The 288,358-nt window shown below is 39.9% G+C and overlaps 1 protein-coding gene across 2 annotated transcripts; it reads right to left on the bottom strand.

Annotated features, from left to right (window-relative positions):
• Positions 1-49,972: 49,972 nt before the first annotated feature.
• AIG1 (androgen induced 1) lies at positions 49,973-258,824 on the bottom strand. Of its 2 annotated transcripts, XM_080664495.1 has the most exons (6): positions 258,486-258,824; positions 214,755-214,910; positions 184,737-184,838; positions 85,518-85,633; positions 58,880-59,043; positions 49,973-51,762 (listed from the first exon to the last, which is right to left on the bottom strand). In XM_080664495.1, the coding sequence occupies exons 1-6, from the start codon at positions 258,624-258,626 to the stop codon at positions 51,725-51,727; spliced, it is 717 nt and encodes a 238-aa protein (XP_080520621.1). In that variant the 5' UTR covers positions 258,627-258,824; the 3' UTR covers positions 49,973-51,724. The 2 variants fall into 2 exon arrangements, with proteins under 2 accessions (XP_080520621.1, XP_080520622.1); XM_080664496.1 differs by lacking the exon at positions 184,737-184,838 and having other exon boundaries at positions 51,051-51,762.
• Positions 258,825-288,358: the final 29,534 nt, after the last annotated feature.

Raw genomic sequence — 288,358 nt, 5'->3', positions numbered from 1 at the left:
TGCTGCTCCCTCCCAGGCCTTCGTCATAGAATGCTTTGTTTTCTTGAGACACATCACTCTAAGCTGATCTCTATCTACCCACTTGCTATTTGCCCATCTCCTGCTCAGCACAGACTCCGCTGCTGTCAGGCCAAATGTCCGAGGCCCAAGGCCAGCTCCTGGAGGAGGACCTGGACTCCATGACTGCGCATGCATTGGCTGCAAAGTGAGGCCTATATTTTCAGAGTCAGAACTATAACAAAAAGTATTTTAAAAGGTCTACTGAACAAATGTCCCTACCATGTCATAATCTGTGTTTCCCAGTGGATTCCCTTCAGGGAGATGAAAAAGTAAAATTTTGTGATTCCACATTCACTTGCTTGTCTCCTTCCCTGTTCCTAACTCGCCGTCTCTGCTGGCCACGCTCCACTTTGTCTCTGAAACCTGATTCAGGGCTCACCACCCTGCAGAAGCCTTTCTCATCACCTCTGTCTCCTGCCTCCCTGAACACTCGTCAACATGCCCCGGGCACTTGCACACTCCGATGGCACCAGATGTGTGACTTTGCGTGTGCTGATGCCCTGATCTGGAAGAGGACTTTATCCTTCAGTGTATCAGGTGGCAGGGAGGGAATAGGCCAGGGTTCTCCCTAATCCTATTTTCAGGTCTTTGAAAAGAAAACTCAGTGATTCTTTTCTTTTGCAAAAATGTTCTTATTCTATGAACTGACATAAGAAGCCACTCGAGTCTTCTATTCAATGGGCCTATTGTCATATTCAGAAAGGTACTTCCTTGTATGAGGGAAACAAAGAAGTCATGTTGCCTCTGCCTAAAATTTAAAACACCAACTTGAGTGTGTGCTTTCAGAATGGACTCATCCTTCCCAGTAATGACACCGTGCAATCCATGGTCCTCGACAGCAGAACATCAGGGAGGGCTTATCCCTGTGAGTCACCTGTTGAAGGATGCTGGAGGGCTTCTCTGCTAACCGCCCACCCTCGGACAGACCCAGTGAAGCCATTCATTGCTGCAGCAGAATCACAGAACAACCGGGTTAAGGCACCTAGTCCTTCCTCCTGCCCCCAGGCACGAACAAAGCCAACTCACCCTAGTCAAATAGAGGGCTTTTGCGAGATCCCCACACCCTGTCTCTGCCTTTCAGGAGGCAAATGCTTCGTGTGGTGATGTGAAGCGACACACAGGAAGTCAGTTGTGAGGCCAGGCCAGCAGGAACGCTCAGCTCCCTTTCCCAGGCTTGAGGCCAGCCTGCATCCCTCGGTCCCGGGGAGCAGAAACGTTTGTGGGTTCAGTGATTTCCAGGAGAATGTGGTCACGAGGTGACGGCTCTTCTTTCCCTGTGCCAGGCGTGAACCCAGTGACTTCTTATGGTAGTGTTTCCCCCATGTCCTCTACCCAATTTTCTAAATCTTAAGGTTTCATAACTCAACCTGACTCAAAGTGAGGTGTCACTTAATAGCATGATAAAACAAGGATACATATTTTGCCATGTTCACACCTGTGGGATTTTGAATTATAAGACTAGGAAAGGAGAAAGAGCAGAGGCCAGTGAAACCTTATAAATCATTTAATTTCTCACCAGACCTGTTTCTGATACCCAGGCCTTTCTTCTACCATTTTTATCCTCACTGAGTCCTCACTGCTCAAGTAGAAAACAGGCAAGGAAAAGCACCACCAAGCACAATCCAGGGTGTGAGACTTGCTCGGATCTCCTGTGTTTGTCCCACCAGGTCCTCACTGCTTCCATCCAGTGGAAATTCACTGAGCACAGGCCAGCAGCCCCTATCCGGGCTAAGCGAGCCCTCACCCAGGATTGATGGATCTATGCAATGTGTGCATGAGCATGTGTGTGTGCATATGTGTGAGCATGTGTGAACATGTGTGTCTGTGTGCAGGGAGGAGGCCCATGATAGGGAGGATAGGAAAAAGGTTCAAAATACAACCTTCAGAGTCGCTGCCATCTGGAACCGGAAAGTGGAGCTTATCGGAAGCCTGAGAATCCACAACTGCGGCACCCACGGAACAGCTGCGAACCCCAGAACAACGCTCCCCAATTGGCGCAAACACACGGGTTCAGAGGAGCTCTACACTCCACCACGGAAAGGTCAGATTTCGCCTAGGATAAGAAGAGAGAGAACTACATAACCAGACACCCAGAGAAGAGAGACCATGGGGAGACAAAGACACAGCCTGCATATGAAAGAAAAGCAGGCATCACCAGAAAAGGAAGTAAACGAAATGGAAGCAAGCAACCTTCCAGAAAAAGAATTCAGAGAAATGGTCATAAGGTGGCTGAAAAGAATGGAAGACAAATTCGACAATATGAGCAAGAACCAAGAGGAAATGAAGAAGAACCAAGAAGAAATGAAAAATGACATCGCTGCTGTAAAGAACTCAATAGAAAGCATCAAGAGTAGACTAGAAGAAGCAGAGGACCGCATCACTGAGCTAGAAGACAAGATGGGAAAAAATACCCAAGTAGAGCAACTTCTAGAAAAAAAAAATTAAAAGGCAGGAGGAGAGCCTAAGGGAACTTTGGGACAACACGAAACAAAACAACATCCGCATAATAGGGGTTCCAGAAGGAAAGGAAGCTGAGCAAGGAATAGAAAACCTCTTTGAAGAAATAATGACAGAAAATTTCCCTGATATAGAGAAGAAAAAACCCACACAAATCCAAGAAGCTCACAGAGTCCCAAGCAAAATGAACCCCAAAAGACCGACGCCAAGGCACATTATAATTAAATTGGCAAACACCAACGACAAAGTAAGAATCTTAAAAGCGGCAAGAGAGAGACAGAAAGTTACATACAAAGGAACCCCCATCAGACTAGCAACTGATTTCTCAACAGAAACTCATCAGGCCAGAAGGGAATGGAATGAAATATACAAAGTCATGCAAAGGAAGGGTCTGAATCCAAGAATACTGTACCCAGCAAGGCTGTCAATCAAAATTGAAGGTGAAATCAGGAGCTTCACAGACAAAAAAAAAAGGACTAAGGGAATTTATTACCACCAAACCAGCAATGCAAGAAATGCTAAAGGGTCTGCTGTAAAAAAAAAAAAAGAAATAGGAAGCGAAGAAGGAACACAGGTGTAAAGAATAGGAATGGCGACAAATAAGTACCTATCAATAATAACTTTAAATGTAAACGGATTAAATGCCCCAATCAAAAGACATAGGGTAATGGATTGGATAAGAAAACATGACCCATATATCTGCTGTCTACAAGAAACCCACCTCAGAAAAAAAGACGCACACAGACTGAGGGTGAAGGGATGGAAAAAGGTTTTCCAGGCAAATGGAACTGAAAAAAAAGCTGGGGTAGCAATACTTATATCTGACAAATTAGATCTCAAACTGAAGGACATAACAAGAGATAAGGAAGGCCACTTCATAATACTAAAGGGAGCAATCCAACAAGAAGAAATAACTCTGGTAAACATATATGCACCCAATACAGGAGCACCCAAATACATAAAAAAACTCCTGGAGGATATCAAGGGAGAGATTGACAGCAATACAATCATAGTAGGAGACTTTAATACCCCACTATCACCATTGGACAAATCCTCTAAACAAAACATCAGCAAAGAAACATCAATCCTAAATGACTCACTAGACCAGATGGAATTAATTGACATCTTCAGAACATTTCACCCCAAAGCCACAGAATATACATTCTTCTCAAGTGCACATGGGTCATTTTCAAAGATAGACCATATGTTGGGACATAGGCAAAGTCTCTTCAAATTCAAGAAGATAGAAATCATATCAAGCATCTTCTCAGACCACAGTGGCATAAAACTGGAAATCAACTACAATAAAAACAATCCAAAGAAATCAAACACATGGAGACTAAACAGCATGCTATTAAACCATGACTGGGTTACCAGAGAGATCAAAGAAGAAATAAAAAACATCATGACAACAAATGACAATGAAAACACTACAATCCAAAATCTATGGGACACAGCGAAAGCAGTCTTGAGAGGGAAGTTCATAGCTCTACAAGCCTACTTCAAAAAACAAGAAACAGGGGTAATAAATTACCTAACCCAACAACTCAAAGAGTTAGAAAAAGAGCAACAAGAAAAGCCCAGTGTAAGCAGAAGGAAGGAAATAATAAAGATCAGAGCACAGATAAACGACATAGAGACCAAAGAAACAATACAAAAGATCAACAAAACCAAGAGCTGGTTCTTTGAAAGGATAAACAATATTGATGAACCTCTAGCCAGGCTCACCAAGAAGCAAAGAGAGAGGACCCAAATAAACAAAATCAGAAATGAAAGAGGTGAAATAACAACAGATCCCGCCGAAATACAAAGGATTGTTAAAAAATACTACGAACAACTCTATTCCAACAAACTGGACAACCTGGAGGAAATGGACATATTCCTAGAAAAATATAACCTTCCAAAACTCAATCAGGAAGAATCTAAACAGCTCAATATGCCAGTAACTATGGAAGAAATTGAAGCAGTCATCAAAGAGCTTCTGGCAAACAAAAGCCCGGGGCCAGACGGCTTCACAGGAGAGTTTTACCAAACATTCAAGGAAGAAGTAAAACCTATCCTCCTCAGACTATTCCAAAAAATTCAAGAGGAAGGAACACTTCCAAGCTCCTTCTATGAAGCCAGCATCACCCTAATTCCAAAACGAGATAAAGACAACACAATGAAAGAGAATTACAGGCCAATATCCCTCATGAATGTAGATGCCAAAATCCTCAACAAAATTCTAGCAAATCGGATCCAGCACTACATCAGAAAGATCATACACCATGACTAAGTAGGGTTTATCCCAGGAATGCAAGGATGGTTCAATATCCGAAAATCAATAAATGTGATACAACACACAAACAAATTGAAAGATAAAAATCACATAGTCATATCAATTGATGCAGAAAAAGCATTTGACAAAATCCAGCACCCTTTCTTGATAAAAACTCTCAACAAGGTGGGAATAGAAGGATCATACCTCAACATAATAAAAGCTATATATGATAAACCCACAGCTAACATCATACTCAATGGGCAAAAACTAAAACCATTTCCCCTAAGAACAGGAACAAGACAAGGACGCCCACTCTCACCACTCCTGTTTGACATAGTACTGGAAGTATTAGCCATTGCAATTAGACAAGAAGAAGAAATAAAAGGCATCCAAATTGGAAAAGAAGAAGTAAAGCTGTCCTTATTTGCAGATGACATGATATTGTACATAAAATACCCGAAAGACTCCATCAAAAAACTAACAGACTTAATAAATGAATTCGGCAAGGTAGCAGGATACAAAATTAACGCCAAGAAATCTATGGCATTTCTATACACCAACAGTGAACTTACAGAAAGAGAGACTAAAAAAGCAATCCCATTTACCATCGCACCAAAAAAATTAAGATACTTAGGAATAAACCTAACCAAGGAGGTAAAAGACCTATATGCGGAAAACTACAGGACACTGAAAAAAGAGATAGAGGAAGATGTAAACAGATGGAAGAACATACCATGTTCATGGATTGGTAGAATCAACATCATCAAAATGTCCATACTACCCAAAGCAATCTATAGATTCAATGCACTCCCCATTAAAATACCAACAGCATATTTCACAGACCTAGAAAGAACTCTCCAAAAATTCATCTGGAATAAAAAAAGACCCCGAATAGCCACAGCAATCCTGAGAAAGAAGAATAAAGTAGGAGGGATCTCAATACCAGATTTCAAGCTGTATTACAAAGCCACTGTCCTCAAAACAGCCTGGTACTGGCACAAGAACAGACATATAGATCAATGGAATAGAATAGAGAATCCAGATATCGACCCAAACCAATATGCGCAATTAATATTTGACAAAGGAGGCATGAGCATACAATGGAGTCAAGACAGTCTCTTCAATAAATGGTGTTGGGAAAATTGGACAGATACATGCAAAAAAATGAAACTAGATCACCAACTTACACCATACACAAAAATAAACTCAAAATGGATACAGGACTTAAATATAAGACGGGAAACCATAAAAATACTAGAGGAATCCTCAGGCAGCAAAATCTCAGACATATGCCAAAAGAACTTTTTCAGTGATACTGCCCCTAGGGCAATGGAAGCCAAAGAGAAAATAAACAAATGGGACTACATCAAAATAAAAAGCTTTTGCACAGCAAAAGAAACCATCAACAAAACAACAAGAAACCCCACTGTATGGGAGAACATATTTGCAAATGGTATCACTGATAAAGGTTTAATTTCCAACATCTACAGGCAGCTTATACAACTTAATAAAAGGAAGATAAATGATCCAATAAAAAAATGGGCAACGGACCTAAATAGAATCTTTTCGAAAGAAGACAGAAGGAAGGCCAAGAGACACATGAAAACATGCTCAAAGTCACTAATTATCCGAGAGATGCAAATCAAAACGACAATGCGATACCATCTCACACCTGTCAGAATGGCTATCATCAACAAATCAACAAACGACAAGTGTTGGCGAGGATGAGGAGAAAAAGGAACCCTCATGCACTGCTGGTGGGAATGCAGACTGGTGCAGCCACTGTGGAGAACAGTATGGAGTTTCCTCAAAAAACTGAAAATGGAACTCCCATTTGACCCAGTAATCCCACTCCTGGGAATATATCCTAAGAAACTAGAAACACCAGTCAGAAAGGATATATGCACTCCTATGTTCATAGCAGCACAATTTACAATAGCTAAGATTTGGAAACAGCCTAGGTGCCCGTCAGCAGATGACTGGATCAGAAAACTATGGTACATCTACACAATGGAATACTATGCTGCCATAAAAAAGAAGGAATTACTACCATTTGTAGGCACCTGGATGGAATTAGAGAACATTATGCTAAGTGAAATAAGCCAGTCAATGAAAGAAAAATACCACATGATCTCACTCATTTAGGGATAATGAAAAACATTATAAACTGATGAACCAAAAGATAGTTACAGAGGCAGTAAAGCATCAAACAGAGTGTCTAATTACAGCGGTAAGGTTAGGGAGAGGTGGGGGAAATAAGAGATCAACTGAAGGACTTGTATGCATGCATATAAGAGTAACCAACGGATGCAAAACATTGGGGGGTGAGGGCAGGTATGGGAGTGGGGTGTGGGGGGGCAATGGTAAGATATGTACACATATAATACCTTAATAAAAAATTTGAAAAAAACAAACAAAAAACAAAAAACAAAAAAACAAAATACAACCTTCAAAGAGGATGTGCTAATCCAAGAGTGTCCCCACCAAAGAATCCTAATACAAAACTAGAGACAAATGCATCCAAAAGGTGTTGCCAAGAAACATGTTCAATACTTGTGCTTTTCATTCAAACGTAGAGTTAAATCACAGCTAACGGGACCATCAAGACTGTTAAATAAGCCCTATCCAGTTTGGCTCAGTGGATAGAGCATTGGCCTGTGGACTGAAAGGCCCAGGTTTGATTCTGGTCAAGGGCACCTGCCCGGGTTGTGGGCTCGATCCCCAGTGTGGAGCATGCAGGAAGCAGCCGATCAATGATTCTTTGTCCTCATTGATGTTTCTATCTCACTCTCCTTCTCCCTTTGTCTCTGAAATAAATACAAATATATTTAAAAATAAAAAAATAAAAATTCCTGCCAGAACAGAATTACCTAGAGCTCCACAGGAAAACTGGCTGTAAGATGCCTGGTTCTGTTGATGTCATTGGGTCCTGGATGTCTCTTTGAACTTGTTATAGCCCATGTTTACACCATCTCTTTATTCTCCATCTGAAAACAGTCATTTTATTGGGTTAATCTCTCATGCCTATTTCTTCCAAACACAAAAGGAAAAGCATCACCAATGTCCATTGATGCACTGTCACAGAATCATGGCTGTGACATCTAAATCGCAGCACTCCACAGGAAAGCCAACGTTCTCTCTGCTTTGCTAAATGACAGGTCAGAGGGGACAAAAATGACGTTCTCTCAGCTTCCAGCTATTCTGTACTTTAATGCATTTTCAGCCAGATTACTCAGAATGATCAACATTGTATAGCACATTGGAAAAGCGATGGCCAGGTCATTTTCTAAGGCCTGTGTCTTCCTGCATTGTATCCCCAGCTGTGCTGTTGACTTGGCTGCACGGAACCCTCTCAGTTTTACTATTTATAAAGAGGGATACATGAGATGGGCCTTCAATGTGCTTTCAGAAAGACATGATTTTTACTGTCATTTTGAATAATTTAGAAATGAGTACAATTGCTTTTTCTGCCCTTAAGCTGGCTAATAGAGAATTGGGGTTCTCAAGCTAAGATGAAAACTTCTAGAAGGATCATGAGCTCTATGGCTCTTATTTTAACAGGTAACCTAGGTCTGGGGTGGGGTGGGATGGGTGGCTAAGCCCCAGCTTAAAGCAGATGTGGGATGGTGGGTGGGGTGATAACTCCAGACATGGTTAGGAGTATAGCCTCTGAATCAGGACACTTGGAGTGCCAATCCCAGCTCCACCACTCATGTGTGACCTTGGTCAAGTAACTTAACACCACTCTGGATCACAATGATAAGTAGCATAGTTATGTTATCAGTAGGATAGCAAGAGTGGCTCCTCAGAGGATTATTGTAACAGATAAAAGAGCCGATCCATTGTGGTTATTAATTTGGTGCATCTTGATTGTAGAGAGAAGAGACTTAGTAATCACTGAGAAATTGGGAAGATGAAAAACTTAGAGAAATTCAAAAGGTATTGTAAGAGGGCAATAATTACATGTAATTAGAGTCATAGTTTATTTTTATTTTACAAAAGCTGTTTGGGTTTTTTGCATAGGTAAGGGTGGCTCACCTTCCTTGCCACTTTATGCCAGACCAAGGCAGCTTCCCCAAGGACTGTATATTGTCACTTTAAATTTGGTTAGATGTGGGTAACATTCACCACATTTAAAATGATTTTGCCCCATTTTTGAGGTTTTGAATGATGCTTAACTATTTTCAAAAGCTTGCAGGAAGTTCTCACCAAAAATGCCTTGGTGCATTCTGGAATTACAGAAATTGCTTCTCAAATCATATGCAAAGAACCAGCTAAACAAACTGTCAGTTATAAGATGAATAAGGTCTAAGAATCTAATGTAGAACATGGTTACTATAGTTGATAACACTGTATTATCTCATTGAAATTTGCTGAGAGAATAGAACTGAAGGCAAATATGTGAGGTGATGGATGTGTAATTCACTTGATGAGGGATGATCCTTTCGCAATGTATGCATGCATCAAATCATCACCTTGTGCATTTTAAATATCTTACCATTTCATTTGTCAACCATACCTCACTAAAACTGAAATCCTATATAATAAAAGGCTAATATGCAAATTGACCCAACCATGGAATGACTGGTCGCTATGATGTGCATTGACCACCAGGTCGCTATGATGTCCATTGACCACGCTCAATGCAAGAGCTGCCTCCTGGTGGTCAGTGCGCTCCCACAGGGGGAGCACCGCTCAGCCAGAAGCCGGGCTCACAACTGGGGAGTGCAGCAGCAGTGGCGGGAGCCTCTCCCACCTCTGTGGCAGCACTAAGGATGTCCGACTGCCGGGGGAGCGGCCTAAGCCATCAGTGGGACATCCACTGAGGGCTCCTGGACAGTGAGAGGGCGCAGGCTGGGCTGAGAGACCCTCCCACCCTGAGTGTACCATTTTGTACACCGGGCCTCTAGTAAATAAATAAATACTTAGAACAAATGGTTCCATCTCATCTCAAATGGAGAAAGATTTTTTTTGTTTTGTTTTGATTTCCTTTTGCCAAAAGGAGGAATTTCTCTTCCTCACTTCTCTCCCCAACTCTCAGTTGATTCCCAAATAAAAATTGTTTAAATTCTCAAATTTTCTTATCTGTCTCCAGTGGGACAATGAGCCATGTTGACACGTTTATACACAGTCAACCCATTTTGTTCACCCATGATTGAGCTTCTTTCCGCTTCATTCCTTCCAAAAAATGGAAATTGAGTGGGGAGCAAAGTACCTGCCTGTGAGTTCTCCCTATGTCCAAGGTTGGTTGAGGGGTGGAAATTTAGATGATACGTCTGTCTCATGGGGCAAAGGTGTGCATGTCTCATGGTCATCAGTCATCAGCCTATAGCACGTGTGTATCCAGCCCAGAGGAGATAAAACAGGTGCTGGCAACTTTTGCCTGGCCCTGGGATGAGGGGTATGGCCTTTGGGACCATTTCTTCATGTTTACATCACCATACAGGCTCCAGGAGGTGGGTCTGGGCCTCTGCTGTCAGGGCCCTTCCTCCAAGTCCTCCTCCTCTTTCTTTCCCCCCATCACCTGGCTGCCTTGATTTTTCCCAGCTTGCTCCTCTGCCCACGGGGGCCTTCCTTTCCACCCTGACTATCTCGGCAAGAGGAGTAACACCAGGCTGGTGGTGAGGGTGAACTCGGGACAGGCTGTTCACCATCATTCTGAATTTCCTAGGTTTTGTCAGTGTAAGCCAGACTCTTAATGCTATTTTAATGCAGTTGTTTTGTGTGTGAATAATATGCTCTTTTTGCCAAACCTCAAGCCCTGGAACTAAGATCTCATAAAAATGCCTAGTGTCCAAAGCTAATAGCTGTTATTCAGCTGTTATGGGTGAGGCCTGAAAAGTTTCAGATTGATATTATTCTCACCAGGGCAGCGGGTGACGTGAAACTCTTGAGGGGTGGCTGGGACTCCAGATGCCTGAGGTGTAGGAGGAGATGCGCCCCATCAGCCTGTTCCAGCTGTCCCATGGCATGGAGGTCCCTGGAGTAGATTTTTAAAGCTCATTCTCTCTGCAGCACCTGGTCACAGATTCCCTTTTGTGATCCTCCACTCAGTGAGTAGCCTCACTTTCCACCCATGCTGAGAGTTCTGGAAGTTATCTTTGACACCTGCCCCCAATCTTCCTCCCTCCACCATTTTCACCACACATATCTGATCACCACCAACGTTCATGCAACAAGAATTTATTGAGGGCATATACATGCCAGGCATTCTGCTGGGTGTGATGACAAGGTGGCGGTCTGAGAGAGAGAGAGAGAGAGAGAGAGAGAGAGAGAGAGAGAGCGCGCAGGGTCCTTGTTAAGAGTGTGGACTCTGAAGCCAGAGGTCACATGCTGGCTCTGCCACTTATTAGCTCTGTGACCTTGGGCAAGGCCTTCCTGTTTCCCTAGGAGGTAATACTAACACCTGCTTCACAGTTGCTTTCTGATACTAAATGAATTAAAATTTCTATTGCACTCCTGCCTGGACCATGGTAAATACCATGTATTTGAAAAATAAAATAATGGTGGGAAGAAGATTTTGTATCAAGCTTTCACATAGACAGGTGAAGTGACTGCTGGGAGAGAGCAGTGCCTGGATCTGAGGATCCTGGGCTGGGATGTGAAGGACAGGTGGGCATCATAGTTCTGTGGGCTCCACTGTCCCAAATCAAGCCATGGTCACCTCTCATCTGGACCACAGAAATACCCTTCTTAGTGATCTTCCTTCCTGTTCCCCTACTGTCCAGATGGCTTCAGATGGTTTTTCTAAATCTTAAATCTAAGCATGTCACTCTTCAGTGGCTCCCAAGTACCCTTAAGTTTATTTCCAAACTCCTCAGTGGGCTCACAAAGCCCTCATCATTTTCCTTCCAGCATTGTCTCTGTCCCCAAGTCCTTGTCTCCTTACACCTAGGATACACGTTCACACCTCACATATCCTATGCCAAACCTATGGATGTTCTTTTTTTCACCTCCACCTGGGCTATCTCTTTGGCTGTTTTGTCATTGCAGCAAGCAGCCCATTTTAGTTTTTGAATGACCTCCTTCCTGATGGGTATTTCAAACACTACCCAAATGGGCAGGGGTGGAGGCCTCTCAGCAAGACCCCACAGCAGAGGGATGTGAATTGATGGGCAGGCAGGTGCTTGCTTCTCTTTTCCCTGGCAACCTCCTGTCATCCTTCAGACCTCAACCTCAAACTGGCTTCCTCAGGGCAGCCTCCCCTGGGCTCCATGCCTAGGATGGGTGCTCCACGTGTGTGCTCCCTCGGCCCCTCTTAGGACTTGATCACTTTCTTGATGATACCATTTTTCTTTTATTCTCTCTGTCCTCCTCCCCGACACACATGTCCTTCGAAGGTAGAAATTGTCTTTCTTTTTCAAGAGTGTACCCCAGAATCAGCACAGTGCCTGGCATGTGGTAGATTCACAATACATTTATGGGTTAAATTTTGTCTCCTCAAATTCATATGTTGAAGTCCTAACCTTCAATACCTCGGAATGTGACCTTATTTGGAGATAGAATTGTTGCAGATGTAATTAGTTAAGAGGAGGTTGTATTGGAGTGAGGTGGGTGGGCCCCTAATTCAATGTCACTGGTGTCCTCATTAAAAAGAATGCCTTGTGAAGAGAAAGACATACATAGAGGGACGATAGTGTGAAGATAATCAGGGAGAGGACGGTCCACAAGCTAAGGAGAGGGGCCTGGAACAAATCCCACCTCTCAGCCCTCAGACGGAACCAATCTTGCTGACACCTTGATTCAGACTTCTAACCTCCAAACCGGGAGACAATAAATTTCTGTTGCTTAAGCCACCCAGTGTGTGGTATTTTGTTATGGCAGCCCTAGAAAACAAATGCAATGTATTTCTTCACAGACTGGGTTTCCAACTCTTTTAAACATGCTCCTCTAAGGAAAGACTTTGCATGTGTACAAATACATCCCAAACAGCTCCATAGTCCACAAATAGATGGATCCACGGGAATGGCAGGCCCAGGTGGCTGTTAGTCATCGCAGCAAGCAGCCAATTTTAGCTTTTGAACGACCCCTTCCTGATGGGTACTCCAAGAACTTCACCCAAATGGGCAGGGGTGGCGGCCTCTCAGCAAGCCCCACAGCAGGGGGATGTGAGTTGATGGACACGCAGGTGCTTGCTTCTCTCTCCCAGCCAGGAGAAGCAGCTGAGAAGGAATGGAGGGGGGGCAGGAGGGGGCAGAGCAAAGGGAAGAAGAGAATGAGAGCAGGAATCTGGAGCCAGAGCTGGGTTCGTGCTGAACTCAAAGCTGTGCTGACACCGCAGGATGTCAATGCAGGCTGTGCAGAGCCAAGATGTCAGGGAGGAATTTCCCCCCTTCTTAAGAAAAGTTCTCCCTCTCCATTTGATTGTAGCCTCAAATAAGCAATTCTTCCAAATTTCTTCTGACTTAAGAAGTCCAGAGAGTGTTGAGCTAAAGAAACACCAGGATCATAATTACGGTTATTATAGAGAGCTGTTGTGTGCCCATCACCACAGCATCTGGCTGTAATCACATGCTTAATGGAATGCAAGATGATCCCTGCTCATAATGGGCACTTTCCAAGCCAGGCAGCCACCAAGTGCCCACCTCCCACTCAGGGGTCCAGTAGAACAGATGTTTGTGGAAAGAGAAGATGCTTGTGTCTGTCTGGAGAGCGTGTGACCTCAGGGCAGTGTTCAGGGAGTTAGTTCCATCACCTGGTCCTGGAGCTGGTATGGTTCCAACTAGCAGCCAGGTCAGGAAGCAGGCTCTCCCCAGCTCTGGGTGGCAAGGAAGGGGTGTATGTGGGCGGGTCCCACTGCTTACCTCTGATCACATTGATTTCACAGGTGGTGAAGTGGAGAGGTATGACTATAGGATATGGGCCCATATTTGCTCTTGGTAACCCCAAGCAACTAGGATATCCCAATTCACTGCAAAGGCAGAATGAAAGTCCTTCTCATCAAACAATTCCTCTGAAGCATAACTGTCTTAGCTTGGGTTGTTTTATGTATGTACTAGAGGCCCAGTGCACGAGATTCGTGCACTGGGGCGAAGGGAGGGAGGGGTCCTTCAGCCCTGCCTGCACCCTCTCGCAGTCTGGGACCTCTTGAGGGATGTCTACCTGCTGGCTTAGGCCCTGGGGGGATGGGGCCTAAGCCAGCAGGCAAACATCCCTCTCGCAGTCTGGGGCTCTCGCAGTCTGGGACCTCTCACTCCTTACTGCCCACCTGCAGCAGAGGCGGGAGAGGCTCCCGCCATCACCACTGCACTCGCCAGCCGTGAGCCTGCTGGTGAGCCCAGCTTCTGGCTGAGTAGTGCTCCCCCTGTGGGAGCACACTGACCATCAGGGGGCAGCTCTTGCATTGAGCGTCTGGCCCCTGGTGGTCAGTGAGCATCATAGTGACCGGTCATTCTGCCATTTGTTCGATTTGCATATTACTCTTTTATTACATAGGATGTATGTATGTATGTATGTATGTATGTATGTATGTATGTATTTATGTCAATCCTCAACCGAGGATATTTTTCCACTGATTTTTAGAGAGAGTGAAAGAGAGGGAGAAAGACAGAGAGAATTATCAATGTGAGAGAAACACATTGATTGGTTGCCTCCTGCAGTAGCCCAAACAGGGCCCGGGCTGGGGAGGAGCCTGCAACCGAGGTGTGTGCCCTTGACCGGAATCAAACCCTGGACCCTTCAGTCTGTAGGCTGACGCTCTATCTACTGAGTCAAACTGGCTAGGGCAGCTTGGGCTGTCTTAATGAAACACCATAGACTGGGTGGCTTAAACAACAACACTTATTTCTCACAGTTTGTGAGGCTGGAAAGTGCAAGAACAATGTGTCAGCAGATTCATTTCTTGGTGAGGAGTCTCTTCCTGGTTTGCAAATGGCCATCTTTACCTTCTCATTGTATCTTCACAAGGTGGAGGCAGGAGGCTCTGGGGTCTCTTCCTCTCCTTGTAAAGTACTAATCCCATCAGGAGGGCTTTACCCTCGTGACCACATCTAAACTTAACCATCTTCCAAGGGGGGCTTTGGCTTCAACACATACATTTTGAGGAGACACAACCATTTTGTTTCTAATAATAATTAAACTTACTTTATTTTTTTATATCACTCATTTCTTTCTTTATACTCAGTTTTGAGAACTGAGAAACCCAGAGCTATAGGTGCCTGAGCAGGCCCTATTCCCTACAGATGGGACCTTGGACTCCTCAGGCCTCACCCTGCCCCAGCCTCCAGACACAGGGCTTACCTGGCACCCTGTGCTGACTAGAGCACATTTTGGGTTTTGACTATAGTGGGGTCTCAGCTTATGCCTTTGGTGAGTTCCTTTAGATTGATACTATTATTAGCAACGTCAAGACCACTTGATTCTACTGTGCCCCACATTCTGGGTGTCATTGTTAACTTCCCTAAAGGTAAAACCCTATAGCCATCTTACCTCTCTTATGTCATCATGCTCACTTTCTACGCTGCTTCTCTTTTCTAATTTTCTGCTGCTCTGTTTATTCCCTCTGCAGTTCCTATGCAAATAAACTTTCCTATTTCCTTAACTCGTTCCATATCCAAGGATCTCCTGTGTGCCCTCAAAAGCATCTCAAATTCAATATGGCCAACAATGATCTTTTAATATACCTGCCATCCTTTGCCCTATAAACCTACATGTGTGCCATCATTCAACATTCTACCAATCAAGTCCTGCAGGGTTTACTCTCAAAATACTGCAGATACCAGGAAAGAAGGAAATGAGCATTTAAAATGGATTTTTTTCAATTAGATCATTTCCCTAAAACTCAACCATGTTTTGAAAGGGGCTAATTTAATTGCTACATAGTCAAATATCTATCTATACTTAAATGATGAGTTTAGCTTCACATGCATACTGAAAATAACAAAATATAAGGTACTAACTTAGAAATGAATATCCTCACATATTTCATGAAACAGTTTTAATCAAACTTCTCATGTACAATTTTGACATCAGGGTCTTTGCCATCACTGGAGCCAACTATAGACTTAAGGTGGTTTTCTAGAGCAAATCACGGTCAATTCAGCCATGTTTGAGACACAGCATTTTTGGAATCCTGATGTGATTCTGTCTCTGGAAATGTTTCTGAAAGTCACAAGAATTGATGAAACAGCTGGTTTTTTCAACTGTGTATTATAATCCTTACCATATAATCACTTAATACATACATTTTAAAGTAATCTTTCAAACACTTTTTTATAACACTCTCTAGCATTTGTGACTGTGAAGTCATAATCCCAGGAAAACTTACTGCAGCTCTATTAGTTGACTTTGCCTTATTTTTCTTTGTTAACAGAATCAGTCAATAGACCCCCTCTAACACCCCAAACCAGCATTGATTCAAGCCATTTCAGGCAAATGTACCTTTTCTTAACATAGGGTGACAGTCCTTGTTTACCATGTTGTCCCCGTGTAATTATTAATAGAACCATTTCCAAAGTGTTTCAGTTCAGTTCAATTGTATCATCAAATACCAGTTTGCTGTTCCAATGAGAGTAATTGAGAGAACTCCATTAATAAGGATTTTAAAGGTTCCAATATAAGGTCACACTATCTTTTCTAAGGAATTATGTGGGGATGGGAAGCAGTTTGTCTTACATTTAGGCATAAACAGTAATTCTCATTAACTCTCACAGTATCCCCCCAAGTGATTTCTCTGCTTCTAGGGTGTCCCCCTCAGGTCAGCTTCATCTGTCCTGTCTGTCCCTGGCTTATAACTGTTCAGGGGTTCCCCACTGACTGCAGGGTTATATCCAGACTCCTAATGTCGCTTACAATGCTCTGTTTTTCTTAATCCTTTGTGCTTCCTAAAACCCATTTCCTACCATTCATTATATGAAAGACTGAATTGCAGCCTCCCAAATATGCTCTCATCCTTATCCCTAGGACCTGTGAGTATTACCATAGAAAGGGGACCTTGCAGATGTGATTAAGTTAAAGATCTTGAGATGGAGAGATTATCCTAAAATTCTCAGGGTGGGCCTGATGCAATATGAGGGTCCTAATGAAAGGGAGGCAAGAAGGTCAACGAGGAAGTAGGAAATGGGAGGGATGTCAGCCAGAAGAAAATGACAGATGCACATTTGCTTTGAAGACGAAGGAAGGGACCACAAGCCAAGCAATGCAGACCCACAGCAGAAGATGAAAAAAGACCAGGAGCCTCCAGAGGCACCTGCTCTGCTGACATCTTGACTTGAGCCCGTTGAATCTCAGTACAGACTTCTGACCTCCAGAACTGTAAAGAGCATAAATCCATGTTTTAATCCACTGTGTTTGTGGCAATGTGCTCAGCACCATAGGAAATAGTATATCCTACTCAGTGCTTTATGGCCCAGAAACACCAGTCTGTCTGACGCTTACCACCCACATCACGCTCTTTTCTGCCTCTGCTGTTTTGATGCCATGTCCACTGCCTGGAATACCCTTTCCTTCCTACCCACCTTCCTTTCTCACTCCAGCCCCCATTTGCTTGGTCAAATCCTCTTTACCTATGTGACTCAGCTTGGGCGTCCCCACCACGGGAAAGAGTTCACAGACCTGCACAGCTACATCCACCTAGGCAGGATCAGTGCCCTTCCTCAGACTCCCATGTTCCCATTCACATTTCTCTAGCATTTCTTTCATCTGAGTTTACTAAAATTGTCTATGCAATCGTCATTCCCAATAGTCCAAATATGCACCATGTGAGGGGACTGTGGCTTTTTTTATTTTTCTATCTCCATATTTAATAGATGCTCAATAATTGTGGAAACTTGAAAAACATGAATTCAAATAGCTTAACAAATATTTCGTAACTAAGAAATATTGAGTATTCCTTGCCACTTTCCAAGTGCATACAAGAAGAACCACCTATGCTCAATATTCTGTTGTGTATTATGCCAGAAGAAACTGTGATTTGTTGCCAATTAGAGAACTCCTAGGAATCAAAATGGAAAAATTCTGGGTCTCTTTCATCCCCCACAGAGAGGGCTTTCTGAAATTCTGGTCCTACAATAGATATCTGGTGTGTCAGAGGAAGCTTTCCCCTCTGGTGAACTTGCTCATTAGGGACCAGGACCCCAGGCTCTATGCTCCTTTGGGTAATGGGGGCTTAAGTTCAAATTGTTATGTGTCAGAAATGTCTCATCCTACACCTTAGCCCAACTGGACTGCGCTTGTCCTTAGACACACCTGCCTGTCTTGATACCTCTGCTCACCCCTTTTCTTGCTAGAATGCTGTTCTCTCTCACTCTCCATGTTTTCATATTTCAATATTCGTATCCACTGAAGTTACACCTTCTAAAACTATCCCAAATCCTGGTAGGCCAATTCATAGTTTGGGTGAATGGATATGAAGAATTAAGCCCAATCAATCACTGCCCTAAAAGTAGCTGAAATTCAAGTTCCTCCAAGATGGAGCCAATATTTCTTCACAAAGGAGAACACATTTTCCAGGGAAAGCAAGCATAGCTTTATAATGGTGGTGAAATCTGCCATATAGGCCTCTGAGCATTCTCTTGTGTATATTCTGTGGCCCATTATGGTAATTTCTTTTCCTCTTTACCTTCTTTGTAACTGGGTGATTATACTGCAGATCCCTGGGCACTATAATTTGCATTGCAATATGAGGCTTTATTTGATGCTGGCAAATTATGGGCCCAGGGCTGAAGCTCTGATGTGGGAGTTGCTTCCCCATAAGTCAAAAGAAGTTACATATATATGAGTGCAGCTCTGGGAGGAAAGAACCTCTTGTCATAATCACAATGTAATATTTAAAAATAAACTCTCAGTTACAGAAAAATCACAGGGGCAGGCCCACCGTCAGAGGAAGAGGAAAGCTGAAATGAAGTGCTTTCATAAAAGACAGCCCACACATATTATGCACTTGGGAGGAATGCCATAAAATCTCTATTCAGGAAGAGGCAATGTTCCCTCGATCTCCTTCCTGTTCAACAAGGATTTGTTCTGAATTGTGAAGTCCCCACAGGTGAGTGTTCACTTGCGTCATGCATTTCAGAGGAAAGAAGTTGCAGTCACTGGGCTGCGAAGATGGGAAAGAGAAATGAGCTCCATCCAGGGAAATCACAGGTTATTGGTTTCAGAGGACAGGATTTTCAGACAGATGTGCTCTTTGTAATTCAGGCTTTATAAGAATACATCGTTTCTGCTGCTCTTGAATTCAGGAGAGAGCTTGGTGTGTTGAGGATGGGCAGTTTCCCTGGAGGGAAGAAGACCCAAGTTCTGGTCTCCTTTCACCTCCCAATTACCTATTAATTCTCTAATAAGACCTTGGTTTCCTCATCTATTTATCCTGGAGGTTGAATGAGGGTATCTTCAAAGTCCATTCCACGTTTAATGTTCTAGTTCTATTATCAAAGGCTCACTGGTGTGTGAGGACTATTTTTGTCAGGGTCACTGTTTATAGTAACCGAGGCCAAATCTGTGCCTGGAGAATATTATTCTCCAGCATTGATCCACATAAAGGAGTTAGTAAGACACCAAATCCCGAGTCTGGTAGTTAACCCATCTCTGTTTTGTTGGCCTAAGACAGTGGTCGGCAAACTGCGGCTCGCGAGCCACATGCGGCTCGCGACCGCGGTTTGCCGCTCTGTTGACTAATGAGTTTGCCGACCACTGGCCTAAGCAAAAAGCATTGTATTCTGCCATCAAAATCTTCCATAGAATTGATTTTTCTGTAGAAGGTGTGTGTGTGTGTGTGTGTGTGTGTGTGTGTGTGTGTGTGTGTGTCTAGAGAGAGTTCGAGAGAGTTTGAGAGAGAGAGAGAGTTCAAGCTTTGAGTCAGGCAGTCTTAGGCTCAAATCCTGGCATTGCTACTTCTGTGTGATCTTAGGTAAATTTTGTGATCTGTCTAATTTTAGGTTCCTCACCTGTCAAATGGAGATAGTATCTTAGGGGATATTTGTAAAAATTAGAGATAATGCATTTAGGTACACAGTGAAGCACATTTGATAGGTTGTTATTAACACATAAGCTAAAATTTTCCAGCCCAGGATAAACAGTGGGCCTCATGTGAAAAAAAATAGAGCATATGAGCCCTACAGTGTTTTAACAGGAAAATATTTGTTTATAGAGTGCCTACTATGTGCCAGAGGAAGTATTAAATATTATTGATGCAAAGAGTCTTCATTATGTTCTACGGGCCTAAGAAGTGCAGAGTCGAGTAGAACAGACAGGCTGACTTATGTTGCGGTTATAGGAATACTCATTCTGGTGAATGTTGACATATTTCAGACTTCTAATGGAACCAAGGGGATGTAAGCACCTCCTGGCCAGCTCTCGTTTGTGGTTTGGCTGAGGGAGATACATCAGACATTAAAAATCAAGAGAGGGCATTTTCCTTTCCTTTTCTCCCTCAACCTCCCTTCATCCCTCTGTCCCTCCATATTTCCCTCCCTTCCTTTCTTCCTCCTGACAATCTTTTCTTACCATCTTCCCTCCAGTGTCTGCTCTTCATTTTCTTTCACTACCTAGTGGTCTAAATGAGGAATAACTCTTTGGATCTCTTGTTCCAAAATGAAAAAAAAAAAATTATACCCAGTTTCTCAGTTTCTTTAAAGTATTTGGTCTCAAAAGCAAATTTACAATAGCTCTTCCAAGAGCCGTCCAGCCATCTGCTCTGAAGTCCAGACTCCCTCCTTGCTACTGGCGGGGAAGAGGCTGTATATCACACACTGGGAGTTGGGTCCGGTATATTTGCTGAATTCATTGCTAGCCTGCTTGAGGGTGATGTTGGTTCATTAAACTGTTTCTTAATGTTCAAGAAACCTGATAAGACCATCTGGACTATACTAGGGGCAACACTAGCTATTTATAATTCCAAATTACCTACACTTTCAAATAAAGTAGCCAGTTTCACTCTCACTAATTAAGTCATAGCTCCACCAGGAAACAAAGGCAAAACAATTTTTTATTAGTTTCCTGATCTCTTCTTGCATTGTTTGACTGAATATGGTAGTTTCAGATTTTTATATCATATATTTATGCAAAGTAGTCTAAAATTAAAATGGATATTTATGTTAATATCAATTGTATAAAATTATCATTTTATACACATAATTCCTTCAAACTACAGCCATACAAGTTAGGTAGTATTATTGCTATTTTTCAAATAAAAAAAGATGATAATCAGAAAAGTTAGGTATCTACCAAAACTACACAACTAGTAAATAGCAAAGCCAAGATTTAAGCATAGATGTGTATATTAACATTCTCATATCTATAATAATAAAAGTATAGTATGCTAATTAGAATGGATGGCCTTCTGGACATCCTTCTGAACGACCTTCCGGATGAAGCCTGGGCTATGAGGGAAGCTGGGTCCTGGGTGCCTGCCGGTGGCCAGAGGGAAGCCCGGGTCCCAGGTGCCAAAGGAAAGCTGGTGCCAGCAGCCGGGAGAAGGAAGGCCTATTCTTGCATGAATTTTGTGCATCGTGCCTCTAGTATATATATATATTTACATATGTCATGTAAATTATATGATAAAATCATCCTCATGTTTATTTTATTTTCAAGAATGGTTATTATAAAAAATAGCCCACAAGTCAGTCAAAGACAAGTATCACATGATCTCACTTATATGTAGAATCTAATGAACAAAATAAACCAACGAACAAAATAGGCCCAGAGGCATGGAAGCATTCAATAGACTGATGGATCTCAGAGAAAAGGAGAGGGGACAGACAGAGACTAACCAAATAACTTATATGCATATGTGCATAATCCATGGACACAGACAATAGTGTGGTGAAGGCCTGGGTGGGGTGGGATTCAGGTGGAATGGGGCATTGGGGGAGAAATGGGAGACATCTTTAATTCCCTCAACAGTAAAGGTAAATAATCTTTTAAAAAAGATGACTTTTGGGAGAGGAGATGACAATTGATAATAGTTTCAACAAATTTTTAGAACTAAGAAAGAAGGTTTTATTTGTCATAAGATATAAACACTAGATATTTATTTAACAACAACGTAATAAAATTACATTAGGATGATAGAGAGGGAAAATGTCTCAGGGGTGAGGAGTCATAAGTAATAGAGGCCTAATTCCTCTTTGCCCATGGTAGAAAGCCAATAGAAAAGAAAAGAAAAGAAAATATTTTTAAAAGTTTAAACCTTGGTTAGAAACATAAAGATAAATATCAAAAGATAGAGTGAAAAAATTGAAAGTAGTCACTTAGTGTGGCAGGACTTGAGTATGGGAAGACTAGCTAGAGCCTTATAGTACACTTGACTTTTAAAATTAAATTTGAGTATTACCCTGATGCAAAACAAAACAAATGCATGTGCATTGTAGATAACAGAAAATACAGATTCGAATTAGAATAACAACGATTATCTCTGAATAATTTTGCCACCCAAATTTGCTATAATTGACATTTAGTGTTTTCCCACAATGAATATTTTTTGTTATAAACTAAGTATATTTATAGGTTTACATACATATTAAAAAGGATTCTGTTTGTTTAAAATACTTAATGTCACAGGCATTCTCTATGTGATTAAAACCTTGTCCTAATGTTTTGCACAATATTCAGTTGCATGGATATTACATAATTAGTCATTTTTGTACATTTTGGCTTTAACTTTTAAAATGTATTGTTTCATTTAATCATTACAATAGAATTATGAGTTAATCTCAGTATAAAGCTCTTTTAAAAAAGCCAGTCTTGAAAAGGTTACAGAATGTGCTATTATGGGCTGAGTTACATCCCTCCAAACTCATATGTTGAAGTCCTAGTACCTCAGAATGTGACTGAATTCAGAGATAGGGCCTTTAATGAGGTAATTAAGTTAATATGAGGTAATGAGGTAATGTGATATGTCTTTAAAAATATATATATATATTCTTATTGGTTTTAGAGAGGAAGGGAGAGGGAGAGAGAGATAGAAATATCAATGATGAGATAGAATCATTGATTGGCTGCTTCCTGCATGCCCCACACTGGGGATCGAGTCTGCAACCTGGGCATGTGCCCTTGACCAGAATCGAACTTGGGGGGGGGGGGGAGGGGGTGGCGCTGAACCCTTAGGTCTGCAGGTCGACACTCTATCCACTGATCCAAACTGGCTAGGGCCAATGTGATGTGTCTTTATAAGGAAAGGAAATGAAGACACGGTTCCAGAGGGAAGACCATGTAAAGCACAGGGAGAAGAATGTTCGTCTACAAGGCTTCAAGAGAAACCAACCCTGCTGACACCTTGATCTCAAACTTCTGGCCTCCAGAACTGGGAGAAATAAATTTCTGTTGGTTAAGCTGCCCAGTCTGTAGTAGTTTATTTGGCAGCCCTAGCTAACTAATGCTTGTGTCTATGGTCATGTCACCAGTGGAGGCTACATCTGGATACAAAATACATGTCTCTTTAATACATGTCTCTTGAATTCATATTTCAGATCCCAAGCTCTTTCCCTAACACTCTGTTGCATTAATATACAAACACATGAGTGCATACACATATATTCAGCTTCCATGAATGTCACGATCTTACTGTAAATGAGTTGATACTCTTATCTTCTCCCTTTGCTTTTCTTTTTATTCTTCTCTTTACCTCTTTTTATAATGTTTCCAAATTATCCTACCTTATCCCTTCTGCTATTCTTTCCATAGTCATGCCTGGGCAATTTTTCTTACCATAAACATCTGCTTTGGAATATCTACAAATCCACTTTTTATATCCTGACTTGTAAGTCTGTAGCCATCTAATGTTCTGTATCCTCAGTTTTTTTTCAAGGAACATCAGGTTAAGAACATGATGCCACCCAGGGCTCTTGGTTGATAATTGGGATTAATAGAGGCATAGACTTCGCAGTGTAATGTAATTTCTAACATGAATTGAGTTTTGATATGATCAAAGAAAAACAATGAATATAGTCAGGGGCCTGGGATGTTCTTGATCTGTAATTATTGTAGTTTTAGCTTAGTTTCTCCTTGTCATACTCTCAGGGAGTTGTACCCCCTCCCCACAGACCCCATCTTCTTCTCCAAGATCCTATGATCAACAGAAAATAAGTAACACTCTGTTTGGAGTAGTTCTTCCTTTATTTAAGCAGGTGCTAAGTAAGTATAGACATACTTAGCATTTAAAGGGTGTATTTTAAGTCCTTTAAAACATATGTTCACATTCATGTTTCCAATGTAAAAACAAATTCCAAAGAGAAGAATAAAATCTCAAAATGTGACAAGTTCTGGTAAATAGAAATTGAACAGGTGGTTTCACCCTCCTGAAATCAATATTTCATTCTGAAGGGAGTGGAAGTTATTCTAGCTTAGAACTTCTTTAGAAATGATGAGGGCTTTGAACTCTTCTTTATTAAAATACAGATGTGAGTTACATATACTTTCTAGGGAGTCACAATTGGTGAATGTGTTGACATCCAGGGATTAGTTGTGTCATGCATCTAATTTTCAGGCTCAAGATATTTAAAATATCTTGAGAATGACAATGAGAGTTGACAAGAGGGTTGCTAGACACTGAAGAATTTTTTGAGTTATTATTGTTCTTATGTCCCAGAATCTATTTTTTTGAAATTATACAAAAATTTGATAGCATCTTATATTTCTCCAGTGGTTCTGCCTGAAGGCAGATAAATAGATTTAAATGGCTTTTTAAGACCCCCCCCCCTTGAGTCCTAATGAGTCTGAGCTTGACACCTCTTCTGCAGGCCACCAGACAGTGGTCATCATTAACCACATAAAGTTCTATAGCCCCATGACAATAGTAATTCATAAGAGGCATATCCAAAGTCCTTATGAGATCTATTCACCTTCTCCTTAGATGTCTTAAATGTGTCAGAATTAAGTTGAGGGATGTCTATAATACCCAGAGGATGAATTTTCAAAAGGATTAATTAAAGATGATGTCATTTTTATCTTTTTAAGTTGTACAATTTCTAATGAAGCCTATGAAGATTCATTGATGTGTTCTAAAGAGCTGTGATTGCAGGAACTTAAACTTCTTTAATCTGGAATTTGAGTTAAAACCACCACCAAATTAGAAGAGTGCCAATTCTCCTTTTTTAAATTTTTTAACCATGTAGATGAAATGTAATCCCAGTAGGGTTTTTCTTAGAACACATCTGGAAGCCCGGGAAAAGAAATATGAGGAATCCAAAATGTGCTTGGGTGCAAAAATAATGAGCATGTTTTGATGTGTTTCAGCTCAGTTCCAAATTCTTACTCCATGGTTGTAAAAGTAAGTTTTAACTTGGAAAATATTTCTAGATTGCAAAAGCACTGCTTTTTTTCTGATAAAGCTATATCTTTTTAAAAATTGTAATTGTATAAAGATACAGAGAATTGAAACTTGCATTGCAGTGAAATCTTGGCAATTGTACAATTAAACAATTTCTTTTTTCCTCAAGAGGCATGTGAATAACAACAATAGTCTCAGAATCACTTAATGTAATCTTTGTTCATTCAGACATTTACTCAACATTTCTTTCTCATGGTTGAGTTTCTTACTAATGGATTATTTGTTATCCCAATTTTACTTTCACATTTAGATCCTAAGTATTATAAGAACAATTAAATGCTTATGAAAATACTATTTGTGAAATTCAAAGCAAACCTCTCTCTTCTCTAATATCTTTTTAGAAAGCACAAAGTGTTACTATTTTTATATTTACTCTCCTTGTTTTTCTGTTTGCTGTCATTTTAATTCACATGACCTCAAGTCTATACTGTGTGTGTAAAAGGTAATTCAGCATCCTTGGACATTCTCTTTGTACTCAACTTCATGTTAGTGTACCTGGGGAGACACAGATCTGTTTAAAGCCCTTTTATTCTGTATGTTTCCAGTTTAAATATATTGAGTTTTCAGTGGGCAAAAATGTGTTGGTACCACTCCATGTTCTATATTTTTCTTTCTAGACTGGTCCAATATAGGAAATAGAATCCTCTCAAGTCGTAAGTGAAGGGGAAGAGCCTTCAGTTGCTTCTATGTTACTGAAATATTGAAGTAAAATACCACATATTTGAGTCCTTTATTATGCTCTTTTACACCCTTGTTTTTCATGTGGTAAGTCTTGTCCTCTTATAACACTTGAGCTTTTGAGGTCAGACCCATGCCCCATTTTTTATTTTATTTTTGTATTCTTCTATCTGGGTTTCTAATAGTTGCTTAATAAATACTTTGTTAAGTGAAACAAACTGTTTATGTTTGGTGGCAGTTATTGCCAAACAGTTGGGTATCAAAGTTAGTGTCTTTTGGTCATTGTGACAGTCTGTTTTGGCCCAAAGCAATCCCTAAGCCACAGTGAGTGACTCTACTTGGTAATGTGATTCATTTACTTCTTTCAAGCAATTCACTTTTAGTTTTCTAGATTCAAGTAGAACTCTATATTGGTCTTATTTTTTTCATGTTTACAATCCTTCTCAAACTTCTGTATCCCAAACTTTATCTTCTCAAACATCTGAACCTTTGCCTTCAGAGGAATTTTTCATCATATCCCCCAAACGGTAGTTGAGTACTGTGTGCTCATTGTCTGGAGCACCAGTCCACAATGAAACCACTTGTATTTGTTTTTGGTGCATGGCTGCCCAGACCTACATGATTATTATATTTATTTCCGTCTGAACACACATTGGGGGATTGGTGAGAATTTGGGGGCAATATCAGTCCTCCTGTGTATTCAGTTAAGTCAGAGAAATCACTCCTCAATGTAGTCTAATCAAAATGGGAAAATTATTGGAGAAACATGGGGTGACTCTCATAGGGGAAGACTGTGTAAATCAGGGATGTCAGGCCTGGAACCAGTGGCCCAATGACCATCAGGTTCCTCCTGTCTTCTTCTTTCATCTCTTTTCTGCACTTCCTCCTCTGGGTCCGTTTAATTCTCTCCTATTCCTTCATAAATGTGGCAAAAATTTGGCTGGTCCAGATTTATATATTTCCAGTTCTATAAGTTAAAAGGCAAAGTCTCGATTAAAAGAAAAGTTAAAACCTGGGGAGAACTCTAATGGCTAACCTTGACTTATTTGTTCATGAGTAGACCTGTCACTAGAATCAGAGGAATGAATTACTATGACAGGCCTACTTTGGTCACATGTCCACCCCTATGGACAGGAGGTAGCGCAGCACTGTAATAGGCAGACCCCCACCAAAACCAAAAGGTGGGAATGAAGAGCAGCTCTTCCCCCAAACAAGGATGAATGTTGACTGTCTCTTACGGACTGAATTTTATCTACCTCCAGATGTATATGTTGAAGCCCCAACCCTCAATGTAACTATATTTGGATATAAGCTATTAGGGAGGTAATTAAGGTAAAATGAGCATAAAGTGGGGCCCTGGTCCAATATGACTAGTGTCCTTAGAAGAAGGAGAGAGAAACGCCAGGGATGTGTGAACACAGAGAAAAGGCCATGTGAGGACATACCTGGAAGGTGGACATGTGCAAGTCAAGCAGAGAACCCTTAGAATAAATCAAACCTGCTAAACTTGATCTTGGATTTCCAGCATGCAGAAGTGTGAAAGACTAAATTTCTATTTGATTTATCTTATCAGTCGGTGATATTTTCTTAAGGCATCCTTAGCAAACTAGTGCATTGTCCTAGGTATCCAGGTGGTACCTGCCATACCCAGCTCCATCTTGCTGTCTTACAAATTCTGAAACTGTGCTTACAAAAGGAAGTTCTGGGCTCAGGAAATTAGCTAGCTAGCTTTATAAAGAGATGCTCACAGATTGAGCAGGGATAGTCACCTGAGGGCAGCCTATTCATATTTTAAGCTGGCAAGGAATCGTGTGTGTGTGTGTGTGTGTGTGTGTGTGTGTGTGTGTGTGTGTGTGTGTTATGGCAAGGGGTGGTGGTGAAAAGGTTATTCCATTGGCTCCTCTAGGGTATGGATAAGGGAAGAATTGTTCATTGCTAGCAGAAAGACAGCACAGAAGACTCTTCTGAAGAGGCAGACTCTCCATGAGACACAGAAATGGAGACTAACAAATTCCTCACGTGACCTCACCTTTCCATGGGGTGACCAACAATGATCACAACACTCAACAATCAGCTGGGACAGAGCTGCTGTTGTTTCCCAATGTCTACTCTCCCTCTTTCCAGAGTAATACAATTCCATATTCTTAGCTGGACTAAAGGTCACTCAGAATAAAGGCTATTTGCCCAATCTCTCTGTGGCTAAGTTAGCCCAAGGAATGCAAAAGGGTGTGTCATGTGGCAGATTTTGAAAGCCTTTGAACTATTGCTAGGATCTTTCCTTTGTCCTTATTTTCTTTGTTCCTTCCTCTACTCTGCTGTCTGGAATGTGAATGTGATGACAGGCGCTTGAGCTGCCACCTTGGACCACAAGACTGAGACCACCACCTTAGGGACACTGACTTATATGCAGGAAGGAGTCTCTGAGGGCTTCAAGGAGCAGAGCTGTTCTAAGCCTGCATTGCTGACTTCTGGACTTACACACAAGGGATAATAAGCTTCAATTTCATCTAGCCTTTGCTATATTTTGTCTTTGTTACTCACAGCCAAACCTAATGCTAGCTGATATATCAGCCAAACCAAAATCCAAGAGTAATGCTAGATAATTTCCTATCTTCCAAGACCCACAATTAATCAATCAATCAATCATCATGCTCTAAGTCTTACCACTCTGGCATCTTTCTCTTTTCTTTTAAGTCTTTAGTTTTTTAATCTTAATCTTTAGTTTCATTCCTTTCCAATATCTGCTCCACACTGCCACCAGAATGATCTTTCTAAAATGAATTACATCACTGTTTAACCTTCTATAATTATTCCCTACTTTGTACAGTTCTTAGTATGGAAAACTCTTCATGATTAAGGTCTCTTCCTTTAACTCCTGCAACTCTGCCATATTCATGACTCTCCAAGCTCTTTATAGTTCTGGTACATGCCACCTTATATCATATCTCTGTGCCTTTGCATGTGCTGGTCTTACAATTTGGTATGTCCAGTTCTTTTTCTTCTTCAACATTCATCTAGAAGCTTTATGCAAAGAAAGGAGGAGACTGATGAAGTGTCTCTTTGTGACAGGAATGAACCTTACATTTCATCTGTGTTATAGCCTTTATTCTGTCCTAGAATTACTTGCTATATGCCTCCCTCTTTTAGATTGTGTGCCTTTTTCAGTAGAATTTGTTGTTGTTGTTCACTGTTGTATCTCCAGTTCATAGAAAAGTGCCTGGCACATAAAAACTTTCAATAAATATTTAGTGAGTGAAATAAATGGATGCATGCATGCATGATGCACTATTGCTCTATCCAGGGCTGGAGGGAGTTAATAGGTGAAGAAAAATAGAAGGCCAATGTTAAGCAGAGTGCCTGGATTTAGCACAGATCCATTTTTTAATAAAATAAATTCTCTCATCTTTACCATTAAAGGAAGAGGCCCATATCAGCCTCTAAGGAGATTTCATAAGTCAGCGTGACTAATTTTTCAAAGACTTATAAAAATTTGCTTTCCAAATATTTCAAGAGAGTGGAGCTTGCCCAAGAGCAAGCAGGTCCCGTGGAAGCTGCCACGTAGACGGGAGCCCTGGGCGCTCTGGGAGCCTCCGTCAAGACAAAAAGAGGAGCACGTCCTAAGACAGACATAGTTTAAAATTAAAAAAGAAATCCTCATTTAAAAAAGTAAAAATGCTCCCCTATTGGATTTCTTTCACATTGTTCTCCTTCTTTTCCTAGGAAATGTTGAAAATAGCTAACTCCCCCATAATAGCACGTATACGTTCCTTCAGAAATCCTCTGCTCTGCAAGTGTTTAAATGGTAAAACCTATCAAATGAAACACCACACACACACACACACACACACACACACACACACACACACATACACACACACACGCACGCACACACACATATATTCAGAAAATCTTAACTCTATGAGGGCAATAGAATTCTCCAAGTGTAGGCCTAATGGTAATTTATTGAAAGCAGCCCAAATTTCATGCAAAAAGCATTCTAGAAATGGTGACAGCCCCTCCTGGAAGCTCAGCAAAGAACCCTAGTGCAGAAACCACCTCACGCTTTCCTGTGCCCCAGACCATTTTTTGTGTCTGAATCTATTTCTTACTTCCATCCCATTCCAGAACTTTTGCCTTGGCTGTAAAGTTATATAATATGAAGATGAGAAAATAAAACACACCAAAGAAACCAAACCAAGAAAAGTGTAAAGTCCCCCCCCCGCAGCCCCCCTCCCCAGCATTTTTATCCTTAAAGCAGACAAAGAAGCAGCTGGTGAAATTTAGTGTCCTTTAAGGTTTATCCCGTGCCGCTTTTGCAGGTGCATTAATTTTATATAAAACTTTCGGAGTGATGCATACTCTCACCCTCTTGATGGTGATTGTGGTTTCATGGCATATGTATATGTTAAAACATCAGAATGTGCACTTTAATCACGTGCAATTTGTTTTTTGCCAGTTATACTTCAAACACTATATTTTTAAATTTTTAAAATGCACACACACCCATGTACACACACACACATACACACACTCAGTTCTACCTTGTAAAGCTCCACTGTCTGATAAATTCTGGAAGCTACTTGTTAATTAAAATGAAAAAAATAGAAATGCAATTGTTTTAGTTGCACTAGACACATTTCAAGTGCTCAATAGCCACCATGGCCAGTGGCTCCCACACTGGACAGTGCAGACGTAGACCACGGTCACCACTGCAGAGAGTTCTGTTGGACAGCATTGTTGCAAATCATTCTCCCATTCGCCCCTCATTCTTCCCATTCCCTACCTTACCCTGTGCCCTTATCAAAGCAGAGGTCTCCTGTTTGGGCCTCCACCTAGACCAAACTTTGTAAAATGCAAATCTGCTCACCCTAGTCGGTTTGGATCAGTGGATAGAGCCTTGGCCTGTGGACCGAAGGATCCCGGTTTCCATTCCAGTCAAGGGCACATACCTTGGTTGCAGGCTCCTCCTCAGCCTGGTCCCTGGTTGGGGGCAGAGGGGTGAATAAAGCAATGGTGCTGGAGAACAGGCATGTGGAGAGTGAGGACAGGGCATGTACCAATTGATGTGTTTCTCTCATATCGATATTTCTCTCTGTCTTTCCCTCTCTCTAAAAAAATCAATGGAAATATATCCTCAGGTGAGGATTAAAAATAATAATAATAATAAATAAAATGCAAATATGCTCAAACTCCCCCACAAGATGCAATGCAAATGCCTGCGAATAGAAGCTATGGAAAAGACCAGTTCATCCCATCTCCTGCCCGGTCCCGGCCCTTCACTCTCCACGCACCTGTTCTCTAACACCATCACTTTACTCACCCCTCTGCCCAGAAAGCTCTCCACTTGCATGTCTACTTGGTATATTTATGGTTACAGTTTTAAACTTAAAAATGATCTGATCTGTGAATTTTTCCAACCTATTTTTTTAGGCATTTACTGAGATTTTCTTTGTGGGTTAACATATAGCTATTTTTATCAACATTTTATGTGGAACTGATAAAGAAGGTCTGGTCTCTGTTATAGAGTAGAAAGTATGATTTGTATATTTTACATCAGCCTCATTGATGGCATTTTGCAATATGAACTGTATTTGCTAATATCTAGTTTTTAGAATATAAGTTTATTGAAAATAATCATATTTTAAATAAATGCTCTTTAAAAGGCTTTAAACACAAATTTCTGACAATTATAATAAATTGTATATTTGAATCCTCTCAATTGGAGACAAATAGTTCAATACAGATTTAGTGTCTCATTTTCACCTAGATATTTCACTATTTTTTAATCTCAGGCATCAGGTCAGAAAATTATGTGATTTATTTTCTCTCTGTCTCTGTATGTGTATGTGTGTAAAGTATCTATCATCTATCTATCTATCTATCTATCTATCTATCTATCTATCTATCATCATCATCTTTGGGGTGGAGTCCTTATGAGTGGAATTATTGCTCTTATAAGAAGGGACATGAGAGCTTCCTCTCTCTGCTCTTCACAATGTGAGGCTACAATGACAAGACAGGATGCTATAAAATAGGAACATTCAGGAACCACAGACAGAACATTTTGAAATTAAAAACATGTTAGCAGTTGAAAAGCTCAATTGAAGGATTGGAAGATAAAATAAGAAAATTCCCAAGAAGATAAAGCACAAAGGCAAAGAGACAAAACATAAGAGGAATGACTGTAGAATTAGAGGACCAGTCTAGGCTGTCTAACATCTGAAAAAGAGAATTTCCAGAACAAAGAGCAGAGCAAAATGAAGGGAAGAAATTACCGATAAATAATTCAGGATATTTTCTAGGCCTGAAAGACATTAGTTTTCTAATTAAAAGGGATTTGAGCGGGAATGCTGCCCAGCACCATAAATGGAAACAGTGCATTCTGAGGCACATTGAAATGGAATTTAGGGATGTTGGGGATGAACAGAAGATTGCACAAACCAAGAGAGATACTCTGATATGCGTCAGACACACACCAAGTATTAGGAGTCTTGAGACCCTCCTCCAATTTTCCCTTTTGAGAGGATTCCCTTAGCCATCAGGGCAAGAGGTTGACTGGCCAATTTTAATATGTGTAGTTACAGATTTTGTCCTCCAAAATCACATGTAATTTTCCACGGTCTCTGAACTTCAAGGATGATGAAGACAGTACAGGAATTACTATACTTTAAAAATTTCTGATTTCTTAAAGTTAAACCAAAGTTCTATGCTCTTTATAGCATCTTGACCCTGCTCCTCAGTGTGCACAAATTTCTCTTGTCTTAGAACTCCTACAGAGGCTACTGTCTATAAACTGACCTCTCCCCGAATTATATTGTTATTTATATGTCATGTTTTTATTAGATTGTGAGCTCCTAACCAGCAGCAAATACCTTCCACTACTAATTTGTCCTTTAGTTCCTACCACAGTGCTTTGAAAAGTAGAAGTGGCTTTCATCTCTTGAGTCCTTATTCTAGGCTAGGTCAAACACCCTCTAGCTATCTCGTTGCATGTCTACAACAGCTCAGTGAGGAAGGGGGCATTATTATCTCCACTTTACAGATGAGAACATCGAGGCTTAGGGGGCTTAATAAATAGGTCCCTTGACTAGTGAATGGCAGAGCTGGGAATCCGAGCTTCGCCTGGCTGAGCCTGCAGCGTGAGATCCCAAGCATATGCTATGGAGCGCACCATTCGTTTCCTATTTGTCTCAGACAGAATAGTTTTCTTTCAGCTTTAGGAAGGTAAACTGGGGAATTTGTCACAAAAGGCAGTGAATGCTGTTATTCTGTCCATTTCTGCCTTTTCTTCTCTCTCTGCTCCCTATTATGATACTCCCTTTTCACTAACTGAAGGGGCCATGGCTGGGATAGTGACAGAAATGAGGGAATGCTGAAGGATCTTGGGGAGATCCAGAGTTTGGGGGTCTGTGGCAACAATCAATATGCTAATCACCTAACAATCCTCAAACCATTTAATGGAAATACTTCAGTGTCCTGAGACCAATACATTCCATTTCTATTCCCCTATGGTGGAGGACACAAAAGAACACTGTTCTGGTTAGCAGGGGGCCTGGCAGCATCCCAGCTCCACGCTGTCCCCACGCCCACACCCTTGTCTCAGGCCCCTCGCCTGTCATTTCTCTTGATAAAAGGGATCAAGTCTCACAGTGGTGGGGAATTCTCACCACTCCCAGTTTAGGTTATGAAACCTGCTGTCTCAAAGGAGGAGAAAGAATGAAAATTGCTGGGGAAGGGGGCGATGTGGACAGGAATAAAGAGAAGGGGCTGAAGGCTGGTAAATGGGCAAAAATAATGAGTTGAGAAACTGCCTTGCTAAAAAATGGCCAGAAATCTGTGAGAGGGAGGAGAGGGGTCCCTGTAGAGAGGAGAGGTCACACCAAAAAGGAGAGAAAAAATTGTACACAGCCACTTTTAATACAGTGTCCATGTCAGAGTCACCCCCAATTATTTTTCCTATATTGTCCTTTTTAATGTAATATTTGATGTGTACAAAAGAATATGGACATACCCCAGGTGCTTTTGAAGCCATTAGAATTTTATGTCTAAGTAAAGAGTGAGACAACATACAGGAGGTGAAACAGTTTGTTCTATGCCTGGTTGAGAATGCAAGAGATGTGTTTTTACCTGGAGTACCGCATTGAAAGTTTCCCCTTTACTGCTTGATGAGTAAATTGCAGGTAAAAAACCAATTACTTTTAAGAAAGTGGAAGCTTTGCCCTGTTTTGAGGCTCTGCATCCACATCCCCCACACAGTGAAATTGGAGAGGGCTTTATGCTCAGGCCTCCTGCAGGGAAACGGTCTTTTCTCTTGGTTGTAGTCTTAATTGATGCTCAAATAATAGAGCACTCTGTGCCCCAAATAACTCTTTTTAAAAATTAGATTGTGTAGCATGAGGTTAACTTATGGGAATGCTACTGGCACAAATTAAATAACTCCAGAACTTTAAAAGGAATCTGTCAAGAATGAGCTGCCTGTAAGGAGCCTGTCTAGGATTCAGTCAAATTCTTGTCCTCTATGTGCAAAAATCCTCAGCCCAAACATGAGACAGGTGAGGTTTGGAAGAAGATGCAGTTGGGAATCCCTGGTCCTTGTCACAAGCAGACAAAAAGCCTCTAAGCTGGAGAAAGGGAGAGAGCTGGAGAAAGTTAGAGAGTTAGATTCCAGAATGGGGGCGGGTGGGGGGGGGCTTGCAGCCTACTCCCCAGGTTGAGCCAAGTCCTTGGTGGGATAGAGGAGGATGAGTGCTCAGGTAGAGGCATCTCATGCCTTGCTTTTGGTCTGGAATCCTCTTGTGCAAGGATGTAATGTGTAATGCAGTGTAGGAAAATATAAACACATCATTTGTTTTCCTTTTTCATGGGAATTGTAGAAATATAATTTATAAGGATATCTGTGTTCAGAGGGCACAAACGATACAGACAGATAGTACATCTGTGTGTAAAGTTGCATGTTTTATTAATCCTGACTATCTACACTAATAAAAGAGAAACATGCAAATTGACCATACCTCTGCTATGCCCACAAGCCATGCCCATAAGCCAATCAGGAGCAAGTATGCAAATTAACCCAACCAAGATTGCTGCAGCCACAGAGCGAGCAGGAGGCTTGGGTTTCCCTGGTGATGGAGGAAGCCAAGCTTCCTGGCCCGGCCTGGCCCCCGCTCAAGGTTACAAAGTTTCAATTATAAAAGATAAATAAATCCCAGATACCAGGACCTCTGCTTGGGTCACCAGGAGACATGGCTGGCCTGCAAACCACCACTGGCCCCTCACCCAGGTCGCCCCATGACCCAAGGGAACCCCCACCCTGATCCGGGACACCTTTCAGGGCAAACCAGCCCACCCCCACCCATGCACAGGCCTCTATCCTATCTAATAAAAGAGTAATATGCAAATTGACCATCACTCCAACACACAAGATGGCTGCCCCCATGTGGACACAAGATGGCCACCACAAGATGGCCAGCAGGGGAGGGCAGTTGGAGGCGACCAGGCCTGTAGGGAAGGGCATTTAGGGGTGACCAGGCCTGCAGGGGAGGGCAGTTAGGGGCAAACAGGCTGGCAGGAGAGCAGTTAGGCATCAGTCAGGCTGGCAGGGCAGTGGTTAGGGGGTGATTAGGCTGGCAGGCAGAAGTGGTTAGGGACAATCAGGAAGGCAGGCAGGCGAGCAGTTGGGAGCCAGCAGTCCTGGATTGTGAGAGGGATGTCCGACTGCCTGTTTAGGCCTGATCCTACTGGGATCAGGTCTAAACAAGCAGTTGGACATCCTTCAAGAGGTCCCAGATTGGAGAGGGTGCAGGCTGGGCTGAGGGACACACACCCCCGTGCACAAATTTTGTGCACCGGGCCTCTAGTGAATAATAATAGTCTCATTTGACTGTGCTAGAGAAAAAAAGTATCTGTCTAGTCTCTTCATTGAAAACATATCATGAAAACAAACAGTACGAGCCCAAAAAAAGACAAGGAAAAAGTAACATAGAGGTATTGTAGGCAAGTAATGAGCAAGAATATTTGTTACTTTTCTGGATTTTCTGTTTTTGATATTTGCCAGCTTTGTAAAATTAGTGATTTGTTGTAAATAAGTGTTCATGTTTGTACCTAATTTTGAGTGTGTAATTTTGTAGTGCATTCTATTTCCTAAAGAAAGCTTCCCAAATCGTTTAATCTGCTGTCCTACAAAACTGTACTTGCTGCTAATTTACTTGGGATGAAATTCATGTTTCAAAAACACACAATCACCTCAATATACAAAAAGAATGTGAGGTTGATGTTAGTAGAAATAGTTTAAATTTTCTCTTATCTTTTCCTAACAGTATCAAATGATGGTTCCTTCCATGAAATGAACTGTTCTTTGTAGGAGACACTGGTATGGAGAAAGAGATGTGGTCTAGACACAGACAGGAAAATATGTGCATCTTAGTTTTGCCACTGACCAAGAGTGGGAATGCTGCTGATGTTCCCTAGATCTCAGTTCTCTCATCAGTTCTGGGACGATGCATAGTAATTACGCCAGTGTGAACCAGCCTCCCCAGGACCAGACCTCTACTTCAGGAGGCCGTGTGGCCAGGGCCCCTTTTCCAGACACAAAACGCTTTCATGAATGGAGTTTTAATTTTGTCGAATATTTTTCCTGAATCTATTGAGATTACCATACAATTTTCTCTTCTATTCAGCTAATAGGGTGAATTGACTGATTTTTATAATGTTAAACAACCTTGTATTACTGGGATAAACTCCACTTATTTATGGTTTATTATCATTCCTATATATTGCTGGATCAACTTGCTAATGTTTTGTTCAGATTTTTTTTTTGTGTGTGTTTATAACCTTGAGGGATCCTGGTTTGTAGAGTTTTTATCTGTGTGATGTGTTTGGTTTTGATATCGCCAGGAGTGCCCCTAGGGGGTGTGGGGTTCCAGGCAGATATTTTTTGCCAGGCCTTTGTTCATATAAAAATTTTTGATTAAGAATGTCTGACAAAATCTATGGGCCTATGTGAAATATAGTGAAGATTTAGAAAAACAGGCAGAAAAGAGGGAATTATATATTTGTTTATTGTCTGATCAATGACATTTCTTTGTAGTATCTATTTCTTCCTTCATATTTAGGTCCAGAAACAATTTTTTTTCCAGTTCTTTATCATTAATTGCTTGCTTCTAACTTATTTCCTATCTCCCATTTAGAGAAAATGTAGCAGTGTTGTTCTTACAAAGGTGGGACCTGTTTGCATTGAAACAACATAAATCTTCCCTCTGCAATTCTTTACTTCTATTTATTCAATTATGGATAGATCATTACTCATGATGCCGCATCACCCATCTGCCACCCATGAACACTGGCCTCTGATGAGACACAGTAAAAGTTGTCATTTTCTCTTTCATTAATTTCTGTTCTTATCCTCATTTTCTTCTATCTTTACTTCAGGTTTGATTTCTTTTTTAACTTTTTAAGGTAGAAGATTACATCATTCATTTCAGACCTTTTCTAAATAAGTATGTATAACTATATTTCCAGCTAAGCACTATTTTAGTTGCAGCACACAAATTTTGATATGTTGAATTTTCAATGTTACTTAGTTCATTTTGGTTTCATTATAGCTGGAGAATATACTTAGTATGGTTTCAATTTTTTTAAATATTTGAGACTTGTTGTATGACCCAGTAGGTAGTTTACCTTTATATATGTCCACATGCACTTGAATGTGTATTCTGCAGTTGGGTGGAGTACTCTGTATGTCAATTAGGTTAAGTTGGTTGGTAGTGTTGAGTTTTCTATATCCTTGCTATCTTGTATAATTGTGCTATCAATTACTGAGAAGAGTGTTGAAATATCCAATTACAATTATAGATTTGTCTATTTCTCTTTCAGAACTATTAGTTTTTTTCTCATGTATTTTAAAACTCTATTGTTAGTTTCACACACATTTAATATGATGTCTTTTTGATGAATTATAATATTCTCTTTTTAATTCCTAGCAATATTCTTTGTTACACACTTTATTTTGTTTGTTATTAATATAGCTAGTCCAGATTCTTATGACTATTGGTGTATGGTATATATTGTCAGTTCTTTTAATTTAAAAATATGTTTTTATTGATTTTATTTTTGTTGTTGTTGACTGTCTCCTATTTTTATTGATAGTCTATGTACAGAACCCATGATGTAGGCATGTTATAAAACCATGTTTTGTTGATTACTCCTCTCTGAATGGATCCATACCTACTTGAGCATATAGTTTGTTCAAATATAATGAGGTGAGGAGATGGGAGCATGCATTTGAATTTTTTTTTTAATATATTTTATTGATTTTTTACAGAGAGGAAGAGAGGAAGGGAGAGGGATAGAGAGTTAGAAACATCGATGAGAGAGAAACATCGATCAGCTGCCTCCTGCACGCCCCCTACTGGGGATGTGCACGCAACCAAGGTACATGCCCTTGACCGGAATCGAACCTGGGACCCTTGAGTCCGCAGGCCAACGCTCTATCCACTGAGCCAAACCGGTTTTGGCAACATGCATTTGGTATAACCTGAAGTTTCAGTTCAGGTTTGTTGACTTATAAATGCAATATGCCCTCTGCTCTTGGGGAGGCAGCTCCCCTCCGAGTTCAGGATTCTCTGCTTAGGGGTAACAAGATAATGCCAGAAAGCAAGAAAGCACAATTAAAGACTGATAAAGTTGTATCAGAAACACTCAAGAGCCAACTTGAAGAGGTGCTTGCTGGCCAAAGATGGAACAATTTGAGTACCAATAAGGATAGTAACTATAATAGATTGGAACAGAGTGTTTAAATAAATGAGATTTTAAAATACTTAATAGAGATCAGAAGAGGACAGTGGTCCCACCCGGTCCCAGCTTTTTCCTTCTATCTCTGTGTCTTGTCTCTTTCTTTTATTTCTCAATCCCAGCCACCCCTACTCAGGAACTGGACCCGCTCTCTAGCCGTGCTGGATGCGGAAAGAGAGAAATACCTACATTTGGCACCCCGGAACAGGGACTGAGTACAGGGGTACTCACAAAAGTAAAAGTCAGGCGAGGGGATCACTCCAAGAACTGTGCGTGCCACAGATTTAAAGAAGTAAGGTAAGGAGCGGATTGTTGCAAGTTGTATTAACTGGGTGTAAAATATGGGTAATTCAGGGTCTCAGGAAAGAGATTTCTACTCTCAAATGCTTAAAACTATGCTCTCTGTTAAGTATAGTCAGATTCTTGATTTCTTTTTTTTAATTGTTTGAAGTATTACAAATAGTAGTACATATGTCTCCTTTTTTTTTTTCATTGACCTCCCCCTGGCCTCCCCTTCCCCCAGTACATGCCTTTACCTGCCCCCCACCCCCAGTGTCTTGTATCCATTGGTTATGCTTATATGCATGCGTACAAGTCCTTCAGTTGATCTCTTACAGCCCGCCCCCCTCCCCCCAACCTCCCCTGCCTTCCTGCTGTAGTTTGACAGTCTGTTCAATGCTTCTTTGCCTCTGTATCTATTTTTCCCCCCATTTCTTTCCTTTAAAAAATTTTGCCTCTGCAGACTAGAAATAAACATATAACAAAAAATGTTTGAGTCCCGATTTCAATGTCCAACAGTTCTGAGTCCCCGTTTCAATGTCAAACAGTTCCTTATGTGTACATGTCAGCAATGATATCTGGATGGTGGGCACATGGTGGCAATGCAGGTCCGACCCTCTCTGGTTTGTTCCTAGGCAACCTGCTGCGACGCACAGCTGCTGACTGCTAGCGTGGCAAGGCGTCAGCGTCTTCCATCTCTGGACTGCTTCTCCTCTTGTCTTCATGGCTGGAGCAATCCTGTCAATTCCTCTCTGTTGCAGGAATCCACATGGTCTTGGAGTTGTTTTCTGAAAATATACAAACATATTCTCGACCAAAAGTTAATAAAGGAATCTTTTCTATATAATTGATTTGGGATCCTTTGTATTCTTGCCCAAACGATTTTCCTTTGTCTTATTTAGACACCATGTGTGTTTTTCATGGGTATCTTGCTGTTAGCATTACAAATGAAAATTAATTTTGTAAAGTAAAAATTTTCTAGATGTAATTTACTTATAGGATATTTTCCTTACATGATATTACCCTACTATCCCCTCTTTTTTGATCAATGGAGGCTTTTGTAAATTTTATAATGCAGTCTTGATAACTTTAAATTTTAATTTTTTTGCACAAAAATATGACTGCTTTAGTTTCATTGCATGTTCAGGAATTTTACCATGAGATGAACTACCAATAGAAATTTTAGTTACCACTTTAGGAACAGCTTTTTGTCCAGTACAATTAAATTTTCTTGAATATTCACTTATTTCAATTTGCCTATTTAAATTAATCTGAAAACTTGATTATTATTTTACTGTCAAATTTAATACTCTACCAACAATCTTAATTTACCCTGTAAATATTAGTGGAAAGGATTATTTGCATTCTTGAGTAGGCCCTGAGCATTCTTGGTGCTAGGCTGGATTTAGATACAGGGCAGCTGCTGTCAGCCAAGTCTCTGTCTGTTACCTGTGTCCCGATCTGAGCTGGGCGTGGGAAGCAAAGCAGCCATGGGGGCAGGAGACCTCCCTCAGATGGGGTGAGGGTTCAGGCCCCTGCAAGGTTGGGGGGGTGAGGGTCTGTGCCCCACCTCTGTTGATTCCCAAGTTCTCTCCTGATGGCCCCTCTGCGACTGTGCCTGTCTTAGGTTGTTCCTTCTCTGAGGAATCTTACCCGTCTCTGGCTAACCAGTCATCCTCCGGGGCCAAGCAGGGTGATGTGAGGTTCAGTTCTGTCTCCTTGGTAGCCTATGCCCCCGTGGCCTCCACGCCCAGCACCTGCCTTGGGATCTCCTGGCCTGCTGGCGGGGCCCCAACACTGATCACATATCTCGGGGAACTCAGGTTTCTTCTCCAGGGAGGGCCCAGCTCACACAATTGGGCGAGAGACAGATCCATGGTACTAGCCACCACGAGGCTTCAAGCTCAGCATGAACAGAAAGCTCAGGCAACAGCTGAGGGCAGTTGGATTGTGAGAAGAGGGTTCCTCTTGGCACAAATGGCAAGAGGGGCCAATATAGAATGCTCAAATGCCTTCCCAGTGCCTTAATTCCTTCTGAAAGGGATTAAATCCTTTCATGTCCTTTTTTTTTTTTTTTTTTAAATTGCTGCCAAACATTCAAAGAATTAGTTTGTAAGTTTGTGTTTGTTTGGGATAATTGTACAATATGCTGTTGTAAAATATCTAAAATTATAATGACATTGTAGAATAATATCATGTAAGGATATACTTTGCTCTAGGCCATGGCAATTCAATTTCAAACTGGCTGTCAATTTCTTTTTGTAACTTTATATAAACTTTTTCAGGGAGGCAAAAATACAAATTACTTACTTTAGTTCAAGAGGCCAAATATATTGACTTTCAATTACAATCCTGACGACTTTTGAAGGAAACTTCTCTTTGTTTCCTTCCAAAATAATTTTCGGGCTACAGAGAGTTTCATTTAAAAATCTTTGTCACATGAAACAATTTCTCTTACGGTTATGGTGACCACTAGTATGAATTAGATTTAATATTTTATTTTAATTTAATTTTTTAATAATTTTTTAATTTTTTAAAAATTGTTATTTTTTACATATGTGTCCTTATTCCCCCTTAACCCCCCACCCCCCACTTATGCCCCACCCCCTTGTTGTCTGTGTCCATTGATTAGGCTCATATGCATGCACGCAAGTCCCTTGGTTGATCTCTCCCTCTTACCCCCACCCTCCCCTACCTTCTCTGAGGTATGACGTGCTATTTGACGTTTCTCAGTTTCTGGATCTGTTCTTGTTCATCAGTCTATGCCGTTCATTATATTCCACAAATGAGTGAGATCATGTGATATTTATCTTTCTCTGCCTGGCTTATTTCACTTAGCATAATGCTCTCCAGTTCCATCCATGCTGTTGCAAATGGTAAAAGTTCCTTCTTTTTTATAGTGGCATAGTATTCCATTGTGTAGATGTACCACAGTTTTTTAATCCACTCATCTGCTCATGGGCATTTAGGCTGTTTCCAAATCTTAGCTATGGTGAATTGTGCTGCTTGTTTTTATTGATTTTAGAGAGAGGAAGGGAGAGGGAGAGAGAGATAGAAACATCAATGATGAGAGAGAATCATCAATCGGCTATCTTTTGCACCAGGGATCGAGCTGGCAACCTGGGCATGTGACCTGACCGGGAATCAAGCCATGACCTCCTGGTTTGTAGGTAGACACTCAATCATTGGACCACAGTGGCTGGGTAATTCTTTTACTTTTAACTTGTGTTTTTATTTTCAAAATAAATTTCTTGTGGGCAGAATATAGTTTGGTCTTGCTTTTTTATTTAATCAGACTATTCCTGCATCCATTGAAGTATTTAGATTATTTACATCTAATGTAATTAATGAATGGTTATATTTAAATCTAAAATCTTATGAGTTTTATGTTTCTTTTTTTTCTTGCTTTCCATTTTATTATTTTATTAACTTAATTGAGAAATAATTCATATACAATGAACTGCATTCTCTCAAAGTACACAACTTGATGAATTTTGACAGTTGTATACATATATGGAATCACCACCACAACCAAGATACAGAACACTTTAATAACTGAGTTCTTTTAGTATTCTATTTATCTTCACTATCCGTTTATTAACTATATCTCCCTTTTTATTAGTTGCCTTGGGTTTAAATATTGCTTCTTTAATTTCTGACAGTTTACCTTCAAAAATATTATTATGAATTATGGAAGACACTTACAAAATTTTCTCCTCCACTTCTTTGTACTATAAAGTTTTTCTATTTTTTACTCTTACATGTATTTTAACCATGTCTTATTTAGAAATTGTTTTATTTTTGCTTTAAGCATTCATTATCTTTTAAAGAAATTATACTATGAGAAAAACTTTTATATTTACCTATAAATTTGCAATTTTTAATGTCCTTCATTCTCTGTGGAAATCCAAGCTCCCATCTGGTATCAATAGCCTTCCGCCTGCAGTGTAGGTATGCTGATGAGATTTTATCAACTTTCATTAGTCTGAAAAAGAATATTTTGCTTTAATTGTTGAAATATATTTCTCTAGGTATATAACTCTAGGTTGACAGTTATGTCCTTTCAGCACTATAAAGATGCCATTCCATAGTCTTTGGGCTTGCATAATTTCTGAGAAAAAATCTATGCTTCAATTGTCTTTGTTCCTCTGTATATAAATTGCGACTTTTACTATGCATACTTTTAAGATTGTCTCTTTATCACTTGTTTTCAGTAACATTATTACTATTTCTCTTGGTGTGATTTCCATTGGTTTTATCTTGCATGAGATTTGTTAAGCTGAGTTTTGTGAATTTATAGGTTTCAACAAATTTGGAACATTTTCTGTCATTATTTGTTCAAATATTATTTCTTTTTTTCCTCCCCTCTCTCTACTTTTTATAGACTTCAATTACATATGTATTCCTTCACAGGTCAGGAGGTTGTGTTTATTTCTTCAGTCTTTCTATTTTCTGTGCTTCAGTTTGGATAGTTTTTATTGCAATGTCTTCACATTCACTGATCCTTTAGTCCCCTGAAGTCTCTAATCTCTGTTAATTCCATTCCAAACTTTTATTTGCATTTTTTATATCTTCCATTTGTCTCCCAAATCATATTAAATTTTCTGTCTGTCTTCTTGACATATGGAGTACATATACAATAGTTGCTTTTATGCCCTTGTCTGCTAATTTAAACTCTTTATCAATCTGGGTCCATTTCTTTTGACTGACTTTTACCCTGGTTTTGGGTCAAGCTGTCTTGACTTTTGGCATGTCTTGAAATTTTGATTGCATGCCAGGCATGACAAAATTTGTCTTGAGTACTGAATTTCTATTTTTTGAAGGATTTTCCTTAAAGAGTGTTGTGCTTTATTCAGGCAGGCAGTTAAGTTACTGAGGATCAGTTAAATAATTTTGAGTCTTCTTCCAAAGCTTTTTAGGAGTGTGACTAGAGTAAACTTTATCTAAGAACTCTGACAAATACCCGACCTTTCTCAATATTCAGCATATTCAGTGAGGCCTCTTCACTCTGGCTAGTGGGAACATGAATGGCTACTGGTTGTCTTTTTCTTTGTTTTTTAATATATTTTCATTGATTTCAGAGAGGAAAGGAGAGGGAGAGAGAAATAGAAACATCAGTGATGAGAGAATCATTGATTAGCTGCCTGCTTCATGCCCCACACTAGGGATTGAGGCTGCAACCCAGGCATGTGCCCTGACCGAGAATCAAAATGTGACCTCCTGTTCACAGGTCGACCCTCAACCACTGAGCCACACTGGCCAGGCTGACTTCTGGTCTTAAGTGAGCTCTTGAACTCCTTCAGTTTATAGATCCTTTGTAGGTGCACTTTCCCCAAAATTGTAGAGTTTCACCCTATTTATGTGCACAGTGATATTCAGCCAAGACTGGAGGGGATTCCGTGCACATTTCTGGAGCTCCTTTTCATAGCACTCTCATATCTAGCACTCTACTTACAATCCTAGTCACCTTAGTCTTCTGAACTATGGTTTCCTACACTCCTTGAGAGCAACGGCTTAGTTTGGGGTTTCCCACTCCATGCTGGGATGTGGAAATGTCTCGAGGCACAAAGCCAGAGTGATCAGAGGGCACATGTAGTTTATTTCCCTTTCCTCAGGGATCATAGTCCTAAGAAGCGCTGTTGGCCAATGTCTGAAATGTAGTGTTTTATTATATTTTACGAATCTTTTCTAGTTGTGTACAGTTGGACAAGGGTGTACTCCCAGACCTCTTAATTTCTTTGTGGCAGGAAGAGAAAATTCCCCAGACACAGTGTACCTTCTTTCAACTTTGCCTCAATATTCAACTGGAGTGCAGAATAAATGCTGCTGATGGCAACGCTGTCTCACAAATGCAAACTCTATTTATTCTTGGACTTCCTCCCTTCATCACTCCTACCCTTTGTTCTCAGAAACCTTTATCCCAGACTTACCACTGAAGTCTTGAAATCAATATAGTGACCTCCTAAATTACAATTTAGTTAGTGCAAAGATTATACTCCCAAATCAAGCCAACTTAGAAAACACTTCAAAACTGCCTCCAAGACAATTTATAACAATGTTTTGGGAAAATCATCTTCTAATATAAAAATTCTAAAATTAATGATGACCATAATACAAAACTAATATTTACACAGTGGTAAAGTGGTGATGAGGGACTTTTGTGCTTCCCTGGAATTGCCAACTAGAGTTCATGGTTCAGGATAAAACGTCAAGTGTCCCACCTTTTCAGTGAAATGCCTTCTTCTTCTTTCTTTCTTTTTTTTAAGGTTTCTTTTAAAAAATATGTTTTTATTGATTTTTAGAGAAAGAGGAAGGGAGAGGGATAGAGAGATAGAAGCATCAATGAGAGAAACATCATCGATTGGCTGCCTCCTGCATGTCCCCCACCAGGGAATCTAGCCTGCAATCTGGGTATGTGACCTGACCTGGAATCCAACCAGCGACTTCTTGGTTCCTGGGTCAAAGCTCAAAGGCTGAGCCACACCAGCCCGCAGTGGAATGCCTTCTTGATGCCAGTCCCATACTATGATATTTACTAACAAAAGGCATCCAGCAGAACCAGTGTCTTAAACCCCAATCCTTTATAGAATAAAGGACACAGTGGGGGGAGGAAGGGGGCAAGGATATTAGATCTTTGAAGGAAAGTTCATGAAGTGTTAACAATGCCTTTTCCCTCTCTGTCCCTTGATGGAGAGCCTGGGAGGCAGGCAGCAGGGAAGTTTCTATCTGTTCCAAACTCTTCTGTTGAAATCTGTGTTTCCCAAGTTCCCTCCACTCCCCAGGATGAATTGTGGGGGTGGGGTTGTGTGCCACTGAGCTGAGAGAGCATTTGGTGTTGCTGTTGATGGAGCTGTAAGAGAGAGTGCCCCAAGGCAGCCTGTGTTTCCACTCTTGGCTTGGAAAGGCTTCATGGGGCATGCCATGGAAGGTAGCCGGGGCTGGCCGGAAGCAGAGACTTTTGGATTTATTGCTTATTGCCTTGGTAATAGGGGAGAAGATGACAGGGGAACTGTGGCTGGGACCTTGAGGAGCTCCCTAAAGAACTAACAATTTAATCCCCACTCAAAACCCAGGGCCAACGCCTGATCCCAGCCCCTCTGTATTGGACTAAGAGGCAGACAAAGGACTCGCCAGCTCTGATGCCATTTGCTATGTGAGCATAGGTCATTCTCCTTTCCCCCTGGCACAAGGAGGAGAGGGAATGGAGAAGGAGTTTTGACAGTTTGGATTTTAAAAAGCACAGGAATAAATATTAAGCCTGAATGGGATGAAGAAATAATATGCCTGGACTGCACAGGAGGTAGGGTGTAGAGCCCAGGACATTTATTGCTCCTTAAAAGTGAATGGATTTCATTCTTGCACACATCTATGTTGAGACTATTCAATTGAACTTATGAATATGCTTGTGTATATATGCAAAACTAGACATAGCATTTTAAAAAGCTTTTATGTTGTGTTTGAATTTATATGTTTGCAAAATTCCCTTGAGAGACTTTTAATGCATGGATTGTTTTGACTGAGGTATTAAAAACATATTTTCCATAAAGCTTGGGCATCTCTCTTCCTGGCAAGTCTCTCTATAACAAGCAAAGGCGTTTGTCATTACTCCAAAATCCCTTGAATTGTGCTGGAAATTAGGGTCATCTGCCTCAAACATTTTGTTGCTTAGTTGATGAGTAGGCATGAAAGCACCCAAATGTTTTGAATGTTTCCATGGGACTTCATTAATGATCCTCAGCACTTCCATTTCAATAAATCAGATGAGACAAGATGAGTTTGATTAACTTGGATCAGCCTGTCAGCACTGAATAATTGGTTCGGCTTAATGAGGGACAACAGTGTTGGCCACTCAATTATTAGAAAGTCACAAATATGAGTTTTAGATATTATCATGTGGCTATTACTCTATTTTTTTAGCATAATAAAAGAATAGCTCACATAAATATGTAAAAATGCTTAATGATAACATATGTGTCAGTTTTCTGTATTACCACAAACTTAGTGGCTTAAAACTCATATTTATTACCTAATAGCTCTGGAGGTTAAAAGTCTTAAAATGAAGGTGTCAGTAAGGTGGAATTACTTTTGAGGGTGCAGGTGAGCATCCATTTCTGTGTCTTTTTTGAGTTTCTAGTATTTACACAAATTCTTTGGCTGTGGCCCCTTCTTTATACCATTTCAATCTCTGCTACCATTGTCATATTTTTTTCTCTCATTGTGATCTTCCTGCCTCCCTCTTAGAAGGACATGTGTAATTACAATGGATGAACTGGATGATCTACTATAAACCCCACATCTCAAAATCCTTAATTTCATCACACCTAGTCTCTCTTGCTATGAAAGGTAATATTCAAAGGCTTTGGTGATTAGGACATGGGCATCTTTGAGGAGAGGGAACTACTACCACACCATATTAACTAAAAAAAAAAAAAAGGTGAGAAATAGTATGATCTCCTGCATCCCTGAAATGCTGAACTCGAACAGTTCATTTCTGAGCATGATTTCCTGTCTATTGCCCTCATTTCCTTGATCATCTATTTTTTTCAATCTTACTGAGATTGTCAATTTCTGGATCATTTTGTTGTGCTCCAATGTTGATCCTCTTTCTTTCCTCCTCAGTTCCAGACCCCATGATTCATCTTTCTCACCACACTTGACACTCACTGGCTTGTTCTTTTATGGCACTTACTCTTCTAAACCAAACTTTCAACTTCTTTACTCTTCCTGGTCTGTTGAGACCTCTGGGAGGAAATCTCTGAATGTTCTTGTTATCACCAAGGTAAATTCATGATCTTCAACATCTCTGGCTACCAGTGCCACCGAGAAAACCTTCTGTTTTCAGACTATGCTGCCCTCAGGCTGTATTACAAATTCCAACCCATTATCTGTTCTCTCTCTTCAGTCAATTCTTTGAGGCAAAAATTTTAGTCATCAAAAAGCAGTCCCTGAATTTTGTTCTTTGTCCTGCAAACCACTTCCAAGGACACTTGTTTCTTTCTCCTTCCTTCCTATAACTGGTTAGGGGTGGGCAGTGTTCCCAACCAAGGCTAAGCCAGAATTTTCACCAACCAGGAATTTTCACATTTGATTCATACTATGCTCATAGCTTTTGTTCTCTAGGTATAAGTTCTATTTTTGAAATATTCTGTAATTGCTATCTCTTCTTTAGCATCCACTAATCTCAGTAACTCCTCAATGATCTGGAATATAGATTCTGTTCCAACAATTACATTGAAATAACCCTTGACATACACACAGATAAATCCAAAGTCCAGTTTATCATGAACCCCCATCCCAGCCTAGTTCTCCAGGTTTCTTATATAAGGTAATTGTGCTGTCATTGTCTTGAACACATCTTAGATGTTTTGTCTCAATTATTGCACACTATGTCAGTTAACAGACCTGTAGATTCAAGTTCCTCACACACACACACATGCATATTATTCAAATATCTCATATATATTCTAAATAGTATTCAATTTCCTAATATAAAAAGTACACATAAATATTACATACTTTTTCCCATATCTTTATTATAGGATCAGATATTTATGTATATTCTTTTATACCTTTTTGGAACATTTCATTATTTAATCTATCTGAACGTTTATATATGGTGTGTGTGTGTGTGTGTGTGTGTGTGTGTGTGTGTGTGTGTGTGTGGTTTAAGGGAGCAATCTTAGTTTTTTATTTTTTACCAAGTAATTATTAATTTGTTACAGCACCACTCATCTAATTATTTATTATGTCCTTACTGATCTATATAATAAATGCCACCTTTATTATCCTCCTATATAATAAAGAGCTAATATGCTAATGGTCATCACATGATCACGCTTTAACAAAATGATCAGGATGGGCGGGGCTGCGTGCTCAGAGAGGTGCGCGTGGGTGGATGGGGACTTGACAGTGGCAGTAGCAGAGGCGTGATGGGGGCATCGCCTTCCCCTGATCGGCTATGGGGAGTGGGCCTAAGCCATCAGTAGGATATCCTCTGAGGGCTCCTGGACTGTGAGAGGGGACAGGCTGGGCTACAGGACCCCCCCACCCCCAGTGCACTGGGCCTCTAGTTGGCCAGCAGGGGCGAGGGGCCACAGGAGGTTGGCTGGCCATGGGAGGTTGGCTGTGGGAGATACAGGGTGGGACAAAAGTAGGTTTACAATTGTGAGTATATGAAACACATAGTTTATTTTGTATTACTTTTGCCCCTCCTACACACACACACACACACACACACACACACACATACACACACACACGCACATACTAGGCCTGTTTCTGGGTTTGCTTTCTATTTTTGTTGATTTTTCTCTCTATTCTTGAGCCATACCATACTATTTTAATTATTTCATTTTTATAATGTTTTAATAGCATAGTATGCTTTAATTACTCGTCCTCTTCAAGATTTTTCTGTTATTTTTACTTGCCTATTTTTCTGCTACATTAAAAACAAAATAAAAAAGACCCACCATGAGAAAACCAAACCAAACCCTAAATATGATCACATAATTGTATTTCAAACAGTAGTAAGGCATAAATTCAAATTGCTATACTGTAAATTGAATCAGCTTTATATCTAAAGCACACAGGTGTCAACTTCTTTAGGTGTCAGTTTGGTAGGCAAAGTGAGAAAGTGTTATTTGCTGGAGGAGATGGGGAGTCACAGGGTCCCAGAGGAATTGTCCCAGAGACTCCTTACAAATATTACACTCCTTGAGGTTTCCACTTCTGAGAGTCATCTGGAAAAATGGCTTCCTTTTAAATGGTGGTTTTGCCCCTTTCCTGTTATTTTTTTAAACACATTTTTCTTTTTCATTAATAACATCCATTCTATAGTTACATAAAACTTTTTTTTAAACCTAAAACTTTTCCTGTCCAGGTCAAAATATAACTTATCTGGTGCTAGACCTAACATTCCCAAACACATCAGAACAATGACAAGAATCGTGTAGTGGATATCTTACTTCTGACCTTGAAAGGAAATGCCTTTGGTGTTTGAGATGACTATTCCTTCTCATGATATGGGAAGTTTTCATATTACTGATGGTATTTTCAGATATAAATGTTAAAAGTTTTCAAATGCCAACAATGGAATCATATATTTTTTTTCTTTTGTGTGCTGAGACAAGGTTTTTAATAAAAATCCTTGAATTTTTATTTATTTTTTATTTTTTAATTCTTTTGTTAATGCTTACCCAAGGGTATTTTCCCATTAATTTTTAGGGAGAGTGAAAGAGAGAGGGAAAGACAGAGAGAAACATTGATTGGTTCCTACCTTCACGTGCCCTGACCACGGCCTGATTCAGGGAGGAGCCTGCAACCCAGGTAGGTGCCCTTGACTGGAATCAAACCCAGGACCCTTTGGTCCACAGGCTGACGCTCTATCCACTGAGCCAAACTGGCTAGGACCATCCATGAATTTTTAGAATAAACCTTTTATAGTTTTGAAAAATTATTTATGTACTGTTGGATTGATGTTGCCAGCATTTTAGTGAAAGCAAGTGAAATTTTTTTCTTTGCTATGTTGGCTTTGTTTTGAGGGTTATATTAACTTTGAAAAATAATTGGGGAAGTGTTTCATCATTCTGTAATTTTGGAACATTTTGAATAACATGATAATTGTTACTAGAAAGTTTTCAAGAACTTGCTCATGAAACTCTCTGGATCCAACTCCTCTTTTGGAGATAGCTAATTGAACATTAAAAAATATCTTCCATAAATATAAGTCTGTTTCAGCTTTCTAATTCTTATTGAATTCTTTTTCCTTGAAAATTGTACATTTCTCCAGGTCCCAAGAATTTATTGCCATAGAGCTATAAAATATATTTTCATAGTTTAAAATTTGCTTCACATCTGTGCTTATATTTGTCTTTTATTCTTTGTCTTTCTTTTCAGTTAACATATCAGTAGTTTGCATATTTTAATTATATTTATATAGATGAGATATTATAATAATCAATTTATCAATTCCACTCTTGTTTTTCTACTGCTTTACATAGTTTCTGCTTTTGTTTTTATTAGTTCCTTCATTATATTTCTCTAAGATTTATTTTTATATTTTCTACTCCATATTCTGCATTAATATTACTTAAAATAATTATGGTCAAACATTTTGTAAATAAACTTTTTTCCCCCCAAAAATTATTCTTTTTTGGGTTTATCAGAAAGATACACATTTTTACAGTCAGCAAATTATAAGAACCAGGTTCAGTAAGCCCACTTTCAATAGGTAATAGAAACAAAGAAAGGAGACACGATATTGTTAGGGTTTGAGATGTACCATGCAGACATCAGACTAGGGATTGCTTGGTCTTTATTAAAATTATAGTTTGCATTTAGGAAACAGTTCACAAGATTAAACCGTGAGATACAAAAACATTCATGGATTTGACTAAATTGATGTACTTTTCGCTCACATTTCCTGTTTGAGGCAACTGTGACATTATTGCAATAAGGGTCACCACCGCATTTCCTCCAGGTTTATGCTGGGGCCCGGGTTCCTTTCTCCAGCCACCTGTAGGACAAATATGCGAATGCCTTGCTCTACATCTGCTCCTCTGATTTTCACAAATTTCTCAACAAGAAACACAACAGAATTTTATTCTTAATGGTATTACAATTGCACAAATTAAAATCCAATGAGCAATTTTAGTTTTAGAAACTAGAAGAGGGGGAAAATGTTATCATCAATCATGAATTTGGAAAGAGTTCTTTAACAAACCAGGAGGAGTTATTTTGGAAACAACTGTATTCTATTCTTATGTAGTCTATTTCTCTATAAAAGGTGTCCTCCCTTGGGCTGGGAGGTGGGGGTACATTCCACCAAGTTCTAAGAGTTCCGAGAGGCTTCCTCTCCTGTACTGCCAATGCCCCAGGGGAAATGGGGGTAATGAGTCTTCATGGCCACTCAGTCCAGCTCTTCCTTGTACGCTTTGATCTCATTCCAATTTAGGCTTCTCTTTCTCTTCTTCCATACCTAAAACATAGGCAAAATACTTTATTTGAACATCAGATTAAACTATGAGCAGCTTTGCCAAGCTGCTTTAAAAAAAAAACCACACCTCTCCTCTCTCCACTTCTCATCCACCCTCCTGCACTCACCCCTTTTCTCCAGTTGAGAAGGAAACTCATTTACTGCTTTCTCCAGAAACTTTCTCAGTGACCTCTCTCCCCACCCCTTTCCCTCAAATCAAGATAAAACATCTCCGGGACACACCCAGTCCTTGTGGCTTCTGGGAGTGAGGAACTCAAATTAGTTCTTGACTCATGGAGTTTGCTCAGAAACCCCAACCAGACTGCTTTGTAAGGAGCTTGTAGCGATAGGAGGTGCTGCTGATAGTTTCAAACAGACATTCTTCATTTTGATTTTATTCCTGTTCCTTCCCAAGACAAGGGCTCTAGGTGGTTAAAAGTCAAGCAATATATACAGTGCTAAGCTCATTGGGATCTTATCAGCCACAAGAACTGTTTATTTTCATACTCATCTGTACTTAAACTCAATTCTCCCTCTCTTCAACCCAAGCTTCATAGACTGTTTTTTTTTTCTCTTTTAAATTTTTATTAATTTTTATTAAAAAAATCTTTATTGTTTGAAGTATTACATATGTTCCCTCCCCCCTCCTCCCCCACATTGAACTCTTCTAGCCCATCCCCGCCCTAGGCCTTCACCACCCTATTGTCTGTGTCCCAGGGTTGTGCATATTGGCATATAAATTCTTTGATCTCTTCCCACTCATCCACCCTCCCCCACCTTCCCTCTGAGATTCCACAGTCTGATCCATGCTTCCATGTCTCTGGATTTATTTATTATATTCATCAGTTTATTTTGTTCATTAGATTTTACATATGATTGAGATCATGTGATACTTGTCTTTCTTTGACTGGCTTAATTCGCTTAGCATAATACTGTCCAGGTCCCTCCATGCTGTCTCAAAGGGTAAGAGATCCTTCTTTTTTATTGCTGCTAGACTATGTTTTTCTTCCTGAGAGACTCATATGGACCAGACCAGTAAGATCTCTGTCTATTGTATATAGTGAATAGCTAATGGTGTTTCATTTTCTTAGAGATGAAAATGTTCAAGTCATTCTTATGAATCAAAGTTAACCCTGGCAAATGCTTCCCACTTATTTTCTAGATAAAGATTTTTCTTCTGATACTAAATTCTTAGAGAATTTTTGCTGGAACAAAATAACCCCACATATTGCCTTGGAGGGTTTGTTGGTGTTCTTTCATAAACTGCAAGCTCTCTGAGAGCAGAGCCTTTACCTGCTTTATTCCAGATTATATTCCTAGAACATAACACAGGGTCTGCCTCCTAGTAGGGGCACAGTTCATCTTTACTGAACCAATTAATAAACAGTAAACAGAGAGGAGGTCTCAGCAGGCTGGACTAGAGGGAAAGCAGAACAAATATGGAACTTCCAATAAAAAAAATCATAAGCCTAACTGCAGAGGGTCACCATGATAGGGCTTCATTAGGAAGGAGCCCCCGACCCCGGCTCCTAGTAGCAGTAGAATGTGGATAACATGCTCTGAACAGGTGTCCTTAGATATTCTTTTAGGTTTGGTTTTCATGACTAAGGAACTGGCAGGGATCGGTACCACTTTTTCCAAAGTAATTTTCAGAATCATATTAAGGAAAACTTCAAATCCAGGAGTCAGGACATCTGAAGGGAGGAGGAGTAGGGTTGGGGGTGAGCAGGCAATGGCTTAGTTGTTGAGTAACCAAGGCAAAGGCAGAAAAACACTACACAGATTCCATTCAAACAACGCACATGACTTGGGTTCCCACTTCATCCCTGTGGAGAAACTATCAGGAGCTAACTGCTTGCTTTTCTTTTTCAAGTCTGTTTCCTCCTAAGTGTTTTCCTGCAGATGGGTTGACTTGGCAGCAAGAGTGGAATCTTCAAAAGCAGGGGTGGAGAACAGGGGGTTTTCACTGACCCAGACAGGGAAAACGGCTCCCCGCCTACTTTCGTTTGGCAGCTTGGAGGTAGAGGGAAAAATTAGACAGCTGTAAATAATATTTGGAAGAACCAGAGGTATAATTTCCACACAAACAGTTGAAAGAAACCTGTCACAGAGCTGAGGCAGGAGGTGCTTTTGGGAACACAGAGGAAGAGCTGATTGACACTGAGAGACTCAGTCACCTGTGATTCCCCCAAACTGGGAGAGGGGATCAACTAGAGGGCAGCACTGGGACACTGCAGGCCTGGGTGGGCCAGGGTGGGACATGAGCTGGATGGGCAGCTAGGGGAGAAGAAAGGTGGATGTTTCTGTCACATAGGCCTGGCTCTGGCCTCCTTTGTCCTTTGGTCTGCTTTCTCTGTCCTCACCCCAACCTTTCACCATTTGACACTTTCATTTCTGGTTGTATGACGTTTAACTTTAACAACACTTACCCATTGGAATTGAAATATTCTTTTTTAAAAAAATATTTTTTTATTGATTTCAGAGAGGAAGGGAGAGGGAGAAAAAGAGATAGAAACATCATTGATGAGAGAGAATCATTGATCAGCTGCCCCCTACTGGGGATCGAGCCTGCAACCAGGGCATGTACCCCTGACCAGAATCGAACTAGTAGGCCAATGCTCTAGCCACTGAGCAAAACCAGCTAGGGCGGAATTGAAATATTCTTAAAGTACAGGAATATTTCAGCTGTTGTAGGTTGAATTGTGTCCCCCACCAAATTCATCGGATGAAGTCCTTCCTAATGCCCAGGACCTTGGAGTGTGAGAGCAGGCCAAGGAGTGACTGGACAACTGTTTGCTAAAGAGATTAGGCAGATGACCTGTGGATCCAATTAATCATCTCCGCAGAGCCTGAAAAGACCTGTGGGGGACCCTCTGTCTGATGATTTGGACCCCCATGGATTACGTGGGAGGCCAAAGGGGTTTTGAAAAATTTGTACCAGCAGAAACACTGCCAGCATAGATGAACAGGCAAGATGAAATGGCAGGAGAAACGACTCCAAAGGCATTTCATGGGCTGGATCCTTCTTGGCTCCAGAGGGTAGGGCTGCTGCCCAGGGCCAAGGATGCAGGGCCACAGCCCCCTCCTGGTGAGTCCCAAGGACAGAACATTCAGCCAAAGAGGATTATTCTCAAGCCTTAAAATTGAATGGAATTTGCCCTGCTAGCTTTTCGACTTGCTTAGGAACCATGGCCCTTTTTTACCCTGTGATTTCTTTCTTTTGGAAAGGAAGTGTATATTCTATGCTTGTCCAGCCATTGCATTTTGGAAGCAGATAACTTTCTGTCTGGTTTCACAGGTTTATAACTGGAGATCAATTTTGCAATTTTGCTTCAGGATGAATCATTCCCCCAGTTTTACTCTTGTGTGATTTAGATAATATTTAAGGTAAGATTTAGGACTTAAGAGTTGAGTCTGGAAAGACTTGGGGTGCTATTGGGAATGCATTTTGCGTGAATAAAGGACATGAATTTGGAGGGAGGCTGAAGGCAGAATGTTATGGGCTAAATTGTATTTCTCCAAACTAATTCCCAGTACTTTAGAATGTGACTGTATTTGGTTCTTTACCAAGTTATAATGAAGTCACCGGTGTGGGCCCTAATCAAATATGACCGATGTTTTTATAAAAATAAATTTGGAGACAGCCTCACACATAAGTGAGAACTCCACGTGAACACGAAATGGCCATCTACAAGCCAAGTAGAGAGGCCTGGGACATTACTTCCCGCAGAGTCCCCAGAAGGAACCAACCCTCCAATACCATAATTTTGGACTTCTGGCACCCATGACATCTCTATTGTTAAAGTCTTCCAGTTTGTGGTACTTCATTGTAGCAGCCCTAGCAAACTAATACAATATCCACAAAGCCACATGGAGTTACTTTCTTTTCAAAAGAGTAAATGATTACCTATTAATTTAGCCTACTTTAAGGGCTCTTTTCTTAGTTCCTATCAGGTTGGTCTATATTGTTATTTTATAAGCTAGGTCCATGGTTCTGAGAGAACTTTCTGAACTCTCATGTGTCTGATTTTCCAATGGTGACATTCTTTTGGTTCACTAGAAATAACACTGGATTGAACATCCATCAGAAGGAGGTGGCTCTGCACCCACCTTTTTTGGTGGGTTACTTAAGATTTCTGGGCCTCAGTTGACTTTTTATAAAAGGTAAGGGGTGTCTTAGATGATTTTCTAATCTTCTTTTTAGTTTTAAGATTCTATAATAATGTGATTTTATCTCATAGTTGAGGACAACATAGTGTAACTAAGTGAGCCATTAAAATTCATTATGGATAAAAGGAAGGGAGCTGAAATGTGGAATTCCTACTTCTTGGGGCAATTTTGTTTGGGGTGTAAGTAAATGTACTCAGGATAGTAATACTGTACTGGATTGAATTCAGTTCATCCTAACAATATGCACACAAACACACATAGGACACACTTCTTTTAACTGGCAGTTTCAGATTCATCTACCTACCAAAGCAGACAGCTAATGGGACAGCAAAGTGGCCAGGTGAGGATTAGGGAAAATTAGACAGCCATCTAAAGGAGGCAACTGATACTCAAGTCCAAACCATTGTTGCCAGAAGACAACAGTGGGCTCAGTGTTGCCTGATCTTAATATATTTGAGAAGATAAAAAATTTGGCCTTTATGTGAAATCTTCCAATTTTGAAATGTTGGTTCCAAACAAAAGTCCCACTATGTAGGCCTAAAAAAGCTTTTTGGCAGGTAAGTTTTGGAGGAGGCCATCAGTTTGTGATCCCTCTCGGATATGAAAAAGATGGCCACTTGGCATAAAACATCTGTCCCCATGGAATTATCTAGATGGTCCCATGCAGATAAAATTAATCCCTATGCTTGACATGAGTTACAAAATGTTAGTCATCTTTAACTCAAGTTGCTGAAGAGAATGGCACAAATTAAATTGAACAGGTGATTCAACAGACCCCTAGTTTCACTATTCATTTTTAACTTCTCACTCAAAGCTGCTAAAATGTAGTATTATATTAATCTAGATTGGATTTTTTTCTCTCTTGCTTTTCAGGCCATATTCTCTTAGAAGTGGTAAACAATGGCAAATGACCAATAGAATCAAGCCCATCATATACCATATATTGGACATACAGTATTAGCTTAAATTGAATTATGGCCTTTCTCACAAAAACTTAAGAATGTTTACATTTTATTATTTTATTTTTATTTATTTATTTTTTATTGTTTGAAGTATTACAAATAGTAGTACATATGTCCCCCTTTTTTTCCCCATTGACCTCCCCCCGGCCTCCCCTACCCCCCAGTACATGCCTTTACCTGCCCCTACCCCCCCCACCCCCAGTGTCTTGTATCCATTGGTTATGCTTATATGCATGCGTACAAGTCCTTCAGTTGATCTCTTACAGCCCCCCCCCCCAAAACCTCCCCTGCCTTCCCGCTGTAGTTTGACAGTCTGTTCAATGCTTCTTTGCCTCTGTATCTATTTTTCCCCCCATTTCTTTCCTTTAAAAAATCTTGCCTCTGCAGACTAGAAATAAACATATAATAACAAAAAATGTTTGAGTCCCAATTTCAATGTCCAACAGTTCTGAGTCCCCGTTTCAATGTCAAACAGTTCCTTATGTGTACATGTCAGCAATGATATCTAGATGGTGAGCACATGGTGGCAATGCTATTTTATTTTTTAAAAAATATATTTTTATTGATTTCAGAGAAGGGAGATGGAGAGAGAGAGATAGGAACGAACATCAATGATGAGAAAGAATCTTTGATCGGTTGCCTCCTGCACGACCCTTACAGGGGATCGAGCCCACAACCTGGGCATGTGCCCTGACCGGGAATCGAACCATGACCTCCTGGTTCATAAATTGACACTCAATCACAGAGCCACACCGGCCAGGCTACATTTTATTTTTAATACATTTTGAAAGTTAGCTAAATACTTTTATAAATTAATTAGTAGAGAAAGATTACTATTCCCATTGAACAGAAAGGAAAATTATGAAAAGATTAATTTCTGGTCCCTCAAGCTGTGGCCTGAACTGAATAAAATATTTTGATACTTTTTCTAATAGACCACTTATTAAAATCAAGCCAGCTGCTGAGAAAAGAAACCCTCAAGTTCCTCTGTGCCATTTAACATTGGCTAACACTTTGACACATACCATCTTAGAAGATCCACACACAAAAGCAGTCCAATTCAGCAACTATGCAATGAGTGTTTTATTTGTCTAATTAGGTCACGTTCCTGGCATAGTGTCTGGCACAAAGTAGGGTACTTAATGTCTGCGGAACATAGATCAATTTCTGGTGAGGCCTAGAATGTTGTGATTAGTTCAGAGGAGATGCCCAGAGCTCTCTAAAATCCCCAAGTCTTCTTGTCTTTGGATGGATTACCATGAGGGCTCAAGTCACTACATATCTGTGCTCCTGCTTTTTTCACTTTCCCATTCTTATGTTATCTCACATACACTTTGGACAGGTTTTGCACGGCTTGGGTAAGATTATGTGCCTTGCCAAGATGGAGGCTCTGCTATAAACAGAAACAAAAGACAAATCAAAGCGTAGGTTAAAAAACTTGTTGCAGCAATGAAGTATTACCCTTTAGTGCCCAGACTACTTTGCCCTCGAACATGACAGTCACTGGTGAATCACGTGGCCTGGGCCTTCCGTGCTGCCTCGATGTCTAGCAGAATGGTGGTGAGATGTCTCTGAGGCTACTGCACCCGTGGAAAGGATGATGTAAAAAGTGCAGATCTGGGTGGCTTCCATCGAGACTGGTTACATTTAATGATTTGTCTATTTTGTTGGGGGTCCTTTAGCTAAGGCAGTACTTATTAATCAGAGTGAACTCCCTAAATTTTTTCCTGTTAACACTACATTTCTCACTATAAAATTTATGGACGTGGTTATTTTCTCTTAGATTTAGATATTTTACTAGCTAATAAGATTAAGTGAGTAATGAACCTTTCAGGTAACTGCCAGGAGCTCTTAAATTAACATTGTTATTACAAAAAAGTAACTCTTCCTAAGTGATCCCGTGCTACAGAAAAACTTTCCTTCGGTCTCTGCACACACTTTTTAAGACCGAAATTCTCTTGTTTTATGCTCCCCTAAACAATACTTACTTCTCTGTGTATCCCAGATATAGCTGTTCAGGGCTTCTCCCAGCAGGTACAGAAAGTTTAAAAAGATGGTTGTAGACCCGAAGAAGATGATTCTGGCTCCCGGGCCAATGTGTTCCAGGAAGGGGTACGCCCACATCCCGGTTACATGATGCACCCAACACACCCTGCAATGGAATTGCAATGGAGACAAAGACAGGACTTATTCTCATGTCAGATTTCAAAGTTGCTGATTTTACCAACAGGACCCCTCCCCCTATTCCAAAGCAATGCGTCACAGCTTTGCTTCTGAGACCTGGGAACTACTGGAAACATTGTTGTAATTCGTTTTCTTTTATTTTTTTCACTCTGAACTAATTTTAAACTCACTGAAGAGTAGCAAATATGGTATAGAGAGCTCTAGTATGCCCTTTGCTCAACTTCCCTGCCTGTAACATCTTGTATAACCATGGTAAAACAGAAGCAGTGAATCTTGGTACACAATACTACTGACAGATTTTATTTGGAATTTCTGTTTTCCCATTAATGTCCTTTATCTGCTGCATTTGGTGGTCACGACTCCTTACTCTCCTCCAATCTGGCAGTTCCTCAGTTCTTCCTTGTCTTTTCTGACTCTTGAAGGGTTCTACTCAGGGATTTGAAACTGTTGTTTGTCTAAATACTGTTATACAATCTTCTTAATCTCTTCTTTACATAATTATATCCGTCTATTTTTTTTTTAAAAAATATTTTTTTTATTGATTTCAGAGAGAAAGGGAGAGGGAGAGAGAGAAACATCAATGATGAGAGAGAATCATTGACCGGCTGCCTCCTGCACTCCCCCTACTGGGGATCGAGCCCACAACCCAGGTAGATGCCCTTGACTGGAATCAAACCTGGGACCCTTCAGTCCGCAGGCCGACACTCTATCCACTGAGCCAAACCGGCTAGGAATGATGAAGGTTTTCTTTTTAAAAAGTTTTCTTGACTTAATAGGTCATCAAGCCATCTCAGATGCAGAAGTCCTGTTATGTGGGGTTTCACCTGGATTGGTGTGAATGATGCATCTGCGTGTCCCAACAGGATGTGCTTTCACCATTTGTTTCCTTGATATAATCAAGGCTCAATTTTTCTGCACAAAAATGACTCATGGACTTGCTTATCTATTTCTGGAGACTTCTTGGTTCTTGGTTGACTTTCAATTTCTATCTCAATCTAAGGCCCTTTTGTCTTGATGCCCAAATAGCTTATGCTTAATATAATGATACCAATTTTAATTTTAGCCCCCCAAAATGATAACCATTGTGCGTGTTTGTGTGTGTGCATGTGCACATACATACATATGCACATGTTATAGTAACACAAGACTTCTAGGATGGTCTATTTTACTAAATGTAGCTCCAGTGTCATTCACTTTAATGAGCAATTAAAATTGACATTTGCCCTGAATGGTTTGGCTCAGTGGATAGAGCGTGGGCCTGGGGACTGAAGGGTCCCAGGTTCGATTCCAGTCAAGGGCATGTACCTTGGTTGCAGGCATATCCCCAGTAGGAGGTGTGCAGGAGGCAGCTGATCGATGTTTCTCACTCATCGATGTTTCTAACTCCTCTATCTCTCTCCCTTCCTCTCTGTAAAAAATCAATAAAATATATTTTAAAAAATTGACATTTATTAATGCCTCCTATCTGAGTGCTGTGATACACACTAGGGATACAGAAGTAAATGAGACAAAGGTGATTTTTGTCCTCATGCAGTACCGTCTAATGAGGAACACAGATATTAAAAAGGAAATAACTAGTGTAGTCAGAATTAAGAAAAGTTTAAGTGTCATGGATGTCATGGATGCTCAGAGATAATTTCCTGCTTTGGGGGGGAACTTACACTTACCATCAGTGTTTCTTTCTCTTATGTATTCAACTTCCTTTCAAATTAATTTTCTTTCATAACTGATAAATATGCTCAAATGCCTTTCAGTAAAGCACATCAAATTTTTTTCCATCAACTTCACAAATACTGCTCTCTATCTCTCTTTCTCTTAAAAAACAAGCTTCCCCAGTGAGTCCACACTCATTGACTCCATATCTACACCTTGCACTAATTCTCCACTCACAACAGTTCTTGGTACTCCACTAAAACACACTGGCACCCTAGCCCGGTTGGCTCAGTGGATGGATAGAGTGTCAGCCTGCGGACCAAAGTGTCTCAGGTTCAATTCCAGTCAAGGGCATGTACCTTGGTTGCAGGCTCCTCCCCAGCCCGGGCCCTGGTTGGGGCCAGTGCAGGAGGCAACCAATTAATGTGTTTCTCTCACATCGATTTTTTTTTGTCTTTCCCTCTTTCTTCTACTGTTCCTAAAAACCATTGGAAAAATATCCTTGGGTGAGGATTAACAACAATAAAAAACAAACAAACAAACAAAAAAACACACACACTGGCTCTCTGTCATCAGGTTCTCCCAGTTTTCTTCCTACCTTTGGCATTGTTCTCCTTGGATCTTTTTGTAAGTTCACCCTTTACTACCAAACCATTAAATGCTGAATTTCCTTAAGCTTTGGTTTTAAAACCTTCTTATAGTATGTATTCTCAGTTAATGAGCTTTTTCATGGCACTGCTTCATGTCTACTACCTGTTCACAGATATTTCAAAAATTTATGTCCCCATCCAGATCCCTACTCTGTTCCAGAACAGTTTATCCAACAGTCATCATTACATCTCATTTTGCACATCATAAAGATACCCCTGTCTTGATATATCTGCAGCCAATGTCATGCTTGTTTCCCTCAAACCTGGTCCTCCTCTGTTGTTCCTTATTCTTTATCCCTCTGAATGGTATTACCTCCATTCAGTTTTGCATCTCAAACCCAGGAGTCATCTTTGTTATTTCCCTCTCTTTCATCACACATTTTCAATCCATAACTTTGTCTTGTCAAGGTTATCTCACACATCTCTCCAGTAAGTTTATTGCTTACCATCTCCATCACCAGTATCGTACCTTGTATTACAATCATCCATCTCTGTCTAGAGTACTGTCATAGTTTCTGTCTTCATATCTACTTTTGTCTCCTTCCCATTTATCCCCACATCTGCCAGAGTTTTAAAGCCAGAAATCTGAACACATCAAGTCCCTGCCTCAAACATGTCAATGGCCTCCCATTGCTTTTTTGTTAAAGACCCACATTTTTAACAAGTCTAGAGTGCCATTCATAGAATGGCTTCTGCCTGATTCATCCCCCCATATCATTCCTTGCTTTTGTTACACTGGCTTTCATTTGCTTCCTTGATTTTGCCATGTTCCTTCCTGCCATGTGGCTTTTCATTTGCTCCATTTTTTTCTGTCTATGCTGTTAGTTACCTTACTCTTAGACTCATTAAATTATAGTTCTCCTTTATATCTTAGTTCAACTATTATAATGAAACAGTCATCAGTTAGAAAATTTTCTCTGACCTATTATATTAGATCAGATTTTATAAACTTTTTCAGAACCATAAAAAATCTCTTTTATATTAAAGCTATTCTTTTTATTAGTACTTAAATTTGAATGACATATTTACTTGAATAATATTTATCCCCCTTTATAGTATCTAAATATCTTACTATATTTTCAATACTTATCACAATGCCTGTCACATAGTAGGAGAAAGAATAAATGAATCAAGTTGCGTTTAAGCTGTGATAGGAGGAGTAAGAGTTAATTGAACAAAGATGGGAGACAAGAACTTTCTAGCCAAAGGGAATTGCATGTCAAAAGACCTGAAAAGAAGGGAGAGCTCCCAGATATTCAAGAAAACATTTTGTTGAGGTCAAGGGAGAAAGGGCATGAGGAGCAGGCAGACATTACACTGTGGGTGACTTTTTAAAACATGGTAAGAAATGTAGACTCTATCCTGATATGGACATCAGGAAGTCTTTGAGGAGTACTGAATAAATGTGAGACAGATCACATGGTCAGGAGAGTGGGTTACTGGATCTTTAGGAAGGATGGTTGCAAGCTGGTTGGTTGGCAGCTTAAATTCAACCACAGTGGGAGTTCTTACACCAAGGGCTGTCAAATGCTGTGCTTGGGTTCTCCTTCCCTCACTTCCAGAAAAGCTGGTTGTTAAACATTGGCCAGTAACCCACAGGTTACTAGCACTTAAAAAAAAGTAAGAATATAAGAAAAGTAAGAATAGTAAGAAAAATAAGAATAGAAGAAAGTAATAGAAAATATCAGAAGGACTTGAATATAATGACGATAAAAATGGTTTTGTGAGATTTCTGTTTCACTTGTGTGTATGTATGTGTACACACACATGCACATGCATGCTGGCTGGGCCATGTTGCAAAAGAAGTTATATATTTTTTATTCACAGTAAAATAAATTTGAAAGGCAGTGGTTTTGGAAATAGAATTAGAACTTAGTGACTGATTGGACTTAGGCAGTTAGGGAACTGAGATGAGTTAAGGATTAATCATAGATTCCTAGCTTGATTAAGTGGGTGGGGGAATGCTGCCATTTCCTGAGACAGGGAATGCTGTAAGGCAGCTGGTTTGAGGGGATGACGAGTTCAGTTTGGACATGTAGAGTTTGAGGTATCTGTAAGATATCCAAGTGGAGATATACTGAAGGCAGTTACCTGGGTTTGAACTGTAGAGAAAGGACTAATGTGGCAATATATATTGGGTGTGTTGGCAAAAAGATGGTGGTTGAAGCCACCAAAACAGATTGAAATCATCCAGGTAGAATATAAGGTATGAACAAAGTGAGTCCATGAGGGAGCCCTAAAAAATATCAAGATTTAAGGGATAGTTTGAGGAAGGTGAGCCTTAAAAGGAAACAAAAAAATGTGGGCTAGTGACATGGAAGGAAGACAGAAAAATGTGGTGTCTTGATGCCAATGAACAAGTGGTTCAAGGGTAGAGTAGACCACATTTATTAACACTGTAACATGGAGAACTGAGAATAATTAGAAAACAAACTTTGCATCTACAAAGATATTTTTCTGATTTCAAGTGTTATATGTATCATACAAATCTACTTTGGATGCTGAATGGATATAAATGATAAATAGTTAAGTAAAGACAAATTAACATGGTCAAACTTGGTAGCTCTTTATACCATATGGCCAAATGTCATCCCATCACACAGTTCACAAGTTATGGAGGTTACTGGAGCCCTCAACGAGCTGTAGTGAAGGAGACATAGCATCCCTCCCTTTCCTGGCTCTGTCACCCTTATATATTCTGGATAGACACACATACCTATTTTACTACTGAAGACCTGTCAGTTCTCAAGATTATTTAATCATTTAATTAATTAATTAATTAATTTTATTTTTTAAAAAATTTAATAAATATTTATTGTTCAGATTATTACAATTGTTCCTCTTTTTCCCCCCATGGCTCCCCTTCATCCGGTTCCCACCCCACCCTCTGCCCTGACCCACCCCTCCACTGTCCTCATCCATAGGTGTATGATTTTTGTCCAGTCTCTTCCCACACCCCTTTCCCCCCAAGAATTGTCAGTCCACTCCCTTTCTATGCCCCTGATTCTATTATATTCACCAGTTTATTCTGTTCATCAGATTTTTCATTCACTTGATTTTTAGATTCACTTGTTGATAGCTATGTATTTGTTGTTCATAATTTTTATCTTTACCTTTTTCTTCTTCCTCTTCTGAAAGAATACCTTTCAGCATTTCATATAATACTGGTGTGGTGGTGATGAACTCCTTTAGCTTTTTCTTATCTGTGAAGCTCTTTATCTGACCTTCAATTCTGAATGATAGCTTTTCTGGGTAGAGTAATTTTGGTTGTAGGTTCTTGCTATTCATCACTTTGGAAATTTCTGGCCACTCCCATCTGGCCTGCATAGTTTCTGTTGAGAAATCAGCTGACAGTCGTATGGGTGCTCCCTTGTAGGTAACTAACTGTTTTTCTCTTGCTGCTTTTAAGATTCTCTCTTTGTCTTTTGCTTTTGGCATTTTAATTATGATGTGTCTTGGTGTAGTCCTCTTTGGATTTCTTTTGTTTGGGGTTCTGTGTGCTTCCTGGACTTGTAAGTCTATTTCTTTCACCAGGTGGGGGAAGTTTTTGGTCATTATTTCTTCAAATAAGTTTTCAGTATCTTGCTCTCTTCTTTTCTTCTGGCCATAATTCGGATGTTGGTATGCTTGAAGTTGTCCCAGAGACTCCTTACACTATCTTCATATTTTTGGATTCTTTTTTCTTTTTGCTTTTCTGGTTGAGTGTTTTTTGCTTCTTTGTATTTCAACTCTTTGACTTGATTCTTGCGATCCTCTAGTCTGCTGTTAGATCTCTGTATAATATTTTTTATTTCAGTCAGTGTATGCTTAATTTCTAGTTGGTCCTTTTTCATATCCTCCAGGGTCTCACTAAATTTATCGGCCTTTTCTAGAAAATTCTTGAAAGACCTTATAACCGTGGTTTTGAACGCTATATCCAGTCATTTGCTTTCCTCCATTTCTTTCATTTGTGACCTGTTTCTTTGACTCCGCATTTTGGCTGCTTCCTTGGGTTGATAGAGTGGCTTTTCGAGCTAGGTGTCCTCTAGGGCCCAGTGGCTCAGCCTCCCCAGTTACCTGAGGTGGACACTCTTGGTGCACCCCTTTGTGGGCTGTGTTCACAGTCTTGTTGCAGTTAAGCCTTGATTATTGTTGGTATCACTGGGAGGAATTGACCTCCAGGCCAATTGGCTGTGAGGATCAGCTGTGTCTATGCTGGGAGAGCTTCTGTGCTGGAGACACCCTAATGAGACAAGATTTGCAAAAGCCTCTGTGCTCAGCTTGGATGGGCAGAGTCTCAGGGCTGAGCAGATAGCATTGGTTTCCCCTCAGCCCTGCTCTAATAGGCCCCTGTGTCTCAGTGTCCCATGGTAATCATTGCAAGCACCTCTGAGAGAAAGCCTCCCTCGAGTTCCACACGCTGCCAGACAGTCCAGTTTCTCCCCAAACAAGTCTGGGTCCCCAGAGTCTCGCCCAGAACTGGAGTTCAGTGCAGTCAGGAGCTTTTGTCTCCCTCCCACTTGAGAAAGCCAGCCGCGTACTCAGTTGCCCGCCCTCTCCGCGCGCCTCAGTACCTCTGCCTCCTGCAGCTCCTCTGAGTCTCAATGTGCTTTTCTCTTTCCTTCTAGTTGTAGGATTTCCACTCAGCCAGCCTTCCTGTGGTTCTGGATGATGTCCATTTTCTCTTTTAGTTATAGTTTTGAAATTGTTGTGCAAAGCAGCAGTTTAGGTGTTTACCTATGGTGCCATCTTGGTTTCTCCAAGATTATTTTATTTTTAAAAAATATATATATTTATTGATTTCAGAGAGGAAAGGAGAGGGAGAGGGAGATAGAAATATAAATGATGAGAGAGAATCATTGATTGGCTGCCTCCTGCACGCCCACCGGGGATGAAGCCCACAACCCAGGCATGTGCCCTGATCGGGATTTGAACCGTGACCTCTTGGTTCATAGGTCAAGGCTCAACCACTGAGCCACGCTGACCAGACAGATTCATTTATTTTAAAGAAGATTTTAAAATTGATTTTATTATCACATTTTGGTAAGGAGCAAGGCTATTTGGCAGCTAGGCTTAATAGAAGACACAAAGAACAGATTCAATGCGATAACAGCTAACAGTTAGTGATACTGAATTCTTAGTGACAGGCACTGTTGCAAATATTTTATGAGCTACGCTTTGGGGAAGGTATTAGAGTAGAGCCATCTTATAGATGAGGACACTGAAGCCCAAGGAAGTTCAGTAGGTGGAGAAGCAGGGATATGTACTCCAGCAGCACAACTCTTAGCTTGCATGCCAGGCTCCTCTAATGCTCTGAAGACTAGGATATGATGGATAGGAACAGGGCTCCGGATGGCTTTTAATGTGCTCAGAACCAAAAATAACCTAAGTATAAAATCTCTACGTAAATTTCTCTTTTTCCCCCCACTGACTCTAAAAGTAATTCATGCTCATTACGGAAAATGTGTGAAATACAGAAATGTTGCAAGATGCAAGATAAGTCAGTTTTGGTGAAGTTTTAATACAAGACTGAGCCTCCTGTAAAATTCAGGGATCAGATTTTAAAATTTCCTCAGAGGAGAGGAAAACCACTGCAGGGCTGCTGGGGTAAAGTAATAAACACTTCCTTCAGAGAAGGCACTGACTTACCTCTTATGAAATAATCACATCATTTATGCATTTAGCCTACTGGAATTTACTACGTTCCTTGGCAGGCAATGAGCGTGTGCCTAGGGTAGAGTGAGATAAAGAATGTGCATCAGCTTCTCATCCAGTGGGTCTCCGTGTGCCTTCCATGGCACCTCCAACCGGATGCTTCTGAAGGACTTTTCAAGAGCATTTGACTTTTGGCTCAAATGCTAATTTTAGAGCTGGCCCTCTCTTTAGATCTAATCCTCTCATTTTAGGGCCATTCTATAGGCCCCTTGGACCATTTTCTGAGTACTAATTGCATGACGACTGGTTTCTGTTACACTTTCGAAAACCTAGCATTCTGTTGGAGCTTTCTGGAACTCATGTACTCATTCATTTATTCAACAGACATTTCTTGAGCCCCTACTTTGTGCCAGATGGGGCAAGCAACAGTGGGGATGCAGAGGCGTGCCCTTGAGGAGATTATGGTGCAGAGTGGCTGCCAAGGTTTCCACTGAAAAGACTGTAGGTCCCGGGAAATATGATAAAGGATGTCTGCCGAGGTGGAAACAGGGCTCTGGAAACAGCACTCAGAAAACTCCTCTTGGTGATGTGTGTGATAGTGCTAGAGAATTAACGCATCAACTCACAGGCAAATACAAATGGAGGGGTCCCATAGGAAGCAGTGTGGAAATATCCTCTAGCTCAATTACAGATTGAATTAGAAGTTTTACAGATAGAATTATATGATCCTTCACTTACTGTATTCCTCAAGGCAACCTTTTAAGGCATAATCATAATTTAAGATTGATCAAAGTCTTTCTAATTTTCTCATTGAAGCTGATCCAAATTTACAGAGCCTGGGATATATCTATACATCAGGGGGGGCTTTATGGGTGTGCATTCCAGGCAGTCACTTGTGGCCCAGTGCTCAGAATGGCCCCACACTTAGTTTAATGCTCTGCTGTCACCGTCTTGCAATTCTTAATAATTTTTTAACAAGAAGCTCCACATTTTTATTTTGCACTGGGCCCCACAAATTATGTCTATGTAGCTGTGTCATCTATACTTTGGATCAACTTCCAGTTCGTCCACTTAGTAGTGGGTCACCTTGGACATTATTTAACTTCTTGAACCTCAGTTTCCCCTTTCATAAAGGAGTATGAACTGCCTATCTTAAAGATGTATTCATCCATTAATGTAAAGTTCTTAGCACCGTCAATTTAGGTTAGATAAAAACAAAAACACAACGCAAACAAAACAAAACACCTTTCCACCGCTGTTCCTAGTGCGGAAATATATAATAGTTTTCTGTACTTCTCACATGAAGATGTTTTCAAGGTTACAAGTCTCTCCACCCATCCCCGGGGAAAGAGGGAAATTGTGCGTGCCTCCCAGACTGAATTCCTGTAGTGAGGTAATGAGGGAATGTGTTTTCTTCCTGATTCTCAATCATAAATATCAGAGTAATTTATCCACACAGGCAGGCCAATAATTTGCTTCAGAATATTTTCCTCCAACACATGTCCTGGCACATGCCTAAACTGATTTTAAATGATTTGTTTCCTTTGAGTCCCACTTTCTACAGCCTACCTGGTCTTATGGTGATGTTTCCCTGGAGAAGATTCAGTTCGAATTTTTCTTAATAAAATTCATACTGGTCTTGCTTAACTTTAATCATTTGGACCTTCTCAAAGCATATAGGTGCCAAACATCAAGTTGACACATTGAACATTGTAGGGAACATGTGTTCTTTCTGGAGGGGAGTGGGGAGTGTAGTCAGCGAGGGACTAATGGCCCAAGCAATTATCAGGGCTGGCTTTGGTGGTGAGAAACCCATGCGTTCATTCTTCTAGTTTTGGAAGGAGGGTGTGGGGGGAGGAACATCCTAAATCCTGCAACAGAAATCATAATTTCCATATTTTTCAGAAATGATCTGTAGTGTTTCTTTAGCACATTTTGTGCTTTTCTTTCTTCTAGCAGACTCTTATTTTTAGGATTACAAACAATGTTCCGGTTATCCCTGCCATGATGACATCTTCCTTGATCCTGTGACCTCCTTGGACTACTGATCTTTCTCTCTCTAATTGCCAACCGTCTTTAATAAATAGCAAACTTCCCAGACATTTCTTTAGCTCCTGCTTTGTGGCAGTGCTCAGCGTCTCTGTATTATTTGTCACTACTGTCTTCTGTGTGCTGCTTCCACAACTGATAAATGTTTCTTTTATTTTTTAATTCAACAAAAGTATATCAGTGCCTAGAATATGGCAAACCCATGAATGTAGCAGTATATGAAGTAGATGTGGTCTCTACCTTTGTGACAGGGTTCCCAGTCTAACAGTGATACAGACATTAGCTGACACACTACTAATATGCCTTGACTGGTTGAGGAATCGTCGAGTCAATTACTTTTTTTTCCATGTTTGTTTTTAAATGTCATTTTAATTTTTATCAGAATCAAACCATCTAAAAGTTCTAGAAATCTCATAAAAAACCCCCAGAAATTTATGTCCCATCCAACTGCAGCTCTTGCTCTCTTTCCCATGCCTTGTCCTGCTCTCTAGGGGAAGCCACCTTCAACAATTTCAGCTGTTTCTTCTCGCTTTTACACCCATATTTCTTAAAAGTAGCCATATATCCCTCCCTCCCTCCCTCCCTCCCTTCTTCCTTCCTTCCTTCCTTCCTTCCTTCCTTCCTTCCTTCCTTCCTTCCTTCCTTCCTTCCTTCCTTCCTTCCTCACCGGAGACAATTTTTCCCATTGCTTTTTAGACAGAGTGGAAGAGAGAGGGAAAGAGAGAGAAACATAGATGTGAAAGAAACACATTGATTGGTTGCCTCCTGCATGTGCCCAACCAGGGCCCGGGCCAAGGAGGAGCCTGCAGCTGAGGTATGTACACTTGACTGGAATTGAACCCAGGTCCTTTGGGTCCACAGGCTGATGCTCTATCCACTGAGCCAAATGGGCTAGCACCATATATTGCTATTTCTTGATTCATCATTTTTAGATATTATCTTAAGATTTTCTAATATGAAAGATGTTATAATCTCTCCCCTCTTTTTTCCCTATATTTTATCTACCAAATGCATTTAGATGATATTTTGGGGCCCAAGTTAGTTTTCAGTATTTTTGTACTTATGCTTTTTGTGTTTTATCTAAAATCTCCGCCAAACCCAAATTTCATGTGTTTTCTTCTGGAAGTTTGTAGTACTGAGTTTTACATTTAAGTTTATGATGTATTTTGAGTTACTTTTTGTGAAAGGTGTAAATTTTGTGTCTAGATTCAGTTTTTTTTTTCATATAGATTTCTAATTGTTCTAGCATAATTTGTTGAAAAGAGACCCTTTCTTCATTTTATTAGCTTTCCTCCTTAGTTAAATATCAGTTGATTACATTTATGTGAATCTATTTCTGGGCTCTCTGTTCTGTTCCATTGATGGTTGTATTTATTCTTTTGCCAAGACTACAGTGTCTTGATTACTGGCACTTTATAGTAAGTCTTGAAGTCAGGTAGTGTCAGTTCTCCAATTTTCTCTTCTTCTTCAATATTGAGTTGGCTATTCTGGGTCTTTTGCTTTTCAGCATGTTTTAGAATCAGTTTGCCAATATCCACAAAATAATTTGCTGAGATTTTGATTAGTCTTGTATGAAATTCATAGATCAAGCTGGTAAGAAGTGACATCTTAACAATATTGGGTCTTTCTGTCCATGAACATAGATTGTCTGTTCACTTACTTACATATTATTTCTTTCATTAGTTTTATAGTTTTTGCATGTAGACCTTGTACATATTTTGTTAGATTTATATCTAAGTATTTCATTTTTTGATACTATTAAAAATGGTATTTTTTCTAATTACAAATACAATTTGTTTATTGCTAATATATAGAAAAGCAATTGGTTTTTGCATATTAACCTTGTATACAGTGACTAATTCTAGGAGTGCTTTTGTAAATTCTCTGGGGTTGTCTACATTTCAGCTGTGAACAAATACAGTTTTATTCTTTCCTCTTAATTTACATATACCTTTTACTATCTTTGCTTGCCTGATTGCACTAACTCGGAGTTCCTATACAATATTAAATAGGAGTGGTGAGAGGGGACTTCTTTGCCTTGTTCCCAATCTTAAAGAGAAACTATCCAATTTGCCATGATTTTATTTGTTCTGAAATGCGCATTGTTTGAAATAAATCTAGCTATACCAGCTTTATTTTTATTAGTGTTAGCATGTTATATCTTTCTCCATCCCTTTACTCTTAGCCTATCTATGTCTTAATATTTAAAGTGATATTCTTGAAGGCAACACGTATTTGGGTATTGTTTTTTAAATGTACCATGATAATCTTTGCCTTTTAATTATTATATTTAGATAATTCACATTTAAAGTGATTATTGACAAAGTAGATTGATTACTACCCTGTTTGTATTTTTTATTTATTGCACTTGTTTTTTTCTTTCCCCTCTTTTTTATTTTCTCTGGTTTTAATTATTTTCATGCTTCTCATTTTCTCTTCTCTTTTAAAAATATCAATTATACTTCTTTTTAAAAACTTTTATAGTGTTTCCCTAGAGTTGCAATACAAATTTACAATAAATCTCAATCCACTTTCAAATATCTTCTATAAGTAAATAGTGTTCCCCTGCCATCACCTCCACCCCCCCATGCCCCCCTGCTCCCGGCTTCTTTCAAGATATTGTCTTCAGTATTCTACAGCTTGAATATGACATTTGTACATTTTTTGGCACTTATCCTGCTTGATATTCTCTGAACTTCTGACTCTGGAGCTGTGGTTTGGTGTCATCAATTTTGGAAAATTCTTGGCCATTATTACTTCAAGTATTTCTTCTGTTCTGTTTTCTCTTCTCCTCTAGTGTTCCAATTTTGTGTATGTCACACCTTTTAATCTTGCTCCACAGTTCTTGGATATTCTGTTCCATCTTTTTCATTTTTTTCCCCTCTTGCTGTTCAGTCTGAGAAGTTTCTATTAAACATTGTTAAGCTCACTGATTCGGTCCTTGGCTGTGTCCAGTCTACTGGTGACCCCATCAAAGGCATTCTTTATTTCTGTTAGTGTTTTGATTTGTAGCCTTTCTTTTTTATTTGTTTTTAGAGTGTCTAACTTTCTGATTATAATATTCCTGTTTTTACATGTTGTCTACTTTTACCACAAGAGCCTTTAACATATTAATTCTAGTTATTTTAAATTTCTTATCTAATAATTTCAAAATCTGTGCTATATCTGGTTCTGATACTTGTCTCTTTATACTCTTTATAGACATAAAAAGTATAAAGAGACAATTATCATGCTTTGTAATTTTGTTGTTGTTATTGAAAGTCAGGCCTGATATCTCTGGAATTAGAAACTGAGAGAAACAGAACTTTAGTGTGTTACTCTGCCTTACACGTGGCTGTGTTTAATGTTTGCTATAGCCACAGGTGCTAGAAGCTTCTAGTTCCTTTAGTTTCCTTGTTTTTCTCTCCCCTTTGTCTTTGGGTTTCCCTAAGAACCCCTTGTTAAATAGAGTTTGCATCTTGTAACTCTTTCCGTTGTAATCCACTTTTATGTTGGAGCCCTGTTGATGTGGTGGTAAGTGGGATGGGGATGTGCCCTATAATAATTTGGTTAAATCTGAGTCTTTTAGTGGGCCTGTGTTCCTGGTTTGTGAGAAAGGAAAGCTAGAGGGGGCTAGGGTTGGGTCATTGCCCTTCCTTTGGGTCTATAAGGCTCTGGTAAAGTGTTTTCCCCTTTAAAGAAGCCCTCTATTGTTGAGAATGCTCTGGGTGTATTTCAAAATGGTTACTTTGATACTCTCCATGCCAGAAACACAAAGGTTTTTCTTGGCTTTTCATCATTGCTCTCATTCATCTTTGAGTCTCTATCAGCTAGCACAGCCAATACGGAGTAATTACTGTATATATTTGCAGTACAAATAAATCAGTGAATAAAGGTAAGTCCAGAAAGAAGATGGTTTAGAACAAAAAGTAGAGAGTATTTCTACCTCAATCCTGGTGACTACATTCAAAATGCAGGGTAATATTTTAAATTTTATATCCATTAAACAGAAGCAAAAATGTTGGTTTTTGCTAATTTTAAAAATGGGAAAGCAGTGGTGCTTTGCACACTCCAGAAACAACTGAAGGCCTTCCTTCTTCCAGAAGAGTGTCTGGCTCACTATTCCGTTTCTGGAAGCGGAGCAGGATTCTATCAGGCTGGATCCTGGAGCTCTGCCTCACTCCTTCCCACTCACAGTTCTCCACTGTGTCCCCTATACTCGAGGAGCAAGTCCCCCGCCTTGACTTTCTAGTCCTGCTAACCTTGAGTTTCTATCCTTGCCCTGATCCCATTCTTGTCTGTCCATTGGGAAAGCTCACATTCCCCTTATCTTCCAACAGCTTCAAACTTTAAATGTCTTCCATCTTAATCCTGGTTCCTGTTCATTTCTGCCTCACTGTCCCAATTCATATCCAATTCTTTATTAATTTATGTTCTCAACCTCATATAAGTTTTCTTCTTAAAGTATTTAAAAATATGTGTAATATTTGGTGGGAATTTGACATACCTCCATGCATGCAGATATGTAATGAAGACTACAAAGGCAAGTCATACAATGCCCTGGGAAAATTTATAAATTGAAGCAGCTAAACCTGAAGCACTAAAATCCTACCAGTTCATAAATATTTTCAGATCTCCTAGCCTGGGGGAAAGAGAAAAGTAAATTAAATTAAGAGTTACAGTTTTTACTCTCTTCTAAGTGACAGAAACAATGCTTTTGGCAGGACTGAACAGAAGAACAGATGCTAAGCCTTGGTAAATAAATTGTTCTCTTTATTTGAATGACTAAGCACCGTTGACTTCTCTGGTGATCTCTGTTAGAACAGGGCAGGCCACATAATAAAGCTCAAATAATCAACTCACAACCAAGGGGAAGTGACACTTACCAGAATGTATTTATTTTGGACAAGAAAGACAATGAGCAAATCCAGGTGTTGAATCACTAGGAAAAATGAACACATACACGAACACAACAAAAATCCAAAGCTATTTTCATTCCTCAATGTTATCCTCATGTCTTGAAAAGTAGATTTTTTTTCCTTCCATAGTTTTATACTATACTCTTACTAGTACATGATCACAAGCCTGTCTTTTGTAAGATTCAGCACTGCTGAAATCATTCTATTCATCATTTAGTTCCATTTGTCCCTGGAGCAATTATATGAGACTACTGAAGGTCATTAATTGGACATAATGTGATAAGATCAAAGGGACACTGGTCTCACTAGGTAGAAAGCTGCTTGAAAGAAAACCTGAGTAGACAGCATGCCCTCCCTTAGTGTCGTACCCAAAGACTAGCTTCCTGACTATACTGGCATTACCAATATTCAATTTCTTTTCATTAAGCAATGACACAGTGAGTATTTGGATACTGTCTATGTTACAAATAGGAATAACAAAGGAAGAACTGCTACCATGGAAACTACCTGATGGCCTTTGTGTTGAGCTTCTTGCTACTTGAATGCAAGCAAACCCCATACAACAAAGGGCTGATCAACATTAGGCATACAGCTTCTGTGCAAGAGCACTCATTATTAACTTAATGAATGCCTTGAACATTGCAATCCAAGGCAGCATTATTCTTGTCCAACCTCATTGTTAGATAAGCACAGGGGAACTTGCATTAAGTTATATTTTGGATTGCAAAGCAAGAGTCAATTTAAGGCCATCTCCCATTATTTGTCTTTTACAAAAACAAGCCACATAGTTTAAAGATGCATACACTTGGAAAGAAACTATTAAAAGCAAACTAAAAATCTGGATCATTGCCTGCTACATTTCAATAGATCAAACTCACTTAATTTGTATGTGTCAGATTTTTCTTCCTCTACACAGTGCTTTCCTCAAAGAAAATTCATCCAAAGATTTAGAGCATGCAATGTTTTAAATGTAGCTGTATTTTATATAGCTAGATATTCTAAAGAAGAATTTATTTGGTCAAGTTCAGGTGATATCCCTACTAACTCAATATGTTATTAAAATCCTGATTTTCCATGATTTAATAATTTTGGGGAGTGTGCATAGCCAAAATTTTAATAGAGTTAACAAAAAGAAATAAAAATTTAGTTAATAAAATTAATAGTAATGGGGGTGCATATCACTAGTGGTTTTCTTTCTTTTGAAAAAGCACTTTCACTCTCTCCAATGTCATTAAGAAACTATGTCTAATGCTAGGTTACTTTTGAAATCCTGGCTAGTATTCTATTTTTCTCTACCTGTTTCCACCCAAGTGAATAGCCTCTTGCCATTTTCCAGTTTTGTTCTAGAAGCCTTCATTCAAGAATGAAGCACCAAATGTGAACAAAGAAAGAAAATGGGAGAATTAATAAGCTAATATGTCTGAAAGATTTTTAACTTTGATGGAGAGTTTATTCAGGAATACAAACAAATAGGTTTTGACAAAAATTAATCACTCCAGTTCTCACTTATTTTTAAAGTTGTAAAAATAATCTCTGAGAAATCACAACCATAATTATGCTGGGATGAAATTCAAATTACTAGTTCTTAGCAGCTTTGACCCCATGGATTCATGGTTGCCCTAGTTCTTAGCAACTTTGACCTCATGGATTCATAGTTTCCTTCCTTCCATCCTTTCTGCCTTCCTTCCAAGTTTACTGAGCACCAGTAATACACCAGGCACTGGGAATAATATGGAGAACGTCATAGTAGTTCATGCCCACATGCTTATAGCCCAGTGGAGGTGCAGGGTGAGATTTCTGAGCAGTGGTGTAAGTGCTGTGATGAGGTGACTGGGGGAGGCATGGGAGTACTTGATGGGGCACCTAACACCAACCCAGAGTGTCAGGAATGGTTTCCTGGAGGAATTAATAGCTGATCTGAGACTCAAGATAAGACTTCGAGTGGTATGAGGCCTGGAAGAAAATGGTCCACACAGAAAGAACAGTGTAAGAAAGATAAAGGTAGGTTCATGGAACTATAAGAAGTTTGTGTGAAGTTCTGGGGAAGAAGCATGGGTTTTGTGTGCCATGAAATTACGACCATGTAGCACAGACCTACACTAGACTGGGAAATCAGGGAAGCTCCTCGAAACCACTTGTTACAGGTCCTGATTGACACCTTCAGTGGCCCAGTTACACATACTGCTATTCTGGCCACACTGTCCCTGTGTGCCTCTGGTCATGTACAGCTGGGTAAAGAGGCTTGGGTTATGGTATCACCTACACATCTATGAGGGTTACACCTGCTGAATGTTATCTTATTTGTGGAATCAGCTAGCTAGGACTTGGAAAATATTGCTAAAGGTTGTGAGAAAATAGATGTCAAAGCTTCACTATCATAGCCGAGAAGGAAATTGTACATGATGTTAAGGAGAAATGCTGCCACTCTATCACAAATGTCAATCAGGAGCTATGCTCCCTGGAGAACTGAAGTCCTAATGTCTGGTGAGGCTCTCTGAAAGGATCTTAGATCGAGAAGCTCTTTCTAGCCATCTTTCTTAGGCATGGAATTGTGGCATTCTTGAGGATGCTTCCAGTTCAACCATAAGATGTGATGCTTATATTGGAAAGGACCTATAGGCACCATCTGGTCTCATGGTATTATCAAGTATCCTGGTTTTACTGACTTTAGAACAAGATGTTACAGTCTTGGAAACAACCATGGTAAAAATTAAGATGATCACTGCTTTGAATACAAATATGGTGTCTAGCTACTCTCTTGACAGCCAATGTGGATTAGTAAGAGGATAGTGTCTGTTGACTGCTGCCAATACTTACAAATGGACCGCTGGCAGATACACTGCACTTTCTGTACAAATTAGTTCACATGTACAAGTTTACCCTGGCAGCAGTAGACATCTTATGTTAGAATCATCCACTTGGAATACACCTTTTAAAAAAGACATCTTGTCTGATAGGCAGGCAAATAGCACTATTTCACATTGTAATGAAGCTAACTATTTTTTATAACACATTTTATAAAATTCTGTACATACTTTTGACTTAAAGTTTAATATATTTAGTTGGGCATTTTGTGTGACAAAGGGAGACTAAAGGTATTGTTCTTACGGAAGGGACTTGGTCTAATGCAGTGGTCGGCAAACTGCGGCTCGAGAGCCACATGCGGCTCGTGAGCCGCGGTTTGCTGCTCTGTTGACTAATGAGTTTGCCGACCACTGACCTAGACTCTCAATTTCAATAATTACAGGTTGATGTTGTTCGTTGTGATTAAGCCCCTATCCCAGTGGTTGGCTAACTCATTAGTCAAGAGTGGCAAACTGTGGCGACCACTGGTCTAATGTGATGGCTCCTTGGTTGAATGACAATTTCTTGTGAGCTGTTCACTCTTCCAGGGCCTGATCAGATCTGAATAGAGTACTAATGACAATTCCTGAATTTCTCCAGAGGCTGGCATGAATTTATGAATGAACTGTCACTCCTTTCTTATAGTTTCTTGCAGAGCTAGAAAACAGCATTAGCCTTCAGACTGCATTGTCTTTCTTATCCAATGTTTTCCAGCAAGATATCATGGGACTAAGTTACTCACTATAGTCACAAAATGATTTTATTTGTACCTGTAAATTTATGCATTGTTTTAATTTATGTAAGATTTTTAGACGTAATTCTCAGCTTTTAAGGATGACTTACACATCTTGTTTTTCTACTGTCATGTGAGAATATCACAGTCTAAAGATACGTCATTGTATAAGGAAAAATAAAAGTCTACCAAAAAAGAAAAAACAAACCTCAAATTGGAAAAAATGACCATGCTATTGAAGAGTTTTAAGTAGGAGGATTAACATGACCAGATTTGCATTTTAAAACAAACTATCTGGCCAAGAAGTGGAAAGTGGGTGGGAGACAGTGTAAGAAAGTTTGCTATGAAGATTTACATATTAGGAAATGAGTAGATGAATAGCACCTGTCAAGGAGGCTGAGAAGGAGCAACTGGGGAGAGCTAGGTATCATAGAAAATGGGCAAATTGACCAACCAACCAACCAACCAAACCAACCAATCAACCACACAAACAAACAGAAAATTGGTTAAAAGTATGAAGTTGTGGAGAGGTAAAATACAAGCAACTATGATGGGGAGAGCAGCAGAATTTAAATTGTAGTGATTGGAGGAGGGCAAAATACCAATGGCTCTAGGTGCACGAAACTTCTTGGACTGCCTGTGATTTTCTCTCTTGCCTCGAGGCCATCTTTTTTCTCTGCCTGCAACATTCTGATACAGCCTCTATATAGCTAATCTTATTCACACTTCAAGGGCCAGCTTCCATGCCACTTCCTCTGGGAAGCCTTTCATGGCCCTCTAAGTCTGAGTTAGGGAATGCTCGTTTGGGCTCTCAGAATCCTGTTATTTCTCCTGTTATTAATAACCCTGATCAACTCTGTGATTATTGCTTTTTTATTTCTCTTATCCTTCAATAGACTTAGGGCAGAGCTGAAGCTTTATACATCTTTTACCTCTTGCACCTAGCACAATGCCTGACACATGGTAGGGACTCAAATAACACTTACTTGAAAGAGTTAATGAACTTTATCCTGAGTCAACATGAACCCAGATCTTTCAGATTATGGGAGAATCAAAATGCTATTATTAATAATAACCAAGCTAGCTCCTTCTCTTACTTTGAAGCTTATTAGGGAAATGGGTCTGCTTAAATGTATAAAGTCAAAGTTTAATACGTGTAGTATTTTAGACCACATTTCTCTTCCCATTTCCAAGTTATCTCAAACAAAAGATCTTTTTGGCTGTAAATTTCTTTTGACTCTTGGGGAATCAAATCTGGTGCAGATATTTCCTCATTTAAATTATTTATTTTCAATCAGCTTTTATTTTGTGCCTTTTAGGATCCCAGTACTGCTGGCCGCTGGGAAAGGAACTCTTTCCACCCAGTTAGTGTAGGCTGTGGAAATCACCTGCTGAAGGTGAGACTGGGCAGGACTCGGGTCACCTTAAAGATGTTCTCACAATCCCTCCCATGTCTACCAGAGAATATGCTCTGAGCCTTTAAGTGCTTGCATACTCTCAGAGACAACTTGAAGGCTCACTCAGGAAAATGAGGAGGCTATAATTTGGCTAGTAAATGGATTTTCCTCTACTTGAAATGTTTTTATTGCCTGAATTGGATCATCTCCCATATAGGATGTCACTTTGACAAGGAACGAATCTGTGAGATTCCTCTAACAAATCTATCAGGTTCAGTGGGCAACTTAAATGAATCAGGCAGGTGGGAGAAAAGACAAAAAAGTTGAAATTCAATATTAGAGAAATTGATGCTAGAAGTATTGTAAACACTTTATATGGCTAACCATTGAGCTAAATGGAACATAGTGGTATATATATAATTGAAAAAATGTTCCCCCTACTTTATCTGCTTGCATTTTAAACTCACATACTGTCACAATTAAGCATTCTATTTTAAGAATATTTTCTCTGACATTTTGATTGAGGTGATGTCTAAAGAAAATGTACTTATATTAACCCTTATAAAACTGTAGACAAGGAAGCTCTCTTTATTTTCTTTAAGATTATTTCAATTGCTTACCATTATCTTGCTCTAGATAGTGAGGGGAGGGAATTTGGGTATCAGACTTTGAAAAAATCAACCAAATAACCACATAAAAACAACTGTCTTTATTTTTTAACTCCCTACATGGAAATGAATGGGGATTATAGTAGTGTACCACAGAGAGACTGAGCCAAGTCTCAAGAATCAGGGAAAGGAAAGTCTCCTTGCAAAAGAGATACATAAACTGAGACCTGAAGGATGAGTAAGATTTGGATTACTAATTGTGGGAGACATGACTTGGGGAGAGGGAGAGGTGAGTGGTGGAGAAGACGAAAGCTTTGAATTGGAAGGAATGTATCGCTCTTGACAATCAGAGAGAAGGTCACTGTGGCTGGAGCTAGAGAGGCTGGAAGGCTCAGGTAATGCAGGGTCTCGTAATCCAGGTAAAGGAATATTGGACTTTATCCCTAGAAGCAATGGAAAGTCATCCATACTCTCTGAGCAAGGGGATGGCATGATCACATGTGTTTTTAAAAAAGTCACCCAAGGTCCTGTGAATAGGGGTGGTTGTGGGGGAATGCCAGTTCTAGTCAGTGTTTCAGAAGAGAGATAACTGGAGCTCAAACCATGGTGTTGGCAATAGAGAGGGAGCAAAGTATAAGAATTCTAAAGTACTTTGAAGGTATAAAAGCCAGAAATGAGGAAAGACTGTAGGTGTAAGAGAGATGGGAAGAGGATGTCTCATCGATTTCTGGCATGAACAGTTAGGTGGTTGGCAATGCTAAGGGATACAATTTCAGGGTGTGATTGGGAAAGCAGGTGCTGCATAAATTTGTTTTGCAGTTGCTAAGTGTGTGAGTCTTGTGAGTAGATATTGTGAGAGAGCTCTGAGCTCTATAGATCTGGGATGGTGGTGGTTGCAAATGCAGAGTGAATGGGTTAACCTAGGGACAGTAGGTAGTAAAAGAAGAGGACCTAGGTTAAGAGGATAGATCTCAAGTTAAGTATTCTTACCATAATAAAATTAAAAAATTTTTTTAAAAAAGGAAGACGACCTAGAGCTGAGCTCCATAAAGTTCCAACACTGAGGTTTGGGTAGAGTGGGAGGAACCATTAAGTGATGCGGAGAGGGATCAATTTTGAAAACTGGGAGGAAAACACGGAGATTGTTACATCACCTAACTCGGAAGAGAGAGATTCAGGAAGGGGAATGTTTCAGTATGGAAACTATTGAAATGTCCATTGAGAAGAGGTCTACAAAGCATTTAAGGAATTCAGCAAAACAGAAGTCACTCATGACGGCAGCAAAAGTTTTGCTAAAATAATGAAGCTTAAACCACATTAGAGCAGGTTGATGATAACATTAACATGGTACCCACTCTGTGCTAAGTACTGTTCTTTATGTATACTAAATATTGCTTTAGTCATCGCCACTGAGGGTGTGAGCTCAATGGGCTCCAGTGTGCGAGAGAGAACAGATTCAGAGAGGGAGGAAGACTTGTGAGATGGAGAGAAAGCTAGAATCAGAGCAAAGCAGAGAGCCAGCCTGGCCAACAGCCTGCAAGGTATAGGTTCAACTCACACATACTGGAATTGGAAGGGAGATCTATTTATTTTATATCTAGCATGTGATAAGAGGAATGCTTTCTTCCATTTTGGCACGAGGTTCTGGAATGTCCAGTCACAACCCTGGTATGCTATTAAGAGATATCATATCCTGAACTTTCTGCTGGCTCATCAGCTCTGAGATAGTCTGAAAGGGAGCAAAAACCAGCATCTTTTTTATAACAATTAAAATCTTTGGATTTATATAATGTGACATGATATGTGGGACATTGTTTAGGTCTTGGCATAGCCATGAATGCCTAGGGCAGAACACCAAAGAAAAAAGTCTGTTTTGAAAGCTTTCTCAGAATATATCTGAGAGAATTCGCTAGCTAATGCAAATACATGTCCAAACAAGTACTGGTTTGCTTAGGGAGTACACAGCACTGGCAAGCCTCACTTGGCGTGAAGAGCGTGAGTAATGCTTCATTTTAATGAGGGATCTTGGGGGTCTATAATGAAGATGATGTGGTATTTCCCACGTGTCTCTTTGAAACTCGGACTGATTTTACCTCCAGTGGAAGAAAAACCATTGGAAAATATGTAGTTCCTGCAACCTCTGGGGCTTTACAGGATTCAGATAATTTAACGGCATATAAGTGAATTTGTGGAAATATATCCAGAGTTCCCAGAATAAAAAAATTCCCTTCCCATAGGTAAGCAAATGTGAGTGCAAAATAATAAGAATGTATTTTTGGGAGGGAAGAGCGAAGGGCATTTGAGGCTTAAATGCTATAGGCACTCCCAGGTATGTTGTGAACACTGCAGCATCCTTGAATAATTGTGTAGCTTCCCCACATGGCTCTTCTGAAAGATAAAAGTCATTTGAGGAGAAACCAAGATGGCGGCATAGGTAAACACCTAAACTGCTGCCTCGCACAATAATATCAAAACTACAACTAAAAGACAAAACGGACACCATCCAGAACCACAGGAAAGCTGGCTGAGTGGAAATTCTACAACTAGAAGAAAAGAGGAAAGCACATTGAGACTCAGAGGAGCTGCAAAAGGCTGAGGTATGGAGACTCGCACGCAGAGAGGATGGGCGGCTGTGTGCACGGCGGCTGAGTGTGCAGCTGGCTTTCTAAAGTGGGAGGGAGAAGGAAGCTCCCAACTGCACTGAACTCCAGTCCTGGGCGAGACTCTGGGAAACCAGACTCATTCGGGGGGCGGGGGGTGGGGGAATCAGGACTGTCAGGAAAAGAGAAAGCACACTGAGACTCGGGAGCTGCAGAACGCAGAGGTCAGGAGGCACACGAGCGCAGAGAGGTCTGACTGCTGAATGCACAGGTAGCTAAGTGCGCGGCTGGCTTTCTAAAGCAGGAGGGAGAAGGAAGCTCCCAATTGCATTGAACTCCAGTCCCGGGCAATTTTCTGGGAACCCCGACTCATTCAGGGAGAAACTGGACTGTCTGGCAGTGGGCAAAACTCGAGGGCGGCTTTCTCTCAGGGGTGCTTGCAGTGATTACCGAGGGACACTGAGACCCAGGGGCCTCATAGGGCAGGGCTGATGGGAAACCAAGGGTGTCAGCTCAGCCCCGAAACTCCGCCCCATCCAAGCTGAGCACAGAGGCTTTTGCAATTTTGCAAGTCTTGTCTCATAAAAGTGTCTCCAGCACAGAAATTTTCCCAGCGTAGACACAGCTGATCCTCACAGCCAATTGGCCTGGAGGTCAATTCCTCACAGTGATACCAACAACAATCAAGACTAAACTACAACAAGGCAGTACACACAGTCCACAAAGGGGTGCACCAAGAGTGTCCACCTCAGATAACTGGGGAGGCTGAGCCACTGGGCCCTAGAGGACACCTAGCACACAAAGCTACTCTACCAACTCAGGGAAGCAGTGAAAATGCAGAGACAAAGAAACAGATCACAAATGAAAGAAATGGAGGAAAGCAAACGACTGGATATAGAGTTCAAAACCACAGTTATAAGGTTTTTCAAGAATTTACTAGAAAAGGCTGATAAATTTAGCAAGATTCTCGAGGATATGAAAAAGGAACAACTAGAAATTAAACATACTCTGACTGAAATAAAAAATATTATACAGAGACCTAACAGCAGACTAGAGGACTGCAAGAATCAAGTCAAAGATTTGAAATACAAAGAAGCAAAAAACATTCAACCGGAAAAGCAAAAAGAAAAAAGAATCCAAAAATTTGAAGATAGTGTAAGGAGCCTCTGGGACAATCTCAAGCATACCAACATCTGAATTATGGGGTGCCAGAAGAAAGAGAGAGCAAGATACTGAAAACCTGTTTGAAGAAATAATGTCCGAAAACTTCCCCCACCTGGTGAAAGAAATAGACTTACAAGTCCAGGAAGCGCACAGAACCCCAAACAAAAGGAATCCAAAGAGGACCACACCAAGACACATCATAATCAAAATGCCAAGAGCAAAAGACAAAGAGAGAATCTTAAAAGCAGCAAGATAAAAACAGTTAATTACCTACAAGGGAGCACCCATACGACTGTCAGCTGATTTCTCAACAGAAACTATGCAGGCCAGATGGGAGCGGCAAGAAATATTCAAAGTGATGAATAGCAAGAATCTACAACCAAAATTACTCTACCCAGAAAAGCTATCATTCAGAATTGAAGGGCAGATAAAGAACTTCACAGATAAGAAAAAGCTAAAGGAGTTCATCACCACCAAACCAGTATTATATGAAATGCTGAAAGGTATTCTTTAAGAAGAGGAAGAAGAAGAAAAAGGTAAAGATAAAAATTATGAACAACAAATACATGTCTATCAACAAGTGAATCTAAAAATCAAGTGAATAAAAAATCCGATGATCAGAATAAACTGGTGAATATAATAGAATCAGGGGCATAGAAAGGGAGTGGACTGACAATTCTCAGGGGGAGAGGGGTGTGGGAGGTGTGGGAAGAGACTGGACAAAAATCATACACCTATGGATGAGGACAGTGGTGGGGAGGTAAGGGCAGAGGGTAGGGTGGGAACCGGGTGGAGGGGAGCTATGGGGGGAAAAAGAGGAACAATTGTAATAATCTGAACAATAAAGATTTATTAAATTAAAAAAATAAATTAAAAAAAGAGTCATTTGACTATTAAGTTCATATGTATAAAGTACATGCATGAATTTTTAAGATGCAATTTCACAGTCATACTTGACCCTTGAGCCCTGATCATTTGGAGCTTTCCTGTCAGAGAAAATGAATACATAAGGTTTTAGGTGGAAAAAGAAAATCTGGACAGTGACTAGGAAAACAAATGGTCCTCAGTCCTCACAAATGGTCTTTGACTAGTCCATGAAGTGGCAGATGGAATGAACATTACTGCACGTTTGTTCTGAGGTCTGCAGTCTGGATGTCCCCTTAGAGCTGGTCATAGAGTGTGACTTCCTAGAAGCAAATTCCCTTTCTGTTCAGATCTGGGACATTATGTGAGCATTCATGCAAAGTATGTGAAGAACTGGGCCGACCTTCATTCTATATTTCTGGGCTGGCTGGAGCCAAGTGCTCCATGGACACTGGGCCTTCCAAAGCGCTCCAGGAGCTTGATGGGATTAAGTACAGTTGCGGAGGAGGTGTTGGAAGAAGCTTCTTTGTCCTTCAGGCTTAAAGGAGGGGACAGTGACACAGAATTCAGGGCAAGAGAGTCCTGAGAGATAGAAATGCTGGTGGGAGAGACCTCTGTTGTGTAAGCTAATATATCAAAGAGAACTTGGAATTATAAAGAGAAATAAGAAATTTTCTATCTTAAGATAAACAATTTTGAAACATAAAAACATGGTAACTGCAATTAATGTGTAATAAACTCATCAGGCAAAAACTCTTATCAGATAAATTTGGAATCTCCCACTTGGGACGTATTCATGCCCAATAGACAAATTAGAGATTTACCCCAATTTAAAAAAAACAAAACCACTAAATGTATGCTATATGTAATAACTAATCTGGAATAAGTTTTAAACTGACTCATGTATATTTTCACTTGTTTCCTATGAAGTTTAAAGTCATTTCTGTAAGAGGTCAATTCTCCCATCCTTATTTGCATTTGCTGCAACTCCCCCATTCCCCAACAAAAGCAACAACAAAAAAAATCCCAAGCAAAAAAAAAAAAAAGCCCTTAAGCAATAAAACTGATGTCCAAGAACAACATTTAGTTTGAAAAAGAGTTGAAAAATGTAGCCTTGGAAGAACCACTGCTTACATGGGATTGTTCAACAAATTCCTGTTGTGTGAGGTTTGGCATATACTTTCTAAAAATATAAGCATCTGGGGAAATGAGACAAAGCCCAGGTCTTGGACCAAATGAGGCACGCAGTATGAATCTGTTAGTGATTATATCCACAATGAAATATGTGCCCAAATTTAGCAGTGCAAAATCTAATACAATACGAAAGCCCAGCAAGCACTGTCCTTACCATAATATATAGCCAAGAGAGAAGGTACATATGGTAGTGAGTCCGCTGCTCCTGCTGGGATACCCATGGTGTGATGTCCTCATCTCGATCAATATAAAGGGCAAAACTGTCGTGTGCTGAAAAAGAACAGAGACCAGGTGACACAGATTCTCATCATCGCCCATCCGTAGTGGGTTTGCCTTGTCTCCAGTCAGAGAATGGATAGGGTAAATCCCTAGCGAAAGCAACACATCAGAGAATAGCGTGTGGACACAAAAACACAGAAAGCATCAATTGCTCCATTGGTGTTTTGCTTTTGTATCTTAATTTTTGAAATTTTACTTATGCATTTTATAAAATATTTCTATAACACAGAAAGACATATAGGATAAAAATTGGAAGGTAAGAAAGGAATAAAAATAACCAGTGTTAAGATTTGGGTATATGTCTCTCCCCTCCTTCTTATACATAGTTAAGATCATACTGTGCATTAATTTTATTTTAAATTGTAGCACGAGAATTCCTGATATGCTATTCTAAAAATCCTTCTGAGAATATCAACCCTGACCATAGCTGCATAAAATTTCACCTTATAGATGTACCAACATTTATTTAACCAATTCCTGTTTTTGGACAGTAAGTAGTAAAAGATTTTCAATTTTTCACTTGTGAAAATATAGTAAATATCTTTGTAGAAGTCTTTGTATGGATGTCTGAATGTTAAATTATTTTCTTGTAGTCAAAGGCTATAAAGATTTTAAGGATGTTGATACATAATGCCAAATTATGTGTGTGCCAGTAATAAGTTATGAATACTGCCAAATTAGCTTCCAAAAATAAGGTACTCATTTGCACCAGCAGTTCGTGGATTTAGATATGATGTTTGAAGGCAGACACTAAAGAAGCTGGGTGGAACATTACCACTTGTTTTTTGGGCCCAGTGGCTACTCTATATGCTCAGTTCAGGGAGCCAGGTTGAGGATGAAATTTATCTCCTCCACATGGTAGGAAGAAAGGAAAGTCAAGTGCTTGTTGGTATTGAAATTTGGTGGACAGATATAAGGGACAAAGAACTTCTGAGGTAAAACTAGGTTCAGGATATAGATTTACCTTCTAACATTGTAGAGAGTTTCCCAAGAGTAAGAAGATGACAGAACTAAGAACTGAACCATCAGCAAGTCTGAATTCTATTTAGAACCCCCTTAACAGCTATGAAAGATTCTTTGTTCTAGAAGCTCTTGCTTTATTGTTTGCATATTCAAGGAAAGGGCATCTTTTGAAACCCTAAGTATTATAGCAAAATGGAACCAGGTTGTAGGTAGGCCTTGTCAGGAAAAGACATGGTGGGAATATCAAGGTGAACCTTTTTGGAGCTACTTTTTATATTTATAGAAAAAAATAGAACTACAAGATTTTGTAAGAAATATTAAGACTGGTGCTTGGCTGGTGTGGCTCAGTGGTTGAGTGTTGACCTATGAACCAGGAGGCCACGGTTCTATTTCCAGTCAGGTCAGGGTACATGGCCAGGTTACAGGCTTGATCCCCAGTAGGGGGCATGCAGGAGGCAGCCGATCAATGATTCTCATCATTGATGTTTCTATCTCTCTCTTCCTCTGCCTTCCTCTCTCAAGTCAATAAACAAAAGAAATACAAAGACTGGAAATTCTTTGTCTTAAGCATTCTTCTCTAGATAACTGTTCTGACTGCCAATAGATTAGTAATTAGAGTATGACATTCCCAGGATGTCAGGTGGGTGATTCCACAGTTGGGTAACTTTACCTTTCTTTATCCCTTGTTTCTCTATTATTGTCTTAAAACAGTATAATTAGCTCTAAAAGGAACCACATAAAATGTACATGTGGCCCTAACCAGTTTGGCTCAGTGGATAGAACGTTGGCCTGCGGACTCAAGGGTCCCAGGTTTGATTCAGCTCAAGGGCATGTACCTTCGTTGCGGGCACATCTCCAGTGAGGGGTGTGCAGGAGGCAGCTGATTGATGTTTCTCTCTCATTGATGTTTCTAACTATCTATCCCTCTCCCTTCCTCTCTGTAAAAAATCAATAAAATATATATTTTTTAAAAAATGTACATGTGTGTTAATTCAGAGACAGTATGCATTTTAAAGATATTTTTTATTTTTGTTGTTTTTTTCCACCTATTCACCTCAGATGACACTGGCCTGGAATTTTCAACTGCTAACAATCTATAATAATAAAGGGGTAATATGCTAATTAGATTGGACATCTTTCCGGACATCATTCCGGATGTCCTTCTGGACGAAGCTGCGGCCGGAGCAAAGCCCGGGTCCCGGGTGCCAGAGAGAAGCTGGTGCCAGCAGCCGGAGGAAGGAAGGCCTACTTTTGCACAAATTTTCGCGCATCGGGCCTCTAGTACTTTTATAATGGTTCATTCATGTAAAATTAAAATATATGGCTAGCAATAAGGCCAACTGTTATCAAATTTTACACAAAAGAAAAATCTATGCAAATAAAATGAAGATAGTGCTGATTCTGACGGCTTGTGTGGGTTATATGATGACAATATTATTTTTGACTCATTATTAAACAACTAGAGGCCCAGTGCACGAAATTTGTGCACTCGGGGCAGGGGGTCCCTCAGCCTAGCCTGCACCCTCTTGCAGTCTGGGAGCCCTCAGGGGATGTCTGATTGCCGCAGAAGCGAGAGAGGCTCCTGCTACCACTGCTGCGCTCGCCAGCTGTGAGCCCGGCTTCTGGCTGAGCGCAGAAGGGGGCAGCTCCTACATTGAGCATCTGCCCCCTGGTGGTCAGTGTGTGTCATAGCAACCAGTCATTCCTCTGTTTGGTTGATTTGCATATTAGCCTTTTATTATATAGGATGTCTAAACTCTACCTCTTCATCCATTGTCCCAAGCTGAGAAGAAAGTCTTTCATTTTTCTATAAAGTTATATAAGTTCAAATAATGAATCTGAATATTTTTAGTCATCCAGTTATCATTACGTTACCTGGCTTAGTTGCTGATTATCAGATGCCATACCTGAAAGTGTTAGAATGTACTTTGATGGTGCTAGGTAGAAAAGCCCTTTGAAAAATTAAGATCTTTCTGGGTTACTTCATCATTGGCATCATTACTATTTAAAAGGGACTACTTGTTCCATCAGTGACATAACCAATGACAAAAGATCTTTTTATGGCTAACTGTGCCTGGGCCAGTTTGGCTAGTGGCAAATATCAGGAGAAGATTTTTCTATATCAGGGTAACTTAGCAGCTTATCATTCAAAATTTCCAGGCATTAGAAGATGTATATCTACCTCTACAAAAATTTATCATGCACATTATTTTTACCAATACACCATATATATTAACAAAAGTAAAAATAGTGCAAAATATTTATAGCAAATATAAATGTTGCCCTGCAGGTAAAATTTTATGAATTAGAACAATTGTAAAACTCTATAAATGGTCCTGCTGAATCTCTGAGTAACCTTTAGCAGCTCAGTTATAACTCAAAATCTGTAGCAGCAAGAGGAATACTTGCTTGAGAAGTATAAGGTACAAGAAATCTAGTTCTTATCTACTGTGCTTCAATGACACAAGAACCAAGAAGGAAATATTCAAGACCATCAGCTGTCCAAGAATGGTAATCTTACGTTTTGCTCATTGTGCTATTTGTAGCACTTAGACAAGAACCTGGCGCATAGGAGGTGATCAATAAATATTTGTGGAGATAATGTATTTAATCTTCAAAACAACATCTTAAGTGGGAATTATTAACTACATTCTGCAGATGGTAATAAAGACTTGGAAAAGGGAATTATCTTGCTCAACATCATAGATGTAGTAAGTCTGGAGGTAAGGTTCAAGACCAATTCTGTCTGTCTCCAAATCCCATACTCTGTTTCCTACATTAGAACTATATCTTTAAAAGATGTAAGTTAAATAATCTTTGATTCAATAAACCTGTGGGAGTACATGATTATAGATCACTTATGTTGCCTCTCAATAGACCAGAACTATTTTTTGGTTGAGCCTCAACATAAACAAAATGGTCTTCACTGTAAAAAACGTATTTTGCTAAATGTGCTTTTTCCTGTGGCATATAAGCATTCTGAAGGAGCTCTTAAGCACTGTATTGGGCTGTTTTCTGTAGTACATTGTCAACAGAACAATTGCCCAGCAGCTGAGTTACTGAGGTTTGACTGTTTTTTGTGCCAAGTGAGATGGGGGGTTGACAGCCCAAGGAGTAAATCCTTGATCTTCCTTAGAAACTTTGTACCAGAAAGGACTGGTCTAGGATGTATCCTACCCTAAGCTCAATGTTCCATTGCTGCTCATTTTAATGAGACTGTATTTGAAAGAATGTGTAAAAGGAAAGCCTAAATCTATCTTGGGCTTTTGCATCCTTTATGTTTTACTTAATTGGATTTGCGTAGGTTCCCTCTATGCAGCATCAATTATCACCATAAACTGACTAGCATTCATGGCAAAGGTCTCCCTATAGAGGATCTGCCAGGTGGTGTCACCTCTACACAGAGATGCTCAGACCTGAGCAGAGGCCTGGATCCAAGAAAGGACCAATGACTTAATTATGATGGGAAGGAGATGGGATAAGAAAAAAGCTTTTGAAGAAGAGGCTCCAAAGAAGAAAGCAGTGTAGTTAAGTAGAAAGATCAGGAAACTGGTGTCTGGGATCCAGTTCTGATTGTGCCCCACCTCATTATAAGACTTTAGGCAAGTTCTTGCACACCTGTGAAGCTCAGCATTGTTCACTGTAAAATGAGGTTTTGGATTAAACTTGTGCATTGCTAATTACTATTTTGAGTTTTGCTATATCACATACCAGGGCCCACCTATTCATTAGGAATGGTAGATACAATGCCCTGGACACATGAAAATGTTCTAATTTCTTTTACTATCAGAAGAAAAGAAATTAACTTTTAGAAGATTGTATTTATGTTTTTATCACCAGTTATAAATGTTATATATATATATATATATATATATATATATATATATATATATATATATAATATACACACATATAGTATATTAATATATTCTATATATATAAAAGCCTAGCGACTGTTATGGCAGAATGACCGGAACAACCAGAATGACTGGTCACTATGATGCACACTGACCACCAGGGGGCAGATGTTCATCACAGGAACTGCCCCCTGGTAGTCAGTGCGCTCCCACAGCGGGAGCACGGCTCAGCCAGAAGCCAGGCTCACGGCTGGTGAGTGCAGCGGCAGTGGCAGGAGCCTCTCCCACCTCTGTGGCAGCGCTAAGGAGAGGTGAGCCAAGCGGTAAGGAGTGAGCAGGCAGGTGGTTAGGAGCAAGGGGTCCTGGATTGTGAGAGGGATATTGCGAGAGTCCCAGATTGCGAGAGTATGCAGGCCAGGCTGAGGGCTGCCCTTCCTCCCCCATGCATGAATTTCATGCATCAGGCCTCCAGTTTATAAATAATATGCTAAATGGAGAAAGAAACCCACAACTACAAAGTGCCTAGAGCCTACAAAAGTAAAATGTCATAATTCAGCCTATTACGTGCTATCTGCTTAAAAAAATATATTCTTAATTTATTGTTTTTCTTAAATAAATGTATTTAAAGGGAAATTTATGGAACTTATAAACTCTCATAGATGGATATTTTTTGTCATAAATAGAAAACAACCACAAATACAATGACAATTAATTGGTCTTAATAAATATTCACTAGATATGTTTGCTGTTAAAGGCTCTGATCCTGAGGCCTGCTCTGTAGATGTTAAGTAGGGATGTTAGTAAGTATTAGAGGGCATCAAAGACACACTAGCATGCAATAGAGACTCTCCTAAATGGAATCGGGAGGATTGAAAGATGATTGAGAAGGAATTACCTTTTCACTCTGTGACTCAATATTATTTAATGCCAGGTCTCTGTGCCACATACATTATCTTGCATGCCATCAGGGGTACACAGCCCATGCACTAGAACAGATTGTCATAAATTTTAGCTGTACTTTCTAATTTCTAAATTATTTGATTTATGAACAGATGTTCTTTTACCAAAAAAATGGAGAGATGGATGAGAACATTTAGGTATTGATGGAGGATTTAATGGGATGTAACAGGATTAAAGAAATGCATTTATACTACACAAGAAGGATCTGGACTTGCTACTGGGAAAAACATTTTGATTATCTGTGATGGCTCTCAGTAGCCTATAAACTAAAGGCAAGTTTGAGAATAAATTATGCTGTGGAAAAAAATAGAAGAACAAAAACTACGCTGTGTGATGATATGAATTCAGGGAAGTAGAGTGGATGGATGAATCAGGGGACCAGTCAAGACTATTTTAGAGCTCTAGACTCTAGAGTTGTAATCAGAGTATATATTATAAAAATAATAAACAAGATATGAAGACTATATCTAATTGCTATTTCTCTGGTCTTTCTCCTCTCTCTAAAATATTTTCAAATAGGAGAGTACCGCTCCCATACCACAGGAACACCAGATACAAATAATTTTCTTCCTTGGAAGCAAAACCAGCTTTTGACTGTGAGTTACGCCAGCCCAGCCCCCGCCTAGCTGAATAGTAAGAGAGCGGGCAACCCCGTGTCTGCTTATTTGCATCCGTGGCACACAGGCGGAGCTCTGGGAGTGCTCTCAAAGTAACACTTGCATCAGATCACCAGGTGAGCTTGTTAAAAGTGAGACTGCTGGGTCTGGCTCCGGGGTGCCTGGTTCACTCTCCGTGGAGTATTGCTCCTGGTAGTCCCCACGTAGGTAGACCACAATTCATGCCTTCATGTTTGTGAGGACATCTAGGTTTTCTCTATCCCTATGATGACTTTTGATCATAAATGAAGATTTGAAGGATAGCCGTGTGCATGTCCGTGTGTGCACAGGTGGCACTGAGCACCTGCATTTTTGTGGGCACGCAGGATGCGGGCAGGGCTAGAGATGTGACTAGACTTGCCTGGGAGGATGGGGTGAGGGAGAGTCCCTGTGATGTCCTGACAAGTTTACAGGAATATCACAAATAAAAATAATCTGAAAAACTGCTCTAGGATACAGAAATTGGTACACTCCAGATTGTAACTTGAATATTTTGTTTACATTTTTTACCTCTTAATCCCCTCCAGAATAAAAGGGATTAAAAAAGAGAAACTTTTCATTCTGTAATAAAGCAAGAACAAATTTCCAAGTGAGAAGATAATGCCCCTTGTATTAAGCATAACATGACCTAAAACGACAGAAAGGATGATGTCAGAAAAACTGGCCAAGATTATGAAATGCTGACTGATCCTAACTTTTGCAAAGCTTCTGGGCTCTCCACATAAGTCAAATGTTTGGTGAAAACGGAAAGCAGTGTTGGAGGGAGTATGAGCAGAACTGGGCTGGGTCTTGCCCTGGGTTAATTGTAAATTCAGTCAATGGATGTGGCAGGTGTCAATGATCTCCCTGGCAGCTTGGAGACAAAACAAAGGTGATGCAGGTTCTAACAAACCCATTTCTTAACTCTGAAAACCTGACCAAATGTTTTATTGTGCCACCAGAAACAACCATTATTAATCTTACTAATTGCTCAGCCAGCTCAAAATTTGTAATCCTTCCTCATTTTCTTCATGGTAGAGAGATTTTAGTGCTTTGAATGATAAGGACGTGCATGTCTTAACCACTGTAGTTTCCAGGAACTTTTTCTTGTCACGGGCCTCCCTCTCCTAAGGGCTGAGGTGCTGGTTTTAGTGGGACAATCAATGCCTGTGCAATATGACAGGTTCTCCCCAGAAACTGCCAGAGCCTTTTTGGCTGGGCCTTTTTGGTGTGGTGTTGGATGCCTGTTCCTGCTGGCTGTCACGTCAGCCGGAGACACTCTGAAACAGGCATCTCAGAACCATGTTAGAAACGTGACTCAGCATCAGAAACAGATCCAGATGGAACCAATATTTACCCAGTGCCAGTATGTTCCAGGCACTTCCAAGACTCTGCATGGGCATAATACTAAATCTGGGACCCATCCAGTTCTAACATTAGTCCCAACAAGTCTTGGGAGATGGTTTTAATAATTAGGCCCAATAAACAAAATAATGACGTGCATTAAACCAAGACATGGCATATCTTTGCAATTAAGAGCAAAGGAAGCATCAGTTACACTAGGTGAGTGGCACCCTGTTACTGGACTGTTATTTTTTCATTTAAAAGGCATTTTGATGGCAGTTCATATCTCTTGCTGAATCTTCCTAATGAAGGTGCCCACAAGGTGTGAAGGGTCTGTGGCATTATGAGGGGTTCCGGTGTGGCGCCTCTTTTCAGTCCAGCAGCTGTGGCCACCAAAGGGCATGCTTGTGCATGTGCTCCCAGAGATGGCTCACATGGGACCTTACAATGTGACAGCAACTTTAAAGTAATTTAAAGGTATTCTCGTCTTACATGAGCATTTTACAATTCATATTTGTAGTTCTCACAGAATAGCACCTCTCATGACTGCCCTCAGACAATCAAAGGATTGCCATATGATGGATAGATGCAGACGTGGGGACTTACGATGGTGCAGTGGCCGGAGTGATCTGGTCTGTTTGGGTGACTCCAGGAAAACTGTGTGCAGCAGCAAACATTGGAACTGGGATTATCAATGTGACTAGGGCCTCTCCAGCAGAAGGAAGGGTAAAGGAAGAGTTTCATTCACAAGGCTTTCCATAAAAGTGTGTAAAGGCGCAGCATGGACCCCTGAGGGGACTGTCACTGTTGTAGGACATGAAAGAGCAGGAAGAATTGAGTTTGCTCATGTGAGGCAGGCATAAGCCAAATCATGGAGGGTTTTCATGTGGACTTTGTCCTGTAGGAAGCAGAGAAACTTGAATAAGCTTAAACCCCTTCCATGGAATGTAAGGTATACAGGGGTAATATTTGGATATTAATAGCAGAAAGAGCAAGTCTCAATAAACCTTTGTTCAAGGACCATGACAGTATGACTTTCCCTTACATAAACTCTATTTAATGGGCAATTTATTTTTAAAAAAGTTCCTGGCTGCAAAATATAAGTAAATAAAAATACATTTATCTTGAAAGCACAAGAATATAATTTGTTATAGAAAAGGGGAATACTTTGTCCCTAACCATATTTATATGGAACCAAGTCACCAAACTAAAGCTGTTTATTCACAAAAATATATAGAGGCATTAATTTTTTGAAGGGAGAAAATAGTAACTCATTTGCATTGACTTGTAGAATTTCATCACACTCCTCTGTCATTTGTACAAGCTGAATCTTCAAACACAATGACTTCAAATGGTTTTAATTTACTCTTGTTTATGATAAAATAAATGTTATTCTGATTGATTGGCAAATGTCTACTAGCAGCAATAAGGGCAATTATGTTTGACATGAAGACATTATAAAATCTATAACCCAAACCTTTAAAGCCTGATTTGAAATGTCAAATTTGACTTATGAGAACCAGTTATAATCCTGCTTCATGCAAAAAGCATTAGGTTAATGCCGGAGCAAAGTACTGTTGCCAAGCGTGCACTGGCATAATTAATCAGGGATATTTCAGAAACGAGTCGTCTCCAAGAGGTTATTGATTTACTGTCACGACACTTTTTTTATGGCTGCACTAGTGCTCTTGCGCTGGGATGCACTGGCATGCATTTTTCAGTGACTAAGCCTTGATCTGTCCTCCTGGATCCCTGCACTGACATCTGCAAGCACTCACATTTGACAGCCTCATGCCTGAGTGTGGTGGCTTCCAAGTTGATTAGGATTATTTCAGAGGGGTTTGGACTAGTCTGAGTATAATCGAAAGCAGAGAGCCATGAGTCTCCAGAGAGTGACATGCACCCTGAAAATGGCATAATATTAACAGAAGGTGTACATGGGTATACACACATACATGCAGACACAGACATGTATACATCCATGCATACACCCATACAACACATACTTGCAAGCACACACCCATGCAAACACATGAAGGATATACTCTTACAAACATACATGTGGACACATACATGTGGACACACTCATGCACACATCCATGCACAGACATCCATTCAAACATATATATGCATATTCACACATCCTAACATATTTAAGGAATAGGGAACATTTTAATTTTAATCTTGAAGGTCATTTCTATTATCTATTAAACTAAATCCAAGCCCTTACAGAAGCACTATTTTAAATAATATAAAGCAGCTATAACTTAGCTCTTGTTTACAATGACTCCATGACATAGGTAATACTGTCAGAAGGAGCCCTTACAGCACGGAGCAGTCAAATGTTCTCTCACAGAGTAGAGGGGAAAGGCTCAAACCTTTTTCTCTGCAGTCTCTTAAACAGAAAAGGACATCCTTTTGACACAAGGCAATATTGATAGTTAGAAAAGGGTGGATGGGAAGATAGGTGAGGAGAGAGGCCTCTAAGAAATGGATGACATCTCTTGTTACCTTGGACACAGTGTATCAAGTTCAATGTCCCTTCTAGGTCCTTGTTCAAGCTGTATTTCCCTGCACGTCTTGCTTGGGCTGCATTAATGATTATGTGGCCACCATTGAGTGCAGATAAATCGGGACTCTAGTGATTGCATAGGCTCTTTGTGCTGTGGGAAGTGGAGAGAAGACTGTGCTAGGGAGCTGTTCGCCATTAGCTGGCTCCATACCTTCCAGCCAACTGGAGCCCTTCTGGATCCCAGAATTATCTGTAAGCGCCTGCAGCAGCGGACAGCAGAAATCCTGCTCAAATTTTGGGAATTTGTGTCCGTATACTAGAAGACACATTTCTATATCAAGCCCTTCCTTCCTCCCTCTGTCGCTGTGTAAACTCAGTTTAAGTATAACATATATACAGAAAGTGCACAAATAATAAGAGTCCAGGAGATGAATGTTCAAAGTGAACTCACTCCTGTAGCCAGCACCAAACCAAGTGACACAAGTCCCCCACAAGATCCTTTCTACTTCTTCTTGTTACAGCCTATCTCCTTAGAGGTGACCATTGCTCTGACTTCGAACACCAGAGAATAGTTTGGTCTGATTTTGAAATGTACGAAAATGAAGTTATGCCCTATGTATTTTTTGTTGCTATTCCTGGCTGTGCTTGCTCAATATTACATTTGTGAGCTTTATTCATGTTGAGGGGTGGAGCTGCAGGTTTCCATTCTCATTGCTGTATGGCACTCCATGTGTGAATACAACAGTGATTCGTCTGCCTTACTGCTGGGGACATTGCGGTTCTCTCCAGTTTGGTCCTTTAGGAAGTGTGCTGCGATGAACATTCTTGTGCATTTTTCTTTTGGTGAACACATTTGCATATTTCTAGGGTACTTCACCCAGGACAGGAATTGTAGATATGACTAGCTATTTAGCTTTAGTAGATAATGTCCAAAAATTTTCCAAAGCGATGGTACCAATTTACACTCCCCTCAGCAGTGTATGAGAGTTTCACTTGCTCCACATGCTTATCAACCCTTGAGACTGTCTGTCTTTTTCATTTGTTACTCTCATACTTTTGCATTTCAGTCACTTGCATCCTTTAAATTATAATGTAATATTCTTAACATCTTCTTTGGATGCAAGCTAACCCAGATTGATTTAGTGTTGCCGGTCAGGTTCCCCATGAAGCAGACTTTGGGATGGGAATCAGCATGCAGAAAACTAGTTAGGGAGCTTCTGAGGATCAGCACCTGTCAGGGGAAGAGAAGGAAGTGTGAGGCCGCAGAGGGAGAAGAGTCCTGTGATGCAGTCTCAATGAGGGCCTTGGCTGACCCCCAAGAGCTCTGAAGAGTCTCTTGCCAAATTGGGGTAAGAAGGCCGGGTCTCTCCACTCTTGCGTGGACCAGTTATGGGATATGGACTCCCCAGGGAAAGGGGCCTGAGCTGTGGGAAAACAGGTCCCTTCAGATGAGATGGTTCCTGGAGATAACGTACAGTGCAGAGCTGGAGAGGACAACACTTCCAGCTGCTGGGAAGTGAGTCCTTCAGTCCTGATGGGGACCTGTGTCGCACACTGCAGCATTCACCGATCACGGATGGTCTTTGTTCAAGTCGAATTTCCCTGCACATTCCATGTTTTGACCATACAAAGTGCAGTAGGATTGAACCTCTGTGTGTGCAATTCACCGAGGGAACACCTACAGCAACAGAGACTGACAATTCATAATTGCGTTGCAAGGTTATGGACACACTGACATCGGCATTTATAGGGACTAGTCAGCATATGGTACTGCCTAATTTGGGGCTATAAAGTCAGCTACTGTAATTTAATATATATAGTCATGCATGACTAATAAGTCTGACATCACTTTTAAAAATTCATTATCAGTTTGTTGCTATTCAACACCTTCTTCAGCTGAATAAGGCGCATAGTAGGCCATCTAGTTTTGGTCACTATGGATCTGAGGCTCTAGGAACAATGCCAGTCCTATGGACAGCAGAAAGCTTACCCCCGCCCGCCCCCCTCCCCCGCCCCTCCCGAGACAGTGCACTTGGGAAGGGTGGCTGGAGGAGAACAAAGCTCCAGGCTCCACATCTAGATCACACAAATGACCTTTGGTTTTACTTTTCCTTAAGGCCTTATGCTTTGTTATGTTTGCCCATGGACAAAATTTTAAATGGCTTTATTTCTCAAATCATATATCAAGTCATAACCTTCCCCATTTGGACATAATCAATCAAAGACATATATAGAGGGGCAAACGAAGGTTTATAGTTGTGAGTACACAAAACACAGAGTTTATTCTTATATTGTTATTTATTAATGATTGTATTGTTTTCCATACAAACAACCCACTTTGGCCCCACCCTGTGTTTTGGCCCATTTCGGGTCAGCATGAAATCAACAGTATTACTGCACTCTACTCATAAAGTTCAGCCAATTTGAAGAAGCCTGACATTTTCATTAGCCCCTGCAGCCTAATCATGGAGAGACAGGCATTTCTGGAAGCTTAAACACAGCTTGTGGACTCCTCCCCACACCTCTTATGTTGGCTCCTAGGCGTCAGGTCCCTGCTCCGCGCATGTCTTAGGTGAACAGGAAAACCCCCAGTGTATATGGTGAGGAGTGGAATTTACATTTCTTTACCAGTAGACTTCCTTTGGTGGAGACCGGACCTTCAAGGGCTGGCCATCGGCTCTTGTTTTCGGGTCCATCCTTGGCTGTCGCCAGCGTATCTGTCCCACTCTGACAGTCATAAATCCTGTCAGAGCCATAAGTCCTCTGGGAGCCATTACAGAGGGAAGCAGGATGGGGTCAAAGCTCACTTGGAGCCTTGAGAATCTTTTCAGTTGGAAGAATCGGAGAAGAGGAAGGGAGAAAGGACAGGAGAAGAGCTGTTCAAAGGCCTAAGATGAGGAATTGCATGGGTTGCGTGAACTGGATGTAACAGCCAGTTCTTGGAATTACAGGGGCCAGGAATAAAGTGAGCTGGGGTCACAATAATAGCTGCATGCTGTGCTAGACGAGGACTGGCAGTCTATGGGTTATACAAGTGGGACAGACTCACAGTATAAATCGATCCAAGTATTGATTCAATAAATTGATTCAAATAATGTCTTGATAAATTTGTGCATAAAATTTACCGGGAAAAGCTAGGGTGCATTAAGACGATCAGGTGTCCTTATTGTTAAGAGAGACAAATAAGCCCTTCTCCCACTTGGCTGAACTGGTCTGGCATCTGACCCTCTGTGGTGACTTTCAGTCCAGGGGAAGCAACAGAGCTTCTGGCATTTGAGCAAAGATGTGAGACTCCTTCAGATCCTTGAGCAGATGTTTTGCAAAGGAAGATGAGGCATGGGGAAGGGAAGGGACGGGAGAGAGGCAGGTCGCTGGCAAGGGGTAGGGTCACTTTTCTAAGTCATGTATATTCCTTGAGGTCGAGTCCCTTGGCTCTGCTTACTTCGGTCCTTGATCATATTATTGGAACGATTCTTGATAGATCATCTCGGTTCATTTCCAGTTAATACCTGCAGTGAATGGGCCATGATCTTCTCCTGGTTTCCTTTCATCCATAATGTCTGGCACATTACAGATAAGCAGGATTCTAAATCAGAGTAATGAGGAGAAACATCACTGAACGATCTTCGGACGCCCCTGGTGTGGTAAGGGCTGGAGAGTGAGCAAAGGAAATGCAGGCCTTAAGAACCATTGACTTCACAGCCTTGCAGGGACAGCCGGGCAGGGACACACACACAGGGTTTTCAGATAGTAGGTGCTTTGCACATTTTTGGGAAATGAGGAAATGCGTGAGGATTCTGCAGAAACACTGTGGATGCCCAAGGCATGAACTGAGTTGTCTTCTGTCATTTTAAGTTCACAGGGGGGGATGAGGGAGTCTTCCTACAAGGGTCTCTCTCACAAAGCTTTCTCTCAGAGTGAGGTATATTGGGCTCAGCTCTTGCCAAATTTAAATTGCATCCATGTTAAAGAGGAAAAAAGGCTTTAGCACATTCCGTTGGGGAATGGAAACAATTTATTTTGTTTGTTTCTAATGGAGAGGGTTTGCTCCAAAATCTCACTGTGAGGTCTGAGAATCTGGGTTGAGGACCGCCAGGCAGCCAGAGGGAGAGGGAGAAAGGGCTGGAGGGAGAAGGGAGGAGGCATGGAGACCTCAGCAGGTGACAGAAACAGCAGGGGCAGCCAGTCGTAAAGACAAGGCATGAAAGGCAGCGCCTGGGTTCGGGTCAGGAAGGAATATTTAGCTAAATATTACATGATTTGATGTGCTTTCACGGTTCTTCATTTTTTTCTTCCAAATGCTTGTTTTGTGTTAAAATGAAAACCTCCCTGTGCTGTTCAGCATAGCCAACTGCCATATCTTTTCTTATTTTTTCTTCCTTTTTTCTTTTTTTTTTTTTTCTTTTTTTTTTTGCAGGGGTTGGTGAAGAGGATGATTTTTGTTTGTCTTGCTTTTCCTCCTTGATAGTCAGAAAATGAAACTACCAGGCTGCCAGTTCACCTTGGGAGGAGGAGGGGAGCGGAAGGCACAAATGCAAATGACCTGGACCAGAACAAGAAGTGAGCTTTCGGAAAGACTCTCCGGTTTCCCAACAGGAACCGGATGATGAGAAACATAAGCACAATTTCTAATCTGCTGGTGTCCCCCGAAAGCTTTTATTTTAGAATATAATTTCTTTCCAAAGAATGGACTTAGTCTCCTAACAAGAGCGGAGCGTTGTCACTGAGAAAAGCCTCGGGACTACCATGGGCGCATAAATAACAAGGAAAACACATTCTTCCCAGAGTCCCCAGCCCTTCACGAGCCTGCTGGCGTGGTCAGTGATAGACGGTCTCTTTATTTTCAGCAGAGAGCAGAATGCTTTGGGTCTTTGAGTTATTGTTTGATTGCTTGATAGGAACCAATCAATAACACCCAGGTAAAGTTTGCCGCGAGGCACATACTTCCTAGCACGGGGAGACCAGCTGTTGTGAGGTTCTGGATGGGTGCCAGTTTCCAACCGGGGAGTCTCAAGGAAGTGGTCCTGAATCTGTGGCTTTGTTTGGATTTCAATGGAACATAATCGGGCGACATCTGGTCCCCCACCTTGTGCTGGCTTGGCCACACTTCCTCCGCCATGGCTCTGGGCACCTCCTGCAGGGCTCCCTGTGAGTGCCAAGTGCCCGTGCCCTGCCTGTCACCAGCTGCCAATCAGTTTTTCACAGTGGGGGGCCAAAAAAGAACTTGGGGCCTTGAAGACACCTGCTGAGAACCGCTCATAAAAATGATCTTAAAATGCAATTTGGGTCCCACTGCCCCACAAGTTACTGGACACAAGACAAAAGAGAATTACAAAAATAACTTTGTAGGGTGGAAAAGCTAGCAGAGGGAATGAGAAGATGCGTAGGAAATTAACAGTGTGGGGCACAAGGCAATGGAAAGGTAGAGAAGGGGTGAAAGAATTAATGAATAAAGATGAACAATAAAGAAATTCATGGAAATACATGCACTCTTACTAATAAGCAGTTACATTAAAATGAAAAAACATTTTTGCATGTGAAATTAGCAAAGCTTTCTTTTAAAATAAGAATACTTAATGTTGCAAGAAAGGGGAATAGCGCATACGCGTGAATGCTGGACAAGGAATACATTACCACCACTGGTTTGAAAGCAGATTGACCCTATTATCAAGGGTCCTAACCCATTTCCCAAGGACTGTAATTGGACTTCTGGGATCTATGCTAAACAAGTAAAAATCAGCCCAAATAAAACAAATAAACACAAGGTAAAAACACACCTTTCGTCAGCTTAGTAAACAAAGATATTTTCCCTGAAACCATTTATAATAGCAAAATAATGAAAGATTATCTTAATGATCTACAATGAGGAAATGGTTTTTAAATTAAGATATATGCACTCAATGGATATTACATAACTATGAAAAAATATTAAGAAAAAATATTTATCATATTTAGGCATCAAAGAACATCAAATAATACTTACATTATCATATTTAGGTTTAAAAACTTATTTGTAAAACAATCTAAAAGGAACAGATTACAGTACTAGCTGATTTGGCTCAGTGGGAGAATATCAGCCTGCGGACTGAAGGGTGCCGTGTTCTATTCTGGTCAAGGACATGTACCCAGGTTGCAGGTTCGATCCCCAGTAGGGGCGTGAAGGAGGTAGCTGTTCAACGAGTCTCTCTCATCATTGATCTCTGTAGCTCTCTCCCTCTCCCCTCCTCTCTGAAATCAATAAAACCATATTTTTTTAAAAAAATTGAAGGAACAGCCCTACCCGGTTTGGCTCAGTGGATAGAGCGTCGGCCTGCGGACTGAAGGGTCCCAGGTTCGATTCTGGTCAAGGGCATGTACCTTGGTTGCCGGCACATCCCCAGTAGGGGGTGTGCAGGAGGCAGCTGATCGATGTTTCTCTCTCATCGATGTTTCTAACTCTCTATCCCTCTCCCTTCCTCTCTGTAAAAAATCAATAAAATATATTTTTTTAAAAATTGAAGGAACAGATTACAATGTTAACAGTAATTTCCTTTGTCTAAAAGGTCATGAGTGATCATCTTTCTTGTGTCTACATTGAGATATTTTTCAAATGTTCTGTACCTGTATGTATTACTTTATTGTTAAAGATAAAGTCATATAAATTTTAAAAGAATACATTAGAGAAGATGTGGCACAGGAAAATATTAGCATATAGTGTTTTTTGAGGAAACACAGAAATATGAAGAGACAGGACACAACTTCTAATACACTGAGAAGATGAACAGGAAAAGGGCAGTGAGCAAGCTCCCAGTAGAATCAGACATAAAATCGGAGTGAGGAGGAGGGAGGAGTGTAGGTAAGTAATAAGAAAGGAAGAAAACCCAGAGAATGCCAGGACATAGAAAAGGAAAAGGAAAAGCTATCCAGTCAAGTTGAATGTTGATCACTTTTGCTTTGCTAGAGGACCACTGAAAAATGCTTGGTCACCATATGTAATGCTGGGGTAAGGCCATGTGACTTCACATGCAGAAAAGTCAAAGATAATTGGGTTGAGTAAGGATGATGCACTAACCTGATTTCCTTTATACACAGTCATGGCCAAAAGAGTCATGGTACTTTAGGTTTGAAGTTTTCAAATAAGTCCACTGGAACATAAGTGCCCTAAGGAATATTCCTTGTGGCTGTCCCCCTGCCAACTAGATTTGTATCCTCCTGCTTATCCTCTGGCGGCGTTAATTTTATGTGTAGTATTTGAGGCTAGCTAAGCAGATTTATTCGAGGGAGCATTTAAAGGGGGAGAAAATGAAAAAGGTTTGCAATAACAATGCATTGAAACTTGACTTTGAAAAACTGACCACAATGTTTAGCCAGAAAATGTATATTGCCAACTCCCATCTGTGATCCCCCTAATAATTTTCTACACCTGGATTGATCCTCTGGGAAACTCTTAGTGCAGACCATAACTGTTATATGTCTTTCTAAGATCTTCCCCTTGCTAGATTTGAAACCTTTTATTAAAATATATTTTTATTGATCTCAGAGAGGAAAGGAGAGGGAGAGAGAGACAGAAACATCAATGATGAGAGTCAATCAGCAATAACCTGCCTCCTGCCAACCCCACTCCAGGGACTGAGCCCATAACCCAGGCATGCGCCCCGACTGGGAATCGAACTGGGACCTCCTGGTTCAAAGGTCGATGCTCAACTACCAAGCCACACCAACCAATCTAGATTTTAAACCTTAAAAAAAATCTTTAATTTTTAGTTTTGTTTGATGTATATTGGTTTCCTCCGTCTTTTTCTAATCCTGCATAACATCGCTTCCTTCATTCTTAGAAATCCTTAAAAATCATTTCTTAAAATCTATATGTGATCAAATAGTAGGTTCATGTGATTCTTGGCAGTAGTTTCCTTCATGTGAAGGCCAAAAGCTTCCCCAAATGTCCTTAATTTTCCTACCTCTGCTCCCCTTTTTGCTTTGCAACTTGAAAAAAACCCGATGAGATAAAATAGGGCAGTTCTCATTTTCCAGCAACATCGTAAATGTAAGGGAGGGCTGTGAGTTTGCTCGAGTTTCTCCCACAGGAAATAAATCTTCCTACCTCTCACTTGTGGATAGAGCCTTCAATTTCCTGGAGAAAAAAGTACCGTGGCAATGATGTCACCCTGTTTTAACAGCATGAACTATTTAATATTTCCTATGCTACTTGGATTATATAACCCCATTTACCTTCCCCTGGTACAGTTTAAATTTGCAAGTAGATTTAATATAGAGATGTTTTTGCTAAGCTATATTATGAAAACACTTCCTCTTGCGAATTCTTAGACTGCCTTCTATTATTCATTTCGCTGAAACATCCATGGCTGAGCCGCAGCAATTGCTGAAAGGCTCTTAGCAGCAGCTCCTTGAACGTGTCATCCAATTCTCTTTTTCAACAGCGGGATAGGTTAGTACTCTCTCATAACTCACACGCTTTCTGAAAGATAATCATTGAGAGAAATTGACCGTAAACTAACCCTTTGCTTTTCCCAGAGTCCAAGGATTATCAGTCAACTTAAATTTATGGCACTGATATCAAGGAAGGAAAAGAACTTCAAGAGGTTTCTTAAATCATTGCGAAGTTAGAGTTGTTTGCTTAGCTCATTGCTCTCATGGAAGGGAAGGTGTCCTTAACTAGATTTGCTCTCGTGAGGCAAAGAAAACTCAGAGTTAATGAGGTTTCCTCTAACTTTCCATTTTTGTAAACTCAACCTGTTGTGGAATTAGTTTGGTGATGATTTTATTTCTCCCAGGTGTGTTCAAAAACGTTACACTCAAGTAGAAGGTCTCACTGTCTCAATCTAACCCCTTCTCCAATACAACTATGGCCTACATACGCTGCAGAAATTGTTCAGTTGGCCTCTGGGTCACTATATGTGAATCTTATTGTACTGAATAGGCAGCTTCAATGGTGTAAATCCCAAAATAAATTAATCACTAGCCATTTTTCTTTTTGTATTTTGCTATTGCTTTTCTTGTGTTCTCTATCCACTATCAAAACAACTGCTTAAACAAGACATTGACAATTTTTCCTGACTTCCCTTTGGATTTCTGGCTGGCAAAACTGGATAAGGAACACTGAGAGTGGACCAGGTTTTGGCAGAGGTGGTGGTGGGGGGGTCCATTCCCAACTTTAACTATGAGCAGGGCATGTTAGACATGAGGAAACCAGTCCCCCTCTGGTTTCTATCTCCATTCTACTTACTATGTCCCTCATTGATTCTCTCTGCCAATCAAGACCATGAAATAGCTCATTGGCTAGTAGAGGCTACAGGGTAAGAAGCATTTGAGAAAATAACAATCTTCAAAGATTTTATGAGTTTTACAAATATGTGGGTAAAAATGGAAGATATGACTCTCTTTAATGTTATCAATGGTTAAGAAGAAATCTTTGCACTGGGATGACATGTAATTCAGCATTGCTGAGTCAGGGCAAACATTAATTCTATTGATGATTTGAGTCATAACTTGCTGATGGTTTCACAATTCATGAAGAGGCTGAATGAACATAAACTCTCTTTAATTTGTTCAGATATGTTCAAGACTCTCCCATTTAATAACAGATTAAACAAGGTGGCAGACTCTTGAGTTTATTATACTGATAAGGAAATCGAAGGCTTATCTTCTTTATCATTTGAACAGAAATGTTTCAATCTAATGGGAAACATCTGGCCTTAGTCTTTAGAGAAACATAGATTCAAATACTGCTGATGTCATGGATTAAACTGGAGGACTTGGGCATCTCCTTGCTTTTTGTGATTCTCAGTTTCCTCATCTGTTAAGTGGGGATAATAATAACATTCTCAGGGGATTGTCATGAGGTTTAAATTATCTAAACCCACAGCTGGGCTAAACAGGCATTCAGTAGTTATTCATTTCCATTCCCTTCCAACCTTCTTTTTTTTTTTGTTAATTTTAATAAATCTTTATTGTTCAGATTATTACAATTGTTTCTCCTTTTTCCCCCCATAGCTCCCCTCCACCCGGTTCCCACTCCACCCTCTGCCCTTACCTCCCCCCCACTGTCCTCATCCATAGGTGTATGATTTTTGTCCAGTCTCTTCATGCCCCCCCACACCCCTTTCCCCTGATATTGTCAGTCCACTCCCTTTCTATGCCCCTGATTCTATTATATTCACCAGTTTATTCTGTTCATCAGATTTTTTTATTCACTTGATTTTTAGATTCACTTGTTGATAGATATGTATTTGTTGTTCATAATTTTTATCTTTACCTTTTTCTTCTTCTTCCTCTTCTTAAAGAATACCTTTCAGCATTTCATATAATACTGGTTTGGTGGTGATGAACTCCTTTAGCTTTTTCTTATCTGTGAAGCTCTTTATCTGACCTTCAATTCTGAATGATAGCTTTGCTGGGTAGAGTAATCTTGGTTGTAGGTTCTTGCTATTCATCACTTTGGAAATTTCTGGCCACTCCTGTCTGGCCTGCATAGTTTCTGTTGAGAAATCAGCTGACAATCTGATGGGTTCTTCCTTGTAGGTAATTAACTGTTTTTCTCTTGCTGCTTTTAATATTCTCTCTTTGTCTTTTGCTCTTGGCATTTTAATTATGATGTGTCTTGGTGTGGTCCTCTGGATTCCTTTTGTTTGGGGTTCTGTGCACTTCCTGGACTTGTAAGTCTATTTCTTTCACCAGGTAAGGGAAGTTTTTGGTCATTATTTCTTCAAATAGGTTTTCAGTATCTTGCTCTCTCTCTTCTTCTGGCACTCCCATAATTCTGATGTTGGTACGCTTGAGGTTGTCCCAGAGGCTCCTTACACTGTCTTCAAATTTTTGGATTCTTTTTTCTTTTAGCTTTTCTGGTTGACTGTATTTTGCTTCTTTATATTTCAAATCTTTGACTTGATTCTTGCGGTCCACTAGTCTGCTGTTAGGTCTCGGTATAATATTTTTTATTTCAGTCAGTGTGTGTTTAATTTCTAATTGGTCCTTTTTCATATCCTCAAGGGTCTCGATAAATTTATCAGCCTTTTCTAGGAAGTTCTTGAAAAACCTTATAACCGTGGTTTTGAACGCTATATCCAGTTGTCTGTTTTCCTCCATTTCTTTCATTTGTGATCTGTTTCTTTGTCTCCGCATTTTGGCTGCTTCCCTGAGTTGGTAGAGCAGCTTTGTGTGCTAGGTGTCTTCTAGGGCCCAGTGGCTCAGCCTCCCCAGTTACCTGAGGTGGACACTCTTGGTGCACCCCTTTGTGGACTGTGTGTACTGCCTTGTTGTAGTTAAGTCTTGATTGTTGCTGGTATCACTGGGAGGAACTGACCTCCAGGCCAATTGACTGTGAGAGTCAGCTGTGTCTACGCTGGGAGAACTTCTGTGCTGGAGACACCCTTATGAGACAAGACGTACAAAATTGCAAAAGCCTCTGTGCTCAGCTTGGATGGGGCAGAGTCTCAGGGCGGAGCAGACAGCCTTGGCTTCCCATCAGCCCTGCCCTATGAGGCCTCTAGGTCTCAGTGTCCCTCGGTAATCACTGCAAAGCACCTCTGAGAGAAAGCCACCCTCGAGTTTCGCCCACTGCCAGACAGTCCAGTTTCTCTCCGAATGAGTCTGAGTTCTCAGAGTCTTGCCCGGAATTGGAGTTCAGTGCAGTCAGGAGCTTTTGTCTCCCTCCCACTTGAGAAAGCCAGCCGCGCACTCAGCAGTCAGTCCTCTTTGTGTGTGCCTCTGGACCTCTGCCTTCTGCAGCTCCCCTGAGTCTCAGTGTGCTTTTCTCTTTTCCTGACAGTCCAGATTCCCCCCAAGTCTGGTTTCCCAGCGTCTTGCCTGGAACTGGAGTTCAGCGCAGTCGGGAGCTTCCATCTCCCTCCTGCTTGAGAAAGCCAGCCATGCACTGAGCCGCCAGTCCTCTTCGAGCTCGCATCTCCCTACCTCTGCCTTCTGCAGCTCCCCTGAGTCTCAGTGTGTTTTTCTCTTTTTTTCTAGTTGTAGAATTTCCACTCAGCCAGCCTTCCTGTGGTTCTGGATGATGTCCGTTTTGTCTTTTAGTTGTAGTTTTGAAATTGTTGTGTGAGGAAGCAGTTTAGGTGTTTACCTATGCCACCATCTTGGTTTCTCCCCCTTCCAAACTTCTTTAACTTCCTTAATCCCAATACAAAAAGCACCACAAGCTGCACATGGTCATGCTTAACTCTGAGAACTGGCAGGAAATGATGAACAGCAAGGGGAACTCCGCCTGTCACCCAAGTGCATGCTTCTGGAAATAAGTCTCTGTGTTCCTCAGACATTACTGGGCAGAAGTAAGAATTACAATGCATGAAGTGGTTATCCTGGTCCATCAGATGGACTGAGCTGGTGGGGTCAAGGCAAGTGCACACGTGTGAAGAGAGGCCCATGACTTTGATTTCCACATCCCTGTGGCCCCTGTAGTATCTAGAACCTATCAGATAACTTAAGAAACAAGGGACAGTGTGTTGGCTAGTTAAAGCAGCACATTAAAAACCCTTGGCTAAAAAATAATCTCCACTTGGCTTTGACACAAACTGCATGACCTGGAGCAAATTACGTAAAACTTCACAACTTTATTTCTTTGCTGAGCAATTTAGAGCCAAAATGTTGTGAGAACCAAAACAACACAAAAAAACACAAAACCAAACTAAATCAAACCAAATCAAACCCATCCAAACAAACCAAACCAAACCAAACAAACCCAAACCAAAACAAACCCAAACCAAAACAAACAAAAATCCAAAAAAGCAGGAGTCCAACTTCTGTAACAATATAAACGCTTAACTATAGCAGTTTACTACATAGACACATACAGAAACTCAGTAGTGTATTTTTCCACTGAAATCCCCAAGATTCACAAGTGTTCCACTTGTACTAATTTCAGAGGTTTAACTTGTTATTTAAAGGTTTCTTCAATTCTTTGCAGACTCAGTGAATGTAGTTTTTTTTTTTTTTTTAACAGTTATGCTATCTGGAAATATTCAAAGTGTCTCTAAATAGTAAGCAACACATTTCAAACTTCTTTTTATTTTAGTGTTTCAGGTACTATGAACTGCAGGCACAGAACGGATGGGACCCCAGGAACTTGGAGCGCTCCCTGAAAACCATCAGGCCTGGACCAACGCAGTGGGAGCTGCCAGCTGTCTTTGATCCTGACACAGTGACTGTAGCAAAAATGACAGAGGGCTTTGAAATAGCTCTTCCAAAAAAGCCATTCACCAGAAAGTCATAGGATGTCTTAAATATTTAGTTTTCTGACTCTAGCTGCATGCTTTGGGGGCAAATGAGACCAAAGGTCAAAAGTGTTTCCAAAGCCAATGATATGATTTAAGATTTCCAGTCTCCTCCTGCCATCATTGTCCTAAAATGAGGAAAAGGAAGTGAGCGTTGTCTTAATTTTCCCATCCACTCCTGACACTTTTACAAGAGGTCACAGTCAGAAAAAATAAATATGTCCCGGCTAATTTTACTCTTTAAAAAAACAAACAAACTGGGAGCATAATTTCATTTTTTTGCTTTTGATATTCCATCACATAGGGAGTGCTACATAAAGAAAGTAATAATCGACTATGAACTGCTAATGGATTGGGAAATTCCACATAGAGTATACTACTTAGGATTGGGGAAATGCCACATTTCCTTTCCCACATTAGATAAGCTATAAGTTAAATTTTTATCTACTAGACATTATGGAAGATTGTTTGAACAGTTCCATAACTAGAGAAACATTTGAATATCACTGGGCAAGAAAAGTGTCTAAACCTATCAAAATGAAATTTCTTTTTTAAAAAATATATTCTTATTTATTTTAGAGAGAAAGGGAGAGGGAAAGAGAGATAGAAACATCAATGATGAGATAGAGTCATTGACTGGCTGCATGCCCCCTACTGGGGATTAAGCCAGCAACCTAAGCATATGCCCTTGACTGGAATTGAACCCTGGGACCCTTCAGTCCACAGGCTGATGCTCTATCCAGTGAGCCAAACAAGCTAGGGCCAAAATTAAATTTCTTGATGGTGAATAAAGTTCCAGTTTAAAGAGTTAGTAGCACAAATATACAGTGAAAATAGTAGCCTCAGAGCTCAGCATCTGATAGGACGCAGACAAAGGTGTAGATCTATAAGAAAGGGAGAGAAAACAATGGACAAGGATAACTTTTAAAGTGTCATTTACCCTCTAATTTCCATTACAAATTTTAAAAATTTCTTTAGGTTCTTATCATAGAGCCCATTTTTTCCTAGCACATTTTTTCATTGCTTTCCTCCACATATTATGTAGGCATAAGAAAGACTGCCTATAATCATTTATTAATTAATGAATTAATTTTTGTAATATGATTACTATATTCTAAACTCATAATTGCTTTTTAATTGTGATTCCCTTTACCTATCTCATATATTTATTTGATTTACAAAACTATATATCTTCTGAAGCACTGAAGCCACCATTTTCAAAGGAAGACAACAAAACTGTACAATAATGAAAAATACAACATCATTATTTTAGCCATCTCAGAGGCATAGAAAAACATGTTCTCCAACTCTTCCCTAATCTTTGGAAAGATTAATGATTAGTAGATGAACAGAATCTAGATCTCAAAATCGAGAGAGGATGGAGCAACAGGGTTTATAAAATCATAGAATTTTTGTGAATGTTTCACATATATCATCATACCTGGAAAAATAATTAGGGAGGTTGATATAAAGCAGTGTGTCCCATCTATTAGAATTATTTGAAATTCCCATAAAAGCTACAAACTCTCTTTCCAGGAAAATCCACATATGCACATGCTCACACACGTTTTATTAACTATGACCTCCAATCCACATATGAGCATTGTGGGTAACCCCATGTTATGAAGTGAATCATGTTCCCCCCAAATTCATATGTTCAAGCCCTAACCCCTAATGGGGCCTTTAAAAAGAAAAAATTAAATGAGATCATATGAGTGAGGCCCTCATCCAATAGGAATTGTATCCTTATAAGAAGAGGTTTCTACCTCTACACCAGGGATGCAAGCACAGAGATAAAGCTATGTTGAGGACACAGAAGACAGCCATGGGCAAGCCAAGCAGAGGCCTCAGGAGAAATCGAATCTGTGGACACCTTGATCAGGGACTTCCAGCCCCCAGAAATGTGAGCAATAAATTTCTGTTTAAGTTACTCAGCTGGTGGTATTTTGTTATAGCAGCCCTAGCAAACTAATATAACCCATGGCTGAAATAACTATTATCATACATGGAGGAAAGTGTGGTTCAATTGGTGTTGCTAATTGCAGACCTGGCTGCTCATACATGAACTAGTCTGTATCATGCAAAAATTTAAGGGGTTATTCTACATCACACTGGACAATACTCTTCCCTGACAGTTTACCTGATAGTTCACAGAATCAGAGACTTCTGGAGTGGGGAAGATCTACTTCTAATTGCCTCACAAAGCACCACAACAACTCTAGTAATATCTTTGTTAGAAAAGAAAATAAAAAATACTTCATGGGAGCTAAAATTTTACATATCTAAGTTGGAGAACTAAACTGGAAAAAAAATAAAAGTAAAAGCACAACAGAATCAACCCATAACTAGCCCACGAGTCAAAATCTAGAAACAAGAAGGAAGTAAAGAAAAATTCCCAAGCATTGCAGCTTCAGGTTGTGTTAACAGATGAAACAAAGCAGACGTGTATCACCAAGGAAGTCTAGGACTTTGCTTCAGGGCAGGTCTAACTGCTCTGGTGCCTGGGGAAGATTCCCACGGAAGTAACTCAAGTTGTTTTAAATTTAGACTCTCTCATGTAGAATGGTTCTGGGATGTTCACAGGAGCTAAAATTTCCACCTAAGGATGAGCCACTTTAGAAGCCTCTCCCTGCTTCATGCAAGGTACGGATGCTGCAGCCCCACGAAGAAAAATGCTGTTCTATCTCTTCTCTAAGTGATGCTGCTCAGTGGCTTTCCTTTGATTTCCACGTTTTCTCTATCTCTCTCTGTAATAACCATGACCTGCTACGGCCGCTGATGATTATTTTTGTTTATTGCTGCTTACTCGGACAGATCCACGTAAGGCAGGAACCTGCCATTTTCAAAAGGCACTTTCTCCCAGCAAGGAAGGGGAGAAGCCTTTGAAGAGGAAGCAGGGTCAGTGGGAGCTGAGTTCAAAGCACTCCCCAATGGCTAGGAAGTAAGAGGAGACTTCAAAAAGGGAAAGACCCAGTCTGATGAATCTAAAAATTCAAAAGACTTTCTTCTGCTAGCAGAGGAAATGGAAATTTTCCACATTGGGCTGCAGGGAGAGGAGGTGGCATCGATATTAACCCATGAGATTTAGTGTAAACAAACCAGGACCAGGAACTTCAGCTTAGAGGATTTGGTATTACTGTTGTGAAAGTTTTGTTTTGTCTTTAAGAGTTTAAAATGATTTGAAATAGTTCCTCGAATGAACACATTCTGAAAGACTTTGAAAATGATTTATTGTCCCTGTTGAAACATTTAGCTTTTCAGTGAAAATATTGAGGACTCCATAGAGTGACTACACAATAAATGCATCATTGATAAAAATCAGTTTGTGGATAAATATTTTGCTTGAGAATAATCTACTATATACATAGTATAAAATAGTTAACGAGTTCCTGATGGCAGAGGTATAGAATTTCTAACTTCCCTACATGATATGTTGAAGATCTAAGAATTCTTTTCAGTATCCCAACTTTAAATCTGGAAAGCATACTCTCATAAGATAATGGTAGAATAAATAAGTGCTAGTTATAATAGTTTGGGTAGCATTATCCTTGGTATATTGTGGGTAAAATGCCCTTACCTGAGCAGTAAGCTCAGAAATCTATCTCCATTGTTTCTATAAAAAATCATACTAAATTCTTAATTCCAACTGAGGAAGAAATAATATTTTAGAATGTGACCCATTCAAAATACTTAACACCTATAGTACTTACCACATGTGGCTGACAAATTCTAAGATGTGTTTTCAATGTACTCAGCTTCCTGGTATTCATGGCCTTGTTTGAGGGTAGGTGGGCCCAGGGATTTGCTTCTAACCTCCAATACATGGTAAAGTTGATGGAATGTCACTTCTACAATTAAGCTAGATAACACTGTGACTTCCATTTTGCTAGCAGGCTACTTCTCTTGCTGGCTTTGGTGACACACGTAGCTACATGGAAAGGAGACCCCCATGGCAAGAACTGAGGGCTCAACAGCTAGATAGAAACAGGCCCTCAGTCCAACAGCCCTGAAAGAACTGAATCCTGCCAATAGCCAGGGAAGCTTCGGAGATCCTTCCCCACTCAGTCCTTCAAATAAGACTCCAACCTGGATGACACTTTGATTACACCTTGTAAGAGGCCCTGATACAAAAGACCCAGCTAAACCATGTTTGAACTCCTGACCTACAGAAGTTGTGAGACGATAGATATGCATTGTTTTAAGATGCTCTTTGTGGTAATCTGTTATGGAGCAAAAGGGAAAACCAAGAAACCAAGTGTAGAGTCATCTAATCATTCTGATCTTATCTTTGTGAGTTTGGACCAGCCCACCATTATTTCAATTGGGCCCTTATTGTTGTTTCAAAATAATTTTATTTTCCCAGCACATTGAGGATTTCATCACAATATTTTTCTACTCATGTTGAATCTTCTCAATTCTCTTCATTTTCCATCTATTCAATTATCCAATATTGGGTTCCTATACCATTAGCTCTTCCTGTATGATGCATTAAGAGAAAGATGAATCAAATGATAAGATGGTTCAAAAGTCTGGTAGAAGGGAAGACATTCACATAAATATCTGGTTTCCCAAAGAGAAGTAAGTGATATAGAAAAAGGTAAGGTGGAACAAAAGTTCCAAAGAGGAGAGATGAAGTTTTATTAGAGATGGAGAAATGAAGAGAAGAAAAGGAAAGAAGATGTAATGGGGTTTATTCAAAAACAACAGTTTGTTTAGTTTAAAGGGAACAGAAAGGAGGGCACGTTGCCTTTCTTATCCAGAGTATGTATGGAGATGGTGGAAGGAAGAACAGTAGAAGAAATTTTCAAAGGCCAGGAACCAGGATGGAACCCAACAAAAGGCCAGAAAAGTTGCAGCTTGAAAGCACAGTGACTTCTGGAGCCAGAGGAGTCATTTGGATGCACAGAAGCAGAAAAAAAAAGAAAAAAAAAGAAAAAAAAAAAAACCCAATCAGGAGGAAACCAGAGAATTTATTCATCCATTGAACATCTACTAAGCATCTGTGATGTGCAGACAGTCCTAGAATCATGGCACTTATAGACCAGCTACCTCAGCAAACCAAGTCACAGTGTTACCTGAGTCTACCTCAGGCCAAAATCCACTCTAGTTTGCAAACAAATAACATTATACAGACAGATTTTCAAGATAAAAACTCTGAAGACCTCTGTGAAACACTTAAAAGAGTATTATATATTAGTTTCCTAAGGCTCCCATAAAAATTACTATATATTGAGTGGTTTAAAACAACAAAAAATTATTCTCTCAGTGTTGGAGGCTAGAAATCTGAAATTAATGTGTCAGCAGGGATGTACTCCCTCCAGTCTCTAGGGGAGAATCCTACCCTGCCTCTTCCAGCATCTAGAGACTGCCAGCATTCCTTGGCTTGTGGACACATCACCCCAATCTCTGACTCTGTGGTCAATGCCTCCCCCTCTTCTGTGTCTGTCTAATTTTCCTCTACCTTTCTCATAGAAGAACTTTTATGATCAAGGATAAGCTCCTCCTTTCTACATCCTTAGTTATTCACATATTTTTGCCAAAGGAGTTAATAATCACTCTTTTGCTATAATAGGTATTAGTCACAGATTGTGGAGATAAAATATGGACATATATATATTTTTTTACATATTTTACATTTCAATATAAATTACTCATGGAAATTTATTTTTGAGATTTCTACATTTACCAGTATTTGGCATTCTAGTTAGCCCATGCTCAAACCACAATAATTAGCAGGAAAACATTTAAAACAGAAAAGCCATGCCATTCTTTCAGGGACAGTGGGAAGGGGTGGAAGAATATAAAGATCTGCTTCCTATTCTACAACCATCTTTAATAGGGAGAGAAGACATCAGTGATCGCATTGATGGAGAAAAATGATTCAACCTTGTAGCCTGCATACAAGGCACACAGGGAGCTGAGCCAGAAAAGGGACTAAGCCTGGGCTCAACCAGCATGGGTGCTGATGTGGCTTGGCCTTGTTCTGGAGAGGCCACAGTGCATTCTGAGAGACCTCATAGTGCCTGCCATGCTCTCAGTTTTCTTTTTCTAAGGGATTTCTTAGGCATGGCTTGCCATGATGTATATCAGACGAATCTACAAAGCCAGTTGAATAAGAAACCATTGGTTCATCAAAGATAGCTTTCTTTAGGCCGGTAGTGGCCCTTATGGTGGCATGCTATACACCCAATAGGGTGCATATATGCGATCATGACTACTGGCTAGTTTTTCTTTCAGAGGCTTTAAATGTGAGACATAGAAAGAGCGTCATCAATGGTAGGATGGATGGGCTTGAAGCAAAAGGCACAAAAGGAAGGCAGGAAGCACAAGCCATGAGCTAGGACAGTGGTCAGCAAACTGCGGCTCGCGAGCCACATGCGACTCTTTGGCCCCTTGAGTTTTTAGCAAAGGCCAGCTTAGGAGTACCCTAATTAAGTTAATAACAATGTACCTACCTATATAGTTTAAGTTTAAAAAATGGCTCTCAAAAGGAATTTCAATCGTTGTACTGTTGATATTTGGCTCTGTTGACTAATGAGTTTGCCGACCACTGAGCTAGGAGAAGCTTTGTGTAAACAGAAACTATGCAAAGGAGAAGTAGTAGTCTGTAGGAAGCTCAACCTGGTAGAGAGAAAAGCAGAGATGGAAGAGCGGATATTGAACTTGGGGGTCTATCAGAGCAGTTGTTGGGTTTCCAGAACTACTATCAGATGAAAGGTGCTACTGTGTAGTCCTAGCCGTAACAATGACCAATGTTTACCTCTCTGTGAGGCCTGTCCGTGAGGCTGCCAGCTGGTTTATGTCTTCCCTTAACCTCCCCATATGTCCTTCTAGTGCATCCACACAACTTCAGTAACCCACGCTGCTTTCTCCTTCACAACCTGAAAGAACTTGGAGCCCAGCCATCATATCCTATGGTGTTGACAAATACTTTAATAATTGATTATCTGTCAGTGTGATACTGACAGTGATACTGAGGAAATAGGTTCAAATTAACCCTTTGCCCCAGAGAAGATACACCGATCGAAGGACATCTCCATACCTGAAAGTGGCTTTAGAATTTTCTTCAGTTGTAATCATTTACATCCAGTGTGAAAACACTTCAAAAACTGAAAATATTTATAAATAACAATTAAATTACTTTGTGGTAAACTTTCCTTAATTTAAAAATATTCATAGTATCTAATTATATGCTTAACTTTTAATTATGTGCTTAATGTTAACAGCCACTCTTCCAAACCAAAATTAAAAATAAGTGGGGTTGGTCATTTCATTTCCCTTTAAAGAATAAACCTGCTCTAGATGCTGAAAGTGAGTTTTAGAGGGCAGTCTGTCCTGCTTCACATATTTTGCAAATTTAAGTTTTAAAATGATGCCATAACTTCAGTTCTATTACAGGCTTGACATTTGCTGTTCCTTGGAATCTCTGTAGAACTTTGAAAAATGTCTATAGTTGCTTATGCCTTACCCTGGATTAATGAGACTTCAACTAACTGATGGGAGTTGTAGGAAGTAGGGGAGGAAATACATTGATTTTTTTTGCCTTTATTCAAGTTCAGTCAACTGAACTCACATAGCTTGACTCCTACCTTTGTGATGAGCTGGCCTTGTATGTCAGTGTGGCTGATCTGTGGGTGGGAAATGCCTGCCCCTTTGTTTTCATCAATGATACCTCTCCTGTTTGCGTAGAAGAGCTCCCCTCTCTGAGGGTGGTGGTGTGGGTGTGGCTCTCCTCCCACTACTCCCTTCAAAACCATCATGCCTGACAAGCAATTGAGATAGAGTTTTTAAAGGAACCAGCTGTAGCTTGGTACCTATAATTACATCCTAAATTTCAGGGTGCTGGAGACAGTCTCCCAAGACATAAAACTGCCTTCAAAAATGTGTGAAGAAGCTTCTCTTCTGTACCATTGTGATGTACTGTAACAAACAAGGGAACCCTGACACTGCTCTCCTAAAGACACTTAAGGCACAGGACTATCAATTCCTTCCCTTGGCTTTAACCAGTACTAACATGCATATACTAACCAGTGCTGGTAGCACTTTTTTCCCTGTAGAGATAATACAAAATCATTAGCCTCATAAATAATATTATTTTCAAGGCTCATAAAAACTCGATTGACTATGAACAGCCATATGACACTTCCAGGAGACCCAAGAGGAACACTTTACTATTGAGACAGCCACTGATGTTCAGCCGGGCTGTGTGCCAGAGGGAGGACCCAGTAAGGATTATTAGCAGCTTCGCCTATAAAGAGGCATGAGCCTTTCAGACAAGCGGTCTGTAAGGCTCTCAGATTTTTGCAAGGAAAAGCCAGAGGAATGTGGAAAGATGGAAAACTCTTGAATCAGATTCACCCAGCTTCAAATCTAGGCCCCACCATCAGTGTGATCTCGGGAGAGTCAATGAACATATCTTCAGGCAGCAAAGAGTAATGTTTAAAGATCTCAGAGAAACACCGCCTGGATTTGAATCATGGCCCTCTCCTTACCAACTAGGAGTGCTTAGGCAAGTTTCTTAACCTGGGTTTCATTTTTTTCACCCACAAAATGAGAATATTAGCAGTGAATATTCTGATAATTTGAGAATATTACCCAAAGAGAGGTAAGGCTTTGCCCTCAGCTCCTAGGAGGTGCTCCCAAACCTCCTGGAAAGTCCTGGCTGACAGTAGTGTCTGTTTGCCTGGGAGCTTTGGCCACCAGACAGTCTAATAATGTGATTTTATGATGGGGGCTCTGGGCTACTTGGTATCAGTTCTGCCTTTAAGAAAGGCCTGGAGACTAAAGGTCAGCCATGCAGGAAGTATATGATTGAGCCCCAATAAAAATTCTGGACATTGAAGGCTCAGGTGAGTTTCTCTGGTTGGCAATATTTTGTGTACATTGTCGCTGAAAAGAATTAATGCCAACCATAGCTACATGGGGAGAGGACAACCGGAACTCACTTTTGGACACCTCCCTAGACCCTTTCTATGTCCTTATTCTCTTGGTTGATTTTTAATCTATATCCTTTTCCTATAATAAACCATAATCACGAATATAACAGTATTAAAGGAGTTCTGTGACTCCTTCTAGCAAATTTTTGGACCTGTAGATTATTTTGAGAATCCCTGAACTTGTAATTGATGTCAGAAGAGAAGATGGCCTTAGTCGGCTAACCCACACAATTAGCTGATGCTTTTGGATTCCCTCATATGGTTGGTGAGAGGATTTCAAAAGTTCTTACATGCAAAACATATAGAACAGTGCATGGCATATATGTTGCTCAGTAGATACTAGCTATTATTTTATAAGTTTCACACATAGACACTAATCATTTTTAAAGTGAACACTTCCTACTTGCCCATTTCTGTGCTGTATGGCTCAAATGGATCATATCATTTACTTCCCAACTAACTCTACCAGGAAACTGAATGAAACTTACAGGGGTTTGATAACTTATTTAGGTTGAGTCAGTTAGTAAGCAGAAACAAGGACTTAAACCCTGACCTTTATGACTTGAATACAAACCTATATTTCTTGAAAGCCTATGCTGCTAGCTAATAAGCTACACTGCTCCATAACACACCTCTGTTGAGGGTATTCATTGACTGCCTTGCTGTAAGGATTACAGATGATGTTTTCAAGCCCCCAGCAAAGTGTTCAATGAATGGGAAGAGCAGCCATCGAGTTTCCAGTGTTTGTTCTTGCAGGATAGAAACACCAAAATCATTCTGTAGGAAAACTTGGATGAAGAGCTCCACTTTTGAGACTGCTTCATTGGTTGAAAGCAAGGAATAACACCCTCATCCCAAACTTGTTTATTTCTTTTCAAAGCAATTAGCATTCGGTATGATTTGTAGTTTTGGGAGGGGCAATACTTATTCTTGATTGGATTTTGCACTGACATATGAAATGAATAAACATTTTAGTTTCTGAGTTAGAGTATATCAAATTCCATTATACTATCAATAAAAATGAGAGAAGCAATAAACTTAGTGCAGAGCCCTTGGGGGAAAATCAAATCACCATGAAACTCTCAAATCTTCAGAAGCTGTGTTCTTTCTATTTTTTCTTTTTCTTCTTTTTCTCCTCCTCCCCCTCCTCCTCCTCCTCCTCCTCCTCCTCCTCCTCCTTTATTACTTTGTATAAATAGATGCCATGTCAGTAGACTTTGCTGCTGCACATATCAAAATGTTGTCTAGGCAAAAACTGAAAGCAAATCCTAACATTTCCTCCTTTGGTGGATTGTACTAATTACACAACCACTACTTGACCTCTCCTCGGCGACCAGCACCTCTTTCCTTTCTCCTTCCCAGTCCTGTTCGCCTCAACCTCCCTCCCCTTTCTTCAGTTCCTTCCAAACTTGACTTCATTTTTTATGCTTTCAGGGTTACATTCTGCACTTACGAAAATGTGCTAATAATAGCAATGTTTCAAATTGGGATTATTCCACAAATTGCATGCTGCCTGGTTGCCATGGGACCCAATTTGTTACTAGGTTCACTTGGTTCATCTTTGGGGTGCTTACTCACCTTGAAAAATATTAAAAGGCTCTCACGAACCCTATGTAACTCCTCTATGACTTAACTGGCACAGGATGGGAAAGGACCAATACATTTAATTATCCCAATTTCCCATTGCTGATAATTTCTAATCCCCTGTTTCATTCTGTTAACATAGGTATTTGTTAAAAAAAATCCAGACACGGGATAATGGCAACACTTACCACTAAAATAGGTTACATAACACCTTTCTATCTCTCTTGAATGGTTATTGGAAGCATTGAATGATATAACATGTGAGAGAAAGTGCTTTGCCAACTGTCTCCTATGCAAATATAAGAAATTATAATAATATTAACTTGGGTGATGAGGACTGGCTAATGTTCAATGTTTTGATGAATAAACCCAGAAGCCTTGATTATTAACTGGAATTTGGGAGGTGTGACTCTCCCACAAAAATGATAATGATTGCTGATCTTTAATGATGCTAATTTAGTGATAATGTTACAGATTGTTTCTTCTCCCAAAGTTGAACTATTAGTCAGATTTATTGGCCAAGCATATTTCCTTCATAGAGTATTTATTGAAATATAATGACTTCTCAGAGAATGAACCTAAGTACTGCGGGTTGTCAGGAAAAGGCTTGTATGGTAACACATACTATGAGCTTGTGAACCCAAACTGAATTCATATACTAGAAGAATAAAAAGAAGAATTAACTAGACTATGTAAGAGATCATAAAAGCACCTAGAGTAGACACTCAGAACCCAGGACTCTTCTAAACATTCCCCCTCCCCATCTCCATTTTCCCAGCTCGCACAGGAAGCACATTCCCACAGATCTATCAATTCTTCAGTCAGTACCTTTATGCCCATGGTGTTAGGTTTGTGGCACTTCAGATTAAATTGATGAGGGTGAAAGCCATCTTTTCCCTGCATCCTCTACTGCTCGAAGCACACAGTGTGTTGTTAGCAACGGCATTATAAAAGTACACACCTTTGTGATACATTCATCATGTCTCAGAGGCTACTTAGTGGGCTATTAATTTATGGAGCTCTTATAAAAATTTCATGCCCTACAGGGTCCCATTCAGACTGGGAATTTTTCTATAGGAAAAATCCTTAACATCCTCCCTGGCAATAAGGAGAGAGAGCTCTTGACCTGAGGTCTGGCTCCCATCCCCACCCCTTACCATTTCCCTCTCACACACCAGGCTGAGAAAAGCACCTTCATGGGCCATGCTTATTAGAGCACCCAGGCCTCTCCCACCTTAACTGAGAAGTGAACTCTCTCCTTTGAATCTCATTCATGTTCATTTCTTCCAGGAAACATCTTTTTGGAAATAGTGACATTTTCTTTTGTGTTCCCACACCATTGAATGCATAATTCTATAATTTCATCTCGAAATATAAGTTGCTCTTGCTAGGTCTGTTTCCCTCAAGTCTGAGAGCTGATTAAGTCAGGACCTATGTTTCACTCGTCTTTGCAGTATCAGTGAGATCAAGAGAAGGTGAAACATGTTTCAACTCATCTGCCAACTGTCATGGCTTGAGAAGATCTGCCTGGAGCACTGGATTTAGTTGCCAAATCCTGGCCTAGCAGGGAAGAGTGCTATGATTGATTAGCTATGTCTGTGTTGAGAGCAGGAGGGGAGTTGAGATATGAGTGCCACACTTGCATCCTTTCCATTGAGGATGGATGTGTGGATGGAGAATGCTTTCTGGTTCAAACTAAATGGATATCTAGTCACAGATGAGCCTGGCAAGCACAGATTACAAATGTTTGTTGCTCCCCACCCCCAATCCTCAATATCAACTCTCTCCAGAAAATCTCCATCTATTGTCTTCCTCCCCTCCCATAACACAGGAGATGGATTTCTTCTCCTCTTCCACCATCAGTGATGGTAAGGCAGTAGCCCAGAGCAACACTTCTGAACCATAGCCAGGTGGCAATATAGAATTATTTCTCTCCTTAAGCAAGTTACAGAAGCCTCCTTCCTTTTCCATTCTTTATCAATACTTTAACAATGCCTATGTTACTACTGTCTGTTACCAGATAAATGGACGGGTTGATCTGGGGTGACTTAACATCAGATATCTTGAAAGATGAGATATCACCTGGTCAAAACATTCCTGGCATTTTGGAATCTAGGATACTTGACCTGGCTATTTTTAACTAGGAGGTCATTCAAGAGAGATAAGACTAGTCCAAGTACATATAGCATTATGGGGAAGTACCTTGACAATTCCAAAAATGCATAACCTTCCCCCACTTTTTTTGAAACTCCTATCAGTGCTGTTTCACAATTTCACTTGGCATTCTGAGAGTATCACTCCTCATGACCCATTCCACAATTATTTGGCTTTTATTATCTTTTTCTTGAATGGCTTTAAATAAACTGAATATCCTAGACAGAATTCCAATTCCACACCCAATATGGCTTTAGCATCTACATAAGCAATTGCAAATGTTCCCACACAATCGAGTGATTATTTATGAAGGACTGAAGAGTAGATAGACTGAAGAATATTGTAAAAGGAAGGCAATGGATTTTATACAACACCATGAAGCAATGAAAACACATTCTGGTCTGGTTGCAGGAACCAGTTCTATCTGCCAACAAACTTTATGTAGATCTAGGATGGAAATAATGTTGGAAGAACCCAATAACTCTAGTGGGTCATCCATCCAGGGCATCAGATAGGCGCCAGGCTCCGTAACATTTCACCTTCCACAGAACACATGCAACCTGGTATAACAGAGACAGATAGATACCTCAGGAGTTTCAGTGGGGACATATTCTCAGCTCTCATGTCTATATTCCTCTTGTAATAACATAACATTGCCTCATATGTGAAATACAAGTGTCCTATGTCTAGTTAATGGGCAGCTAGCTTTATCTTTCTTGGGTTTTTCCATTGGAAAACAAACAGATAATTCATTGAATTTTATTTATAGGTACATAGTTCTGACACTTCTGGGACACAGAGTGAGCCTCCACAAACAGATTTGGGATTAGGGGCTTAATCACAAGGAACACCAACAGCCTGTAATTATTGGAATTGAGAGTCTTCAGTGGTCAGCAAACTCATTAGTCAACAGAGCGGCAAACCACGGCTCGAGAGCTGCATGTGGCTTGCGAGCCTCAGTTTACCGACCGCTGTCCTAACCCAACCCCCCATGGCATGGGGTCACCAACTCTGATGGTGAGGCTGAGTAAAAATGGCCTGTGATTGGAGTTAAGATAGAACTGGATAGAAATTCCAGTTTTGCCAATCAGTATCTGTGAGACTATGACCAAGTTATTACACCTCTATGTACCTTTATTAATGTTTCCATTTGAAAATGGGGATAATACTGTTTTTTTTTCCCCCACAGGGTTGTGTGGATTAAACCAAGTTACATATGTAAGGTATCCCACAGTAGAGATTCAAAAGAGCATAGCTATTTTATTATTGTTGTTATTATTACAGATGTCCTATCATATCCTTTGATGTGAGTTTGATTATGACAGATACTGTGATTTTGGTCTGTTTCCTCACATTACATACAAACCCTGCCATTCAGTCTTAAGTTTGTTTTCTCTGACGATGACTAGATTTCCTTTTTGTTAGTCAGAGATTTGGCTGCTTTTTTTTTTTTTTTTTTTTAATCTAAACGTCTTATCTCTCCTGAACTAAGAATCAATTTTCCTCACACTGCTATTACTCCCACTAATTCTAAGCCTTTCCTTCCACTTTTCCTTTTCACCCTGGAGGAGGAGGAGATATGTTGACCCACATGAAAACATAGTTGTGTGACCTTGGGATGATCCTCAAATGCTCTGTGCTTCAGTTTCCTTATCCATAAAATAGAGAGAGTAATAGAACCTACCTTATAGGGCTGTTATGGGGATTAAGTGAGCTGATATTTACAGGTTCCTTAGAACAATGCCTGACACATAATAAGCACAGTGAAAGTATTTGTTAAATAAAAATAAGAGGAAATAAAATAGAAAGTGGAGTATTTGATAGGTGGCATAACAGCAGGTCTTCATAGGAATAAACTCTCTTTGTCTGGCTTCTTTCTTTCTGTTTTTTCTTTTTCTTTTAACACCTTATCCTAAAAGTGGGAAGATGGTGACAGCCAATTTGAGTTTGGACCTGAGGGAAAAGTTGTCAAATAGTCATGGATGTAGGCTGAGGGGAAAGGGAGAGGGCTCCACATAACTTCTCTAAAATGTCTCAGTCTATTCACAGGGCCTAGGGGTTTCACTTAGGGGTTTTGGACTGTTTCTGTGATAAAATAGTGCTTCTGAAGTTGCTCAGGGCCTGTCTCGTTTGGGAGCTCTCTTGAGCCTTTGTTAAAAGTGACTTAATCTTTACTTTGTGCACAGAATCAACTATAGAGACTATGATTTTGTTTTTGTTTTTTTAGATCATTTTTCTAATGCCCTGTGATGATGGATAGAGGTTCTTCAGGAGGCCTCGCAAACAGGTTAATATTTGTACAGGAAAATCCATAGAAATATGAGGAACTTCCTGATAAGCAAATAAGAGTGTGTATCATTTCTGCCTGATAGCTCTTCACAGAAGTTCTTTTAATCAGAAGTTCTTTTAATCAGAAGTGCTTTTAATGCAGACCAGTGATTGGCCATTGGTACAGATCCACAAAAAGATAAATACAGAAATCAAGAATGAGCATCTAGAAATTTCTACAGCAATTTGCCCATTGAATCTAATCATATAAAAACTTGGGTTAGAATGTTGTTTGTTTTTTCATTTCCTTTCTCTAGTAATTAATTTTCAAATCTATATTTTATGAAAATTTTGGCTTATAGCAGATTGGAAATTTAAAAAAACAAAACAAAATGTTTCTTTACCACAGAGAGTTTTCAGTGTTAGGAAAATTCTGTCAGCCATTGGTCCAGAGATTGGCTGATGTGCTCAAGTTTGGGATTCCATAATTTCCCAATCCCAGGCAGAAAGGGGTCTGTGGCTTATGTTATTCATATAGAAATACCAGGTTTATTAATGGATACATATTTATGGGCGTCTCAGTTACTATCTGGCCATGTTAAGGTCGACAGATCACCACTAATAACATAATCTGTAGTCATTCAATTTCTTACAACAGAGCTTATAGGCTCAGATTTAAATTTCAGTCCTGTTTCTGTCACTTACCACCTACTTGCTCTAGCAGATCCAGGACCTCATGTAATATCACTAAGCCTAACTTTCATCATCTGTAAAGTGGGAAAGTAATACTTATTTCCTAGGATGTTTTGAAGCTCAAGTCATTAACACTTGTAGAGTATTCACTATTTGCCAAGCATGTAATAATGTAGAACAGCACACATGTATTAATTTAATTCTCACAACAACTCTCTGAGGTAGTTACTGTTTTCATCCTTATTTTGCAGATGAGAAAACTGAGGCCGAAAGGGTTTAAGTGATTTTCCCAAAGTCATAGACTAGGAAGTGATGAAACTGGGATTTAAACAGGTGGAGGAAGAGTCTAACATTTAAACCCCTATATCATATTCCCTTCCATGCGTAGTTTGAATAAATGTTGCTCCCTGCTCATTTAACCTCTTTGCCCACTTTAGGTAGGCTTTGGTAGTGGCTCCCTTTGACCCAGACCCTCATATGTTACACATACATAATTATTGGGAGATCTTCTGCCTCTACTTCCCACCTATTGGCACATTTCAAAAACTCTAATCAGGTAAAACATCCTGAGCCAGATATACTTAATATAATGTTGCAAGGAGAACACTTCATAAGGTCCAATAGGTCACCCATGGAAAGCTTCTCACTTCATTCACTCAATCATCCATTTGTTCAACATCCATGTTTTGAACATCGGCAGTATGTCAGTTCTTGTGCTAGGGCACGGAAAAGTCAAAGCTGTAAACACACCTCACTGTTTAGGAGGTGAAGCTTACTTGGCAAGATGAACTCATAAATATGGACATGGAAGTGGAAAGATGAGAGGGAAACAAGATCACGTGGTAACAGGTAAGGAATTAACATATGGTCCTTCCTACATTCACTAGGTGCTCCTTGCCCACTGTTCTACTGAAGGGCATCAGCTCATCAGAAAACAACCATATATAGGCACCCACCACCTCCTCATTTTGAAGCTGCAGCAACAGTCTTTGGAAAATTATAGGTTTTCCGATGAGCAGGTGTAAGTGTTGATTCTTTTGATCTTAAATGTCTTAACATTAAGTATCTGCTGAAGAAGATTCAGAGAAGTTTGATTTCTGTTATAAGATTCCCTTGGCTAGATTGTCCTTCCTTATGTGGCTAGATTGTTCTTCCCTATGTTTCAACTCCGAATACCTCTTCCTCCTTCCGGGTCCAGCTCAAATGTCTGTACCTCCTCACCACATCCGCACCTGCCCCATTCCAAGTAGAATTGACCAGTCCCTCCTCAGTGGTCCAACTGTAGTTTGAGCATAAACATTCATGTGTGGTAAAGAATTCATTATATTGCAATTACAGTTGGAAATGCATAGGAATCTAAAATTTCTGCCTGTGAGTGGACTGTATTTTATTCATCTTTGTATCAAGCACTCAGTTCAATAAAGACTTTTGGATGATTGAGGTTATTTAAGGCAGCTCTAGTGAGCATCAATCTTCCTTGTTCATTGCTTCTATAATATATGAATTTAAAATGAAAGAGAAGGTGTAATTGGTTCTCCATTTCAAATACAAGCCAATCACAGGGAGTTCATATGAGTCTCATAGTGGCAATCTTCTTCCTTAGCTTTCCCTTCTATGGATAAGTTACTCTGAACACAAAATCTTTCTGGACAGCAAAGGTTTTTCTCCAGGATCTATGTTTCCTGGAATTAACCTCTTGAATATTCCTGCTTATTACAATGTCTTCAAGTATTCTAGGTTTTTCTAGGACTAAATGACCACTGCTAGAGTGTCTGCTTCCACTTAACTCTCTATCACACTCTTAATTGCCTACTCACTTTCTTCCTTGCAAATCAAACCCAGATATAGCGCAGATGGAGATTCCATGACTTCAGAGAAAGCAGAAGCCCCGCCTCAGATCCAAAGGATTAATTATGATTGGTTTAGGATTGACATGTAACTAAGTTCTAGCCAATAAGAGAAAAGGAAATGTCAGCAGGAGGAGGGCTTCTATTCCAGAGTGAAAACAACAAAAAGTGCCCCACTAGGAAGTTAGGCATTTTCTCATATGGCTTCCTTTCTGCTTTGGACACCAGTATGAGAAAATAATTCTGGAAACAACAGAAACCATCTTGTAACCACGAGACAATAACTTTGAGGACAAAAGGCCAACACACTAAGGGTGGCAGATCAGAAAACTAGAAAGAAACTAGGTCCTCAGTGGCATTGTTGAGCAACTGAAACAATACCAGAAACACTTCCCCCTGGACTTCTTTTTATGTGAAAAAATAAATTCAAATTTTTAAAAGTCATTGGTCATGTTTTCTGTTACTTGAAGCCAAAACCTTCTGATTAATATGCTTCTTGAAGTTTTTTCCTGCTTCTCTCACAAACCTAGACTTAGCTCTTTTCTCTTTCTCTTAGGGTTCTAAACCTAAGCCTCTTTTGTAAGGCCAGTTAAAGTAGCAATTATTTTTATAGAGCTGGTATCTATTTAATATGTGAAGAAACTGAGAGAGAGAAGTTCAGTGATTTGACCAGGACACACATCATAAATACTGGTGCTGGAATCCAGCTTTTCTGATTCCTAATCCTAGAATTGTAATTCCTGAGAGTCCTGATAAACTGGAAAGCTTAACTGTGAGTGTAACACAGTTAAGGGATGGTATTGTTTTTGACTTTATAGTCCCAGTCCCTAGCACAATGAGAGCATATTGTTGCTTGTAAAGGTTTGTTAATAAATAAATGTGGCACAAACTATATTAAAAGCTCCATGAGACAAGGCTTCTTCATAATTGGCTCCGCAGGACCCAGCATGGTGCATGGAACACAGTAGATACTCAATAAATATTTGCTTTGGACAAATGAATAAATGGGAATTGCTAGTAGATGTGTGATGCTCTATTTAAGAAATAAGGGATTTTTTTTTTTTAGTCAGAGGCATTGAAATTCAAGGAATTGAATGCTTAATATCAAGAGAGGGGCAGTCTACAAAAATTTTAGTTCTTGCACTCAGGGGCCAGGCAGTGGGGTTTATATTTAGATTTCATCACTTACTAATGGCATGGTCACAGGTACGTTAATTAAAATATCTGAGTTCCAATTTCCTATACACAAAAACATGGATAGGAATGGTATTTCATTGGGTTTTTGTAGATAAAATAGAAGCACGAGAACATAAAACATGTATTACAGTGGCTGGTATGTAGAAAAGAATTATTATATACTCATTATTCTTAATGTCTATGTTTTTGGTGGAAATCAAATTTCGTAGGGAGGTATGAGAAAAAATGTGGTTTAGAACAGACAAAGCAGTGTCATTTAAGTTGACTTGATGCAAACGCGTTTTACTTGGGGGAGGTGCGTTTTTGCTGTAGTTAGCTCACTCACTTTGCTTACAGTTTGAAGAGGGGAAAAGCTAAGCAGATGGCATGGTGACACAAAGGACTGCAGCCTACTGTTGCTAGAGCTTGTAAAAATGGAACCCCACGGCTGCTAGCTTGGCTGAACTTCAAACAAGTCCATGAAGAGTGAAACTCGCTCAGGAGGGGGCAGGAACTTGGTGTGAAGCTCTCTACAGTGCAAAGAACAGTGTCATTACAGTCATGGCAGCTTGACTCAGAGCTGGGGCCTGACCCCAGGAAGCTGGTGTCAGAGAGCCATGGCCAGACAGTGCACCTCGTGGAGGGACTCCAGAAATTGAAGCCTTTGAAAACCCCTAACTTCAGAATAAGGACAAATTACCCACAGATGGCTTGAGTCACGGAAGCCGAGTCCGGGTGAAGCATCTGCAAACTCAGAGCTGAGACCCTGTCCTGCTGGGCTGAGCGGGCAGACGCAGGTCCGGGCCCAGATGGCTGCGAAGGTCACCAGGAGGGACACCAGCCAGACGCGCTCTACTCCTGAGAACTGGCATAACCCAAAGCCCACAGAGGCTTCCCAGGATCCAACAAACCAAAATATCCTGGTCAGGAAAACGTCACACTTCCTTTTGGCTTACTGGCTACAGGAAAATAAAAATGTATCAGGGGAGAAGGGAGTGAGATGGGGAGCCTAGGGGAGGCATTAGCAGAAAAAGGCCACTGTTCTCCATTTCAGGAGCTTAAGCTGATATAATTCCTTTCTGATACACAGGTTCAGCTTCAAATCACAGAAATCCTGCAGATCTGATCATTTCCCACATAGCTCCCCTGCCATTATTTTATAAAATATAGCCACATGCAAAACCAAACACAGCAGTATCCAAAGTGCAGATATTTTTCTTCTTCCAACAATATAGAAACATGCAACACATGCCCTGATGGAAACCTTCAATGATAAAAGAAAATACCAAATTCTATTTAAAAGAAGTCTTGCATGGAATAAAGTCCTCTCATCATTCCATTGGAAGAAAAGGCCCATCTTCTGGGGTTCCCTGGTGCCACACACATATCTTGCCCCTTACCTTATATATAACTATTCACTTCTGCCACTAGAATTGCAGCCTCTCTAAAGTCAGCATCATATTTCATTCATTGTTAAACCCTTGACACCACCTACCTAACATTTAGTAGGCTCTTAATTAATGACTGAATAATGAATGAATGAATGCATGTGTACAGGGCTAGGGATTGATAATTAGTTTAGTGTCTGTTTACCAGGGGAGGGTATTTGAGGTTAGTGTGGAATAACCCCTTTGCCATGTTCTCAGCCAATCTGATTGAAGTTCATTTCATCTTCCTCTCCCAATTGCTTCTCACTCCTGTTATGTATTATAGAATATTAGCCACCAGTTGTGAAAGACAACTTTCTAAATGAAAGGTGCAAGTATTTCTGTTCCATTTGATTATCAATGGCATTGATTTAGGTTCTCGAGTCTAATTTGGATCCATTCTTCCTGATTAAAAAAAAAAATCTAAATCAGGATCAGTCTGACTTCACTTTCCCATTCAAAAAGGACGCTTGAAAAATCTAGGTTAAGAGAAAGGGGACCCTACCTGGAGATAGTGGCTGACTGGATTATTTTTTCCCTTCCTGCTTTGTTTCTCCAGCAATATATATACTTTTCCATGCAGAGACAAAACCTCCTAGTCTGCTCAATCAATATTTTCTTCTCATTTGAGACAAGCTCCTCAAAGGCAACCAGGAGGGGGATTCTTGAGAATGTTCTCTTTTCTTTGGGAAACACTCTTGGAGAGACTAATGTTATTATTACCACTTAATCACTCAAATCTACCTTTGAACGATGACAATTGGCAAAAGCAACAGAAATTGACCTCCCGCCGTTTTCCAGCTCAGAATTACTTTTTCTTCTTTTATTAGTATGAGTAAGCATGTGTGAAGAGCTCATAAAAAGAAATCTTTTACCTTTGATAAAGCTAATGACCTAGTGTTTTATTTTAATGATGGAAAAAATTGCCCATGTCCAGGTCTTCCTCTCCCAGTGACACTGTTCACACTACCGGCTGGCCGCCCCCACCCCACAGGCTAGGCAGAGCATGTGTTAGGGGTCTTTGTAGTTTTCAGAACATCGTCGCTGCAGCCCAAGCACCATGGACAGATGCCAGGCAGGCACTGGAGCTGGTTTCACAGAAGCATTTAACTCAATGCAGATACTTTTTTTAAAAGAAAGAAAAAAAAGCCCTTTTACATGATCTACTAACTCGATAAACTGTGGACACGATGGAGAAAGACCAGCACTTATTGACATCTGGCCCAGCAAAGTTGAGACGGTTCCCCAACAACATAAACAGGGTTTATTTTTCCCTTCTTCCTTATTATCTCATCAAATCACCAATCATTCCCGAACTAAAAATTTGTTCTAGTTTGAGCAAAATAAACGAATCCATTAATGTTACGGAATCTGAGGACTTGGTTTCAAAATTTAAGAAATTGTAGATTTTGAAACAGAAAACAAGAAGTGGCTGCAGTGCCAGGCACAGCCACCCCTGTGGTCCATGCCCTGAGGTGATTGACAGTCATCAGAATCACCTCATGCTTAGCCACTTCTGGGCTTTGGGGACAGGAGGGTTGGATAGTGCCCGGAGTAGAGGCAGATGAGAGAAGCACAGACACCTCCTCCACCAGTGAGAGTCACACCTTCTTTAGCTTGTGGCCTCCAATCTTGCTTATACTGTATTTTAGCTATTATTATTGGGCTCAAGAGGACTAGAATAGTCAGGGAGCTCTGAGCATAAAAAAGGTGGCACGGCCAGCATATTACTTTGAAAAAATCCATTTGCTCTACTTTCACATATAAAAATGTATCACTATGCTGTCTTTTGGATTAGAAACCAATGAGCTGAAATGGGGCCAAGGAGCAAAATGGCAGGAGGGCAGGTGGAAAGAAGAAGAAAGGACCCCATTAATTAAATAGGCAATCCTGAGAAAAGGAATCCAGGAAGCTTGCCTTCTGCCATGCACGCATACATTTAGTAATGGCATAATGCCTGTACAAAGTGGTTTGGGGGAGGCCAGGGTCTCTTTGACTAAGAACTGCACAAAATGAACTGCTTAGTTCAAGCCTAAGGGTGTCCACACCAGCATTTTCTCTTTCACACCTGATATTCTTAATTCCTATTCCACCTTACCCTTCAAATTCTCAAAAGGTCCAGAAAATGATATAAAAAAACCTCATGAAACAATGAACATTGAGAACAGCTGTGTATTAATTGCTAGAGTTTATATGAAAGTTTCATTAAACACAGAGAAACACAACGGATTGAGAAAGGACCACCAATGTTCTTTGTGCTATGCCTCCCCAGTCAAGCCTCCACACAATTGCTAGCAAAATCTTCCCAAACCTCAAATTCAATCTACATAAAATCTCTCAAAGGCATTAAAGGCTCCTGAATGCCTTCGTGATTAAACTAAGTCTCCCCTAACTTGGCATGTAAGGCCTTCGTGGTCTGGTGTCTACCTATATCTCTCTTTCATCTCCCACCCGTCATCCATATGCAGCCTGTGTATAGGTAGCTCAAAGAACTCCCTGTGTATTTAATATTCCCAGGTCTTCCTCCATCATCAAAACCTGTGCTGTCAAATGCAGTAGCCATTAGCCACATGTGGCTACTGAACATCTGGAATAGGGTTAGTTCAAATTGATCTGTGCTACAAGTGTACACCATGCACACCAGATTTTTAAAATTTGCTATGAAATAAAGAATATAAAGTATTTCATTAATAATTTTAAAATATCGGTTACTTGTTAAATGACAATATTTAGATGTGTTGAATTAAATAAAATACACCATTCAACTGATTTCACTTGCTTCTTTGTATGTTTGTTTAATCTGGTTTCTATAGGTACCTTGCATTATGTTTCCATTTTACAGCATTGGTCCACAGATATGGCATGCTCCTTTAGAGAGAGGAACTTTTTCACTTTGTTCATGGAGCTAGCTCTTCCTCGTCAGCCAAGACCCAGTTTCACAATCACCTCTTCGGGTAATAAATGTGAAAATGTGCAGTACATAATAAAATACCATTTCTCCTCCACGTGCCCCCCCCCCAATTCCCAACTAGCTATACATACCTATTTGTTTGTGATAGAACCCCAAAGAAGGTGGAAGATAATTGTTATGAGTCTCTTTAGACTAATTCAGTTTTGGAGGCAAAGGTCTTCAGATATGAGTAGTAAGTACAAATACTTTGTTCATATTGCAAGAAACAGAGCTGCTTTCTCCAGAGAATTTTACCGCTAACTAAGTCCAAGGGCATTGCTAGAGGCAGGCCTTCCTCTGCTGGAGGCACAAGACCCACCTAGGGCCACGTTCTGGTTCCTCTGGCTGGTAGAACCACAGTGCCTACTTTTGGCCCCTCACTGGGTTTCTACCACGATGCTGGTATAGTCCAACACTGCCCAAAAGATCTTGGCCAGCCACCCTCAAAGCAATGCCTCACGTGGCTACAAAAGTAATGTTTGCCTTTTCCCAGGAATAAGAATTTAAGTCTTAAATTGAGAATGAGTTGGCGTTTTACACTTGACATCTCGAAAATGGAAAGAACACATTTTAAAAAGCTAGCTCCACACCTACACAAAGAGGCAGATGAAGGTTACCTTTGTTTTTCCTGTTCCTCAGACCACACCCATCACTTTGGTGACAATCATTTCTTTATTGGTTTTCAGCTTCCCACAGTTTCCTGAGTCCAAAGCCCCCAAGTCACTCATTCGTGTAAATAAAGGACATTCGGATCCCCATATGACTGCTCAGATTCTCTTTCCTGCTCCTCATCTGTTTTCTCCTGTGTTGGCCCATGGTTGCTTGATGCTTCTGCTATACTCTGCCAATGTGAGTCCTGGGACACTTGCTCCAACCCCACCACACAATAGACATGGCAGTCATGGCGCCTGCCACACACACAATCCCTGCTGAGCCACCACGTTATCCTGGCCCTGTTGAAGGGACAGCACTATGTAGCCACATTTTACATGAATAACTCCACCCCCACCTTGGCCACAACTGATTGGATCAAGGGTGGACACTTCATTCAAGAACAGTCCAGTCAAATGCAAAAAAACAAAAAAACAAAACAAAATGAGGTCCATTAGATTTTCTCTTCAGGGTATAAAGTGATTATGTTAGGTCATGGGAAAAAGTAAACTGAGAAAATCAAAGCCAAGGACACAGCAGAAGTTTCTGAAGCATGTTTCAAGGAACCATTGGGGTTCTGTAGAGGCGACCCAGGGCCTGATGCCAGAATGAGGAGACACCTGGGTGGGAGGAGCCAAACCCATGCCCACTTTATCCAGAGAAGTTCCACTTCGATCAGCTTTAAATATAAGATGTTGCTTGAAGAAAAATCATAGAAAAGTGAAAAAGTAGAACCAAAGAAGGTTAAAGAAGATAGATAATAGATAGCCAGCAGATAAAGGAGACTGTAGTAGGCCCTGGGAGAACATCTGAATCACATTAGTGCAGACTCCCAACTGAACACCCTGGAACTTCTGTTCTTCTGTAGCCCCAGCTCTTCCTGGCTCATCCTGAGGCCCAGGACCCTAGGTCCTAATAGTAAACTGCCACGCCCCCTCCTTCCTCCTAACCCAGGGGTGGGCAAACTTTTTGACTCGAGGGCCACAATGGGTTCTTAAACTGGACAGGAGGGCCGGAACAAAAGCATGAATGGAGTGTTTGTGTGAACTAATATAAATTCAAAGTAAACATCATTACATAAAAGGGTACGGTCTTTTTTTTTTATTATTTCAATAGTTTTATTCATTTCAAACATTTTAACAAGAAGAATGTAAACACTAATTATTATAATTTGAAACTTCAAAAAATGGAGGAATCATAGCATAATAACATACCTTATATTGAAGATGGCAAAGGCAAAATAAAATTGCCTAAGAAAGGAAAGGTACAAAAGCCTTTCAAATTAAACTTAAATATAATAAAATAATTTAAAACTAAAACAAATAGAAAAGAACAAAATGTGTAAACAGTAAATTAAACATTTTCTTTAGTGCAGTTTCCAAATTATGCCCGGGACGTAGATGTAGATGGCAATGTAATGGGTTGAAAGGTTTTTGGTCTTTAAAACATCAACTTCAGTGGGAACAGTGTTGTCGGTCTCCTTTTTAGCTAATGCTCTGATCCTGTGCTCTCCAGGGGCGTGTCTCCCTCCATCACCACGATAACGTGTCTCCGCATTCCCAGGGTGATGTCGGGGGACGCGTCCGCAGGCATTACAAGGAGCCTCTGGAAGATTGAGAGGTTGTTCCTTCTATTGAATGGGCGGATATAAATCCGCCCACTCAGAAGGAGGAGCTGCTGCCGTGTTTCCTGATGTTGCCATGTTAACACTGCTGCTGGTGAAGGAGCTGAGGGGAGAGCAAGAGAACCCTCCGCTCTTTCAGCTCCGCGGGCCGGATAGAACAGCCAAACGGGCCGGATCCTGCCCGCGCGCTGTAGTTTGCCCATGGCTGTCCTAACCAAACCACTGAAGCTGCTGTGTGAGACTTTGGTCCTTCTTTCGAAAGTACCCTGGTGAAAGAACCCTAAAACATCCACACAGATATTTCTCTATGTTGAAAAGATTTTACTTCAAAGAGATCGTAGCTCTTTTGACCTAAAATTGGAAGACTAGACCTCTGCATAGTTATGGAGATATTTTAAGCCTTAAAAATCAAGTTTTTTTTTTCTCTTGTTTTTATTTCAATTTTACAATCTCTTAGATCAAAGAGCTTAGAATATTCCAGGTCCCAGACTGGAGGACCCTTAAAGGTTACCTCTCCCTGTGTTTTCTAAAGCCTTCCTCCTTGTGATAATTAAGTCAGATGGAGATGAAGGAAGGGCATGGGGCAGAAGCCCTGGCACATCTGTATTGGCTCCTCTTTTTAGACAGCATGCTCCACGTGGCAGGGCCATGCCTGGTTGCTTTGCAGTGGACCCCAGTGTCTAGTATACAGTAGGCACTAAGTAAGGAGTTATGTCAGGCTGACTGACTACCGGTAAGATTCTAGCTTTCTGGGTCAACTCTCCTACATCTGAGAGTTGCTTCTCAAATTGCGACAGAAGCAAGAAAAAAATCAACACAAAAATGTCCCACACATTTTGGAGTTTGAAAAAGGCATTCAAGGAGACTGATTTTTAAATATTTTCTAATGCCCAAGTTGTAAGCAGATGACTGACTTTCACAATATGCATGTGTAAAATTTGTTTCTTTGACCAACAATTAAAAAAAAATTGGCCAAATTGGGTTAATGTGAAGATTAACCCAATTTAAAGTGAAGATTAAAGGGAAAGATATAGGTACTTTTAGAATCTTTACTGTCACTGATTTAATTATTTTATTCTCCTAGTTCTTAAAAGGAGCAAAATAAATGAGAATCTTTGCCATATATTTTCAGAAACTTTTGGCTAATTGAGGAGGCAATGGCAATATTTAATTATTGGCAGGACAAAACTGACTTTCATTCAGCCATTTATTCATTCAACAAGCATGTACTGAGTTCCTCTTATGTGTGGATTATCTAAGGGAAAGAGACATGGGCCAGGTGCATTCTCTGCCTCTTCTCATCACCTGCTTACTTGTAGGGTGTCTAAACCTAAAACATATATTTTTAACTACAATATAAAACAAAGAACATCCAGTGTTCTAGATTATTAATATGGCATCTTTAAGAGAATTTAAGGGGTAAAGGAAGAACTTCTCACTGGGAAGATTGGGGAAGGCTTTTTGGAAGAGGTCACACTCCAGCATGATAGACAAAGTGGATTCTAACAGTGGAGACAGGATGGAAGAATATGACATTCAGAGGGCAGAGCATAAACAAGGCATAAGAGAAGGCAAGATAGTTAGGAAAATGGTTGAGTATGACAAGAACTTGATGTAAGGAAAGGACAATGCTTGGAGTTAAGTCTGAAATAATACATTGGATCCCAAACAGGAAGACTTCTAAATGCCATCTTGGAGAGTTTACACTTTAGTAAGTGGGCAACAGGAAGCCATTAAAGGGACTTGAGGCAGAGAATGGTTTAAGAGTTGTGGTTTCAGAAGGGTAATTTGGCAACAGTACATAGAATGTAGTAGAGGGGAGACATGGAAGGGGAGGAGCTCAATCCAGAGGACATTATTATCCTTCAAGTGACAGGGACTGAGGACAGCTTTGGGGGCAGGAAGAATGAAAGTGAAGGATAACAGATTCAGAAAACAATGAAGGGAACTGGAATGGCAAGCAGGAAGGAAAAGGGGACTAGTATTAATGAGGACACATCTATGTTTTACTCATAACACTAAATGTATAGGATGAACTCATGTCCTGCTTTTCTTGACACAGTCTGAGTTTATGCCTTATTTCCTTTTGATTATGGGATAATTATTAACAACTAGAGGCCTGGTGCATGAAATTCGTGCACGGAGGGGGGATGTCCCTCAACCCGGCCTGCACCCTCTCCAATCGGGGACCCCTCAGGGGATGTCCAACTGCTGGTTTAGGCCCTGTGGGATCGGGCCTAACCTGGCAGTCGGACATCCCTATCACAATCCGGGACCACTGGCTCCTAACCACTCACCTGCCTGCCTGCCTGATTGCCCCTAACCACTTCTGCCTGCCAGCCTGATCGCCCCCTAAACCACTCCCCTGCTGGCCTGATGGCCCCCAACTGCCCTCCCCTGCCAGCCTGATCAACCACAACTGACCTCCCCTGCTGTGACCTGCCTCCTCTGCTGGGATCTGCCTCCTCCACGCCACCCAGAACCACGGGACCCCCAGGCCTCACTGTGTGAAGTGGCCACCAGGCCCTGCCTCCGCTGTGCGTGTGGCCATCTTGTGGCAGCCTTCTTGTGATGTAAGGGCATTGCGTGAGAGCGTGACACCACCTAGGCTTTTTTTTTTATATAGGATGACCTGTCTCATTCTCAATGTTTCTACTTTGGACAATACCTTTCACAATCATGTTCTTATATACTTTTCCTCTTTGATTCCTCCAAACTACCCTCCAGTTTACACATGAAGAAGCTGAAGATCTGAGGTGTCTCATGGCACATGTAGCCAATAGGTGGTAGAGCCTGGATTTGAATCCAGACCTATACAGTTAAAAAAACCCATGAATGTTCTACAATACCCGGTTTCCTGCCCTCAGCCTATGGCAGGTTGTGGAGGGCACACAGAGGGGGAGGTTCATTAAAAGAAACAGGGATGTCAGAGAGAGTGGGTTAGGGTAAACTGTAAGTTCTGGTTTGGATGTGTGGTCTGTAAGGTCCTGAGGTGCTGGAAGGATATTGAAACAGTTGGAGATATTGGCTGGAACTCAGGAGCAAAATCACACTCTAGTTACAGATTTGTGAGCCTTCCAAATCAACAGATGCAGGACCCTGGGACCAAATGACATTGCCAAGCATGACACTGCAGGACAAAGGTCACAGCTCAGATACCTGCAGTGGCCAGGCAGGTAACACACGAGTGAGGGGGCAGGAACGAGGCATTAAGGAGTGGCAGAAGGAGGTGTTGGTGAGGATTATCTTAATTTCTCCTAGAAATTACTGGCAATTTTAGATAGAGACAATATAGATGTCAAAATAATAGTCTATTTCTTAATTAAAGCTGACAACTAGAGTAAATTCTAGTAATTTAATAAATAAATCATAGTTGACTTATAAAAATAGTTTTAACAATAAAACTAATTAATAGAACAGAAAATTATAAATAGCAGTCATACAATTTTGGTCTACTATTTTTGGTCCTAGGTGAAACCTCAAATGAGTTTTTTAAAAGTTCAATTAGTTCTTATCAAAATACATACAAGTATGTTAGAACAAATTGCAGTGCATTTTTACAGTCCTAACAAGAGTCAAATATAACTCAGACATCATTGCCAAGAGCACGCAGGTGGGGGCAAGGGAAGAGGGAGAGGAAGATGGGGACAGAGGAGGGGCGGGATGGTGGAAAGCATTTCAAAAAGCAGTACATACCAGTTCATTTATATTAAGAAAAATTAATTTATTAATGAGAACTTACATTACTAGTCTTGTCACTAGTAACTTTCAATTCAAAGGTAATAAGCACCCGTCACCTTCCTGGGCCTACACAGTGGTTCTAAACTTTTACCAGCACATTCACTTGAACCTGTTTACCTGGGGGCTCTTAACAACACAGACTGCTGGGCCTTGTTGATTCAGCAGGTCTGGGAATGGTTGGTGCAAGTTTGCATCTTTAACCAGTGCCCAAGTGGTGCCAGTGCTGTGGATCCAGGGACCACACTTTGTGAACCTCTGGTCTACATGCCAGACAGGGACTGGCTGGCTTTACCCCTTTCCGAATTACCGTGGTGCAAAAACATCCACTAAGGCCCTATTTCTCATGGCACTCTGGAAAATGATTCAACGACATGGCTTCAAACAGAGGTCCAACTTTTTGCCTCATTGTCTGTGTTCTGAATCCAACCTAGATTAATATTTTGGAAAATGTTACTCTTTTCTGTACCGAGCAAAGTAAATATTTTGTCAGTTGTTAAGGATGAGCTGCAGTGTAAGACCTAAAGATGGATCCAAATTCAGCAGGAAGGCTTGGAGCTGCTTCGGGACTCTTTCCAGGTTGTGATTTGTCATGTATTTCAGAAGCCAGCAGAAATACCAACCGCTCGATCTATTAAGGAAAGGCTGAATGAACCTTTCCACAGCAGAATTTTATTTATTTATTTCCACACCAACTCTCATTCTACTTAGCCAAGAAGAGAGAAAGGGGAGACAAATGCTTTTCTATCCCTAGGATTTCATCTGAGTATTGTTCTCATAGAAAGAATAATAGCACAGAGTTTTTAGAACTGGAACATTTTTTTTAATTTAGTTTTTATTGACTTCTTTGGGGTAACACGGGTTAATAAAATTATATAAGTTAGAAAATTTTAACAATCCTTTTGACAACTGAAACAACTAAGGCCCAAGGAAGGAAATGTCATTTGTCCGAGATTCAGACAGTGGCAGAGCTGCAGCTGGAATAAAGCTTAAAGGCTGCCAGGACAGCACTTTCCTTATCACAGCCTACCACCTCCCATGCAGTAGATCATAAAAAAAAAAAAAAAAAAAAAAAAAATCATCGTCCTAGCTGGTTTTGCTCAGTGGATAGAGCATCGGCCTGTGGACTGAAGGGTCCCAAGTTTGATTCCTGTCAAGGGCACATGCTCAGATTGTGGGCTCAATTCCCAGTATGGGGCATGCAGGAGGCAGCCTATCAATGATTCTCATCATTGATGTTTCAATCTCTCTCTCCCTCTCCCTTCCTCTCTGAAATCAATAAAAATATATTAAAAAAAAATTAAAAATCCACAAAAAACAAATACCACCAAAGTGCATTTTATGCTGTGCTTCCCCTGAAAACACCTAAATCAATTGGTTACTGAAGGCTTTGCCCTACTGCTGAGAGTGCTGGGGAGCAGACAGAAGGGGACCCGGGGGTGCTTTTCTTAACTTCCTTACTAAGCACTTCCTGAAGCATCTTCCATTACAGTGCTTTGGGTCTCTAATGTGATGTGTGGGTTGAGATGGTAGAAATCTAAGCCTCATGGTAAATTTCACATTTGGACAAAGAAACATGTTAAGGAAGACATACAGGGGACAAAGGATCTTAAAGATCATCGGGTCCACACATCTCATGTACACATGAGGAAATTAAAGCTCTCTTGAGTAGAGCAACTTGCTGGGGTGTTTAGTCTATTAAATGGCAGAATTCACACCCAACCACAGATCTCTTGCCCTGCAGATTGTTGCTACTTCTATCTTATTATCCTGTCTACTGTAGTACAGTGTGTTGATTGAAGCCAGAAAAATGCATGCTTCACTATGAGTTTAGATCCAAAAATAGTGGATCTCTTCAGCATTAAATAAGAAATATGGTAATAATAATAGCTAACATTTTTGAGTGCTAACTCTATGCTAGGTACTGTCCTAAGTCCTTTGCATGGATTATTGCATCTAATCAGTCATATCATTGAGGAAGCTAGAATACCATCAGGTTGGAACTGGAAATTAGGATGAAATGAAATAATGAAAGTGAAGCACTCAGCACAGGGCCTATACTGTTTTCCTAGGAACAGTTATTGTCTAGTAAATGCGATAATTCAAGTAAGGCATTTAGAACAGTTCTTGGCTCACAGAGCTTACTAAATATTGGCTGTTATTATCACATTTTTCTCTATTTTTTTGTGTGGAACCACCCAAAGAAATTGGATCTAGATAAAAGTTATGAACCATACAAGATTCAAACATAAGGAATATCATTGGGAGCCAGTTGCCACCAGTGGAAACCACAGTGACCACAGTGTAGCTTGGACTAAAACACTCTCAAAGGCCAAAAGTTGAAGCCAGAGACCACAGAAGAACAGAATTAAACAGGTTTGAATTGGGCCTCAGTTTCAAGGAGCTCAGAGGGTTTACTAGACATCTCCTTGTCAATCTTTACCACTCTCAAGTTGGAGTGGAAAAGTGAATCTAGTACGAAGACCTCTTTCAGATGAGGGCAGTGTGCAAAGACAACATTGATCATTCAAAGCCTGTGATGAGAACCCAGTTTCCTTAATAAGAATTGGCTGATCTGTCAGCGAAGGAAAAGAATACCTCCACTAATTAAGATGAAAACAAAATGCTACAGCCCCTGTGTCAAGTAAACCACCTTGTCAATTGTCCACATGGGAATGCTTGGCATACCATGTACTTGCACACAGGAAGAAACCAGGGAAATCCAAACAGAATCCACCCCGCTGCTACCGACTTCCTCTCCAACATGGCAACTAGAAAAGATTCATTCTGTTTTATGGCAGAGCGATAAACTAGGATCAATGAATGGAGGATTCATGAAGGCAGATTTTGGTGCAAGATAAGAGAACACTTTTTTAAAATTAGAGATGTTCAACTTTGAACATGCTGCCAGCTGAGGTGGTGTGTGTGCTGCAGGTGATCAAGGAAGAGGCCCAGGAAACACTCATGGGGTATATTACTATTGGCATCATAATTTTCATTGTCATTGTAATCATTATCTTATTAGCATTCCACCAAGTAGATATGAGTATTGATTTGAGTTGAAATGCTTCCACTAAGAGAGGCCAAATAACAGCTAAGAGTTGCTCTTGGGTTGAAATTGAGGTTCTATAATTTACTAGTTATGTGCCTTAGAGTTGGTAATTAAACCTTTCTAAGCCTCACTTTATTCATCTATACAATAGATATTACAATAACTACCTATTCTGTTCATATTCATTCACCAGATACTTATAAAACATAAACTGTGGTCCACTTTTCTAGGTGTTGGGGATTTGGTGATGAATAAGACGGACACTATCATTATTCTCTAGGGGTTCACAGTTGAGTGTGTGTGGAGAGTCAGAAACTATACAAGTAAACATAAATATAATTAACTAACAACTAGTATTATACAAATAGTGATAAATGCTGTGAATTAAATAAGACAGCATATCCAGGATATCTTCAGTCAGGATGGTCAAAAAGAATTCTCTTAGCAGGTGATGTACACATTGGAACCACAATAAGAGAAAGAGCCAGCTTTGAGGTGCTCTAGCAGAGGAAGTAGCAAAGGCCCTGTGGCCCCACCAAGCTGCACTAATGTGTATGGAGTGGGTCGGGGTGAGTGATTCAAGATGAGGCTGGTTGTAAGGATTAAAGGAGGCAGTGTATGGATGATCTGCACCACATTCCATGGCATAGAGGAACATGTTATTCATGATTTGCAAAATGTTGAGAACAAGTAAGGGATCCTTCCCCATGCCTATTTTTCAGGAATCACTACCTTACATAGTGTTCTGTTTAGACTCAAGTTCTAGTAAGGAGGGGGGACCTGGCTACTTTAAACATCACAACCAGGGATAGAGGAAGACAAAAATCTGCAAAGATTTGTAGAGACATATGTCAAACACCTGCTTCAAGGACAGGAAGTTGGGCAGGACAATTGGGTCAAATAGAAGCAAATTTCCTAGTTGGGAGGCCAGTAATGATAGGGAACATATGATATTTTATTCTATTTTTGCTTGTGGAAGCAATGCTGGCATGTAGGATGAGGTAATTTAAGTGTTTCCTGGATTAGCTGACAGTAGTTAAGAATAAGTTGTCCTTTTTGGGTCACTTAATGCTGGCAGCTAAAGCAAGGTGGCAGGAGCATTTTCACAAGGTCGCCGGTTTTCAGAGCTCAAGGTACTTTCTGAAGAAGTCTAACAGGTTTCTCTCAATGGAGATGGAGAGGGAATGTGTTCCCAAAAGAATTCCACAGTAGATGTGGAAAAAATATACAAGTGAGGACAATACTAGCAGTAAATATAAGTTAATATCCTCATTCTATTTAGAGCTCATTCAAATTGCTGAAGTAAGTGAATTCACAAATGAGCAAATGTAGTCACTAAATACACAAATAAGAAGACATTCCCACTAAAATCACAATGAGATGCTGTACTTCCTTCCATTGCGTGAGTGCTGACAAGGGTGTAGTGAAACTGGTGATCTCATGCATTGGAGGGGTGATGCTGTCAATCAATACAGCCCTTCCAGAAGGAAAGCAATTTGGCAGTAGATAAACTTAGTCATACCACATGACCAGTAATTCTACTCATGGGAATCTACCTTAAATAAAAATATGTGAAAAGCTCTACCCATAAAGATATGTGTTGAATAGTGTTCAAAATATTACAAACTTAGGATGGGCAAGGAATTTCAATTTAATTCAACAAATGATAATTGAATACCTACCAGCAGCTGGGTATAATAGAGTTACTTCCCTCAATAATTCATAATCACAACCTAATGACTGTGCTTTTAAAAATATATTTTTATTTATTTCAGAGAGGAAGAGAGAGGGAGAGATAGAAACATCAACGATGAGAGAGAATCATTGATCGGATGGGATCGAGCTTGCAACCTGGGCATGTGCCCTTGACTGGAATCAATCCTGGGACCCTTCAGTCCTCAAGGCGATGCTCAATCTACTGAGCCAAACCAGATAGGGCATGACTGTACTTTTTTCAATATTATGCAACTATTGAAAAGGAAGCTATAGAGACACTAAGAGATTAAAAGGTTTGCAATGTATTAAATTATGGTAAATTACATTTACCATAATGTTTAGGGGGGGGAAAGCAAATGAAAAAGCCCAGAGAAAAATAAACCAAAATAGTAACAATGATAAAATAATGGGTCATGTTTTCTTTTTCTTTATCTTTTGGTAATGTGGTGATATTACCTTTAAAATAAAGAACAATAATAAAAATGAGAAGAGGAACAGAGAAAAATAGAGCAGTTATTAAATAAAGATTAATGAGGCAAGTGGCAAGTATACTTAAAAATTTTTATTTATTTAAAAATTGCTTTTAGTTGTATATCTTTAGTACTTACGATTTATTAATTCAATAAACTATTTTATGTTAGTAGGAAAAATTATGAGGGTTCTAAACCATTGATTCATTGAACCTCACTCATGGAGGTCTTTAGAATCTCACATAAATAAAAGTTGCTCTGAAGCATAAACTTTAAAAAATTCTGCTACTTAAAAATGATGGGATAAAATTAATGCCAAAAATTTAAGACTTGGGTGCCCTAATGAAGATGGGGAAAGCGGCTTCTCCTCATAGGAACTCTTGCAGGTAATGGAGCAGCAGTGTCTTTTGCAAGGAGGAGATGCCATGTCCAAGAGTAAGGGAGACTCATGGGAGCAGGGGTTTCCAGGTATTCTGTGACCCCCAAATCAACTGCTCCAATTCTCTGGGGCCTGCTCTTTCCAGGAGACCCAAAGACGCTGGAGTTAACACTATGACTCAAAACACATAGCATCAAACTTTGGGTTGTTGTGGTTTTTAAAATCTGTTTTGAGATCCTATAAAAGAGTCTTTTTAGATGGCCATCAAAGCTCTTGGATTTTTCTTCTACCTTAAACCAAGCATGTGTGGTTCGGATGTGAGACGGTCATTCTACCTCTCACTTCAAGGACCTTGGACCCCTCCTACCTTGTCTGCTTGTGCTTGGCAGTGGTAATTCAAGGCCTTGCTCTACCTCCACAAGCAGTGACACTAGGTGAGCAGAGGTGCATTTATCTAACTCATTCACCATTGGCTACCATGAGTAATTAGAATCCCATTCTGGATATTAAATAGGACTTCATTGCATTCTGCTTAATCTAGGTTAGATATCCATGCCCAATTCTTCCTATTTCCCTGAGAATCTATTTCTTAAAATCCACTCTTGGATCAATTTATATATCAACCATAGTTATTGGTTGCAGGAAATAGAAACTGATTCTGATCACCATTAACCCAACAACAAAAAAGCAATTTTCAAAAGGCTATCAGGGGCTCAAGAACTAAGTATAAAGGATCAGGATCATAAAATGGCAGGAACGAGAGCTTCAGACATAGGGTTGTGGGAACTAAGCATGATCTCACTGACAAGCAGGCTCATGTTCTATGTTAGAAATTATAAAAAATTAGTGAAAAGTGTAAAAAAAAATCTTAATTAAATATGTGCAGTATCGTGCAGTGAAAAAACTCTACTGTTGACTTCTAATTATGGCTTTACTACTAACTAGTTGTATAACCCTCCATGAGTTACTTTACATTTCTAAACCTTAACATGGCCTTCTGTAAAAGGAAGAACCAGGTTAGAGACTATTAAACTACAGCTTCCTTCTAACTTTCATGTTCCTTGAGTCTATACCAAGAGTGAGGACCTGTGTGAGATCCCTCCTCTCCTGCCCTGTATACCTGGGGAGACCCTGTTAGGGAAGCACAGACCACATCTGCTAAAACCTGGATGCTGCCACAGAATCCCTCTCAATACAGACATCCAGATGCCTACTACCCATCAGGCTAAGTTTACCTGCAAGAGGAAATCAATTTGCATTCTTTGTACGATACTATTCTGCTTTCACGGGATGAGCTAAACCAGAAAAGTCAACACTTCCTAAGAACATCAGGTAAAGTCTTTGCTGGAAAGTGTCTTCAAGACCAGCTCTTGCCCAGCTACTAAACAACAGTTTAGCTTGCACAATCTCCCTGGTCACAGAGTCCAATGCACTATCATCCAGTCAGCCTGAAGATTTTGTGTTATAATTCAAGGAATCCAAGTCAACAAGGGAAACAGACAACCACACAGACAATAAGCATTCAGGAAGAGAAGTTTCTTGAGAAGGTAGATATTGACTACCATGGAAAGCACATAGGAAAGTTTAAGACTTGAGCAGAACATTGGTGAACTAGGAAGTAAGGAATCTGTGGGGGAAAGATGAGGGAGCAGTGCAAAGACATGGAGGAGAAAGAGAGAATGAGCATGTATAGCCTGGCTGAGGGACAGAGAAGTCAGCCAGAGAGGTGGGCACAGTCACCCAACAGAATAAAAGGGACCTTGGCACCAAGGAATTGGTTTTTCTCTGAAGAGTGATGAGTAGGCACTGAAGGGTACCACTTAGAAGAGTGATACAATCAATGTGTGTTTCATGAAGCGAATTCTGGTCATAGTGAAGACTGAGGAGGGGTGAGGAGGCAGGAAAATAGCAGAAGGCTTCCATTTATCCCTCATCACATATTTTGCAATTGTGCTTGTTAAACAATGATCTTGTATTGTTGCACAAGAAGATCCATTTACTCAATAGCTAGTAAAGAGATACAATGGATAAAAATCACGTATATTCCATTTAATCCTTGCAGCCATCCTGTGAAGCCCCTTCTCACAAATGAGGTGATGGAGGCTTGTCTGAAATCTCGCAGCTAGTCTAAAATCTGGCAGAGTGGGCATTGCATTAAGGCTTTCTGATGCCAAGTCCAGTGCTCATCTCACTGCATGTTGAGAGTAACCAGCACTCCAGGCCCAACCTGTCACCCCTAAATCCAGCTCAGGCAGTACCATTTGCATGTCTTGGCAATAACATATCTTAGTGACATTAAATGCAGGAAAACACGAAGACATTTTCCTTCAGTTACTTCATGAGGCAAGGTGTTAAGAGTATTTTATTAGGCTTTGGCAAATTCTCTTAATAGGAAAAAAATGAACCATACATTTTATTGTTCTTTTGTTTAGTGCTATGGCAATTATTCAAACTGAACAATCTATGTTTCTTTATGGTTCCAACTTTCAATTTGATTACCATCCATCTTCCCTCAGTTATATGGGGAGCCATAAGAATTCTCAAAATAGACTTGTTTAAAATCTTCAATAAACTGCATTATATAATAATTTTTATTTCTTAAATTGTTCTTGTAGCTTTCTGTTTTCTTAGAAATAACTTTCCAGATACCTGTTCTCTTCTCCCAAACTTTATGTTTGAGTTAAAAGCTGTCTCTCCTTCATCAAGCTATCCTATATTTTGTCAAGACACTTAAAAACCTACATTGTGATTGTCAGTTTTCTCCACTACATGGTAAGATCCTTGAAGTCAGCAATAGGGCATTTATTTATTTATCTTTATTATTTCCAAGCACAGTAGTTAGCATTTATAGATGATATAATACACCACAATAATCATGGCCCAGAAATGTAAATTAACTCATGCAGGGCTATACAATGAGTTAGTGGTAAAACTAGTTGAAGATCAATTAATAAAAAGGGGCAACAATGTAACTAAACACATACACTTATATTTATAATTGTACTATAATAGAATATTTAGCACATTTAAGAAAAAAAAAACCTTTGCTGTAATTTTATTGCAAAAAATCAAGAGCGTTAGGGACAACTTCAGGGGTATGGAATCTATGGGGGCTATTGACAGGCCAATTTTGATATTTAAGACGTAGGGTCACAATGCTTTTTAAGGAGTTGATCCAGAGATGGTGGCTACACGGTTCCATTTCTTCCCACATGAAGCATAGGCTTTACAGATTAAGTCTAACTGTCTTGGTTTAAAAGCAGAAGTCTTCGAGCTTTCTTGAGTTGCTGTCTTATGAGACCAGATGTCATGCTATGGGCACATTTGCCTTTCAAATTCATTTTGATTTCTCTTGTTTGGCTGGGACTTCACAGAAGGGAGCCTCAAGTTTTGGTCTGGATAGAAGCTGAATTCAAGGGTGCTCCTGTCCCAGGCACAGACACTCAAAGCTCTTCTACACTTACACTTCTCACCTTTTCTCGTCAAGGGTGCAGCACCCTAAGGCACCACCGTTTCATTTTCTGATTCAGTTTGAAGGCCTGAACAGGTGTAACTATAAATTAATGAGACATTTTCACCAACAGATCAGAACTCATTATCTGGTTAGTCCCTTGCCCAAAATATGCCTGGAAGCCATTTCTTAGACTTGCCTTAGACACTGTTCATATCCATACTCTCAACCAGTCTCCAACTCTAGAACAGTTCTTTCCACCCTGACCCCTTTCTCCTTCCACTTGCTCTGCTAAGCTCACTCTTCCTCTTTTCTTCCAATCTTGAGCCCCCAAACCCTAACATCTTTAGAGTTTATGGATGCAGAGGGGAGAGTTTGTGGGGCAGAGTAAAGTGGAAAACCCAAATCAAGCCTTGCGCAGAGCAATGGGGAGTTGAAGGCTGACTGATTTCCTTCTGAGCATGTACTCTTTCCTATCCCAGTGCAGCCAGGTTGGCTGGGTAGAGGAGAGAGTAGGGGATGGCTGAATTCAGGAATGTAACTGGTGAGCTTCAAAGACTGCAGTGTTGGTGAGAAAATGGAGAGGAGAATGGGCCAGAAACATTAGCCAAGATAATTGTTCTTCAAAGATAGGCGGTATTTGATGAATTATTGGTGGATTACCAGTGCTTCTTAACCCAGGGTAACTTTGCTCTCCAGGGAACATTCAGCAATGTCTGCAGACATTTTTGGTTGTCACACTTGGAGGCAGAGAGGGGTTGAAACTAGTGGAAGGAAGCTAGAGATCTTGTAAAACATCCCACAATGCACCCCTCCCCCAACAAACAATGATCTGGCTCAAATATTTGCTGCTGCTGAGTCTGAGAAACCCTAAGCTAGACAAAGGACATTCAGAGCAGGTGTCATACTACATATAAGAATGGGGAAAATGTAGAAATTAATTTGCTGTTGGAATTAAAAAAAATATTCAGATCACAGCTCATCAGCCTCTACCCTACCTACTGTTTGAGTATGAGGCACTTATAGAGACATTTTCACATACAGATATTCCTTTGCTCTTGGTACAAGGTATGAGACCTGCATGTCTGTTAGCTATGGCAATTTTCCTGAATTTTTAAATAGAGGTGGTTTTTTTGTTTGTTTGTTTGTTTGTTTTTTAGGATGCTAGATGATCACATTCCAGACAAGAAAAAAAAAACACTGAATTTTAGAATAGCTGGGGGAAAGATCTAAAATAGTTTATAAAGGCTTTTGATTGGTGAATGCGAGATTAGACCATTTTATGGGGTTGCTTTTAGGCAGTACAAATATGGCGAGTTTAATTTTTAATTTCTGCAATGCTGCTCGATTTTACGATGCCACTATTTTGCTGGATGTATGAAGCACACTATTCTTCCTCCCAAGTTACAGCCTTCCGTTGTTCCTCCAAATGTCTCATAAGAATGAAGCCTTGATAGCCTGACAGGACCTTCATCACGGACCCCTCCTGCCCCCGATTATATAATACGGATGCTGTCACTTTGCTTCTTTTATTTGTATCCATCTACTTTGCTGTGGGTGCACAACTGTGTTCTCCAGGCAACTGTAAGCTCCCAGCAGGAAAGGAGAGAAGCCCATTGTTCTAGTTTGCTGGTACTCTGCACAATGGCTACTAAGTTCTGTGGCCAGAACTTATATAGTCTGATTTAGACTATATTAATAAAGAGTGTTGCTCAAAAATGCAACAAAAATATTAATTTTATTTCCTAGCTAGCTTTTATCTGCACAACTAAATATGAGTGGTGTCCATCAGAAAGATTTTGGAATTAGTTTTTCGAAGAAAATGGGTAACACCAAGCCACGTTGGAACATTTGAGAAGGCCAAACCTATTCACATGAAGATAAAAGCTCGGCTGTGCGTTCCCTGGCATGCTTTTTCAGGACGTCATTCCCGTCTCATTTTATTCTGAGTTAGATTGAACTAGAAATTGCCATTCACACAGACCTTTTTATTTCTCTATAGAATGGCCCCTGAAAAATCTCTGACCTGGGAGATGGCAAAGCAGATGTAATATGTTCCAAATTAAAGACATGACTCTACCAACTGAAATCCTGACAGGAAACCACCTTCGAGGCAAAATAAATATGTAAGGTTTATGCTTAGCAAAATGAGCTGTGAAAAACTGGAAATTTATTTTCTTTGTCTCCTTTCTATTTTTTCCTTAAACCCACCCTACGGATTAAATATCAGTACGAACGTATTTATTTTATATTCTACTCCCATTGGGAATTGAGAGCAGGGAAGAATGCTCCACTCTATGGCTCAGCACGTTAGTTGCCTGAGCTTTCATTCTGCTACAGAACCCTAAAGAACTGTCGCAGCTCTATGGCTAGGGACAGGAGAGTCCAGCCTATTATACTGTGTTTATTACATAAATTAGAAGAGGTGTGTGTCTCTGTGTGTGTGTGTCTGTGTGTGTGTGTGTGTGTGTGCGCGCGCGCTATAATGGTTGCAGGAAACCTAAATTGAAGCTTTGCTGCATGTAGCTATAATATTCACTTGGATAATTGCTTTCTTGTAAACATAGTTTCATACACAATCTTAGCTTGCTGCTATGGAAGCAATGACATTAACAGAAATAACAGTGGTGCCACAAATCTTCAGGGATATTTTTTTAATGGAAAGGAAAATTCTAAAACTAAAAATATACTTTTTATTTGCAACTATGGGAATCCAAACACCATAAGAGGGCTGCATAATTGGGCCATGGGAGGTATTCTCTCTGGTAGTTTTATGGAAAGGACAGTCATAGGATGGAATCTAAGTCTTAGGTTGTTACAACTTGGGCAAAGAGTAATAAAAACCTGCATTCTTCACAAAAGAGTTGATATCTGTAGGTAGTGTCAGCTTTCCCAACTGTTCCTCTACAAACCATTGCACCACACCACTCTTATGGAGTAAGCGGGTGAGCATCTTAATGCCTCCTGAGTTTCTATTGCCTATGCCATCATGAATCCTGTCCCCTTGGCATATGGTTTTTAAACACAGACAACCACTCATCACAGAGATACTGTTTTCTACCTTAATTTTCACTTGTGGATGTCAATTGATTTTTATTTTACAGAATCCATAGAAAAATATCCAGATCAGAAAACATTGAAATATAAGAGAAATACCCTCTTTTTCCCTCAAATGTAAATAGCAATATCAGCTGGATTTGAAGGCATATTATTAATATCAGTGGCCTAGCTCATTTGAATTGGCCTCTATTAGCACTATTAGCAAAGATCATGAAATGGTTTTCTGCATGCTTGAACTTAATGATCTTCTGATTATAGCTGTAAATTTTTATATCAAAATGCTGACTCACAAAGCTTGGCTACAGAAAAATTTTCTTGCCATTAAGGAGGACCATACTTTATATATAACTTATGCTTGCTAAAGGATTTTAAAAGTTTTAGGGGGTTAAAGAACCAATGTTACTTTCTGTATTTTAAAGTCACTGAGTGGCTAAGGTAGGTTTATACTAACAAAACAAAAGCTTATCTGTGTTCTCCTATTAAATAGATGTTTGAAAACAACAATGCTGGAATCTGAAAGAAAGGAGAGTGGATTTAGGCCCTCTTTTAGCAGGCTGTAATAGCATCTTAATTTACAAAGTTGAATATATTGTAGCAAGAATGTTTTTATTCAGTTAAAGTTTACCTCAGTTAATTCATCTAAAAAATGTTATTCCAGATTTCTGGAATAGGAAGCATATGATGTTTGAAGGTTGAAAACTACCTTAAGAAAGACAAAATAAAAGTTGTTACTTAAAATAGGCCCAGAGTGAGCCCATGCCAGAGTTCCATCAGCACCGCACTGGGGAAAGCTGCCTGCTAGCTATTCACAATGGATGGTGAAGAATTCAATTTTACATTTTGCAGCTTGAGCCATGTCATCCATGTGGCTACGTCAGCCTTCATTGAAGTTTTGGATCTGACAATACAGCTATACTAACACTGGAACAAGTGAAAATCCTATCTAATAAAAGAGTAATATGCAAATTAACCATCACTCTGCCACACCCACCAGCCAATCAGGGGTGAGTATGCAAATTAACCCAGCCAAGATGGCTGCAGCCACGGAGAGAGCAGGAGGCTTGGGTTTCCCTGGCAATGAAGGAAGCCAAGCTTTCCGCATACCCTAGCCAGCCCAGGCCTCTACTCAAGGCTACAAAGTTTCAATTATAGAAGATAAATAAGTCCCAACAGAAATGGCGGCAGCCATGGAGCTGGAGAGAGCAGGAGGCTTGAGTTGCCCCCGGCGATGGAGGAAGCCAAGCTCCCCCTGGCCTGCGCTCAAGGCTACAAAGTTTCAATTATAGAAGATAAATAAATCCCAACAAAATGGCTGTGGCCACTGAACAAGCAGGAGGCTTGGCTCCACTCAAGGCTACAAAGTTTCAATTGTAGAAGATAAATAAATCCCAGATACTAGGGCCTCTGCTTGGGTCGCTGGGGGGTGTGGCCGGCCTGCAAACCACCACAGGCCCCTCGCCCAGGCTGCCCCGCACCCCTAGGGACCCCCCACCCTGATCTGGGACACCCTTTAGGGCAAACCAGCTGGCCCCTACCCATGCACCAGGCCTCTATCCTATCTAATAAAAGAGTAATATGCAAATTGACCATCACTCCAACACAAAGATGACTGCCCCCATGTGGACACAAGATGGCCACCACAAGATGGCCAGCAGGGGAGGGCAGTTGGGAGGGACCAGGCCTGCAAGGGAAGGCAGTTGGGGGTGATCAAGCCTGCAGGGGAGGGAAGTTAGGGGTGACCAGGACTGCAGGAGAGGGCAGTTAGGGGCAAACAGGTTGGCAGGGGAGCAGTTAGGCATCAATCAGGCTCGCAGGGGAGTGGTTAGAGTGTGGTCAGGCTGGCAGGCAGAAGTGGTTAGGGGCAATCAGGAAAGCAGGCAGGCGAGCAGTTGGGAGCCAGCAGTCCTGGATTGTGAGAGGGATGTCCGACTACCCATTTAGGCCCAATTTTACTGGGACCGGGCCTAAACGGGCAGTTGGACATCCCTCGAGGGGTCCCAGATTGAAGAGGGTGCAGGCTGGGCTGAGGGACACCCCCCCTCCAGTGCACGAATTTCGTGCACCGGGCCTCTAGTGTAAAAATAAAAAGTTGTGAAACAGCATAGAGAGCTGGGTCATCAAAAAAACCCAGATTCAGTAAATCAATAGAGATAGCCAATGTCTAATGATTGAGGGGAATGAAATCATGTAACAATTACCCTGTATTTCCATGAGCAAGTCTGTGAAAAGTTGATTCCTCAAGCACTTTTGCTACCCATAAATTCTCACGTTGATGCTTTTCTTTTTCTTCCCTGCAATCTGTATTTTATTAAAAACTTTAGTTTAGGGAATTCTTGACTGCTGGCTGAAAGAACTGGTGCATGTCCTGGGGTGTTGTAACAGCACATTAATGCAGTATTACATTCATCAATGGCACCAGAGACATACACTATTTTAAAAAGGAAACAACTGCAAATCCACATGTGTGTTGTCTGGGCAAGTGAGATCTGGCTTGGCAAAAGGTCACATTCTAAATTCAGCTATCCTAAAACAAATCCAATCTGTGCACTTGACATCAACAATAGGAAACGCTGATTGAGCGAAGGTAATGTATTTATGTGTCCATCACTTATTACCAGAATATATAGTGTGAAAAGAATGAGACACGATGCCGAAGAGAAACATTTCTATAAAATTAATTGGCAAACTCCACTTTTTGTTCTTTTCTTTTTTAATTAAATTTATTGGGGTGACATTAGTTAACAAAGCCATACAGGTTGTACAACTCAATAAAACATCATCTGCACACTGCATCATGTGCTCATTGCCCAAAGTCAAGTCTCTTTCTGTCTCCATTTCCCCCCTTTGCCCACTTCCACCTCCCCTGCTCCTAATTAGCAAACTTCTAAATATACTTATCGAAAGGATACAAACAGGCAGACCTGCACCAATCCACCCAACCCAACAGCGCTGTGAGCACAACAGGAGCTGAGCCATCACCGCTGCAGCTTTGAACACCTGCCAGTGTCACCCTAAAGTGGCTCTGTTTTTGTTTCATTTTGTTTTTATATAGAAGAGACTTGGAAGAGATTATCTGGATAATTTTCATAAAATGGATTTCGCATTTTGCTACTCAAGCCCTGGATCATGTTTTTTCTGCTCAACCCCTTAAGTGTGGAGTGGACTGAAGCCTCAGATGGGCTCACCTTCCAGAGAGACCGATTTGCTTTCACAGCCCTGGACAGACTGGACTTTGGTGGGTAACGTGAAGAACATTGAGAATCTGAACCAGAAGTCTTGCAGACACTGACTTCAGACAAAAGGCTGTGTGAGGCCTGCCTGCTCAAACCAGTGAAATAGACAATGATCAGAATGAGGAAACAGCGTTTTCTGTAAAATTTACAGACAGTGGGTGGGTAGCATGGTTCTCATGATGTGAGACTCTCCTTCCACTAGAGAGCCTTGGATTACTTGAACTCTGAAATAACTTCTTTCACTTTTTTGTTTGTTTGTTTTCATCTCAAATTTTTTATCTTCACTCCCTGGAACCTCTTTTCTGTGCTTTTATCTCCAGGGCAGATATGTCCCTCCACCATTCTAAGGATAATCTTTTTTTTTTTTTTTTTTTTTCATTTGGCCAAGAGTAAACATAAGCCCTTTATTTCTAAGGATAATCTTTGCTCTCAACTTGGACTCCCAACATTGTTCAGAATCTTGTTCCCTCTACTGTCTCAATGGGAAATTAAAGATGGCTATAAATTATTTGCTAATCCTCTCACTGAACTGTGACACTAAGTTCCTTTCTTCTTAAACCAGACATGACCAATAGGATTCAGTGGGAGTGTTGCTTTAAGGCTTCTGATGCTAGGTCAGAAGAAGCCCTGTGGTGTTGTTGGACCTTCTAGAACACTTCTCTGGAGTCACTGTGTAAGAAGTCGGACTGCCCTGAGAGACTGGCAAGACCATATGTAAGTCCCCTGGTCAACAGTCCCAGCTGAACACAGCTTTCTAGGCATCCCCACCAAGACACAAGACCATGCCAGCTGAATACAACTGCGTGATCTCTGATGATACCTCTTGGAATGGAAAAATCACCCCAGTGAGCTCTGCCTCAATTCCAGACTTATAGAATCCTGAGATACAGTTGTTATTTAAAGCCACTACGTTTGGGGGTAGTATGTTATGCTGTAATAGATACAGAAATAGAACTCTTAACTTTTAATTTTTCCTTTCTTACCAGTTCCTTACCTTCTATGTACAAATCTACTCAGTTCTTACCAGTGTTAAAATCCTCCCTCAATCCTACCTTATGATACCATAAAGCTCTGCTTCCCTCAATGGCAACCATCTTAAAAAAAACTAGTCTATCCCCACTGCATCCATGCCCTCATTTTTTATTTAAACACTAGCAATCTGGCATTTACAGTCTCTATCCTAAAATGGCAGGATTTCAAAGTTGAAAGGGGCCTTAAAAGTTGCATCATCCAGCCATATGTTCGCTACTGAATTCCCCTCCATAAGGTCCCTTCTTTGTAGAAGGTGTCTTGACAATGCCCTAACTTCTCAAGGGACGTGGCATTTGATGGCACCCAAGGGTGCTCATTCTATCTTTGGATAGCTGAGATTGTGAGGACGTTCTTTCTGATTCGGAATAGAATTCTGTCTCTTTAATCCTTCCACTGATTGGTCCTAGTTTTCTTGCTCCTAATTATATAGAAAAAGCATAATCTCTCCAATTTGGAGGCATTTGCAATCATCAGGTAAGACATGGGTTAAGTGATGGCAATAGAAATGAAGGTAAGATAATATGTCCAGTCAAAGACATTTTATTTGTATGCATCCTAAAATCGATGTGTAAAGTCCTATGGTGAACCTCACAATCAACCTGTATCTTTCTATAATGTCCTTTAACTTAGGTCATGAGCTGTCATTCCATTTAGTTCTGGGAAATGTGGAGATAGTAGAGTACAGAATGATACAGCATCAACAGTGGTTTAAAATATGGACTGTACAGTCAGACTGCTGGGCTAGAATCCCGGCTGCAGTCCTTTCCAGCTAAGTGACCTTGAGCAACTTAGCTACTAAAACTACAGCCACTTCCAGGGACAATCACATTCAGTCATTTCACAGCCAAATTCAGAACTTAAACATAGTGAAATGAGGGTCCTGCCCTTCTCCCTCTTTTTGCCTGATAGTATCTAAATTCTAAGGAGGCCCATATGTGTCATGATATCAGGGAAGAGACATTAGGGCCATTAGCCTTCTGTTCCTATTGATCTTTTTGGGGACAGTCAAGCACACTGATGTTGCCTCTGTTTCCACAGCATGGAATCCAAATCAAGTCTGCTGATGTCATCCCAGCCACCCTTCACAGGACACTGAGACCCTTCTGATCCCCTCCCAGGGCAGCCTCTTAGGACCCAGGGAATTTTAAGATGTTTTCCATACAGCCCAGACATGTCAACCCAGTGATGCTGCTTTTCAACTCTGACGTCATACTGCTGCAAGATTTCCCTGTTAGGTGTGGCCTCTCTCAGATTGATGACTGGAATCCAACCCTGGGTCCCTTGTACTCTGGGATTTCCCCAAACACTCCTGGGATTTCTATGATCTCCCATCTCCTGGGGAACCAGTGCAGGGAGTACCTTCTCAGGGTCCTCCAGCATCTCAGATGCACACTCGGCTTTTGCCCACAGCTAAAGTGTTATCTTCTGTGGAACAAGAAGCTTCTCAGACTTCAGCCTTCATCTTCCCCAACTCCATTCAATTGTCAGGCGTTGGCTTTTGATAAGCAAAGCAAACCTTGAAGACATGTTTTAGGTTTATCTTTTAAACAATTCTAATGAACAAAACCAACCTGGGCTCCTGACTATCATTTATGAATTTCATGACCCAACTGTAGACTTCAATAGACAAGAATTTGCCTCTTTGTTTTCAGGGATTAGTTTATCCCTGAAGCTAAAAGCCTGAGGTAAAAAGGAATTACTAAGAAGGAGAAAACATTGGTTAGAAGTTTAAAAAAAAACCCACAACAATCCTACTCTAACTACAATTGATGTGGTAGTGCTTATTTTATTCCTGAAAACTATTATTAAATTAAATTGATGGTACATTTTACATCAATGGCACAATAGGAATGTGGGAACAAAGTAATTCAGAGTGAGTTTCCAGGCAACTTGGTATAACAGTATGGGTAGGAGGGTACAAGCTGGAATCAAATAACCTGAATTTAATTCTTGGTGTCTTCAAGCAATCTACTGATTTCCTATGCCTCAGTTTCCTCATCTATTAAATACTGGTTGTTTTGAGGATTAGAGGAGTTTACTCATGTAGAACATTAGTGTCTGGCACACAGTAAGTGCTCAAGTAGCATTTGCTATTATGCATTAGAAGTGGAAGGGAGGTATAGGAAGAGGTAAGGACAACTCAACTAACTTGCTAGTTCTGCAGGTGAAATCATTGTGCCTTTCCACTGAAAACACAGACATAGGTAAAATGCAAGCCTGCTCTAATTTTATCCTCTTGAGATCTAGTGAAATAGAAAGTAAAGTGTTCCCACTTCCTTGCCAAAAAGGATAATTAGGGTTACAGTTGTTCACCACTCGGGGTAAAGAAAAGGGTGGTGGAGAGGTCCACACTAATCCACATTTCTAATCCAGCTAGAAGAGCAGAATCTGCATCCCCTAGGTCCGTGGTTGGCAAACTGCAGCTCACGAGCCACATGCGGCTCTTTGGCCCCTTGAGTGTGGCTCTTCCACAAAATACCACGGCCTGGGCGAGTCTATTTTGAAGAAGTGGCGTTAGAAGAAGTTTAAGTTTAAAAAATTTGGATCTCAAAAGAAATTTCAATCGTTGTCCTGTTGGTATTTGGCTCTGTTGACTAATGAGTTTGCCGACCACTGCCCTAGGTGATCTCTGGGATTCCCTCTACTATGAACTCCCTGAGGCTAATCCTGACTGTACCCAAGTGTGGTCAGGCTTAGAGTTTGGCTGCCCAGGACAAGTGGACCACAAAATCTTTTAAAATATACAGCTTAAGTCCAACCACAAATTTAAATTTATTGCTAGCACTGGTACCTAAATCAAACTGCTATGTGACAATGATGTTATGTGGGAAAGCTTTATTTTTACAGCTTACACACTTCAGCTATGTGAGGGAGCAGTCTGAGAATCAAAGAACATTTCATAACCAAGTGTTATTTGTGTGGGCTTCCTGGTGGAACTGTCCTGTGGACCTTTTCAAATGAAATGATTCACATTATGGGCCTGAGCAGCAAGGTAGATAGATGGTGGTAATATTTCCTGAGAGGGAGAACCGGGAGGGGGTGGGAGTCCAAATTTCAGTTTTCAATGTGTTACATATGAAACACCTATGAGAAATCCAAGTGGAGGTATTAGGTAGGTCCAGAACTCAAGTGAGATATAAATATCAGAGCTTTGTTGACTTTTTCTTAGGTGAAACCACAGAACAGGAAAACCCCCTTCAGGAGAGATTATAGAAAGTCCAGCATTGGTCCCAAGGTACCACAGTATGTATAGGTTCATGAGAGAGAGTCGGTGAAGAAAATGAGAAAGAGCAGCCAGGAGAAAGCCAGAGGCCAAGAAGAGAGAGTTCCAAGGAAAAGGAGGGGCTAGTTAGGTCACCTGTTGCTCAGAGTCAAGGGACGGGAGGAATAAAAGGTGTCCATGGGACTGGTCAACATGGAGTCACCATGAACCCCTGTGCTGAATTGAACACAGTTTCAGTGGAGTGCTGAGTCAGGACTGTAATTGGGTTAAAAAGTGAATGCATATATTCCTAGAAGTGGGACCACTGGGTCAAATGGCAGTTCCATATTTAATTTTTTGAGGAAACTCCATACTGTTTTCCACAGTGGCTGCACCAGTCTTCATTCCCACCAGCAGTGTACTAGGGTTCCCTTTTCTCCACATCCTCGCCAGAACTTATCATTTGTTGATGTAGCCATTCTGACAGTGTGAGGTAATACCTCATTGTTGTTTTAATTTGCTGCTTTCTGGTGATCAGTGACTTGGACCATTTTTTTTTTCATATATCTCTTGGCCATCTGTATGTCGTCTTTGGAGAAGTATCTATTTAGGTCCTTTGTCCATTTTTTAATTGGATTGTTTGTCTTCCTTTTGTTAAGTTGTATGAGTTTCTTATATATTTTGAATATTAATCCTTTATCAGATGTATCATTGCCAAATATGATCTCCCATACAGTGGGCTCTCTTTTCGTTTTGTTGATGGTTTCTTTTGCTGTGCAGAAGCTTTTATTTTTTGATGTATTGCCATTTGTTTATTTTCTCATTAGTTTCCTTTGCCTTAGGAGATGTACCTGTAAGATGTCTGAGATTTTGCTGCCTATGATTTCTTCTAGAATTTTTATGGTTTCATGACTTACATTTAAGTCTTTTTATCCAATCCATTTTGAGTTTACTGGTATTCTTGTGTATGGTGTAAGTTGGTGGTCTAGTTTCATTTTTTTGCATGTATCTGTCCAATTTTCCCAACACCATTTATTGAAAAGATTCTCTTGACTCCATGAAACCCAAAGCATCAATCAGAAAGAATGTATGCACCCCTATGTTCATGGCAGCACAATTTACAATAGCTAAGATCTAGAAACAGCCCAAGTGCCCATCAGTAGATGAATAGATAAAAAAGTGGTGGTACATTTATACCATGGAATGCTATGCAGCAGTAAAAAAGAAGAATCTCTCACCCTTTGAAACAGCATGGAGGGACCTGGAGAGTATCATGCTAAGTGAAGTAAGCCAGTCAGAGAAAAACAAGTATCACATGATCACACTCATATGTGAAATCTAAGTAACAAAATAAACTGATGAACGGAATGGATCCAGAGACATGGAAGCATGGAACCTAGTGTGGAATGCCAGAGGGAAGGCAGGAGAGGGGGGGTGGATGGGAGGTAATTAACCAAAGACCTTGTATGCATATATACATAACCCATGGACACAGACAATAGGGTGGTGAAGGCCTGGGGTAGGGCAGGGGGAGGGGGCCAATGGGGGAACAAAGGGGACATATGTAATATGTTCAACAATAAAGAATTAAAAAAAAAAAGTAAATGGAAGTCAGGCAGACAACTCTTTGGAAAAGCTTAGCCTGAAGGAAATAGGAGAGATAAAATAGAGATAAGTGGTCTCTGTGTGAGAGAGGAATACTGAGAAATACAAATCTTGCCATACCAGGGGCTCATATTTTTTTAACGTCAACTAAAACCATTCTGTCATTTTGACAATAATGATGCTGTAATTCCCATCCTCGACTTTAATAAAACTGGCCTTAAAAAAAATCTTTATTCGCTTCAGTAGTAAGCTCATCATCTAACTACAGATTTAATGGTCAATATATGCAGTTGATCAGCCACACCAACCTCTTTTTGTGCTCCACCACATCTGGGGATGCACATCTCATCTAGAGTCTCCCCATTGTCTCAAAAAGGACATCCCCCCCCAAAAAAATATGAATTTTCTTTGTTGGGTCCACTTTACTACCCCATTTCCTTTAATGGGACATTCAGATATACTCAAAACCACTTCTTCCTTTCCTGTCACCAGGAAACCATCTCATATTCTCTGGCTTGGAGGCTTTCTCTTGGTGGTCCCCTGCCCAGACCACTCTCCCCACCACTTCCATCTATCAAAAGCCTACCCTTTCTTTAAAGCTTATAATATCTGACCCAGGAAACTTTCCGGATCCTTCCAATTTGATGCGATTTCCTAACATTTAAGCCTTTTAGTGCACTTCTTGTCAATCAGATTTATTTGAGAGACTGTCGTCTCTGCCCAATTAGACTTTAAACTTAGTGGTTAGGGGACTCATCTTACTCAGTTTTTCATCCTTTGCATAACTAGATGCAGCAGACATTCACCAAAGTTTTATTTAACTGGCTCAAAAGCAAATTGTAATGAATTCTTTAGATGAAATGAGCATTTTCCAGTTGTATACATGCAGAGTAAATAATAATACACTGGAAACTTAAGAATGCACTTAACTGGAGTACAGAAATGAGCTCATCTGAACCTCAGAGCACTGCCAAAAATTGCTTTTTCTTTCCTGGAACAAGTATTTATTCAACTTTTTATTATGGTATGGAATATTTCAAATATACCTAAAAGTAGAAAGAATAGCATAATGAACCCCCATGAACCTATCATCCAGTTTCAACAACTCAGAACATTTTCCCAATCTAATTTTATCTATTCATCAACCCCCCTCCTATTCCCCCCCCCCCGTAGTATTTTAAGGCAAACTGCAGACATCATATCACTTCATTTATATAGACCTCAGTAAATATCTCTACCATATGAGGTTTTGTTTTATAATTTAACCACATGTCACACGTAATGAAATTAATTCTAATTACTTAATATTATTTAATACCCAATCTTTGTTCGTATGTCCTCAATTTGTTGCAATCATCTTATCCAGAGAATGCCTGATTTAATAGTTACAGCCTATTTTGAAGTCATTTGTGCAAGGCACAAATTCTTGATTCTTTTAGCATGTGTTCTGGAAGAAGTTAAGGAGAAAGGAGATACTCAATTTCTGAATTACTTAGTTTCCTTGATTCATTTCCTTTCCTTCTCTGCTACTGCTGTTTTGGTTCTTTCTCATTATCATGTTTATAAAAAATGGGAAGAAAAAGAAGGTGTGGCAAAGGCTGCTTTGTCCCACAATATATCTTGTCCCCTTCTTCTATAAGAATATAAGGACTGGCACAAGGCCAAGCACTTAAAGATGCCATATCCTGACTCTCTTGCAGTTAGACAGCAATAAGACCATGTAACTTTTTGAGCAAAGGTGATGGGTGCACTTTCTTGGTCATGCCTTTAATTGGAAAGACATCTGCCCTCTCCTCTCTTGTACCCTCTTCTTAAGGATTAAGTGCAGATGTGGTGTGGTAAGCCAACTGCCACCATGCAGATGAAGAACAATCCTAGAGGATCCAGAAGCAGCCAGATGAAAGAGCCTGGGGCCCGAGTTGACCTCAGGAAGAGCTGGCCTGCCAACCTCCAGACCACCGGTTTTAAAGTACTGCTATTTTGCTATCTGTTACAGCAACTGTTATGATATCTTAATGAAGACAGAAGGTAAAACTCAAGCATGTCAGTATTATAATTTTCTAAAAATCTAATGGGAGTTTCTGTTCCCAACATCACAGATAATCAAATATTCTTTGCATATGTTTCCAATTATTACTGGCTATTATTCTGTCTTAGAGCATAATGATCAACTGATGTTAGTTAACTGAGTGTGTGCCACAAAAAGCAGCAGAGTGGAAAGCTTGGCTGGATTTGGTTCCAGGCAAACTTTTATTTGAATCCTTCCTCGCTACTCCCTAGCTATGAAGAAGTTATTAAATGTATATGACACTTATAAATCTGTAAAATGGGAATAACAGAGTTTCCTAGAAGGTTAATTATAGACAATAATAATGTATATTAGAGGACTAAACACAGTAATTGGCACATAGAAGTATTCAGAAAAGGTTATTTCCATCTCCTTTGGTTCCCTGTGCATATAATAGTAAGTCACAAGGGTCTATGATATTTTCCAATAATCTACAATTTCTGTAGCCATTCAGGTCTCTAGCACCTGTCAAAACAGCAAAGTCATCACCGAACACTGATTAGGGGCCTTGAGGTTTACAATGCCAGTTTTTCTAAAGGCTATGAAAGAAGCTATGGGAAAAACTTGTGGATAGAAAGCATGGACCTTTCCCCAAGGATTATGTGCCCACTTTCAAGAAATATGTCCAAGAAGTACATTAGTTAGGGCAACATGAGGCAACACAGCACACAGTCCTGACATCTCAGAGGGTTTGTCCCTTTTCCACAACAATAGATGTTCCTGGTCAGCAGTGAGGCTCTGTTCCACCCAGTTACTCAAGAGTCCAGAATGGCCGGCCAGCCTGGAAACAAAAGGTGGGAGGATTAAGTGGGAGGTATTTATGAGCCAGACCTGGAAGTGATTTCATAACTTCCACTCACATTCCACTGTCACATGAGTCCTTTAGTCAGAACTAATTGCAAGGGATGCTGGGAAATACAGTCTGGCAAGTGTCCAGGAAGAAGAGAAATAAATGTGGGGACCAGCTAGCAGTATCTGCCATAAGCAGTTAGCCTGAGAGATGATTTACTGAACTATTTTATTTAGCTTCAACTTGGGCAGTGGAAGAATATACTTAGAAACACTTGCTCAAAAACTTCTATTAACAATGTCTCACAACAATGTGGTGATTGCAGGGGTAGGGGGTGGAGCTGGAAGAGGGCATAGAAGGGATAAATGGTGATGGAAAAAAATAAAATGAAATAAATCTTTCAATGATACAAAAAAATTTAGGAAAGATAATTTTAAAAGAATTGATCGGGAAAAAAAATCCCAAATCCCTCTAAGTGACTTCAGTAAGTAATAGTAATTACTTTAAAATTTTAGTGGCAGAAAATGTAAATTCTTTTAGTTAGGAAAAGACTCAGCTTCGGACCATTTTCCTCTAGGAAAACATAATCACTTTGTTTAACGAAGTATTTGAACTCTTAAGAAATTCTCAGGAGTCAATAACTTCAAGTCGTCTTTCCCTAAATAGTGATGTCCTAGTTACTAGATCAACAGTGCACAGGTGGCCCAGAAGCCACACACATTCGTCACGGACATCGTCAGAGTCTCAGATACACGGTGAAACTCACTCAGAGGCTGCAGACTATTATGTTTCACTATAATGATATTTCCAGAAATCAAGAGAATTACACATTAATAAAGCAATGAAACTATGCAGGTAACCATGACGACTGCTGCAAATTCAATAAAACTTTATACTCCTGAAGAGTTTTTCCTTCTCTCGCCCCCTTTTTTTTTAAATTGCCAGAAAGATTAGAGAAATTATGAGAAAGAACTGAGAAGCATCTGTATCTCATCTGTACTCTCATACCTCCAAAGATGTCATTATAATACCAACTTCGCAGCAACCTCTGAAAATGCCATTCCTGGCTCCTACCTGCCTATTTATCCTGAGAAACAGTCAGTGCCCATAAACCAATGTCTTTAAATAACATTTGGCCAGAGACTATTTTTCCAAGTCAAGTCTAATTTCATCTATTTTCTGAAATATACTTCTCCTTCTGAATCCTCACAAAAACAAATGGCTTATCTCTAATGACATGTCCACAGAAATTTCTGAAAGCTCTTACATATCAAATCAAATTTCAGAACATTTTTTAAAAAATGACATAATTTAAATCATGCAGTTTTCCAATTAATCAAATTGTGTTTTTGTTATTTTTTTGTTTTTGTTGCTTCAGATGTGCTGACAAATGAGAAGTCAGAAATGGGAGGAATTATTTTAAAGTTTCTCAAGGAATGTGCAAAACAAGTAACTTCTTTTTACTATATTTCTGCATATCCTCCTGTGATTTATCCTTAGTATGTATAGATTAACACTCAGGTCAATACAGAAAAAAAATTAAGTGGTAGAAAGAACACCAAAGGCCATTATCGTGTGGCTGGGGGAACTTCTGACCTTGCTAAGGACGTATGTTAGAAATAGCAAGTCATTCACTGGAGAAAACGGAGCTGGGGCCGGTAAGGGAAAACCATCTACCTCTAATGCTGTTTCTCTTTTTTTTTTTTTTTTTTTAAATATATTTTATTGATTTTTTACAGAGAGGAAGGAAGAGTGATAGTCAGAAACATCGATGAGAGAGAAACATCGACCAGCTGCCTCCCGCACACCCCCCACTGGGGACGTGCCCGCAACCAAGTTACATGCCCTTGACCGGAATCGAACCCGGGACCCCCCAGTCCGCAGGCCGACGCTCTATCCACTGAGCCAAACCGGTTTTGGCTAATGCTGTTTCTCAATCTGCCTTTGTTTCTGGCTTCAAAGATGAAGCCGTTCATCTTCCCTCACCTTAAAAAACACCACATCAACAGGATCTTTTTTTAAGTTGTGTTTTGCTTTTCAGGTAGACTCTTTTTTCTGTTGGTTTGTTCCCTTGTAGTCATTTTGCCACTCCTCAGCACTGTGTCCGCTGCTGATGTCTGTGGCCCATGGTGTTACTGACCTGCCTTCTTCCCAAAGTGCCCTCCTCTCTCGGCTTCCTTTCTCTCTGAGCTATTCTCTAGCCCCTATGATGGTGTCTTCCTAGGTTTTCCTCCTTGTAGTGTGGTTGTTGACCAAAGCTCCATTCTCAGACTTCTTGTTTTCCCTTTCAAATCTAGGCTGTCCCTGTTAATTCTTCTCCTTCCACCCTGAAGGAGGAAGCCTTCTAAAATGCTCGTCTAACCCTGCTTTTCCTCTGTTTAAAGTCCTTCAAAACTTCCCCCAAGCTATTGGGATCAAGTTCAGTGTCTTTGGCCAGCACACTGGGCATTTTGGGGCCAGCCCTGAGGGACCTTCCAGTGTCCTTGCCTCCTTGCACATCTTCTGCTGTGGAACCACACTTCAGGCGGTTTGTCCAACATACATATGGTGGTATTTTTTGACTGCATATGCTATTCCTCCACCTGAGTCACCCTTCTTTTATTTCCCGCCCCCCCCCCCATCTCTCTAACATGTAAATTGAATCATCTTCCTCATGCAAAACTTTGCCATCCTTTTGTTTCCTTAAAGATAAAACCTAAACTAGCTTTTGGTATGTGAGGCTCGCCCAGATCTGAGCCCCTTCTTGTTTCTCTAATTACAGCATCAGCTATGCCCGCACCTTTGACTCAGTTTCCAGATATATCCAATTAGTTTGCATTCTCTAAACTCATCGTGCATGGAAATTCTCCCCAAATCATTGCAACTGCTCTAGACTCCCAGTTTCAGCTCCTGAAAACTAGTTACTGGTGCTCTCCCCCCTTTTTGGAACTTTAACTTTTCTTCCTTGATTGGCTGTTTTGTTTTTTTTTCCCCAAGAGGAACAATTTCAGTACCCAGAAAAGTCTTAGGCATAAGAGTATTAAGCAGTTATTTGTTGAGCAAATATCCATGAATGGGTTAATCTCTTACTATGCCTCCTTTCCATTCCCTGGACGAGGCTCACTTCCTGGGGATCACTCACAATGGAGATCTCCCTCTTTCCAGTATAAATAGACAGAGAGAAACTTATTTCTTCTTTTTCTGTTCTGGAGAGCTGCAGATGTGCCCTAAGAACTTTGGATGCTATCTCTGGTGGCAGTAATGAAGGGGAGCTTGCTGGTGGTCACATGCCAAGAGGTAGAGGAGGTAGAGGGATCAAGCACATTTTCCAGAGATCCCGGGTTAGTGTGGGCTGGAACCCACAGAAAAACAAGGGTGAGCCCAGAAGGATAAAGGAGACCTTTAGTTTTCTGTCTATACATTAAACTGTATAACTTGAAATTATCCAAATAAATATGTGGATTAAAGAAATTTCTAAATACAGCCCTCTCTCCCCCAAAGCTATGATAACCTGATGAGAGACTGTCTCATATAAATACTCATTTGTATGTGACTTCTACCTTCTGTTCAATGGAGCAGGGGAAGGGCAGGAAAAATAATTTCCTTATAAGTCAATTGCAATTCTTCCCAACCCTCTTCTGCATTTTACTGATCATACCTGAAGCTATTTGTTTCTCTTAATCCTTTTTCTTTCCCTAATAGTTTCTTCCATCTATTGCTGAATTACCAGAAAAAAAGGTTATCTCCTCACTTTCCCCATTAACCACTTCGGTTCTTTTACCCTCAGTTGTTCTTTTTGTGAAATGGGGATAATAATAGAGTAGTGAGGATTGAGTGGACAATAGCTATACAGTGCTTACCTCAGCAAGAGAGAGAAGAGTGATATTTGCTAGCTGTGCTCATGGTCCTTTACATTCCATTTATGAATGATAGAAGAAAATGCAAGAGATGAATCTCCACTAAGGAAAAGGAAAGTAGTAAGTCTTATGATGACGTTAACATATAAAGCTGGGGCCAACAACGTCTTGGTCCTCTTTTAAAGGAACCAGAACTGTCCTTCAGAATTGCTGAAGTCACTCAGTTAACAACCTGATTGTTCACTCTCTAGTGCAAGGCCCTGTTCTAGGTCAACTGGAGGGCACAGAAAGAGACCATCAAGGAATTCCAGAAGTCTCGGCTATTTCTTTTCTATTTGTTATGTGTATTCAATGTCTCAAAAGGGCAAAGCAACTTGCAATGAAATTCTCAGGGTAGTAAATATCAACACAAAATTAAAAAAACAGGCAAAGTATATGGTGGGAAAAAGGAGAGGACACTGCACTAGGAGCCTCAGGTGAGCTGGCTATGGTGTGAGAGAACTCAGTGGCATCAGAACAGAAGCTGAAACAGCTCGCATTGGTGAAAGGAAGACGGGCATCAGGAGAGGAAGTCTCTTTTCCATTACTAATTTGGAGGTACAGATTAGTGCATGGACACTTATACAAAAACCAGGAGCCCAATGCACAAAATTCTTGAAAGGGGCTCAGCCCTCGCAGCCCTGGCTGGCCCTCGCAGCCCCGACCAGTCCTTGTAGCCCCTCGCAGCCCTGGCTTCATCTAGAAGGTCGTTTGGCTGTTCGGTCTAATGAGCATATTAGCTCTTTATTATATAGGATACTGAGTAAAATAATAGGAGCTATGTCCAGAGTGGTTTTGCAGAACAGGCAGCTTGGGTGGGCAGAGAGTGCCTGGAGTCAGACAGGCTTGGTTTGCACCCCGGCTCTGATGCAGTGTCTTCCCATCTGTGACACATTTCTTCAGGTCTCTTGAGTCTCAGCTTCTCATCTGAGAAATGGTGATGAAGACCTCGATGCCCAGGGTTACTCAGGATTAAATGAGAGAGTCGAAAGTAAGTGGCTGGCCCTTGGCAGGTAGTTAACAAAGATTTAGTTCCTCTCCATCCTCAGGTACAACCTATGGGAGGCATCATTATTTCCTGTAAATAGGTATCAACTTCAATAGTCATATAATATTTTTTCATAAAAATGGATGAATCATAGGTCATCTATCAGTACAATTATGTGGCTGTCTCATACGCTGGATTATAAGCTCCACAAGGAGAGCGGGTTTTCCTGCTTTCCTTGTGTCATAAGTGGTAAGGAGCATTTCACACACAGTATGTGATCCATTGATTTTTGTTGTAGAAAAAAAAGGTTTTCATTGAGGATTTATTAATATGGTCTAAGTGTGTTGCTTTTTGGTGCTCAGCCTAAAACATATGCGTGGCTGCAGAGACCCTCAAGAAAGAATGGCTTTTGTTCTATTGACTGGCACTCTCAAATATCAACATTAGATGTTTGAACATCTTCCGGCTCCTCAAATTAAATCAGCTTACCCTCCAGCACCAGCATTTAAGTGAAAAGTTTTAAGCTACTCCACCATGGATTTTATTTCTTTTATGTTCTTTAGCTCTACAAGTTTTTAATAGTCTACTATTTATCACTATAAATGCACCATCTTTCAGCTTCAAAACAGAATGAGGAGAGTTTATGAGCTTGCCTCAAAAATTAATTACCACTTATAAAACAAAATTTCTGTGGGGAAATATGTTTCCAGTTCCCAATGACTGGCTTATGAACTTCTGAAATCCAAACTCATTTGTATTTCAAGGTTGCTACAACATATCCATGAGATACCATGAACATCTTATCTTTATAATGTCATTAAGTTAAAAAATGTAATCTAAAGTGAAATATTTTGTGCCTTCTCTCCCTCTTTCCTTCTTTTCTTCCTCCCCTTTTTTCCTTCTTCCTTTTTTCTCCTTCCTTCCTTGCCTCCTTCCTTTCCTTTCTTTCTCTTCCCTTCTCATGTTTTTCAAATGCAGTTTAAAAAAATCCTCCTTATTCCAAGCTGCATTGGTGGGAAAAAAAACCTTCAAAAAAGTGTTAAGATTATGACTCACCACACTGTAATTCTGTTTATAGGACTTATGGAAAAGTAATGAGATCCAAGAAAATAAAATAAAACTTAATAAATCCCACCAACAAGCAAAAAAATCCTTTCTGTAGGAAATAGAGTTATATAAAAGATTTATATTTTGTTTCATATAACTCTGAGGAAACTCATATCCTCTGTTAACTGCCATCTCTAAGTAGTTACAGACAATTTAACTCCATAAATATTTGCAATGATTAATAATAATTGACACATGCATTATGCTTTTAATCTCCTAAGAAATGTTAACATTGATTCATTTTTCCTAGAATCCTGGGATGGTGCCAGTATTTTATCCCAGCATAAACCAAGGCAGAGATGCCACCTTATAATCACCTCATTATGGTTAAGTTAACCTGGTTATGCACATTTAACCAGGTTTGTCTGTGTGCCATATCCTCCACTCAGCTCAGCTCCAGCCATCAACCAAGGTGACTTTCCTCTTGTGAATTTCCATTGACTCGAAAGAAGCCTAGAGACAAATTTGAGGGTACTCAAACTTGGCTATGCCTCAGAACCATGCAAGGAAGCATTAAAAAATACTCATGGTACATGGGTCCCATCCCAGACTGAACCAATCAGAACCTTTAAGACCTGGGCCCAGCAGGGTTGACCAACATGAGTACAACTTTCATGGCATGGAAGGAGGAAGACATTCTGCAGACCTCTACAAGTGGAGTTGTTCTTGAACGAAAAGAGGAGTTTCAATGGAGATCTGTGATGGTTAATTTTACAGGTCAACTTGACTAGTCCATGGGGTGCCCAGGCATTTGGTTAAACATTACTCTGGGTATGACTGTGAGGGTGATTCTGGATAAGATTAACATCTGGATCAGTAGGCTGAATGAAGCAGATTGCCCTTCCCAATGGGGGTGGGCCTCATGCAATCCATCAAAGGGCTGAAGAGAAAGAAAGGCTGACTCAGGGAGTATTTGTTGACTTTTTTCTCTACCTGACTTTTTAAAGCTGGGACATCATTGTACTCCTGACTTTGGTCTTAAGAGTTAGACTAGAACCTACTACATTGCCTCTTCTGGTTCTCAGGTTTTCAACTTGGACGAAAACTTGAGAACCTGGTTTCTGATGGGCTCTCCAGGTGTCTCTCAAGATCACATGAGCCAATTCCTTATTACAGACACATGTCCTATTGATTCTATTTCTCTGGAGAATCCTGACTAATACAAGATCATATTTTTTCAATCATGTATTCTAGTATAAATATATATGAAGGTACAAAGAAAATGTCAGATATTTTGTAATAAAAGCAAACAGGACAAAGTGCCATCATGTTAAAATAACATGATGGCTTTGAAAAGAAGGCCCCTGTTCAATTGGGGGAAGCTCTGGGAGGATTCAGAATAAAGCTTTTCATAAGAAAATGTTTTCAATTCTATTCACATACACATAAAGAATCTCATATGATTCTAAAATTTAGGAATGGTGAAACTGTGAATATAGCTTAAAGGCAAACATATTGTCTGACTATACTGACAAAGCTCTTTACTTCATATCTGAAATGTTTACTGAAAAGAGAAGTAAAAACTATCACCAGGAGGAGAAAGGTAGTGCTTAGTGCTGAAATTAGCAGAAGGGCAAGGACAAAGGATTCTCAGGGGTCAAATCTCATTGGCCTGGGGCTTCTCTTTTCATACTGGACCTTGATTCCCATGATCTATGATCTATGATATTAAGTACCAGAAGTCATGGTGTATCTGATGGTTGATATTCCCTGCTACATTTCTCTCTCTTTTTCTCACCCCTCCTTCAGTCTCCCCTCTCCCGCCTACCCCATCCTTCATTTAAGAAGTTGAGAAGTGTTTTAGGAAATACATTAAAAATTTGGCATATTAATATGAGAGAGCTCTAAATTAAAAATGAGGTCTATTTGGGAAAACATGTTCTCCACTTAAAAACATTTATAAGTGAAAAAATAAGGTGTGTGCTATAATTTAAAGCAAATCACCCTAAATATAGATAGATAAAGAAAATAAGGTAATATAATGGAAACTCTCTGAATTTCCTATGTCAGAACCATTTGAGCAATACCAAAAATAGGCAACCAGGGGGAAAAAATCACAAGCAAATAATTTAGCATATAATATGTAGCATCACCAAGCTTGACTTCAATATGAATTACTCTATGAAAAAACTGTTTTGCAAATGTATCATTGGTTTTAATACGTTACTGTATAAAATATGAAGTTTTGCAACAAGTACATTCTATAATTTAGATTTTTAGCTTAGTTGCAAGGCTTACTTATGTAACTCTACATAATGATGAGTCTGGAAGGCTTGTGCTTATAAGGAAAAAATGCCTTAATTTTAGTGATTCCAGTATAAACTTACAGAAATATCAAATTACTTATTGAAAAATCCAGATGAAGTAAGAAGGAATGTTCTGGGAAGTTGCTGTTGACAGTATGTTGCCCTGATCTTATAGATGTATATTTCTAAGTGAGGATTATCAGCATTTTAAAATTAAGAATGGCCAGAGGTCTTCTACAGTCTGCTTGGAATGCTTGAGAAGGGCTGAATGCCTTCTTCTTCTTCTCCTCCTCCTCCTCCTCCTCTTCCTCCTCCTCCTTCTTGGAATGCTCAAGAAGGACTGAATGTCCTCCTCCTCCTCCTCCCCCTCCTCCTCCTCCTCCTCCTCCTCTTCTTCTTCTTCTTCTTTAAGAAGTATTGAGTCTAACTTTGTATAAAAACCTGAGAGCGAGCTTAAGATAATTAAGAATGAATTCAGAGAGTATGACTTGTTCCCCAGTATTCTTCCAACACCTCACCCTGACTACTCCGACCTTAGCCTGTCTTAGCCTCCTCAAGGGTATGGAAGCAAGGTCACAGGGAGGGAAGCAGAGGGGGACATTCCAAAGTCATGTCAATCCAGGAGACTGCTCATGGACTACCAAATAAGTTAAAGCACAGCTCTGTTTTCCAGATCCTAACATGTCAGCCAACGTCACCAGCATGAGAAGCGTAATTGAAAGGAGACATTGTGCGCCAACACAAACACATATAGCAACAACTGCTGTCAACATCAGTGAGCATTTTTCAACTACGACAGGTTACTATATGGATGTGCAATGCTCCTCTCTTGGAGCCTAAATCTGGTGGGATGGAATCATATCAACTGGGCAGGTCACAGGTACAGAGAGGTACTTCTCCCTACCGTCTTCTCTTTTTCCACTAACTACACCTTTACCCTTTGGGCATCTTCTGTTCTTTCAGCAAAAATTTGAAAAGAAAACACCTAAAAGAAACAACAGTGGAATGCCAATTTTCTCCATTACCTAATTTTTCCAACCTGTTACAAAATGCAACTAAAATTAAGAGGGAGCATCATTCCTTGTGTATGTTAAACACACTTGGTAAACCAAACACCAAATTGAGAGGCTGAGCTTTGACAATGCTGCGAATACCCTTCTGTAAGTTGCTTGTGAAATGTCACTTCTTGAAGGGCCATATTTCATTAACTTGGCAACACTCTGTTTCAAGGTCATTTCCAAGTGCTCGTCTTGTGCAGAGCAGCATGCGTGGAGCAGCACTAGCATGGCACCAGGTCAATCCATTAGTCATTGCTGGAGTGAGCTTTCTGTGGAGAGGCAGGCTGCTTCAAAGTCAGATGGGCTTTTTGAGAAGCATGCCAAGAAAACTTTAAGATTTGAAATGTTACAGAAGAGAAGGTCAAAATATATTTTAATTGCCTATTATCCATGCAGAAGGTTGCTTTTCATATTTTATGCAAATATTACATATCGGCCCTGTGTGAAAACCAGCTTTAAAAATGTGGTGAGTTTGTGCATATGTCTTCAATTGAGAATAATGCTGAGTGCCAAACTTCAACCAAGCTGATCAGACTGTAGGTCTCTGTGTAAAAGCCTAAAGTGGTGGAATCTAGTTGCTATAGCTGCAAATTAAACAAATAAATGAGACACCATGGAATGCAGCAAAATATCTGTGGTTTGATTAGTTCATATTTGCCATATGTGTGAATATTAGCAGTCAAATTCAGATTTTAAGCGACATTCTTTTGATAGGTGCAACTGGGGGGAAATGCTTAAAAATAAGTAAGAAGATTTGCATTATATGTCCAAGGATAACTATCTTACATTTTATATAAGCTTTTAAGGAATTTCATTAATTTTTTACTTTAGGAGTATATGTAAATTCAGTATTGCTAAAAATATAGGATTTCCACCAGTGCATTTTTCCTTGAAGTTTTAGACAGGGTTTGACACTGACCTGTTATTTGTTATATGATAATAAGTGAAAATCATTAGCTATAGGGAACCTTTCATCTCATCTTATATAATCTTGTCCTATGCTATTCTATCCTATTTTCGAGGATTTATATTTATTAGGCTTACTATGTGGCAGGCATTGTGCTGTGTACCTCCATGGCCAACCTCATGAATTCCCACAACAAACTGAAACCAGAGAACATTTGAGAAATCATTTGGCTCAGTCCCTCTTTCTAGGTGACTCACATGTCTGCATCTATTAGAAGGACAACTGCCAGAAACAGAGTGGGTCTTTTTTGGTTAATCTGGTGTGAGAAAGAGAATGGAGCAAAAAAGACAATCTTTTGTGTGTATGGTGATGGCAGCAGGGTGGGTATAGAAAGAATGTTTACTAACATCAATCTTTTTATCCTACTCATACAGATAGCAGCAATGTGAGCAGCAGCACATCTACACTAATAAAAGAGTAAGATGCAAATTGACTGTACTTTCACGATGCCCACCAGCCAATCAAGAGTGAGTATGCAAATTAACCCAACAAAGCTGGTGGGTTAATTTGCATACACAGGCGCCAAGCGGCCGGTGGCGGGGTGGGATGCTTGCGTCATTGCCATGGTGACAACGCAGGCGTTCCACACTGCCCCAGCCACTCTGGGGCCTCTGGGCAGCATGGGAAGGTGGAAAGGCAGCTCCGGCCAGAGCGAAGGCGGTGCCGGCAGCCAGGGGAAGGAAGGCTCATTCTTGCACAAATCTTTGTGCATCGGGCCTCTAGTGGATGTATAGGATTATTAGATATATTATCAGGTCACAAAAATTAATGCATTTGATAAGGATGAAAGGGGTTTTATTAAGGGGAAACATTCCCACCAATTGGCTAATCCTTGCATCTGGTTTAAAGCACATCTTCATTGGATCAAGTGCAAGCTCATTCTCTGGGTATGGTAAAACAATAGGAAATAATCATTCTTGCTTAGATGAAAAGAAAAATAATCTACAATGCCAGGAATATTTATTAGTGTCCTAAGGATATATGTTTGGTGAAATATAATGACAATTCATGTTTAAAGACTTCTTTTTAACTAGATGTTAATGAAGTTCCATGGAGACGGGTCCTCAGCATTCTGCTCCCAACTTGTCCACTGACAAGCCATGTGAACTTGGACAAATTACTATGCTGGACATTTGGAGGCCAATAGATGTAGTTCTGCTATTCAAAAGGGAAGACTGATCCTGAAAATTATAAGCCAATGAGCTTGACAAGAATGCTATAAGGTTCTAGAATAGGCCACTGAAGGACTAGGGTATAGAATTTAGAAAATTAAACAGTAACTATAGGTACCAGCCTAAGTTCACTTAGAGAAAATATAATCTTATTTCCTTTTTCAGAAAGTGTCACAGCTAAGTGTTTCGGCCTGAGAGATTAAGGAAATATGATAGAAATTTATTCACTTCATTATTTATTCATTCACTCTTTCAAAAAAACATTTTCTGAGACCTGCTATGTGCCAGGTGCATTGAGTCAGATGATGGGAATATGATGAGGAGAACAAACTCTTGCCCTCAAAGAATACCTATTCCAGAGAAATGTGCCAACAAACTGCAAGTACAGTGCAAGGATACTATAGCAGAGGTTCATATTGGGTAAAGAGGCTCATAAACAAGAGACAGTTCTATAATGTAAGGAGAGGACTGATGCATGAGTGGACTCAGAGAATAGCGTTTTGACAGGGAAATGAGGGGTGGGTGGACACTTGGTCCTGGAATGTCCTGAAGGGCAGCTTGGAGGGGCCTTGGCAGGTCTGGCTGGAGTTCTGTTTTAGCCACAGGTTAGCAGAGGGGGATCCTGGAGACATCCTGGCACAGCCTCACCTTTAGAAGAGGTATAAATGGGCTCAGGGAAGTTAGCCAGTATCCTTAAGGGGCCATGCAGTTTGGAGACAGAGTCGGTAGCTTAGATTCAGAATCAAATAGAAAATAAATTGGGTTAGACATATTCTAGTGGATTGCTTTCCTTGCTTCTCTTTAGCTAACCATTTTCCTACATAACTTAAAAGAAGCATGCAGATAAGAGGAGGATGCAGGAGACCATCAACCCACTCTTGTTATTGCCATGATCCGGAGCCAATGTAAGGATTTGGAACAATAATTTTGGACTCAGAAGTTTCTTTTCCCACTTTAGCTAAGCATGACTGACACAATGCCCCCTCAGGACCTCTAGATATATAGAATCCAGCCAACTTGGGGAAAGCAACACCTCTCCTTCACAGGTAAGTTTTGTCCCTAGGGCACCATTCACTTGTTGCCAACTCCTAGCCCCTGCCCTTTTTCCTTACAAGATCCCTTATCACAGAACCGTCTCTCAACTATGCATACTTAATTATTGTCCTGTTTCTCCATCCTGAAAAATGGAAATTGTTTTTATTTTCATTACTGCCGCCCACCCGGCCCTTCTGCCACCACATATATCATCTTTATCTAAATACTTGTTTTGACCTTCAGACTCAACACTTCTCTCAAACATGGCTACAATGTGGTTAAAATTTACTGCTCTGAAAAATCAATTGTTTTGTTACTGACTTTACCCAGAGTGTAACCGTCAAAGTTTCTTCAACTCAATGGCACAAACTTTGGCACCTCAAGTCAAAAGAAATAAAATGTGATTTTATTAAATCCCAATAAATCCATTCAGTTTTCCTCAAGTTCCTAGTACTGTGCCTTCCCCAGAGCTGATCCTCTATTCACTTTGAGTTTAACAAGATGGAATTTGCTAGATATACATATAAGGGTCTTACATTTTGTGTATAAAAATGAAAATAATAACAACTTTAAGTTTTAGCTTAACCATGCAATCATCAGGTAAGAATCATGTGGAAGTTTTAATGTAGAGTATCATAGAACTACCAAAAATGTTAAAGCTTGGACAATATTAATAAGCAAGGACAATGGCTAAATCACTTTGCTGTGCACCTGTCAAATCATATGAAATTGTAAAAATGAATCTAGACAAGCCAGGTCAGATGAGCATGATGGTGAATGGTCTGTATACCATTTCTTCAATAAATATCTGCTGACTATGCACTAAATGCCAGACATTATGCTAGTTTCTGGAGAAAAAGATGAAGAAAACCCACAAACAGCTGCGGCCCTTTATGGCCACATAGGCCATTGGAAGAATAAACATGTAAATAAATAGTAACCAAACAATGTGATAAGAGAAATCATAGGTGTATGAACAAGGTGTTCTGGGTGCACTGAGAAGGCACTCAGATGCCTAGAAGACTGAGGATGACTTCATTCATAGCTGATGTCTAAGAAAGGAATGTAGCAAGAAATCATCAGAACTTCGAATTTCCTAGAAAGGTAACTGAGGCAGCAATGTGGAGAAAGATGTGGTGAGGAGATAGACATTGAGGGGACAGAGAGATGTGAGATAAGCCTGTTGCCAGTTGAGAGATAATGACACCTACAACAAAAGAAGGGATGGTGGAGGTGAGGAGGCTTAGGCAGATGTTGGAGCTACTATGGAGCTACATCTGATAGGAATTGTTAACTGTGGGGGATGTGGTAGAAAGAGGAGCTTGTGCATCCTGCCATTATTAAGATGGCAATATGAGATGAGCAATGAGATTTAGAGGAGGTGTTAATGTAATGAGTTTGTTTCAATATATTCATCTCAAGGTTGTGTCCAATGCAGAGTGTGATGCTCCTTGGGAAGGTGAACCAGGAAGTACAGATTCAGGAATGACCCATGTATGGCAGAGAGTGAAGTCATGAGGGAGAGTTCTCTTGGAAGAGAACATGAGAACAAAAAGGACTGGAGTTTGAATCCTGCAGCATAGATGAAGGGACTGGGCAGATTGAAACTTGAACAGAAGACTCAGTTCCTTGCAACAGTCTTTCTTATAGCTGAAGGCTCATGGTTGTGGCCCACTGCGGAAGCTCCATCACTGGAGATGTTCAAGCAGGAAATGAAAGGGAATTTTCCAGGATGTTGTTCAGGTGATTAAAGTGTCACATGGCATATGGATAAGATGATCTTTAGAATCTTTTCCCAAGTTTAAGATTCTGGAATTCTGTGCTTCCATGATAGAAAATGCAGCTTTTTTCCATTTCACTTTCCTTGGCAGCTATCACTGATGCTTGCTGAGGTTGAAGCTTCAATTTAAAGGGAACTGGAAAGGATAAAGGAATAGACTTCTGCCAAGGAGTTGGGTCTGTGGCTAATGAATGATCTGTCTGTGGTAGCGAAGAAGGAAGCCAGTTCCTAAGACAATACCTTCCTCCCTGCCCCACCCCCTCCCCTGACTAAGGGCAAATGAATGAGAAACATATGAATTAAGTTTACTTTGAAATATCGATGGATTTAAGGATTAGGGGTAAAAGACTTGAGTAAACCACACTTTGGGTTTTGCTGACCCAAAAACATCTGAATATGACTTACAGACCTTTTGATGAACTCACACTACTGCTGGGCCTGCTCATCTATTAAATGTAGCAAGAAAAAAGGCAGAGTATAAACCAAATATTATTAGCCTTGAATTCCACCCTTGCATAAAAAAGTAGTTCTACAAAGGAATTTGTGATGGCAGGAAATTTCTTTAAAAAGCCACTGACTCTTACCCTAGAGAAAAAATAACTAATACCCAGATGAAATAATCAATATATGGAAGAGCTTTTCAATAAATTTTATTCAGGCTATTATATAACTGGCCTGTAGCTCTTAGGTGTTTCAGGCACCCGTGATGTATTCTTTTATTCATCAATTCAGCCCTTCTCAAGCAGTAATAATAACATGACATGTACCAAACAATAAGACCTTCTGAGAGGCGGGAAGCAAACCATGTATGCAGGATTTTGCTGCAGTGCAGCTGAGATTAAAGAGAGAAGTAAAATACAAGTAAGGAAAGAAGTGAATGGTTTGGATTGCATTTTCTGTCAATTATTAGGAAAAGAAAAGATAAAGAGTGGAGGAAAAGAGAACAAGAGAAAGCATGGACGTGGGATATTGTAACAAATATTCATTAATTGCCCATTATGTGGAGACACTGTTCTAAGTGCTTGGGATAACTCAGTAACTAAACCAAAGATCTTTGCCCTTATGGAAATTATATTCTAGCAGAGGAAGACGGACAATAAGGCACAAATATAACATATAAGTAAAATCATGTAATATGTCAAGGATGATAGGTGCCATGAGAGGGATAAAGAGCAGGATAAGGAACTCTGGGGGGCATTGGCGGTTGTAGTGCTTAATGGGCTGAGAAGGTGATTTTGAGCAAAGACTTCAAGGAGGTGAAGGAGTAAGCCAAGCAGATTTCCGGGGGACAGCAGTCCAAGGCAGGAGGGTACTTGATATGTCTAAGGAACAGTAAGGAGGCCAGCTCAATCAACCAACATCTATTTATATATATAAAAGCCCAAGAGACCTTTCGACCATTTGACCAGTTGCTATGATGCACACTGACCACCAGGGAGCAGATGCTCAACGCAGGAGCTGCCCTTCCTGGTGGTTAGTGCACTTCCACAGCGGGAGCACCACTCAGCTGACCAACAGGCGCCAGACACCAGGCTCACAGCTGGCGAGCGCAGCTGCAGGGGCGCAAGCCTCTCTCCTGGATACTCCCCCTGCGTGCCCCTCCCCTATCCGGACCAGGACTGGGAGCGGGACTACATTGGGACTGACTGGGTGCGAGCCCGAAGCTGCTTCTCAGTCATGGGCATGCCAGTATCACCCTAGGACAGGCGCGTGGAGACCGCAGCGGAGCGTCAGCAAGTCTACCGAGCGGCAGTGGCAGGCACAGCAGGGCCGGGATGAGTGGGAGCATTGTGGCGCCTGGCCTGGGCTCCTCCCAGGCCGCCTGCCGCTTCGCTTCATGCACTACTGCATCCTTCGGGGGATGTTGGACTGCCAGTTTCGGCCTGATCCCTGCAGTCCATGGTGAGGGACCCCACAGGTGCACGAATCCGTGCACTGCCGTGCACTGGGCCTCTGGTTGATTCATAAAATAGTTACTGATATGCCAAGCACTGTACCAAGCACTGCAGGGAAAAAAAGTTAATCCCCAAATTTCAAAGAGCCATGGAGGAGATATGGCATGAAAACTGTTTGACTTGGCCATTGTGCCTTCTTTAACCTAGGACATTTTAAACTTTCCTTCCCCCAATCTTCTTCCCATCTCCTGACTTGATATCCCACCTTTCTGGAGCCATCTCTCTTCTCACCCATGGCATTACCCCATTTTCTTTTCTCCTCTCTTTTCCCCTTCCCCATCTTAGCCTCTCTCTAGGTCCTATTTCTCTCACCAATTCTCTGGATTTCTCTTGCATCTTTCAGGAGTTTTTCTTTATCTCTTATTTCCTGTATTTAAAAACAATATGTCTAGGTGTAGATTTTTTGGTATTTATCTGACTTGGTGTTTCCTGAGCTTCCTGACTTTGTGGTTTGGTGTCTGACAATTTGGGGGAAATTCTCAGTCTTATTTTTTTGGTTCCTTCCTCTTTCTTCTCCTCCTGGTAATCTCATCATACATGTATTATACTTTTTTTTTTTGGTAGTTGGCCCACAGTCCTTGCATATTCTGATCTTTTTTTTCAGTGTTTGTTCTCTTTACTTTTCAGTTTTCCAAGGACTCTATTGATACATCTGCTAGCACAGCAAATTAGGCTGTGGTTAGCTTCACCTGAGGGCAGACCTTGTTAAAAACAGGATGATCCAGTGTATTTAAAAAGACTGCTTTTCCCCCAGACAGTGCTGGAAGCAGGAGATTTTTCTCAGATATTTACTGTGGGGACCCAGTCGAGCTCCTGGGGGTAAATCTTACAATATCTGGGGACCCCCTAAGACTGGGTTCCCCTGGAATTTTTTAAATCTCACTCATGAATCTCTGCTCCAGTACGTTATTATTCTTTATATATGTCTGTCTGACTCCCCAATCTTGGAGTTTTCCCTGTGTCCTCCCCCTCTTAAGGATACAAGAAGAGATGATTTTTTAGTCTCTTCAGCTTTTGACTTGTTAGGATGGAGATGCAACTTCTAAGCATTTTATGTGTGAACCTGGAAAACTCTCTTGGTCTCTCGACCTCATAAACTGTTCAAAGTTTTCTCAAACATCAGTTTAAAAAATACATTTCCCCCAATGTACAATATTTTTGTTAGGAATAAATAAACAGTAAAAATGGCAACAGTTAAAATGAAATACTTTAAAGCCGATTACTGATTTTAATAGAATAATCAAAACTTCATGTCAAAATTTAGATCAGCAAAATCTGACAGTAGAATTGGTCTTGGTAGAACTAATGATCACAAGTAAAAATTTGCAATGGAAGAAGCTATGATCAGTAAAATTAAATATGAAAAAAAACCACACCTTACACCTGAGAACAGTATGCATCATTGCTGAAAGTGTCTGCCTCACTGTGAACATTACTTTCCTTTATGCTGGGTCTTGGGGTCCTATTTGTTTTCTTTGGAGGTCCACTGGGAGTCTTAGAGAGAGGTTCCCAAGAAATTTCTGACCTCTGTTCCAGTCTGAACTTTTATTTTTAAAAATCTCCAGATATCTTCTAGCTACTTTAGAATATATTGGGAAAACTGAGAAAGGTCAGTTTTTTCATTCGGAATGTTTACAATGGTCTTCTCTCAACCAACAGCTTCTTTTGTAAAATATCAGAGTGGTACAGGCTCTATGGTACTGAAATGCATAATTTGCCTATCCCTGAACTGGAAATTTACCAAAAGAATAATGTCAAAGCCGAGTTCCTGCAAAACCAATGATCATACAAGCAGCATTTAATGCCTTTTCTTCTGGGAAAGACAGATGTACAAAAACTTTAGTAATTACCAAATGTCAAAATAATACTGAACAGAATAAATAGTTGCCTAAATTAAGGTTCTCTTGAGGATCAGTTACATATAAGAAGAACAACTGACAAATCAAGCATGAAGAGAGGTGGGGTGCATTTTTTTTCTCTCCTTATAAAGTATATGGGGAATGAACAACTCCTGCTGTGATTGTAAGAATATCTAGGTCATGTCTGCTGAAAGATCTGTGGTAATAATAATAATATCCTAACCTTCCACAGTGCTTGGCAATCTCAAAGCACTTCATAAACATTAATTAGGTCTTCAGTAAGCAGAGACACTGTCTCATGGTTGTTTTTTTCCTGTTACAGCATTAGTGAGAGTCTGCAATCATACTGGAGTTTAAATATTTATTTATTGCTTTTAATGTATATTTACTCCATGGGCAATGCTGTAAAACTCTAATCAGCAGAAGAGAAAGGTTCAGGGTTCTATTTTTGCAACAAGCCAGAACAAAAATTACTGCTTCTCCTTGTCAGAGTGAATGCAACCTGTTGGGAACTACTCTGTTTTCCTACTTACCTTCCTCTACTTCACACGTGCCATTTCTATCCTCTAAAACTGCAAGTGTTTTTGTCATCCTGTAACCACCCAAAGCATAGCAGGGTGCTTTGCATAGCATAGGTATTCAATAAATACCTGAGGTGGGGGTAGTGCAGACCCTCCCCCACAGCCCCACATTGCAGAATCTTCACACAACTGTCCGAGACCATTCTCATTACAATTTAGAAACTGATTCATTTGCTGATATCATCTCTGTTTTTCTTTTGTCTGGTCATCAGTGGACTGAGGATAGAAAGGTGGTAGAAGAATATAAATGTAAACCTGACATTCTTCCAAGTTTCAAAAGCAAATGCACAAACATCTTTATCGTCACCACTAAGTGAATGCCTTATGGACATCATGTTTTTTTTGAATTGCTGGGAATACAAAGATAATTAGGGCTTCCAGGATAGATGGTTTTTTTTATTTTGGATACTGAACTGACTCCATTTAAATTTGCCATATTTATATGTTTATATTTTAATTGTAATAAGTTAAAATTCTTTTTTTTTGGTGCTATTTTCATGGAGTCTGGAGATAATTTAGTGGTTACACACCAAGGGTGTAATAGTTTTCTAACTCATCTATTTACCCATTTCCTCTTCTCTTCTGCAAATTTAGGATTACTCGCTGAGAAAAAAGAGGCAGAGAGTGGGAAGGAAGTGATAGAATATTTGCCTTTCGTTATAATCATGTCTAACTTCTGGCAACTTTAGTGCATATCAATCAAAATGAAACCCCTGTGAATTTCAGATTCTGTGAGTTTCCCCTTATGTTCGTTTCTGGCTAAACTTGTGCTGGGAAGTTTAAATGCTGTAAATTTCAGACTGACTTAATAATGTCTTCTGAAATGGTGACATGATGGGCTTATAAACTGCATCTGAGTTCTGTGGTTCAGGGCTCCAAATCCCTGGAAATTATGTTGAGCCTCTGCAAACAATGAATGTGACCTATACATAATAAGTACAGGCTGCATTCTCTCTAGGAATTCCTGTAGTTATAAAAATATAAATAGGCAACAGCAAATAGGCCTCGTGGGCCATAAACCATTTGCAGAAATATCTAGAAGTTACAAATTAAGCTAGTAAAGTGTTAAAAAGTATGTTTTATAATCCTACCTTGTTAGATATATTTTCATACAACAAAATAGGAAATATGTGATTAGATGAGTAATAAAATAAAGGCAAACCAAAATAAATGACAAATATGAATATAAAATATTTAATATAAGTATAAATGTTTTAAAATTTTATTTTCTTGTCTTCATTTGAATAAATTCATGAAATTTGTTGTTATAATGGAAATTTTCACAAAATTTGAGCTCTACTGATAGTATTACTCTAAGCTAAATCTAACATTAATTAAACATGAAATGTAATTATAATCAAAGTGTACACAATTTAAATGTTTTCATCAAAATATGAAATTAAAAATAAATATAAATTTTTAATTGAATTATTTTTCTATTTTTAAATTAAATATTCAAAATGTCTATTAAAATTAAAAGCAAGTACAAATTATAATTACTTATTAAACTTTTAAATAAAATTTTAAAAAGCTAAAAACGTTTACTTAATTTTTTGAAATTTCATAAATCTTATTACACACTTTATAAAAATGTAATTATTCATGATTCTAGTATTTAATGTTCATATTTTAATTGTCAATTTAAAATAGCATCATGTTTTAGCCATATTGTATTTAAATTTTCATATATACAAATTTAGAGTAATGTAAATTATTTAATATTACAAAATATTCCTCAGCTACCATATGCAACTTGGTTGTTTGTATCTCTAGAACCATAAATTGAAACATGAAAAAAATCAAAGAAGGGGTCATTTTTCTCTACTAAGACACAAAATTCATTGTAAAAGAGTCTATTGAGCTCATATTATCTGAGGATTTGATATGTTAATAAATTTATCTCATCCTTTTCCTAAATATTTCTGGCACTGAAATCCTCCTTGCATTTCCATGTAGTGTTTGCCTCCATGAGTGAGAATTGCCTCATCCAAGTGAATCAAGGGAAAATGAAGAGACTCAAATTGAAGTTCTAATGGCTGCCTACATGCTCAATGAAACATTAAATAGTGCCAAGATCTGCAAAGGTGGTGATTCATTCTATGGCCCAAAAGGTAATATTGTTCAATTGAGGGATCCAAATAGTCAAGGACTATACTTCTAAGCACATGATACACCAATAGTTCTCAGCTAAGGCCCTTCATTATCAGAAACTTTCTGAGCTTAAGTGTCTTCATCTGTAAAAGGATAATACTTCCTCATTCACAGTACCCGTGTGAAAATTAAATGATATAACCACTATAGAATGCCTGGCACAGTGTGAAAATTAAATGATATAACCACTATAGAATGCCTGGCACACAGTAAGTTCTCAAAAATAATAGCTATTAGTATTGACTGGCACGGAATTATGGAAACTGGCAATACTGAATTCATTCATCAATCTAACAAATATGTATTGATCCTACAATAAGCCAGGAGCTGGACAGAGTGCTTGGGATTTGACGGCTGCTGTTTTGCCCTGGGAGTGTAGCATTTTTGTGGGGGAAACAGAAGTGTGAAGTAGAGATATGAAGGTGCTGTGCAAGCACCAATGACAAAAGAGCTAACTTGATTTGAGAGAGTGAGGCAAGACTTCTTAGGCATATTATCTAAGCTAGCAGGATGAGCAGTAGTTTCCCAGCAAAGAATGGGAAGAGCATATGGGGCAGAGGATTGCAAAGACATGGAGTCATGAAAGAGCTTTCACAATCAAGAAAAGTAGGAAGTTAGGTAAAGAGGGGCAGAGTAACCAAGTCAGGTCCCTTAAATGGCTAAAGTGAAGCAGTAAGACCTAGCTGATTTCTTGGGAATTAGACTAGAGGTGCCATGTTAATCCTTCAACAGTGTGGCTCTATTGGTCTCAAATAAACTTCTAGTTTTGTGAGATGTGCCACCGTTGACAAAGAGGCTTACAAAGGGATTGATCAAAGCCATTCTGCATAATAATATTTATTTGTTAGTATACACCACTTTTCTTAAAACATACCAAAATTGGGGCAGGGAACAAACTATTATTTTGGACTTAAGACACTATATCTAGCTCTTCGCTACCCTATAATTTCTGTGATGGGTTGCCCTTTTCTCCAGAAGCACCCAGTGATAGTCTAAAAATTGCTGTAACCAAAAAATGCAGGCTTCTTAGTTACTACCAAAATTGTGCTCAATTCCAAAGCAAAAAAGGAATGTTTCTTTGAAGACAATATCTCTTCAAATATTGTAAAGTAATGTGCTAACCATCCAAACTATTTGATTTGAACTTGTGAAGGTAACACAATGGCTTAAGCATCAGAAAGAATCAGACCGAGGAGAAGGAAAAGACCTAGCAGCCATAGGCAAATACCCTGGGATGGGCAGAACCTGACAAGGCAGCCACTCCTAAGGTCACCTCCAATGCCCATGTCCCAGGAAACAGAATAGCCCTGTTGCTCCTCTGCGAGAAATTCTCCAGTACAATATGCAGTTACTTCCAGAACAATCCCACTGATGTGAGTGGAGGAGGAGCAGAGTGTCAGTAGTTGTGCAGGTGAGAATTGATTCTCAGGCTCCAAGAGTGGACCAGCCTTTCAATGGTGCAAATTCATCCCAGATTAAGCTAGTTGTATTATCTAACACCAAGGGTGCCTCTTATAAACGGTGGATTCATGTACTGCATAGTTTTAGTAGTGACTCAATTTCATGGGAAGACATTATTTTATTTACACTCAGTATTCTTCTTTAGTTATAATTGCATTATAGCGTCCAACATTTCAAAGCTATTTAGAGAGTCTATGGAAAGCCTAAGTTAGCACTTAATAGATTAAAAAAAAATAAAAGTTATCATTTGTTTTAGTTGACTCACCATTCCGTGGTTCAGCCACCCTGGGATAAAATTATCAAGCAACTTCGGGTAAATCATCTCTCTGTCATAGGCATAAATGATCCAGAACACCACTACAACAAACTGGAAGGGAAAAGAAATCCTTTATTTCAAATTCACTAATTATCCACAACATACAATTTGTTAATTAACTATTGTTCAAAGAACCCAACAGTATTTGTAATCTATAATGAAAGACAAATCAGTAAACCAGCTAATGACCAGAAAGACAGTTCTAACTTCACGCCATTAGTGGTAATCGTTGGAGGCCCTCCTCTTTCCCTGATCTCTCAATTGTGTTTTTTCAGGCAGAGGGATCTCTCTGAGGGGGAGAGAAATGGTCTGTCTGTTGTCTGCAATAGCTCCCTCCCAGGGCTAATTGGGTTGGTTTGATTCCTCTCAAGAGGGTTTAAAAGTTCACTGGTGGTTTTGGATCCCATTCCCCACTGTACAGAGTTAGCACACATTCAAGAATCTGTAGTGTATGTCCCTTTTCCTTGAACTCATCATGTGGTTTAAATTAATCTTCGCATTCTCAAGTTTCTATTTCACCACTAACTACATTAGAATCGCTGCTATAAAATGTCCCAAAGTCACACTGCGAACAAATGTATTAATTTATTTACCCTAAACAGGGGCTTTGGCTGCTCCGAGAAGTAGAGCATATGGAGGGCAAAGGAAGATTCCTAATTCTCTTGTAAGTTCATCTGGGTCCCAGAAGTGGATTTTGACCCATCAGCAACATAATCATCAAAAGAGAGTAGAGTACTCAATTTATTATCATTTTTTCTTCAAACTAATGATGGGAGAATAAGTTCAGATACAATAAAGAAAAGAATGGCCCAAGGTCTTAACCTTCAGCATAGAATTTAAAAGAAAAAGTGGATGCTTTTGTACATAGTCAATAAATGTAGCTTCTGATCCCAGAGGGAGGATCGATCAAAGTCTCTGTAGAGTTATGTCTCAACCAATAAATACTAGAGAATGATTAAATGCATCATGAATATTCAACAGAAACAATTTACATCTCATTTCTTATGTCATCCATGTCCCCACATTTTATTAATAAAAATAATAAATATTTTAATGCCAATTTTTATAAAACCCCTGGTGGTTATAGCTCAAGGCTAGTAATCAGATGGGTTCCAAATTTCTATTCCAAGTATCCCAATTACTACGTGGATTATCTTGCCTGAAAAATAATCACCCTTAAAACCTAGGATATTATGAACATTTATTCTTTCATAAAACATACTGAATGATAACTACAATATACAAATGTAGATTATACACATAATTTTAATATGAGTGGGGTCCCAGTTATTTACCTGCTTTTGGGTGAACTATTTTCACTCAGTTGATAAGTGTACAAGATGAAAAAAGGAAAAAAAATCTTTTCTTCTCATTAGGGTCGTTACAAGTATAATACATAATTTTTTAATTATCCATAATTTTAGTTTATTCATTCCACTACAGACTTCAAATATAGTAGCTATCAGTGTCACCTGCCTGCAGACCTACAAGCTACAGCCTTGCTAACAAAGTGGGTTCCATGGATCAGCAGCACCTGAGAGCTTGTTAGATGTGCAGGATACCACCTCCCATCCTGATGTGTTTTGATCCTGTATTTCAATAAGAGCCCGTGGTCATTCATATGCACATAGGAGTTTGAAATGTCCTGCTTTGGAAGGCCCTGCTCTAGCCACCTTGAGCCTCCTTCCCTACCATGGAGTGAGGCAATCCCAGGGCTGAATGGCTTGTCTAGCTAGAACCTGCACCCCTCCTCTTCTAGAATACATCCCAGGAAACCATGACCCTGGAATTCCCAGAGACACAAGTGGGCCTCAGTCCTAAGTCTGATCACAGGGGTTGATTGTGAAATACATCCCCTGACCTGAGAGATGGTTAAGAGGCATTTGTTTCTGTAGGGTGAGAACGAAAGTTTTACATTGGTATCCACACAGGCATGACGCCATTTCAATCCTAGATGGAGCCACAGGTGGAAATCCTCTTATCTTTGCCATATAATGTAACCTAATCATGAAAGTGAAATCCCATCATATTCACAGGCCCCTCCCACACTCAAGGAGAAGGAATTATACTGGCCTCTCAGCAGGAATAGGAGGGGCAGTGGAATCTTGGGGTCATTTTAGGATTCTGCTTAACACATGTTCTCTCTCTGTTCTTTCCAAAATTGCTTTGGCTATTTTAAGTCCTTTGCATTTCCTATTAAGTTTTAGAATCTCAGCGTAGTAATTTCTATAAAAATACCCTGCTAGAGTTCTGATTATCACTATTGAATCAATATATTCAGCTTGGGAAGAAATGACATCTTAACAATATTAAGTCTTTAGCCCATGAACATAATTTATATCTCCATTTATTTAGATCTTTAATTTCTCAATGTTTGTAGTCTTCAGTATATATAGATCTTGCACATATTTTGTTAAATCTATCACTAAGCATTTGATTTTTTTATGCTATTTTAGATAGTATTAAATTTCTTTTATATTCTTTGTTGACAGTATATAGGAATACAAGTGATTTTTGTATGTTGACATTTGTTCAATTCACTTAGCAGTTTGAGAATTTTATAAAGTGTTTTAGATTTTTATATGTGCATGATCTGCAAATAAAGACAGTTTTTCTTCTTCCTTTATAAGTTATATGCCTTTTATTGCTTTTTCTTTTCTTATTGCACAACCTATGACCTTCAGCAAAATGTTAATTAGATGTGATTAAGAGTGAGCATGCTTGCCTCCTTCCTTATCTTAGGGAAAGTGTTAGTTAAGTCTTTCAACATTTAATTTTTTTTCCTTTTTTAAAAAATTTCTTTATTGATTAAGGTGTTACATATGTGTCTTTATTCCCCATTACCTCCCCATCCTCCCCACTCAAGCCCTCACCCCCCTGTTGTCTGTGTCCATTGGTTAGGCTTATATGCATGCATATAAGTCCTTTGGTTGATCTCTCCTCCTAACCCCCACCCTCCACTACCTTCCCTCTGAGGTTTGATGGTCTGATCGATGTTTCGCTGTCTCTGGATCTGTTTTTGTTCATCAGTTTATGTTGATAATTATATCCTGTAAATGAGTGAGATCATGTGATATTTATCTTTCTTTGACTGGCTTATTTCACTTAGCATAATGCTCTCCAGTTCCATCCATGCTGTTGCAAATGGTAAGAACTCCTTCTTTTTTACCGCAGCATAGTATTCCATTGTGTAGATGTACCACAGCTTTTTAATCCAATCATCTGCTGATGGGCACTTAGGCTGTTTCCAAATCTTAGCTATGGTGAATTGTGCTGCTATGAACATAGGGGTGCATATATCCTTTCTGTTTAGTGTTTCTAGTTTCTTGGGATATATTCCTAGAAGTGGGATCACTGGGTCAAATGGGAGTTCCATTTTTAGTTTTTTGAGGAAGCTCCATACTGTTTTCCACAGTGGCTGCACCAGTCTGCATTGCCACCAGCAGTGCACGAGGGTTCCTTTTTTCCGCATCCTCGCCAGCATTTTCAACATTTAAATTTGATCTTAGCTGCGTGTTTTTCTTACATGCCTTTTATCAAGTTGAGGAATATCTCATCTATTGCTAATTTATGTCTGTAATGAATGAGTGCTGGTTTGTTTTCAGATAGCTTTGCTGTGTATTTTAAGGCAATCATGTAGTTTTTCTCCTTTATTCTGTTAATATGATAAATTAAATTGATTGATTTTTAATGTTAAACCAACTTTTAATTCTTGGTAATTATGTATTATAATTTTTAGATATAACTGGATTCAACTTGCTGATATTTTGTTAGGATTTGTTTTCCACCTTTATTGATCTACAGTTAGTTTTCTTTTCTCATGCTATCTTTTTTCTACTTTTGGTAACAGGATAATGCTGGCCTCAAAAGATAATTTGGGAAGTGTTCTCTCCTCTATTTTCTAAAGAACTTTGTGCAAGATTTCTTCCTTATCTATTTGATATGCTTTTCTAGTGGAGATATCTGGATTTGTAGGTTTTCTTGTGGGATTTAATTGTGAATTCAAGTTCTTTAATAGATATACAATTTCTAGGTTTTCTATTTTTTTCTTGAGTTACACTTTGTGGAATGTCTCCATTTCATCTAAGTTTTTGAATTTATAAAGTTGTCCTTAATATTCCACTATGGAAATCAGCAAATACTACAGAGCAGGTATTTTTTCCCTGGGAGAACTGGTTGTTAATCATTTACCGCAGATGAGAGCCACTTTCTGTTCACCATGAATGATCTTTCAGTGTGCCTACCACATGTAAAGCATTGTGGGACCAATACTTGATAGTGTAATCTAGTCAATTCCATGACCTCTAACATATGTTGAAGGAATTACATGGGTTATTAAAAGTGAAGTGACTTTCAAGAAAGTGTTAGTCACCTTTCTTAGTGTAACACTAGAAGGTCAAGAGGCACAGCTGTGTAATCAACTTTCAAATAATTCTTGAGATATAAACACAGTACAGATGGTAGCTTCTTGGCTTCCCTGCACTGATATCCTCTTGGAAGTATGGTCATCAGCAAACCCAAAATAAGTTTGAGCTTTACTACCAGGGCACAGATAGGAAACAAAAATAGGTGCTCTTGGACAGGCTATGGGATAGTGAAACCTTCCACTGTTGTGAAGAAGCTCCTTCCCTGGCCAGGGCCAATGGCCAGCTATTCCTCAGCACACACCTGCTGCTTCTCAGCTGCCAGGACCAGAATACTGTACTTGAACTGAGAGTGAAAGGAGCACTGTCACTTTCCAGTCCTTCAAGTGTCCCAGACAAAAATACCTGTGTCACAGCAAGTCATTGAGGCCTCATTTGAACCCCTGAGACTGTTCAAAATGAAACCTAAGGAAAACTGGATTCACCCTTTGTCACATTCTGTAAGGAGTCTCTCAAATGAGGGCTAATAGAAGCCGAAGCTAATCAACATTAGCCTGCTTCTGTGAAGAAGCTTTATGGACCAGTGAGGAATTCTTGGAAATTCAGTAAAACATTAGAATGCAAAGGATGCTGCAGAGAATAGTGTCACAAAGGAGGCTAAGGGAAAAGCTACTTATCTGTAGATTGGTCTGTAAAAAGGCCATTTAACATGATCTCAAACATCCACTATTGAAGGAGGGAAGGAAGGAGAAAAAAGGTAGGGAGAAATAAATGAATATATCTTTAAAGTCTATAGCTTCAACATGACATGATCCTACGGAATTACTTTCCCTTTTAAAACAAATTTACTAGTACTCAAGACTTTACCAAATACTGATTACAAGTGGGCTCTACTTTGCTTCCAAATTTCCTATTCATGCCTTCTTTCCCATCAACTCTTTCCATGATCATACTGTTGCTGAGCAGTAATATTTAGACAAGTTCCCAGTTGTGATTTCTCTTTCCAAACACACAAAGCATGAGAATAAGTTGTGTTCTGGATGCTAGCTGGCTGTTTCAGGCGGCCCCACACAGGGTGAATGTTTCATTTTATCATAGCCCCTATTTACTCACTTTCAAAATCTAGGAGATCCTGACTCAGAAAGTGGTCTCCTCTTGGCTGACTTCCCTCAGCTATTCCCTCAAATTCAGAATGAATAGTGAAGCCTAGGGCCTTCTGGTACTAGTATTGTAGTATCTTTTGTTCCAGAGCACAACTGATTTCTAGTGCTCATTCCTAGAAGTGTGACATGGGATTCCTCTACTTGCAATTATGAAGCTGTAACATTATACTCTTTATGCTGTGCATTCTGCTCAGATTATCTTAAAACCAGTATCTCCATTTAGAGAGTTTCTAAAGCACATGTTGATATTATGCCTTTTTCAACTATAATCTTTTCTGTAGAATTTATCATTTAGCCATATTTATATACATTTAGGTCATTAATTACTCTCCTGACTGAATAAGTAATGTGGGAATACAAACCCAACTCCTATAAGTGCCCATGTAATTTGGTGCTTGCCTTTCCAACCTAAGCTTCTACCATATTCACTCTTGCTCCATAAGCTCCAATTGGCAATTTGATTGTTCTTAAAACTCATTAAGCTCTTTCCTGCCTCAGGATTATAGCATTTTCTATTCTTTATGTCAGGAATGCTGTTCTCCCATTTTCACATGGCTGGATTCTCTGTTCCTTCAGGTCTTCATGGAAACCTTGCTAGTGACTCCTCTGCTCCATTATTTTCTATCATAGACCCTGATTTTTTAAAATAGGCTCTTGTTGTTGTCCAGTTGTTCACTGCCTGGCTCTTTTATAAGAAAGTGCAGTCTCAGAGAATAATAATTTGTCTTTCTTCATTGCTCTTTCCCCACTACTGGGCATAGAACATGTTTATAATAAAAAAAAGTGCTGAAAAAATGAATAAAGGTGCAATGCTGCTTCTCGTCTGTGTCAGACCCCACATCTTCCATAGGAACAAGGACTCTTTTACACCTTCAATTTTCTTCCTATTGTCCTCGAATGTATCTTTTATGTCCTCCGTACATTTTTGTCCTCCTGTCAGTGAGGAAGATATGCCCTTCTTTCTAAGGTTATTCTTCTAGCCCACCCCTTCTCAGATCTTCTATAAGTTAGCTCCTCCTTCACTTGTTTAAGTCTTCCATCATCCTACAATAATACTTCTTTGGACTTCTAGACCAAGATGGAAGACTAAAGGCTCTCTTTCCAGAAATCAACCAAGAAAAAGGATAATGAGAAACAGAAATGAAACCAATGGAAGTAAGAAGCACCCATAATCCAAACATCACTCTTTTAAAAAGTCTGCCAAGTATTGGAAAATTGAACCAGGACAGAGGAAGACTCTGATATAAGAAACAAGATACAAGGGCTCTCTGGTTGAGCAAGAAGAACAGAGAGATCATTACAGGTGGCACACTCTAAGGGACAGGAAATGACCCTTGCTGGGAACAGGTGGTCTGAGATGCATGAGAGCACTGGAGAAATGTTCTGAGCCCTGGTTGGCTTCAGGTGTCATAACTGATAATGTTAAATGTGAAAATGGGTCAGCGTGTCATCCCTTCAAGAAGCAGGATATGGATGAGTTAAGGCAAGCAAGAAAGGATCTACGGTAACCAGCATGAATGCTCAGCCTTGAGCTCACCTGTTATCATACAAAAGAGTTATGATAAAAATGAGTCAAGGAAAGAGAAATGAGTAGAGTTCAGAAAGAAGGCATTGTCCAGGGGAAGGTAGTGGTGGAGGAAAATGGTTGGGAATTCCAACTGCCCTAGCTTGGTCCCTTACCCTGTTTCCCATTTTAGCCTTTCACAAAGAGCTGGCTCAAGAAAAACAGACCAATTTAGGATGAGCAATCATAAGAAAAAGGATAGCATGGAATGTATTCATAGATACCACACACACACATACACACACAAAAGGGAGAGAGAAAGTGGAATATGGCCACTCAAAAAGGCAACTTAACAATACAAACCAGAAAAATTATGCCAGGATAAAGATAATTTATGATCAAATAATTATCTGTTAATGAATAGAGGTCAAAGTAGAAAAATTGAGACAAAGAAGTGAAGATAAAGCAAAAGAAGACAGTAAAAGTGAATGAACAGACCTTAAAAATAAATAAAATATAAAAAATAAAACTACATGAAACTGAAAGTCACCTTATAAACAATGAAAGGGAAAACTATCTTTGGTAAAGACAGCTGGGGTTTAGCTTTCTGCAGTACAGCAGACCAGATATACTGAGAAACCTTCCTGCTGAGAAACACTGGGTGCTAAATAAATCATGGCAAATATACTTTTAAATGTATTACTGAGCACACTAGAAAGGAAGGGAAATCACTAGGAGCCAACACACACACACACACACACACACACACACACACACACACACACTCTACAGAAAAAAAAAAAAAGGACAGGGAAAAAATCAGAACAGTAGCAAGGCCAGAAACTGGGGTTGCTCTGGATGTAAACACCAGTACCATTATCAGAGCACTCTGTGCATTGTGGGCAAGGAGATGGATGACTAAAGCCTTGGGTCATGCAAGTTGGTGCAGAAGGCACTGAACCTGAGGGTCCCATAGAGAGGCCATTCCTTCAGTGAAAGGATAGGTTACAGAAAGTACCTTTCATCAAGTTAAATAAATTACTTTCTATTCCTAATTGCTAAAATTTTTTTAATCAAAAAGGTTTCATTTTATTGAATTTTATTCTACATTGAGATCATCGTTTTCCTTCCTTTATCTTTGTATCATTAAAACTAAGCTATGGTAATTTAGCAAGGTCTTCAAAGCCAGAGAATACATTTTATACATATATCAAATAACTGTAGTGGGTACTAAAGTGCTTCTCCTAGATCCCCTCTTCAGGACCCATATATCCATTCCTCAATCACTGGGAATATTGGTGGTTGGCCACGATCAGCTTCATCCTTCATTGGTAATTTCCCTCAGCTTAGGGAACTGCCTTGCCTAAGGTCATACTTCTTCTTCAAGACCAGTCCAAACCCAATTATTGACTGATGCAAGGATGCAAAGACCAAACACTTTTGCCTCAACTTAAGGCAACTCTGAAGGGTCATTCCAGCTCTAGGGTTCCCAGGATGCCTCAGTTACAACTGGCAACGTGGGTCATCTTCTCTCCTTACCCAGAGCTGTCTTCCTAACAGGTGTGTCTCCCAAGAACCCTTCTTTCTGCATTGATTCTCCATTTTAGAGCCTGTTCAAGTGGCACCCAATTTAAGATAATGGCATTCATGTAAAAGCACAACAGATACTGCTAAACATGAAAACATTTGTGGTAAGTAAATTACCATAAAGAAATGTATAAAGAGTAAAAATTCTTTGCAGTATCACCCAGCAGAGATAGTCATTGTCAAAAGGACAAGTGTATCATTTAAGATATTTTTCCATTCATGTAAAATGCATTCCATACATTATTTTACAAAATTAGAGCAATAATTTAATTTAAAAATATTTTAAGGGCATACCCCATTTTTTTCTTAGGTGTTTCATGGTACCCCACTGAGGGTCCACTACATGATTATGCACCATAATTTACTTAAGCACTCACTAATAGATATGTACAGTCACTCCAATTATTGCAATTTTCAATAATCCTGAAATGGTATGTTATTTGAAGGGTTTTTTTGTATGATACGAGTGCCTCAGAGGAAAAAATTACTAGAAGTGAAGCTCCTGGATCCGAGGTGACCATTGCACATTGAGCTGACTTTCACAAAGTTCCACGCCATACTGTCCCTGTCCTTGACTATTGAGATAGCCACTGGCTTCAAATTTGTTGTTTTAATTCTACCTATGCCTTATCTTGGCCTCAGAATTACCTTATTAAAACTTTTTTTTAATATTTTATTGATTTTTTACAGAGAGGAAGAGAGAGGGATAGAGAGTTAGAAACATCGATGAGAGAGAAACATCGATCAGCTGCCTCCTGCACACCTCCTACTGGGGATGTGCCCGCAACCAAGGTACGTGCCCTTGACCGGAATCGAACCTGGGACCCTTCAGTCCGTAGGCCAACGCTCTATCCACTGAGCCAAATCGGTTTCGGTACCTTATTAAAACTTTTAAGAACTTCACAGTTTAAAACTTTCAATGCCAACCCTCCCCTTTGCTTGCAGAATAAAATAAAAAGTTTTTGTACAGCAAATGAAACCATCAACAAACTTGTAAAGACAACTCAATGAATGGGAGAACATAATTGCTAATGATACATCTGATAAGGGGTTCATATTCAAAATTTATAAAGAAATTATACAACTCAACACTAAAAAAAAAAAAACCAAAAAACAAAAAAACACACACACAGAATAATTTAAAAATGGCAAAAAGACCTAAATAGACACTTCTCAAAAGAAGACATACAGATAGCCAATAGACACATGAAAATGTGCTCAATGTCACTAATCATCAGAGAAATTAAAATTAAAACCACAATGAGCTATCTCCTGACACCTGTCAGAATGGCTATCATCAATAAATCCACAAACAATAAGTGTTGGTAAGGATGTGGAGAAAAGGGAACCCTTGTGCACTGTTGGTGGGAATGCACATTGATACAGCCAGTGTGGAGTTTCCTCAAAAATTAAAAATAGAACTGCCTTATAACCCAGCAATTCCACTTCTGGGAATGTATCTGAAGAACCCAGAAACATTAATTTGAAGTAATATATGCACCCTTATTGCAGTGTTATTTATAATAGCCAAGATAGATTTGGAAGCAGTCCAAGTGCCCATCAGTAGATGAGTGGTTAAAAGAGCTGTGGTACATTTACACAATGGAATACTACTTAGCTTTAAAAAAGAAGGAAATCTTATCTTTTGAGACAGCATGGATTGTGCTAAGTGAAATACGCCAGTCAGAGAAAGACAAGTACCATATGATTTCACTTATATGTGGAATCTAATGAATAAAATAAATAAACAAAATAGAAACATATTCATAGAGACAGAGTACAGACTAACAGTTGTCAGAGGGGAGGAGAGTTGGGGGGCTGGGTGGAAAAGGTGAAGGGATTAAGGGGGGGGGAAAACCGAGACACAGACAACAGTGTGGTAATTACCAGAGGGAAAGGAAGAGGTGTGGGGAGGTGGAGGAGGGTAAAGGGGGTATAAATAATGATGGAGGAAGACTTGACTTTGGGTAGTGAACACACAATACAATATACAGATGATAGATTATAGCATTGTACACCTGAAATCTATATAGTTTTATTAACCAATATCACCCCAATGAATTGAATAAAATAAGACAACCAATCTGAAAAATAAAATATACAATGATATCATGTTAACTGAAATAAATTAAAATAAAAATGAATGGGGGGGGGGGATGGAAGTCCCCTTGTGATCTGGCCCCAAATTCTCTTTTCCTGTCCCTTTCCAGCTTCTTCCAGGAACCCAATCTCCAGACTCTGTGTAGTTTCCCAAACTTACCACACATTTTCAAGTATCCATTCCTTTGTGCTTTTCATAACTACAGCTTGAAATTCATTACTTTTTTTTTTCAATATCAAGCTCTATTAAGTGTTAATTTTGTTGTGCAATCCTGTCCCTCCAATTTCTAGTCAGAAGTAATTACTTTAGTCCTGGCCCCCTGCGTCCTTCTGCTTATAACACTAGCCCATTTAACTCTGGCTCTTCTATGCCCTTTAACTTACTGGCCCCTCTAAGCTGGCAGAAGGCTCCTTCTATCTGCAAGGACCCCTCACATGCTGCTCTCTTTGCCTGGAATGCCTCTCACCACACCTCCCAGCTCATCCTTAGCATAGAGATGTGATAAGAAATGTCACAACCTCTAAGAAGCCTGCCCTGAGTTGCCCCTTTTCTTGGCATGTGCTGTCATAGGACATGATGCTTATTCTTCATACTACTGAACATACTTATGATTAAATAATTGACAGTGCAAATATTAGGTTCTCTTCCCAGTGGAATGCAAACTCCATGAGAACAAGGACCAGTCTATTTCCTTGCCATTGCATTGTCACATCTCTCTTGGTGCTTTATATTTTTACTAGGGGCCCAATGCATGAATTCGTGCACCTTGAATGGAACTGTGGGCCGTGAGGCTGCGGTGGGCACAGCGGCGGGTCTTGGCCTATCCTCTGAGCCCCCGGCCGGCCCCTCCTGCCGCAGCCCCTGGTCCTCTGTCTGCTGGCAGCCATGCTCCTGCCACCAGAGTGATTGGGGTCGGTGCCAGCAGTGGGTACGAGCAGGGCTGGCACCATCAGCGGGTGCAAGTTGTGGCTGCTGCCCCGATTGCCCCTCAGGAGCAGGAGGAGATGAAGAAGCCCTCAGGGGCAACTGGGGCTGGCAACCACTGCTCGCACCCACTGATGGCACCAAGCGATCGGAACCAGCGCCAGGCACCAGCAGTGGGTGCGAGTGGCAGCTCTGGTGCTGGCAGCGGGTGCGAGTGGGGCTGGTGCTGGCAGCAGGTGCAAGTGCTGGATGGGACTGCAGCATGCGAGAGCAAAGAATTTTCAGTAACCACCAGATGCTTGCCCCAATGACAGCCCTGCCTTGGTCTGGTGTCCCGCTCACTTGCTCCACCATCCCACCACAGCTGACATCTGCCATGTTCCATGCTCTGCTGACTGCTGCTGCTGCCTGCCATGTTCCGTGCATGCCCCCTGGTGGTCAGCACACGTCATAGTGACCAGTTGTTCAGTTGTTCTGCCTTTCAGTCTATTTGCACATTAGAGTTTTATATATAGAGATTTCTGAACTCTTTATTTTGAAATAATTGAAGACTCACAAGAACTTGAAAAAACACAGAGAGTTCCTGTGCATCCTTCATCCAGCTTGTCCCATGACAACATTTTATGCAAGCAAGATAGATTTTTAAAATCAGAAAACTGATTTTGGTACAATACTCTTAACTAAACTATAGCCCTATTCAGATTTCACCAGTTTTTACATGCACCCCTTTTCTGCAGGATGTGTTGTACTATGGTATTTTACTGCAAGTATACATTTATGTAACCACTACCATGATTAGGATTCAGAAAGTTTCCATCACCACAAAGAAACTCCCTAACACTATCCCTTTAGAGACACATCCTTCCCGCAACCTCATCCCTGGCAATCTGAAATCTGTTCTCCATCACTGTACTTCGTCATTTTGAGAACATCATATATTTGTTATCTTTCCCAGTGCTTTAGGAAGACTGCATTACATCTCCACTATGTATGGGTCAGAGGTTTCACAAGCAACATCTTATTTAAAAGTCACAACTACCTTGAGGCAGCTATTATTATCTTTCCATTTTTATAGACAAAAATCCTTGTATTTAGAGAATTTTAATAACTTTTTCAAGGTTAAAAAGTGAATAAATGGGCCAACCAGAATGTAAAGCCAGACAGTGGGACCCCAGAGCCAATGCTTTTAACGTCTATAAATATATTTTGCATGTACATATTTCTGAAAGAACCAATAATTGAATGAATGAAAAATTAAACACCAAGGACTATTTCATTTCTGGGTCCTCTAGAAAGGCCTGCATATAGCAGGAATTCAATGAACGTGTGGTGAGTAAAATGTTTGGTTAATCATTCTAGAAAAACCAAAAGTAAAAGAAGGAAGGCCACATATGGAGAAAAATCACCAGTCTGGTCCCCTGGATTGAACATGACATACAAAAGCCATAGGAACAGCATGGAATGCAGAGCAAGTCAGGGGAATCATTCTTGTCTTTGCTGTAATAAGTGCATTAGTGGAATTTCAAACATCTTCCCAAGGATTATTTGGCCAGGTACATCATCCCTCTGGAAAATTCATATCCACAGGACAGATAAGCATACTGACCTAGAATATTGGCTCGTTTTAACTGATATTTGGATCTTGTCTTATACCTTGGAGCCATGTTCCCTTCCTTACTCAAATTTTAGTTACTAGGCTCCTATCTTAGTCTCATATTGTTTTGGGGACATGAGTGTTTCCTGAAAATACCAACTTATGGGAAGATTTTTCTTTTATCCTTTTAAAATATATGTTTTTATTGATTTTTAGAGAAAGAGGAAGGGAGATATAAACATGGATGAAAGAGAAACATCATTGTTCAGTTGCCTCTTGCACACCCCTACCAAGGATAGCAATCTGGGCATGTGCCCTGACCTGGAATCAAACCAGCACCCTCTTGGTTCATGGGTTGACACTCAACCACTGAGCCACACCAGCTTGGCTCTTTTCTCTCTTTAGTGTTTCCTTTTGCAAATACAAGGAAAAAATGTATATACCTACACATATATGTCTATATGTTCATATATATGTGTGTGTATATATATATCCTCTTCTTAGCTGTAGAAAATATCATACTATATAACCTTGATTTTTTTGTTTCAGAACATATCCTGGAAAAATAAATCATCTTTTAAAATAAACCACTATGTGACAAAAAGTCTGCAAACATCAAAATAAAGTGAGAGTGAGAATCCCAGGAGGTCAGTAAGCACAGGGGCCTGCTTCTCTTCAGGGCTATCCGTCACACCACAGTGACCCTGTGCTGGTCTTATGATGCTCTATGGGATTCAGGAGACAGGAGATAGAGTGCACATAAAGCCAGTCCCCAGAGGGTCCCACATCCAGAGTAAGGGTGGATGAGAAATGACCGTGGGCAGAGATGAGGACAATGAGGAAACATCCTTCTGGAACTTGAGTTCTGTATTGAGAGTAAAAAATTACCCTGAATATTCATGACCATAAGATAGTCATCTGAACCACCATGTGCGCTTATGGCCTGATATGTGCTTTCAGGTGTAGTGGTCTGAAACGTGTGTTCTTTTAAAGCACACACTGTGCATATGAAAACTGGTCACCGTTTAGGCCAAAAAAGGCAAGTTTCAAAGAAATTTTAGAGTATCAGTATCTGACTGATCATAGACTCTGAACAAAATGCAATCAAGTTTGAAATCAGTGATAGAATGAATAAAAATCCTATACATTTGGAAATCTGAAAATATAAGAACTCCTTCTTGGACTTGGGATGGCGTGACCACATGTACCCATGGAATGTCAGAAAGCTGCCTCTAACATTTAGAGTGAGTGTTTTCAGTGGGCCAGCATCACACCTTACCAATCGATGCTGTCATCTAACATGCTATTCTCTGTGACGTGAGGGCATTTTTAGGGCAAACTGAAGGAAGCTCACATTCTTTGACTGCTTGTCATGTGCCAGATACTGTTCTAAATACTCTGTCTTTCACTGCCCTTCAGCATAACTCAGATACGTCAGTTTTTGTTGAGCCCTTTCTTTACATTAGGAAACCAAGATTTTGAGAGCTTATAAAATGAAGTGGTGGATTCATTAGGAAGTGGTAGATCCAAAATTGGAACCCAGGTCTGTCTGTCTCCACAGCTTGTGCCTTTGACTACACCGTGTTCCTTTCAGCCTCACACAGGTGAGATCACCCCTTAAGGTGGTCATCTTAGCATTCTCATCACTAACCATACTTTTATAGGTCAAAGTTAGGTCCATTTAAATTGAATTCCACTCCAAAATAATTAAGCAAGGCTTCTTCCATTCTCAAGTGACAACAAATAAAATAATTAAGCATATCCATAGCCCTCACACAAGACTATATTTATTATGTTAGAAGAACCACTGCCAATCAATTAGCATTGGTAGAAGTTTCCTTTTCAGAAAACTATTCGGACTTTTGTCGTCATAAAATCACTGAATAATCAAACTCTTGCTGTTTCTCTCTCTCTCTCTCTCTCTCTCTCTCTCTCTCTCTCTCTCTAATAAAAGGGGACTATAGTCTAGTTATTAGGATTATATTAAAATGAGTATCCACAGGGCAGCTATAAGCACATAGGAGAGACACCCAGCTAATTGCAACTTGAATTTAAAGTTGCCACCTGAGAATAAAATTAAGAAAAACCTCATTTAATCGAGTCTAATAAAATTTAAGTAAGTAAGTAGAGCATCTTTTGTAGACGCTTTCAATTCTAGGTGGTCTGTGTCAATGACTTCCTACATTCGGTGCCTTGGATGTAGAATCAGAACAGCCTGACCAGAGTACTACTGTAATAGTGGACGCAGAAGCCTGATCGAATAAATCACAGGCTGCAAGAAGGACATGTCAACAGGAGAAAAGTGATGGTCACAGTGGGCAGTGGCTTATGAGTATGGAAGAATAGAATGTGCCCTCAGCTTTGTACAGAAAACAGGGTGCCCTGGCCACCCACGGCAGCATTCCGGTTTACTCAGCAAGTCAATCCCCAGGGTGCAAAGGATGCATCAGACTATAGTAATTTGACAACCTAACACAAATATCGTCCAATTACTGCCTTGATTCCTAGTTCATCCAGAAATCTCTTGGCTACTTCTTGCCTTCCTCAAAGTTATTTGCCTTTAAGGAGAGCTTATGCAGACTCCAGCCTTCCTGACGATCTTTTTGTCATTATAAATTGCTAGAACTATCTTTCTGAGTTCAACTTTAGTTAGCATGAGTTCATTTACTGAGAGAAGAATTACCTCGAAATAGACTGAAAAAATGGAGGGTCTGGATTTCTGGTGTCTGGATTAGGCTATGACAATCGAATACTGTCTGAGGACACTGGGACACCCACAAATGGCCACTTCACAGCCTCTCAGTTGCTATGGAGAGGAATTGAACCGTGGCCTCCTGGTTCATATGTCGATGCTCAACCACTGAGCCATGCCAGCTGGGCTAAAGGGACATTTTGAAGGGAAACTTCTTGGAAAGTTGCGCTGGGCTGGCAGGGCTGCTTGTGAAGTGTTGCTGCACATGCTTCTTCCCCTCACTGTCTCCCATCTCCTCTCCTTGTCCTTCACCTTCCCACGGAAGTCTTGTCTCTGGACATATCTTCCAGAGTCAGAATTATGCCTCAACTCTTCTCCTATATGAAAAGGCATGATGAATGAAAGTCCTATCCAGGACTGGATCTTTGTGATAAAATAAACAATTCGTCAGCATGGCAATTGCACAGGCACAGCTAACAGTTGATAAATGTTGTGTAGGTGGAGAGTCCACTAGCTCCTTCCTTGGGGAAAATGTTCCTTTTGATATTGGCTGATATAACACAGGACACTTTGATCCAGCTAAACAGGTAAAGTTACCTCAAAACACCCACAGGAACTGTAGTAATTTCAGGACACCTACACACCAAATCATTGTTTCCTTTCTTTTTTTTATTTTTTACAAAGAAGGAGTAGAAGGAGGGGGTGGGGGAAATAAGAGAGAGACAGAGATAGATACATGGAGAGACAGAGAGAGATAAGGAGGGAGGGAGACAGGCAGAGAAGGAAGAAGAAAAGTGAATAGTATTTCTTTTTTCTTTTCTATTTTTTAACCAACAACTAATAATGCATGTTGTTCCTGGTCCCCCAAACAAAAGCATAAGCATACAAAAGATCCTGATTTGGGGTCATATTTTTGAGAATAGGAATCACATGTCTATTTTATAATAGCCCTCACATTATTTATGTCACTGAAGATCAGTTCTACCTTTCCTTGATCACATATTTCATAGTATTTCACTTATGGATATAAATATGGAAAGAAGCTATCTTCATTTTCTGAGATACTTTTGTGGCCTTTTGCCCAGAGAGAGTGGGAACCCTGTAAAATGATACACAGGGCAAGATAATTCTCTACAATTTCCAGGGGACCATGAAAGGAAGATTTACTCATTGAACCCAGTTGTCTGCATAGCTGAGTTGGTGGTCTAAAGCAAGGCCACCTCTGACAAATTTCATATGTTCATAAACTTGAACATAAACCATTTGGTCAATTGTGTAACATATCTGACTTTCTTAGAGAAGAACTTTTTAAATGTCAGAATTAGATACTTATTCATGATAATACTGATAAAATGCACAAAAATGGTATTGGTAGAGAGTAAGTGGAAAAATATGTCTTTTATGGCTAGGATAGAAGAACATATCTATGATTAGTCTCATAGTTTTACTATATCTATTTTTTATATTAACATAGATAAACAATGTTACTTAAAATCCTATTAGTTTTTACTTACTTTATATTTCATTGTTATTCTCAAAATTTGTTACTTGAAACAAATTTCTTGAAACCCCCGGTTGTGTCTGGGGACCAATATGCCAACCCATAAGGATGAATCATAATTTGTTTAAGCCCCCTCATCCCCTTCTGCTTCCACTTGCTTCCCCAGCGTCCCATGCTGCTTATTCTAGCCAAGTAACAGTCCTCACCAGGAGACCCATGGGAGAGTCTGCTGGCAGGGATTCTAGGAAAGATTCATTTGCCTGATGAAGAGACAAGCACTGGGGGAGAGCAATCTAAGAGCTTCTTCTTCTTCCTGCCTTTAACATGGTTGCAAAGGATGTGAAGTTTGGTGTTTATCAACCCTCCTGAGACTGTAGGTGGCAAGTCTAAGGACAAAAAGCCAAAAAGTGGAAAATGACTAAGTCTTAAGTGATAATACTGAGCAATATCACTCTGAAACTACCTGCTTACAGGGTTCTTATTTTGTGAGATATTAAATATCTTTATTGCTTGAGTCACGGTTGATTAGATATTCACTCAGCAAATACTGAATTATTTAAACATTGCTTCTGATGCTTGGGCTGCAGCAGCATATCAAATATACAACCTCCCTGGCCTCACAGGCAATGTACCAAGTCAGAGGGGACATACACTACAGAAACAAAAGATTGGCAAGTAATGTGCCAGGGAATGACAATCATTATGGAGAGTATAAAGCAAGGCAAGGGGATAGAGGATAATTTGTATAGGTTGCTCATGGAGGCTTTCCGGAGGGCTAATCATTTGAGCAGAGACTTGAAAGAAATGAAAGAGTGAGCCAGGTGGCTATCTGGGGAGACTGTTATTTATAGGCAAAAGCACCATTAACTTATATCTCCAATAAGTTTTTATTCATGCTTCAAAACAGAGCTCAAATATCATCACTTCTGGGATGTCTTCCAGGACCTCCCACTCACTAAAATGAATCCCTTCCTCTTGTGGGCTCCTCTATACTCTAGCATGTATTATTATGGTCATCAGGCCCTCTTGTAATTGTTGACACAGCTTATAAAGTCACCTTCTCTAGTCTGTGAGACTTTAGAAGGACAAGATCAATCCTAGTCACTACTATTTTGGCTCCTAGCATGCAGTACTTGCTACCTAACAGTCTTCTCTCCTTCAACTGTTCTGGATATAAATGTGAGGTTTTTACTGCAGTGTGATTAATAATAGGCACCTATAATAAAATATTGTTGAAGGGAGATTATGTTTTGTGCTGAAGAAATTTGTCTTGCAAGCAATAGGAAAGCTGACTACTCTGAGTCAGCGTGTACAAACTAAGCAGGTCACCTAGGCAGGAAATCTTTGGTTTTCACTTAGGAGAGAAAAATATATAAGATGGCTGAGAAGCAACCTGGTTCCCTATCAGGTACATCTGTCTAATCACATCATGTCCTTGGTCTTTGGAAAGGCTGTCAAAAAAGTAATTGTAAGACCACTCACCCAGGTTAGGTAATGAGTCTTCTGAGCATTTCTCCTAGTTGGAGAGGAAAAGGCTCATTTTGCTTATAGATCTTGAATGAATCCTCATCTGTAAACCTTCCTCTTAGGCAACTTTCAAACTCATTTCAGTGCAGAGGGAAGCATATTGTTGGCTCAACTCTAAATGAACTGGGTTTGCCATAAAATACAACCTAGCAGATATTGTATTTTTAATGTCAAAGGTGAATAGAAAGAAAAAAGGGCATGTAAAGAAACTGAAAACATCAGTGAAGGCTTAAAGAAAATGAAAAAAGAATTTTATTATAGGCACCTGTGTGAAAATAAAGAGAGGATCAACGGATATTAAGTGTATTTTTTTGTTGTTGTTTGTTAATCCTCACCTGAGGATATATTTTCCATTGATCCTTAGAGAGAGTGGAAAGGAGGTAGGGAGTTAGAGAGAGAGAGAGAGAGAGAGAGAGAGAGAGAGAGAGAGAGGGATGTGAGAGAGTCACATAGGTTAGTTGCCTCCCCAGGTAAGTGCTCTTGACCGGGAATCAAACCCATGACTCTTCTGTGAATAAGCTGGTGCTCTAACCACTGAGAACACCAGCCAGGGCTATTAAGTGTATTTTTAAAATTAAATCCAGAGTTTGCAGAATAAAGTAAACAATGTACTTTTTTAAAATTTCCCATTCAATAGCAAAACAGGAGGAAAGGCATTTGCTTTTATTTATAATCTCAAATAGAATCAAATTCCCTTCCCTGTGTTTTATGTTGACAGACATTAATATTAATAATTAATATTTTTAATATGTTTGCTTCCCATTTAAATAAAACTCTTTTAAATTCAGAAATAAAAATAATATCTTTTGAATTGTAGGGCTATAATGACAAACCTACAGCCAACATCATACTAAATGGGCAAAAACTAAATTCATTTCCCCTAAGAATGGGAACAAGACAGGAATACCCACTTTCACCACTCCTGTTCGATATAGTACTGGAAGTGTTAGCCATAGCGATCAGACAAGAAGAAGAAATAAAAGGCATCTAAATTGGAAAAGAAGAAGTAAAACTGTCCTTATTTGGAGATGACATAATACTATACATAGAAAACCCCAAAGACTCCTTCAAAAAACTATTAGACCTAATAAACGAATTCGGCAATGTAGCAGGATACAAAATTAACACCCAGAAATCTATGGCCTTTTTATACACCAATAATGAACTCACAGAAAGAGAAATGAAAAAAACAACAATCCCATTTACCACTGCACCAAAAAAATTAAGATACCTAGGAATAAACTTAACTAAGGATGTAAAAGACCTGTACTCAGAAAACTATAAGACATTGAAAAAAGAGATAGAGGAAGACATAAACAAATGGAAGAACATACCATGTTCATGGATTGGTAGAATCAACATCATTAAAATGTCCATACTACCCACAGCAATCTACAGATTCAATGCAATCCCCACTAAAATACCAATGGCATATTTCAAAGATCTAGAACAAACTCTCCAAAAATTCATCTGGAATAAAAAAAGATCCCAGATAGTCACAGCAATCCTGAGAAAGAAGAACAAAGTTGGAGGGATCACATACCAGATATCAAGCTATATTACCAAGCCATGGTTCTCAAAACTTCCTGGTACTGGTACAAGAACAGACATATAGACCAATGGAACAGAACAGAGAACCCAGAAATCAACCCAAGCCATTATGCTTAATTAATATTTGACAAAGGAGACAAGAGCATACAATGGAGTCAAGACAGTCTCTTCAATAAATGGTGCTCGGAAATTTGGACAGATACATGCAAAAAAAATGTAACTAGATCACCAACTTACACCATACACAAAAACAAACTGAAAATGGCTAAAGGACTTAAATGTAAGAGGGGAAACCATAAAAATCCTACAAGACTCCATAGGCAGCAAAATAGCAGACACATGTCATAGCAATATCTTTACCAACACAGCTCCTAGGGCAATGGAGACTAAGGAGAAAATAAACAAATGGGACCACATCAAAATAAAAAGCTTCTGCACAGCAAGAGACCATCAACAAAACAATAAGAAAGACCACTGCATGGGAGAACATATTTGCCAATTTCAGATATTTCAGATAAGGGTTTAATCGCCAAAATTTACAGAGAACTCATAGAACTTAACAAAAGGGAGATAAATGATCCAATCAAAAAACGGGCAAAGGACCTAAATAGACACTTTTTGAAAGAGGACATACAGAAGGCCAAGAGACATATGAAAACATGCTCAAAGTCACTAATCATCTGAGAGATGCAAATCAAAACAACAATGAGATACCATCTTACACCTGTCAGAATGGCTATCACCAACAAATCAACAAATGACAAGTGCTGGAGAGGATGCGGAGAAAAAGGAACCCTCGTGCACTGCTGGTGGGAATGCAGACTGGTGCAGCCACTGAGGAAGACAGTAGGGATTTTCCTCAAAAAGTTAAAAATGGAACTCCCATTTGATCCAGTAATCCCACTACTAGAACTATATCCCAAGAAACTAGAAACACCAATCAGAAAGGATACTACTATATGTTCATAGCAGCACAATTTACAATAGCTAAGATTTGGAAACAACCTAAGTGCCCATTAGCAGATGAGTGGATTAAAAAACTGTGGTACATCTACACAATGTAATACTACGCCACTATAAAAAAGAAGGAACTTTTACCATTTGCAACAGCATGGATGGAACTGGAGAGCATTATGCTAAGTGAAATAAACCAGTCGGAGAAAGATAAATATCACATGATCTCACTCATATGTGGGATATAATGATCAACATAATTTGATGAACAAGAATAGATCCAGAGACAAATGGCAGGGAAGGCGGGGGGTTAAAGAGCAACCAAAGGACTTGTATGCACACATATTAGCATAACCAGTGGACACAGACACTGGGGTGGTGGGGGCTTGCCCAGGGTGGGAATGGCTGGGGTGGCGGGGCGGGGGTTGGGGGGGGGGCAATTGGGGAAAAAGGAGACATATGTAAAACTTTAGACAATAAGTAAAAAAAAAAAATTTGTTTTTTAAATTAAAACAATTGTAAGGGTATAAAGATTTAAATGTATATGCATCACAAAATTTTTGTTAAGGATGGCTTAGAGTTAGCTAGAGTGTCAATAAATAAAGATTTTCAAGAAATATTTTTAAAAAGGTAATTTCTAGATACATTTTCTTTGAGTTTTCATTTGAGGTTTCAAATTCCATTTTTCATGTTTCCCAAGGAAGCGGTAACATACATACAGTTTCCATCACAAGAATAAAAATAAGTTTTAAAGGATTGTAGAGTAGATCGGTGCCGGAAGCCAATTCCAGCATGTCAGCAGGGCTGAATCATCTGGAGATGGCTGAGGGCATTTCTCCAAACCTGAAAAGGATGCATAAGATGATTGCTTGCTGCCAGACAGCTAAGGGCATTTCAATCTACATGTTCTTGCCTCCTGCTGGCCAAACACCTGAACAGCCAGAGGTAGTTTCACCATTCTGACAATGGATTCTGTGAACTAAACCCTGGTCTTTGGTGTGTATATATACCTTGCCTTAGGACAATTTGTGTTAATAAACAGAAAGGGGTCCTGAGACAAAGAGAACTTAGTTCCTTTAGCTAAGTCTTCTCTGACTTCCCATAATGCCTTCCAAAATTATGTTTTGTCTCTGGACTCTTATTTAATTTACACACAGCACCTTCTCCAGATTCCTGAACCCTTCTAGATGCTGGATTAAGACCACCGGCAGATAGGTACATATAAAATATTCACTAAGTCTTTAGAAGAATGTAATTATAACACCAGAAATGGTTTAGGAAGACCAGATTTCTAAAAAGTTCATCCTGGTACATGCTAGTTTTTGTTCCTTATGCATTAGACGCTCTCACAGGTTAGAACATATCCAAACTTTCAGGACCATCCTGGACCCTCTTCCTCTTTATTAAGGGAGGGACATCCTCCCATATTCACCATGAGAGGGTCAAGGTTAGTTTAGCAGTGGCCAGCATCTGGTCTATAGCAACCAAGTAGCACCAGGGACAAAGGTGTACTGGGGAGGTGATGAGATTGGATTACGTGTTTTACACAAACTGAGCAGCTGCAATTGAATGGGATTCATAGATTTGAATTAATGGAAAACATACAACTGTTCTTTGTCATCGAAAGGGCTTCTTTGGATAGCAATTGGAGACACATGAAGGATTTTTAAGAGAGGCAATTTTATATTCATCATACTTTTTTATTTTTTGCTGCTCTTCCTCTCTTTCTTCATCATTTTTTGTTGTTGTTGTTGAAACCTTAGCCTATTCTCTCAACTTGAAGAGTATCTGCCAGCAGAAAAGTCAACAAACTCACAGGAGACAAAAGACATTCTTAGTTTGATTGCTCCTAATAAGCTTCAGTGCTTCCAGACCACATAATGTCAAAGAATTGTTTGTAATGCTCCTTTAAAAGGGTGACAGGGTTCAGAAATAAACTGCACGTGGTAAGAAGAGCCTCCCAGGGGTTATGCCTGCGCAGTGAGTGGCGAGGCTTTGGGAGCGGTGGTGGTTTCCGGCCATTAGCGTTACTAACCAGGCAGGCTTAGCATTTATGGGAATCTACTCAGAGCAGGATGACACAGGCAACCTTCACTAAGCCACCCTGCCTGATTTCTTCAAGGTCATGCTGAAACAAACTTTCCTCCAATCATCTTTGATTGGAACATTTCATTATTTTTATACATCCTTGAGCTAGAGAGGGGCCAGGCAGTAGATGCATTAGGTCCATGGGTCACACAATCATATGGAGTGCTTTGTGCCCCCATAAAGCAATTACTGTCAACTCTCAATTAACCTTGTTATCGGAGGAAGCATTAATGTAGAAAATACAAATCCTAGATAACCCACCCGTGTCTTTCTTGCTGCCATAGTTGCAGCTGAGAGATAATGGAAGTGCCAGGCGGAGCTTGGGGTTGAGAGGTCTCTTCAGGAAAATGTGAGCAGAGGTGCTAAATTCAGCTGCCACTATGCCCTCTACTTATGCCGGCTGCCCTTTTGCATGGCACCAGGAAGCAAAAATAACATTGCTTTCCCCGCAACTTCTGGCTGAAAAACAAAAGGCGTTGGGTAGGGACGCCAGCAGAAAGTGGCAGGAAAGGCACACGGAGAGGCTGGCAGGCACCTGCAGTCAGAGCCCAGAGGCCTGCAGGGACACAGGCGGGTTCTCAGATGCTCCACACCTTCCTCTGTAGGAAGCTTGATGCCCAAGGCTCTTGGGGACAGTGTTCAGGTGTTTTACCCTTCAGGGTTTTGACTGTGTCAACCCAATGTGGTAAAATGTGTTTAATTCCCAATGTTATAATTAATCATTTATATTTGCTCATGTGATAAACATTCTTTCACTACAGATTCCTACACAAATAACTGCATGTCCTGGAGGTCCTGGGCATTACTGCTATACCCATCGTTCTCAGGTAAGAAAGCCTTCAGGTTGGCACCTCATCCAGGCCAGGAGCCACAGGAGGGGTGAAGATGACGCCTCTTCAAGTGATCCCTCATGGCATTGCTCTGGGAAGGGGTGACATTTCAACAAAGGGGGAAAGATTAAGCGATAAGAATAAAACTACAGTGGGCTTCCAGGCCCCACTGAGCAGGTGAGGGCCCTGGGGGGAAAGACAGAAGGGGCAGGGGACTAAGGTCACAGCAAAGACAAGGGAAAGAAAGCTGGGAAATAGCCTTCAGGAAAGGAAGGCAAAAATTATAAAATTATATGTTTTGATGAAGAAAATATTTTGGGTGTGTTAAAAAAGAGACAACAGACCCAAAATGACATTATTTGTGCTAGGCCCCATGTCAGCAAACCAAGATTTAATACTTATACTAGCTACAGTTTCAGCTTGCCAGAAACATAACTTTTAACCAGGTGACATGGCATGGATAGGTGAGCATTAGTGAGATAATCCAGCCCATAGTCCCCTCTGTTCCCCTTAGGAGAGCAATCTTGCCTGAAAAAACACATTCTTTCCTAATAATTTTCTTTTTCCACCCCCTTTCCGCCTTTAAAAAACCTTTCCTTGTCCATAGCTCTGTGGGCTTCTTTTATTTGCTAGGTGGGATGCTGTCCAATTCATGAATCACTGAATAAACCCAATCTGATCCTTAACATCACTAGGTTAAATTTTTGTTATTTAACAGGTTAAAAGTATATAAAAAGCCAAATTCATATCCCCTGTAAATACGAATTTGTAATAAAATTAATGGGATCGAGGAAGAAGCCATTGGCCAGTTTTTACCTCAAAATGAATTTGTGTTTATTAGAGTGAGAAATCCGGTAGAAATTGGATAAGTAGGTACAAAAAATCAAGTGAAAGAGTAAGAGAGAAACAGTGGGAAACATAAGGAGATTTCTGGAGACTACTGGCCAGAATTTTTCTTACTATTAGGGGGAAAGAGAGAGATGAAGGGGGAAAAAGGAGGGGAGAAATAAATATTAACAGGAACTTAAGGCTAGTGACTATAAAATGGGAAGTGTCTCCTAATAGCAGGGAAGATTATGAAAATGTAAATCTTGACTACAAAATGTCAGCGGGCAAGAAAAAAATAACAGTTAAAGAAATGAGTGAAGCTGCATCTCTCTGATTGATTACTTAGTCTGTGAATTTTTCTATGAAGCTCATCAGCTAGGGAAGGTGAATTCAGATGTAATGAAAATGTGATGTTATGATTTCTGGTTAAAAAAGGAAGGAGGAAACCAAAGGTTATTATTGCTTCTCTTTCCTCTTTTAAGACACAAATACAACAATAAAAATGGTGAAACATGGAGGATATTATCAGATGTAATCAAAGAAGCAAGCAAATAGAAAGTCCCCCATTCTTTGTACCAACCATGAAGCTTACATGGACCAAATTCAAGAAGGACACTGAAAGCTGAAGAATATCTCAAGTGTCAAACAGGTGCTAAAAGTTTCTGGCCAATGTAATTTCAAAATGTCTAAAGAGCATATGTAATGAGCCTTTAAGGAGAGTGGCAAGACTCAACAGTTGAAGCCCTAGAGACATGATTTTACATTATATAACAGAAGGAGCGGCATTTGCTAACAGGAAACATGTTAATATTGTATTTCTATTAACTTTTGTAATGTGTTTTTATTGTATTCCTTCTAGCCAAGGAAGAATTCCAGAGGCAATGACATATCTTTAGAAATACCAAGGGAGTAAGGGGTAAAAAGAAACCAAAAAAGTAGACAGATTTAAGTTTTCTAGATAATTCTTCCATGCAGGAAGTATATGTTTTTAAACCTTATGCCAATGGCAATTTTCTGTCAGGCAAGTATTTTGATATGAAGAATTGGAATTTTATAAGGCAAGTCCAAAGAAGGAAATATTAAATTATACATAAAACACTGAACTCTGCTAAGCAACAGAAGTTGAGAGATTTGCTAGATGGCACCAATCTAAGCACCCACTTACGTTTGCAGGGGATAAGGATGAGGGCATGAGAAAAGAGTGTGACCAGATTATACACTCCTTGTGTTGTTGCCAAGGGCTATGGGATATTTTATACAAGAACATACAACTCAGTACATCCAAAAGCAAGTCAGTGATAGTCTGGGTGCTTACTAATGGGTCTTAGAGCAGCATGTAGAGGCTTCCACCAGCTATTTGTATAGATCTGAAAAATGTGCAGAGGAGCCATTGGAAGGATTTAAAAACAACTTTCTGACTCTGACTACCCTGAACCCTGATGTGGTACATGTGCTAGCCCGGGTCACATGGGTCACATGGTCACATGGGTCACATGGGTGTCTGCTATTCCCACAAATCAGCTGGCAAATGAAAGATCTGAATATAAATTAGTTAACAGACTTACTTGACTCACGATTTGACGTTTATGAGTCCTCTCATTCTTCTCCAGGCTATACACAGGTAAAAAAACATCTATAGAATCTTTTGGGTCCCTAGCCCTTTAAAGAAACTTGGTTTATGTTTCCAACAGACTCAAACATGTTCAGAGCAGACCCAAACATTAAGCAACATTTATTTAGGAGATATTAGCTAATGGCACAGCTGGATAACTGAAGAAGTATGAGTTAATGATGATTTCATCCTTCTCATGTTCAAAAATACTAGAATGATCACAGATCCAAGGACCACACACTTGAAGTTTGGGCAGCTTAAGAAACTGTGGAAGTGTGTCCCCCCCAAAAAAAATTCATATGCTGAAGTTCTGACCTCACAGTACCTCAGACTGTATTTAGAGGTAGGGCCTTTAAAGAGGGAATTAAGATTAAAAAGGTCTCCCATCCAAGTACTAACCAGACCAGACCCTGCTTAGCTTTGGAGATCAGACAGACTTTGGGGGAGGGGAGGTGAGGGCATGTGCCTTGTACTGGGGGGTGGGGAAGGCCAGGGGGAGGTCAATGGGGGGAAAAGGATACATATGTACTACTATTTGTAATACTTTAAACAATAAATTTTTTTTTCCCACTTCTGGGAATGTATTTATTTATTTATTTATTTATTTATTTTTTTAATAAATCTTTATTCAGATTATTACAATTGTTTCTCCTTTTTCCCCCCGTAGCTCCCCTCCACCCAGTTCCCACCCCACCTTCTGCCCTTACCTCCCCACCACTGTCCTCATCCATAGGTGTATGATTTTTGTCCAGTCTCTTCATGAACCCCCATACCCCTTTCCCCTGAGAATTATCAGTCCACTCCCTTTCTATGCCCCTGATTCTATTATATTCACCAGATTATTCTGTTCCTCAGGTTTTTAATTCACTTGATTTTTAGGTTCACTTGTTGATAGATATGTATTTGTTGTTCATAATTTTTATCTTTACTTTTTTCTTCTTCCTCTTCTTTAAGAATACCTTTCAGCATTTCATATAATACTGGTTTGGTGGTGGTGAACTCCTTTAGCTTTTTCTTATCTGTGAAGCTCTTTATCTGCCCTTCAATTCTGAATGATAGCTTTGCTGGGTAGAGTAATCTTGGTTGTAAGTTCTTGCCATTCATCACATTGAAAATTTCTTGCCACTCCCGTCTGGCCTGCATAGTTTCTGTTGAGAAATCAGCTGACAGTCGTATGGGTGCTCCCTTGTAGGTAACTAACTGTTTTTCTCTTGCTGCTTTTAATATTCTCTCTTTGTCTTTTGCTCTTGGCATTTTAATTATGTTGTGTCTTGGTGTGGTCCTCTTTGGATTCCTTTTGTTTGGGGTTCTGTGTGCTTCCTGGACTTGTAAGTCTATTTCTTTCACCAGGTGGGGGAAGTTTTCAGTCATTATTTCTTCAAATAGGTTTTCAGTATCTTGCTCTCTCTCTTCTTCTGGCACCCCCATAATTATGATGTTGGTACGCTTGAAGTTGTCCCAGAGTCTTCTTACACTATCTTCAACTTTTTTTATTTTTTATTTTTTGCTTTTTGCTTTTTCGGTTGAGTGTTTTTTGCTTCTTTGTATTTCAATTCTTTGACTTGATTCTTGTGTTCCTCTAGTCTGTTTTTGGGTCTCTGTATAATATTTTTAATTTCAGTCAGTGTATGTTTAATTTCTAGTTGGTCCTTTTTCATATCTTCGAGGGTCTCGTTATATTTATCGGCCTTTTCTATGATATTCTTGAAAAGCCTTATAAGCATGGTTTTGAATTCTATATCCAGTCGTTTGTTTTCCTTCATTTCTTTCGTTTGTGATCTGTTTCTTTGACGCAGCATTTTCATTGCTTCCCTGAGTTGGTAGGGTAAATTTGTGTGCTAGGTTTCCTATATGGCCCAGTGGGTCAGCCTCCCTAGTTAACCTGAGGTGGACACTCTTGGTGCACCCCTTTGTGGACTGTGTGTACAGCCTTGTTGTAGTTAAGTCTTGATTGTTGTTGGTATCACTGGGAGGAATTGACCTCCGGGCCAGTTGGCTGTAAGGATCAGCTGTGTCTATGCTGGGAGAAGTTCGGTGCTGGAGACAGCCTTATAGGATTAGACTTGCAAAATTGCAATAGCCTCTGTGCTCAGCTTGGATGGGGTGGAGTCTCAGGGTGGAGCAGCTTGGCTTCCTGGCAGCCTTGCCCTTGCGCGCACGCGCAGACCTCTGCCTTTCCCGGCTCCCGAGTCTCCGCCCGAGAGTCCAGATTCCCCCCACAAGAGCGTGGGTCCCCAGGGGCTCGCCTGGAACTGGGGTCCAGTGCAGTCAGAACTGGGGCTCAGTGCGGTCAGGAGCCTCCGACTCCCTTCCACTAGGGAAAGCCTGTGGCAACCTCCACAGCCTTTGTGCGCACTGGCACGCCGTGCCTTCAGACTTCTGCCTTCCCCAGCTCCCGAGTCTCCGCCCGAGAGTCCAGACTCCCCCCGTAAGAGCGTGGGTCCCCAGGGGCTCGCCTGGAACTGGGGTTCAGTGCAGTCAGAACTGGGGTTCAGTGCGGTCGGGGGCTTCCTTCCCCCTTCCTCCAGAGAAAGTCAGCCAGGCTCTCAGCCGTGACTTACTCTCTGCGCGCACAAAGACCCTTTGCCGTACCTCCAATTCTCTGTGAGCTTTTCTCTTTCCTTCTAGTTGTAGAATTTTCACTCAGCCAGCTTTCCTGTGGTTCTGAATGGTGTCCGTTCTGTCTTTTAGTTGTAGTTTTGAAATTGTTGTGCGAGGCAGCAGTTTAGTTGTTTACCTATGCCGCCATCTTGGTTTCTCCAATAAAAATTTTTTAAAAAAAAGATTAAATGAGGTCAGTGGGGGACCTTAATCCAGTATGTGTCTTTATAAGAAGAGGAGAGTAGGACATAGATAAACAGAGGCAAGTACATGTGAAAATATACAGTGAAGTAGGCCACTTACAAGCCAAGGAGAGAGGCATCAGAAGAAATCAACCTTGCCAACACTTTGATCTCAGACTTCTAGCCTCCAGAACCAGGAGAAAATGAGTTCTGTTGTTTAAGCCACCCAATCTGTGGTGCTTTGTGATGGCAGTTATAGCAAACTAATATTTCAATCTCCTATAATGAACCCCCTTTTTTCTTAGACGTCTGAAATAAGACCCAAGTTGCTTTTGTGATTAAATGGATTCTACATGATACTCACAACCCCAACAGGAAAGGCCAACACAGCTAGTATCCAGTCCCGAAGAGAGATGAGCTTCCTGAGTTGCCTCTCTTGTTCTTGGTTCCCACTTCCTCTAGTCAGAAGACTGGAAAGATCAGTCAGCACACAGATGCCAAAAAAGACAGCCTGTATAACCTGGAGGAGACAATAGCTGCTGTTAGTCCATTAGCTCTACAGAGACCCAAGCTGTACAACCGCAAATAAGCTACATGTTTGCAAAACAACACATGATAAGAGAGGATCAGAAGCACATTTAAAAAGCTGGCCATAAACATAACAAAAGAGAAAGCTGAGAAAATTCATCTTACAACCATCCCATTTTTGCTCACCTAAGGACAAATGCAAAATATGCACGCACACACACAGTTCAACAGAAAGCAACATCACTTATCAAAATGACATGTCCATTAATTTAACACCTGTGGTCTAGTTATATTGACTAGTGAGATTTAACAAACATCTAAGACGTGCAAAGAAAAGGATCAGGGTATTCTGAATAATAAATGAGACAATTCAGTCTGACTGTGAAGAAAGCTTCCTATGCTTTAATCTGTTAGACTTAGAATTTTTTATTAAATGGAGTGGTAGAAAGCATCTAGTCTATGAGTCATAGATAAATCAACTGAATGCACCAATCAAGACTGGTATAGCGCAATTTTTTGTTGTCAAACTTGAAGTAAATGACTTCTTTCTCAGGTTTTCAGTTTTTATGAACTAACATCTTTACAAGCACTGTAAACTTATGTAGATACTCACATCATTGTCCCCAAATAAAGTAACCAACTGTACTTTTCCAAATCAATTACAGCTTGAATTACTTAACTGTTTTACGTGTACTGTCACAGAAGGAGAACACTGAAATGCTATAGCCCAATAATTATTTGTGAAATTCTTAAAGTGGGTGGAAATGCATTAATGATCCAGAGCTATGAGTGGAGGCAGGCTACATACTGTAACACAACTTGGCAATGATAATTCAAATTATGGAAAGGGCAGAAAATATATTCCCTGGGCTCAACATCATGCTCATTTAACACCAACAAAAGATTCAGAAGTATTATTCTGGTTTCTTCTATGACAAATAATTTTCTGATAATGTATTTATTTGTAAAAGATACAATTTTATTAATTACCTGTTTAGAAAACATAATTTTGGGGGTAAATTTCCATGCTGGCTGTGGAAGAACCTGTGACAGCTCTGTAGATGGGTTCCCCACTGAGGCACAGAACAAAGGGAAGAAGGGCCCTCAAAATTACCTGGTTCTACCCCTTAGCACAGCACTGCCACACTTACATTGTTATTCACTCTGTTCAAAGTTTTATAGACACCACTTTGAAAATTCCCTGTAATGGAGACCTCACCATCAAGCTGTGCTAAATAAACAAAAGTCCTTCAGTATGTTTATATATAATACCCTAGGCTCATTGGAGCTCACCAAATCCTGTTATTATTAGCCAAGTTTGTCAGAGTAATGTTAGATTCTTCCTAATAACTTACCTTCTCTTTCAGCTTCAATGACTTAAGATTTATTGTTTTCTTTCTAGAGCCAGAGAAACCAGAGTAGGAGAAGCTAAAACTTCCACAACTGAGCATGGCACAACTGGACGGTTGGCAAGAATCATATTGTGATGACCAGAAATGACTCAGGGAATAATTTTATACTTGGGAACATTTTCCATAGCATAGCTTATGATTTAGATATTAGATCTTTATGTCAACCCAAATAGGGTTTGAGAAATTGAAGTGGCCATACTCAGGAAGAATAATGTACATGCTAATCTGGTCAGTGAACATATTAAAAGGTGTCCTGCCTAATCAATAACCAGGGAAATGCAAATTTAAAGCACAATGGGATTGTATTTCTCACCTACATAATTATTCAGTTTAATTCTGACAGTACCAAGGATTATAAGGATGTGGAACAACCAGAAGCCTTATGGTGGGAATGCAAATTAGGATAACCACTTTGAAGAACTATTGTCAATATCTAGTCATTTAAAGATGTACATACTCTATTATCTACTGATTTCGCTATGAAAGGTATTCCCTACAGAAACTCTCATATTTGTATGTGAAAGTCAGTTTCAATATTCATTGCTTCAAAAAAGATAAAACAATTTAAATGTCTCAATAATTGATAAATAATTTGTACTATATTCATACAATGGAATTCTAAGCTCTTACCAATTTTTTATTCTTACAACAAAACATAAAAAAAGAAAAATAGAAAAAAGCGCCAAAACCGGTTTGGCTCAGTGGATAGAGCGTCAGCCTGCGGACTGAAAGGTCCCAGGTTCGATTCCGGTCAAGGGCATGTAACTTGGTTGCGGGCACATCCCCAGTAGGAGTGTGCAAGAGGCAGCTGATCGATGTTTCTCTCTCATCGATGTTTCTAACTCTCTATCCCTCTTCCTTCCTCTCTGTAAAAAATCAATAAAATATATTAAAAAAAAAGAAAAAGAAAAAGAAAAAAGCTATATTATGAAATTAAAATATATTTCAAAAAATGCAAAGATAATTTTAAGGATACATGATATGAAGTAAAATATGCAGTAATGCATGGGAATTAATAACACTGAATTCAGGTATGTCGACAAAGAGGATAAAATTGGCAAAAGGACACTAGGGCCTCAACTGTATTGATCATATTTTATTTAAGTTGATTATAGGGTATATAGAAGTTTATTATATTATTCTCCATACAATTCATTAAAATATTTCCACATAACTTAAAAATAAAAAGGAAAAGAGAGTGGTTTTTATACTTTTTTGGGTATAGTTGGGTAGTGTTTTTCAATTCCTTTCCTTCCAACTCAGTTTCCCCTACTTTTTAAAACAAATTATCTTTATTACAGATGTCCCCTATTTCCCCCCATTGACTCCCTCCACCCTTTCACCTCTCCCCCAGGCCTTCACCTCACTATTGTCCGTGTCCTTGGGTTATGCATATATGCATATAAATTCTTCGATTAATCTCTCCCTCTCCCACCTCCCACACCGTACCTTCCCTCTGAGATTCCTCAGTCTGTTCCATGCTTCTATGCCTCTGGATTTATTTTGTTCATTAGTTTATTTTGTTTATTAGATTCCACATATGAGTGAGATTATGTGATACCTGTCTTTCTCTGACTGGCTTAAGTTTCCCCTACTTTACAACTGGCTATTAATATAAGAATCTAGTGAGCAGCAAATTAAAGTAAATTAATTTTAAAATTCCATGATCAAGTAACTAGTATTAGATTTGCCTTCCCACCATAAACGACTAGACATTTAAACTAAATAAATAATCTTTTCATATACTGGACTTTACCTCTGCAATCAGCCAGATAAATCTCTCTTTTTTTTTTAAAGGTATACCTGATGAAGTCAGGCACACCTTGGACTTCTCTTTTTGACAAATAAAGTAATATAATGACAGGAGTGATTGTATTCACAAGATTTTCTAAAACCAAGTGGGAGGGGATTATACAAAGGTAAATGTCACTGAGTCATTTTAGAATTCTACCTACCACAAGCTGTATGTTAAACAATTTTTAGAGCTCACGCAGAATGGAGAGTTATTCAAGTTCTGACCAATCAGAGAGGCCTTATTGACTGCAATGGGTATACAGCAGAAACCTAAGAAGTTTCATACCTAGATATTGGTGCTAAAATAGCCTTGCAATAAAGATTCCTCTAGATCAGGGGTGGGCAAACTTTTTGACTCGAGGGCCACAATGGGTTCTTAAACTGGACCGGAGGGCCGGAACAAAAGCATGGATGGAGTGTTTGTGTGAACTAATATAAATTCAAAGTAAACATCATTACATAAAAGGGTACGGTCTTTTTTTTTTATTTCAATAGTTTTATTCATTTCAAACATTTTAACAAGAAGAATGTAAACACTAATTATTATAATTTGAAACTTCAAAAAATGGAGGAATCATAGCACAATAATATACCTTATATTGAAGATGTCAAAGGCAAAATAAAATTGCCTAAGAAAGGAAAGGTACAAAAGCCTTTCAAATTAAACTTAAATATAATAAAATAATTTAAAACTAAAACAAATAGAAAAGAACAAAATGTGTAAACAGTAAATTAAACATTTTCTTTAGTGCAACTTCCAAATTATGCCCGGGACATAGATGTAGATGGCAATGTAGACTGGGTTGAAAGGTTTTTGGTCTTTAAAACATCAACTTCAGTGGGAACAGTGTTGTTGGTCTCCTTTTTAGCTAATGCTCTGATACTGTGCTCTCCAGGGGCGTGTCTCCCTACATCACCACGATAACGTGTCTCCGCATTCCCAGGGTGATGTCGGGAGACGCGACCGTGGGCATTACAAGGAGCTTCTGGAAGATTGAGAGGTTGTTCCTTCTACTGAATGGAATTTATATCCGCCCACTCAGAATAAGGAGCTGCAGCCGTGTTTCCTGACGTTGCCATGTTAACACTGCTGCTGGTGAAGGAGCGGAGGGGAGAGCAAGAGAACCCTCCGCTCTTTCAGCTCCGCGGGGCGGATAGAACAGCCGGATAGTTGGCCCATGGCTGCTCTAGATCCACTCCAACAGTATTTAAAAGCAAGCCTCAAAAAGATCAAGCTGATATACAAGTAACATAAATGCCCACAAACACAAAATCCTACATTCTTTAAAGAATTATAACACAATCTAGAGGACATTCAACAATATTCAACATTACAATATTCAACATACAATAAAACAATATTAGACATACCACGAAATGGGAAACCCTTAATCAGGAGAAAACCCATTCAATAAAAATAGATAAATGACAGAAATATTGCAATTAGCAGACTTAATAAGTTAGCCAATACTGTTAAACCACTTCAGATTTCTGCTACTTTATTAGAATTTAATTTGATCTTACAGCTAAAAAATCACATTTGACATCTTTTATTTTTAAATATATTTTATTGATATTTTACAGAGAGGAAGGGAGAGGGATAGAGAGCTAGAAACATCGATGAGAGAGAAACATCGATCAGCTGCCTCCTGCACACCTCCCACCGGGGATGTGCCCGCAACCAAGGTACATGCCCTTGACCGGAATTGAACCCGGGACCCTTCAGTCCGCAAGCTGACGCTCTATCCATTGGGCCAAACCGGTTTCGGCTTGACATCTTTTTTGATGTTTTTCTATTGCTTATAGGTGTCATGTCATCCATTGCAATTTAAAATTCATTAAAGTAACTGTTAAAAATGTAAAGTTTTGGAGGGATCCAAAATGGTGGCATAGGTAAACAGCTGTACTTGCCACCTCCCACGACCTCATCAAAATTACAACTAAAATACAGAACAAACATCACCCAGAACCACTGAAAAGCTGGCTGAATGGAAGTCCTATACAACTAGAGAAGTAAAGAAGAGAGCACACTGAGACTGGCTGGAGGTGTGGAGGCACAGAATGAGCTGGTCCGACACCCACATGTGCAACTTTTTTAATCAGTAGGGAGATCGTCTCTGTGGAGGCCGCCCGGAGGAGCAAAGGGCCTCAGCCCCACACCAGACCCCTAGCCCAGGCTCCCAGAGCTGGGAAAAGAAGTCCCCATAACCATGGGCTGTAAAAACCAGTGCGGATTGGGGCTCAGTGACACAGAGGCTGCTGGAGACGCAGCTGTTCCTCTTAAAAGGCCGGAACCACAAACTGAACTTACAAGATCCTGCTTCTTCTGAGCTCCAGCACCAGGATGAGGCTCTGGGGGACACATTTGTCTGGCATCGGGACAGGAACTTGGGGGGCAGCTTTCTCCCAGATGGAGGTACTCACAGGGATCATTCTTCCTGTGCTGGGTGGGACCTCCCTGTCACAGGGCTGACTGGCAGCCATTTCTGTTTGCTCCAAGCTGGTGATTCCCTAAGACTCTGCCTCATCCAATTTACAACCCCACCCAAGCTGCCAGCAGCAGCTTTTTGCATATGAATGGCCTTTCCTTGAAAATCTCAAGTAAGCTGCAGCTGGGTCAGGGACCCCCAAACCTATCAATAAAAGGCCCAAGACCTGGGACCATCCCCAGACTGCCTTGCTTCATAACTGGACCTCATCTGGGCACTTTCAAACCCAATACAAAAAGGAGGAATCTGTGGATCTCTCTGTAGCTCTTGCTGGGCTGGCTTTACACTTCCCTGGAGACCCAAAAGTCAGTGTACCCAGTGCTTACGTGTCAAACCATACCAGATTACAACTCTATGCATCCATAAGCAACACACTCAAGGGGCAGATTCAGTGAGCACCAAAGCCCCACTGAAACAAATCCTGCTCCATAGGGCTGTCTCCTGCATAGCAGCTCTCCCACTGTAGTCATAGCTGGTCCTCACAGCAAATTGCCAGGAGGTCAGTTCCTCCCAGTGACACCAACAGCAATCAAGTCTCAACTACCCACAAAGGGGTGCACCTAGAGTTCCCAGCTCAGGTGACTGGGGAGGCTGAACCACTGAGTCCTGTAGGACACCTACTACACAAGGCCTCTCTACTAACTCAAGGAGACATAGCAGTTCTACCCAATACATAGAAACAAATGCAGGGAAAATGCAGCCAAAATGCAGAGGCAAAGAAACATGTCACAAACGAAAGAAATGGAAGAAAGCAAACTACTGGATATAGAGTTTAAAACCATAGTTATAAGGTTACTCAAGAATCTTGTAGAAACCTCCAAGGGACTTAGTGAGACTTTCAAGGATCTTAGTGAGAATGCCAAAAAAATGGAAAAAGAACAGTAAGAAATTAAGCATACACTGACTGAAATAAAGAATAATATACAGGGATTCAACAGTATAGTAGAGGATTCTGAGAATCAAATCAATAATTTGAAATATGAGGAAACAAAAAACACCCACCAGAGGAGCAAAAAGAAGTAAGAATCCAAAAATATGAAGATAGTGTAAGGATGCTCTGGAAAAACTTCAAGGGTACCAATATTCACATTGGGGAGGGGGGTGCCAAAAGAAGAGAGAGAGCAAGATATTAAAAACCTATTTGAAGAAATAATGACAGAAAACTTCCCCCACCTGGTGAAAGAAATAGACTTACAAATCTAGGAAGCACAGAGAGTTCCAAACAAGAGGAACCCAAAGAGGCCCACACCAAGACACATCATAATTAAAATGCCAAGGGCTAAAGATGAAGAGAGAATTTAAAAAGCGGCAAGAGAAAAGCAGTTAGTTACCTACAAGAGAATGCCCATATGTCTGTTAGCTGATTTCTCAACAGAAACTATGCAGTCCATAAGGGAGTGGCAAGAAATATTCAAAGTGATGAATAGCAAGGACCTACAACCAAGATTACTCTATCGCAAAGCTATTATTTAGATAAAGAGCTTCACAGATAAGTAAAAGCTAAAAAAGTCCATCACCACCAAACCAGTATTATATGAAACGTTGAAGGGTATTCTTTAAGAAGAGGAAGAAGAAGAAAAAGAAAATGATCAAAAATATAAACGACAAAATGGTAACAAATACATACCTATCAACAATTGAATCTAAAAATCAAAATAAACGAATAAGAAATCTAAAAAACAGAATAAACTTGTGAATAAAATAGAATCAGAGGCATGGGAATGGAACAGACTGACGATACTCAGAGAGAAGATTCATGCAATAGGCCTTCCTTCCCCTGGCTACCAGCACCGGTTTTCATCCGGCACCCGGGACCCAGGCTGCAGCAGAGCCAAGCCTTCAGCCTTCAGGCTTGGCTCGGTCGCAGTGGAGCCTTCAGTCTTCAGTCTTCAGTCTTCAGTTTTCACTCCAGCAGAGCCTTCATTCTTTGCTCCGAGCCTGTGATGCAAATTAACTCACCATTTTGTTGGGTTAATTTGCATACTCACTCCTGATTGGCTGGTGGGCGTCGTGGCGGTACAGTCAATTTGCATCTTTCTCTTTTATTAGTGTAGATATGCATTACCTATGGACTTAGACAATAGGGTGGTGAAGGCCTGGGGTGGAGCAGGAACTGGGTGGTAGGAGGCAATGGTGGGGGGGGAAGAGGGACATCTGTAATAATCTCAACAATAAAGATTTAAATAAATATATATATTTTTTTAAACGTAAAATTTACACAGAGATGCACAAGTGAATCTTAAGTAGGATTACCTGGAAGCATTATTCAGCTCCAGCCATTCTACAGAGCTGGCATTTCTACACCATCAACTCAGCATGATGCACACATACACCATCTGGCTTTGAGTTCTTAGCAGGTTGGTGGCTTTTATTATTTTGTGTTACGTGTAGAAATGAAGTGGTCAATTGTACCATTTCTCTCCAAGAAATATAAATAGGGATTTATCAGAATGCAAAAAATATCCTAGGATATTTTGGAGTCACTCTAGCATTTGTTCTTGAACATTCTCTACAGTTTAATTCCTTCTGCATCTTTTCTTTACCCCCATAACTCTCCCTGTCAGGAACTCTGATTTTTTTACTGAGTCATGTTAGGTTTAGGATTAATTTCCACAAATATGGAGATGTACCCAAATCCCATTCATATTCTTTTATTTTTTACACATGAGTGGTTTTCATTAAAGTAATATATATTTTTTCTGCCCTAGCCTGTTTGGCTCAATGGATAGAGCGTCAGCTGGGGACTGAAGGGTCCCAAGTTCGATTCTGGTCATGGGCACATACCTCGGTTGCAGACTCCTTCCTAGCCCTGGACTGGGCTCATGCAGGAGACAACCATCCATGTGTTTCTTTCACATCGATATTTCTATCTGTCTTTCCCTCTCTCTTCCACTCTCTCTAAAAATCAATGGAAAAATATCCTCGGGTGAGAATTAAAAAAATAATAATAATAAAAGAAAAAAAATAAATAGAAATCCTAAATATATATATATATATATATATATATATATATATATATATATATAAACATATATATATATATATATATATATATATATATGTTTTCCTTTTTTCTCTGAATGCACTAAACAATTACAATTCTGTTTATACTTTAGGGAAAATTCAATAAACTTCTATCATTTATCCCAAAATATATATATATATATATAATATGGTTTATCCAAAATAGGTTTTTTATTTCATTTTATTAGATTATCTTCAGTATCCCCAATTATATGTAATTGTACCAAATCTGTAGTCTATATATCAGGTCATGTCATCATTAATTAGTTGGTAATTTTTACATTCCTGCCTAATTAGCCAAACTCAGGCAAGAACCAAAAATGCACCAAAGTGGAAAAAGAACACATTAAGTGATAATTTGAATCATTATTTATATGAAGTTTTAAAGACCAGAGTACCCCTGTTTTGCCCTTAGGAAGTAAGATTTCCAATGATTTATACTATGGTATAACACATTTTGCTTATATTGCATTTTCATAAAATGAACATGAAGAGTACTATAATGTTTCTTTTGAAGATTTTGCTTATTTTAAAGTTACTGTTAGACATGGTAGACAGAATAAACATGAAGATGGCACTCTGAGGGGCAATAACAAAACAAAAGTGATGAAGACCATGGAATGAAGGAAAATTGTAGGGAGAACAGATGGGAAGAAGGCAGGGAGATTTATGGGTATCATAAGGGAAGTCCTAGAGTTCTCTATGTGAGGATAAGAGGATTAATTTAAGGGGAGATGATCATGAAGAAATAAAAGTCTGCCTAAACTCTTTTATAATGAGAGAGAACAAAGTACTATGTAACCTTTAATAAATGTATATGTAATCCAGGAAAGAATAGTATACAAGATAGATGGATGGATGGATAGACAGACAGACAGACAGACAGACAGACAGACAGATAGATAGATAGATGATAGAATAAGATATATAGCTTTAGATATAACACACATATATAACATACATGATATTTGTGTGTGTGTGTGTGTGTGTGTGTGTAATTTCTCCTATGCAGAAGGTTGGATAACACATTTGGATAAATGGTGTGAGCTTGAGGCCTTCCTATATATCTCACCTATCGTCACTTAGCAGTGACACTGTACCAAAAACATTTTGCTTTCAGTTCATAAAACTTCCAATGCAGTTCTTGCCAGAAACCAATCTATGGCTGTATCTGTGCTCAATGAAGAATGAATTTGACTGAAGGAGTTAAATAATATGTGAAAAGGATCCAAAAGCAATAAAATAGCAGTACTAGTAAACACAATCTTCAAGGGATACCCCATTCATTCCACACATATCTTACATTTTACTGGTGCATAATTCCTTCTCCTTATTACCAAAATCAAGAGTGAATGCCAAAAGTATTTAGGCACTGTGGGACAGTGACTCAGTATGAAATTAGATGAATGTATCACATGATCTCAGTCATATGTGGAATCTAATGAACAAAATAAACCGATGAACAAAATAGATCCAGAGACATAGAAGCATGGAACAGACTGATGAATCTCATAGGGAAGGTGGGGGAGGGTGGGAAGAGATCAACCAAAGAACTTGTATGCATATACGCATAACCCAAGGACACAGACAATAGGGTGGTAAAGGCCTGGGGCGGGGTGTGGAGGCAGCTAGAAAAGATCAATGGGGGGCCCTAACCAGTTTGGCTCAGTGGATAGAGCGTGGGCCTGCGGACTGAAGGGTCCGGGGTTCGATTCTGGTCAAGGGCATGTGCCCTGGTTGCGGGCACATCCCCAGTAGGGGGGTATGCAGGAGGCAGCTGATGTTTCTCTCTCATCGATGTTTCTAACTCTCTATCCTTCTCCCTTCCCCTCTGTAAAAAAATCAATAAAATGTATTTAAAAATAAAAGATCAATGGGGGAAAACAGGGGACATCTGCAATACTTAGAACAATAAAGACTAAAAAAAAAAAAAAAAGAAAAGAAAGAAAGAAATCAGATGAATGAATCCCTGTAGGATTCCTTTGCATTTGTTTCCAGCGCCTTCCTTGCCTGAGACATCTGAACATTCCTAGCAGTTCTTCAGCTACAGGGGTCCATCTCAGTTACTGTATGGAGTCTGTCCATTACTAAGAAGCTGTGATGAGTTACATGTTTGAATGCTACTCCGTAGAGAAATCAATGCATTTAAAAGTACCAGAGGCTCTCTCTGCCTCCCTCATCCACTGAGACTATGCCCATCAGATGCATTGCCTGGTGAATTTTTCTCTACTGCCCTTGGAGAGCATGAGCCTGAATAAGCCAATTTGGCTCTCTCACTGTAACTCTATTTTTCTAACTCTGTCATTTAAATGATGTGCTTTAAGCCCAAGCATTTTCAAGGAATGTTCACCACAAGCATTTTTGAGGAGATGGACTCACAGCATCATCAAGCCCGTGGTTTTCAGAATGTGATTTAGAATCCTTGCCCATGTACACAGACATTTACCTCATACTGCTCTATCTCATTACTGAAAATTGATGAAGTAAGCCATAAGTTACCACGGGCTAGCAATCCATTCAGATAGAAAGAAAGAAAAACAAACTTTTCAGTCAGAAATAATGCACTGGGATAAGCAGCTTTGGAAAGGAAAGCTTGTCCACAAAATTCGTTACAATTATCGCATAATCGCTTTCAATAGATAAGTAGGAAGAAGAGTCATCTAAAGAGGGCATCACACCATGGGTGCAATCACACCATGTTCCAGCAACAGCCCACTCAGAGAATGGCAGGACCTTCCCAGAGATGCCATTCTGATCTGCAAATAACCACAGCAAAGTCCCCTTTGAATGGTTCTCGCTGTGCTTCACTGAAGCTATGAGCTACTCAACACTTTTATAGGCTTAAAGATTTTTTTAAACTATTCATATTAGCATGCACTTTTCTGAACACTGTATTAAACACGCCATTGATTTAACAAATATTTATTGATTGACTAACATGTACAAAGCACTTAGGAAATGACTAATGCAGAAATACAGGCTAGTAAATGATTGTATGCTGTGCTGCAGATGTGACTGTGCGTAGAAGAGTTTAACTTCCAACTTAGCGGAATCTATACTTGCTAAGTACATGATACCTAGATTTAAGCACAACAACAGTGATGAACAATTATTTTTAAAAAGATGTATCTTTTATAGCACAAATCTGTTGTGGAGATTTTCTAGCATTGTGAAGTGTTTTTCATCCCACTAAATTAGTAACAATTTACTTCAGCAGAAGATAGTTTAAGTGCCAAACATAATCATTAAAGAGCTAGGTAAATCTGAAACCTGAATAAAGAAGGACCTTGACCTGAATTAAGACCAAATCAGGTCCTAACTGATTAAATGTTACAGAATCAGATAATCCCTCATACTCGTGCACAATCTGTATATGCTAATAATAAACTAAATTGTATATTTTAAGAGCATACTATACACATGTTAATAAAGCCATGTAGAAAGGCATGGCCACTGTCCCTAGAAGTTTCTATTTAAAATATTTAGAAATGTATTGATTTTGGACTGTCTAGTATCATTCACAGTGTGAGGGACATACCTTCTGAGACAGCTTTGAGGAAAAATAACCAAAATTTTACTTTAAATTGTGGCTACCTAAAGCCTAGATTAATTTTGGGGAGGAAATTGTAGATATGTCAGTAAGTGTGGAATCATATAGGGTAGAACCTGGTTCTCCAACATATCTCTTTCTATGCTCTGATACTCATTTATTCACCGTTCCAAACGACTATCTTTTTTTCACAAGCAGAAGACTGGTTCATGTGTCTGTGTTTTGCAAGTGCTTTCACCTCAACCTGGCACATGTTTTCATGTAGTCCACTATTATTCATCCTCAGACCCAGCTCTACTCTCTCCTTGACAAAGTGCAGCTGACACTTCCATATGCATCATTGCCAGGATTTTATATCTTATGTTCCTCTACCCTTGCATTTATGTCACTGCATTTAGGTGTTTGCTTCCACCTGTCTGCCCTCAAAGACGATGAGCTACATGAGGAAGAGCATAAGGTTCCCATCATCTTTATATTCTTAGGTCCAATTTACCTGCTTGAGTGCTCAGTTGTCCTGAGGAAAGTGCTTTTTATACTCTTCAGTTTCCTTTTCCGTCAAATGGTCTTAAGAATATTTTCCACACAATTTACTGTGAGCATTAAATAAGATACTGTAGATGGAAGTGCCTGGAACCCTGGCTCTGAGTTAATGTTGACTTGAATCTGAACCATTCCATGCATTGCTACCACACACATCACAACAGTAAATCAGCATTGAGCAAAATGCCTAGTCCCGAGATCCTCAATAAATGATGATCAAATGAATAGTTATGATGCACATAAACCCAAGTGTATAGAACAGTGATTCTTTGAGTTATAAGAACTTTAAGAATATGATGAAAACTATGGCCTTTCTCTCTATATACACATATACTTGATTTTACATGGAATTTTAGGGACTTTCCAAATCTCCTGAAGCTCAGTTTCAGTCATGGTCCCTTGAGTCTATAGGCACTGGGATGAGTCCCTACTATGGACAATCCTGCAGATTACCTTGGCTATATGAATTCGGCTGCCTTATCTGACTGCTACAGAGTCAGTTTATCTCAAACTGCATAAGGCTCTGGCCCTGACCCTTCAGTCTAGTAGAATAGCTATGGAATGGCTTGCAACCACAAAGTGTCCTCTTCTGGGATGTAGCTGGGGGGCGGGGACCAAAATAAGAAGATCCTGCTTTGCTGGACTGTTTTCTGGGATCTAACATTATATCTGAAAAAGATAGCATGAACCTTTCAAGGTTTTAGGTTCTTCTTCATAAAGGCAAACATTACACAAAGTCAGGGTGCAGTTTGTTTTAAGCAGGGTTAGAGTTTTTGTCAGAGAACTCCTAGGACACAAATAAGTTGCTGATTCTTTCAAGTCTCAGCTAAGCTTAATGCATATTTATCTCTCCAACCCAAAAACAGCTCAATGCATCTCTCTCTCCAACCAAGCAACATGATGTTTATTTGCATGTTCAGGTATGATTTGTAAATATTTTAGCTCCCATACAGATCTCTGCAACTGGAGATCTGAGGGAATAATCTTTGGAGAGCAACTGGTGAAACTGGCTACACGTTGCCAGGAGTTTTCCTGGAGATGATTTTTACTCAGAGGATTATCTCCCCACATGCCATTTCTCTGGAGATCCCTTGTGTACACTTAAACAAAACTCTCAGACCCAGAACCAGGTGCTCCTTCTTTCATGTTTTGTAAATACCTGTAATGTGGCACTTAACAAATTGCACAGTAATTATCTATTGATGTTTCTGTATCACCTTCTACACTGTGAGAGCCCCGAGGGCAAAGATGATATCTTATTCATCTTTGTATCCCCAGAGCCTAGCGCAGTGCCCATTCATAAAAGCAGACACTGACTGAGACTCCTTGCCTTTAAGAAGTTCTGATTTAGGATGATCAAAATAAACAAACACTTAACATACAAAATAATATAATCTAGACTGGTGGGAAAGGATGAGAAAAGGTCTCCCCTAGAGTGGATCCTATCTGAGTTGAGTTCTGGAGAATAGGTAGGAGACAGTCCCTAGAAGGAAGAAGGATAAGGAGGCAGTGTGCCTGTTCTAGGTGAAAGCAGCAGCACTTCTGAAGGGAAGGCAGAGTGACAGAGGAACTGTAAGTAGTTTGGGAGACCAATCACAACAGGTAGAAAATACATATTGTCAAGAGATGAGGTTGAAGAAGTAGAGAAGTGCTTGAGTATGATTAGGTCTAGAAAACCAGGATAAAGAGTTTAAAGTAAAAGAAAAAATACTAAAGGGAAAAAAATAGAACCATTATAGAATTTTAAACAGAGGAGTAGCACATTTGGAAAGATCATCCTGAGAACAGGTAATGGATAAGAACATGACAATATTGAAGGCAGAGGGGCCAGTGAGGAGGCGGTTTAAGAAGGCCAAGTGTGAGAATATGTGAGAACAGAAAAAAAGGCAGTGGACATAGGGAAGAGGACGAAGACTGGAGCCATATCAAGAATGTGAAAGAGGAAGACTAGCCATTACTGAGTATGGAAGGTGAAAGGAGAAAGGAGAATCAATCGTCACTTCCATGCTTCAGGACTCCTGGAAAAGGTGCCATCAACCAAGATGCAGATGTTTGAAACTTTCCCTTTTTGAAATATTAAATTCAAGGTGCCTCTGGGACACTTAAATGAAAAAGTCCAACAGGTAGTTGGACATATGTGTTTGTAGGGTAGAAAACCCCCCAGACATCAGAATACTGATTTGTCAATGAACCCAGGGGAGTGAACATGTTCCACCAGAATGAAAGTTTACAATAAGAAAACAAGGGGTCTGAAGCTGGTCCAGTGCGATGCCAACATTTATGGCATAAAGAGAGCTGAAACTGGGCTGAGCAAGAGTGGCGGAGAGCTAGGAGAAAGCCCCAGAGAGGACAGTAACTGTCAAGGCAGCCATGGAAGAACAGTTCCATGGAGAAGAAATATTTCAATAATCTCAAATGTTGAAGTCAGAGAAGTGCTTTCACTGGGTCTGACAATGAGGAGGTCCTTGTGTCTTCATGATAAGAGTAGTTACAATGGACTTTATGAGTCAGGAGCCAATGTGAGGAGTGAATTACAGTTGAGACCCTCAAGTCAGTGAGTAAGAAATCTTCTTTCCCAAAGCATAAATTGGAAAGGGAAGAAAAACAAAGTAGTAATTAGAGGGATTTCTAAGAGACTTGAATTCTGAAACAGCATGCTCTCACTGACTCATGAACGATTTATTGAATTTTGAAGATGTACTTAATTTAATGAGAAATATACTTGATGATAAGTCCAACAAATGTATCTGTCCCTTACTCAATCACCTTGATAATATTGTGATCATTTATTTTAAAATGTTTAATCTCTCGTGATTGGTGAAGGTAAGTCCAGGATATAATCTATTTGCTTAGAATGGTCATTTGTTTCCCATCAATCACTGTGCTTCAGATACTTAAAATACACATTGCTTTCTTCATTCAACTATGAAATTACCCAAGACAGTAAGTTAGTCTGCTGCTCCGTATACTCTGTCATTCTTCCCACACACATCTGCTGCTTTTAAGAATATTTCAAAGATTCCATCTGGACAAGACATACTGCATCTCACTCCAACCAACAGAAAAAACCCCACACCTCCTCCTCAAGGTGCAAGGGCACTTCCCCTCTTTAGTTTTAGAAGAGTTTCTCTGTAATATGTTGTTTAAGGGTGTGAGTCTAAAGGAAGGTTTTGCTTCTGTACAAACTAGAACAGCTCTCTACTAAAAAGAAGGCACATAATTAGGAATCAAGCTAATGAAAGATGTGTAAGACAGCACAAATAAACCACAAAACTTTACTTAGATAAGATTAGAGCCCTAAAGGAATGGAGAAATACACGATGTTCCTGGAAGGTACAATATTGCAAAATGTAAGCTCTCTCTAAAATTATTATAGAGTCAATGTTATCTCAATTAATAACCTAACTTTGTGGGGGGGTGTTAAAATTTGGCAAGCCTATTCTAAAATTAAATGGGAATGCAAAAGTCCAAGAGGAGTAAAAACAATCTTGAAGAATAAAGTTGAAGGACTTATACTACCAGATATCAAGTTGTAATTTACAGTTGTAGTAATTAAAAGAGGGCAACATCACCCAGCCTGTGTGGCTCAGTTGGTTGTGTGTCATCCCTTGCACCAAGAGGTCATTGGGTGGATTCCTGGTGGAGGCACATGCCCAGGTTGCCAGCTTGATCCCCAGAAGGGATATGCAAGAGGCAGCTGATCAATGTTTCTATCTCTCCCTCTCCCTCTCTCTTCCTCTTTCTGGAATCAATAAAAACATATTTTTTTAAAAAGAGTGTGACATGGGTGCAAAGATCAATAGACCAGTGGAGTAGAACAGAGTCCAAACACTGACCCACACATACACAGTCATCTGATGTATAGCAAAGTTGCCATAGCCCTTCTTTGGACTAAGGAGAAAAAAATCTTTGACTCATACTTCATACCACACACAAAAATCACCACCAAATGGATCATAAATGTGAAAGGTAAAATTACAGAACTTCCAGAATGTAGCATAGGAGAATATCTTCATGATCTGGGATTAGGAAAATATTTTTTAAAAGAGCAAAAGATAGCATGTACAGTAAGTAATGAAACAGATTAATAAATTGAGCTTCCCTGAAAGTAAGAATTTCAGTTGATCAAAAGATACCATAAATGGTGAAGACCAGCCATAAAGAAAGAAAATATATTTGTAATATTTGTGTGTCGTCTCTTGCACCAAATATTACGACACACAAATATTTCATATATATCTGAAAAAGGACTTGTAATCTTTTAAAAGCCTCCCACAAATCAGAGAATAAAAAAGAGACCACCCAAGTTTTAAAAATGGCCAAGGACTTTAACAGGTTCTTTATAAAAGAGGCTGCTCCAATGGCTAATAAGCAAATTAAAAAATTTTAGCATCATTAATGATCATGGAAATACAAATTGAAACCACATATGTAATTTTATACCCCAGAATAGTTAAATAAAAATTGACACTATAAAGCTTTGGTGAAGATACTGACTTACAAGTATGCAAACACTGCTGGCAGGAATGTAATGTTTTAAGCCACTCTGGAAAGCTTTTGGGCGCTATCTATTAAGCTGAACATATATGTTTACCTTATAACCCAGCAATTCTCCTTCTAGGCAGACATGCACATACATGTGCACCAAACATATATACAAACATGTTCAGAGATGCATTTTTTTCATTAGCTTCAAACTGTAAATAACCCCCAAATGCATCAGCAATAAGATAGAAAACAAATTCTAAAATGCACAATATGGAATTCTACATAGCAATGGAAAAGAACAAAGTACTGCTATAAGCAACTGCATGGATAAACCCACAGACACAGCACTGAGCAAAGATGCTGGAGAAACAAACAGCACAAGCTGCATGATTCCATTTCTATAGAATTCAAAAACGGGCAGCATTAATCTATAGGAATAGAAGCCATAATAGTGGTTATCTTGGAAGGGTTAATGACATGGAGGGACCACAGGGTGACTACTGGGATACTGCTATGTGAATCTTGATTTGGGTGGTGGTTACACAGATATGTTTCCTTTGTAAAACTTTTTGAGCTACTTATATATGATTTGTGCATTTCCCAGTATGTCTCTTCTGCTTAGATAGTAAATAAATCAATGAATGAAATAAAATGAATTAATGAGTGACTAAATAAATTTATAAATAAATGGGACATAGTAAGATGAAGTCAAGTGTATGGAATTATGGCATTACACATGAATACACCTATAGTCCAGGGTTTAAAAGACATTTCTGACATTAAATATCTTAGAAAACTAAATATCTACCTGTATGCCACATATATGTGTCTGGTTGAACCTGGCAAAGGCATGTGCTAATATCCTCCCATATAGTTAAAAGTGTAATTTTATACAACAGAGACAGATTCCGGGACCCACCCAGCCAAAGTTGTTAAGAGAATTCTCTGAGTTGCAAACTGCCCTTCTCTGTTTTTGTTTTGTTTTGTTTGTTTTTGTTTTTTTCCTAGAAACAGAGGTTGGTAGGTCAGGGAAAAGAAAAAGCAAGGCATTACTATTTTGCTTGTTACACTGTCCAATAGATACCACAAACATTTGACCATTGTGGTCAGAAGATGTTTTCTTTCCTACTCTTTTCAGTCGGTTTTCGGTTTCTCAAGACACTGTCTTAAATTGAGTAGATTTTTCTTAAATGCTACATAGCAAGTAGAAAAATCTTAAATAAAATATCTTATCATATTTAGTAGAGTAAGTCTGGAATGTTGTTAAAGCAGATTTGAACCTAGAGCCTGCCCATAGTTCGCACTCTCAGTTATAGGAATCTCATGCAGTAGCACAGTAGAGAAAAAACGATGCAGACTTCCGACCATATAAGATATGACTTTACCTGGACATGGAAAACACTCTTTCCTTAACTGTAAATTGAGAGATGTAATTCAGCATAAAAGTATCTGTGCAGCAATTTTGACAAGTCTAAACATTAATGTTTAAGTAAAACAGATAACTCCAGTTAAAAGACCAGTAATTCAAGCAAATGAGTTTTCAAAGGGAAGTTGTATGTAAAACCATGCTGTCCATCATATATTTAACTGTACCAGGAATTTAATGGAAGTGTTTGTTGTTCATTTCCCTCTTTTAGAAGAAACACAACCAAATACACACACACACACACAAACAAAAAAACACAGGAACAGAAACACACAAAAGATATTGAATTAACTTTGTTTCCATGTTTATGATAATAAAAGAATATTTTCATTGATCCCCAAACTGTAAGAAACTTCTAACTTGGGGGTTCCAAGAATTATTACAGAAGATATCCCTCCACCCTGACCCAGAATCCCTCCCCGCTTCCCTTGTCCTAAATCATCTCATCCTCTTTATGGTCTCCAGTAAGACTCCTTCCCTTGCCTTTCACCCACTTGGTACAATGGCTAAAATAAAGGAAATAGATGATGAGGTTTCCACATATGGCCAGTTGGCATATTTGTGTTGCTTACATTTTGGAGGAAAAGCTTGCCAGTAAAAGAACTACATTTTCACTTATAGTTCAAAAAAGAACTCAGTTCACTCACATATCCATATAATTTTCTTTGTTGTATTACAAATAGTATTACATATGTCTCCTTCCCTCCCCCACCCATTGAACTCCTGTTGAACAAAAATAGAGGCAAAGAAGCATCGAACAGACTGTCAAACTACAGCAGGAAGGTAGGGGAGAGATGTGGGGGGTGGGTAAAAGATCAACCAAAGGACTTGTATGCGTGCATATAAGCACAACCAATAGACGCAAGACCTCGGGGCAGTGGGGGGCGGGGGGGGTGGTAGTGGTGGTGGTGAGGGCAAGTCCATATAATTTTCTATCGCTAGTTTCCACAATCCAGATGATAGATACCTGTGTCTAGGGAATTTTTTGGATAAGCTATCCCTTTGCTTTGTCTAAATAAATTGTCCACTTACTTGCTTTATTTATTCAAGGCACATTCCTACAATGAGTAGGCGTCTTTACATTAAAATGAATCATTGACTTTGTCAATCAATAAAAAAAAAAAATTGCTTTTTCCCCCCCTTAGGAAAAAGGGTCTGATTCTGACCTAGGGCTTTGTGTGCACAAGAGCTGTGTGAAAGTCCTTGCTTTCTACTTACCTTCCAACACAAGTCCCAGGTCAGAATCAGACTACCAAGTTTAAAAAAAAAACACAAATCTGAGAACTCCGTAATACAGAAAACGATCCATTTCACTTGTATTGCCAATTCAAGGATCGGATTGTGTTTGTGGACACTTTTTTCTGGAGCTGTGGGAAAAACACTGGTATCATTCGACACTTTTTTCTCTCAGTAAAACCTACACTTCATAATGTTTATAGTCAACTTGAGGAAGCATTCCAGCTATCATACTCCTCAGCAAATATTTTAGACTTAAGGATGTAAGTGATATTAAAATTATGATACACAATACATTTCTGAACTTCATGATTTTTCTTCTCTGAAGATCTGTGCTCTATTTGCTCACCCCATGTGGGTTCGTCTGCAGCCCCATCTTGAAGATTACTCACATCTCCCTCCTGAAAGCCAGCAGGGTTCTGCCTTTTCCCCTCAAAAGCTGCCTCAGTACCTCCCACTCTTACTGTTTTCTCCCAAGTTCTCTTGGTGAAATTTCTTTGGCTTATCTGGCTTTCTTTGCTGGGGCCTTCATTAATTATTTATAATACCCTTGCTTGACCACACCCACAGGATTCAGCAATGTTCTCGTTGACCTGTGCCATGTTGCTCTTACTTTAAACAAAATTTTGTGAAAATGTAGAATATGGCAATGAGCTGACGGGCACAGTGACAGTCCTATCTTAGCCTAGTTAAACTGCTAATATGATGTTTTCTGTCCAGGATATAAGTCCCTACTTCCAGCATTTAGTTCCAGGCCTATTATCTATAGCTCTCGGATCGGGACATTCTATGGCTTCTATGATTTCTCTGACCCAGCACTGAAAAACATAACAAAAACAGAACAGCTCACACCTGGGAAAGGCTCAGAGGGCTTTATGAACCAAATGTCACACTGCCAGAAGTCTTCAGAGCCACAAAGTGTCTAGTTGAGACAAAGAACAAGTCCTCTCAGGTAGATGGCATCTTCAGGTTGGAAAGAGGGGCTCTCATGGAGGAAAGAGTCTCTCCACTCCACCCTCAGAATTAAAAGCCCTTTATTTCCTACTGTGACGGGATTGGAGTAGTAACAAGCCAAAGGCCTCTCTCCTTATAGGCTGTAAGCACCGTAACTTTTCAATGTTAGTATTTTTTATTTTAGTGTCTTGTCTGTTTCCATGGAATGATTAGTTGTAAGACTCTTAAATTAAAAAGAGTCTTAAGGAAGCACTAGAAAGGCAATGCAGAGCATTCTAAAAAACCAGCATAGGTCAACTTTCATGTCCACATCTGCTAATTACATGGCTTCTGGGGAATACCTCTGGCGTTGGTTAAAATAAACACAGAAATCTCTTTCCACCATCCCCACCACTATCATCACCAGCAGTAGCAGCAACAACAACAGACAGGAATACTGTCGAGTCCATCCATTTAGGGCAGAAAATGAGGGCAAAAATATTTTGATGGGGCAAGTACTTTTCACTCAGTCACACAGAAGAATCCTGGCTGATGACTAAACCTCTTCCAAGGCTTTAGTAATTCTCCTTTCATGAATAATTTTGGGTTAGAAAGTACCAGGCAGAAGGACGTTAAGTAACTCACTTTAGAAAACCTGTGCATTTATCACATCTACCCTGTCAATGCCACAAATGATACCTCAATGAGTATATTACTTGTCATTGTAGTATCATAACCTAACAGAGTGATACATAGGAAGTATTAAGAACATCTTTGTTGCACAAACAAGTCAACTAATAAAAATGACTATTTTTTCATTGCCTTTGTGCTGATTTTAAATGTACAACTCAATGACAATTTATGAAAGAACAGATTCACTGCTTATGGCCTAAGGCATATAATATACTAGGCATTTGTGCCTAATGTATAAATAAATCTTCAGGATTTGGGAATAATATAAAAAATAAAATAAAGTGTCAGTCCAATGTATAAAGTTTTATTTGTTTCTTTGTTTTAGTTTGCTTTTAGCTTTGATGACAAAATAAATGACCACTTTGACATATCTACATCTGTCTCTGCTCAAAACGAACTTTTGTATTTTATTAAGTCAGATATCTGTTAACTAAACAAAAAGTAAAGGTACATGGTGGTGATGAGAAATAATATCAACCACTATTATTTTATCTAGGACACTCTTACATGCAGAGTTCAGGATGTTAAAATGAATGCCATGATAAACAATTACTATTATCTCCCACCAGGTATGTTCTGTCCATGGTCTTGAAAAAAATATCTGAAGAATCCTGAAGTAATGTCATTTCCATTTAACATCTCATGGATGTTTTAAATCAGTCTTCTGCCTGAAAATGTTTACTGAGACATTAATTCAGGAGCCACAGCAGTGGTTTCTATGGTGATCATGTCAGACAAGCCGTTCAATTTTCAGGGCCTCACCTCCATGCTGTCCTCCAATAGTCTCCAGTCCCCAAAGATTGCTACCTAATTCAAGCACTATTCTAGAAGAAATCCACACTCTTAAGGATGGTCTTCCTCTCCCCAACCCTTCCAACCTGCTCCTCTTTTCTTTAACCAATAGTTTCCCAGAAATTAAGCTAAGATAGTAGGAGGCAAACATTGTGATTGCGTAGTTAGAATAATTCATACAATGCTGTGAATAATTGATAGGTACCGCCACGGCAGGCTACTTGTTCTTTAATTGATGAAATGTGCTCGCCAGTATTTTTTTGAGCATCGGGTTCACTGGCTTCCACGATGCCTCTATGTGAGCTATCTCACTATCATATTTTCTTACCTGTTCCCCCAAAATAGAAACTGGAAGGATAAAAGCCAGTAACCTGACATCTCACTTTTATAAACTTACACACTGCCTACTATTTAGAGCAGTTTATAATCAGTATAAGTAAGAGGAATTAAAAGAAATATAAAAACTTCTGATATACATACAAAGATGATACAAAATGAAATTCAAACTTTTATAACAATAAGCATAATTAATTATTTAAGGCAATAAACTTTAAGTATGTATTCCCCATTCCTTATAAAATTTTTATGGGGTATGTACATTTCACTTGCCTTTTAAAACAAGGGGAATAAAGACAAAGCAGAATACTAAGGGAGCACTTTTAAAATTAGCTTTAACTACCAATTTTCATAATACTGACTTTTATTATTTCCTAAAGTAAATCAATGCTTATTTCATTTTGTATATTAAAATGATGGCCCAATGTCAGTTTTTCTTAATATAATAATATATATATTATTTCAGAGAGGAAGGGAGAGGGAGAGAGAGACAGAAACATCAATGATGAGAGAGAATCATTGATCAGCTGCCTCCTGCACATCCCATACTGGGGATCGAGTCCACAACCTGGTCATATGTCCTGACAGGGAATCGAACTATAACTTCCAGGTTCATAGGTCAATGCACAATCACTGAGTGACATCGTCCGGGCAGTTACTCCTTTTCTGCTTTCTTTATAAAAATAATTGATAGCACTTTCTATGAAAATCACATTGAGACAAAATATTAAAATAAAAAAAAATATTTCTAATGAAAACAAAACTCCAACTATCTCAGAGACTAAAGTAGACAACCTAGATCAATAAGTCACACTTGAAGCGCAGAGGAAAGGCATCTGCATGTAAATCTTATGGTTCAGAGAATCCAGTTGGCAGCTGACACTGGAAGAACAGAAAGTACTAGCACAAGCAGTGGCAAAAACTGAGTTACTATAGTCAGTGGGTGGCTTCAGGGCCCTTGGTTTATATCCATGTGTGTTGAAAGTTTCAACAATGCTGATCGAAGCTATAGAAAGGATAAATACATTTTAAAATCAGTACGACCCCACTGGCTGAATAACCCAAAATTGTACTTGAACAGAATTCAACTTTGGCTGAAATTTCTTAAAAAGCTGGCCCCGGTTCTGCCATCCACACATATGTTTTGGTTTGACACTGGGCCTCCCAAACAACAAAGCAGGTGAAATTCCACAAAGATACACTTCTAATAAATCATCCTGTCAGTTAGACAGTAACATTTACATCTCACCCTTCCAATTCCTAATTGGATAATCAGTTGCAAGACTAAATTACACAGTATTGAAGGCAGTAAGAAACACAGGCATGTAAACAATATCACAATGGCTCATTGTATTGTCAAGTTTACCCTACTTAAGCATGCTATTTCTGTTTAAATAAAGAAAGCCTCATAATGATACCATTTTTATGAGGGCCCTAATCAAGTAAAACTAACCAACACAATACATTGTTTAGGAGTACATACTAATTTTTTTAAGGGAATGATAAACACAAAATTCGGAACGGCAGCTACCTTCAGCAGAAAGCAGAAATATGAGATGGAAAAAAAACATGATATAGAAAGCAACAGTACTAGTAAAACCAATTTTATAAATATGTTAATACCTTAGGCACATATCAATTATACTCTTTTGTGTTTATCATTTTTTCCATGATTGACTTTTGAAACGTCTCTATCTTGCTTAAACTATGGACTACTTTATGGAATAGGACATAGAAAACCTGGATCATGCAGAGAGTAACATATTTATTGTTGATTAGAAATCCCTTTGAAAGTTCTTTGATCTTTGCAATATTTTTGGCTGAAAAGTTTATGAAGTTAGCTGTAGTATAACAGCATATAAAAAGAGCTAATAATGTGCTTTTAGTTCTTTGATATTTACCACTATTTTTTTTTTATTACGATTTAATTTTTTTAGAGTACTTTTGGTTCACAGCACAGTTGAGGAGATGGTACAGAGATTTCCCATATACTCCCTGGCCCACAGTACAGTCTCTCCATTATCAACATCCCCACTAGAGTGGTGGTACATTTGTTATAACCGATGAACTTACATTGACATGTCAGAATCACCCAAAGGCCATAGTTTACACTAACGTTCACTCTTGGTGATGTACATTCTATGGATTTGGATAGATGTATAATGACATGCATCCATTATTAAAGTATCATATAGACTATTTTAATTGCCCTAAAAATCGTGTTTGCTCTACTTATTCATCCCTCCCCGTACCTCCAATCCTGAGCAACCACTGATCTTTTTATTCTCTCCATAGTTTTGCCTTCTCCAAAATGTCCTATAGTTGGAATCATGTAGCCTTTTCAGATTGACTTCTTTCACCTAGTAATATGCATTTAAGAAGATGGGATAGCACTAACCGGTTTAGCTCAGTGGATAGAGCGTCGGCCTGCGGACTGATTCCGGTCAAGGGCATGTACCTTGGTTGCGGGCACATCCCCAGTGGGAGGTGTGCAGGAGGCGGGTGATGGATGTTTCTCTCTCATCGATGTTTCTAGCTCTCTATCCCTCTCCCTTCCTCTCTATAAAAAATCAATAAAATATATTTTACAAAACAAAAAGAGAAGAAGATGGGATACATACATATGATGGACTATTACTCAGGCATGAGGAAAGACGAAATGCTGCCATTTGTGACAATATGGATGGACCTTGCAAATATTAAGCTAAGTGAAATAAGTCAGAAAAAGCTAAGAGCCACATGTTCACTCATATGTGGAATATAAAACTGAAACTCATGGACACAAATAACAGTGTGGTGGTTATCAGAAGAAAGGGGGTAATAAGGTGGTGGGGGTTGGAGAGAGCCTAATATATGGTGATGGAACATGGTTTGACTTTGGGTGGTAGGCCCACAGTGCAATATACAGATTTGGTATCATGGCGTGTACACTTGAAACTTGTATGATCCTATTGACCAGTGTCACCCCAATAAATTTAATTTAAAAAGATTTCTCCATGTCTTTTTATGGCTTGATAGCTCATTTCTTTTTAGTGCTAATATCCATTGTCTGAATGTACCACAGTTTATTTATTCATTCACCAACTGAAGGACATCTTGGTTGCTTTCAAGTTTTGGCAATTACAAATAAAGCCTCTATAAATTTCTGTGTGCAGGTTTTGGTGTGGACACATGTTTTCCACTGTCTTTGGGTAAAAAAAAAAAAATGCTAGGTTGTATGGCAAGAATATTGTTAATTTTGTAAGAAATAGCCAAACTGTCTTTCAAAGTAGGTGAACCACTTTCAGAATTGAATGAGAGTTCCTGTTGCTCCATAGCCTTGCCAGCATTTGGTGTTGTCAGTGTTTTGGATTTTGGCCATTCTAATAGGTATATAGTGGTATTTTGTTGTTTTGATTTGCATTTTCCTGATGACATATGATGTGGGAAATCTTTTCATATGCTTACTTGCTTCTCATTATATATCTTCTTTAGTGAGATATCTGTTAAGGTCTTTGACCCATTTTTTAATCACTTTATTTTTTAGTTTTAAGAATTCTTTGCATATTTTGGATTACAGTTTTTTATCAGTATGTCTTCTGCAATTATTTTCTACAAGTCTGTGGTTCATTTTCCCCATTGTCTTTCTTAGAGCATACGTTTTTCATCTTAATAAAGTCTAGCTAATCAATTATTTCTTTCATGGTTCAAGCCTTTGGTGTTGTATCTAAAACCAAACTGCCAGACCCAAGGTCAACTATGTTTTCTCTTATGTTATCTTATAAGTTTGAGTTAGTTTTTGTGAAGGTTTTAAGTCTGTGTCTAGATTCATTTTTTTGCAGGTGGATGCCCAGTTGTTCAGTGCATTTGCTGAAAAAACTATCTTTGTTCCATTGACTTGTCTTTGCTCCTTTGTCAAAGATCAGTTGTATTTACTTAGGTCTATTTCTTGTCTCTCTATTCTTTTCTACTTATCTATTTTTCTACTCATTCACCAATACTACACTGTCTTCATTACTGCAGCTTTTTAGTAAGTCTTGAAGTCAGGTATGTCAATCATCCAACTTTGTTCTTCAATATTTTGTTAACAGTTCTGTGGGGTTTTTTTTGTTTTGTTTTGTTATTGTTGTTGTTTTTCCTCTCCATAAAAACTTTAGAACTTGTGTTTTGCTATCCACAAAATAACTTTCTGGAATTTTTATTGAGATTGCATTGACTCTATAGATCAAATTGAGAAGAACTGACATTTTGATAATATTAAGTCTTTTTATCCAGGAACATGGAATATATCTCCATTTATTGATTCTTCCTTATTTTTGTTCATCAGAGTTTTATAGTTTTCCTCATATGTATGTTAGGTTTATACCTAAGTAATTCATTTGGGGGGGGGGGGAGTTCTAATGTAAATTGTATTGTGTTTTTAATTTCAAATTCCATTTTTTCATTGTTGATATATTGGAAAATGACTGTATCCTGCACCCTTGTTATAACCACTTATTAGTTCTAGGAGTTTTTTTTTTTGGGGGGGGGCAATTCATTTGGATTTTCTACACGATATTTACCACTTGCTAATAAAATCCAAATATGACTATCTTTGGTAGAATCAAAATATAATTTGAGGTTACTCTCCTAAATGCTAGGTAAAAACTAATTTTTTAAAAAAAGCCTTTGCTGAAATTTCTCCGAGACCTGAAACTGGTTAAAAGAGTTTTTCATGTTTTTTCTTTTTTTTCTTTTGTGCATTATGTTCTCTGGCCATTATGAAGGCTATTCTCTGATCTTTGACAATTTCTCAAACAAAGAGATATTAGTTGATTATTTTCACAATGTAATTAATATAGCAGATCTGTAGAGAGGCTGAAAATTTCAAGAGTTAGGTACAGTTGCCAAATTGTTTGCAGTACTTAGTCCATTTCAAACAAATGAGATGCACATTAAAAAAAATAATAGAAGATTCAAATAAAAAGTCAATTGACCAATCTGAACAATGAACCTTGGATTTGTACTACACTGCAGTCCTGGACAATGGTGGTATTTATTGAGATAGAGAATAATCAGGTAGAAGCAGGTTTGGGAGGTAATACCAAGAACATTGATTTTGAGCACAAGTTTGAAATACATATTAACCCTCTAAGCAGAGACAAAGCAGGCAGTTGGATAAAGGAATATAGAACTCAGGAAAGATTGGGATTCCAGATTTAAATCTGGAGGACCATCCCACATAGAATATACTGAAAACCATGATGCTAGGTGAGATCCCCAAGTGCATGAATGTAGACTATGAAGGGAAGACGATCTAGAACTGATTTCTGGACATTTGATATTGAGAGGTTAAGGAGAGGAAGAGAAACTGGAAAGGGAAACTAAGAAGAAACAGCCAGAAAAGTAGGAGGAAAGTCAGGAGAGCATATTTTCCCAGAAGCCAATTTTAAGAAAGTATTTCAAGAAACAGATAGTGACCAACTGGATCAAATATTCCTGAGAGTTTAAGTTAAATAAAGACTTAAAATTGGCTATTATATCTGTCAGTGTAGTGGTGACTGATGACCTTAATTATAGTTCTTTCAGCAGTGGGTTTAAGAGAGAATGGGAGAAGAGGAAGTGGAAACTAGATGTGTAGACAGTTCTTTTAAGAGCTTTGCTGAAAATAGATTAAGAAAAATAGAGTGGCACTAAAAGACTCAAGATCAAGATAAATTTTATTTTGATTTGTGTATGATGAGATATAGCATAGTATGTTTGGCAACTGATGGAAATAAAGCAATAGAAATGGAAAATTATATAATACAGGAGGGAAGAGGGGATAATTTCAGGAACAGAATACTCAAGTAGGTTAGAGGTTGTTTAGTGTGTACACACAAGAGTTGTCCTTAGAAGAACAGACAGTTCATCCATCGTAACAGGAGGGAACAGGGAGTACAGCTTCATTTGAAGGTAGATTGGTAGACGTGATAATGGGAGAATGTAGAAGTCTCTCCTGATTGCTTTTGTTTTCTTATCGAAACAAGTAGCAAGTTCGTTATGTGCTTTGGCCAATATGAAGATTGTTCTCTGAGTGATAAGGGAAGGGATGACCAAGTCTGAGGACAGAGGGAAACAGGCACTGTGAGAATAGGATATTCAACTGACTAGGGACTGTAGTACATTGTTGGCAGTACTGAGGGCCCGCTTGATATTTGCGGTCATACAGATCAAGAAAAACCCAATGGCATGCTTCTGTGATTGATTGATTTATTTTATTTTTAAAAAATATATTTTATTGATTTTTTACAGAGAGGTAGGGAGAGGGATAGAGAGTTAGAAACATTGATGAGAGAGAAACATCGATTCAGCTGCCTCCTACACACTCCCCACTGGGGATGTGCCCGCAACTAAGGTACGTCCTTTGACCAGAATCGAACCTGGGACCCTTCAGTCCGCAGGCTGACGCTCTATCCACCGAGCCAAACCGGTCAGGGCCTTCTGTGATTTTTTAAATAGTGCTCAGCTGCTCAGGTGCAGACATGCGTAGGCAGGTAGTCGGGTTTAATCAGGAGTACAGATTTTCTAGCTGAGTAAAACTGAAGACAAAAGGGATATGGTAATTGAGGATATGCAAGGGTGTGTTTATAATGTTGGACCATGAATCTTTGGTTTTAAAAAATGAGGAAATAAGGAAGGCATAAAGATTGGGGAAATCCTCCCACTACAAATTAACAGAGCAAGCCCCATTTCAGCAAAAAAACAGGGAGGTTACATCTGTTGGAATTCCATTTTTTTTTTTTTAAATCTCTTCTCCTTTACAGTTTAGATCTTCTGGTAGAGTGCTGGCCCCTTTCCATTTGTGCCTAAGGACACTAATGGCAATTTTTAAAATATCAAAGTAGGTCACATCATAATGGCTTTCTGTGGCAAACACAAACTGGCTCAAAGGTGGTTATTACGGTGAAGTTATGAGTTTAACTTGTGTTAACATGTGGAAACATTAAATGTATTAGAATAAAAAATAATTTTAAGCTATAACTTTAAGTTGCCATTCAGTAAAAATGCAAAGTAAGAATAAAACAAATGCAATGGTATTGCAATGTCTTTGATACACTTCTATTTACTTCTAACTTATATTTGATAGAGATCCATGTCTAGATCAAAAGATATTTTATTTTTTATTATTAACTTTGAAGACAGAGAAGTCATTATCAATTATCATATACTTATCTTTTAACTATCTGTACCAGCATGGTACTGTGGTAGTACATGCATAAATGAAATCTTAGCCCAAGGGAATTCACATTATGAGGTATCAAGCTTAAGTCTTATTTACAGTTACAATAACACAAGTTCTTTTTTTATTCTATGCTATTTAAAATTGAAATTCAAGAGCAAAGAAGGGCAGTCTGATTGGATGAGATCTTTAAAATAATTTAGTCATTCTAGAGAGGCCTACACAAGACTGGAATTTACCTTTGAAACTGGCCAATGATAAAAGCATATAATAGTTAGGAAGAGCTAATTTAGCCAGATATCCTTTAATGGGTGACTGGTTAAACAAACTGAGTTGCAAGCATACCATGAAATGCCACTCAGCATTAAAAGGAACAAGCCATCGAGGAGAAACCAAGATGGCGGCATAGGTAAACACCTAAACTGCTGCCTCACACAACAATTTCGAAACTACAACTAAAAGACAAAATGGACATCATCCAGAACCACAGGAAAGTTGGCTGAGTGGAAATTCTACAACTAGAAGGAAAGAGAAAAGCACACTGAGACTCACAGGAGCTGCAGAAGGCAGAGGTACGGAGGCACGTGCATGCGGAAAGGGCTGGCAACTGAGTATGCAGCTGGCTGTCTCAATCAGGAGGGAGACAAAAGCTCCTGACTGCTCTGAACTCCAGTTCCGGGTGAGACTCTGGGGACCCAGACTCATTTGGGGAGAAACTGGACTGTCTGGCAGCGGGCGAAACTCGAGGGCAGCTTTCTCTCAGACATGCTTGCAGTGATTACCAAGGGACACTGAGATCTGGGAGCCTCTTAGGGCAGGGGTGACGAGAAGCCAATGCTGTCTGCTCCACCCTGAGACTCCGCCCCATCCAAGCTGAGCACAGAGGCTTTTGCAAGTCTTGTCTCATAAGGGTGTCTCCAGCACAGAAGTTCTCCCAGCATAGACACAGCTGATCCTCACAGCCAATTGGCCTGGAGGTCAATTCCTCCCAGTGATAACAACAACAATCAAAGCTTAACTACAATAAGACTATGCACACAGCCCACAAAGGGGTGCACCAAGAGTGTCCACCTCAGGTAACTGGGGAGTCTGTGCCACTGGGCCTATAGGACACCTAGCACACAAAGCCACTCAATCAACTCAGGGAAGCAGCGAAAATGTGGAGACAAAGAAACAGGTGACAAATGAAAGAAATGGAGGAAAGCAAACAACTGGATATAGAGTTCAAAACCACGGTTATAAGGTTTTTCAAGAACTTCCTAGAAAAGGCCGATAAATTTAGCACGACCCTTGAGGATATGAAAAAGGACCAACTAGAAATTAAGCATACACTGACTGAAATAAAAAATAATATACAGAGATCCAACAGCAGACTAGAGAATCGCAAGAATCAAGTCAAAGATTTGAAATACAAAGAAGCAAAAAACACCCAACCAGAAAAGCAAAAGAAAAAAGAATCCAAAAATATGAAGATAGTGTAAGGAGTCTCTGGGACAACTTCAAGCATACCAACATCCAAATTATGGGGGTGCCAGAAGAAGAGAGAAAGCAAGATATTGAAAACCGATTTGAAGAAATAATGACCGAAAACTTCCCCAACCTGGTGAAAGAAATAGACTTACAAGTCCAGGAAGCGCAGAGAACCCCAAACAAAAGGAATCCAAAGAGGACCACACCAAGACACATCATAATTAAAATGCCAAGAGCAAAAGACAAAGAGAGAATATTAAAAGCAGCAAGAGAAAAACAGTTACCTACAAGGGAGCACCCATACGATTGTCAGCTGATTTCTCAACAGAAACTATGCAGGCCAGATGGGAGTGGCAAGAAATATTCAAAGTGATGAATAGCAAGAACCTACAACCAAGATTACTCTACCCAGCAAAGCTATCACTCAGAATTGAAGGTCAGATAAAGAGCTTCACAGATAAGAAAAAGCTAAAGGAGTTCATCACTGCCAAACCAGTATTATATGAAATGCTGAAAGGTATTCTTTAAGAAGAGGAAGAAGAAAAAGGTAAAGATAAAAATTATGAACAACAAATACATAGCTATCAACAAGTGAATCTAAAAATCAAGTGAATAAAAAATCTGATGAACAGAATAAACTGGTGAATATAATAGAATCAGGGGCATAGAAAGGGAGTGGAATGACAATTCTCGGGGGGAAAGGGGTGTGGGGGGTACGGGAAGAGACTGGACAAAAATCATACACCTATGGATGAGGACAGTGGGGCGGGGGGTGTAAGGGCAGACGGTGGGGTGGGAACCGGGTGGAGTGGAGCTATGGGGGAAAAAAAGAGGAACAATTGTAATAATCTAAACAATAAAGATTTATTTTTTAATAAAAGAAAAAGCCATCAACATATGAAACGATTTGAATGAATCTACAGGGAATTATTCTGAGTGAAAAAGCCAATCCCCAAAGACACATACATATGATCCCATTTATATATTAATATTGATATGACAAAATCATAGAGAACAAAGTAATGGCTGACAGGGGCCAGGGATGGGACTAAGGGAGAAAGTAGGTGTGGCCATAAAAATGCTGCATGAGGTCCCTTGTGGTGATGTAACTGTTCTGTGTCTTGACTGTTTCAAGATCCATGTCCTGGTTGTGATATTTTGATGCAGTTATACAGAATGTTACCATTGGGGAAAACTGAGTAAAGCTACACAGATCTCTCTGCATTATGTTATACAATTAATGTCAATCTACAATTAACTCAACAAAAATGTGAAATATAAAAGATTTAATAAAAGGCTAATTTTAAAAATACCATTTACAATAGCACTAATAAAAACAAAACAGGTATACATTAACAAAATATGTACAGGAGCTATATGCTGGAAACTACAAAACATCGATGAAAGGTATCAAAGGTCTAAATAAATGGAGAGATGTATCATGTTCATGGATTGAAAGAGTACATGTTAAGATGTCAAGTTTTCCCAAATAATTTTGTAGATTCAATGAAATTCCTCTTAGAAGTCCCAGTAGAATTATTTGTAGATATTTACAAGAGTAGTCAAAAATTTAAACAGAGGCAAAGCATTTAGAAATAGCCTAATAAAATTTGAAAAAAATCAAGACTGATGATAAACTGCAATAATCAACACAGTGTGGGACTTGTGATGAGACAGACACATTAGTAGAACAGAATAGAATCCACATAGACCCACAATGTAGTCACTTGAATTGTGACAAAGGTGCAAAGCAATTGTGAAAGGATAGTCCTTTCAAGAAATGGTGCTGGAACAACTGTATATCCTTATGAGGGAAAAAAGTATAAGGAAAAGACTCAACTTGACACTTTCTCATACCATACCTAAAGAACTAACTCGAAAAAGATCACAGGGCTAAGAAGTAAAACTTCTAAAAGGAAACAGAGAAGAAACTCTTTCGGACCTTGGATTAGGTAAAACGTTCTTAAATAAACATCAAACGCATGTTCCATAAAAGAAAAAAATAATTATTTGGATGTCATAAAAATGACAAACTTTTGCTCTGCAAAAGAAATTACATGCCATGCCAGGGAGAAAATGTTTGCAAATCTCATATTTGACAAAGAACTTATATTCGGCATACACAAAAACTCTTCACATTTAATTCTAAGAAAAAATCTAATTTTTTAATGGGCAAAAATTGGAACAAATACTTCTCAAAGATATGATATGTATGATAAAAATGCACAGAAAAAGATTCTTAACATCAATAGTCACCAGTAAAATGTGAATTAGAACCACCATGAGATACTAGCACACACTTATTATAATAGCTAAATTAGAAGAAAAATTGACAGTGCCACACTGATGAGACTCAAAGCAATTGGAACTCTCAAACACTGCTGATGGCAATACTATATGGCACATCCACCCTGGAGAACAGTTTGGCAGTTTCTTTTTTTTGTTTTTTTTTTTTAAATATATTTTATTGATTTTTTACAGAGAGGAAGGGAGAGGGATAGAGAGTTAGAAACATCGATGAGAGAGAAACATCGATCAGCTGCCCTCTGCACACCCCCCACTGGGGACGTGCCCGCAACCAAGGCACATGCCCTTGACCGGAATCGAACCTGGGACCTTTCAGTCCGCAGGCTGACGCTCTATCCACTGAGCCAAACCGGTTTTGGCAGTTTGGCAGTTTCTTATCCAGTTATATAGCCAAGCAATCCCACTCCTAGGTACATTCCCTGTAAAAATGAAAATTCATGTTCTTGCAAGAACTTGTATGCAAATGTTTATAGTTGCTGCTTTATAATTACCCAAACTAGAAAAAAATGAAAATGCCTTTCAACTTATGAGTGGATAAGTATTCCATGATATTCATAAGTTGATTCAATAATAAAATAAAATACTATTCAGTAATAAAATGAAACAAACTATTGATACACAACAGCATGTAGGAATCTGAAATACATTATGCTAAACACAAAGAGGCACACACAAATGCTACATACTGTATGTTATGTTTTTCTAGAAAAGGCAAAACCATAGGGATAGAAAACAATTCTGGGGTTGCTAAGATTCAGGGGAGGGTTTGCTATAAGCGGATAGCATGAAGGAATATCTTTAGGTGACTGTGGTGGTGGCTACATGAGTCTATGTATCTATCAAAACTCATAAACTGTACACCAAAAAGTTAATTTTTATGAATGTTAATTTAAAAATTAACTTTTACAAACCATATGTATACATTGAGCTTCTGTTTTTTTAAAAAAGAGAATATATGTGGCTCAAAAGGTAAAAAACAAAATATTAACATTGGTATGTCTGAGTGATCTCTGTAATTTAAAAATAACTTTTAAATCTGACTGTATACGTAAATACACTGTATATATACACATATATATAACTGCAGCCTGACTCTCTATGTGTATTTCTGTGTGTATATAAAGTTTCCATTTAAATACCATCTTAAAGCACTCAAATGCTGAGATGCACAGAAAATTAGGGATAAATTAAGATGGAGGGTATTTTCTTCCCTATGGTTTCCTGTACTGTACACATTTTCTATGATTCTATGTATTGCTTGTGAAATTAAATGCTTAAATAATAATAGCCTGACACATCTAAGTCAATATGAAGGGGCTACCATTATGTCACTAACTTTTTAGAATTCCATGCTTCTAAAATACTGTAATGGACACATTCTATTTTCTCAAGATGCAAAACAGTATCCAAGCAATTTCTCTGGTTATTCTTGAGTAGTCTATCTTGATGAAGCCAATCGAAACTACATTCCCTATCTTACTTCAGAATTGATCTGATCAAGGGATGCCCTGCATTGAAAGGGAGCTCTGTGCTCACTGGACTCCAGGAGGACTGCCCTGCAGATGAGAAATGGGCCCATTGCTGTCTAGCCATAGGCTGCTAGACACACAGAAAAGCTCTGTTGTTATGGAATCCTAAGCAGAAAGATTTTTCCAAGCATGCTTGGCTCACAGGAATATCTGATTCAATATGGAAAATTGTACTATTGTTCACAGTTCCACAGAAACACATGACACTTCAGGGGAACACAGAGAAACAAATGAAAACCCTCAAGAGCAGCTACCAATTTTGCTAAATGTTATACCAGGGATGGGGGATGGCAGGGATGGGAAAAGAAGTGACCTCAACTAGTGGTCAGATGACTTTCTGTAATTTCAATAACAGTTGCAACTAAGAAAGGGAATGCGTGATTATATCCTTAACTATATCCCCCACTCTAACAAAACCAGGCCTCTATTTTATGTTTGATTCAAAAGAAATATTTTCAAAGAAAGTGAACAGGGTGCTTTGCAAAGTATTACACTCGCAGTTATTTCCCTAGGTTAGGAAAAAACATTATTTAATTCTTCAAGTTTATGTGCACATTTCAGGGTCAAAGATGATTCTACTAAAAAAAAAAAAAAAAAGATGTTGTTGTTTGTTTTTTTTAGTTTCACCTTCATTGTATAATATCCAAAAACAACGAAACAAAAAAAGCATATACAAAGAGAGCCCCTCCTCGTTTTGTTCACTGAATACTCAATGTACTATTGGCCTTCAAGTGGCATTCTGTGGTTTTAACTGGCAAAACTAATGACCACAGTTATAAAATGACAGAGAATCTCTTTTCTAGATATTTTATTTCCTATTTAGAATTAAGTCATGATTAGTGTCAAGAATATTTTATTAACCTATAGAATAAAAGCCTAATATGCTAAGTGTCCGACCACTTGACCAGTCACTATGACGTGCACTAACAACCAGGGGGCAGATGCTCTGACTGGTAGGTTAGCTTGATGCTGGGATCTGGCCAATGCGGACTGGGCAAGACAAGCCGGACACACCCTGGAGCCCTTCCGTGGTCCCTCCCCGGCCCCAATCGTGCACTGGTGGGGTCCCTCGGCTTGGCCTGCACCCTCTTGCAATCCGGGACCGCTCAGGGGATGTCAGAGAGCTGGTTTTGGCCCCATCCACGCAGGCCAGGCCGAGGGACCCCACTGGTGCACGAATCCATGCACCGGGCCTCTAGTAAGTATATAAGTAAATATAAGACAAACTCAAATGCATTATTTAGAATACTTATGTAGTTTTAACTTTTAAACATTTTTTAAATGTCAAAAAATTCTTAGCATGTCTGAAAGCAAAAAATGTATCCTCCAGGTATTCTTGACCATTTCCTGATCTTTGAACACCCCCACGCTTCTCAACATCTGAGCCCTTATTTATCCTTCTCACTCTGGTTTTCTTAAATTCTTTTGCAATACACATTTAGATAACAAAAACAAGTGCCTACATCATATTACCTTAAACCTCTACAAAAATGCCTTCACCTAGTCAAAATATAAGACCAAGCCTTTGGCTTTCATAAAGCATGATATAAGAAACATCCTATCTAATAAAAGAGTAATATGCAAATTGACCATACCTCCGCTACACCCACCAGCCACGCCCACCAGCCAATCAGGAGGGAATATGCAAATAAAGCCAACCAAGATGGCCACAGCCACAGAGAACAGGAGGGAGGCTTGGGTTTCCCTGGCAATGGAGGAAGCCAAGCTTTCCACCTGCCCTTGCCGGCCCAGGCCTCCACTCAAAGCTACAAAGTTTCAATGATAGAAGATACATAAATCCAAACAGAAATGGCGGCAGCCACGGAGCTGGAGACAGCAGGAGGCTAGGGTTGCCTGTGGCAATGGAGGAAGCCAAGCTTCTGCAGCCCTGGCCGGCCCAGGCCTCACTTAAGGCTACAAAGTTTCAATTATAGAAGATACATAAATCTCAACAGAAATGGCTGCCGCCATGGAGCGAGCAGAAGGCTTGGCTCCACTCCGGGCTACAAAGTTTCAATTATAGAAGGTAAATAAATCCCAGGTCCCAGGGCCTCTGCTTGGGTTGCCGGGGGGCATGACCAACCTGCAAACCACCACAGGCACCTCACCCAGGCCACTCCACGCCCCAAGGGAACCCCCACCCTGATCCGGACACCCTTCAGGGCAAACCAGCTGGCCCCCACCCATGTACCAGGCCTCTATCCTATCTAATAAAAGAGTAATATGCAGATTGACCATCACTCCAACATATAAGATGGCTGCCCCCATGTGGTCAAAGATCCTGCCCCCATGTGGACACAAGATGGCCACCACAAGATGGCCAGCAGGGGAGGGCAGTTGGGAGGAACCAGGCCTGCAAGGGAGGGCAGTTGTGGGCGATCAGGCCAGCAGGGGAGGGCAGTTGGGAGGGACCAGGCCTGCAAGGGAGGGAGGGCAGTTGTGGGAGATCAAGCCTGCTGGGGAGGGCAGTTAGGGGTGACCTGGCCGGCAGAGGAGGGAAGTTGGGGGTGACTGGGTCTGCAGGGAAGGGCAGTTGGGGGGAACCCAGGCCTGCAGGGGAGAGCAGTTGGGGGAGACCAGGCCTGCAGGGGAAGGCAGTTAGGGGCAAACAGGCTGGCAGGGGAGCAGTTAGGCATCAATCAGGCTGGCAGGGGAGTGGTTAGGGGGTGATCAGGCTGGCAGGCAGAAGCGGTTAGGGGCAATCAGGAAGGCAAGCAGGTGAGCAGTTGGGAGCCAGCAGTCCTGGATTGTGAGAGGGATGTCTGACTGCCCGTTTACAGGCAGTTGGACATCCCTCATGGGGTCCCTGATTGGAGAGGGTGCAGGCTGGGCTGAGGGACACCCCCCCCCCCCCCCCGCCCCGTGCACAAATTTCGTGCACCGGGCCTCTAAAAAGCGTAATATGCTAATTAGACCGAATGACCTTCCAGACGAAGCCCGGGCTGTGAGGGAAGCTCAGGTCCCGGGTGCCAGAGGGAAGCTGGTGCCGGCAGCTGGGGGAAGGAAGGCTGACTCTTGCATGAATTTGGTGCATCAGGCCTCTAGTCAACTATAAGAATACTTCTATATGTTCTGCTAAAAACCAAACAAAGGCATTACTACTTTGCTACCTGATGTTCTCTGTATGACAGTTTGAGTGATAAAAATAACCTTGAAAAGTCAGTGCCTGGAAAGAACTCTTTTTTTCCTGATAAATTGCCACACTTCCTTTATGCTAACACTAGGGACAATGTAATCAAATGTGTATTCTTTTTTACGTTGGTTGCCCTAAAGATTAGCTAAACTTGTTTCACAATGGCAATAAGTAACCTATCTCTGTTGCCTAATACATATTTTTCTCTTCCTTTTATTTTAAAGTTGTTGTTTTTTTACAACATGTTTCTAATCATGTCACAGTAAGAGTCACCTTCAATGTATTTTGAAATATGTTTTAAATATAGAAGGCAGTATTAATATATTGATCTATACAGTAGGTCAATACTAAAATCTGGTAAGAAAAAGTTTCCATTTGTTCAAATGTTTAAATATACCTATTATACTCCAGCACTACTTTGAGGCCTCAACATGCATCTGCCTTTTTCATTGATATATATATATATATATATATATATATATATATATATATACACACACACACACACACACACACACACACACACACATACACACACACACACACACACATACACATGGCTGTGTTCTATAAACTATTCCATGTTAAATTTCAAAACAGAAACGCTGAGGCCTAGGGCAGCATTTATCACATTAGATGACCTTATTAAAGTGTAGGCTCTGATTCAGAAGGTCTGGGGTGAGCCTGAGGTTCCACCTTTCTAGCAGGCTCCCAGAAAAGGTGGAACCTTTGTTCCCCAGACCACACTTCGATGAGGCAGTGCCTAAACAACCTCTGCGCACGCGTAAATGAAAAGTCAGTACAGGAAGAATAATGAGTAAAATGTGGCCCAAAGGGATAACTCTCCAAACAGTGGGACCCACCAACTAGAGCAAATGGGACAGCCCGTCTTCTGTTTCAATCTTTAAAAATCAAATCTCCTAAATCCAATGTCAATATTAATTAAATTTTTAGTAACAAATGTCCAGTTCATGTTTTTCAGAGAAGTTGATTCTGGCTCATGTGTTAGACAGTCTACCATATACATTTGAATAAAGTTCTGGTTGATATATTTCAAAAAGTCCTTTTGTTTTTAATGTTTTAGGAGGAGATAGGGCAAGAAAAGAATGCTCATTGAAAATTTGGTAAGAAAAAGTTTCCATTTGTTCAAATGTTTAAAAATACCTATTATAACTTCAGCACTATTTTGAGGCCTCAACATGCATCTGCCTTTTTCATTTAACTTATTTATGTTGGTTTTATTCTGATTCTTCATTTTTATCATCTTTGGGGGAAATTGTTACATAACTTGGGGGGAGGGGCACTTATCCTTTAATTAGTGACCAGCGAAGGAATCTGCATCATTTGAAGAAAATTCATCAGCTGTAATATGGATTAAGGAGGTATTTGAACACCAGTTAGTTAAATTTTCTTTCTTTCCAGCTTATTTCCAGTTAAGGATATTCCTTCTCCTGGCACAGCATGTTGCATGGTGATAGTCTCCAAAATACTTTACAGTAAAGCAAAGATCTAGTTTTTCCAATGCTGTTCAGTTTTTATAGATTCTCATATTGCCCATTGTTACATTTATGTCTCCTCTGCATAGTTTCATAGATGCAGTAGGAAAAAACATATATTTTGGTTAAAGCTCAAATTAACCAATTACCTAGTATACAGAAAGAACTAGCTGAGTCACTGCATAAATACAACAACATTTAAGAATTTCTTTTCTAGGTCTGAGGACATAAAGTCACACGTACTAGCTTTCTATTGCTGCTGTAACCAATTAGCATATATTTAGTGACTTAAACAACACACATTATTTTACATTTCTGCAGGGCAGAAGTCCAAAATGTGTCTCACCAGGTTAAAACCAAGGTGTCAGCAGGGCCATATTTCTTCTGGAGGCTCCTGGGGAGAATTTATTCCCTTGTCCTTTCCAATTTCTAGACAACTCCCACATCCCTTGGCTCTTGGACCCTTCCTTCATCTTCAAAGCCAACAATCTTGTATCTCTGTGACTTTCTTCAGCAACCATATCTTCCTCCAAGTGGTTCCTCTTCTGCGTCCCTCCACTTTAAAAAACCCTTGTGATTTACTTTGGGCCCACCTGGAGAAGCCAGGATAAGCTCCCTATTTTAAAGTCAGCTAATTAGCAACCTTAACTCTTCTTTGCCATGTAATCTAATATAGTCATAGATTCCGGGGATTAAGAGATGGTCATCTTTGGGGACCCATTATTCTGCCTACTACACCACAGTGTTGCATTTCCATTTACTAATTTGACTTTTCTTGAAGCACTGTAGTTCTTTTACAGTTTTTCAATGATGGGAAAAGAAATTCTTGCGAAAAGAAGTTCAGCTTTTAACCATGAGCTTTGATTCCATTGGATGATTTAAAGAAAGATATGGATATAGCTGGAATTGCCACTGCCATGTAACACCTGCTCCTGCCATATAACCATCTCCTCTATACATGTAGTCTGAGGTTCCCGACTTACATCCTGGTAAACTGATGCCATGGAACATGGAATCAGACTGTGGCCACCAGGATGAATGTGCAGACTCCTTGCAAGCCAAGTAGATAAGAAAAGGGTCCCTCTCAAAATTTTGTGAAGCTAAACCCTCTTCCAAAATTGCTCTAATGAGCTTAGAATTGCTACAGTTGTCCAAGGCACTAAGCAATGAAGTTTATTCAGCTTTGTGTGTGTTTTTTTTAAACACACAAAAATGAAAAGTTAAATGGGTAAATTATAGTAGCCTAATCTTTTCAAATGCCATTCCTAAGGACTGACAAGTTGGTTGTTTTAACAGCTTTTACAATGCTTACACTCTAAAGACTATAAATCCCTAAATCTCTCTCTCTCTCTCTCTCTATCTATCTATATATATATATATATATATATATATATACATACATACATATTTTTTAACAAATATATTTAACAAATATATTTTTACTTAAAAATATATATATTAGTGATATGTAGATCACTTTGCATGAGTGTTTCTGTGAACATATTCTATACATACTTTCTCACAAGAACTCTTGATTAAAGAGAATTATTATATTTCAATCAGAACCACAGAGAGTAAGACATTTGAATCACTGGCTGAAGGCCCTATACAAACTGAATCTAAATATGAAACAAAGTAAAAGTTTCCAATTTGAATTTATGTCTGAATTCTGATAGACAAAAGTGTATTTGTGATGATCATTACTTAAAATAGACAAGACCAAACAACAAAAGTTAAAAAACAAACTGTGTGACAGTTTAAGTAGAGCCAAATTGGCTGTATGACAGTTTCCTGTCACACAGAGGTTATAAGAAGTATATTGTTTTTTTTGTGAGTCTTGTTTTTCAACACATAGTAAGCAATGCTAATATGAGAAGCAGTCATCTCTTATGGATTAACCAGCACTGTCAATGTGTATCCCTCTCACCTGCTGACCCTCTTCTCTGCTCCCCTCCACACTGCATCTAATGCAAAGGTGCTGTTCATAGTTCCCATGGCCCTGCTGGGGTCTCCAACAGTGTTTTAGTTCAACATTTCTCCTCAGTGGCACTAAAATGGGCCCACTCTAGGTAAGGTCTGATTAAGGAAGGGGATACTGTAGTAACTTAAGAGGAATTTTGTTTACACAGCCTGTAAAAGAATTCTGAAAACCTAGGTACATGTTTTTAAATAATATATAAATATTTCCAACATAAGTTTAAAGACTTTTAAAAGGGACATGTTTTCTAACGCTCTGCTACACATTTGTCAGAACCTCAGGGCTGTAGATTTCACTCATTCAATCTATGGCAAATATACCAAATCGCGTAATTGGCAGAGCCAACCATCACTGAGGAGCCAATCAACCCAAAACACCTTCCTGTCAAAACAAGTATGACTTCCTTTTTCAATCAAATATAAAGACAGTCCTGGTGACAATCATCTATCTCCTGAATGCTAAAAGAACCGATAAACCCATCACAGAGCCTTGTCATGTGCTCATCCTTTGGATGAATGGGGAGCAAGAAAAAACTGGCAGGCATCACATATTCAGAGAGATCAATGTCAAGAAAGGCATGGAAGTTGAAGATCTGAAAAATGAAACCGTGGGAAGTCTTGGTGCTTCAGGGTACGAGCACAATTTGGAGACTGCTGGGAAAGGAACTTAAATTCCTCTCTGAATGTATCTAACGTGATAGAAAGAGAAGGTGGTTTTTCTAAACACAACCCTGTGGCTACATTTCTTTGAAGGTCTCAAGCCTTTGAAAATATCTTAAAGCTGGTATCAAGTTCTCCTCATCAACACTAAGGGTCAACAATAGAGATGACTATCTTGCTTGTGTAGCCAACCTTGGCATCCCCAGGAATTGGTTCTACATTTTCTGTCGTCTTTAGCATTTGGTGGCTTTTGTTTGAACCCTCTGCCCGTGCTTGGTCATCTTTTAGTGTGTACTGGGAGAGCAAGTTAGCCACCTTTCATTCTGAAGTTCCTAGGTTCCAGCCATGCCATTCTCCCCCGTTATGTTCATGTTCTGATTCTCTGGCGCTTGTATTGCTAGAAGTGGATAAGTTACGTGTTAAAACAACACAAACAAACAAAAACCTGCAATTGCCAAGGCTATTATATTGTGCCAAAAGAGAAGCTGCTTATGCAAACTAATGCAAATGTTCACATAGGAAAACAACGGAAGAGTGTAAGTTTACACTGGAAATGCATTTTAAAATTTTCTCTCCCCTAATGTTTTTGGGTAAATGGTTGCAAGGACATTACCGACAATGGGCAAAAGACAACTTTATTAGGCGCTTTCTTTTCTTTGTGTGGAGGATTTTGGTAATTGGGAGCTCCAGGTAATTGGACAGTATCCAGTTTCCACAGTCGCTGCAACTTGATCCCACGATGGGTGCTCTGTAAAGCACCTTGGGCGAATGGGTCCGAGGCCCCTCATGATCAAGGTCGTCCAATCCATGTATTAAGTTGAGAATCTCTCCGTGTCACCTCTTAGAAGCAGGTCCGTGTTCCCCTCCGAATAGCCCACCACCTGGCTGCACCCCACCTCCACGCGAGCCCCAGCAACCAGGTAACCTGGGGTGGTACAGAGGGGCTGCTGTGGGCGCAGCCAGGCCTTCAGACGCAATCACTGGGGGAGAGGCGAGGACCCGAGTGGATGCTGGCGGCGCGTGCGCACAGGTGCTCGGGCACCCCCAGATACACTCAGGCTAAGGAGCCGGGCGGACGGGGGAGGGGAGAGGACAGCCTTACCAGATCTATGAACGTCAGGAATTTCCAGCTCCCTCCGTAGGTGTGGTGCGAGGGCATTTCGATGGCCTTGTAGTTGCACAGGATAGAGCAGTAGGACAGCAGAATCGCCACCCGCAGCACCTGACTGGGGACAAGCGCCATGTTCGCCAAAGGCCTGGGCTGGCCGGGCGGCAAAGAGGGAGGGAGGGAGGGAGGCGCAGGGTGCGCGGTGGGGAGCCCGGCGCGGCGGGCAGGGGGGCGGGGCGGGGCGGGGCGCGCCCCGCGGGACCTTGGCAACCGCGGGCGCCGGGGCAACCTGCGCGGGCGGGGCGGCGTGTGGGCACTACGGTTGGCCGGGCCGAGGGCGGCGTGGCGTCAGCTCTGTCGTCATCTCCGTCATTCTGTGCCTGCGTTCTCCGTCCCTGGAGACCCGGCTGGGGGCGCCCCCTAGGCGTTCCAGGAATGGGGGTGAGGGTGCCCCCGAGGGCACGCCGAGCTGTAGGGACCATTGCCGGTGACAACAGCGGGGCGGGCGGGAGGTCAGAAACCCCGCCTGGAAGAGGGGAGCCCAGGGCCGACCAGGGTTCCAGCTGGGGGGTCTCTGCGCAGGTCCTTGTGGTTGTTCCTGTGGATAAATAGGGGGCTTGGTGGAGGCGTGAACGTGGGGTGTCAACCTGAGCACGGGTGGAGTGACTTGCTTTATTTTGGACCCAGTTGGATTTTTAGGGTTAGACCACTAATCATCACTATAGAACTCCCTTGTAAATTCTATCCCAGTATATAGACTTCCCTGCACTCTCCACAGGAGGTTTATAAATACCCTGTTAATACATAAGAAGACAGACTGTGAACTTTGGACAAAGAGGTTTATGGATAAAAAGTTATAAAAAAAAAAAAAAGGAAGTGTCAGATAACTGTTTATGCTGCAAGATTACATTCTGCTTAAAAACAAATTCTGAATTAGGATGTAAAACCCGTATGTGTAATTTAATACTAATCTTCTCAGGGTTAAACTGGTTTTGCCCCTTTGCTTATTTATTTTTTCCTACGCTACACATCCAGGCCTTAATGGAAGGAAAATAAATATAAACCGGATTCTCCTTGCCTTCCAGTAAATGTTGTCACACTGGAGTTTCATCAGTCTGTGGGCAGCATGATCACATTTCAGCCAACCAGATGCAGGGGCAAATTAGAGAAGACAGCATAGGTATTAACTGTGGATCCATTTAAAACAGGTGCCCTCTCCAAATAGTCTCTGAGTCAGAGACTGTGGACGGAGGGGGTAGGGAAAGCCAGTGTGATAGAGAAAGAGAAAGTTGCAACTCAAAATTTTCCAATCAAGCTCTACCAGCCTTGGGCAAACTACGGCCTGCGGGCGGGATCCGGCTTTTCTATCCGGTTCTCTTGCTCTCCCCTCCGCTCCTTTACTTTGAATTTATATTAGTTCACACAAACACTCCATCCATGCTTTTGTTCCCGCCCTCTGGTCCAGTTTAAGAACCCATTGTGGCCCTCGAGTCAAAAAGTTTGCCCACCCCTGCGTCTAAACCAAAATTAAGAAAGCCAGTAGATTTTTTAAATTGGCCTTATACTTCTACTAACAGAAATGATGTCATAAAAAAATAAAGATAATTTCAAGAAGATTCTACCAGCCTAAAACTACTCATTATTGACGATTTACATAGCTTTATCTTCATGTAAAAGTTGAGTTTATTTTTTTTAATTGTTTGTCCATGCCATATGTTCATAAGATTGGAAAACTTAAAACTTGACCTACTGCCCTGGCCACTGTGGTTCAGTTAGTTGGAACATTGTCCCATACACCAAAAAGTTTCACCTTTGATTCCCTTGTCAGGGCACCTACTGAAGGCAACCGATCTCTCTCTCTCTTTCTCTCTCTCTCTCTCTCTCTCTCTCTCTCTCTCTCTCGCCCTCCCTTCCCTCCCTTCCTCTCTGTCCAAAATCAATTTTAAAATGTTTTCTTAAAAAGTTGAACTACTGAAGATCTATCTTGCTAGGTCCTTAAAGTTTTATGAGTTCCTTTAAGTTTGATATGCCTTCCTACTTTACAGTTCCGAAAAATCATTAATAAGACTCCCTGTCCCCATCATTGCAAAATATAAACATATTTTCTTAAAGCCATTTAAAATTTTATTCTGCACTCAGTTCCCTTTTAAATAAATAACCATAGCACTCAAAGAAGTGTTTTGACTCTTTCCTAAACAAAGGATTTTCCTTTGTTATTTGGTGATTGTATAATCATGGTAAGATAGTGAGTTCTGTGGCAGTTTTTAATAAAACATTTGCATAAACCTTGACTCAAATATTTTATGGAGAATGTCAGGCCACAATTTTGGGAACTTCTTGATAACTGTGTATTATTATTATAGCTCTAAAGCTTACTCTGTATATCGGCTGAAAGTACACTTCCTTGAGTACTTCTAAAAGCTGATATTCTTTTTTTTTTTTTTTTTTTGCAGGGAAGGGTGTCTGACATGTTAGTGATGATAATCCTTGCTAATTTTGGAAATGACAGGGACCCCTGTGTCTCCCTTATGTTGTATTCCAAGAAGCCAACTTCATATAGCCATGAGTCTACTTAAAAATGCAGGAGGAAGAATTGTTTATGCATATCCTCATAATAATCAATGTTTATGCATTTTCTTCGATTCTGTGTTTATATTAGATAAGCATTTTCTAACAATATCAATATGTTTGAGCAAATCATTTTTCCATCTTCACATTTGTCTGTACCACAAGGGTAGAAGTTGGGATGTGTTCCTTTTAGAGGTTTGGGCATGAGAAAAACCCCTTTGGAATCACAAAAATCACAACTTTGAATTGCTTATTTTTTCTTCATTAAAAGAATAGCACATTTATGATATTAAAAATAGGAATTCTCTCATCAACCAGAGAAAACACTGGAAACATTTCATCATATATCTGCAAGTCTTTTTACAATATACAGACTGGGCAAAAGTAGGTTTACAGTTATGGGTATGTGAAACACACTTTATTCTTGTATTATTATTAATTAATTATTGTAATTATTATTATTAACCTACTTTTGCCCACCCCTGTATACCTAGTTTGTTGTGACATACTGTGTAACAATTAGCATCAAATAGATTTCTTTCGCTGTAGATTAAATAAGAATGTTCACTTATTTAAAATTCTTTGTAAAATTATGTTCAATGATTACATAACATGACATAATATGAACATATCATATTTTGCTTAAACTTTTCTATCTTTTTAGATATTAGGTTGTTTCCAGCTTTTTATTACTATAAATACATTGTACTGTCTGCATTTTGAGCTGAGAAAGCCACTTTTTTAAAAGATTATTTGTAGCTTAACACCAGTTAAGAAACCACCTTTTTATAACCTAGTGTGTATATTTTTCCCTGATTTAAAAATGGATTGTATTTGCTACAGGGAAGTCTACTAAATAAAGTGATTTCTAAATACCAAGGATTCCATGGAGAATCATTGAAAAGCTTTAGAAAAAGTAGTGTGGAGATGAGGTGAGAGTCACTGTTCAGATCTCATACAGATCTGAAACATGCCCTCACTCCCCCTAATCTTTCTGTGCATTGCCAATGCTACTCGTCCTGCTTGAATGCTCTCTCTTCCTGGGCGTATATCCAGGCCCAGCACATCCGGCAGAACATAGTGAGAGTCCACTTTGACAGTCCTTCTAGGGCAGTGGTTCTCAACCTTTCTAATGCCATGACCCTTTAATACAGTTCCTCATGTTGTGGTGACCCCCAACCATAAAATTATTTTCGTTGCTACTTCATAACTGTAATTTTGCTACTGTTAATGAATCGTAATGTAAATATCTGTTTTCCGCTGGTCTTAGGCTCTGCAGCAGCGGTTCTCAATCTGTGGGTCGCAACAGAACCGCTAGCAGGGTCGCCTAAGACCATCGGAAAACACAGATATATTTACATTACGATTCATTAACAGTAGCAAAATTACAGTTATGAAGTAGCAACGAAAATAATTTTATGGTTGGGGGTCACCACAACATGAGGAACTGTATTAAAGGGTCGAGGCATTAGAAAGGTTGAGAACCACTGCTATAGGGCATAGGATGTGGTTTGCCTGTTCTGAACGATCCATGTGGATGGCTTACTGGTGATTCATATTCTACATGTACTCACTGTACTCATTATTTCCTCCTAAAAACTGTCCCCTCCGCAGTGTCCCCAATCTCTGGAAACTGCACCACCTGCTACATTAGAAGCATTGGACAGAGCTAGATGGCCTGGGAGCGTCAGTCTCTTAAAGGTCCTAAAATATCCCTGGAAGTGTGGCCAGTTCAAGGTAATCCACTGATCAGAATTCTCAGGAAAGAGATTGTGCTTTTAGAAGAAACATGTTCATCAACTACTTTGGTGCATGGGGGTTACTGGTGAAGAGAGGTCTTCAAGACATTCGAGAATAACATAAATCGTTGCTAAAGTTCTTCTCCCCAGTGGGTGTCAGGGTAATTGCAGAGTTTCTGTTTTGCTGGGTGGAGTCCATGTAGGAGCTTGGTTCTAGAACTCACTTGTTCTGGGTAGTAGAGAAAAGGTGGACCACCACCACCAGGGGGCCTTTCCTCCCCACGGCCTTCAGCCTCTAGTCTAAATAAATGTTCAACATAATGAAAAGATATTTCAGAGGTCTTAAACTCAATTCCTTCAGAGATCAGGCATGTATCATAGCTAAGTAAAGCTAGATGTAATGTAATGGGCATGGTTGGGTCTATAACTGACTATTTTTTAGGGGAGGAGTGATCAATGTGACCTAAAAGGTCTCAGGAAGATAATTCTAGGGGCAGTGCTAAGGGTGACATGGAGACACAGTTACAGAGCTTATTCAATAAGGCAACAACAGGAGAAATAAAAATGAAGGCTCAGATTTGAGAAATGTTACAGAGAACAGGTTACTGGAATTTGACTATGGATTGGATAGTGATCTCTCTAGATAACTGTTTTCTCCCCCGAGTCAGTTTCCTAGAAATGCCATTAACAAAGTGCCACAGGCTTCAAACATTTATTGTCTCATAGTTCTGGAGGCTAGAAATCAAGGTATCAGCAGGGTTGATCCCTTTTGAGGCCCAAGAAGAAGAATCTGTTCCTGGCTTTTCTCCTAGCTTCTGGTGACAACCTGCAATCCGTGGCTTGTCATTACTCCAGTCCCCTCCCCCACCTTCACATGGCATTCTCTGTGTGTGTCTCTGTTTTCTTATAAGGACCTCAGTTATCTTGGATTAGGGGCCTACTCTATGCCTGTATGACATCATCTCTTAACTAATTATATCTGCAATGACCCTATTTCCAAATAAGGCCACTTTCTGAGGAATTAGAACTTCAACATATCTTTTTGAGGAACACAATTCAACCCATAACATCCCACTTCCTTAGCATGGTACGCAACATCTTACATGATTTATCTGACCTTTACCCAGTGCTTCAACTTCCATTATTGCACCTTTTGAAAGAATTATGAATTATCATAGGAATACTTATTCCCCATCCCCCAAACTCAACATTTACTTTTTCTTTTTCATGCCTCTTGGGTACTAATAATATATATCATCTTCTTCATCTGTCAAAATTCTACTTATCTCTGAAGGCCCAGCTCAGGCAGAAATTCTCTAATAATACACTTGCAAATTCTTTGCCAACTAGGAAGCACTTTCACATTATGGTAAGAGATTGTGGCATCTTTTCCTAATGGGGCAGCTGGTGAACGTCCCTGGCACAACCACCATCACCTTCTCACAGGAGATTGCCCTGAGATACCCTTCCTATGGAATTAGCTAATCCATAGCGGACACACTTGTCAAAGAGCATTCTCTCTCTCCTGTAAGATAGGAGGTATATTCTTCAATGGTCTGAGATTATGTGAAGCAGCTAATTAAATGATTCCCCTGGGACCAGACTCTTTGTCCATCTAAGGCAAGACTTGGGGGAACTGGTAGCTTCTGCAGTAAGTAACAGCACAGATATGTGGAATGCCAGGATGATGCGATGGGTTGCTACTTCTGACCATATTAAGCAACTTTCCCCAGAATTAAGGGCAGATAAAATGTCTGTAGTCCATTTTGTGTTGGTTATCCTCAGAGCTAGTTAAAAATCTGTTTTAAAAACTGTATAATACAAATGTAAAATAAGTACCCAGCACAAAAGAAAGTTTCAACAAAATGAAACCAAACACCATCATTTTGTTTTCAGGAAACGTGATTTTTCATAAGAGATGGCACCGTCAAGCAGTCCTTCTAAAGTGCAAAAAGCCAGTTTAAATTATCTGTGAAGCTGGCCAACTGAGAGCCGAGAGAGCTCTCGGTCCCCTCGTCTTGAGGGAAGACCCTGGTACCCAAGCGGACCAGCTGGAGCCAAGGTTAGTTCTGACACCTTGTCCTCCAGGACCTGAGCATCCAGTTTCCATTCCTCTCAAAAATTCATCTATCAAAAATAGCAGATGAATTGCTTACATCACTGACAGCTAGACTCTGAAATAGAAGATATCAGGCCCATAAGGATGTTTGGAAGCTTACCTTGGATTGCAGTGATCTAGCTGGGCCAAGCCACAGTTCTGAGTCAAGTCAAAAACTGCTGGAAAGACTACTGAGGAAGATTTCGCCAGAGCAGGCCTCCTCTGTCCCTATTTTTCCTGTTTCACTGTGTATATGATGGCTGGAGCTGCAGTAGCCATCTTGTAAGCATGATGAAAATAACCAGAGAATCTCAGATTTGTCTTGACACCAGCTGAACCAATACCTGCTGTGGCCTCCTTCCAGATTTCTTGTGATGTGAGAAAAATACCTCTCCTATTTGGTTAAAGCAATGTAGTCAAGTGTTGTGTCACATGAAGCCAAATGATGCTACAAGAACATTGCAGCCACAAAATAAAGCCCAGCCCAGAATATGCAAATGAGCATGTCTCTTCCTACAAATAATTGTGTATCTTTAGAGCATTGCCTTCAAGGCTAACAGATTTCATTTCCTTTACAGCTTTATAACTCTTTGGAGCAAAGATTTAAAGCAACACCTCTGTTTACACTTTTAAAATTTTAGTGCATACATGTACTTGTACAATGGGATTAGATGGGAGAAAAATCCATATGGCAGTAGAATTATTTCATAAATTATTAACTAGCTGGGGTTTCATCTAAATAAGAGAATCATGAATTTTTCTCAGCATTGCCTTTCAGAGAGATAATAAAGCCAGGCTGTAAAAGAAGTCACAACACCCTGCTGGGACAATAGATGATAAAGTCCAGGAAAATAGTTATTGGCACAAACTTGTCTTTCTCCTTAAAGGAAGGGAAATTGCAAGAATAACTGCAAATAAAGTAATTTTTATAGAGTGAAGGCAACACTGCATTGACAGGGAGATAAACTCCTGGATTTAGGCCCAGTCCTGTTATTCATTAATACACTAGAGACCCGGTACATGAAATTCTTGCACTGGTGGGGTCGCTAGGCCTGGCCAGCAATCAAGGCCTATTGGGGCAATCTTGCCCAGTCCCGATTGGGGACGGCTGGGCCCTGCAGGACAGGCCTGCCGGCCATGGGGAGGTACCAGGGGAGGCTGGCTGGCCGTGGAAGGTTGGCTGTAGGAGTAAACTTACCACCAGGGGCAGCTCCTGCATTGAGCATCTGCCCCCTGGTGGTCAGTGCACATTATAGCGACTGGTTGACTGGTTGACTAAAAGTCCTGGTTCCAGTTGTTCGGTCGTAACGGTTCCTTAGGCTTTTATATATATATATATATATATATATATATATATATATATATATATATATATATATATATATATATATAGATGGAATTGCATAGCTCATTGTCAGCCTTTCCAAACCATCAACATCCATTTCTTTATCAAAAGATGGGCTTAGAGTAGATGTTTATCATTATCTATATATATAAAAGCCTAAGCAACCTTTATGACCGAAAGACCAGAACAAACAACTGGAAGGCCTGGTCCACCAGTTGCTATGATATGCACTGACTACCAGGGGGCAGACGCTCTATGCTGGAGCTGCCCCTAGTGGTTAGTGTGCTCCCACAGTGGGAGTGCTGCTCAGCCAGAAGCTGTGCTCATGACCGGTGAGCACAACTGCGGCGGTGGCAGGTGCAGCGTGGCCGGGGTGAGTGGGAGCGGCACAGCACCCGGCCCTGGCTCAGGCTCCTCCTTGGCCACTTGCTGCTTAGCGCACTGCTACATCCCTCATACCTCATAAGCCTGCAGTTACGATCTCTGAGAACAGTTGAAGTGTGGACACTCGGAGTAACCAGGATGAGCCTGATATTGCTGCCGGGTTCCTGGAACCCTGCCTCAGGCATCAAGATCAAATCCTATCCCTTACCAATTGCCCTGGAACTACAGAGGAAGGCAGCAATATAACAGTGGCCGCAAGGTGGTGACTGACAATTGGGATAAAAGTCAAAGAGAGATAGATCTGAAGGGTGGGGGCATAGGCAACAGAGCACCCAAGTCCCCCAAGACCCCCAAATTTGTACTGTTCACCTCAGAGCATCTCTTATCCAGCTCTGAGAGGTGGAAAGCATCCAGCATGGCCCCAGGCATCCACTGGGGACCTCCTGGCCAGCAAGGTGCGACCCTGGCCACAGAAGGGACATTTGAAAATATTTTTTCAGGAAGCTGCAGGGAGAAGGACAGACTCCCCTGCGACTTCCTGGCAGCTCACAGGGATGTGGAAAATCCCCAAGCACACGGGTGCAGCCTCCTGATTTTCTTTCAATGTGCACGAATCTGTGCACTGGGCCACTAGTTAAATATAATTATAAACTTTCAACAAAATACTACATATACACATACACACACACACACACACATATATATATGTGTGTGTGTGTGTGTGTGTGTGTGTGTATATATATATATATATATATATATATATATATATATATATATTACTAATCCACAGAGTTTTATTTTATTTTTCCCCTTTTATTGAATTTATCGGGGGGGACACTGGTTAACAAAATTATACAGGTTTCAGGTGCCCAATTCTACAAGAGATATCTGTTCACTGCATTGTGTGTTCACCACCCCAAGTCAAGTCTTTGTCCATCACCATTTATTCCCCTATACTCTCCTCCACCTCCCTCCACCTCTCCCTCCCCTGGCAATCACCACACTTGTCCATGTCGGTAATTTCTCTCTCTCTTCTTTTTCTTTTTTTTCCCTCTCAATTCCCTCTCCACCACCCACCACCATCCAGCCTCTTTGACCCCAACAGTGGCTAGCCTGCTCTCTATGAGTCTGTCATTATTTTGCTTGTTAGTTTATTTTGTTCATTAGATTCCACATGTGAGTGAAATCATGTGGTAGTTGTCTTCCTCTAACTGGTTTATTTCACTTAACATAATAACCTACAGGTCCATCCATGTTATTGTAAAGGGTATGATTTCCTTCTTTTTTAGGACCAAGTGTAAATGTTACCACAGCTTTTTAATCCATTCATCTACAGATTGGCACTTGGGCTGCTTCCACATTTTGGCTGTTGTTAATAATGCTGCTCTGAACATAGGGGTGCATATATTCTTTCAAATTAATGTTTCCAGTTCCTTCAGATAAATTCCCAGAAGTGGAATCACTGGGTCATAAGGCAGTTCCATCTTTAATTTTTTGAGGAAACTCCATACTACTTTCCACAGTGGCTGCACCAATCTGCATTCCCACCAACAGTGCACTAGAGTTCCCTTTAGGATTTGCCAGAATAAAACAAGTTCCTGGCAAATTCCCTACCAGCTATTGGAGTTCTTGAAATACAGTCCACCAGCTAAGGCTTATCCTCCTCCACCCCCCTACCCCCCAGCTCCAGGACACTTGGATCTCCAGCAGCGAAGGACCTGCACATTCATTGAGACACTGGTAATGTACCATGGATCTCCTTTCTCAGTCCAGTCCTTTAACACGTGTGCCACGGACTCCCTGGATGTAATGATTACCAGGGCCCCCCATGGTTCCTGGCACAGAGGATGTACACATTCAATTTATTTTCTCTGAATAAATGCCCATGAAGCTCCCCCACCTTTTTTTTTTTATCAAAAGATGTTCTTGGAGCAAATGTTTATAGTTATTAAATAAGTCCAGGCTGTAAGTTTTAGAACCTGGGTCAGCTTCCCCAGGGGACAGAGTGTGCCCTTCTCCTATCAGGCCTGGCTCCCAATCCCTGCCTGGCTCACTGTGAGTCACTGGCCACACTCTCCAAATGAAATATCCTTTTAACTGAACAACTCAGCAAAAGGGGAAACTCAGTCCTTGAATGAAAAAAAACAAAAAACAAAAAAAACACAAAAACTTACAAAGATTTAGGGGCTATCTCCTGACTTTATCTAAGTATGTATTAAATTCTACAATACATTTTGTGATTTTACTAACAAAATAACAGTGATTGTCTTTAACAGTCATCTTTCCTTGATTAAGGCTACAGAAGTCATGGCTAGTAAATTTGGTTAAGGTAAACCATTTGCTTTAGCTCATTTTATTGGGCATGAAATTGACATAATAAAAATGTGGAAATCTAATAAAATTATTTGGAAATCCCCAAACCACTAGTTATGTAGATTTTAAATTCTATTCAATTTGAGACCATTTTTCTAGTAAAAAATGTTTTTTTATTTGAAAAATTTGAACAAGTATTTTTTTTTTTTACCCAATTCCCAAAATCAGATGTAGCAGCTAACATAAACGATAATTTCTGTAACAATTTTCAAGAACAGGCTATGCTGATAAACACAATCTAGAAGGTGTTTATCCTAACATTCCATTCATTTTAATTTATAATTAATGTTTATTATTATTTAATGAAGTTCTCTAACTCTATAAATATTGGCACCTTTGTATTTAAGTGCTTTTGCAGTCTAGACAGGATACTCTTATGTGTATGCTAAATAATAGATACATGATTAGTGTACTATTTGCTGGTAATGTGCTTGATACTTCTCTGTTCTTATTTTAGCTCTGATGCAAATGATCCCTGTCATTGTCCAATGTCTACATACCTGCATACCAATTAATGGGGCTCCTCATGTTTCTTAAATTTGTTCTTTTTGTTTTTTCATTTCACACACACAAAAAAATGATGTTACAATGGGGCTTCAACTCAGAATCTTTTTTGCTCTGTTACCACTTTGCTACATAGAGTTGATTTTTCAGAGGCAGAATCTTGGGGCTGTTTAGTGAGAGGTGTGAGGGAAGAGAAACTAGGTTTGAAGTGTTTTTTGTAGCTCGGTTTACCGAGGTGATACAAAACGACAGAGTGGAGCCTCTCCTTCCTCCGGTGAAAGTTCACGGACCATGTGAAGGTGACTCTAATTCTGAGGCTGAGAATTTCAGCAAGACCTCAGGAAGTGTGAAAAGGCCTTCTGCCCATCAGACAAATATCCATGCACCACTTATCCATATTAATATTAAGAGAGATCTAGCATATGCTTGAGAACATTCTACCGAGAACAGGACACAGAGAATGTGCTTAAAATGAAGGCATATTTATATAATGTATAATTATATGTATATTCAATTGTAATGAGAACTAGATTAAAACTGGAGAAAATATGGCCATGATTACAGATGTAAAGTAATAAACCCAGTGTTTAGATCTTGGTTTCTAATACTATTCTCCAATAAAAAGGCTCCCTGAAAAAATGTAGTAAATCAACATGTACATTTTGAATGTACTCAATGTTATATGTCAATTATACCTCAATAAAAAAAGAAAAAAATGTGTGGGAATTTTACTAACTAAAATGATAATAGTGATTGTTTTTAGCAGTGATCTTTACTTTTTTGCATTTCACAATTTTTACATTACTATGAAGCTGAGCCTTGCACATATTGGGTGGATTAGAGAGATCTAGTGTTTTATAAATAGCCCTTGGAATCTAGAAATTTAAAATCTAAATTTAGATTCTTTGCATCTTCAGTTGTGTATTTAAGCCTCTTCGTTCTTTGGGAATTTTCCTGGCTGTAAAAGGACACCTTTTATTATGAAATCATGAGACATTCTGGGGAACTGATATGTTCTATGATACCATGACCTGGCAAAGGGTGCAACTGAGTGTTTTCCTTTCATTTTAACACATATTACCTCACTCATCTCCATGATTTCCTCAAAGGCAGATAAGCAACAGATGTTACTGTTACAAACAGTCATCAGATGAAGTAATGGAATAAACATTCCTAGAGGAATATGGGTAAGTTGATTTGCAGACCATGTATGAAGAGAAGCTTTCAGAGCCGAGGATGAATCCAGGGTTGCAGTATCAGGTAAAAATGTACGTGTTGAATATTCCAGAGAGGGAACTCCTCCTGACTTCTCGAGGTTATTCAAGGCCAACTTCTAGGATGGAATGAGAGACTGCGGCCCCCATGTCTACTTTATGAGGTAGAAGTGACATGCCACATGGAGAAAAACCCAGAAGAGACCCATAGTAGCACCTTCTCATTCCCTTTAGAGATTTCTTAGACTTCCCATTTAAGAAGGAATTAACATCAACACAGTGTAGGGGTCTGGGGAGTTCTTTATCCCTGGCAAGTCTAAGTTCATTCTAACCTGACTGGGATGGGCATAGGAAATGTTTCTTCCATCTCTTAAAAAGAAATTAAAGTAGTTCAAGAAAAACATTTAGACTAGAGAAAAAACATGGGCATGTAGAAATGACATAATGTACACCTAAAATAAATGTCAGGACTCTCTCTCTCTTTCTCTCTCGTTCTCTCTTTTTATATATTTATGCCAACCTGGGTGGGAAAAGTGGCAGTGCACACTTTCTGAGGGTTTTCTTCATTTCTATATAAGCCTGGAATTTTACCTTCATGATGTAGGCACTCTTCAAATATTATCATTCCAGTTTAATACTGGAGATGGCCCATATGATAGTGATTTCCATAAAACTGTGACAGAATTCCCCCTTTTTACAGAAATTCCAGTGGAAAATGCCTTTGAGTGTCTCAATCCTACTTCTCAGTGCAGAAGAGACTGACGTTCTCTTTTAGATTCCCTCACAGAGGTGGCTGAGCTTCATCCAGGGCTCAGCCAGGTCTTTTTGTAAGCTATTCCCTAACTAGCTTGTCATTTGGGGCGTCAGGTGGCACATTCACTGATTCTCGAAATTGAGTTCCTCTTCACCATGCTCCTAGCCCAGAATTTCTGTATGACTCAGATATTAGTCAAGTGGTCCTGCTTATGACCTCTGTCTGAGGCATTCTGTGCAGCACCAGCAAGATCTCACGTGGCAGCTTAACACCCCGCCCCCCATCATCACTTTCTGAATCCAGTATCACAAACCAAGGTGTGTTTCAGCGGGTAAAACTGAAAACCAAGAACAATTTTTACTGCAAAACCAATCTCTTGATGAGCACCGAAACTTCCACATGTCTTTTCTTATCTTTTTACTACCACCTAGTACTCACAATGTTTCATAGACTAATACTTTCGGGTTGACTCAAAGTACTGGAATATGAGCTGTTCTTTTCATTAATAACACATTTATTTCCTAATAAAAAAGAAAAAGAAAACAGAGCTCTATAGAGAAATGGCTGACTTCAGGGCTGAGACAAAATGAAAAAGTGCAAGATAAATTTTGTGGTACCAGAAAAAAGGAAGTGCTAAAAAAAAGTGCCAAAAGGATGCAGGAGCCAATGTCTTGACTTAATGGAGACTTTAATTGGATGCCTATTGAAGGAGGTCTCTCTTTTCAAGAGTCAATTCTGTCAAAGGAATCTTTGTGGAAAACATGGAATTTACAGAACTTTGTTATTATTGCAGGAACAAAAGATTAGGCAGACAATTGCATGTATCCAAATTATGAAACAAATTACAGTAGGCAATTGTTTTGAAATTATATTAGAATATTTTGGGATACCAATTATGCATGGCATGATTCAATAGAAGACATCCATACATTTAAGAATATTGGTTTTAAAAAATAGTGTTTTCTTACTCTTTATCCCTAGTTTTTTGTTCAGTAAGCTGCCCACAATTCAAAGGATAAAACTGTTATGCAGAAGACTAATAAATGGTATTCTCGGGAAATGTTAGAAAGACTAAAAATTCAAGAAATATCTCTATCTACCCATCTACCCTAACATCCATAGGAGAACCCAATAGGCCAAACAAAAAGCAGTACTAGCCAAATAGAAAATTATCAAGCGTAAAATAAATATTTGTAATAAATTCATTGAAAAAAAAACAACACACCATAATTCTTCAGTAGGAGAAAGGAGGTTCTGAACAAACAGTTTTTACCTTGATCAAAAGGAAGAACCTGAGCATGTAACAGCACTGGGCTTACACAGAAAAAAGAGATCTTTGCTGTACATCCTTTACACCAAAGCATTCATATAGTTCTTATAATATAAAAAGGGAAGTCCATAACTATTAAATTACTAGGTATTAATTGTTAACTTGATGAACACATATGACAAGCCCTAAGTTCTATAAAACATTGTCAGAAACAGTTTTTAAAAATATCTTAATATAGCTTTCCACCAAATTCAAATCTACTCTATCTCAACTCCAAGTACTATTTTATATTATTTAAATAGAATATAAGTGTTATAAAATATTGTTAATTTACAATATGATAAAAAAGACACTCATTTCAATGATTTTAATATTATGACTAACATATCAAGTTTTGTTTATATTTTTAATGTTTACAAATAAGAAAAAGCTCAGTTATGGTAAGCTTATATATATTATATACTATAGGATGGTGCATGAAATTCGTGCACAGGTAGGGTTCCTAGGCCTGGCTGGTGATCAGGGCTGATTGTGGGGAGACCAGTGGGGTGATCAGGGGGCCCCTGCTGGCACCTGCCTTGGTCGGCCTGGCTTTGTCCACTAACCAGCCTCTCCCCCCATAGCCACCACCAGTTGCCTCCCTCTGCAGGGTTATCGGGGGCCCCCTGCTCGCACCTGCCTTGGCTGGCCTGGGGCCTGAGGGCTGGGGGCAGCTCCTGCATTGAGCATCTGCCTCCTGATGGTCAGTGTGCGTCATAGTGACTGGTCATTCTGCTGGTCGTTCCGCCATTTGGTCGATTTGCATATTGGGCTTTTATTATATAGGATATGATAAGCATATATATATAATGTAAGTTCTCTCTCAATATACGATGACAAATTTATTCTTCTAATTATAAAAATGAAGCCAGCCTCACATAATTTTACATTAGCAGCATTAGGGAAATTTTCTGTTCCTTTACCATATGTTATCACACTTAACATATATCATGACATTGTATCTTGTCTGAATTAGAAAAATTTTCACCTAAATTGAAGAAACAGGTGTTTTTTATTTTTTGTTTTTTTATCTGAATAATATCATTCACCAAATATGACAGGGGTTATCTTATGCTGAGTTTGTTGGTGGTCATAGATTACAGAGAAAGCAGGTATGGGTAAAGGAAAGAGCTATGGTAAGGAAAGGAGACTCAATTAGTAATTTAAAACTTGTCATGTGACCTTGGGAATTTAATTAGATTAGGCAGTGAACTAAAATGGGCCCCAATCCACTCTTAGGTAGGGGTGTCCAAGTATAACTGCTCATAATCAAAACACAATTCAGTAGTCAGAGCAGAAACTGGCAAAATGCAGGAAGTAACATGTAGATATCAAGATTAGATTTTAAAATTCTCTCTTTGGGTTGACTTAAAAATCTTTATTTGAAAGTACTCATGATAGTGATGGACAGAGAGTAGATAGTTAATATATGTTAGCTTACTTTTTGTGAAATAGGAAATAACTCATAGGAATAACATGGCCATTAGCCCGCTGTATACTCTTGAGCAAATCTTTGATCTTTACTTTCTTTATGTAAAATATATAGAATGAGAGCCTTTTAATGCTGAGATATCTACAGTACAAAGCATTGCAATTTTTATATACTGAAGATTAGCAATGCAGTATAATTCTCAAGTGTGAATAAAAGGTTGTTTGTCTTCTCATAAGAGAATTCAGTCTGATGGGCATCAGACACTGTGTTCTGGGAGATTCCAATATAAGTAAGACAGCTTTTCCTCTTAGGAAGAAACTTCTTCTTGAGAATAATATAAAACATTTACTAAGCACTCCTTTTATTTCAGGTTCTGGACTACTTTATTTTCATTAAATGCTTACAGCATCCCAGTGCTTACGTTACTAGCATCACAAGGAGGAAACAATTCAGAAAGTCAAAGATGATTATGGCGGTACCTTAAACAACCAGTAGATAATAGAACCAACTCCGGAGCCTGAGTTCAGCACTGTGTCTTTTTTCAGGCACTGGATTACTTCAAGGAATAAAGTGATCAGTACTAAGGGGCTCCTCCAGCAAGATGCTCAGGAGCCCATGAGAAAAGGAAGACTTCTTCAGTTTGTAAGTGGCATTTGCATTAAAATTGTAACCTAAGTATGGTGATGTCAAAATAATCCCATGCCAAAACACGGGTCAAATATGTTATGCGTCTGCCATCATGTGTCAAGGAAGAAAAGAAGATCCATTAGATGGGGACAGGTAGTCCCTGGGGGAACTGGGTTGAGTGTCTAATGCACAAGAAGTTTGGGAACATGCTGTAAAATTCTAGATGTAGTGATTAAACCCTCAATTTTGGGTCTAGCAAGGAAATGATTCTAAACCACACTTAAAACCAGTTCGACCAAAGGACTTGTATGTATGCATATAAGCCTAACCAATGGACACAGACAACAGGGGGGTGAGGGCATGAGTGCGGGGGATGGGGGGTTAAAGGGGGGATAAGGACACATGTAACACCTTAATCAATAAAGAAATTAAAAAAAACAGTTAGTGGAGAAGCTACTATTTGCCATCTTCTGGTTAGTTAGAACTGTACCTCTCTGCTTTTGGAAATGTTCTTGCCTCTGTTTAGAATGCCCCTCCTCTTTAGTCTGGTGTCTAGAGAATAAGAGAGGAACTTTGTATGAGATGAAATCAATCAGATAGGCAGGAATCAGACTGAAGAAGGCTTTCTGTGCCCCAGAAAGGCATTTGTGTTTTATTCTAAAGGCAATAAGAATCATGATCAAATGCAAAGCATGTAAGAATTTAGTGATATTTTGCAATTTGAGCTGAACATCTGGTTGAAATAGGGAATGGAGTGGCTGAGCTAAATCTCAATGCTAACTAGCATATCTGACCAGAAAGAATAAAATATAATTACTGATAGTCCTATCTGCCTTGCTTTAAGGGAGCATTTAGTCTCAGCAGAATCTCATCTTAATCTTTGTATCAGAAAAAGGATCAGAACCTAAGAATGCCATGTTTTAGTGATGGTATTCACCACTGGTAATGAAATTGCTGTTTCAGGCTAATATTAACTTTGCTAATATTGGAAAATAAATGCTCAATACATATTTCTTAAATGGATGCATGAGAGTAGCTAGGTAGCTTCAGAAGAAGAAGGAATGACACTTTTTTTCCCCTTCTACTGAGAGGTTTAGAATATACCATGGAAATCGGGACAATGTGACTGAGATGTCTACTCTGAACTGAAGGCCACATGAGAAGCATGCTTAAATTGACAGTTAGCTTCTCCCCGACCCCTGCCAATATCCCTCCTCATTAATCTCCTAACGAAAGTTAAATCTGTAAAGCTGAAATAGCAACCTGTGCCCATCTCAAATTTGAATTCTGGGAGAAAAGAAACCTAACTGGCAAGTCTGCATAGCACAATTATTCTGCTGCTCCTTTAAAAATGCTGTTTCAGATTACTCAGATTTCAATCTCCTAGTTTTCTCTTCAGTTTGTAATTGCCATTAGGTTTCTACCAACAACAAAAGTGTAGCCAATTATGCTACTAAGTGCTGTGTTTAAAAAAGAACAATTACAGATGGCAATCTACTCTGCAAATCTCTCCTATAAAAATAAAATAATTCGTTAAGTTGGTTTGCTGGTCAGACAAAAAATTAAAGTAAAGGAGTTTGGGGTTTGGTTCTCATTTAGAATTGGTCAGTTGCACACAAGAAAACTGGCGGGAGAAAATGCAGTACTTTCCATTTTGTGAAGGTTGCCAAATAGTGTGCCGCACCAGCACAGCCAAGGGTTTGGCGAGCCTGAGGGAGGGCCGGCGAAGGATGAAGAAAAGACAAAGAGAATAAGCTGGGTCTGGGTGGATCTTCTGTGCCTGGCTGAGGCCACAGAACAGATCCAGACGGCAAGCTGAGCCTTTATTTTATAGTCAGAGGTAGACAAGGTAGTGGTCACCATAGTTACAATGTTCTTGTGAGTTTCACTTGTTTTGGCAGCACTTGCTGCACCTCCCACAGCCCATTAGCTACCCAGGAAAGATCTAGGGAGCAGTCACAAGATCAAGCTTAATTATGCTAAGAGGGCTGTGCCCTCTAAGCTGGGTCTTGTTTGCGGCTTTGCCAGCAGGTCAGTCCGAGGCTTAACCCTATAACCGCTCCCTACAAAATAGTCAATTTATTTCCAGAATAACCTTTAAAACGATCTAATTTTCAGCAGATATGGTTTTGCTGAAAAGTTTTTGGCCTTTATTTGGGGTCTTTCATTTAAATATATTTCCAGTTTCTTGTTTCTTTTTGGAGATTATAGCCTTTTTTTAAATTAACGCATAGTTGACATACAATATTATATTAGTTTCAGGTGTACAACATAGTGATTCAACATTTATTTACCTTACGACATGATCACCATGAAAAGTCTAGTAACCATCTCTCACGGTGCAAAGTTATTCTGATATTTTTTACTATATTCATTGTACTGTACACTTCCCCATGACTTGTTTATTTTATAACTGGCAGTTTATACTTCATAATCCCCTTCTCCTTTTCCGGCACTTCCCCATCTCCATCCCCTCTGGTAACATCAATTTGTTCTCTCTCTCTATGAGTTTGTTTCTGTTTTATTTTGTTTGTTCCTTTGTTTTGTTTTATTCCATATCTTGGCTATTGTAAATAATGCTTCAGTGAACATTGGGGTCCATTGCAGCATTATTTATAATAGTCCAGATTACAGTCTTTTTGATAGAGTGATACAAATCTCAATTTCTACCATAGATGAGTATATGTAGTGTCATTGAGTTACTTATTTCTATAAAGGATCTGACTCAGCAAATGAAAAATATACTACAGATTTGTCATCAGCATGCCCATTGAAAAAACACTGTCCACGTCTCTTCCAGAATACAATCCAAAATTGTTCTTTAAAAGATAGATTCCAAAAGGGGAAATGAACACAATAAACTGTACAAGAGAAAAGTATGTAGACTTGTAACATGTGGCTCATGTAGGACCATATTTAAACAAAATATTGTTGAAAGTTGTATGTGTGTGTGTACACATGTGTGTGTAGGCATGCAAATACTTCAATTTTATGTGTTTATTAATTCACAGTCAGACAACAAAGTGGGTCTCAATGAAAATACCATTCATTGTTTACCCAAACATAGCCTAATAAAACTATCTTTGAAGTAATAAACTTTTTTTTCTCAGTATTGTTTTCACGAATCTGTTACTGACTGATCGGATGTTTAGAATTTTAACAGTAATCTTCAACTAAACACATTTAAGTATTACTTATGTATCAATCTACACAATGAATTTAATAATTTCTATGATTTAAATTATTAAATTTTTAAGTAATTCAAGTCATGCTCCTTGAGCAATGAGCATCATATTCTGTGTGTGGTGATATTTACATTATTGTAGATGCTTCTAATCACTTATTCCATGTCATGTGAAAGTAACATTTCACGTGGAGGTTTCCAGTAATAGTTTAAGAAAATCTGAAGTGAATACCAAAAGCATTATTTATTTTTCAAAAGCCAAACTGAAGTTTGTGGAGGAAAAATAAGTCAGCATTTAATGGATGGCACAGAGAGTGGAAACATCTGACTGAACAGTAGGAAACTTTGTACTGTTTTGAATGCCTCACCACTACTCATGCCATCTGTCATGCATTTCTCATGAAATAAACAATTTTTCAGAAATGTTTTGTCCAGGAAAGAGGCATTTTACATTTTATTGATTTATTCACTCTATGTGAGCTTCATGTAATGATGTTTAAGAAAATTGCATATGAAGGAGATATTTTTATACCAATAGCTAGTATTTTTTTTTTATTTGAAAGTATTTATGGAGGACATGAGATGTGGATACATATTATAATAGACGCATCAAATGGGGAATGTGGGGGGTGGTCTGAAAAGAAAGGAAGTGCTGCCAAGAGCAGACGTTGAATTTCCTGCTGTTTTTATTTCCCACAATCTGAGTTGCTGATAGAAGGAACTGGGGGAAGGGAGAGGAAAGATGGCTCTTCTCCAGGGGGTCCCCTTCAGAAAACGTTTGAACTGCTGCCACAATCCGGCCATATTTTTATGCCAGAGGAAACATGCATTCTCGTCATTATTTACAATTTTCATATTCCGTCTCAGTTGATTATCAAGTCTCCTCCCACCATTCCATATATGAAAACTAAGTTTTCTTAAATAATTATCACTTCCTTAATAGTCCAGCATCATTTTCCAACACAGTCCAATGACACCTTTGACTTTAACCATTGATGACTTGTGAAAAAGTTTTTAACATCACATCTCTAGGATTTCTTCTATTCAATAATTTACACCTTGATCCCCCAAGGTGAAAATTTGTTTCTTCTGTCCTACAAATGCCATTTTTTTCCATATCAAGGAGACAGATGTTTTGGCTCCAAATCTAGTCTCAGCTTCAATGTAGCTGTATGTTCTTGAACAAGTTACTTAACCTCCTGTTTCTTCAATCGTAAAAGGGCAATGGTGATATGCGCTCCTCAGGGCAGTGAAGGTTGAATGGGATAATGTATTTAGAGCATCTGGTTCATATTAGGAAATAAATGGTTTTCCCTTCCTACACTTATTTTCTCTGTTACTTTAATCATTATTCCATTACTGTACTCTTCTTTGCCGTGATATCTTTCATTCATCTGCTTCTCCTACTCCCCTGTGTTCATGGCACTGCCTTTGTCCTTCTCATGGATGGATGACAAGGCAGAGTCACTGTGTGCTGAGAGCGTGTACGCCCCCATCTATTATGCTATGTTCAAAACAATTTTAAGACTCTGCAATTTATACTTCATAGAGCATAAGAAGTAGCAGGAGTTCTCAAACTATCAGAGCGATTCTGGCCTTTACTCACGCTTAAGTTTAATTCATCTTTTCATCTACATCCTTCATTGTCTTCTGAGGTCCAGACACATTTTGTTGCTTCATTCCTTTGTGTCTGTCATTGTAATGTCATTGTTACTTTGCTTTCTATTAACACTTCTTACTCACTTTTGGCTACCCTCTAATTGGATATCCACTTGAGATTAAAGAGAGATTTTATTGAAATCCAGTAGGCCTAGCATTTCCTAATTTAGTTGCCCTGTACTGGCCTTAACACTAATTACTGGCCTTGCTGTTTACTCCAATCTGTTCTCAGCACTATTTCCACACACGTCTCTCAGCCCAACACTCATTCTCATACATGGCAGTTTCACATTATGGTTCCTCTTTATCTCAAATGTCTTTCGTAACCATGTGTGTGTTTTTTTTCTTTCACTTTTCCAGACATTAAAAAAAATCCCAAATTCCACCTATTTTCCATTTAATTTGCTATGACATTGCATTAGTAAGGGTTCTCCAGAAAAACAGAATCAATATGATATATATATATATATATATATATATATGTGTGTGTGTGTCTGTGTGTGTGTGTGTGTGTGTGTGTGTGTATCCTATCTAATAAAGAGGGAATATGTTAATAAACCATCACTCCATCATAAATATGGCTACACCCACAGCTGAGGCCAACTTCCCATAAGGAGCCTTAATGAGCAATCAGCAGGGACCTGAGGCTATGCCCTCCCCCACCCCCATGGGGCTTGACAGGGGACCTCAGGCCATGTCCCCCACCTGGCAGGGCTTGACAGGGGACTTCAAGGTGCACTTCCCGTCCTGGTGCTGGGCTAGGGGACCTCAGACTGCACCCCCCCACCTGGCAGGACTTGACAGGGGACCTCAGGCTGCACCTTCTGCCTTGGCACCAGGCTGGGGGACCTCAGGCTGAGACCCCAACCTGGTGGGGCTTGATGGGGACCTCAGGATGCTCCCCCCGCCCCAGCGCCAGGCCAGGGGACCTGAGGCCACGCCCCCCACCTGGCGGGGCTTGATGGGGGACCTCAAGGTGTGCTTCCCGTCCTGGTGCTGGGCTAGGGGACCTCAGGCTGCTCCCCCTGCCCCAGCGCCAGGCCAGGGGACCTCAGGCCGGGCTCCCCACCAGGTGAGGCTTGACGGGACTTCAGGCTGCGCCCCCCACCCTGGCACCAGGCCGGAGGACCTCAGGCCGCAGCCCCCACACCAGCACCAGGCCAGGGGACCTGAGGCTGCACCCTCCTGCTTGGCGGGGCTTGACAGGGGATCTCAGGCCATGTCCCACACCTGGCAGGGCTTGACGGGAGACCTCAAGGCACGCCCCCCGCCCTGGTCTGGGCTGGCAGACCTCAGGCCACACCCCCCATCCTGGTGCCAGGCCAGGGAACTTGAGGCTACGTCCCCTGCCCAGCGGGGCTTGACAAGGGTGGGAATGGCTGGGTCTGGATCTAGCCCAATGGGGGGGTGGGCAGCCGGGTCTGGATCTCACGCGATTTTGAGGCGAATGTGGGTGGGCGGGGACTTGACTCTGGGTCCCATGGTGTGCCCCAGACTCTGACAGGAGGAAGGTTTTCATATACATTTTACTAATTTTCTTTCATCTCTGACACTTCTATTATAGAGAAAGGGCAAATAGCAATATTAAATTATTTCCCCTAATTAATCCCATTTTAATGTGCATGAATTTTGTGCACTGGGCCACTAGTATATATATGTTTAGTGTAGAAATTGTGTCATGCAGGTATGGAGGCCGAGAATTCCCCTAATCTGCTATCTGCAAACTGGAGAACAGGAAAGCTGGTGGTATAATTCAGTCCCGGACAGAAGAGGAAAAGTGTGGAAACTAAACCAGGGCTACCATGGCTCACCCTGTGTTGATGTTCTCAGTGAGTCTGTGAAGGAAGACTTTCTATCACCAGCAGATACAAACTAAAAGAAAAGTAACAAGGTATTCTGAAATATAATGATTTATTTATTGACAACAATGAGTTATTTATTATTTTTGATGCTTTTCTTCCATCTTCTGACCTGTTAGCATAGACACTTGAAAAAGTCAGGTATCTTACTTAGTTCCTTATCTTTCAAATGCTGATGACACCTTCAAGAATCCATGTAACAATATTCAATGTTCAGTGGAAGCATGCAAATCAAGAGTCCAGCTGCAGCCCAGACTATATATATATGAGATGCTGTTGATAAAATAGAGTTCCACATTCTTTACCCCACTTCCTGTCCAACAACTGTCCCCACCCCTGACACTCTCAATGTACTAGCATCTCTGGCTTCATATCTTTTACTGTACCTACAGGCTCATGACATATCTCTTGCCTTCTGGTTTGATAAACTAGAAAGGGTAGCAAAAGTATTTGATTTATATTACTGGACTAAGGACCTTTTTTTTTCTTTATTGATTAAGGTATTACATATGTGCCCTTATCCCCCCATTGCCCTCCCATCCCCCAACTCATGCCCTCACCACCCTGATGTCTGTGTCCATTGGTTATGCTTATATGCATTCATACAAGTCCTTTGGTTAATCTCTCTCCCTTACCCTCCCCACCCCCATCTTCCCTCTGAGGTTCGACGGTATGGTCGATGCTTCTCTGGATCTGTTTTTATTCATCAGTTTATGTTGTTCATTATATTCCACAAATGAGTGAGATCATGTGATATTTATCTTTCTCTGACTGGCTTATTTGGCTTAGCATAATGCTCTCCAGTTCCATCCATGCTGTTGCAAATGGTAAGAATTCCCTCTTTTTACCGCAGCATAGTATTCCATTGTGTAAGAGTTATTCTGGGCCCTGTTGCTTCCCTGATTCTGATTCCAGAAGGACCAGTGTTGGCTATTATCTTGAATGCTTATACCTCTATGAAAACAAAAATAGTGAGATCCTTGAACTTTTGTCAACATCATTTTCTACAATTGAAAACATGCAATTATTGAGCCCACCTTACTTCACAGGAGAGATGTTATCCTCTATGGTTTTTGCTGCAACTTAAAAGTGGTATGATCTTCTAGGCCAGTCACCTCTGTCCTGTCTTCTTTTTGTAATAACTATTTTGTAATGCCATCTTATGATTTTAAAATAAAAGTCATTAAAGTAAAAGTTATTAACCTGCACATGGATTCAAAAAATCAATATAAGGTGTAAATGAATATAAAAGAGAAATAAGAAGAAAATAATTAATTTATGATAGATTAGTAGGCATCTTATTATGTAAATGGCTAGGAATGGGCCATCTAGAAAACAGAATAGCATAGTCAGATGGGTGCACTTGTGCACCAAACCAGCTTGTGACAACTACAAAGACAGGTGGTTAGAGGTGTGTTTTGGAGACTCAATGGAATACATAAATGGTGCTATTGTCAGGATGTGATTTAAAAAAAAAAAGTGACAAAGTCCAAATAAAACAGTATAATCTTTCCTCTGGGAAATGTAGTATTGCTATATAAAATTCAATTAATTCTAGGCTCAGGTAATATAAACAGGTTTTTAACTTACAAGAATATCTTGTAGCACATTAAAATGTATGTACGTGTGAGATAATTATTGTCAGGACTATCTCATCTATTCTAAGACATCTGGCATTCCTAGACCCTGCCTATAGATCTAGTCAAAACCAGTAGCTTCTTTATCATAGTGACAACCAAAAAATGTTCCTCCCTCCATTTGTAAAATGCCACCAAGAGGATGGTAGAGCTCCTGTTGAGAAACACTGCTCTAAAAGAGCCATCAGCCAGGGAATGTGGACAGGGAGAAAGAAGAAATGGCAGAGATGTGGATGGTTGTAAAATGATGTTATGTACCTCCTATGTTGCAATAGCTGTGAAGGAATTTTACATGTTCTTTAACTTCACTTCATAATCGACCTTTGAGTTAGGCAACCTAGAGTGGTTAAATAATGATGCAAGGTCACACAGCTGGGAAGTAAAGATCTGGGTAGAGCTGATTCCATAGCTGGCAGCATTCTTAGCTTCCTGGCTGTACAGAAGACTAAGAAATGGTCTGTATCACACACCAAGTGGGAGAGGCCCCTTCATGGAAATTTCAGGGGGGTTCCCAGCTGAGCTATGGCAGATGCATGAAAGCCCAAGGCAGGCAGGGAATGTCAATCAAGTTATTCACAAGCTCTAGCTGAGCGAGGTCCTGTCCACCGCTGTGCAGCAGAGTCTAAATCTTGGCCCAAGACCCAGCCCTGGAACAATGCTGTTCTCTGTGGGATTTTTCTTTTTCTCTTAAAAAAACCAACTTCATTGTTTTCTCCTTTATAATAGAAATAATGGATGCCCATTATATAATGTTCCCTACCATGTAGAAATGTTTAAAACAGGAAGTGAAAATTTTATAATCCCATCCCTCATTGTTGCTATCCAATTGGTATATATCCATTGGGATTTTTCTCCTGAGCATATAAAACTAGTTATTTTAAATGTATAGATTATACTGTATAGATTGTTTTTAACTTATTATTCTTATTTTATATTTTTGTGACTTTATAACCTTGTCTATATACAAAAAATTATCTCTCTTCTTTATTTTTAATGGTAGCATAATATAGAATTATTTGACTGCTCTTGCACTAGGCTTATAAGAAAACTTTGCCTAAAGGAAATAGACCACAAAAGGTAATTTTTTAATACCTCTTCTATCATATTGCTATAATGAGTATCACTAGGCATATATCCTTGTCAAGGGTATAAATTCTTCATAGGATAAATTCCTAGAAACTCATTTGTTAAATTGCCCTCTAAAAGGCTTCACCAATTTACAATTATACCAATGGCCCATGAAAACCTGAGTTCTCTACACCCCAACAAACTCTAGTTGTTATCAAATTTTTCAACTTATTTTTTTAACTTATTTTTATTTTATTTCCATCTCAAATTTTTAAAATTTTATTTTTCAATTACAATTTACATTTAATGTTATTTTACATTAGTTTCAGGCATACAGCACAGTGGTTAGACAATCATATACTTTACAAAGTGATCCCCCTGATATTTCTAGTACCCACCTGGCATCAAAATAATGCACATTTCTTATTTTTAAAATACATTTATCCTATATAATAAAGAGGTAATATGCAAATTAACCCTCACACCCTCACAAGATGGTTGCCTATGACCAGGCCAGCACGGGGGTTAGTGAGGGATGACCAAACGACTGAACAAGCAGGCTGCATGGGGCGACCAGGCTGGCAGGGGGGTTAGTGAGGGATGACCAAATGACTGAACAAGCAGGCTGCATGGGGCGACCAGGCTGGCAGGGGGGTTAGTGAGGGATGACCAAACAACTGAACAAGCAGGCTGCGTGGGGTGACCAGGCCAGCAGGGGGGTTAGTGAGGGATGACCAAATGACTGAATAGCAGGCTGCATGGGGCAACCAGGCTGGCAAGGCAGAGCAGTTGGGGCAACCAGGCCAGCAAGGGGGGCAGTTGGGAGCAATTAGGCTGGTGGGGAGGGCAGTGAGGGGTGACTAGGCCAGTGGGGGGGCAGTTGGGGACAACCAGGCCAGCAGGTGGTGACAGTTAGAGGCAACCAGGCCAGCAGAGGGGGGCAGTTGGGGGTGACCAGGCCATCGGGGGGACAGTAAGAGGTGACCTGGCTGGTGGTGGGGAGGCAGTTAGGAGTGATCAGGCCAGCAGAGAGGGGGCAGTTGGGGGTGACCTGGCTGGCAGCGGGGGGAAGCTAGGGGCGATCAGGCTGGCATGCAGAGGCAGTGAGGGGTGATCAGGCTGGCAGGCGGTTGGCACTTAGGGGCAACCAGGCAGGCAGGCAGGTAAGCAATTAGAAGCCAGCAGTCCAGGATTGTGAGAGGGATGTCCGACTAAACTGCCAGTCTAAACTGCCGGATCGGGCCTAAACCAGCAGTCAGACACCCCCCAAGGGGTCCCAGATTGGAGAGGGTGCAGGCTGGGCTGAGGAGACACCCCTCCTGTGTATGAATTTCATGCACCAGGCCTCTAGTATGTATATAAAAAAGTAATAATCTTTTGAAATCGGACCTTTCAAAAATTTCCATTGAAATATGTCCCACTGGGCCTGGCTGGCATGGTTCAGTGGTTGAGCTGCCACCTATAAACCAGGAAGTCATGGTTCTGTTCCCTGTCAGGTTACAAGCCCAGGTTAGGGGCTCAATCCCCGGTGTGGGGCATGCAGGAGGCAGCCAATCAGTGATTCTCTCTCATCATTGATGTTTCTATCTCTCCCTCTCCCTTCCTTTCTGAAATATATCTAATCTAATAATAAAGGAATATGCAAATTTGTCCATTACAGTGTCACATCATGACCGGATCAGCAGGCTGTGTCCCCACCTTCTGCTCAGTCAGCTTCAAGGGGATAAGAAAGGAGAGGGAGAGGAAGGCAGGCCTGCATGCAGACAGTCCGAGAGCAGAAACAGAAATACAGAAAGGGAATAAGAAAAAGATGCAGGAATGGAAAAGGGAAGAAAACTGCACGCAGAAGGGGGTGGTGACCGCGGGGGGTGGGGTGGGGCGGGGGGAGCAGGTGTACCGGGTGAGGGGTGGGGTGCAGGTGGTGCAGAGCCCCACCCAGATGTGGGAGGAGGGCGGTGGCAGCCATTGGCGGGGAGGCACCCATGGGTCCGGGATGGAGTAGAGGAAGGTCCAAGGCCTTTGGGTGGAGGCGCTCCTACTTTGAGGCAGCAGCACCCGGGCCACGTGGGCCTGGGCCACCCTCACTGGGCTGCATGTCCTGGGCAGGGAATGGGAGCAGGACAGCGGCGGGGAGGCCGGGGAATGGGGGGCGGTGAACACCTGGCCAGGGCTGAGCCCTGGGCTGGGAGTCAACACCCCACTACAACGGAAGCTTTAAGAAGGGAAGGAGGGAGGGAAGAACTTTATAAAGGAGTCAGTAGAGAGCAGAGTTAAAGAAGGAAAGAGATGTATGAGTGAAGTATAGGAGCTATAATGAAAATCAAGTATAGTTGTGTACTGGGGACAGATTTTAAAAGTAGGAGTCATAAAAGAAAAAAGATAAATGATAGTGAATAATTAGGCAAGTAGATAGATATTAAAACAGTGGAAATAAGTAGAGAAAAATGTGGATGAGAGAGAAAGAGGGAGGGAAGAAAAGTTTTAAAGGGGAGCCGGTAGAGCTTGAAAGGAGAATGGGAAGAAGGAAGAAATGGGGGAGGGAGCAAAGCAGGTCCGAGGGAGGAAGTGAAGAAAAAAATTAAGGTGGGAAGAAAGGAAAAGGGAAGGGAAAGCAGGAGTAAAGATAAAGGGAAGAAGGAATGTGGGGAGGGAGGGAGGGTAGGAGTAAGATGGGAAGAAGGATGATGGAACAGAAGTAGGAAATAAGGAGGAAAGAAAAGTTTATAAATGATGAGTCAGTAGGAAAAAGTGTTACGTAAAGGAGAGAGAAAAATTGTGTGACAGGGAGAAGCCAATAAGGAAGTCAAATATAATTGTGTGTGAAGGGAATAAGATTTTAAAAAAAAGTTAATAGGGGCAACCAGGCCGGCAGGGGAGGGCAGTTAGGGGATCAGGCAGAGTAGTTAGGGCAGGCAGGCAGGTGAGTGATTAGGAGCCAGAGGTGATTAGGATTGCAAGAGGGATCGGGCCTAAACTGGGAGTTGGACATCCCCCAAGGGCTCCCAGTTGGAGAGGGTGCAGGTCGGGCTGAGGACCACCCCCCCCCATGCACGAATTTTGTGCACCGGGCCTCTAGTAAATATATAAAAGAAATATGTCCCAGTGCAAACTTGTGAATGTGACCTATTTAAGAACAGTGTCAGTATGCATATTAGTCAGGGTTCCCCACAGAAACAAAACGGAATGCCTGAGAACCAGCAGAGCAGTTGGTGAGGGTGACCTCCTCTGCTCAGTCTACTAACGTAAATGCTCATTCTTCAGAGACACCTCACAGACACATTCAGAAATGTTTTATCAGCTATCTGGGCATCCTTAGTCCAGTCCAGTTGACACATAAATTAACCATCACAGTACTTTGTTCCTTTCTATGGTTGTATCGTTACTTTATTCCCTTTTATGTCTAAATAATTGCTCATTGTATGGATACACCAGATTTGTTTATCTATTTATCAATAGGTGGATATTCAGGTTGTTTCAACTCTTTGGTTATTGCAAATAATGCTGCTGTAAATATGTGTTTGCATTTTTGTAAAAACATGTGTTTTCAATTCTTTTGAGTATATAACTAAAGTGGAATGGCTGGATCATGTGATAATTTAATTTTTAATTTTTGAGGAACTGCTATTGTTTTTCACAGTGACTGCACCATTTTACCTTCTCCCCAGAAATGTATGAGGATTCTAATTTCTCCACATCCTTATACTTTTTATGTTCTTTCTTTTTCCATTATTATAGTCAGCCTAGTCGGGTATGAAGTGGTATCTCATTGAGGTTCTGTATTTTCTTCATGACTGATTTTGAACCCATAATCACTATTAATGTTTGTGAATATTCCATTGTATGTATGTATCAGGATTTATTTCAAAATTTATTTAAGTAATTTCCTACTGATAGGCATATACATTTTCCCAAAATCTTTGCAACTATAAGCAATTTTGCAATGTATCTATCTACTTTGCCTAATAAATACAGTTTTTTAGTGTAAAGTACTAGGATTAAGATTATTAGTGAAAGACTCACTCATTTTACATTTTAACACACATTTCTGGTGGTGTTTGTTTCTCCCCGCGATGGTTAGCAATATCACAACCAAGCCAGTATGAACCTAGGTAC

This window comes from Plecotus auritus (assembly GCF_963455305.1).
Source record: "Plecotus auritus genome assembly, chromosome: 4".
NCBI lineage: Eukaryota > Metazoa > Chordata > Mammalia > Chiroptera > Vespertilionidae > Plecotus > Plecotus auritus.
This window is presented reverse-complemented; position numbering and strand designations above follow the sequence as displayed.

Bases quoted from the DNA above. Each gene is read 5' to 3' on its own strand.
- AIG1 (XM_080664495.1), bottom strand. From the start codon at position 258,626: ATGGCGCTTGTCCCCAGTCAGGTGCTGCGGGTGGCGATTCTGCTGTCC. The intron at 214,911-258,485 runs GTAAGGCTGTCC...TGTCTCCTCCAG, and splicing joins TCCTGACGTTCATAGATCTG to GTTATACAGGCTGTCTTTTT. The intron at 85,634-184,736 runs GTGAGTCAACTA...GTTCTTTTTCAG, and splicing joins GGTGGCTGAACCACGGAATG to CACACGACAGTTTTGCCCTT.